At 42.5% G+C, this 288,358-nt stretch overlaps 1 protein-coding gene across 2 annotated transcripts; it reads right to left on the bottom strand.

Annotated features, from left to right (window-relative positions):
- Window positions 1-89,259: 89,259 nt before the first annotated feature.
- On the bottom strand, window positions 89,260-262,707 carry LOC141257777 (mu-type opioid receptor). Of its 2 annotated transcripts, none has more exons than XM_073672743.1 (3): window positions 262,058-262,707; window positions 102,129-102,481; window positions 89,260-91,510 (listed from the first exon to the last, which is right to left on the bottom strand). In XM_073672743.1, exons 1-3 carry the CDS (start codon window positions 262,342-262,344, stop codon window positions 90,984-90,986), a joined length of 1,167 nt encoding a protein of 388 aa, XP_073528844.1. In that variant the 5' UTR covers window positions 262,345-262,707; the 3' UTR covers window positions 89,260-90,983. The 2 variants fall into 2 exon arrangements, with proteins under 2 accessions (XP_073528844.1, XP_073528845.1); XM_073672744.1 differs by lacking the exon at window positions 262,058-262,707 and adding an exon at window positions 147,555-147,683.
- Window positions 262,708-288,358: the final 25,651 nt, after the last annotated feature.

The raw sequence follows: 288,358 nt of genomic DNA, 5'->3' as shown, positions 1-288,358 counted from the left end.
CGGTGTCCAGTAGGGCACTCATGGGAATGCCATCCAGTACCACAGGCAAGACTGGACGTCCTCCCACATATCTGTCGCGCCAGTTCGATGGGCCTGGTGATCTTTTTCCTGGGGGTTGGCCCTCTACCCCAGGTTGTGCCCGTTTAAAGAACAGTACCTTTCCATATGTCCGGGTTGATTGCAGCGGCGGCAGATGGGTCGTCCGTCCTCGCTGTATCGGTCACTGGGTCTTCCTCTGGCCGGTGGGGTCCTCCTTGGTCGACGCCACGGGATGTCCTCCGGTCCGGATGCCAGCTGGATCTTCCCTGGGGTGGAAACCTGTAAAGACTGCACAGTTCGGGTTAGCGCAGCAACGCTCTTAGCTAGCTCTTGGACCTGATGGCGTAGGTCTGGAGCCGGGTCATTGTCCAAAGCCTGCGCATCAGCTCCCACAGGCCCTGCCGACAAGGGCGCCGCCTCCTGGTGGTAAGTGATAGCTGGGCGCCTGTGGGTCACAACGCCACCCGGTGCCGGTTCTCGGAGCACCCGGATGGCTCTGTCCTTGAACTGTGCAAAGTCCAGATGGGGATCCTGTAAGGCCATTGCCCGCAACTGGGTTCGGTGGGCATTGCAATATAAACCCTCTATAAATTGTTCAGTCAACAGCCTGTCCTCGTTTCCCACCCCATCAGGGTCGGTCTGCTTTATGGCCCTCAGGGCCTCTTGTAGGTTTAGTGCATAGTCCCTTATACTCTCATGCGCTCGCTGCTTGCACCCGTAGAATCTAAGCTTAATCTCGGCTGAGGTGCGGGTATCAAAGGTGTCCCTCAGCCGGGTTAGTATCCCTGCGACAGTCTTCCTCCCAGGTGGCCAGGATTTTACTTCCCTTTTGGCTGCCCCGGTTAGTTGGGCCACCAGGATGCTCACTTTTTGCTCTTCTGTGAGGGGGTACACCTGAAAGAGGCTATCCAGCTTTTCTCTAAAGTCATGCAGGGTATGTGACTCCCCTGAGTACTGGGGTAGCCAAGCTGCTCCCGGGATATAGGGCATGGTGAAGGGCATAACTGCAGCAGCGGTGGCGCTGGCGGGGGTTGAGGCAGTGAAGCTCTCCTCCGTATCCGACATCTTCCTCCCCCCTAGTGGACCGTGGCCTACCTTGCGATGATCCTGTTCCGTAGGCCGCGGCTCCGCAGTGGATCGTCAGGGTTGAGGACCTTCCGTCGCGCTCCGGTGACGTCGGCGTCTGCTGGGCTCCTTCCAGGACCTTACGCAACGTCCGGACGTGAGGCGGGGCTTCAGTTCTCGCGCGCTTTCGGAGTCCACGCCCCTCTTCTTCCCGCGCGGCGTCCTCAAGATGGCGTCCAATGGCGGGAAAACTCCACGGATGGCGGGAAGAAGGTCGAAGATGGCGCCGGATGGCGGGAAAACTTCGCGGATGGCGGGAAGAAGGTAGAAGATGGCGCCGGATGGCGGGAAACCTCCACGGATAGCGGGAATCTTCACCACTGGTAAGTTTGAACAGTCTTTGCTTTTCAGGCACGCAGTACCCGGTGGTTGCGGGCACGAAATCCTGCCGACTACGCCAAAGTTGACGCGCCCCTGGGCCTGTGTCGCGCTGCGTTGCGCACGCGGGAGCTTACCCGGAGCCGGATCTCTTGAGGGTTGTAGTCTCGTGGCGGCGACCCGGTCCGCGCCCAGGGAGTCAAACTGAGCGGCGATGTACTAGCAGTAGATGGTTGGTGACTACGCCACCCGTTGAATGCAGCTATGGAGCTGCCGCTGCAGGGCAGACCGCTGAGGCCGGTGGAAGGATGGTGCAGCGTGGATGGTATAACCCCCAACGGGAGGGGTATGGCCTCAGGGCAGCCGACGTGGATGATGGGGGTAGCAGGAACCACTCAGAGACGGTGCGGTGTAGTTCAGGGTCTTTACTGGTGACAAAGATAGACCCTCCCGGAGTACTTGCTAGTGATAGGGGCCTGGTCAGTCCTTGAGCAGATGGGATCTCCCCTGGCCAGGCGGAGTTGTAGGCCTTCCCAACTAACTGTACTCTTCTGGCTACCTTGCTAGAGGCGGGTATAAGTAGCCCACGTCCCTGAGTGTACCGTGTGGTGCTCACCCGTATGGCCGGTGACTCGGGGCCTTCTAATGGCTTCCGCTCCACGATGGCGGTGCTGGTCCCACGCGTGTCACCGTGCCTTCCGGCTTCTGGGCCAGAGGACCTGAAATCCTCTGCCGGACGGTTTCTGCTGCTGGGTAGGAGTTAGTCCCCACAGCCTCGGACTCCGGGTCCGGTAAGAAATCTTCTCAGTCAGGGCGAGCTCTGTAGCTGCCAGCCCCTGACTCGTTGTAACACTGCTCCCCACAGAGCTCCTGATGTTTCTTGCTATGCTGCTTCTCTTCTCTACTCTTGTTCTGTCTTCTTTCTCCCTAACTCTGCCTCAGCCCCGGGTTTATATAGGGGAAGTCCTTCCCCTCCCAAGACTGGGCAGGAGGTGTGGCATGCACAGGATCCCTGACCAAAGGACCTCCCACCTGCTCTCAGACGTAATATCTCTATCACTGTGGCAACCAGACCCCTGGGGTGTCACAGCAGTGTTCAATGCCATCCCAGGGAGAATGCTCTTGCTCAAGCGCTGAGCGCAGGAGAATTCTCCCACGCTGTGACGTGCATGAGATGAGCTGAGTTCATTGGACATGACCTCGGCTCATCTGGATGCCATCACAGCCAGACACTGAGGAGCGCAAGCATGCCTGCATTTCTCAGTGTCTGCGGCATGGCAAGCTGGATGGCAGCTTTCGGCTGCGATCCAGCCTGTCATGTGAATGTAGCAGAGCTGGAGCTGTCGTGGGAACCATGGAAAGGTAAGGATGATGTTGGTTTATTAATTTACTTTTATTGCAGAAGACGTTGGCTTCAGCTGGAATGGGCGTGATGGTATGTATGGTTTAATTTAGAACAATAAAGAATTGTGTGTTTATTTAAATTAAAGGACTTTATTCTGGGTGTTTGTGTTTTTTTAACTTTGACTATGGGGTTAGTAATGGGGGTGTCTTATAGATGCCTCTCAATTACTAACCTGGGCTTGATGTCAGCTGGCATTATAAGCTGACATCAACCCCAGCCCTATTACCCCACTGCCACCGCTACAGGGCAGTGGGAAAAGCGAGGCTAAGTGCCATAATTGGCGCATCCTATGGATGCGCCATTTCTGGGGTGGCTGACGGCTGGTGTTTCTAGTCTGGGAAGGGGGCCAATATTCATGGCACCCTTCCTGGGCTATTAATATCTGCCCCCAGCTGTCTGCCTAGCCTTTGCTAGCTATTAAAATAGGGGGCACCCCACGTTATTTTTTTTGGGGGTCTCCCATTTTAATAGCTAGGAAAGGCTAGGTATTCAGCTGGGGGCTGATATTAGTAGCCTGGGAAGCTCCGTGGGTATTACCCCCTTCTCAGGCTACAAACATCTGCCCCAGCCGTCTGCTTAACCTCTGCTAGAGACTAAAATTACGAGGAACCCCACGCCAATTTTTTTTTAATAAATCCTTTATTTTAACACTTTGTAAATGTTTTTTCCCAGCAATATGCGCTCCTGAAGGATGATGATGGAACTTGATATTCGGATTCAAAGAATTTTTATTTCAAACTAAAATACAACCGGTTTCGACTTCTTTGAGTCTTCCTCAGGTATAACATCATGCATATAAACAGATCTATCTACACACATTTTATAGCAGATATCCCTGCTTGTCATTTTGGGTGGAGACTGAAAGATCTGTTTTTCAGACACACCCATATACTCAGATATGCAGGATTTTGCACTCTGAGGAATCTAACAAAGCCCATATACTAAATGACTTTCATACAGTTTTAAAAAAAAAAAAAATTTTTACACACAAATTTTTTCTTTTTTTTCCTCCTTTCCTTCCTTCCTTCACACAGAAAGCATTTTATTTTAACACTAAATGACAAGTACAGTAATCAACACTGTCACTGTACTTATTATATGTGACTGACATGTTTCTATCTATCTAATCTACACAGTGTTCCAAATTATAATGCAAATATGATTTTCTCAGATTTTCCCAAATTACCTATATGAATTGCAGTCATTGTAATTTTCCAGTCAAATAACTATTAGAGTACAATTGAAAGGTTTTTATACAAACTGCCTATGATAACAGTATATTTTTTAAAAAATAAAAAACTCAAACTGCACTCAAAATGCATGTTCCAAATTATTATGCACAGCAGAGTTTTCAACCTTTTCATTTTAATAAAAAACAAAAAAATTGTCATTTTTGAAATTATAATCATTAGCAGGTTATTACAAACTGAAATCAAACAGTTTTCAACTCAAAACTTTATTCTATGTGATGTTACATTTGCACATACGACCCCTTGTTCCAAAGGAGCTTCTGAACTCTCCCGTCCGTTGAATTTGTCAGGTTTTGGATGGTTTCTGCTTCAATTGTTTTGCATGAGGACAGAATACCCTCCCAGAGCTGTTGCTTAGATGTGAACTGCCTCCCGCCATCATAGACACTCCTTTTGATGATGCTTCAGAGGTTCTCAATGGGGTTGAGGTCAGAGGAGCATGAGTGCCACGCCATAAGGTTGTCCCCTTTTATGCCCATAGCAGCCAGAGATGCAGATGTGTTATGTGCAGCATGAGACGGGGCATTATCATGCATGAAAATGATCTTGCTGCGGAATGCACGGTTCTTCTTCTTGAACCAAGGAAGGAAGTGCTGTTTGAGAAACTCAGCATACATTATGGAGTTCATCTTTACCCCTTCAGGGATCCTAAAAGGGCTGACAATCTCTCTCCCCATGATTCCAGCCCAAAACATTACTCCACCTCCTCCTTGTTAGCGCCGCAGCCGTGTTTGCATGTGGAACTCAGTATCGGAACTCCGATACCGCGAATATCGGTTGATACCTGATATTTCAGTATCGGAATGCTCAATACTAATGAAGACCTTCATTTCAAAACTGCAATTTTGTGTTTACTTGTGTTATCTTTGTATATTATTTAAATTTGTTTTGTGATCTGAAACATTTAAGTGTGGCAAACATGTAAAATAATAGGAAATCAGGAATGGGCAAACAGTTTTTCACACAACTGTATAAATTTTACTTGCTACTATTTAGCATATGATTAGTTATACAGACTCTTGTTATATCTCTGCATTGTTACTATTTTGCTCCTAAAAATCTACATTTGATTTTTTATTATTTTGTAAATGTACCTTTGCCTTTCAACACTGCCTGAATCTTTCTGGGCATGCTCATGATCAAATTCAAACATGTTCCGACTGAAATCTGATCCTTGGTGTTAGGCGTCAGTCTGGTACTGGATTTGAAATGGATCCAGGACCTTCTGTGATTTCCCATTTCAGTCCAGCCAGAGCTGATGCTGCTCAGCATCACCATCAGCCTCAACACCTAGCTGGATCCGCGAGCACTGTTTATCTCCCAGGTAGTTGTGCCTAGCAATGTTAAGCCTGGGTTGCAGAGGGAGACAGGGCTTGTGGAATCTAAGTCCAGGATTTGCCGCACTGAGCATGTCCGTGACCTGGCGGATCATGATTGGTGGGTTGGCACCCACCTGACCCGGTGACCTGGCACCGCCTGATTGGTCCACGGGTAACGTCACCAATGGCGCGTCGGTGGGCAGGGCTTAGTCTTTCAAAGGCCCGCCCACAAACATGGCGACGCGCTCAGATCATTTGAGCTTGTGATGCTGGTGTGTGGACGACTCTGGTCCACGTGCAGTTTCGCTAGGCAGGTTAGCTCCATAGAGGCAGGTAGCTTCGTCTAGCAATCTGTCTCAGCCAAAGGGGTCGCCAAACACCCCGGGCAGCCTGCAGATGTCCTGTTCATGGCTATTGTCTGTCAGACACGTGGAGTAATCCCCTGCAGTCCAGTAGCACGCCGGCTGGAGGCACGTGTACCCGTCGGCGAAGTCACTCACGCATCCTAGCGCCAATCCCTACTGCGTAGCGCCTCTATCGAAGACAGGGCTACTGCTTCTTCCCCGGTCGCACATCTCCCTGTGGTTCTTGGAGATTGTGTGAACCGCTGAAACCTGCTCCGTATGCTTTAACACGGAGTGGTTTATCAGTTCAGTAGGTGCTATCCCGGACGCTCTTCTCCCGTGCAGGTAACGGAGATAGAGCGTACCACTATACCCGTTCCTGTGTGGAGAAACACGGAAGGGTTTAATATTTAAGTTGTCACTTTCCTTTCCACCCGGAAAATGTTCGGCAGCAGTCCTCCAGGCTGCATTGTGGACCCTGGGGTCGGTTGCATTCCATTAAATTAAAGTTGTTTGCAACCGCCCTCCTAACACTTGGTCTCTTCTACACATTCTCAAAGTTGGTGTTTACTGGTTGACTCACTTGGGTAAGTATACAGCTTTTTCTTCCACTCTACCCACAAGTGTTCAATTGGACTGAGGTGTGGGGAGTGTGGGGTTCAATCCAGTACCTTTACTTCATTTTCATTACACCATTTCTTTGCCAATCTTGATATATTCTTCAGGTCATTGACCTGCTGGAAAACTATGTTGTTCTTTTTATACCCATCATATTCGAGTGTATAAACTAACTTATCTTGTAGGATATTCACATATAGCTCAGCATTGAGACCACTATTGATCCTGCTCAAGTGTCCAGTGCCTTTAGCTGTGACACAACCCTATATCAGGCTTCCTCCACCGAACTTCACAGTTTCTTCAATTTCTCGATACATTAGCCCCTTTTTTCCTTGTTTCTTCCAGACCCATTTGCAACCATCAGAGCCTAGTTTTTTGACTTTCGCCTTATCACTCCAAATCACCTGTTTCCAATCTTCTACTGGCCACTTTTCATATTTATTTGCAAACTCGAGCCAACGCTTCTTATAATGATATTGAAGTCGAGGCTTCTCTTAACCTTTTTCCGAGCCACCATTCCATACTTGTGTATTGTGTGTTGTATTACGCTTGCATGGATGTCTGTGATGTTACTATTACAAAGCATATGAGTCACCTTCACTGCCATGTTTGTGTTACGATACTGGAGTAGCACTGCTGGAATCCAGTGGCTGAAGGAGCAAGAGCAGGAACAGCAAGTGGACATAGATGTTCTTGGAAATAGCAAAGGGTTGTAGAAAAAAATCCAGAGATAAATGAGAACAGACGGGTAAGAAAGTTCAGAAGCTGGAGACTGGAACAGCTAGACACAATACTCAAGCAATGAGTGAAAGATCCATGCAGTTTTAAGTAGACCCAAACAGGAAACAATATGAATTTCACAGGTTAAGAATCTGCCATTTAAGTAAATTGCAGAACACAAAAGCAGCTTCCAGTGGTAAGGAGTGAAATTGGAGCACAATTATTAAGGTGAACAATAGCAGCCACTAGTGGTCAAACTGTAGAAGGACAACAGGAATCCTGAAAGTTTGTAGTGCAGAACTAATAGACTTTGTGATGAGCCAACTTGTTGACTCTGATATTTTGCCTAGGCATCCACCTCTTGGCTTTTGAATGGATAGACAAACTTCATTTCTTATTCTTCCAACTGTCATTGCACTCATATGACGCAGTTTGGCAATTTCCTTGGCCAAGAGACTGCTATGGATGAGCTGGATGATGCTGTTTCTCTTTTCTTGGGATATCTTCTTTATGGCTGCTCCTCATTTCAAACAAGTGACCTTTAGCTTAGGAATCAAACTATTAACACACTGAGTTATTAGGGAATGTGAGAACGGGTTGTATTTTGTAGTATACAGGAATAAAAAGATTTTTCCACCACCAAAACAGTAGCAATGCAGTAACTTATTATTTTTTTATAACCTAATCCTATGGCAACGCTGAGAACAGCAACAATACACAAGGTTGTTATGCTGCATCAACAAGGTCTATCCAAGTAAAAGATTTGAAATCAGACTTGGGTTTCAAAATGTGCTGTTCAAGCTCTTTTGAAGAAGTATGAAGAAATGGCAACATTAAGAAATGTAGATGCAGTGGTCAACTAAGGAAATGTAGTGCAGCACAGCAGATGAAAGACAGATCATACTTATTTCCCTACAAAATCAGATATCTTTCAGTAAGCAAAAGGGCCCAGCAGCACCCATCTATTGTTTTGGAGAAGTGGACAAAAAATGTGTTAAAAATTCATACCTTCCACATGGAAACAAGGCCAGGAAATCCAACTGTGTTTGAAAACATAGAAACTAGGGTGCATAAAAATGGCAGCAAGTGCTCTGGACTGATATGGTAATGTTTGAAATAATTGGCTGTGACAGAAGACAGTTTGTTTACAGTTGTCCTGGAGAAGGGAACAATAATGACAGACACTTTTACATCATGTAATACCGTCAGGGAGGCATGGCTCCGAATTTACTGCAGCAGGACAACAACCCCAAACATATAGCCAATATCAGTAAGATTAGTGATGAGTGAGCACTAAAATGCATGGGTACTCATTACTAGGATCGAGCAAATCGTAATGCTCGGGTGCTCGAGTAACAAATATAATGGAAGTCAAATGGAAACTCAAGCAATTTTCTGGTGCCCCCCCCCCAGAGGTCTGGAGGGGCCTAGAAATTTCTCAAGTCAATGGAAACAGCGCTGAAATAGCATGGGAACAGCATGGGGAAGACCCCTGTAAGAATCTCTAAATCCCAGGTCGCTGCTGGGAACAATGTTGTCAGAGTATTTCGCCACTTTTACGGACTGACAATAAAACATACAAAGCCAAAGCTAAAATAGATTTTACTGGAAAGAATTTTAAGAAACATTCTTTCCAGGATAATGACTTGTATTTAAGGCAAAATAAATAAGAGAAAAAAAATGTTCCTCCACACCTTGGGCTATGTTCATTCGTAGTGTTTTTGCTTCTTTTTTGCATGTTCACATTGCTTTCAACTGTGAAAAAAACAATCATGAGTAAATGTAATTTTAACATTTTAATATCTTATCTGGCTATGTGGTGTGTGAGACATAATCAGACACATCCTGTTTAATTTATGAAGGAGAGAGTCTTAAAGTCCCATTTTTTTTCAGGGCCATCAGTTGACCTTTATTATTTGTAGAGGGCCATCAGGCGGCCCTTACTATTTTTAGAGGGCCAGCAGTCAGGCCTCACTATTGTTAGAGGGCCAGCAGGTGGTGCTCACTATTGTCAGTGGGTCGTTTGACAGCCTTCACTCTAAATTTAGAGGGACAGCAGCCGGCCCTCACTAAACATTTTTGGAGAGCCAGAAACCTGCTAATCTCTGCATAGCCATATATTGCTACTGCAATATAATGTATCCATCTGAGGTGGTCAAATTTTCTTTTTTTGTATATATTCTGAAAGGTGGACCTCACAACTTACAAAGTGCCAGCAGGCGGCCTCCACTATTTTTAGATTGCCAGAGGGTATCTTGTGGACATATGAGACCAATATAGTGCTTTTTGTTAAAGCACATCATTCAACTGTTTACTGTAAATGGAATGAGGCCTACAAATAAATGCACTGGGTGTCTTGATTATGTGCAAGGATTAATGAAATGTGAGGATTCAAAGGATTTTGGGTAGCAATGTAGCACCCAGTGTTAGAAAGCTGGGTTTGCATCCTAGGTCATGGGTCTTCCTGCAATGGACAATGACCCCAAACATACTTCTAGAAGCACACAGAAAGGATAGAAACAAAGCACTGGAGAGTTCAGAACTGGTAATTCCAGATCAAGTAGCATAAAGTCTCCCACCACTACCTCTTACTGTTACGCACAGTGTGAGAAAGACTAAGTACAACACGAAGGGATGAGGGGAAGGAAGCCCAGACACTAGGGAAAGGGGGGAGTGGAGGTTTCTGCTGGGTCAGAAGAATTAAGAAGGCATCTGCAATGTCAAACGCAGAGACCTTCTGCAGCCAGATGCAGAGCGACTGTCTGTTGCATCTGACACACCCGTGACAGTACCCCCCTTCTACAAGTGGCCTCCGGACACTCAGGACCAGGTTTCTCCCGATAAGAGGTGTGGAATGAACGAACCAGCCTGGGGGCATTCACCTCTGATGCTGAAACCCACATGCTTTCCTCTGGATCATAAACATTTCCAGTGCACCAAGTATTGCAGGGAAAGACAATGGAGATGAGAATCTACGATCCTCGAAATCTGAAACTCCAGATTACCATCAACCATGATTGGGGATGGCGGTAGGGGTAAGGACTCAAGAGGTTCCACATATTTCTTGAGCAGAGACCTATGAAAGAGATTTTGAAGCTTAAGGGCCTGAGGTAGCTAAATATGAAATGATGCTGGGTTTATGATAGCGGTTATTTTATAGGGACCAGTAAATCTAGGTCCCAGCTTACAAGAAGGAACCTTCAACTTAATATTCCTGTTAGACAACCACATAAAGTCATTCAAATTCAGGTCCGGACCCGGCTAGCGTTTTCTGTCAGCCATACATTTGTACCTGTCTCCCATGCTCTTCAAAATACTCAGAACTCCCCACCACATCGAGGAAAGTGACAAAGCAATATGTTCCTCCTCAGGAACTCCCCAAGCCACTCCCTCACTAAAAGTACCAAACTGTGGATGGTAACCGTATGCACCAAAGAATGGTGACCTGCCAGTAGATTCTTGACAATGATTATCAATAGCAAATTCTCCCAGCAGTAAGTAGGATGCCTAATCCTCCTGATTTTCAGAGACAAAACACCTGATGTCAGTCTTCAAATTCTGATTAATGAGCTTGATCTGTCTATTCGACTGAGGGTGGAAGGCAGAGGAAAAGGACAGCTGCACCCCCAGTGGAGAACAGAATGCTTTCCATGACTTGGAAACAAACTGGGTCTTCCTAATCTGACACCACATCGGAGGGAACCCCGTGAAGCTTCACAATCTCATTTATAAACACCTGATCAAGAGTCTTGCCATTCGGAAGTGCCGATAATGCGACGAAGTGAACCATTTTACTGACCCTATCTACAACCAACAAAACCACAGTTTTGCCTGCAGATACCGGTAGGTCAATAATAAAATCCATGGAAAAGTGTGTTCATGGCTTGCTAGGAATAGATAGCAGAAGAAGAGTACCAGATGGACGGGTATGCAATACTTTAGAACGCACGCAAATAATACAAGCAGATACGTGTTGAACTACATCCCGATGCAACCTCGGCTATCAAAATTGACGAGTAAGGAGGTCCGCAGTAGTGTTGAGCCACCCCCGTAGTGTTCGGGTTCGGTTCGGTTCGTCGAACACCGGGATGTTCGAGGAACTGTTCGTCGAACTGTTCGTCGAACACCTTAGAACACCGTCGAACACCGTTAAAACCAATGGCAGGCAAACAAAAACACATAGAAACACATAGAAAACACCTGCAAAGGTGTCCAAAAGCTGACAAACTGCTCAGAAGACACTCTCTTTAAAAAAGCCGGCCGGCAAATTCAGCAGCGGCATACACCGGTACCCGACAATTTAGACAAGAAGGAATAGAGCATCACACATAGATTAGATAGATAGAAACATGTCAGTCACACATATAAGAAGAACAGTGACAGTGTTGGTTACTGCACTTGTCATTTAGTGTAAAGGATTTATTTAAAAAAATATTAGTGTTTTCATGCACCGTCTCTTTAAAAAAGCCGGCCGGCAATTCAGCATCTGTACCCGACAATTTAGAACAGAAAGAATAGAGCTTCACACATAGATTAGATAGATAGAAACATGTCAGTCACATATATAATAAGTACAGTGATAGTGTTGCTTACTGTACTTGTCATTTAGTGTAAAGGATTTATTTAAAAAAATAATAGTGTTTTCATGCACTGTCTCTTTAAAAAAGCCGGCCGGCAATTCAGCAGCGGTACCCGACAATTTAGAACAGAAAGATAGAGCATCACACATAGATTAGATAGATAGAAACATGTCAGTCACATATATATGAAGTACAGTGATAGTGTTGGTTACTGTACTTGTCATTTAGTATTAAAATAAAGGATTTATTATTAAAAAAATTGGCGTGGGGTTCCCCTTAATTTTAGGCTCTAGCGGAGGTTAAGCAGACGGCTGGGGCAGATGTTTGAAGCCTGGGAAGGGGGTAATACCCACGGAGCTTCCCAGGCTACTAATATCAGCCCCCAGCTGAATACATAGCCTTTACTAGCTATTAAAATGGGGGACCCCCCAAAAAAAATGACGTGGGGTCCCCCCTAATTTAATAGCTAGCAAAGGCTAGGCAGACAGCTGGGGGCTGATATTAATAGCCCAGGAAGGGAGCCATGAATATTGGCCCCCTCCCAGGCTAGAAACACCAGCCGTCAGCCGCCCCAGAAATGGCGCATTCATAGGATGCGCCAATTCTGGCACTTAGCCTCGCTCTTCCACGCTGCCCTGGTGCGGTGGCAGGGGGTAATAGGGTTGGGGTTGATGTCAGCTTATAATGCCAGCTGACATCAAGCCCAGGTTAGTAATGGAGAGGCGTCTATAAGACACCCCCATTACTAACCCCATAGTCAAAGTTAAAAAAAACACAAACACCCAGAATAAAGTCCTTTAATTGAAATAAAGACACAATCCTTTATTGTTCTAAATTAAACCATACTTACCATCACGCCCATTCCAGCTGAAGCCAACGATCTCCTGCAATAAAAGAAAAATAATAAAGCAACCTCATCCTTACCTTTCCATGGTTCCCACGACAGCTTCAGCTCTGCTACATCGAGATGACAGGCTGGACCGCAGCAGAACGCTGCCATCCAGCCTGTCATCCCGCAGACACTGAGAAGCGCAGGCTTGCTTGCGCTGCTCAGCGTCTCTCTGTGACGACATCCAGATGAGCCGAGTTCATATCCAATGAACTCGGCTCACCTCATGCACGCTACTGACAGCGTGGGAAAATTCTCACGCTGAAGCGCTGATTGCAGGAGAATTTTCCCACGCTGTCAGTGACGTGCAGGAGGTGAGCTGAGTTCATTGGACATGAGCTCACCTCATGCACATCACTGACAGCGTGGGAGAATTCTCCTGCACTCAGCACTTCAGCGTGAGAATTTTCCCACGCTGTCAGTGACGTGCATGAGGTGAGCCGAGTTCATTGGACATGACCTCGGCTCATCTGGATGCCGTCACAGCGAGACAGTGAGGAGCGCAAGCATGCGTGCGCTTCTCAGTGTCTGCGGGATGACAGACTGGATGGCAGCGTTCTGCTGCGGTCCAGCCAGTCATCTCGATGTAGCAGAGCTGAAGCTGTCGTGGGAACCATGGAAAGGTAAGGATGAGGTTGGTTTATTATTTTTCTTTTATTGCAGGAGATCGTTGGCTTCAGCTGGAATGGGTGTGATGGTAAGTATGGTTTAATTTAGAACAATAAAGAATTGTGTCTTTATTTCAATTAAAGGACTTTATTCTGGGTGTTGTGTTTTTTTTAAATACTTTACTAGAAATTCATGGCGGTCATGTCTAATACTGGCGTGACCCCATGAATTTTGGGCTTGGGGCCAGCTGATAATACCAAGCTGGCCCTAACCCCTTTATTACCCAGTGAGCCACCGCACCAGGGCCCTGGATGAGTTGGGTACAGCGCCAAAAGATGGCGCTTCTATGAACGCGCCATTTTCCGGGGTGGCTGCGGACTGCAATTTGTAGCGGGGGGCGGGGCCAGAAAGCTTGGGCCTCCCTGCGCTGCAGATTCCAGCCCCCAGCTGCCTAGTTGTACCTGGCTGGACACAAAAATAGGGCGAAGCCCCACGTACTTTTTTTTTAATTATTTCATGAAATTCATGAAATAATTAAGAAAAAAAGGCCTTCCCTATATTGTTGTGTCCGGCCAGGTACAAATAGGCAGCTGGTGGTTGGGGGCAGCCCGTTCCTGCCTGCTGTACCTGGCTGGACACAAATATAGTGCGAAGTCCCACTTCAATTTTTTTTAATTATTTCATGAAATTCATGAAATAATTAAGAAAAAAAGGGCTTCCCTATATTGTTGTGTCCGGCCAGGTACAAATAGGCAGCTGGTGGATGGGGGCAGCCCGTTCCTGCCTGCTGTACCTGGCTGGACACAAATATAGTGCGAAGCCCCACTTCAATTTTTTTAAATTATTTCAGGAAATTTATGAAATAATTTAAAAAAAATTGACGTGGGGCTTCGCACTATATTTGTGTCCAGCCAGGTACAACTAGGCAGCTGGGGGCTGGAATCCGCAGCGCAGGGAGGCCCAAGCTTTCTGGGCCACCCCCGCTGCAAATTGCAGTCCGCAGCCACCCCGGAAAATGGCGCGTTCATAGAAGCGCCATCTTCTGGCGCTGTACCCAACTCATCCAGGGCCCTGATGCGGTGGCTCACTGGGTAATAAAGGGGTTAGGGCCAGCTTGGCATTATCAGCTGGCCCTAAGCCCGAAATTCATGGGGTCACGCCAATATTAGACATGACCACCATGAATTTCTAGTAAAGTATTTAAAAAAAACACAACACCCAGAAAAAAGTCCTTTAATTGAAATAAACACACAATTCTTTATTGTTCTAAATTAAACCATACTTACCATCACGCCCATTCCAGCTGAAGCCAACGATCTCCTGAAATAAAAGAAAAATAATAAAGCAACATCATCCTTACCTTTCCATGGTTCCCATGACAGCTTCAGCTCTGCTACATCGAGATGACAGGCTGGACCGCAGCAGAACGCTGCCATCCAGCCTGTCATCCCGCAGACACTGAGAAGCGCAGGCTTGCTTGCGCTCCACAGTGTCTCTCTGTGAGGGCATCCAGATGAGCCGAGTTAATGTCCAATGAACTCGGCTCACCTCATGCACGTCACTGACAGCGTGGGAAAATTCTCCTGCACTCAGCGCTTCAGCGTGGGAGAATTCTCACACTGAAGCGCTGAGTGCAGGAGAATTCTCCCACGCTGTCAGTGACGTGCAGGAGGTGAGCTGAGTTCATTGGACATGAGCTCACCTTATGCACGTCACTGACAGCGTGGGAAAATTCTCCTGCACTCAGCGCTTCAGCGGGAGAATTCTCACGCTGAAGCGCTGAGTGCAGGAGAATTCTCCCACGCTGTCAGTGACGTGCATAAGGTGAGCTCATGTCCAATGAACTCAGCTCACCTCCTGCACGTCACTGACAGCGTGGGAGAATTCGCTTGCACTCACCGCTTCAGCTTGAGAATTTTCCCACGCTGTCAGTGACGTGCATGAGGTGAGCCGAGTTCATTGGACATGAACTCGGCTCATCTGGATGTCGTCACAGAGAGACGCTGAGCAGCGCAAGCAAGCCTGCGCTTCTCAGTGTCTGCGGGATGAGAGGCTGGATGGCAGCGTTCTGCTGCGGTCCAGCCTGTCATCTCGATGTAGCAGAGCTGAAGCTGTCGTGGGAACCATGGAAAGGTAAGGATGAGGTTGGTTTATTATTTTTCTTTTATTGCAGGATATCGTTGGCTTCAGCTGGAATGGGCGTGACGGTAAGTATGGTTTAATTTAGAACAATAAAGGATTGTGTCTTTATTTCAATTAAAGGACTTTATTCTGGGTGTTTGTGTTTTTTTTAACTTTGACTATGGGGTTAGTAATGGGGGTGTCTTATAGACGCCTCTCCATTACTAACCTGGGCTTGATGTCAGCTGGCATTATAAGCTGACATCAACCCCAACCCTATTACCCCCTGCCACCGCACCAGGGCAGCGTGGAAGAGCGAGGCTAAGTGCCAGAATTGGCGCATCCTATGAATGCGCCATTTCTGGGGCGGCTGACGGCTGATGTTTCTAGCCTGGGAGGGGGCCAATATTCATGGCTCCCTTCCTGGGCTATTAATATCAGCCCCCAGCTGTCTGCCTAGCCTTTGCTAGCTATTAAATTAGGGGGGACCCCACGTCATTTCTTTTGGGGGGTCCCCCATTTTAATAGCTAGTAAAGGCTATGTATTCAGCTGGGGGCTGATATTAGTAGCCTGGGAAGCTCCGTGGGTATTACCCCCTTCCCAGGCTTCAAACATCTGCCCCAGCCGTCTGCTTAACCTCCGCTAGAGCCTAAAATTAAGGGGAACCCCACGCCAATTTTTTTAATAATAAATCCTTTATTTTAATACTAAATGACAAGTACAGTAACCAACACTATCACTGTACTTCATATATATGTGACTGACATGTTTCTATCTATCTAATCTATGTATGATGCTCTATTCTGTCTGTTATAAATTGTCGGGTACCGCTGCTGAATTGCCGGCCGGCTTTTTTAAAGAGACGGTGCATGAAAACACTATTATTTTTTTTGATAAATCCTTTACGCTAAATGACAAGTACAGTAAGCAACACTGTCACTGTACTTCGTATATATGTGGCTGACATGTTTCTATCTATCTAATCTATGTATGATGCTCTATTCTATCTGTTATAAATTGTCGGGTACCGCTGCTGAATTGCCGGCCGGCTTTTTTAAAGAGACAGTGCATGAAAACACTATTATTTTTTTAAATAAATCCTTTACACTAAATGACAAGTACAGTAAGCAGCACTTTCACTGTACTTCGTATATATGTGGCTGACATGTTTATATCTATCTAATCTATGTGTGAAGCTCTATTCTTTCGGTTCTAAATTGTCGGGTACAGGTGTATGCCGCTGCTGAATTGCCGGCTTTTCATGTTTCACTGTTGGCACTGTTCCCATCGATTTGGACAATCACTGTAATGCCACAACCACCATGGCTGTGGCATTACAGTGAGTGGCAGACAATCCCTGCATGATTGGTGCTCTAAATAGCGCCAGACATGCAGGACACGCTTTTGGTGCACGAACAGTTATCGAACATAACCTCGAACAGCCGAATTTTTTGCAAATCGTTCGGGTTCGTCGAACAACTCGAACACCGCCCAAAACAGCTCGAATTTGAGATTGGCGAACAGTTCAAGTCGAACACCGCTCATCTCTAGTCCGCAGTTGCCATATTACCAGGATGACCAGCAAGCATAGAGTTGTGATGTTCCTTAATTACTTTGTGGTGCAGATTAGATGGTACAAATAACCTTCCTGAAGGGTCAGAGGCAGGGGCGTGCCCCTGGGCCTCCAACAACTCACCCTCCAGTTCAGGGTACAATGCCGAAATGACTACCCCTTCTGTAAAATCGGGGCATGGTCACCACCACCAGGAAAGCTCCAGAACAAAGCATCAGCCTTGACATTTTTGAGCCCTGGACAGAAACTGACAACAAAATTGGACCAAGTAAAAACAGGGACCATCTAGCTTGCCTAGGGTTGAGACGTTTAGCCAATTGAAAATATGACAGGTTCTTATAGTCAGTGATAACAGTAATAAGATGGACAGCCCCCTCCAACCAATGTCAACATTCTTCAAATGCCAATTTAATCGCCAAAAGCTCCCTATTTACCATGTCATAATTTCGCTCAGCAGAAGATAATTTCTTAGAAAAGAAAGCGCATGAACGCCATTTTACAGGGGACGGACCCTGAGACAACACAGCCCCAACCCCCACCTCCAACGCATCAACTTCCGCAATAAAGGATTGGGAAACATTGGGCTGACTGAGTATAGAAGCAGTGGCAAAATAATTCTTTAAGTTAGAAAAGCCTGGAGGGAGGCACCCGACCATTTGGAAAAATTAGACCCCTTCCTTGTTATGTCAGTAAGGGGTATCACAATTACTGAATAATTTTGAATACATTTTCAGTAAAAATTCTTAAAGCCCAGAAAATATTGCAGAGCCTTCAGGTTCTCAGGACTGTCTAATCAAGGACAGCAAGGATCTTCTTTGGATCCATCAGAAAACCTGAAGATGACAACTACAAAAACTGCACCTCCTGGACAGCGGAAACACATTTTTCTAGTTTGGCATATAGTTTGTTAGCCCTTAATATCTGAAGCACCTGTCTAACATGCCCCCAATGTGTCTCAAAATCAGGTGAGTAAACCAAAATATCATCCAGATAGACTACAAAAAACCTGCCCACCAAATGATGGAACATATCATTTACGAATTGCTGGAACACCGCAGGAGCATTGGTCAGACCGAAAGGCATAACCAGACTCTCGAAATGCCCTTCAGGGGTATTGAACACCATTTTCCATTCATCCCCCTCATCCCCCTCTCTGATTCTAACCAGATTATAGGCTCCTCTTATATCCAACTTGGATAATACCTTAGCTCCCACAACCTCGCTGAACAAATCTGGAATCAGAGGAAGAGGGTATGGATTCCAGATGGTAATTTGATTTAATTCCCGGAAATCTAAACAGGGACGTAGACCGCCATCTTTTTTCTTTACAAAGAGGAACCATGCCACCACAGACATAGATGAGGGTCTGATATGTCCCTTCTCTAGACTTTCCGCAATGAAATCCTTCATGACTTGTCTCTCAGGGTCAGAAAGATTATACAGTCTGGACTTAGGTAGTTTGGCTCAGGGGGTCAGGTTAATAGGACAGTCATATGCACGATGAGGAGGCAAATCCTGACACCACCTCTCTGAAAAAAACGTCCTCAAAACCCGACAAAAATTCAGGTAAGATCTCTGTAGTGACTTTAGAAAGGGAAATATTCAAACAGTTGTCATGGCAGTAATCTCCTCATTCAATGATCTCCCTGGATTGGCAATCCACCAACGGATTATGTTTCACCAATCAGGGTAAACCCAAAACAATTGGGGTGGGAAGACTGTCCAGGACATAGCAAGGAATTATTTCAAAATGGACCGACCCCACCCTCAGTTTTACACCATGTACAATCTGAGTCAGAGCTCTCTGTGTAAGTGATGCTGAGTTGATGGCAAAGATGGGAATTGGCTTAGCCAAAGTACAGCAAGCAAGACCATGAGTTCTCACAAACTCAGTGTTATGTGGATGGTTGCAAACAACTTTATTAAAAATGGAAAGCAACCGAACCCGGGGTCCGTGATGCAACCTAGAAGACTGCAGCCGAACACCTTCCGGGTAAGAAGGCAAAACAACCAACTAATATATAAATCCCTCTGGTGTTACTGCACACCGGGACGGGAAAAGTGATTCTCACTATCTCCGTTAACTGCACGAGAGATGTGCGACAAATAACGTAGCCGTAGCCCTGTTAACTGCACAGAGGCTACGCAGCAGACGCTAAGAAGTGTGTGTGACTCACGCCGGCGTATACGTGCTCCCAGCCGGTGTGCGACTGGACTGCGGAGTAACTCTCCACGTGGCTAACAGGCGGTGCAAGGAATATGGAGTCCGCAGTCTGCTCGGGGTGTATAGCGACCCCCTTGTCAGAGCCAGACTGTCAAATGGAACTACCTGCCTCCCTCCAGCTAAACCTACCTGTCCGAAGCTAGAGCAGCAAGTGAGCACATGGAGCTCAAACAGACAAGTGTCCACACATGAACACAACCTTATCTTAATGATCAGCCATGCTTGTGGGCGGCCTATTTAAAGACTAAGCCCTGCCCACTGTCGCATTATTGGTCGCACTACTGATGACGTCACCCGTGGCCAATCAGGCGGTGCCAGGTCACCGGATCAGCTGACACCAAAGCACCAATCACGGTCCGCCATGTCACAGGCATGCTCAGTGCAGTGCATCCTGGACTTAGGCTGTGGCAGCCCTTATTCCCCTCCGCAACCTATGCTTAACACTTCTAGGAACAAAGATCCAAGAGACAGCCTGTACTTCTCCTGCACTGGCTAGGTGTTGGGACCAACGGTGATGATAAGCAGCATCTGCCCTGGCTGGACCAGAATGGGAGACCATAGATGATTCTGACCCAATTTCAGGTCCAGCAAACACCTGACACCTAACATTATCCCCCTCCACTTGATGCTCATATTCCTCAATGAGCAGGGGGGCATGAATGTGGTCCACTGGTTCCCATGAACAATCCTTAGATCCATGACCCCTCCAGCATATCAAGAAATATTTTTTTCCATGAACCATCTTAGACACCACAATAGCCTACACCTCGATATCATCACCCCTGGTGTCTGTAGCAGGTTGGGGTTTAGCGAGTTTTGCCAGGCAAACGGGTTTAAGGAGCGACACATGAAAAGTGTCGTGACTCCTCAGGTGTTGTGGTAACTGTAAACGGTACCCTACGGGGTTTACTTGAGCCAAAATTTGGAAAGGACCAATAAAGCAGGGGGCAAACTTAGCAGATTCCCTGCGTACTTTAATATTGCGAGCCGCGAGCCGCACTCTGTCGCCCGGATAGAATATGGGGGCTGGACGACGAAGAGTGTCAGCCGACTCTCTCATTCGATTCTTGGAGGCCACTATAGCATCCTGGGTATGGTCCCAAACCTTCTGCTCCTCCAGAGCCCAATCTCTGACCCCAGGTTCCACAGAGGGAACTGGCATAGGAACCGGAACGCACGGATGTTGGCCATTTTTCAGAAGAAGTGGAGTCTGATCTGTGGAATCTGCCATGGGTAACGGATGGAGAAGACCAGCCGGACTTTGACAGGATGATTTATCTCTCGCACAGGAGACACACGCTAGAACATATTCCTTAACGTCCTGGTGCCACCGGGGCCACCAATACGGAGAAACTTCGTGCTACGTTTGACCCCAAAATGACCTCCGATCTTAGAGACAAGTGCCCAGGAGAGCACCTCATATTGTAGATTAGGAGGAACAAACGTCCTCCCAGAAGGAACCTGGTTTAGGGACACTGGAGCCACCATCCGCATACTTCCCGAAGGAATGGTAAACCTTGGCTCGTCATCGTCCTCAGCCGTATCCATGGACCGGGACAAAGGGTCTACCCTAGGGTTCTCTTTGATATAATCTGACAAGACCTGGGTCTCGGGGACAGACAGAGGATCTGTGCCGGCGACCAAATCAATAGGTCAGCCATATGGTCGGTGGTGAGGTAAAGTGTCTGCAGCCTTTTTGGGAAAGACATCCGCAGAAGTCTGATATTGCACAGGGAGAGCGGCCAAGTCGGTAGAAGGCTCAGAGACCACCCTCCGGGTGGCTGTAACCATACACTGAGACACACAATTCTCACCCCATGAAGAAATTCTCCTCGTATTCCAGTCAATGTGTGGATTGTGATAACGTAACCTTGGAAGACTCAATAGCACCTCATCCAATCCACCAGGAATAATAATAAATGAGGCAACCTCCCGGTGACCCTGAGGGAACGACATGGTAATGGGAATCGAATGGTGAGTGATTTGCATGTCCAGCAGTGAACCTTTGACTACCCTAATGTTCATTGGTTTTGGCAGTAGCTCCATAGGAATGGCGTGCTTCTGGACAAACATAGATGACAAAAAATTGCCATCAGCTCCAGAATCCACCCACACCTTGGCAGTAATCGTGATTGTTCTGAAGAGCAATGTCACCTTATACAATAATTTGGAGGAAGAAGCCCCGGAATCTAACACACCTCCTCCAACGGTGGTTAAGCACACTCTTTTTCCTGACTGCTTAGAACCCTTATTAGTGGGATACTCCAAAAGATGTGCAGGTCGGGAATGAGAGGAGCTAGACTCAGTCCGGGATATATCCATAGCCTCAGGCTCCGGGTCGGGAGTCACGGGTTTGGAAATGGGTCTAGAGAATGAAGGTGCCAACCGAAATTGAGGTCTGGAGACCTCCAGCTCTAACTTGTGTTCTGCATGACACAAATCTATTCAGTTAGTAAGAGAGATTAACTCCTCCAGGGAGGTTGGAATCTCTCTGGTAGATAGAGCATTTTTAATATGCCCAGCCAGACCCTTCCAGATCACTGGAATTAACGACCGCTCAGACCAACCCAATTCAGCCGTTTAGGTTCTGAACTGGATGGCATAGTGGCTGGCGGTGGCCGAACCCTGGAGCAACGCAAGAAGCTTAAGAGCCGTATCATGCGTGATACCTAGGACCTAGGACCTAGGAAAACAGTCTTTAGCGCTCTAAGAAAGAGACCCGCATTAGCCACTACCGGGTCACTCCACTCCCACAGAGGGGTAGCCCACTCTAAGGCCCTGTGAGAAAGCAACGAGATGACAAAGCCCACTTTGGCTCTTTCGGAGGGGAACCGTGCTTCCATCATCTCTAACTGAATGGAGCACAGCTTAATAAAACCTCAGCAGGATCTGCTGTGGCCAGAAAATTTTTCTGGGCGAGCAAAACGGGGTAATGGGGCAATTGCGGCTGCTGCAGCATTTACCGCAGCCGTGTTAACCAGATTGGCCTCCTGAGAAGCTGCCTGGGTCGTTACTGAAGTGATATCAGCCACTGGGGCAGCTTGTTCCAGAGTCCTAAGTCTGGCCTCAAGTTGCTGTCTATAGCGCTGCTGTTGCTGGTTGTCAGCCGTGTTCGACAAGACCCTTGCGCTCTGATACTGTTATGGGGATGGTTCCAAACAACTTTATTAATAATGGAAAGCAACCGAACCCGAGGTCCGCGATGCAGCCTAGAAGACTACGGCAGAACACCTTACGGGTAAGAAGGTAAAACAACCAACTAATATATAAATCCCTCCGGTGTTACTACACACCGAGGCGCGAAAAGTGATTCGCACTATATCCATTAACTGCACGAGAGATGTGCAACAAATAACGTAGCCGTAGCCCTGTTAACTGCACAGAGGCTATGCAGCAGACGCTAAGAAGTGTGTGTGACTCATGCTGGTGTATACGTGCTCCCAGCCGGTGTGCGACCGGACTGCGGAGTAACTCTTCACGTGTCTAAAAGGCGGTGCCAGGAATACGGAGTCCGCAGTCTGACTGTGGTGTATAGCGACCCCCTCGTCGGATCCAGACTGTCAAACAGAACTACCTGCCTCTCTCCCTCCAGCTAAGACTGCCTATCCCCAGATAAACCTGCCTGTCCGAAGCTAGAGCAGCAAGAGAGCACGTGGAGCTCAAACAGACAAGCGTCCACACATGAACACAACCTTAGCTCAATGATCATAGCGCACCGCCATGCTTGTGGCGGCCTATTTTAAGACTAAGCCTGCCCATTGTCGCATTATTGGTTGCACTACTGATGATGTCACCCATGGCCAATCAGGCGGTGCCAGGTCACCGGATCAGCTGACACCAAAGCACCAATCACGGTCCGCCATGTCACGGGCATGCTCAGTGCAGTGCATCCTGGACTTAGGCTGTGTCAGCCCTTATTCCCCTCCGCAACCTATGCTTAACACTACTAGGAACAAGGACCCAAGAGACAGCCTGTACTTCTCGTGTACTGGCTGTGCATTGGGACCGACAGCGATGCTAAGCAGCATCTGCCCCAGCTGGACCAGAATGGGACACCACAGATGATTCTGACCCAATTTCAGGTCCAGCAACCACCTGACACCTAGCCCTCAGCATCCACCATACTGACTCCAGCTCCTCTGTCAATGAACACAGAAATTCTCTCTGTTCTGCTCTCTAGCATAACACATTTGGCAAAAGATATGGCAACCTCCAAGGAATCTGGGGTTTCGTACACTGCCAAAGGATCTTTCCACTTTTTACTAAGGCCTTGACAAAATTGGCTTATAAGAGCTGGGTCATTCCATTTTGTATCAGTTGCCCATCTGCAGAATTCCACTGACTTATTTCCCTGATGAAGGCGATGCAACCTGGACTCAGCCAAGGAAATTCGGTCAGGGTCATCATAAATGAGGGCTTGAGCCCCAAAAAAGCCCTCCACAGACTGGAGACAAACCAAACCCTACGGCAAAGAGAAAGCCCAGGATTAAGGATCTCCTTGCAGCAGTGAGATCACAATTCCCACTCTTTGCTCCTCATTTCCAGAGGAGTAAGTACGAAGCTTAAAATACAGTTTGCAAGCTTCCTTTAACACAAAATACGGAATATGAGGCAATAATCCCTGAATAGAAGCCTGCAATATTCTATCCCTTGTGCTATAGCTCACCATAAAAAAATTGCAGGGGAAGAGGCCGTGGCGTCACCTGCAGACACTGTTTCTGGACCCTGGCATTCAGCCCAACTAGTCGGGTGGTTTGTTGTCATGTGCCAGAGCATGCTGGTGGTGGTCAGGCTGTTAGTTTTGCTGCCCCTGCTGATGCCGGTATGGCAGATGTTGCAAATGGCCTTTTTGGGGCAAACTGGACAGTCTTTAAAAAATCATCAGACTCGGGAACACGTAATGCTTGGAAGGGCAAATTCGCTCGTGTTGGTACTCAGGGGAACAGTTGCCCACCTTGTGTTTCTGACTACCCCACTGCCTCTTTCTACTTGTGGTCTTGCAGATCCTTAACAGCGCTGCTGTCCTCGCTCAGCATGTCACCTTGCAAAGTAGGGTCAGTGACTTCATCGTCCACCACTTTGTCTTCCACTTCTGCACTCTGGTTCTCCTCCTGACTTGCTGCCTATTGTTTCTCATCATCATCATCCACCTCTCGCGACAGTAATTGCACTTTCCCACCGTTGACTTCTTGTGAACGTGGCTGCTCAAATATTTTGCCATCACTACATGCAATCTCCTTATGTCCAGCATGAAGAGGGCAGGGAGAGAGGCCAGAATCTACAAATGGAAATATGAACAGCTCTTTGGAGTGTCCATGTATGGGATCACTTGTCTCAGGGAACTCAGCATGGTGGGAGGAAGGAGGATCAGGATGAGGATTATATGGTCCAGACTCAAGGCTACCTGGAAGACAGGTTGGTTGTAGGCAAACTGACTTGAAGCATTATGTGCTATCCTACCAACAACCTTTTCACACTGGTCTGGCTTCAAGAGTGGTGTTCTGCGCCCCCGTAAAAAGCGACAGGAATCTAGGACGATGTGTGTTTGCTGTGTTCCCACAGCACGCACAGTTTCACTTTGCCCACGGCCTCAGCCGCTATGCCCACCATCAGCATCATGTCCACTTTCCCATCCCTTACCATGCTCCTTGCCTATTTTAAAGTTTGTATGATATTTCCCTGTTGAGAAAACTGTGCAGTATTTTTATCACAGTAAAATTTGCCCACTACAGATGGACTTGCAATAGCAATGTAGCAATGCTACTGGTTACTGGCCAAGTCTGGATTTATGTTTTGAATGCACAACTGCCGCAGTTTAAATAGCATAGAATTTTTTGATGTTGGGAAAACTGCAGTATTTTTATTGCGGTAAAATATGCCAACTTTAGATTGACTTGTTAAAGTCTAATAGCAATATAGCAATGCTACTGGTAGCCGGCCAAGTTTGGATTTATGTTTTGAACGCTCAACTGCCGCAGTTTAAATAGCGTAGAAGATTTTGATGCTGAGAAAACTTTTCTGTATTTGTATCACAGAAAATTTAGCACACCTCAGATGGACTCTTTTCACTGCTTGCACTATATAGCAATTCTATTGCAACCAAACAAGTCTGCCTGTATGCTTTTAACGCCCAATGGGACTACTATTTTTGACGTAGAAGATTTTGATGCTGAGAAAACTTTTCTGTATTTGTATCACAGAGAATTTAACATATCTCAGAAGGACTTTTTTCCCTGCTTGCACTATATAGCAAAGCTATTCCAAACAACCAAGTCTGGCTATATGCTTTTAACGCACAACTTGAGAAGTGTAAATGTCACAACATTTTGCAGGATTAAGAGCAAAGAGATTATTAGTAGCCCTCAGAAAGGCTATTAGATATAAGTTTCAAAAGCAGAAAGGACTTGCAATGCACCATATTCTGTCCTACACTATCCCTCCTCAATCTCTGTCGAACTGCTACTAACAGAAGTATTAATATTCATTAGAAGGAACTTAATAAGGGCTGTTGTTGCAGATTTCAGAAACAAAAGTGGTGTGGAATCCCTGCCTAAATGCAGATAAAATTCTTTCCTTTGGTCTGCAGCAGCTCTCCCTACTGTGCCGGTTTCCGGGTAGACTGTGACGAGCATATGGTCCCGGGTCTTATATAGATGTTACTGTAAAAGTCAGAAGGCCGGTAAAACCTAGGATTTACCAGTCAATCTGGACATTTACCGAGGCTGTCGGTAAAAGCTCAAAATGAAAAGTAAAATTGGACTTTTACCTGTGAAGTCTTGGTAAATGTTAACATTTACCGTCGAGCATGGTAAAAGTCAGAAATATCAGGTGTGAAGATGGAACATCTGACTTTAACCAAGCGCAGTTGGTAAATGTGCACATTTACCACGTCTTCTTGGTAAATGTCAGAAGGCCAGGAAAACATAGGATTTACCGGTCAATCTGGACATTTACAGAGGCAGTCGGTAAAAGCTCAAAATGAAAAGTAAAATTGGACTTTTACCGGTGAAGTCTTGGTAAATCTTAACATTTCTCAACAGCGTTGGTAAAAGTCAGATATATTCCATGTAAACGAATGATTTTGGACTTTGACCTGGGCGAATTGGTAAATCTTTACATTTACCAGCATGTGTTGGTAAAAGTAACTACCAGCATGTGTTGGTAAAAGTAACTTTGAGTCACAGAATTCTGACTCTTACCAGCTGATGATGGTGGTAAAAGTTAACTAAACGCAATTTCCGACTCTGATGAAGGCCTTAATCGTTAGAAATATTTTTATTCTTCAAAATGCAAATGCAAATGAACAAATACAAATATGAAAATGCAAATAGAAAACATTTATGTAGGAAAATACTTCTCAAAAATGACAAATTACCGCAAATACAAGAATAATGCAACTTCAAAACTATGTAATTCTGAATGCTAATAGGAAAATGCAAATAGAAAACATTTATGTAGGAAAATACTACTCAAAAATGACAAATTACCGCAAATACAAGAATAACGCAACTTCAAAACTATGTAATTCTGAATTCAAATAGGAAACATTTATGTAGGAAAATACTTCTCAAAAATGTCAAATTAACGCAAATACAAGAATAACGCAACTTCAAAACTATGTAATTCTGTAATTGTGACTAGGGATAAGCGGATAGATCCATCCAGACCCGTTATCCGAGCGGATAACGGGCTGTAAGGATACGGATAATCCTGATATCTGTCGGATTTATCCGTGCCTTCCGATAATGCATGTTTCATGCATCATCGGAAGGCATGGATGGTGCGAGTGTGCAGGGCAGACAGGTATAAAGCTAAATTGCTACTTACCGGAGGTTTCCCAGGTCTCGTCGTCCGTGTTCTCCTTCCTGGTCACATGACTGCATACGTCACCACGCAAGTGACGCATGCGTAAGTCATGTGACACAACTCGTGTCACATGACTTATGCACCTGTCACTTTCGTGATGACGTATGCAGTCATGTGACCCGGAAGAAGGAGGATGCGGCCGGCCGACGAGACCTGGGAAGCCTCTCGTAGCCTCCGGTAAGTAGTGATCTTTAAGTGGCGGAGAAGGAGGGTCCGGCCAGAGGGCGGGATGACCCTAGTGGGCGGCGAGTTCCTACTGCAGTGACGCAGCGAGGATCTCCTCGCTCAGGTATGCCCGGGCCGAGTCCCCACCATCACTGGTGACGGCGGGGATGCCCACCGGCGTGCAGGGAGTCTCCCCCGCATCACTGGTGATGCAGGAGGGATGTCCATGCACATGGATAGTTGTCCCATAGACTTATATGGGACACGGATAGGATCCAGATGCACTCGGATCTCGGTCTTATCCGTACGGATAGACGGATATCCAGCTATCCACTCAACTCTAATTGTGACCCCTTAAATTGCACTTAATTTTTCATCTCAATGAAAAAGACATGCAACAAACACAAAAGAGGACCTATTTGTTGCTACACGGTTGGGAATTGTGACACTTTGAATGGCACTTCATTTTTGCCAGCCTACAAACACATTTCTTGTTTAGGCACTTCTTTAAACAGTTGCATTTCTTCAATCTCTGACCTCCCACCAACGATTGTTGGGAAACCGCCGTGCGAAGGCTGATCTGATCTTTTTTCACATCCTGCAATCCTATGAAATTTTCCTGACAGATGGTGAACTGATTGCGATAATATAATGCATTTAGGATCCCAGCGGTAGTCCCCACTTGGTAGAAGTCATCTTCTTTTTTTATAATAATCGCAATGATCGACTTAGGGTCCATTTTTGAACGGTCGACGTCTGGAATTCTGATTCTGATGTTCTGTCCAATGTAAGGTTCGGGTGATTTTTGATTGGAACATTTCAACATTTTCTTGGCCTGTGTTTCAAGTCCTTCTCTTGCAGCTTTTCGAACTCTTCTGACCGCACCAATTCTTCTATTGATTGTATGCGAAATCAAAATGTCAGGTTGCTGATCATCATGAAGTTCTCCATCTTTCTTAGAAGGCTTTTGTAACATACCTGGCGGCGTCCTTGCATAGTGGTCCATTTCCCACTGTGCAGGAGCGCGCACTTGATCTCCTGTCCGGAATGTCTCTCTGGCTTCCCTCCATGCTGTCTGTTTGTGTCTGTCTCTGCTGCTTAAGGGCGGCGCCCGATCACTTCCTGCTTTTTGTACCTGCTGTGGGTCACACCCCTTGTGCGTCCTCAGCCTATTGCTGTCTGACACTTGGTATATAGCTCAGCAGCTCCCTTCTATCCCTGCCTGGGCATAGTGTTTTCCTTCAGTGTGTGCTTGCACTCTGAAGGTGCCAGGTCCCGTCTTTGTTTCCTTGTCTGCCTTTCCTGGAGGCTGTATTTCCAGGCCTGTCTGAACTTAGTCCTGTATGTCTCCTGCTTTGCGGTATTAGTTCCCGTGTCTGAACTAAGTCCTGTATGTCTCCTGCTTTTCGGTATTAGTTCCCGTGTCTGAACTAAGTCCTGTATGTCTCCTGCTTTTTGTATCAGTTCCCGTGTCTGAACTGAGTCCTGTATGTCTCCTGCTTTTTGTATCAGTTCCCGTGTCTGAACTGAGTCCTGTATGTCTCCTGCTTTGCGGTATCAGCTCCCGTGTCTGAACTGTGTCCTGTATGTCTCCTGCTTTGCGGTATTAGTTCCCGTGTCTGAACTAAGTCCTGTATGTCTCCTGCTTTGCGGTATTAGTTCCCGTGTCTGAACTGAGTCCTTTCTGTGTTCTCTTGTCTGTCCTGTCTGAACACGCTCCTTGCCTGTTCGTTCCGCCTTCTAGTGGCTGATTTCCTAGACCCGCTCCTGTTTCTGGTCTGTCCTGTCTGAACACGCTCCTTGCCTGTTCGTTCCGCCTCTCTGGGGGCCGTATTCCCAGACCCGCTCCTGTATCCCGCTGCAGTGTCGGTCTCCTCCGTACACTCAGTTCCAGTCTGAACACTCTCCTGTCCTTTACCTGTTTTGCCTCTATGTCCGTTCCCTTCCTTTTTCTGCAGAGTCTGAACTCGTACCTAACTCCTGCTTGTTGTCTCTGCAAGTACTGTGTGAGTATCTGGCTCTGTCTTTCCCTTCCTGTCTGTTCCGTGTGAACAGAGCCCTGTCCTCCCTGCTCAGCCTTGTCTGCACTCTAGCTGTGCTTGCCTGTAACCCTCTGCCTGTATTGTTCCTGAGTCCCGGTGTGTACTGGGTTCTATCCCGCCTGTGTTCCTACCTGCTAGTTCCTCCCTGTCTGCACTCTAGCTGTGCTTGCCTTTACCCCCCTGCCTGCATACCCGCCTGCCTGCATACCAGTCGTGCCTGCCTATACCCTCCAGTCTGTGTGCCAGCCTACCAGCCTGTTCCTGTATTCCCCTGTGTGGGTCAACAGCCGTGTCCGGGGTCTGTCCTGGAGTAGCACCTGGTCCCACTGCTCGGTTCCTCCTTGGTGCACTGGCGTCGTATGCCGTCGTGCGACCCTGGTCGGATCGGGTGAATACTTAGTCACGCCCCTCCAGGCATTCACTCTCCGGCACGGTCCAGTGGAATCACTACCAATCACACGCACACGCCGCTTAGCCCGGGCGTGTGCATAACAGCATGCACAGGCCATGGTTCCCGTTGAGCCCCACGGCCTTCGCCCTCTGAGAAGTTTTCCAGCGAATATATGCATTAAAATAAATAAATAAATTTTTTTTTCCTTAGCTGAGTTCCAGGCGAATTACGCACCGTCCAGATGGATCTATCAGCTCTCGTTCCTGCGGATCCGCCACGTTACTATGGGGATCCAAGACAGTGTCGTGCATTTGTGGAGCAATGCATGCTACACTTTAAGGCCTACCCTCTTTATTTTCCTTCCGATTGGGCTAAAGTGGCCTTTATGATGTCTTACCTGGCGGGTGATGCCTTGGAATGGATCAACCACCTATATGAAACACAGGATCCGATCCTCCGGGACCTAATGGCCTTCCTGGTGGCCTTTCTAATGGTCTTCGATGATCCTAACCCGGAGGCTCCTGCTGAAGCTTCACTTCCCAATATCCCGGAGCAGCCCCAATGGGTAATGTGTGTGGGTAGCGCAATAGTCCTCCAGCCCAATGAGACTACTGCCCACCCAGAATCCTCTCAGGGTGACTACGCTTTCCGGAATACTTCTCTCAACCTCAAGAGGCAGTCCAGACGTGCTAGACTTAGAGGCAAGCCGTCACGCCAGGGCCTGTCCTCCCTGAGACCTCCTGACCCCAACCTTGAAGTCCCTACTGAAGCTTCATCTCCCTGTATCCCGGAGAAACCCCAATGGGTAGTGTGCGTGGGTAGTGCACCAGTTCTCCTGCCCGAAGAGACTTCTGCCCATCCAGACTCCACACAGGAGAACTTCCTGCACCCGGCATCAGATGCTTCTCTCTCTTTAACCGGTGTGCATGTCCAAGGATGCTCCAAAGCTGTGGTTACCTCTGAGTCTGTGCACCTCTACTACCTGGCGGAGGATCCCCTGTTGCCTCCTGAATCCTCCGGGATACCACTCGATGACAAATGGAGAGAGACTTCTCTACACCCGGTACTCAATACTTTGTCCGCTTCGTCCTGTGAGCCTGACAATGGGTACCCCAAAGTGGTAGTTACCTCCGAGTCTCTACACCCCTCCGACCAGGCGGAGGATCTCCAGTTGTCTCCTGAACCCTTCGGGGTGCTACCTGGTAACGAAAGGACAGAGACTCTCCTATACTCTGTACCTGATACCTCGCTCGCTTCGTCCAGTGAGTCCAACCTAGTGTACTCCGAAGCAGAAGTTACTCCCGAGTCTCTACACCCCTCCGACCAGGCGGAGGACCTCCAGTTGTGTTCAGAACCCTTCGGGGTGCCACCTGGTGGTGAATGGACAGAGACTTTCCTATACTCGGTACCCGATACCTCGCCTGCTTCCTCCTGTGAGTCCAACCTAGTGTACTCCGAAGCAGAGGTTACTCCCGAGTCTCTACACCCCTCCGACCAGGCGGAGGACCTCCAGTTGTGTTCAGAACCCTTCGGGGTGCCACCTGGTGGTGAATGGACAGAGACTTTCCTATACTCGGTACCCGATACCTCGCCTGCTTCCTCCAGTGAGTCCGACCTAGTGTACTCTGAAGCAGTTGTTTTCTCTGAGCCTCTGCACTCTTCTGACCCGGCGGAGGACCTCCAGTTGTTTCCTGAATCCTCCGGGGTACCACCAGATAACAAAGAGACAGTGACTTTTCCTCATTATGTACCTGATAACCCGTCTATTTTTTCCTGTGAGCTTGACAAGATGTACCTCGAAGCAGAGATTACCCTCAAGTCTCTGTCCCCCTCCAACCCAGTGAACGACTGGTCCTCGAATTCCCTGCGGAAGATTCTGGCAGGTCTGAAGAAGAGGGGGCGTAAGGGGGGAGGTACTGTAACATACCTGGCGGCGTCCTTGCATAGTGGTCCATTTCCCACTGTGCAGGAGCGCGCACTTGATCTCCTGTCCGGAATGTCTCTCTGGCTTCCCTCCATGCTGTCTGTTTGTGTCTGTCTCTGCTGCTTAAGGGCGGCGCCCGATCACTTCCTGCTTTTTGTACCTGCTGTGGGTCACACCCCTTGTGCGTCCTCAGCCTATTGCTGTCTGACACTTGGTATATAGCTCAGCAGCTCCCTTCTATCCCTGCCTGGGCATAGTGTTTTCCTTCAGTGTGTGCTTGCACTCTGAAGGTGCCAGGTCCCGTCTTTGTTTCCTTGTCTGCCTTTCCTGGAGGCTGTATTTCCAGGCCTGTCTGAACTTAGTCCTGTATGTCTCCTGCTTTGCGGTATTAGTTCCCGTGTCTGAACTAAGTCCTGTATGTCTCCTGCTTTTCGGTATTAGTTCCCGTGTCTGAACTAAGTCCTGTATGTCTCCTGCTTTTTGTATCAGTTCCCGTGTCTGAACTGAGTCCTGTATGTCTCCTGCTTTTTGTATCAGTTCCCGTGTCTGAACTGAGTCCTGTATGTCTCCTGCTTTGCGGTATCAGCTCCCGTGTCTGAACTGTGTCCTGTATGTCTCCGGCTTTGCGGTATTAGTTCCCGTGTCTGAACTAAGTCCTGTATGTCTCCTGCTTTGCGGTATTAGTTCCCGTGTCTGAACTGAGTCCTTTCTGTGTTCTCTTGTCTGTCCTGTCTGAACACGCTCCTTGCCTGTTCGTTCCGCCTTCTAGTGGCTGATTTCCTAGACCCGCTCCTGTTTCTGGTCTGTCCTGTCTGAACACGCTCCTTGCCTGTTCGTTCCGCCTCTCTGGGGGCCGTATTCCCAGACCCGCTCCTGTATCCCGCTGCAGTGTCGGTCTCCTCCGTACACTCAGTTCCAGTCTGAACACTCTCCTGTCCTTTACCTGTTTTGCCTCTATGTCCGTTCCCTTCCTTTTTCTGCAGAGTCTGAACTCGTACCTAACTCCTGCTTGTTGTCTCTGCAAGTACTGTGTGAGTATCTGGCTCTGTCTTTCCCTTCCTGTCTGTTCCGTGTGAACAGAGCCCTGTCCTCCCTGCTCAGCCTTGTCTGCACTCTAGCTGTGCTTGCCTGTAACCCTCTGCCTGTATTGTTCCTGAGTCCCGGTGTGTACTGGGTTCTATCCCGCCTGTGTTCCTACCTGCTAGTTCCTCCCTGTCTGCACTCTAGCTGTGCTTGCCTTTACCCCCCTGCCTGCATACCCGCCTGCCTGCATACCAGTCGTGCCTGCCTATACCCTCCAGTCTGTGTGCCAGCCTACCAGCCTGTTCCTGTATTCCCCTGTGTGGGTCAACAGCCGTGTCCGGGGTCTGTCCTGGAGTAGCACCTGGTCCCTCTGCTCGGTTCCTCCTTGGTGCACTGGCGTCGTATGCCGTCGTGCGACCCTGGTCGGATCGGGTGAATACTTAGTCACGCCCCTCCAGGCATTCACTCTCCGGCACGGTCCAGTGGAATCACTACCAATCACACGCACACGCCGCTTAGCCCGGGCGTGTGCATAACAGCTTTGACTTGACACTTTTTTCTTTTAGGTCTTCATTATTCTTGGATGGCAAAATTGGTGGAGTTTCATATGCTGTTAAGGTGTGCGGACAGTTGGATAAGTCCAAAGCTTCTCCTTCCGTTGTGAACAGCTGATGACAGTTGGATTCATCCGAAGCTTCTGCTGCTGTCGGTGCTGACGTGTGATGAAAGTTAGATTCATCTGACCCTTCGGCTTCTGTTGGTGATGTCGGATCACTAGGTTCCTCTTGCAAACCAACAAACATTTTTTCAAGATCTTCTTCTGAAGAGAGATTTCTGATCCCATCACTAGGAATTTTGGAGGTAGCTAGACCCATCTGCATTGGTACTCCGAACATAGCTTCATAGGGCGAGCATTTTATTCCCTCATGGTATGCTCTATTTTTCATTGCTTGTACAAAGCGAAGGCCCTCAGACCACTTGGGTGTCTTATTTGTTTCCATCCACGTTGACAACATGTTTTCAATGTCTTGATTTGCTCTTTCCACGGAGCCTTGGGACTGGCTGTGTCTTGGTTTACCATGCACTATTTTCATATCAGGCCACATCGCGCACAAACTCTGTATGACCTTGTTACAAAATTCCCTCCCATTATCAGAATGCAGAATACACGGGGCACCGAAAGTGGAAAAAATGTCAAGGAGGTGGTACGCAACCTCTTCTGCTCTTTTAGTGCATAAAACATGTAGAAGAACAAATTTAGTGACGTGGTCTTGATAGACGAATATGTACTTGAAATCATTATCACAATTGGATTGCATGTCAATGAGATCGACTTGAGCACGAGAATTCATTTCACTGTGTAGGATGGGTTTCACAACAAGGCCTTTTTTTGTAATCTTCTGTTTTTTCTGGCATGGCTGGCAGAGTCGCAGATAAATAACTATTGACTCAGTTGTGACATTTTTGAACTTACGGTTCACCTCCTTTAGGATCCTGGTCTGCCATCCATGGCAGGTACTGATGTGCGCATTATGAATGACACTAAAGAGTTCTGCACACCGAACGTAATGCAACATGTTTTCTTTTTCACACGAGATTGGTGCAATTAACTTTTCATCACTTCCGATGGTCATGATGTCGTACCTCTTCAAACGCCTGTAGTGAATACTCTGTTTAGGTACTGCCACCTTAGCCTCCTTCACTTCTTTCAATATATTCTCGTATTTATCGTCCGTGAGATAAAAATTATTATCTCGCTTTTTCTCCACCACTTCATTCAAGAGCTCCGAAAAACAATCTTTCATTTCCTCACTCATGATCTGACAATCAGCTAGTGCCTGTGCAGCTTTGACAGGCAGTCGGCTATGCAGCTTTGAGCAGTATGTGCAGCTTGCAAAACACTCAGGCAGTCATCCAGCATGAGGACACAAACAGGAAGTACGCCCATTTACCCACACTGCTTGGCAAGAATCCCATGTTCTTTTGTAATAGGGTTACTCAGCATTGTGTGAAAGACTGTACAACAGCACCATCTACTGGTTTAACACTGCCATTGATGAGTTAGTTCAATGTGTTCGACCCCAAGGCTGTAGGTCTGGTGGGGGGAGAAACAAAAAACAGGCGCAGATCTAAGTGTAGATGTATATATATATATAGAAACAGAAGATAAATGAACTGCTCACCTTTAGCAGATCTTGTACCAAGGCTTATCGACCAATTCTGGTCTAATGTGGGTAGCTGGTCCACTGGTATGCAGCTTCTATCTGGATTAAACGGATCTCCCAGCTGGAGTCCGTAAGAATAGGGTTCAGAGTATGTATCCAGCCAATTGAGCGCTCCCAGGGTCACAAGGAATGATTATCCAAAATAAGGATTTAATTCTTCAAAAGATTTATTCAAGTTAGTAAATAGATAAAACTTATAAATTAAACAATGTGTTTCGGCTATTAAAATTAAAGATATATAGCCTTCCTCAGGTCTAATGTAAGAGAGTCAATAGTGGTGGTTATATAGTCACTATGAAAACCTACCTAGTGAAATAATTATCCTAATCACATGTAAATTGGTTTGAGTTGGAACGCCCAAATCCCATTCTATAGAGACTCAGCTTTCTCAGAGTTAGGATTTTCCAGCTTTTTCCTCTGATTATAGAATAACCAAATTATAGAGCAGCTAAACTTGTCATAATAAAATTTGTCATAATAAAATTTTCCATAATAAAATTTTGGTAATGAAGATATTATACTTTCTCCTTCTCTTTCTTTCCTTTCTTTGTCTATCCCTTTAAGAGGAGAAAATAAGTGCATTAGTAGAAAAATCTATACCATGAACCTGAATTTAAGAAGATTTTCATTCAATAGGTATATCAATGAAATTCAGATAAGGGGAGTTTAATTCACATGGATATATATGCCAAAGGTAGTAAAGCGGAGAGAGAGAGAAAAAAAAAAAAACGCATAAAAACGCAACAAAAAACGCAAGAGAAAAAAATAAAATGCATCAAAAAACGCAACAAAAAACGCAAGAGAAAAAAAAAACGCATAAAAAAGCATCAAAAACGCAACAAAAAACACGAGGAAAAAAAAAAAAAAAAAAGGAGAGAGATTATTATTATACATAGTGAATGAAACATTAATTGTGGAGATATCTCCGTGAACTCTATACATTCTCCAATTTATCATTGAGGCCATCAGGATACAAACAACGCATTCTATATATCCAGAAGGCCTCCTTCTTGTTAAGTTGTTGGATCCTGTCAGGAATATCAGCTGGGATCTGCTCCACCGGTGTAAGTCTCACTTTAAATTTTTTGTTATGGGTAGTAAGAAGATGTCTGGAGAGGCTGTGTGTTAATAAGCCATTTTTGGCGTTGTATCTATGGGCATTGAGTCGGGTTCTCACCATTTGTGTGGTCCTACCCACGTACTGGAGACCGCAATCACATGTAATAACATAGATTACATAGTCACTAGTACAGGTCAGGTGATCCTTGATATTAAAAGTCTCTCCTGTGCTATTCGATCTAATGGAATGGGACCCATGAGTAATTATATGACAGCACTGACATTTTTTCTGAGAGCACCTATAAGTGCCATTCTGTGTGAGTCTATTTGTACTAATCAAGGGACAAATGTTTTTAGATTGAGAGAACACTGGTTGGCCTCCTGGTTTCCGTTTTTTTAAACGACTAGGTGCGAGGAGGTTTCTTAGAGTTTTTCCTCTCCTAAATGTAATGCCAGGTACTTTTGGCAATATATCTCGTAGGAGAGGATCTTGTTTCAAGATATGCCAATGCTTTTGCAAAATATTCCTAATCAATTGGTTCCCCTTATTATAAGAGGTGATAAAATTATGATTCCATTTATTCATATTCCTAGTGTCACTATCCCTGGATTCCTTAAGGTGGCAATTCATCCCCATTCCCCAAACAATCAGTTTGGGTTTTAGTCAAATTTATACGGTATGCCTCATCGATAATTTGCTTGGGGTACTTTTTCTCTTTAAATCTCTTCTTGAGTATATCCGATTGTCTGATATAATCCGAATCCTTAGTATTATTTTTTCTGATTCGATGAAATTGGCTGAAAGGGATGTTATTTTTCCATTTGATGTAATGGGCACTTTGATAGTCTAAGTAGCCATTCACATCAACAGATTTGAAATGCGTTTTCGTTATTATTTTTTTTTTCTTCATGTGAAATTTCTAAATCAAGAATAACAGCTATTTTTGGTTCGATACTAGAAGAAAAAGTAATGCCCCAGGTGTTCTCATTCAATTCATTGACTAGAGACTGAGCATCCTCTCTACTGCCCCTCCATATCACGAATAGATCAACTATATAGCGCTTGCACAGTACTATATTATTGCTATATTTAGGGGAGCATAGGAGCGACTGGGACTTGAATAGCCCCATGAATAAATTAGCAAAACTTGGGGCTACCCGAGTCCCCATCGCGGTACCAAGCCTCTGTAAATAGAGGTGTCCCTCAAATTCAAAAAGATTATGTTTGAGGATAAAATTTAAGCCTCTCAAAAGGAAATCTACCTGACCTTGTGGCATATTTTTATCCTGCTGTAAAAAAAATTTCACTGCATTTATACCTAAATCATGACCAATATTTGAATAAAGTGCATTAACATCCATTGTAATCATGAGATAATTATCTTCCCATTGTAGTGCATTCAATTAAAAAATAAGTTGAGTAGAATCTTTTAAATAGGAGGCGAGAGATTTTACATATTGCTGAAGGTACAGATCTATAAAGTGGGAGAGTGGACTAGTAAGGGAATTAATTCCTGAAATGATAGGTCATCCAGGAGGATTATTACAATCCTTGTGAATTTTCGGCAAGTGATAAAAGAATGCCAATGATGGTTCTTTATGGTTTAAAAAGGTTTTTTCTTTTTTTGTAAGGATACCTGCTGTGTAGGCATAATTGATCAGGTCATGGTATTCCCTTGTGAAATCCTTTGAGGGATCCACCTCTAGCCTTTCATAATATTTAGTATCTGATAAAATGTTATATGCTTCCTTAATATAGGTCTCCCTATCTTGGAACACCACGCCCCCTCCTTTATCAGCTTCCCTAATAATAATATCCCCATTGTTTTTTAATTTAGTAATGGCTATTCTCTCTCTTTTAGTAATATTTGGTCTCCGCATTTGGAATGCACCTTTCTTATTAATATTGTCCCTATTTTTTATTGTTAATTGATTTTTAGAAAATTTTGTTGAATCTAGGGTACGAAAATCTTCATTAACTAGTGCTAGGAAAGTTTCTATATAACTACCCCTATGGTGTACTGGATTAAAATTTGAATGGGTTTTGATCTCCAGATGTATATTTTTATCAAGTTCCATACTATTGTCAGGGGATATTATCAAATCCGATGTTGTTTTTATAGTGGGTTTCTCTGCATTTTTCTTTTTCAATTCAAAGTACCTTGTAAGAGTAACACGTCTCACAAACTTATTCAAGTCAACAAAGAGATCAAAGTGATTCGTTTCTTGACTTGGGCAAAAATTAAGACCCTTAGTAAGGACTTTTTGTTCAACCTCATCCAAAGGGTATTTGGATAAGTTGAAGATCCTATTAGGTTCTTTTGTTGGTGGTTTACAGATTGTTCTTACAGTCTGCGATCCTATGTCATCAGTGTAGGTAGATTGACAAGGTTTTTTGTATTTATCCCTATTTTTTTGGGTGCTTCTACCTGCTCTAGTCCCTCTGGACCTCCTTTTCTTTTCTTTGGGAGGGTAGTCACTGGGGCGAAGTATCTCGTGATCTGGGGTTGGGAATACGGAATCACTTCTTCTGGCGGTGTCACGGAGGGTACGAATTCTGAGTGTCTTAGGATTGCAGGAACAATCGTTTCCACTAAAGGGAGTGGGCGTATCGGGCCAATCTCTAAAAAAGAGATATGGGAACTAGAAGAAGTGGGTGACGGAGCGGGTGCTGGAAGCACAGTAACAAATGTGCATGGGGAATTATCTATGCTGTGTGTTGTAAGGTCATTCAAATCAAAAAAACTATTATCGTTATTTGTAATATCATTAATACTCGCAATTGAATTATTCCCATTACAAATATCAGCTTCTTGGTTTCCCTGCTGAGTGCATTCCACGGGGGGTAAACCTGGATTAGGAGCTGGCAGTTCATAACTTGGAATCACCATGCTAGATTTAGTTATTGTTTCAGTGTTTTTACGAGAAACTGATGTATTCTCACAACTTGGTATAGTAATGGGAGTGGAGTGTTTGAAATTAGTCCGTTTAGATATTGCTCCAGCATTTTTTCCCATATTTTTTATATGTTTACTAGTGGAAATAAATCTAGGATTGGTAGGTAGTCTAGAATTATAAAAGGTGCGTAAATGATCTACTGTGTCTCTTTGTTTCTTAGGAAGGGGGTTCATGGGTATAGATTGATTACTATTAGTGGGAACTCTATCAATTTTATTCCCATTATTTTTATTATTGTTGTTAGTATTTACTTTGAAAAAAACATCCCTTCTAAGTTTTTTAGTTTTTGCTTCCATAAGATCATTCTCAAAATTTTTTTTAAATTTTTGTTAATGTCAGTGTTGAGTGCACTGTAATAGGAAGTCGTATTATAGACTTCAAGTTCTTGTACCAAAATTTCACATTTGTGTGTGGCAAGGAGTGCTAATTCCTTGCGTTTCTCTATTAGAGTTAGCATTAAATTATATGAACAGGAGTCTATAATATCTCTCCATTTAGTAGAAAAATCCAAATCCTGTGGGAAAGTACTATTAAAATGAATCTGTAGTCCCTTGGGTATGATCTTATGTTTTATACATAAACCCAGAAATTCAGCGTCCAATTGATGACGTATTTCCAGTTTCATATTTTTTTCAAAATCAAAGAAAAAATTCCTGATCTTCTTTTTCGTCTCCAGATCCGTATCATCGGACACTGGTATCGTAGTGGAAGAGATGTCTTTATGTGGATTAATAGCTGCAAAGGCTTGACGCCTCCTTAAAAGTCTATTATTGAAGTGATCCATCTTAAGACCGCTGCCTTTGTTTTCCTGAAGAGTCAGTAAAGTTTCTTATCACCCAAGCCAATAGAAAAAAAATCCCTAGGCTTCTATAAATTCAATGTGTTCGACCCCAAGGCTGTAGGTCTGGTGGGGGGAGAAACAAAAAACAGGCGCAGATCTAAGTGTAGATGTATATATATATATATATATAGAAACAGAAGAAAAATGAACTGCTCACCTTTAGCAGATCTTGTACCAAGGCTTATCGACCAATTCTGGTCTAATGTGGATAGCTGGTCCACTGGTATGCAGCTTCTATCTGGATTAAACGGATCTCCCAGCTGGAGTCCGTAAGAATAGGGTTCAGGGTATGTATCCAGCCAATTGAGCCCTCCCAGGGTCACAAGGAATGATTATCCAAAAAAAGGATTTAATTCTTCAGAAGTTCCCACTAATAGTAATCAAACTAATAGTAATCAATCTATACCCATGAACCCCCTTCCTAGGAAACAAAGAGACACAGTAGATCATTTACGCACCTTTTATAATTCTAGACTACCTACCAATCCTAGATTTATTTCCACTAGTAAACATATAAAAAATATGGGAAAAAATGCTGGAGCAATATCTAAACGGACTAATTTCAAACACTCCACTCCCATTACTATACCAAGTTGTGAGAATACATCAGTTTCTCATAAAAACACTGAAACAATTACTAAATCTAGCATGGTGATTCCAAGTCATGAACTGCCAGCTCCTAATCCAGGTTTACCCCCCCTGGAATGCACTCAGCAGGGAAACCAAGAAGCTGATATTTGTAATGGGAATAATTCAATTGCGAGTATTAATGATATTACAAATAACGATAATAGTTTTTTTGATTTGAATGACCTTACAACACACAGCATAGATAATTCCCCATGCACATTTGTTACTGTGCTTCCAGCACCCGCTCCGTCACCCACTTCTTCTAGTTCCCATATCTCTTTTTTAGAGATTGGCCCGATACGCCCACTCCCTTTAGTGGAAACGATTGTCTCTGCAATCCTAAGACACTCAGAATTCGTACTCTCCGTGACACCGCCAGAAGAAGTGATTCAGTATTCCCAACCCCAGATCACGAGATACTTCGCCCCAGTGACTACCCTCCCAAAGAAAAGAAAAGTAGGTCCAGAGGGACTAGAGCAGGTAGAAGCACCCAAAAAAATAGGGATAAATACACAAAACCTTGTCAATCTACCTACACTGATGACATAGGATCGCAGACTGTAAGAACAATCTGTAAACCACCAACAAAAGAACCTGATAGGATCTTCAACGTATCCAAATACCCTTTGGATGAGGTTGAACAAAAAGTCCTTACTAAGGGTCTTAATTTTTGCCCAAGTCAAGAAACGAATCACTTTGATCTCTTTGTTGACTTGAATAAGTTTGTGAGACGTGTTACTCTTACAAGGTACTTTGAATTGAAAAAGAAAAATGCAGAGAAACCCACTATAAAAACAACATCGGATTTGATAATACCCCCTGACAATATTATGGAACTTGATAAAAATATACATCTGGAGATCAAAACCCATTCAAATTTTAATCCAGTACACCATAGGGGTAGTTATATAGAAACTTTCCTAGCACTAGTTAATGAAGATTTTCGTACCCTAGATTCAACAAAATTTTCTAAAAATCAATTAACAATAAAAAATAGGGACAATATTAATAAGAAAGGTGCATTCCAAATGCGGAGACCAAATATTACTAAAAGAGAGAGAATAGCCATTACTAAATTAAAAAACAATGGGGATATTATTATTAGGGAAGCTGAAAAAGGAGGGGGCGTGGTGGTCCAAGATAGGGAGACCTATATTAAGGAAGCATATAACATTTTATCAGATACTAAATATTATGAAAGGCTAGAGGTGGATCCCTCAAAGGATTTCACAAGGGAATACCATGACCTGATCAATTATGCCTACACAGCAGGTATCCTTACAAAAAAAGAAAAAAACCTTTTTAAACAATAAAGAACCATCATTGGCATTCTTTTATCACTTGCCGAAAATTCACAAGGATTGTAATAATCCTCCTGGACGACCTATCATTTCAGGAATTAATTCCCTTACTAGTCCACTCTCCCACTTTATAGATCTGTACCTTCAGCAATATGTAAAATCTCTCGCCTCCTATTTAAAAGATTCTACTCAACTTATTTTTGAATTGAATGCACTACAATGGGAAGATAATTATCTCATGATTACAATGGATGTTAATGCACTTTATTCAAATATTGGTCATGATTTAGGTATAAATGCAGTGAAATTTTTTTTACAACAGGTTAAAGATATGCCACAAGGTCAGGTAGATTTCCTTTTGAGAGGCTTAAATTTTATCCTCAAACATAATCTTTTTGAATTTGAGGGACACCTCTATTTACAGAGGCTTGGTACCACGATGGGGACTCGGGTAGCCCCAAGTTTTGCTAATTTATTCATGGGGCTATTCGAGTCCCAGTCGCCCCTATGCTCCCCTAAATATAGCAATAATATAGTACTGTACAAGCGCTATATAGATGATCTATTCGTGATATGGAGGGGCAGTAGAGAGGATGCTCAGTCTCTAGTCAATGAATTGAATGAGAACACCTGGGGCATTACTTTTTCTTCTAGTATCTAACCAAAAATAGCTGTTTTTCTTGATTTAGAAATTTCACATGAAGAAAAAAAAAATAATAACGAAAACGCATTTCAAATCTGTTGATGTGAATGGCTACTTAGACTATCAAAGTGCCCATTACATCAAATGGAAAAATAACATCCCTTTCAGCCAATTTCATCGAATCAGAAAAAATAATACTAAGGATTCGGATTATATCAGACAATCGGATATACTCAAGAAGAGATTTAAAGAGAAAAAGTACCCCAAGCAAATTATCGATGAGGCATACCGTATAAATTTGACTAAAACCCAAACTGATTGTTTGGGGAATGGGGATGAATTGCCCCATAAGGAATCCAGGGATAGTGACACTAGGAATATGAATAAATGGAATCATAATTTTATCACCTCTTATAATAAGGGGAACCAATTGATTAGGAATATTTTGCAAAAGCATTGGCATATCTTGAAACAAGATCCTCTCCTACGAGATATATTGCCAAAAGTACCTGGCATTACATTTAGGAGAGGAAAAACTCTAAGAAACCTCCTCGCACCTAGTCGTTTAAAAAAACGGAAACCAGGAGGCCCACCAGTGTTCTCTCAATCTAAAAACATTTGTCCCTTGATTAGTACAAATAGACTAACACAGAATGGCACTCATAGGTGCTCTCAGAAAAAATGTCAGTGCTGTCATATAATTACTCATGGGTCCCATTCCATTACATCGAATAGCACAGGAGAGACTTTTAATATCAAGGATCACCTGACCTGTACTAGTGACTATGTAATCTATGTTATTACATGTGATTGCGGTCTCCAGTACGTGGGTAGGACCACACAAATGGTGAGATCCCGACTCAATGCCCATAGATACAATGCCAAAAATGGCTTATTAACACACAGCCTCTCCAGACATCTTCTTACTACCCATAACAAAAAATTTAAAGTGAGACTTACACCGGTGGAGCAATCCCAGCTGATATTCCTGACAGGATCCAACAACTTAACAAGAAGGAGGCCTTCTGGATATATAGACTACGTTGTTTGTATCCTGATGGCCTCAATGATAAATTGGAGAATGTATAGAGTTCACGGAGATATCTCCACAATTAATGTTTCATTCACTATGTATAAAAATAATCTCTCTCCTTTTTTTTTTTTTTCTTGCGTTTTTTGTTGCGTTTTTGATGCGTTTTTATGCGTTTTTTTTTTTTTCACTTGCGTTTTTTGTTGCGTTTTTTGATGCGTTTTTTTTTTTTTTCTTGCGTTTTTTATTGCGTTTTTATGCGTTTTTATGTGGGGTTTTTTTTGTTTTTTTTCTCTCTCTCTCCGTTTTACTACCTTTGGCATATATATCCATGTGAATTAAACTCCCCTTATCTGAATTTCATTGATATACCTATTGAATGAAAATCTTCTTAAATTCAGGTTCATGGTATAGATTTTTCTACTAATGCACTTATTTTCTCCTCTTAAAGGGATAGACAAAGAAAGGAAAGAAAGAGAAGGAGAAAGTATAATATCTTCATTACCAAACTTTTATTATGGAAAATTTTATTATGACAAATTTTATTATGACAAGTTTAGCTGCTCTATAATTTGTTTATTCTATAATCAGAGGAAAAAGCTGGAAAATCCTAACTCTGAGAAAGCTGAGTCTCTATAGAATGGGATTTGGGCGTTCCAACTCAAACCAATTTACATGTGATTAGGATAATTATTTCACTAGGTAGGTTTTCATAGTGACTATATAACCACCACTATTGACTCTCTTACATTAGACCTGAGGAAGGCTATATATCTTTAATTTTAATAGCCAAAACGCGTTGTTTTATTTATAAGTTTTATCTATTTACTAACTTGAATAAATCTTCTGAAGAATTAAATCCTTTTTTTGGATAATCATTCCTTGTGACCCTGGGAGCGCTCAATTGGCTGGATACATACTCTGAACCCTATTGATGAGTTAGTGATTTTCTTCAGGCAGTGATTGGGCAGCAATCTAAGAAGAGAACCCCAGGAAACTAGGACTTGAGGCAGGAGCTAGACTGAGCCCAGACAGGGCTGTTGCGCTGTTTCCTTCCAGCCTTTTCTCGGAATGCGCTGTCTTCCGATTCCCCTCATCAGAGACTACGGTGCTCAGGTGGAACAGACCGTTCATGGCACCCAGCAACTCTGGCTCAGAGCTTATCTGCATATCTTCTGGTTCTACCACATTGGCGCGCCAACGGTAAATCGTGTGAGCGGTGTTAGCGTCGTCCTTGCAAGGGGCCCTTGGAAAGACTTTGGACTCTGCGCTCTACAGGAAGCTAAGTACAGGACAATTTATACACTACTACACTGGCAGCGTGTGTACTTCTTATAACTTTTTGTGAGAGGGTGCTGTGGAACACTGATACCCTAAGATTCATAGGACGTTCTCTTTTGCATATTTTAGTGTGGGGTTAGTGGTTGTATGTTAGCGGGAAGTGGACACTTTTTGTATGATCGGAACAATAATCATAGGATAGTCAGGATTGACATCTGTATATATAGAACGTACATACGTTAAGGATAGTCAGGTTTGACATCTGTATATATAGAACGTACATACGTTACAGGGTAGCAGATACCTTACAGGATAGCAGATTTTGCTCATTGTTATTACCATATTTTCCCCATTTACTCTTATTATATTTATGAAAACTTTGAACACTGTGTCCTCCATTTCCTCGCCGTATCTGCCTAATCAGACACCTTTCCCACTGTGTCCTCCATTTCCTCGCTGTATCTGCCTAATCAGACACCTTTCCCGCGGTGGCTTACACTTTTTATTACACCCTTCTCAGTTACATTTACCAAGAAGCCGTGGTAAATGTGCACATTTACCAACTGCGCTTACACCCTTCTCAGCTACATTTTAATGTGCACATTTACCAACTGCGCTTACACCCTTCTCAGCTACATTTACCAAGAAGCCGTGGTAAATGTGCACATTTACCAACTGCGCTTGGTTAAAGTCAGATGTTCCATCTTCACAACTGATATTTCTGACTTTTACCACGCTCGACGGTAAATGTTAACACTTACCAAGACTTCACAGGTAAAAGTCCAATTTTACTTTTCATTTTGAGCTTTTTACGATGGCCTCGGTAAATGTCCAGATTGACCAGTAAATCCTAGGTTTTACCGGCCTTCTGACTTTTACAGTAACATAGACATGATGATGTTATGTAGCCAGCCAATCACATTAATGCCACTACCAATATGGCAATGGCATTACAGTGACTGGCAGGCAATCCCCGCATGTTTATTGGCTGTCTAAAAATCACCAAACATGCGGAGTGGGGACTCAAGATTCCACCCGTGCTTTGAAAAAATACTCACCGAGTAGCGAGCATCTCGAGCATAGTGATGCTCGGCAAGTAACGAGTAGTGATGAGCACATTCACTCATCACTAATTATGATCTTTCTACAGTGTATAGAAAAACAAGAAGTTGTGAAATTGATGGTATGGCCCCATCAGAGCCTGATCTCAATATCACGTGTGTCTGTGATCACATGAAGAGATAGAATGATTTGCACAAGCCTTCATCAACAGAAGATCTGCGGTTATTTATCCAAGATGTTTAGAACAACTTCCCTGCTGAGTTCCTTAAAAAAATGTATGCAAGTGTACGTAGATAAATTGATGTTGTTTAGAAGGTAAAGGGTGGTCACAGCAAATATTGATTTGACTTAGATTTCTCTTTTTTTATTCTCTTTGCATTGTATTGATTGATGAAAAAAACTATTAACACAGCTATTTTTTTAAAGTATTCTTACTTTGCAGCATTTTTTCCAAACTTGCCCAAAACTTTTGTATATTACAGTATGTACCTAAAACTATACCTTAAAGTATATATACTGTATATATATATATATATATATATATATATATATATATATATATACAGTACAGACCAAAAGTTTGGACACACCTTCTCATTTAAAGATTTTTCTGTATTTTCATAACTATGAAAAATTGTACATTCACACTGAAGGCATCAAAACTATGAATTAACACATGTGGAATTATATACTTAGCAAAAAAGTGTGAAACAACTGAAAATATGTCTTATATTCTAGGTTCTTCAAAGTAGCCACCTTTTGCTTTGAAGACTGCTTTGCACACTCTTGGCATTCTTTTGATGAGCTTCAAGAGGTAGTCACCGGAAATGGTTTTCACTTCACAGGTGTGCCCTGTCAGGTTTAATAAGTGGGATATCTTGCCTTATAAATGGGGTTGGAACCATCAGTTGTGTTGTGCAGAAGTCTCGTGGATACACAGCTGATAGTCCTACTGAATAGACTGTTAGAACTTGTATTATGGCAAGAAAAAAGCAGCTAAGTAAAGAAAAACGAGTGGCCATAATTACTTTAAGAAATGAAGGTCAGTCAGTGCGAAAAATTGGGAAAACTTTGAAAGCGTCCCTAAGTACAGTTGCAAAAACCATCAAGCGCTACAAAGAAACTGGCTCACATGAGGACCGCCCCAGAAAAGGAAGACCAAGAGTCACCTCTGCTTCTGAGGATAAGTTTATCCGAGTCACCAGCCTCAGAAATCGCAGGTTAACAGCAGCTCAGATTAGAGACCAGGTCAATGCCACACAGAGTTCTAGCAGCAGACACATCTCTTCAACAACTGTTAAGAGGAGACTTTGTGCAGCAGGCATTCATGGTAAAATAGCTGCTAGGAAACCACTGCTAAGGACAGGCAACAAGCAGAAGAGACTTGTTTGGGCTAAAGAACACAAGGAATGGACATTAGACCAGTGGAAATCTGTGCTTTGGTCTGATGAGTCCAAATTTGAGATCTTTGGTTCCAACCACTGTGTCTTTGTGCGACGCAGAAAAGTTGAAAAAATGAACTCTACATGCCTGGTTCCCACCGTGAAGTATGGAGGAGGAGGTGTGATGGTGTGGGGGTGCTTTGCTGGTGACACTGTTGGGGATTTATTCAAAATTGAAGGCATACTGAACCAGCATGGCTACGACAGCATCTTGCAGCGGCATGCTATTCCATCCGGTTTGCGTTTAGTTGGACCATCATTTATTTTTCAACAGAACAATGACACCAAGCACACCTCCAGGTTGTGTAAGGGCTATTTGACCAAGAAGGAGAGTGATGGGGTGCTACACCAGATTACCTGGCCTTCACAGTCACCAGACCTGAACCCAATCGAGATGGTTTGGATTGAGCTGGACCGCAGAGTGAAGGCAAAAAGGCCAACAAGTGCTAAGCATCTCTGGGAACTCCTTCAAGATTGTTGGAAGACCATTTCCGGTGACTACCTCTTGAAGCTCATCAAGAGAATGCCAAGAGTGTGCAAAGCAGTCATCAAAGCAAAAGGTGGCTACTTTGAAGAACCTAGAATATAAGACATATTTTCAGTTGTTTCACACTTTTTTGTTAAGTATACAATTCCACATGTGTTAATTCATAGTTTTGATGCCTTCAGTGTGAATGTACAATTTTCATAGTTATGAAAATACAGAAATATCTTTAAATGAGAAGGTGTGTCCAAACTTTTGGTCTGTACTGTATATATATATATATATATATATATATATATATATATATACATTGCCTGGGCATGCCCCTGATGAGGTTGCGGATGGTCTTCTGTGGGATCTCCACCCAGACCTGGACTAATTCATCCGCCAACTTCTGGACAGTCTGTGGTGCAACGTGACATTGGTGGATGGAGCGAGACATGATGTCCCAGATGTGCTAAATCGGATTCAGGTCTGGGGAACGGGCGGGCCAGTCCATAGCTTCAATGCCTTCATCTTGAAGGAACTGCTGACACACTCAAGCCACATGAGGTCTGGCATTATCCTGCATTAGGACGAACCCAGGGCCAACCGCACCAACATGTGCTCTCACAAGGGGTCTGAGGATCTCATCTCGGTACCTAATGGCAGTCAGGCTACCTCTGGTGAGCACATGGAGGGCTATGTGCCCCTTCAAAGAAATTCCACCCCACACCATTACTGACCCACTGCCAAACCGGTCATGCTGAAGGATGTTGCAGGGAGCAGATCGCTCTCCACGGCGTCTCCAGACTCTGTCACGTCTGTCCCATGTGCTCAGTGTGAACCTGCTTTAATCTGTGAAGAGCACAGGGCACCAGTGGCGACTTAGCCAATCCTGGTGTTCTGTGGCAAATGCCTAGCGTCCTGCACGGTGTTGAGCTGTGAGCACAACCCCCATCTGTGGACGTCGGCCCTCATACCACCCTCATGGAGTCGGTTTCTAACCGTTTGTGCAGACACATGCACATTTGTGGCCTCCTGGAGGTCATTTTGCAGGGCTCTGGCAGTGCTCCTCCTGTTCCTCCTTGCGCAAAGGTGGAGGTAGCGGTCCTGCTGCTGGGTTGTTGCCCTCCTACGGACCCCTCCACATCTCCTGGTGTACTGGCCTGTCTTCTGGTAGAGCCTCCTGCCTCTGGACACTACGCTGACAGACACAGCAAACCTTCTTGCCACAGCTCGCATTGATGTGCATTTCTGGATGAGCTGCACTACCTGAGCAACTTCTGTGGGTTGTAGAGTCCTTCTCATGCTACCACGAGTGTGAAAGCACAACCAACATTCAAAAGTGACTAAAACATCAGCCAGAAAGCATTGGTACTGAGATGTGGTCTGTGGTACTCCTTTATTGAGTGTGTCTTGATAATTGCCAATAATTTTCATTTATTGTCTATTCCATTTGCACAACAACATGTGAAATTGATTGTCAATCAGTGTTGCTTCCTAAGTGGACAGTTTAATTTCACAGAAGTTTGATTTACTTGGAGTTATATTCTGCTGTTTAAGTGTTCCCTTTATTTTTTTGAGCAGTGTATATATACACACACACACACAGTATATATAAATATACATATATACAATTATTAGTGATGAACTAGCACTAAAATGCTCGGGTACTAATTGTTCGAGTCAAGTAAATTGGAATGCTCGAGTGCTTGGACCGAGTAACAAGCCCAATGTAAGTCTAGGGGAAACTCAAGCATTTTTCCGGCGGCTCCCCCCGGCGGTCTGTAGACGGCCTAAAAATTGCCCAAATCGATGGGAACAGTGCTCAAATGACATGGGAATGGCATGGGGAAGACCCCTGGAAGTATTTCTGACTCCCAGGTCAATGTTGTCAACAATGTTGTCAGAGGTATTACGCCCCTTTTACTGACTCACAATAAAACATACAAAGACTAAACCAAAATGGATTTTCCTGGGAAATATTTAAAGGAACATCCTTTCCAGGGTAATGATTTGTATATAGGGCAAAATAAATAACCAAAAACAAAAATGCTCCTCCACACCTTGGGCTATGTTCACACATAAAGCATTTTTGCACTTTTGCATTGCTTTCAATGTGACAAATGCATTCACCAGGAAATGTCATTTTAACATTTTACTACCTTATCTGGCCATATGGTGTGTGACACGTTATCAGACACATCCTGTTTCATTTATGATGGAGAGACTCTGAAAGTCACAAAAACTATTTTTATAGGGCCATTATTAGTGACTGCCTTAATAATCCAGCAATTTTGTGAGCATGTCAAATATTACACTCCATTTAAAGTATTTCAGTTCTGAGTTCAAACCTCTTCTCAGATGGCCGCTGAAAAATAGCATATATGTGAACAATGTTGTCAGAGAATTACGCCACTTTTACAGACTGCAAAAAAAAACATACAAAAAACAAGCTACAATGCAAAAAATGTTAAGAAACATTCTTTTCCAGGGTAATGACTAGAGATGAGTGAACGTGCTCGCCACTGCTCGGTATTTGCCCTAGCATCATCGTGCTGGACAAGCTCGGCGTGAATGTGGCGCCCCTGCTGTGCATGAGTGCCACAGATCCTAGAGGGGTGCATGGATTCCTCCACAAGAGGCCCTCATAGCACAAACACACCTCCACCTTCCACCTCAAACCACCAGAGGGAACCCGTTAGGAATATAAATAGGGAAGGTGGAGCTAGGCAGTTCAGTCTGAGGAGAGCCCTTGCAGAAGTGATACTGCAGTGGAGCTCAGTCAGTTTAGTCAGACTCAGTTGTAGCTCAGAATACACTGTGTTCCAAATTATTATGCAAATAAGATTTTCTCAGATTTTCCCAAATTACCTATATGAATTGCAGTAATTGTAATTTTCCAGTCAAATAACTATTAGAGTACAATTGAAAGGTTTTTTGTACAAACTGCCTATGATAACAGTATATTTTAAAAAAAAAATAAAAAACTCAAACTGCACTCAAAATGCATGTTCCAAATTATTATGCACAGCAGAGTTTTCAACCTTTTCATTTTAATAAAGAACAAAAAAATGGTCATTTTTGAAATTATAAGCATTAGCAGGTTATTACAAACTGAAATCAAACAGTTTTCAACTCAAAACTTTATTCTAGGTGATGTTACATTTGCACATAGGACCCCTTGTTCGAAAAGAGCTCCTGAACTCTCTCGTCCATTGAATTTGTCAGGTTTTGGATGGTTTCTGCTTTAATTGTTTTGCATAAGGACAGAATACCCTCCCAGAGCTGTTGCTTAGATGTGAACTGCCTCCTGCCATCATAGACACTCCTTTTGATGATGCTCCAGAGGTTCTCAATGGGGTTGAGGTCAGGGGAGCATGTGTGCCACACCATAAGTTTGTCCCCTTTTATGCCCATAGCAGCCAGAGATGCAGATGTGTTATGTGCAGCATGAGACGGGGCATTATCATGCATGAAATGATCTTGATGGTCCAGATGGATGGAGTAGAGGATGGCTGGTTGATGGACACCCCATGCAAACACGGCTACGGAGCTAACAAGGAGGAGGTGGAGTAATGTTTTGGGCTGGAATCATGGGGAGAGAGATTTTTGGCCCTTTTAGGATCCCTGAAGGGGTAAAGATGAACTCCATAATGTATGTTGAGTCTCTCAAACAGCACTTCCTTCCATGGTTCAAAAAGAAGAACCGTGCATTCCGCAGCAAGATCATTTTCATGCATGATAATGCCCCATCTCATGCTGCACATAACACATCTGCATCTCTGGCTGCTATGGGCATAAAAGGGGAGAAACTTATGGTGTGGTACCCATGCTCCCCTGACCTCAACCTCATTGACAACCTCTGGAGCATCATCGAAAGGAGTGTCTATGATGGTGGAAGGCAGTTCACATCTAAGCAACAGCTCTGGGAGGGTATTCTGTCCTCATATAAAACAATTGAAGCAGAAACCATCCAAAACCTGACAAATTCAATGGACGAGAGAGTTCAGAAGCTCCTTTCGAACAAGCGGTCCTATGTGCAAATGTAACATCACCTAGAATAAAGTTTTGAGTTGAAAACTATTTGATTTCAGTTTGTAATAACCTGCTAATGCTTATAATTTCAAAAATGACCATTTTTTTATTCTTTATTATAATGAAAAGGTTGAAAACTCTGCTGTGCATAATAATTTGGAACATGTATTTTGAGTGCAGTTTGAGTTTTTTATTTTTTTAAAAATATACTGTTATCATAGGCAGTTTGTACAAAAACCTTTCAATTGTACTCTAATAATTATTTGACTGGAAAATTACAATGACTGCAAATCCAATAGTTAATTTGGGAAAATCTGAGAAAATATTATTTGCATAATAATTTGGAACACAGTGTAGTGAGCTTAAGGCGTGACGACGCCATACGAGCGGTGAAGCGCGGTAAGCTGCCGCTAGTGTGTATAGCCTAGTGAGGGCCTCGAGCGAGGCCGAAGGCTAGAGGAGTGAGCAGCATTGGGGGCAGAGGAGCTGTACAAGCTCACCCCAGAAAACATATACCGGACATCGGATCCGCGTCTACAGGGCCGTATACTCCCTGTAGAGACAACCGGAGACCCCTGGAAGACTTCAGATCCCAGGATCACCTGAGAGCTAATACGTACCAGAGCCAGGAGTCACGGAGGCCCCGCAAGCTGGGAGCGTGTACTCCAAAAGAAGGCCCTACCACAAAGTCAGCCGGTGCAGGACAGAGACAAAGTTAGGCCTAGCTCCAGGCAGGTCAGAAACTTACTACACAAAGGCAAGAAACAAGAGGCCCTATACCCGCTCACTGGGGAGGATCCTGATATGCACCCTTCACCCTACAGTGCTCCGGGATGTGCCTGAACTTCCGTCAGTAAAAGGTACCAAAGTGAACTGTGTGTTTGCCTATCCTTCTTCAGACCCAGCTGGGTCTCCTCTGTCCTGCATCCCTTCTCCAATGCTGCCCTGAGGCCTAGCTCCACCTGTGGGGAGCTGTACCACCCAAGCTGCCTTGACACCGGCCTCAGTGGGCTGCCGCAGCGCTGGTGATCCTCACCAAACACCACAGGTGGCGTCACGAACTTTCACATAATTATCCACCCTTTTAAAGAGAGGCCCAGGGTACAGCCCAGCGAACCGACCACCGCGACATCCCCCAAAACTAACAACAAGGCCCGGGCGCCGAGCCCTCCCCATCCCCTGGGCGCCACATCTCTTTCCTGGCGTCACAAACAGGAATTCCGTGCCCACGGCAACGACGGAGTGATGTGCCCGTTGCCACCGGGTACTGTGCGCCTTTAATCAAAAACTGTGTATTTAACTGTGGCAAAGATTGCCACCATTGTTGGGCCGCCGAGTGGGAAGAATGGCGTAACCGCGGGAAACTGAGAGGCATACCAGCTAAAGCGCGTGAAGCCTCGGACACGCCCCGCGGCTCGACGTCGAACCAGGAAGCGCCAGGTCCTGGAAGGAGCGTCGCTGAACGTTCTGACATAGGACACAAGCGAAGTAATGTCTTGAAGGAAGACCGTCACCTGTGGAGCTGCGGACTACCTGAAGAAAAGAAAAGAAGGTAGGCCACGGTTCGTTAGGGGGGCGCCAGAATGTCCGAGGAACAGCACAACCCCGTAAAACCGGTTAACCGCCCTGATGCTCAACCCGAGCTCGGTGCCGAGCAGGCCGAAGCAGCCGCTCCACCAGCAGGGCCTGTATCCCCTGTCATACCCATGGCCCTACCGTACATGCCTGGAGCGAAGTGTCTCCCCCAGTACAGCGGCAAACCAGATGCCCTGTCTGGATTTAAACAGAAAATATGCGGTATACTGGACATGTACTCTATGACAGGCAAGCAAAGAGCCGCTGTTGCATTAGGGCAATTAACTGGTGCTGCGGAGCGAGTAGTAGAAACCTGGTCGGCCGCTGACCAGGAGTCAGTGTCCATAATCTTTAAAAAGTTACAGACTGTCTTTGAGAATCGTACTGAGACAGACCTCCGGATGAGGTTCTACAACTGCTCTCAGCAACCGGAGGACAGTGTTCGGGACTATGCCTGGCGTTTACAAGAGGCCCTGCGGGCTCTGAAACAGGTTAGTCCAACCAGCATCAATGATGAAAATAAAAAGCTGAAGGACCAGGGACTCATTGTAGCAGAGACTGTCTGATGACTCAGGACTGAATATGGTACTAGGCACTAACATTGTTGGTAACTGTTTGGAGGAAGTGGTGTTTTTGCTCTAACAGCTCTCTAACACCGCCAGACCGGGGCAGAGAAGAGCGATCCAGAAGGAGATCTGAGCCCTGATTTACCAGCAGCAAGTAAAGCTATTAGGTGGTGAGATTTGTAATGTGCGGTTAACAGACCCCATACCCATTGTGATTCCCCAATGAGTGAAATGCTTATCTGGTGTAGAGCAGCAAAAGGTCTTAAAGGACAGAGCTACCAGGCGGTAGTATAACCCCTTAGCTCAGAGCACAGACCTACACTCTTAACTGCCAGAGGGGTATTGGATGTACGCAATGGGAGGGTGCCCGTCCGTCTTCTCAACTATGGGGAAGATGAGGTCAGATTACCATGTTATGCCACTGCTGCCAAGTTACACGCTGTAAATAACAACTCCATTCACACGGCGGAGTCCTTGACCTCCCCAGACCAGGTGGAGCATAATGACCCGGCAACCCAGGTGGAGGATGGGTGTCAGCAGATCCATGTTGGGACAGACACCACTCCTGCCCACCAGAAACAGGGGGTACACCGGGTGGTTCAGGAATACGCGCAGGTATTCAGCAAGCACCCACTTGACTTTGGGAGGATTAAGGGGGTTCAACACCATATCCCCACAGGTGACCATCCACCCATCAAAGAACATTATGGGCCTATACCACCAGCACACTACCAGAAAGCCAAGGAGATGTTGCACGACATGAAGAAGGCAGGAGTAGTAAGGGATAGTTGTAGTCCCTGGGCAGCTCCCCTAGTGCTCGTCAGGAAAAAGGATGGAAGCATGAGAATGTGTGTAGATTACAGACAAGTAAATCGCATTACACATAAAGATGCATACCCTTTACCACATATTGAGGAATCCCTGGCTGCCTTAAAGTCTGCAAATTACTTTTTCACCCTTGACCTCACTAGTGGGTACTGGCAAGTAGCTGTGGCTGAGGAGGATCGAGAGAAGACGGCCTTCACCACCCCGATGGGACTCTGCAAGTTCAACATTATTGTTATGTTCTGCTACCAAAGCTAAGGAAAGAGAGGAGATCTGTCCCTACTATAAGACTCAGCTGAATCCCTACGATGTAACAGGGAACCTGATCCTGCGATCAGACCTGCTAAAGTCCTAATCTAGTCTGTACGGAGACCTATAGATGTGAGGAGGGAATCCCTACAAGTACTAAGGACTGGGAGGAATATGGGACACCTCCTAACAGAAATAGTAGCAGACAGACGAACAAACAAAATAGATAGAACATAGAGGTCCGTAGACCAAGCAAACTAACAGAGTTAGATACAGAGCACAGGCTAGCTAGAAAGTAGATATACAATGAAGTCCAGCAAAGCCAGAAGGGCGGAGCAGGATTAAATAGGCCAACAAGGTCATGTGACCAGCAAAGGAAAAAAAACCTAACAGCAAGGTTCTAACAGTACCCCCCCTTCTAAGAGGATCCTCCGGATCCCCTAGGACCAGGCTTATCAGGAAATCTCCTGTGAAACGCTCTGATAAGTCTGGACGCGGAAACATCATCTGACCTCACCCAAGAGTTATCCTCGGGTCCGAAACCTTTCCAGGCCACAAGATACTGCAAACTACCTCTATACCGTCTAGAGTCAAGGATGCGAGAAATTTCATATTCCCCGTCCTCCACCACCGGAGGAACAGAGGCAGAGGCGTCACCATCCGACACAACAGCTTTTTTTAACAGAGAGACATGAAAGACCGGATTAATTCTCCAGGAGGTAGGAACCTCCAACCTAACAGCAGATTGGTTGACAACCTGAAGCACCTTAAAGGGCCCTACAAACTTGGGACCCAATTTCTTAGAAGGAATCCTCAACCGCAGATTCCTAGAGGACAACCAAACCATGTCACCAACAGCGAACAAAACCTCCTGTCGTTTCCTATCAAAGTAGTCTTTAGATTTTCTGTTGGCCTCCTGAAGATTACCACGCACATCCGTCCAAACTCTTTCCAAATCACCGGAAAAATTCTCCTCCTCAGGCACGGCAGATCCCAACTTGGAGAACGACCCAAACGACGGATGTCTCCCAGAACAACAAAAAAAAGGCGAACAACCAGCAGAAGAAGATGTATGATTGTTCAGAGCAAATTCGGCAAGTGGCAGAAACTCAGACCACCCCTCTTGATTGTCTGCCACAAAACAACGCAAGAACTGCTCAACATCCTGGTTTTTCCTTTCTGTCTGGCCATTAGATTCAGGATGATATCCGGATGAAAACGACAAATGAATTCCCAACCTGTCACAAAAGGCACGCCAAAAATGAGCCACGAACTGAGGACCCCTATCAGAAACAATGTCAGTAGGAACGCCATGAAGTCTGACAATTTCCTTGACAAAGGCCTTAGCGAGAGTTTTAGCGCAGGGCAGTTTGACGAAGGGAACCAAGTGACACATCTTGCTAAAACGGTCCACGACCACCCAGATGACAGTAAAACCCTCAGAGGAGGGAAGGTCAGTTATAAAGTCCATAGCCAAATGTGTCCAAGGAGCACTGGGGACCTCCAAAGGACAAAGCAACCCCGCAACAGGAGTATGTGAGGACTTAGATCTAGCACATATAGTACATTGGCGCACCCACTTAATGACTTCCTTCTGCCATCCAGGCCACCAAAAACTGCGACCCACCAGTCTCTTGGTCTCAGAGATTCCGGGATGACCTGCCAACCGAGATTCGTGACACTCAACAAACAAATCTCTCCTAAAGGTCCCAGGCACAAACAACCTCCCATGAGGAGTGTTAGATGGGGCATTCTCCTGAGCTTTAAGAATCTCATCTTCCAAAACGGAGTCTAAAGCAGCTATCACAACACCTTCTTGTAAAATGTTTTCCTCTTTCTCAGCACCGACTATGGGAGAAAAACTGCGAGACAAGGCATCCGCCTTAACATTCTTAGTACCAGGGATGTAAGTAACGGAGAAATTAAACCGCGAGAAAAACAGTGCCCACCTAGCCTGACGGGCATTCAGGCGCTTGGCAGCATCAAGATATATCAGATTTTTATGATCCGTAAGAACCTGAACGGGAAATTCCGCACCTTCCAAGAAGTGGCGCCAGTGTTCAAATGCGAGTTTAATAGCCAATAATTCCCGATTACCAATATCGTAATTCAGTTCAGTCTCCGAAAATTTTTTTGAAAAAAAGGCACAGGGATGTAATCCATCCCCGTTATCCTGAGACAATACTGCGCCAACCCCCACAGAGGAAGCATCAACCTCAACCAAAAACGGCCTAGTAACATCAGGCTGCATAAGGATGGGAGCAGAGGTGAACCTCTCCTTGAGATACACAAAAGCTTCAATGGCCTCAGAAGACCACTGAACCGCATCAGCACCTTTCCTGGTGAGATCAGTCAGAGGTTTGACAATACTAGAAAAATTTTTTATGAATTTTCTGTAGTAATTGGCGAAACCCAAAAACCTCTGTATCGATTTCAAACCAATAGGCCTAGGCCATTCCTGCACAGCCTGAACCTTAACCGGATCCATCTCAAAACCTTTGCTGGAGATAATGTAGCCCAAAAAACTAATTCTCTGTACAGCGAACTCACATTTCTCCAGCTTAGCAAAAAGCGAATTGTCCATTAATAACTGTAATACCTCACGCACGCTCCGCCAATGAGACTCCAGATCTGGCGAATAAATCAAAATGTCATCCAAATACACAACCACATTTTTACCGATCAAAGGTCTAAGGATGTCATTAATCAGATTCTGAAAAAATGCAGGAGCATTAGTAAGACCAAAAGGCATAACCAGATTCTCAAAATGACCCACAGGAGTGTTAAAAGCAGTCTTCCATTCATCACCCTCCTTCATGCGCAACAGATTGTATGCCCCCTTAAGGTCAATTTTAGAGAACCACTTGGCCCCCAATAACTGGTTAAACAGATCAGGAATCAATGGCAGTGGGTAAGGATTGCGTACCGTAATTTTGTTAATCTCACGAAAATCCAGACAAGGACGTAAACCGCCGTCCTTTTTTTTTACAAAAAAAAAATCCAACCGCCACAGGAGACTTAGAGGGCCTAATGTGACCGGCGGCCAAACTTGTCTGTATGTATTCCTCCAAAGCCTTCCTCTCAGGAATGGTAAGGTTAAATAAACGACTTTTAGGAAGAGTCGCTCCAGGGACAAATTCAATAGAACAATCATAGTCTCTATGGGGAGGCAAAACCTGCGATTCCTTCTCAGAAAAAACTCTCCAAAAATCCTGAATAGGAACAGGCAATTCTCCCCTATCCAAAGCTGCAATACGCCCGTTACAACACTTGTCATAACATTTATGGCTCCAGGATTTAATTTCACTGGTAGACCAATCCAGTACAGGATTGTGAAATTTTAACCAGGGCAAACCCAATATTACTGGAGAAGGCAAGTTATTCAACACTACCAAATCCAATTTCTCATGGTGAACACCATTAATAGTGAGAGGAAATTCACTGACCTTGAGAGTAATATTCTTCAAAGGGGAGCCATCCACAGAAACCACAGCAATGGGGGATGATAAAGGTTCAGGTTTTAAATTGAGTTTTTCCACGAATCCCCCATCAATTACATTCAGTGTAGACCCGCAATCAACAAACACCCGAAATTCCATTAATTTTTCCTGAGCAATCGTGGAAGCAGCTAAAAATATACCCTTGGAATTTAAACAGGCAATACGGGCGTGACTGACCATTTTTTTTTCTTTCTTCATACGAAGCTCACAGCCTTTAATCAAATGACCAGATTTTCCGCAATAGAAACACAAGCCTTCTGAAAAACGACGGTCTTTTTCTTGAGAGCGAGGTGCCACCGATCCAATCTCCATCGGTTCACCACTGTTAGTACACACATTATCATAACCAGAAACTGACATAGCAGAGGATTTGCTCTCATTAACCCTAGCACGCAGTCTTCTATCCACCCGTATAGCTAATTGCATAGCCTGTTGCAAATCCTCAGGTGTAGGATAAGCAATTAGCAGGTCTTTAACCCTTTCACTGAGCCCAGCAAGAAATAGACTTTTCAGAGCAGAATCGTTCCACCCTGTTTGAGTGGACCAACGACGAAAATGAGTACAATATTTTTCGACATTACCTGATCCTTGTTTTAAACGTCTCAACTCAGTCTCAGCTGATGCCACACGGTCAGGATCATCATATAATAGTCCTAAAGCAGAAAAAAAACTATCCACTGATCTGAAGCATGTATCACTAGGTTGCAAAGAAAAGGCCCACTCCTGAGGCTCTTTGCGCAAAAGTGACATTATGAACCCTACGCGCTGGGATTCATCCCCAGAGGACTTGGGTCTCAAACGAAAATACAATAAGCAAGCATTTTTAAATGAAAAAAATTCTCGATGTTCACCAAAAAATAAATCCGGCAAACATACCTTAGGCTCCAAGAAATATGCTCCAGGACAGTTACTCACGTGCTGACGGAGCTCGGCCACTTCCAGAGAGAGTCCCTGCAGGTGTTTAGCCAAATCCTGAACCGACACCATGATGGAACAAAAAAAAACAAAAAAAAAAAAAAATCTTTCCTTAGAGAATTTGCAGGCTGGACTTACTGTTATGTTCTGCTACCAAAGCTAAGGAAAGAGAGGAGATCTGTCCCTACTATAAGACTCAGCTGAATCCCTACGATGTAACAGGGAACCTGATCCTGCGATCAGACCTGCTAAAGTCCTAATCTAGTCTGTACGGAGACCTATAGATGTGAGGAGGGAATCCCTACAAGTACTAAGGACTGGGAGGAATATGGGACACCTCCTAACAGAAATAGTAGCAGACAGACGAACAAACAAAATAGATGGAACATAGAGGTCCGTAGACCAAGCAAACTAACAGAGTTAGATACAGAGCACAGGCTAGCTAGAAAGTAGATATACAATGAAGTCCAGCAAAGCCAGAAGGGCGGAGCAGGATTAAATAGGCCAACAAGGTCATGTGACCAGCAAAGGAAAAAAAACCTAACAGCAAGGTTCTAACAATTATGCCGTTTGGACTCTGCAATGCCCCCAGAACATTCCAGAGATTGATGGAGTGCTGCCTGGGACACCGCAACTTCGAAACTGTGTTACTATACCTGGATGACATGATAGTGTACTCCAAGACGTATGAGGACCACTTGAAGCACCTGGCAGAGGTATGTGAGTCACTGTCCCGATACGGGATGAAGCTGAAGCCCTCAAAGTGCCACCTACTCAAGAGAAAGGTACAGTACCTGGGGCACATTGTCAGCCCAGAAGGGGTAGCATCAGACCCGGAGAAGGTCACTGCCATCCAGACGTGGCCGGAGCCGAAGAACCTCAAGGAGGTGCGTCAGAACCTGGGACTAGTAGGATACTACCGGAGGTTTGTAAAAGACTACACTAAGAAAGCAGCCCCTCTGCAAGACCTCCTGGTAGGACAGTCCCCCAAAGGCACAAATCCCCTGATCCACTGGGGTAAGGAGCAAGCCGAGTCATTTCAGGAGATGAAGCAGATCCTGACAGGCGATGAGATCCTAGCCTACCCTGACTACAGCCAATGGTTCCTGCTGTATACTGATGCCAGCAACGAAGGACTGGGAGCTGTCCTAAGTCAGAAGCAGAATGGCCAAGAGAAAGTGATCACATACGCAAGCAGGAAGCTCCGCCCGACCGAGAGGAACCCAGAGAACTATAGCAGCTTCAAGTTAGAATTCCTGGCCTTGGTCTGGGCCATCACTGAAAGGTTCAAGCACTACCTAGCCTCCAGCAAGTTCACTGCCTACACAGACAATAACCCCTTTACCCATCTTGAAACAGCCAAGCTGGGAGCCTTGGAGCAACGATGGATGGCTCGGCTGTCAAACTACCAATTCACAATTAAATACCGGGCAGGCCGCAAGAACATCAATGCCGATGCCCTGTCCAGGATGCCTCACCAGTCACACAGAGAAGAAGAAGTGGATGACAAGGAGGAGATTGAGCTACCTGCCTTTCACCGGAATGGGATGATCCACGAGCAACGAGCCTCCAGGAGGCAGCGTCGGAAGACGTTAAACCCTTTGCCTCACCACAGCTGGAAAGAGACCCAGGACAGTGACCCAGTTGTCAGCCGGATCAAGGAGCTGATAACCCAAGAAGGTTCCTCCCTGGAGAAGAAAAGCAGCTGTGGAACGAGAGAAGCCGGCTGTTTATCTACCGTGAGAAGCTGTGCCGGAGGTACGTCAATCCAAAAACCGATGAGATGATATGGCATATACTGGTCCCCAACACAGATATCCAAATGGTGTTGGAGGCCTACCACGATCAGGCGGGGCACTTTGGCTGGAAAAAGCTAGAGACCCTGCTGAAGTGTCGATTCTACTGGGTAGGAATGCGCAGCTCCATTGAGCGGTGGTGCCGAAACTGTGGACCCTGTAGCCTCAGAAGAAAAGACTACAGCAGCCAGAAGGCACCCCTGCAACCCATCAAGATGACTCGACCCCTGGAGATCATGGCCCTGGACCATGTCAAGCTGTCACCTAGCAGGTCAGGGTACTCCTATGCCCTGACCATAGTGGATCACTACTCCAGGTTCCTGGTGGTCGCCCCGGGCAAAGACCTGATGGCAGAGACAGCAGCAAAAACATTCCAGGCATGTTTCTGCAGACCTCATGGTTACCCTGCGCAGGTGCTGATGGACCAGGGCCCAGCCATTGAGGCTGAGTTGTTCAAAGAGTTCTGCCATCTCTACGGGTGTAAGAACATAAGAAGTACACCGTACCACCCACAAAACAATGGTCTCTGTGAAAAGATGAACAACATCATCATCGACCTGCTGAAAACCTTACCACTTGAGGAGAGAAACCAGTGGCCAGACCTACCACCTGACCTGGTAGATCTGTACAATCACATACAATCACATACCTGTAAGTTCCACCAATTGCACTCCAGCATATCTCATTCGAGCAAGACCAGGAAAGTTGCCCATGGACCTGGAGCTCGGTGTTGTTGAACAAGAAGCAGATGTGACCACTGAGGACTGGGACTGGACTAGACAGGAGCAGTACAGAAGAGTACAAGCCTGTGTCAAAGACAGTCTCACTCGGGTGAGCGACAAGCAGGAAGCTCAATACAACAGAGGTGCCCCAGCAGAACCCTTCACACCTGGTGAAGTAGTGTTTAAAAGGAAGAGAAGAAACTAGAAACTTGATGACCAGTGGGAGAAAGAACCCTACACTGTGCTGAATTCAAGAATTGATAATAAGAAAACCTGTTTGATTAGCAAAGATGGGGGAAGAACAACTGCTACGGTATCTAGAGACCACCTGAAGTTGTGTCCAGATCTGCTAAAGCCCCAAGGAGAAGTGTCTCTCATTATCCCGGAGGAACCTAAAGAAGCAGTAATCCATACTGACTTAGGAGACTTCCCGGCAGATTGGTCTCAACTAGGAGGAGCAGTAATAATACCTGTGATCCACTTCTTTCCACAGCCGGAGGACCCTCCACAGCAAGTTGAACCTGTAAGTGCTGCAGAAGAGCCTGCTCAAGAAGAATCCCCGGCAGGAGAAGAGCAATAAGGCCCAGCCAATGGTGAACTTGCCAGTCCAGCAGAGAGGCCAAGGCAGTCTTGTAGTCCCTCCACACCTAGTACTGACAGAATGGGAGGTAGTGCAAATACTAGTGGCTCACGCATCCCAGTACCACGCTGGTCCATACGTAGTACCAAAGGTCAGATCCCTGTCAGATACGCTGAGTAAAATAGTTAAACTTCTGACAAGTGTAGATAGTTACCCCTGGGGTATTAAATAGCATTGTATTGTATATTACTGTATTATCTTGTATATTGCCATGTATTCATTGTCTTTTATATGCATTTAACTTATATTTTTGCCTTCATTAATGGACAATTCAAGTGATATGGACACTTTACCAATTTACTTCTCATTACCAGTATGGGTACCTAAGAACTTTGTGGCTGAGGACTATGCGCAGCCCAAAGACTTTTCTTTGTAAATATTTGCACTCCTTGGAGTGCCCCATTGAGCAACCTCTCCGGAAGAGACTTGGACTTCTAGGTTGCTTATTCCAAATACATATACCTATTTATTACTTATTAATGTTATATGCAACGTTTAAGAATGTGCCTCCCATAAAGGGAAGATTGTTAGAGTTCATGCTCTATTGTTGTTTTAAAAATGTACTTCAGCCCGGGAGTGCTGAGCTTTGCTAGGGGGGAATGTGGCGCCCCTGCTGCGCATCAGTGCCACAGATCCTAGAGGCGTGCATGGGTGGATTCCTCCACAAGAGGCCCTCATAGCACACACACACCTCCACCTTCCACCTCAGACCACCAGAGGGAGCCCGTTAGGGATATAAATACGGAAGGTGGAGCTAGGCAGTTTAGTCTGAGGAGAGCCCTTGCAGAAGTGATACTGCAGTGGAGCTCAGTCAGTTTAGTCAGACTCAGTTGTAGCTCAGAATAGTGAGCTTAAGGCGTGCCGACGCCATAAGAGCGATGAAGCGCGGCAAGCTGCCGCTAGTGTGTATAGCCTAGTGAGGGCCTCGAGCGAGGCCGAAGGCTAGAGGAGTGAGTAGCATTGGGGGCAGAGAAGCTGTACAAACTCACCCCAGAAAACATATACCGGACACCGGGTCTGCGTCTACAGGGCCGTATACCCCCTGTAGAGACAACCAGAGACCCCTGGAAGAATTCAGGTCCCAGGATCACCCGAGAGCTGATACGTACCAGAGCCAGGAGTCACGGAGGCCCCGCAAGCTGGGAGCGTGTACTCCAAGAGAAGGCCCTACCACAAAGTCAGCCGGTGCAGAACAGAGACAAAGTTAGGCCTAGCTCCAGGCAGGTCAGAAACTTACTACACAAAGGCAAGAAACAGGAGGCCTTATACCCGCTCACTGGGGAGGATCCTGATATGCACCCTTAACCCTACAGTGCTCCGGGATGTGCCTGAACTTCCATCAATAAAAGGTACCGAAGTGAACTGTGTGTTTGCCTATCCTACTTCAGACCCGGCTGGGTCTCCTCTGTCCTGCATCCCTTCTCCTACGCTGCCCTGAGGCCTAGCTCCACCTGTGGGGAGCTATACCACCCAAGCTGCCTTGACACCGGCCTCAGTGGGCTGCCGCAGCGCTGGTGATCCTCACCGGACACCACAGGTGGCGTCACGAACTTTCACATAATTATCCACCCTTTTAAAGAGAGGCCCAGGGTACGGGCCCAGGAGCTGACCACCGCGACATCCCCCAAAACTAACAACAAGGCCCGGGCGTCGAGTCCTCCCCATCCCCTGGGCACCACATGTATTTCCGGGTTGCTCGGACGGGAACTCGGGTCCCCTCCCTGCATGTTTGGCACTCTTTAGAGAGCCAATGAACATGCAGGGATTGCTTGCCACGCACTGTAATGCCGTAGCCATGTTGGTTGTGGGCATTACAGTGATTGGCTGGTCGCACAGCATCATCAGGTCTATATAAGACCTGGCGATGCTATGCTCGTCACAGTCTATCCCAGAATCAGACAGAGTAGGGAGAGGTTCTGCTGATTCAGGGAGACATTTGCTTGTTTATAGTTAGTATAGTTATTCCACAACATATATCTACATATTCATCTGACATAGCAGTCCTTCTGAGGACTAATCCGGGTGCATATTTTCAGTGGTGAAGGTGATAGCAGGAGTTTGGCAAGCAGGCAGTGTATGTGGCAGACTGCAGTGCATATATTGCAAGAGGTTCCATAGCATGGTCCTGCTGCTACTGTTCTTACAGATATTTGTAGAAATAGCCCCATATCTCAGGGGCCAGGGCCAATTTTTGATCTTAATCCTGGTTATTTGCTTAAAAAGCAATCCAGAGTACACCATTTTTCTGCTACATTTGCTTGTTAGAACTGCAGAATACAGCCAGATCTGTTCCATATTTCAGCGATAAAAATCCAGAAATTTGAACTGAACCTGGAAAATATTGGCCTCCTTTTCCATTGTGTTGCAGTGTGTTGGTCAAGCTATTCACACTAGGTCTCTGTGAAGAATAATATTAGTAAATTAGAGGCCTGCTGTTTAAAACCGTGGTTCTCTGTAAGACATATCACATATAACTGCGTTCCAAAATCAGCCATTTCTAGTGAGCGTGGAAAATATTGTCCTCTATTTAAAATGGGCAAGGTGCGTGGCAAGGGACGGGGAAGTGGACATGATGGTGCATGCAGAGGCCGAGGCCAAGGCCGTGGGCAAGCTGAAATTGTGCCACAACAAACACCCACATATTGTCACAAGACCTTCCTGTCCCAATTGCTAGGGGACCGCAGCGCACCACTATTGAACCCAGAGCAATGTCAAAAGGTTGTTGGTTGGATAGCAGATAATGATTCCAGTCACTTTGCCACCACCACTACTACCCTATCTTCCACATGGTCAAGTCTCAGTAGCTGTGAGTCTGGACCGCATATTCCTCACCCTGATCCTCCTTGCTCCCACCATGCCGAGTGACCAGAGACAACTGATCCCACACTTAGACTCTCCATTTTCCATTAGTAGATTCGGGCCTCTCGCCCGGCCAGCTTCAAGCGAATCAAAAGGAGAACGCGTGTAGCAATGTCAAAATATTTGAGCAGCCACGGTCACACGAAGGCAACGGTGGAAAAGTGCAATTACTATTGCAAGAGGTGGATGATGATAAGACACAATTTACAGAATGCCAGGAGGAGGACCAGGGAGCAGAAGTGGAAGACGAGGTGGTGGATGATATAGTAACTGACCCAAACTGGCAGGGGGACATGCAAAGCGAGGACATCAGCACACAGAAGGAGAGAGGCATAGCACCACAACAGGCAGGAAGAACCAGTGTGGTGGCCACAGAAACAAAGCGGGGAAGCGTTCCCCGTAACACCAACACGACGGAAGTTGCCAGTACAACTGTTAGGTCTTCCTCAGTCTGGTTGTTTTTTAAAGACTCTGCAGATAACCCCAAAAAGGCCATCTGCAACACCTGCCAGGCCAGCATCAGGAGGGGTAGCAAAACTAGCAGCCTAACCACCACCAGCATGATCAGGCACATGGCAGCAAAGCACCCAACTAAGTGGGCCGAACCCCAGGGTCCAGCAATAGTGTCTGCTGGTGACACCACCGCTTGTTCCGCTGTTGTGCATGCATGCTAATTCCCTGTCCATGGCACATGCCAAGATGCCTCCCGTCCTGCCCTGTAGTTGCACACTCTCAACTTGCACCATCAGCAAGCATGTCCACGTCCTTGTCCCAGTGCATCGTTCAGTTGTCCCCACCCCAGTCCTTTGAACGCAAGCGCAAATACGCAGCCAACGCCCCACAGGCCACACTACTAAATTCACACATTTCTCTACTGCTTGCACTCAATATGTTACCTTTTAGGCTCGTGGAGACGGAAGCTTTCCGCAACCTCATGGCGGCTGATATCGCTCAGTGCTTTGTCCAAAGCCACCACTATTTCTTCCGGTGTGCCATCCTCGCATTACACGAGCACGTGTCCCACAACATTAGCCCTAGTCTCCACAACGCAGTTACTGGGAAAGTCCACCTAACCACGGACACGTGGACAAGTGCTTGTGGGCAGGGATGGTACATCTCGCTGATGGCACACTGGGTTAATATAGTAGAAGCCGGGACCCAGTCGGACCTTGAGAGGGAACACGCACTCCCGACGCCGAGGATTGCGGGCCCTGGTTCAATCAGGGTTGTCCCCACATTCTACAGCTCATGCACCTCCTCCTCCTCTTCAGCCTCCATCTCCGAAATGACCACATCAGTCAGAAACTGGAATCACTGCAGCACTGACTCGGCCAAGCGGCAACAGGCTGTGCTGAAGCTAATTTGTTCAGGTGACAAACAGCACACTGCTGAAGAGTTGTGGACAGCTCTGAAGAGAGCAGGCAAATCTGTGGCTGACATGGCTGAACTACAACCAGGCATGGTCGTATGTAACAATGGCCGGAACCTGGCGGGGGCTCTGAAGCGAAGCGAGCTCACACACGTACCATGCCTGGCCCCTGTGCTTAACCTCGTTGTTTAGCAGTTTCTCAAAACCTACCCAGATCTGTCACATCTGCTTGTCAAACTAAGTGGCTTGTGTGCCCATTTTAGAAAGTCAGCTACAGCTTCCACCGCCCTTGCCGTGCTTCAGCAGTGTTTGCAGCTTCCAGCTCACCGATTGATCTGCGATGTCCCCACGTGTTAGAACTCTAAATTGCAGATGTTGGGAAGGATTTGTGAGCTGAAGAGGGCAGTTGTTGACTACAAGCATCAACACGGCTGTCGGTATTCATGTCAGACTCCACACATAAGACCTCAGGAGTGGACATGTATGTGAGACAACTGTAACATACTCCAAAACTTTGAGGAGTCCACCAAGATGGTCAGCGGAGATGACGCCATAATTAGCATCACCATCCTGCTTCTCTGTCTTCTGAAATGCTCTCTGCTCACAATTAAAGAGGATGCATTGCAGGCGGAGCACGATGAGATGGAGCAAGGAACCATACAGGGTGATTCCACACAGCCCTGCCTCATCTCATCCCAACGTGAATAGGGTGGCAATGAGGAGGAGGAGGAGGAAGAACAGGAGCTAGTTTCCTGCGCTATAGATGGTACTACCTGCACAACTGTCATACCATCTGTACAGTGTGGATGGCCTGAGGACAGGGAGAACGAGGATGAGGAGAGCATGGTCAGTCATCCTCTTGGTGAGGACGCAGAAGTTTTGCCTCTTTGCAGTCTGGCACACATGGCTGAGTTTATGTTACGCTGCCTTTCCCGTGATCCTCGCGTTGTCCACATTTTTGGTGACAGTAATTACTAGTTGGTGACACTTCTAGACCCACGCTACAAGGAGAACTTTCTCTCTCTTATTTCCTTACCGGACAGGCCTAATAAAATGGGGCAGTACCAGAAGGCCATTGTTGCGGAATTATTAAAAAAATTCCCATCTGAAAATGCTGGCGGCAGAGGTCACAGTTCGTTGGACAACCAAGGAGTACAGAGGAGAGAGACACAAATGCAATCCAGCAGAGGCAGGGGAACACTGTCAATGTTCTGGGACAGATTTCTCAGCCCCTCCCATCGCACAGGCCCTGAGGCGTGGGGTACTCTTCCAAGGAGGGAAACGTTTTGGAAAAAGCTGAGGGAGTACCCTGCCGACCGTACCAACATCCTCCGTGATTCCTTTGTGCCTTTTAATTATTGGATATCCAAGCTGGACACAGGGAATGAATTGGCTCTCTTTGCCTTGGAGGTCCTGGCCTGCCATGCCGCAAGTGTTTTGTCAGAGCGGGTTTTTAGTGCCTCTGGTGGAATTATAATCGATAGGCGCATCCGCCTGTCAACTGGAAATGCTGACAGGCTGACTCCTATGAAAATGAACAAGGGCAGGATTGGGCCAGACTTCTCAACACCAACGAATGATAGCAGCGTAGCATAAACTCAAATACAGTGTCTTTTTTTTAGGAGGTCTGACTCTATTCGCATGCACCTCTGTCTTCACACCCAGATATGGGTATAAGCTTCCTGATTTTGTTTATTCACTCTTGTCCTCCTCCTTCTCCTCATCCTCATCCTCCACCACGATATCACCACAATATCTACCAAATCAACTTATCTACGTCTCTTGCAAGTGACATTGGAGTTCCTCCAAATTTTTGGCAGCCATTGCATTCACTGCATAGGTAATCAATATGGGAGTCCCACTCCTTTCTAATGAGGTCATGTCGTTACTGTGGCCCAGCTCTATGTGTCTTTAAATTGGAATTGAGGTTTTTCCAAAATTTTGGCAGCCCTTGCAGTCACTGCATGGGCATTACCACTATAGGAGACCCACTCCTTTATAATAGGAACATTTGTTTTTACTGAGAGCCTCCTCTATGTCTCTTCAAAGGGGTATTGGGGTGCATCCACATTTTTGGCAGCCCTAGCAGTCACTGCATATGCAATAACAGTATAGGAGACCCCTCTTTAATAATGGGAACAACAAAGCATAGCCGACTGCTGGCCCTTTAAGAATAGTAAGGGCTACCTAATGGCCCTACAAAAATAGTGTTTGAGACTATCAGAGTACCTCCATCATAAATGAAACAGGATGCATCTGATGATGTCTTACACACCATATGACCAGATAAGGTAGTAAAATGTTAAAAAGACATTTCCTGGTGAATGCATTTTTCACAGTTGAAAGCAATGCAAAAGTGCAAAAATGAATCAAAAACGCTACATGTGAGCATAGCCCAAGATGTGGAGGAGCATTTTTGTTTTTGGTTATTTATTTTGCCTTATATACAAATCATTACCCTGGAAAGGATGTTCCTTAACATTTTTGACAGGAAAATCCATTTTGCTTTCGTTTTTGTATGTTTTATTGTGAGATCGTAAAAGTGGCGTAATACTCTGACAACGTTGTTGACAGCAGTGACCTGGGAGTCAGAGATGCTTACAGGGCTCTTCCCCATGCTGTTCCCATGTCATTTGTGCACTGTTCCCATTGATTTGGGCAATTTTTAGGCCCTCTGCAGACCGCTGGGGGGGCGCCGGAAAAACTCTCAAGTTTCCCATAGACTTGGGCGAGTTTCCCATTGGGCTTGTTACTCGGACAGAGCACTCGAGCATCCCAATTTGTTCGACCCGAGCAATGAGTACCCGAGCATTTTAGTGCTCGCTCATCACTAGTAATGACTTGTATATAAGGCCAAATAAATAAAAAAAAAATATGGACTGTGGAAGACCAGAATGAATACTCATTTGTAGCTGGTGATGATACCACCTAGCGGCACCTGTCCATATTATAAATGCATCTAAGAGCGTTATCGATAGAGAATGAAATAGATATAAAAAAATTTTGGGCAGCACTAGCAGCACGCAGTATAAGGCAATAATAGCTGGCTGGATAGGTGTCTTGCACTATTCATACTGCGATACCTCGCCCTTAAAAGAATTTCAGATTAGACAGTTAATATTCTAGAATCTAGAATATATTTGATTTGTCCTTCCCATTATTATAGAGTGTGTCTCCTATACTTTTATTGCATATGCAGCAATATCAAGGGCTGCTAAAAGTTATGATGAACTCCAATACACATTTGAAGAGGCGTAAAAAAATAAAAAATAAATAAAAACACAGTAGGATCTTTCTTTAGTATAAAAACCACACTCGCCAATGTAACCTTAATGTAATCACACTGTTCAGCTCCTGGACCTCCTCCTCCTCTTGTTTGGCCTCCATCTCCGAAATGACCACATCAGTCACAAGCTGGAAGCATTGCAGCACTGCCTTGGCCAAGCAGCAACAGGCTGTGATGAAGATATACAAACCGCCCACCGCTGCAGAGTTGTTGAAAGCTGTAACACAGCAGCCTGATCTGTGGCTTTCACCACTGAACATACAGCCAGGCATGGTCATGTGTGACAATGGTCGGAACCTGGTGATGGAGAAATGACAGCCGGAGTAGATACGGTTTCCCTCTATGCCAGTCCTTTCACTGAGCTAAAGAATTTGGCTGTGGTGAAATACAACTCTCACCAAGAAGCAGTGTCAGACTGAAAAACCTTGAACATACTAGAGGATTTGATTTTGAGGGCCCACCTTTTTCCCCAGCTCAAGAGCCCCATAGCAGCTGCAAAGTTTGCGCTATTATGAACTCTCCTGATAGAGAAGCCATGGCCCACCCGAGGATTCTCAGGAGGGCCCATCCAACCCTGTTGAGAAGCAGCCCTGGCTAGGAAAAGTGTGTTGGAAGGTTCCCGGACACTCTATGGCTGCTTTTTTTCTGAGGGGGAAACCCACGCAAACACAAGTAGGACATACAAAATCATTGCAGATGTTGTACTTGGTGAGATTTGAACCCAGGACCCCAGCGCTGCAAGGCTTCAGTGCTAACCACTGAGCATCTGTGCTGCCCTCTCTGTTCTCCATTTGATATCTAACATGCTGGAGAAACTTGCACCTACTGCCACTCAGTATCTTTAGCTCCTTTGTGAGAACCTAATGTATTTAGGCAGTCACTCAGTCTACCAAAAAAAATTCATGAAATCAGGAGAAGGAAATTGGGGATGTCTTTGCTACTGGTACTGTGGGCACTGCTAATACCATAGAGTCGTGCAATAGTTCACTGGAAATATTCCAAGCTTGTTGGAGTCAAGCTGACTTCCATATCATCATCACGACCTCGGCACTATGAACTCTCCTGAAGGAGAATCCATGGCCCACCAGAAGAGTCTCCAGTTTTTTAGTGGGCCCATCCAACCCTGCCGAGAAGCAGCACTGGCTAAGAAAAGTCTATGGGAAGGTTCCCGGACACTTCATGTCTGCTTTTTTACTGTGGTCTGGCTCCATTGAGATGTAGAGATGTACCGTCCCTGGCCACATTCACTTGTCCACGTGTTTGTGGTTAGACGGTCCTTCCCACTTAAGTGCACTAGGGAGGGTACGGGTAATGTTCTGAGGCCCGTGCTTGTGGAAGGTGTGGACGACATAGGGAGAAATAGTGGCTGCTGGGGACCGAGTATGGAAACCCGGCCACCGCTGACATGAGGTTGTGGAAAGCTTCTGCCTCCACGAGCCTAAAAGGCAACATTTCAAGTGCAAGAAGCAGTCCAGAAATGTGGCAGTTTAGTATTGCGGTCTGTGGGTAGGTGGGTGGTTGGCTGCAAACTTGCACTTGCCTTCCAAGTAACAGAAAACTAAGGAGATGGATGGCCTCATCATTATCACAACCTGCAAGGTTTGTACAATGAACTCTCCTGATACAGAAGCCAGGGCCCACCAGAGGAGTTTCCGGTTCTCTGGTGGGCCCGTCCAATACTGCCGAGAAGCAGCCCTGGCTAAGAAAAGTTTGTGGGAAGGTTCCCAGACACTCTATGGCTGCTTTTTTACTGTGGACTGGCTCCAGCACTCTATAAGATTGCAATATATGATCTCTTCACTGGCTCTACATTGGCCACAGACTTCAGTTCAAAACTGTAACCATGACATGCAAAGCCGACCATAACATTTCTCCTCCATATATCTGTAACCTAGTCTCCCAGTATATACCTGCATGCAACCTCCGATACTTAGAAGATCTCCTTCTCTATTCCCGTCCTATCGCCTCTTCCCACAATCGCATACAAGATTTTTCCCGTGCATCCATTCTACTCTTTAACTCTGCACCCCAATATATCAGACTCTCACCTACTGTTGAAAACTTTAAAAGGAAGTTGAAGACCCACCTCTTCTGACAAGCCTACAACCTGCAGTAACCCTCGCTCCACCATACCGCTGCATGACCACCTGTACACTCACCTATTGCATCCTCACCCATCCCTTATAGACTGTTTGTGCACCCTCACGGGCAAGGTACTCTCTGCTCTTGTAACAGTCAGTGACCTCTTTTCACATGTAAAGCACAATGTAATAAATGGCGCTATAATAATAAGTAATAATAATTTTACTACTTGTACTGTGGGTCAATTGATGGCACTTTCCTGGTGACTGACCCTAAAATTGAAGTGTTTTGGCAGCTTTTGGTCCCGTTTGAAGGTGTTATGTATGCCTTTGGTTTTGGCACCCATTGAATCCAATGCATTCGGCAATGTTCGGCGAATATTCGACACTTGCATTAGTAAATATTGCACAAATGGCGATTGTAATCCGAAACGAATATTGAAATATTCGCTCATCTCTAATCAGAAACACCCAAAAAATTATGTGGGTGTTGCATCACGGTCACAATAGTGATATGCTGTTGAATGATGAGGAGAAGGAGGAGGGCGTCATAAATAGAACAATTCCTGAAGGGTATATCCATGTCTGGGTGTGAAGGGGTGCATGGGAATAGACACCCCAAAAAATAACCCCAGGATTTGAGTTTATGTTTGATGCTATCATCTGGTGGTGTTGAGAGAAGTCTGACCCAATCCAGCCCTTGTTCATTTTTATAAGAGTCAGCCTGTCAATATTTTCAGTTGACAGGCAGATGCGCCTATCAGTTTTATGAGTTATAATGCCCCGGAGGCACTAAAAACCATCTCTGACAAAACGCTAGCGGCCATGACCTCCAAGGTGTAGGAAGACAGTTCATGCCACGTGTCCAGCTTGTATACCCTACAGTTGTAAGGAACAGAGACAGAGATATCATGAAGGATGCTGGTATGGTCGCCAAGGTAGTCCTCCAGCATCTTCCAAAATGTTTCCCTCCTTGTCAGATTACCCCGTGTATCAGGACCTTTGAAAGCGATCTCCTGCCTCTGCCCCATCTGGTTTGTGTCTCCCTCACTTGTACTCCTTGGTTGTCCAATGAACTGTCTGACTGTGACCTCTGCCACCAGCGTAGTCAGATGGGAATTTTTTTTTTTGTTATAATTCTTCAACAAGAGCCTGAACTTAATATCTCCAAAAATGAACTCCTTCTGTTTCCTTCCTCTACTATACCTGACTTTGCAATTTCCTTTAGTTGGTGCCACCATAACTCCCACCTGGCACGCCTTGGAGTCATATTTGACACACAACTTTCCTTTATTCAATGTGGAAAATCACTCACTGGCTCATATCACCTGAACCTTAAAAACATCTCCAGAATTAGACCTTTTCTCACCTTTGATACTGCAAAAACTCTTACTATCGCTTTTATTCACTACTGCAACTCTTTTCTAATCGGTCCCCTTCTATACAAACTGTCTCCTCCCCAATCTCTTCTGAATACAGCAGACAGGGTCATATTTCTATCAAGCCACTTCACCTACGCCACTACCCTGTGCCAGTCATTGCGCTGGTTAGGTTATAGAATCACTACAGAATACAATACAAACTGATCTCTCTCACCCACCAATCTGTCCACCGGCCTATATCTCATCCTTCATTTCTGTGTATCATCACCCCTCCCGTGCCCTCCATTCTGCCACTGATCTAAGACATCCTCTTTAATCAGAATCTCACACATCCATCTTCAAAAAATCTCCCGTGCCGTGCGAGTTTTTTGTATTGCCCAAAATGTGTAGAACGTGATGGTCACGGTAAAGGCAGGGGAACATAAAGTCGGCCTTGGGTGCCAGACTGCCAACAGCCAAGACTTCTCTGTTCACACCAAGAGTACGACTGTCTATGTTCTCGTCCTCCTCCGCCTCCTCATTATCACCCAATCCGCATTGAGATGAGATGAGGCTGGACTGAATATCATCACCCTGTATAGTTCCTTGCTCCGCCTGCAATGCCTCATCTTTAATTGGGAGCAGGGAGCATTTCAGTAGACAGAGAAACGGGATGGTAACACTAATTATGGCGTCATCGCCGCTCACCATCTTGGTAGAGTCCTCAAAGTTTTGGAGGAGGGCACATCCATGCCCATTAGTGATGGGCGAGCACTAAAATGCTTGGGTGCTCATTGCTCGGGTCAAGCACATTGGAATACTCGGGTGCTCGACCCGAGCAGCGAGCCCAATGTAAGTCTATGGGAAACTCGAGCATTTTTCCGGCGGCCCCCCCACCCGGCGGTCTGCAGAGGCACTGGAAATTGCAGAAACCGATGGGAACAGTGCTCAAATGACATGGGAACAGCATGGGGAAGACCCCCGGAAGCATTTCTGACTCCCAGGTCACTGCTGTGAACAATGTTGTCAGAGGTATTACGCCACTTTTACGGACTCACAATAAAACATTCAAAAACTAAACCAAAATGGATATTCCTGGGAAATATGTTAAGGAACATCCTTTCCAGGGTAATGACTTGTATATAAGGCAAAATAAATAACCAAAAACAAAAATAATCCTCCACATCTTGGGCTATGCTCACATGTAGCGTTTTTGATGCGTTTCTGCACTTTTGCATTTTTCTTTCAACCGTGACAAATGCATTAACCAGGAAATGTCATTTTAACATTTTACAACCTTATCTGGCCATGTGGTGCTTGAGACATGATCAGACACATCCTGTTTCATTTATGAAGCAGGGACTTTGAAAGTCACAAAGCCTATTTTTTTAGAGCTATCAGGCGGCCTTTACTATTCTTAAAGGGCCAGCTGTCGGCCCCACTATTCTAAGAGAGCCATCAGCTGACTATGTTTTATTGTTCCCATTACTAAAGAGTGGGTCCCCTATACTATTATTGCATATGCAGTGAGTGGCAGGGCTGCCCAAAATTTGGATGCACCCCAATACTACTTTGAAAATTTGGACTCACCCAAATACCCCTTTGACAAGACTTAGAGGAGGGCCTCCTGAAAACAGTGTTCCCATTATTAGAAAATGGGTCTCCCATACTGTTTGCCTATGCAGTGAATGTAAGGGATGAAAAAAATTTGGAGCTACTCCAATGCCCCTTGGAAGAGACGTAGAGGAGGGCCTCCTGAAAAAAATGTTCCCATTATTAGGAAGTGAGCCTCTCATTGTGTTTGCCTATGCAGTGAATGCAAGGGTTGGCAAAAATTTGGAGGCACTCCAATGCCCCTTGCAAGAGACGTGTAGGTCAGAGGACCTACTCAAAGCAATGTTCCCATTATTAGGAAGTGGGTCTCCCATTGTGTTTGCCTATGCAGTGAATGCAAGGGTTGCCAAACATTTGGAGCACTCCAATGTCCCTTGGAAGAGACGTAGAGGTCAGAGGGCCTCCTGAAAACAATGTTCCCATTATTAGGAATTGGATCTCTGATTGTGTTGGCCTATGCAGTGAATGCAAAGGCTGTCAAAAATTGTGAGGCACTCCAATGCCCCTTCTAAGAGACAAAGAGGGCCTCATGAAAAAATGTTCCCATTATTAGGAAGTGGGTCTCCCATTGTGTTTGCCTATGCAGTGAATGCAAGGGTTGCCAAAAATTAAGAGGCACTCCAATGCCCCTTGGAAGAGATGTGGAGGTCAGAGAGACTCCTGTAAACAGAGTTTTTATTATTAGGAAGTGGGTCTCCCATTATGTCTGGCTATGCAGTGAATACAAGGGTTGCCAAAAATTTGGAGATACTCCAATGCCCCTTTGAAGAGACGTGGAGGTCAGAGGGTCTTCTGAAAACATTGTTCCCATTATTAGGACGTTCGTCTCCCATTGTGTTTGCCTATACAGTGAATGCAAGGGTTGCCAAAAATTTGGAGGCACTCCAATGCTCCTTGGAAGAAATATGGAGGTCAGAGGGCCTCCTGAAAACAATGTTCCCATAATTAGGAAGTGGGTCTCCCATAATGTTGGTCTATGCAGTGAATGCAAGGGCTGCCAAAAATTGGGAGGCACTGCAATTCCCCTTGGAAGAGACGTAGAGGGCCTCATGAAAATTTTTTCCCATTATTTGGAAGTGGGTCTCCCATAGTGTTGGCCTATGCAGTGAATGCAAGGGCTGCCAAAAATTTGGACCTACTCCAATGCCCCTTGCAAGAGACGTGGAGGTCAGGGCCTCCTGAAAAAAAAATGTTCCCATTATTAGGAAGTGGGTCTCTCATTGTGTTTGCCTATGCAGTGAATGCAAGGGTTGGGAAAAATTTGGAGGCACTCCAATGCCCCTTGCAAGAGACGTGGAGGTCAGAGGACCTCCTCAAAACAATGTTCCCATTATTAGGAAGTGCGTTTCCCATTGTGTTTGCATATGCAGTGAATGCAAGAGTTGCCAAAAATTTGGAGCACTCCAATGCCCCTTGGAAGAGACGTGGAGGTCAGAGGGCCTCCTGAAAACAATGTTCACATTATTAGAAAGTGGGTCTCCCATTGTGTTTGCCTATGCTGTGAATGCAAGGGTTGCCCCTTGGAAGAGACATGGAGGAGGGCCTCATGAAAAATATTCCTATTAGAAACGAGCAGGTCTCCTATACTTGTAATGCCCATGCACTAAGTGTATGGGCTGACAAACATTTACCCCTGGGTGGTATACATGAACATACTGTATAACAATTTTTTTTTATGGGCATCATAAACACCGTTTAAAAAAATTATGTGGGTGTTGAATCATGGACCATGGTCACAATGGTGATATTGTGGCGGAGAATGAGGAGAAGGAGTAGGACAAGAGCAAATAGCCAAAATCAGGAAGTGTATACCCATGTGTGGGTGTGAAGAAGTGCATGGGAATACAACTCCAAAAAAAGACACTGGATTTGAGTTTATGTTACGCTGCTATCATTCTGTGGTTTTGAAAAGTCTGGCCCAATCTAGCCCTAGTTCATTTTTGTAAGAGTCAGCCTGTAAACATTTTCAGTTGACAGGCAGATCCGCTTATCAGATATAATTCTACCAGCGGCATTAAAAACCCGCTCTGACAAAACGCTAGCGGCAGGGCATTCCAGGTCCTCCAAGGCATAAAGAGCCAGTTCATGCCACGTGTCCAGCTTGGATACCCAATAATTATAAGGCAAAGAGGTAGACCTGTCCGCCTCTGGAATAAGATATAGAGTGTTCTCCTTGTAGCGTGGGTCTAGAAGTGTCACCAACCAGTAATGACTGTCAACCAAAATTTTGAGAACGAGAGGGTCACGGGAAAGGCAGCGTAACATAAACTCAGCCATGCACGCCAGACTGCTAACAGGCAAGACTTCCATATCCTCACCAAGAGGACGAATGACCAAGCTCTCCTCCTCCTCCTCCCTGTTCTCAGGCTATTCATGCTGAACAGACGGTATGACAGTTGTGCAGGTAGTACAGTCGATAGCACAGGAAACTAGCTCCTGTTCTTCCTCCTCCTCCTACTCTTCCTCATTGTCACCCAATCCACCTTGGGATGAGATGAGGCTGGGCTGTGTGTAATCACCTGGTATGGTTCCTTGCTCCATCTCATCGTGCGCCTCCTGCAATTCATCCTCTTTGATTGTGAGCAGAGAGCATTTCAGAAGACAGAGAAGTGGGATGGTGATGCTAATTATGGCGCCATCGTCGCTCACCATCTTGGTGGAGTCCTCAAAGTTTTGGAGGATGGTACATATGTCTGACATCCATGTCTACTCCTGAGGTCCTATGTGTGGAGTCTGAACTGAATACCGATGGCCTTGTTGATTCTGGTACTCAACAACTGCCCTCTTCTGCTCACAAATCCTTCCCAACATCTGCAGTGTAGAGTTCCAACACGTGGGGACATCACACACCAGTCGGTGAGCTGGAAGCTGCTAACCCTGCTGAAGAATGGCAAGGACGGTGGAAGCTGTAGCTGACTTTGCAAAATGGGCACACAGGCGGCGTAATTTGACAAGCAGATCCGGCAGCTCCGGGAAGGTTTTGAGAAACCGTATAACCACGAGGATAAGTACATTTGCCAGGCATGGTACATGTGTGAGCTCGCCTCCCCTCAAAGCCACGACCAGGTTCCAGCCATTTTCACACACGACCATGCCTGGCTGTAGGTTCAGCGGTGTCAGCCACAGATCTGCCTGCTCTTTCAAAGCTGTCCACAACTCTTCAGAACTGTGCTGTTTTTCTCCTAAGCATATTAGCTTCAGCACAGCCTATTGCCGCTTGGCTGAGGCGGTTCTGCAGTGCTTCCAGCTTGTGACTGATGTGGTCATTTCAGAGATGAAGGCTGAAGAGGAGGAGGAGGCTGAGGAGGATGAGGTGCAGGTGCTGTAGACTGTGGGGGCAACCCTGGTTGAACTAGAGCCCGCAATCCTCGGCATCGGGAGGATGTTTTCCATCCCAAGGTCTGACTAGGTCCTGGCTTCCACTATATTAAACCAGTGTGCCATCAGCGAGATGTACCATCGCTGCCCAGAGGCATCTTCGCATTCGCTATGGACAGGGGATTGGCTTGCATGCACAACAGCGGAAGAAGTAGTGGTGTCACCCGCAGACACTGTTCCTGGACCCTTGGGTTTGACCCACAAAGTCGGGTGCTTTGCTGCAATGTTCATGATAATGCTGCTGGTGGTCAGGCTTGTAGTTTTGCTTCCCCTGCTGATGCTGGCCTGGCAGGTGGTGCAAATGGCCTTTTTGCGGTTATCAGCAGAGTCTTTAAAAAACAACAAGACTCGGGAAGACCTAACAGTTGTACTGGCAACTTCCGTCGTGTTGGTGTTAAGGGGAACAGTTGCCCGCCTTTTATTTGTGGCCACCACATTGCTTCTTCCTGCCTGTTGGGGTGCCCTACCTCCCTCCCCCTGTGTGCTCCTGTCCTTGCTCTGCATGTCCTCCTGCCAGGTTGGGTCAGTTACTATATCATCCACCACCTCGTCTTCCACTTCTGCACCCTGGTCCGCCTCCTGACTTTCTGGCAATTGTGTCTCATTATTGTCCACCTCTTATGACACTTTGCCACCATCGCCTTCGTATGACCGTGGCTGCTCAAATATTTGGGCATCGCTACATGCGATCTCCTCTTGCCCCGGTTCAAGTCGAACGGGCGAGAGGCCCAAATCTATAAATGGAAAAGTGAACAGCTCTTCGGAGTGTACAAGTGTGGGATCAGTTGTCTACAGGCACTCGGCATGGTGGGAGGAAGTAGGATCAGGGTGAGGAATATGCGGTCCAAACTCACCGCTACTGAGACTTGACCGTGTGGAAGACAGGGTGGTGGTGGTGGTAAAGTGACTGGAAGCGTTATCTGCTATCCAACCAACAACCTTTTGACACTGCTCTGGGTTCAATAGTGGTGTGGTGCGGTCCCTTAGTAATTGGGACAGGAAAGTCGGGCGAGAAGATGTGGGTGTTTGTTGTGGCACAATTTCAGCTTGCCCACAGCCTCGGCCTCTGCATGCACCATCACCATCACATCTAGTTCCCCGTCCCTTGACACGCGCCTTCTCCATTTTTAATGGCGGTCAATATCTTCCATGCTCACTACAAATGGCTGAATTTGGAGTGAACTTATATGTGATCCGTGTGACTGACAAACCACAGTTTTAAATAGCTGGCCTGTAGGTTACTATTTTTAACAGCAAACAGGTGTCACTAACTTCGCTGACAAAATGAAACAAAATTTTAATGGTGGCCAGAAATGGCAGAATTTTCAGTGAACCTATATTTGATCCATGTGATGGACAAACTACAGTTTTAAATAGCTGGCCTGTAGGTAACTATTTTTAACAGCAAACTGGTGTCAATACCTTCGCTGACACACTGAAACAAAATTGTAATGGAGGCCAGAATGGCATAATTTTCAGCGCAATTATATGTGATCCATGTGACGGACAAACCACAGTTTTAAATAGCTGGATTTTAAGGAAAGGACCTGGCTTTATTCTTCAGTGCCAACAAGCAAATGACACTGAAAAACTGTGTTCTCTGAAATGCTTTTTAAGCACATAATAAGGATTAAGATAAAAAAAAAATATTCTTGGCCCCTGATATCTGGGGCTATTTCTACAAATATCTGTAAAATCACCAGCAGACAGAACTTGAATGGACCCTCTTGCTATATGCACTGCAGTCTGCTATATACCCTGCCTGCCTGCCTAGCACTGAGATGTCTGCAGCTGGATTAGTCCTCAGAAGGACTGCTAGTTGAGATGGATATGTAGAGAATCTTGTGGAATACCTACACTAACTAAAAACAACCAAATCTCTCTCTAGCTCAGCAGCAGCTCTCCCTACACTGTCTCATTGCAGAGTAGATTGTGACGAGCATGGTGGCGCCAGGTCTGATATAGACCTGATGACGCTGTGCGGCCTGTCTATCACTGTAATGCCACAACCCACATGGCTTCGGCATTACAATGTGTGACAGACAATCCCTGCATGTTGATTGACACCCTAAAGAGTGCCAAACCTGCAGGGAGGGCGAGCACCGAGTACTTGCGAGTATGCTCGCTCGTCACTTATGCCCACTCATCAGTTCTTATGTGCGGAGACTGACCTGAATGTCGACGGATGTGTTGAAGCTGGTACTCAACAACTGCTCTCTGCTGCTCAAAATCATTCCAAACATTTGCAACTTTTATTTCCAACCTATAGTCACATCGCACACCAGTCGGTGAGCTGGAAGCTGCAAATGCTGCTGAAGCCCTGCCAGGGTGGTGGAAGCTGTAGCTAACTTTCCGAAAAGGGCACACACGCAGCGTACTTTCATAAGCTGCTCTGGAAGATCCGTGTAGATTTTGAGAAATCGCAGAACCACTAAGTTGAGCACATAGGCCAGGCATGATTCTTGTGCGAGCTTTCCTAGCTTCAGAGCTGCCACCAGGTCCTCTGATACAGCTTTCAACAACTCTGCAATGGTGTGCAGTTTTTCACCTAAACATACAGTCCTGCCTATTGTTATTGGCACACATGAAGTTTAAGTAAATAATATGGAATATGTCCTGAAAAAATGAATCAAGTGATGGAGATGGAGGCTGAAGAGGAGGAGGTGGAGGTGGTGCAGGTGCTGTAGAATGTAAGGGCAACCCTGATTGACCCATGGCCTGCAATCCTCTGCATCAGGAGGACGTGTTTCATCCCAGAATCATGGCTTCCACAATAATAACCCAGTGGAATGCATCAGCGAGATGCACCGTCCTCGGCCACATTCACTTGTCCACGTGTTTGTAGTTAGGCGGTTCTTCCCACTTAAGTGCACTGGAGAGAGCACGGGCAATGTTCTGGGACCCGTGCTTGTGGAAGGCAAAGACGATACCGGGAGAAATAGTGGCGGTACGCTCAAGGGACTTGGAGAGGGAATTAAGGAGATTTACTGCTTTGGATTTACACAGCATTACCCTTGCAGAATATCATAAAGCACAACGGATCCCACGTGGATTGAGGGTGAACTTACGCCCTACCTTATTTAGTGAAAACCCTGAGTATTGCACTAAATTCAAGGGAATCCTGAACAAATGTTCCATGGACATCATTGTACTAACTATTGATTTTTTACAAAAGGAGATAACGGACCTACAAACCAGAATTACCTCAACTGAGGAACAGTTAAGCCATACTATATCAGCTGAAGAACTCGCCACATTGAAGAACAAAGTGGATAAAACCGTCTCTGAATATCGTAACGAACTTCAACTTCGAAAAAAATCTAAGTTTCTCCGGGATCCAGAAGTCTATCTTAATAATCAAGTCTACAGATGGCGTTCTTCCGAGCAGGGCAGAAACAGCAGACCATACAGATGAGGATACATTTCTTCACCAGGCCGAAACTCGTCTACCGACAGCGAGAGAGGGTCCTACACATCCAATTATTTTTTAGACCAATGCAGGAATCGCCCACCCAGAACCAGACAAGGCGGGGGGGCGATCGACAAGGAGACAGCACTCGGATGACAACTCGCTCCCAGGTAGGACCAATATCGTATTTAACATTTCCTCACAGTCTTTAGCACCTGCTGAACTTGATCTGTTACAGAAAGGACTTTCCTTTTGCCCTACTCCATCCTTTGATACATTTTTGTTAGAACAAGAATTACAACGTTTTTACCAAATTCTGAGACTGAAAGTCCATTTTTCAACAGATGGAAGAAACCCGGACGTTCCTGTAGATAGTCATAATACCGAAATGTTTTCTCTGAGGGGTCTCCAATTACGTATTCTGAGTCAGTTTCAGCCACCCCGTACATATCACCATATTGAGACATATATTGATTTGGTACAAAAGGACATTAACCGTTGTCTACAGATGATCAAGAGAGGTGGGTTACATAATAAAAATAATTTAAATGCAGAGGAAACAATGGCCCTTTCCACATTGAAAAAGAGACAGAATCTCATCCTTAAGCCAGCTGATAAAGGGGGTGCCATTGTTATCATGGACCGGACATACTACGTTTCAGACATATACACCCAGTTGGATGACAGGGAGACATATCAGCCAATATCTCAGAATCCTACCTCAGAGGTAGCTGATCTTATAAAAGACTTAGTGATGAAACATTCTCAGAAGGGTACTATTGACATTAAATTATCACAATTTCTAATAAACAATGATCCTATTATGCCAGTATTTTACACGTTACCTAAAATACACAAGAACTTACATAAGCCACCAGGAAGACCTATTGTTGCCTCTACCAATTCAATTTTGTCCCCTTTGGCGATTACAGTGGAAAAGATCTTGACGCCACACATCCACAAGATTGCTTCCTATATTAAGGACACGACTCATTTTCTGACCAGCATTAAAGAGCTGGGATGCATTCCAAATAGCAGTATTCTAGTAACGATTGATGTCAATAGTCTTTATACTAGTATTGATCATGAGGAAGGTATTGATGCTACAAGAGAGTTTCTAAGGACCCATACCACATATACAGCACAACAGATAGATTTTTGTAATGATCTATTAACCCTGATTCTTAAAAAGAACTTTTTCATGTTTGAAGACAGGTTCTATCTGCAAAAGAGAGGTACAGCAATGGGTTCAAACATGGCGCCCCCTTACGCAAATATTTTTATGGATAAATTTGAGAAAGATCATGTATATACACATCCTCTCTTCAACCGATACGTATTATATTGGAAACGTTTCATCGATGATATATTTTTTATCTGGACAGGCACAGAGAATGATCTAACAATCTTTTTTTCAGATCTGAATACTAGAGTGACCTCTTTGAATTTCACCATTCAGCAGGATGTGCACTCTATACATTTTCTGGACACACGTATTACACTTACTGATAGTGGGCATTTAGTTAGCGACATATACAGAAAACCAACAGATAGGAACAGTTTACTCCTATATTCCAGTTGTCATCCCCAACATGTTAAGATGGCATTGCCTAAGTCACAGTATAATCGTGTAGACCGCATAGTGTCTGACGCTGCCACTAGGAAAATCAGACATGAAGAAATGAATGGCAGATTTCGACAGAGGGGGTATCCATCAAACATTTTAAACTATTCCTCCCATCCCATTACAAAATGGAAGGAGAACCCACGATTGGTTTTTGTAAGTACCTATCATCTCTTTGGTACACTGATTACTAAATGTATTAGAAAACACTGGCCTTTGCTAGGCCAATCCTGCCCTGGGATACAAGAATTTATGGATCCTCCGTTATTGTGCCATAGAAGACCCCGTAATATCCGTGACCACCTCATTAGAGCTGATGTAGGATCTACACATATAGGACCTATCCAACGAACCTTGGCTACACCGCGTAAGGGAACTTTCCCTTGTCTGGGATGTTTGCAATGTTCCAATATTACTAAAGGAGACACATTCACACACCCTCTCTCCGGTAAACGTTTTCCTATAAAAGAATACTTTACCTGTGATTCCAGTTATGTGGTGTATTTAATTTAGTGCCCTTGTGGTCTCGGGTATGTTGGTGAAACCACCCAACATATCCGAGACTGCATCTCACAACATAAATCTACGATACGATGTCGACGCACGATGCTTCCCATACCTGCACATTTTCAGGCCATGTCACATGGCATTTCACAGCTAAGATACCAGGTCATTGACCATATTCCACCACAGAGACGGGGGGGCAATCGTATTCATAAACTAAAAAAGCGAGAATTATATTGGATTCATACCCTACAGACCCTTACCCCTAAGGGATTAAATAGGGAATATGGACTACAATACGTTTGATTGAATTTGTCCCATTCTATATGTCTAAATCTTGTGGGTGGCTTGGTTTTCATCGTTCATCATGTTATTGCGTCATTTGGTACAATTGATTGTTCTTCTTATGTTTTTTACGTCCTAAACTAAAAGTACTGTCAGCTCAGAATCATATACCATGCGCATGTGTTCAGAACTCCCCCTTCTGTATAAGGATAAATATTTCCTTTTCCTTCCATTGTATTATGATATATTGTACAGTGTTATCTGAGTCAGATTTTCGTGTTCAAACAATACACACTTTGAATAGGATGCTTGCAGATTACTTTTCTTCACACCTGCAGTTCCATTAGTGACCACTATGGTTTCTTGGCGCGTCTGCCATACTGCGCATGTCAGGAACTTCCCTGTGTCTCACTGCTCCCTCTGCTTGCGTTCCAGCACTTGCACCGGAAGTCCACACTGCGCACCTACGGATTTTCATCACGTGCATCACTGCACACATGTCACTAATGGCCATACCGGCTATAAGAGGGATGGGGCTTCATCTCCTTCACACCGCACGGCATCCCACCGCGATACCTGTTACATATATTTCCCCATCTTCCAGGTATGTCCTCATATACAATGTGATTATATCTTTTGCTTTGTCATAAATGATTACCTCTTTCCATTCTGACTAATGTATCTCTCACTCACAGATATGAGAGTATCTCCCCTTTTTTCCTTCTCTTTTTTCCTTTGGGACACTCATGGTCTCTTTATTACTTGTGATAGTGGCAGGCTGTTGGTGATTTCAGGTGGTTTCCTATCCGATTAACTATAGCCTTATAAGTATGCTTATGCCTTATATTATTTCTTATCATTACTGAATGTAGCCCCTTATGTATTATGCAATATGGTGTTATCTTTATTCGTTGTTTTCTCTGTACAACACTTATGAGGATTTCTGAGTCAAATCATATGTTGTATATTCTTACCTCATGTCCAGATTTGGATAATTTTATTATTCTTTGTTTATATGTTATACATTGTTTGTTTATGTTTAGATACGGCCTTGACAAAGACACCTGTGGGTCGAAACGTTGGCACATTTTTCCTTTATGGGGCTCCACAAATGAACTAAAATTTGGTCTTCTGAATATCTAGATTGGAGTGCCGAAGTTTCTTGATTTTTGGGGAATGAGTATGAACACCCAGCCACCGCCATGAGGTCGTGGAAAGCTTTGGACTCCACGAGCCTAAAAGGCAACATTCCAAGTGCAAGCAAGCAGTTCAGAAATGTGGCAGTTTAATATTGCGGCCTGTGGGTGGGTGGGTGGGTGGATGGCTGCATACTTGCATTTGCATTCCAAGGACTGGAGTAGGGACAACTGAACGCAGCGCTGGGACACAGATGTGGATGGTGATGGTTGCAAGTGTGCAATGACAGGTGAGGGCGGGAGGCATCTTTGCATGTGCCATGGACAGTGCATGCACAATAGTGGGAAGAGGCAGTGGTGTCACCTGCAGGCACTGTTTGGCGCTCGGCCAAGCTAGTTGGGTGCTTTGCTGTCATGTGCTTGAGCATGCTGGTGGTGGTCAGGCTGGTAGTTTTGGTGCTCTTGATGATGCTGGCCTGGCAGATGTTGCAAATGGCCTTTTTGGAGTTATCTAAACAACAGTCTTAAACAAAGAACCAGACTCGGGAAGACTAACAGCTAACTTCCATTGTGTTGCTGTTCCAGGAGATAGTTGCCCGCCTTGTGTCTGTGGCCACCACACTGCTTGTTCCTGCCTGTTGTGGTGCTGCACCTCCCTCCCACTATATGCTGCTATTCTCGCTCTACATGTCCCCTTGCCAGGTTGGGTCAGTGACTTCATCGTCCACCACTTCGTCTTCCACTTCCGCACCCTGGTCCTCCTCCTGACTTTCTGTTCATTGTCTCTCATCATTATACACCTCTTGCTACAGGAATTGCACTTTCCCACCATTACTTTCGGGTCACCATGGCTGCTCAAATCGCTACATGTTATCTTCTGTTGCCCTGCTCGAAGCTAGCCAGTCAAGAGGCCCGAATCTATCGATGGAAAATTGAACAGCTCTTGGGGTAACCCTGGACTCTAATCTCTCCATCAAACCACATATCCATGCTCTTTCCACTTCAGAGCGAACCGAGCGAGAGGCCAGAATCTATAAATAGTAAGATGAACAAAACAGGTCTTCGAAGTGTCCAAGTGTGGGATCAGTAGTCAGGGCACTCAAAATGGTGGAAGGAAGGAGGATTAGGATGAGGAAGATGCCGACTCCAAGTAAAAAAAATCTCCAATATCTGCACATTCCTCAACCACGAATCTACAAAAACACTAGTGCATGCCCTCATCATCTCCCTTCCTGACGACTGCAACCTCCTGCTCTGTGGCCTCCTTTCTAACACTCTCGCATTCCTCCAATCTATCCTAAACTCTGTTGCCCGACTAATCCACCTGTCCCCTCGCTATTCTCTGGCCTCTCCTCTCTGTCAATCCCTTCACTGGCTCCACATTGCCCATAGTTCAAAACCCTAACCATGGCATGCAAAGCCATCCATAACCTGTCTGCTCCATACATCTGTGACCTAGTCTCTCTGTATTTACTTGCACGCCATCGGCGATCCTCACAAGATCTCCTTCTCTACTCCCCTCTTATCTCTTCTTTCCACAATTGCATACAAGATTTCTCCCGTGCATCCCCTCTTCTCTGGGTCTCTATTCCCCACCATTTCTGACTCTCACCTAATGTTGAAACCTGCAAAAAGCACCTGAAGACCCACCTCGTCCGACATACATACAACCTGCAGCAACCCTCGCTCCACCCTACCGTTGTATGACCAGCTCTATCCTCACCTACTGTATCCTCACCCATCCCTTGTAGACTGTGAGCTCTCGCCGGCAGGGTCCTCTCCTCTCTTCTCCTGTACCAGTCGCTGTCACATTTTTGTTCAAGATTTTTGTAATTGTTTTTGTGATGTATACCCCTTTTTCACACGTAAAGCACCATGGAATAAATGGCGATAAAGTAATAATAATAATGAGGTCCAGACTGGACCATGTGGAACACAGGGTGGTGGTGGTGGCAAACTAACTAGAAGTTTTATCTGCTTTCCAACCAACAACCTTTTCACACTGCTTTGGCTTCAATAGTGGTGTTCCTTGGCCCCCTAGAAATTGGGACAGAAAGCAGTTCGACATGACATGGGTGTTTGTTGTGCTCCCTCAGCAGGCACAGTTTCATCTTGCACATGGCCTCTGCGTGCATTATCACCATCACCATAAAGTTGACTTCCCCGTCCCTTGATACACACTTTGCCCATTTTAAATGGAGTTTAATATTTGTCACGTTGCCAAAAATGTCTGTATTATTACCGCAGTAATATAGAATCACGCCTGATGAGTTGACCACAGTGTTAGGCAGTGACCTGGGAGTCAGAGATGCTTCCAAGGGTCTTTCCCATGCTGTTCCCATGTCTTTTCAGCCCTGTAAGAAAGTGTCTGATGATGTCTCACACATCACATGGCCAGATAAGGTTGTAAAATGTTAAAATGAGATTCCCTGGTGAATGCATTTGTCACGGTTGAAAGAAATGCAAAAGTGCAAAAACGCATCAAAAACGCTACGTGTGAACATAGCCCAAGGTGTGGAGGAGCATTTTTGTTTTTAGCTATTTATTTTGCTTTATATACAAGTCATTACCCTGGAAAGGATGTTCCTTAACATATTTCCCAGGAAAATCCATTTTGGTTTCGTTTTAGTATGTTTTATTGTGAGTCCATAAAAGTGGCGTCATTCCTCTGACCACGTTGTTGACAGAAGTGACTTGGGAGTCAGAAATGCTTCCAGGGGTCTTCCCCATGCTGTCACTATGTCATTTGAGCACTGTTCCCATCGATTTGGGTAATTTTTAGGCCCTCTGCAGACCACTCGGGGGAGCTGCCTAAAAAATGCTCGAGTTTCCCATAAACTGACATTGGGCTTGTTGCTCGGGTCGAGCACCCGAGTATTCCAATGTGCTCGACCCGAGCATCGAGAACCCGAGCATTTTAGTGCTCACCCATCACTAGTCATTACCCTGGAAAGGATGTCCCATAACATTTTTCCCAGGAAAATCCATTTTGGTTTTGTTTTTGTATGTTTTATTGTAAGTTCGTAAAAGTGGCGTAATACCTCTGACAACATTGTTCAGTCAGAGATGCAGCTGAGCACTGTTCCCATCGATTTGGGCAATTTTTAGACCCTCTACAGACCGCCGGGGTGGGCCTCCGGAAAAATGCTTGAGTTTTCCAAAGACTTACATTGGGCTCATGGCTTGGACCGAGCACTCCAGCATTCCAATTTGCTCGACCCGAGCAACGAGTACCAGAGCATTTTAGTGCTTGCTCATCACTAGAAAGGACCAAGACTATTAAAAACTTGCAATAATTGAGGGCCCCATTAGAGCTTTTTCATTATGCCCATGAGCTTCAAGTTACGCCACTAATATTCACCTACCGTTGCTGTCTCTGATGTCCGGAGCTGTTCTTCTCTGCTTCTGGGTGATGTCACAGCAATTTTGACTAGCTGGCTCACTCTATGCTCTATGTGTGCGCTGGAAGTCTCTGTTACAATGAAAGTCTATGGAGCCTTGTTCTGACTCTCCATAGGCTTACATTGTAAAAGTAATTTCCAGGAAACACAAAGCACAGTGTGACCCGAAAAATCTGAAGAACAGTGATATCACTGAGAAACGGAGAAGAACTGGACACCGGAGAGAGCAGCAGTAGGTGAGTATATTAATACACCCACACTACATTACATATATGTACCCACACACTAAACTCTCAGTTTGAGAGCATCTTTAAACAGGGACTAACAAATGTTTTGTATGTCCATGGAGTGAACTACTACTGTGATCATAGCAGTCTGGTCATGACTAAACCAGTGTGTAGGGGTGATTAACATGGGAGCAGAAATGGTAAAGTAAAGTAGCAGAGTAGTGGCCATAGAGGTGTAGTAAAATCAATTAAATCATGGAAAGAGTAAGCGCTAAACTATATAAAGAGGTCAGTTTTTGCATAAGTTTTTTTTCTTATACATTATCCATAATAGCAAAAATATTTAGCCAAGACAATCTCACATACATGTATTGTAGTCATAATTTTTTGCAGTATGTTAAAAAATTAACTCAAACAAAGCAGATCGACTTTATTTATATGATGGATGCTGACCAAGTTCACAGTACACAGTAGTTGACAGTTTATACATTACACATACAGCATTACATTAAGATCATAACTGAATTGTGGTTTTCTAGAAAAACTGTAATACCCCACCTCTGATTAGCTTTATCAGTGATATCACAATCAACAATAATAAAAAGGTAAACTTTCAATTGTTAAAAATAGCTTGATATATTTCTGTATATGTAATAGGTTTATAATTTCTACAAATTGTATCAATAAACTTAGTTACTTTATAGTTTTATGTAGGGATCATTCATTGACTATAGATCATATTATATGTATTATATGATTAAATTTACAGTAGAATCAAGAAAATACTTTATCATATTTACAAAGAATAGTCATAAGGCAGCACACATATCATGGTTCGTGATTCTCTCATTTTGTGCAATCAACAATGTTATATAAAAGAAACCAACAACATAATCAAATGTCAGTTACTCATTTAAGATTGTAATATATTCATGTACAATAATATTTAATTTACATGGCTATTTCAACATGTAGATATTAGCCACACTACCAAGGCAAGCACAATAGGCAAATGGAAATAAAATGTGATTAAACAACATTTACTATTTCTTCAACAATGGCTGAAATTCCAAAACGCTTATAAAAGGTCAACAAGCTAAATGTTTTCCTATTGCTATATGTGAATATTAAATTAATATTTTTGTTTACAATAAACTTACAAATATTTTTCTATCAAATAACATTTTACCTTCTGTTTTTGAGGAAATACCACCTATGCTTTGCATGCACCTATATTGTCCATGACCAGCATTTCCACCCACAAATAATGGGAGTAGGCATGCAAATTGCACCTGCTCGTTTAATATGCTATAAAAACTGTTACATTATTTTATTGTGCACAAGTAATTACTTGAAGGCTAAAATATACTTTGAAGGATATAAAGAAGAAATATTTGTTTTCAAATTGTCCACATCTGGGCAAAATGTTCCATGAAATCCAGTATATTAACTTGTTTGCCCTTAAGAAAATGTTACCAAGAAAAGCATTATATTGCATTATGGCTTTTAAGTTGTTTGTAAATTATTGTCTGATCTCTGTCAAATATTGTAGTATGTTATAATATTACATGATCAATTGGCCTCTTTCATGACTGGCTTTTTCTATCACTGGCATCTTCATTTTATTGACGTACATTACCAAACAAGAGACAAGATTACCCTGAAAATAACATTTGACTATTGTTGGCACAGACAGATTATTTACAGCTCATTAATTATGCTTCTTTTTGCCTTTAAGTGATTATGAAAACCACTCATTAGGCAAAGTACATGTATCTTCATGTGCATTTTTGTAAAATTATTCATAACCTCTACCAAATTATATAATTCTCATTTTAATTGTAAAATGTATTCTGTATTAAAGTCCTTTTTATTTTACATTTGTACACCAATAATAGTTAAGTACAGCGCAACATATATGCACTCATGTTGCTGCATCTCAGAGGGTACCATCTTTGGGCAGTGACAATCTCCTGCTTAAAGTGCTTGGACAGATTTGTGCCAAACAAACATGTAAGATGTTTATTTAACTCTAAAGCCATCGGTGAATTAAAGCCCTGTAGTTATTTGTGTAACTTCTGAAGTCATGTCATCTCTTGCAGGAACTCCTGAATCCAGGCATGACATTTCCACGGCTAGTCATACCTGATGGTTAGTCCTATCCACTGTGTTGGCAGTGGACACATGGTCACGAGTGTTGTGACGCATGCGGGTAGAGTTCTGCTGCTCAATGGTTGAAGATGTAGGAATACAAAACTCTCTGAAGCATCTCTTAAAGTTCTCATCTAGAAAAGCATAAAGGACTGGATTAAGGCAGCTGTTTGTGTAACCTAGAGCAATGCATACATGCCAGGTTACTGTCTGAAAAAGAGAAGGAGGGACATTGATCAAGGCTTTAATAATCACGTAGATGTGAATTGGAGTCCAACATACAATGAATACAGCAACAACAACAAGGACCATCCTGGTTATTCTTCTAAGATTTCTGTCCTTTTCTTTGGACCCAGAAAGCATTCGAACACTCTTAAGTCGTAAGATCATCATTCCGTAGCACACTGTTATAATAAGGACGGGCATTATAAATGCGAATATGAAGACACATATTTTCAGGAGGTTGTCCCAGTACCATGAGGGATGTGGAAATATAAGACCACAATCAGTTGATCCTTAAAAACATAAAGAAAAAATGTTAGTATATATATATTTTTTGCACTGAGGGTATTATTTTGACTATGCATAGACTAAAGAAAGCGGCACTCACCATTTCCTAAAAGTAAAGTCCTTTATTCCAGTTCACGGGACATGGACATGGTGTGCAGGGGGTGTATGGGGAAGGAGAGGACAATGGCTTTTTCGTGTTTCCACAATGCTTCTATGGGTCCGTTTCACCTTGACCCCTAGAAACGTGATGGAAATGAAAAACAGCCTTTGTCCTCTCCTCCTCCATATACACCCTGCACACCATATGCATGTCCCGTGAATTGAAATAAAGGACTTTACTTTTATGAAACAGTGAGTGCTGCTTTCTTTTGCCTATGCATAAACTTTACGCTGCTATATGTAGAGGAGCACCTCAGGTTGTTTTGTATTTTTTCTGACCAAGCTCACAGCAGAGTGACAAATGAACAGTGAAAGTTTGACTATTGTCGAAAAGCTTTACCTTGTTGCATAGTGGTACTGTTTTTGAACCTGTCACTTTGAGCATGCTAATCTCCAAAATGAGAGTAGCATGCAATAGAGTAAAAGGAGGGCATGGGAAAAAAATCTAATATCTCATATTTTTTATCATTTAATTCTCTGCTTATTCTGGGCTTAGTGCAGTGGACACACTCACTCACTGATAGCCTGCCCTCTGTGAATATATAATATAGGGATAAAGGGTGACATGCATACCAGGATAAGGATGAGGAGTGCCATACATACCCGGATTGAGGATGAGGGGGGCCATACATACCAGCATAGGGATGAGGGGCCATGAATACCAGGATTGGGGATGAGAGGGGCGATACATACAAGGATTGGGGATGAGGGAGCAGTACATACCAGGATAGGGATGAGGGGCCATGCATACCAAGATACAGATGAGGGGCCATACATACCAGGATTGGGGATGAGGGGTACCATGCATACCAGGATTGGGGATGAAGGGGGCCATACATACCAGGATTGGGGATGAGGGGTACCATGCATACCAGGATTGGGGATGATGGGGGTACCATGCATACCAAGATAGGGATGAGGGGTGCAAGGCATACCAGGATTGGGGATGAGGGGTGCCATGCATACCAGGATAGGGATGAGGGGTGCCATGCATACCAGGATAGGGATGAGGGGTACCATGCATACGAGGATAGGGATGAGGGGCAATACATACCAGGATTAGGAATGAGGGTACCATGCAAACCAGGATTGGGGACGAGGGGCTACCATGCATACCAGGATAGGGATGAGGGGGTACCATGCATACCAAGATAGGGATGAGGGGTGCCATGCATACCTGGATTGGGGATTAGGGGTCCTATGCATACCAGGATGGGGGATGAGGGGTGCCATGCATACCAGGATAGGGATGAGGGGTGCCATACATACGAGGATAGGGATGAGGGAGGCCTTGCATACCAGGATAAGGATGATGGGGGCCTTGAATATAAGGATGATGGGGGCCTTACATATAAGGATGAGGAGTGCCTTGCATACCAGGATGCGGATCAGGGGCGCCATGCATCCTGCGATGGAGGGGTCCCATGCATACTGGGATGGAGGGGTGCCATATACCAGGATGGGGGATATTAACAGAATTGTGGGACATCTATAATATAACTATGGATGTGTCCTTCTGTCCGAAGCCTCTATAGACTGCACATGCACGGCGCACCTAGACAGAAGAACGCATCCAGCCGTTACAGGTGAGAGAAGTATATGGCGCCAGAGATTGCGGTTTGCATTCAGTGTCTACGCAAACCGCGATCTCAGGCGCTAAAAGTACAAACCTGACCCGAAGAAATGTTGCCGTGGCACCTCTGTTTTGGCCGGAGACCGGGGAAAGAGTGCTGCGTCAGAATCGGCACATGTACATAGCGAGCTATCCAATGCCATTTTAGTGAAGACACATTGGCGCCGGACAGCGCAGTATGGGCACACGCGTACTCTGGCGCCACACTCCTGCTCGGCCTCCGGATGGGGGCTGCACATAACAGGATGGAGGCAGCACATAACAGGATGGGGGCACAGGATGGGGCTGCACATAACAGGATGGGGGCGCAGGATGGACTCTGCACATAGCAGGATGGGGGCAGCATATAACAGAATGGGGGAGTAGGATGGGGGCTGCACATAGCAGGATAGGGCTGCACATAACAGGATGGGGGCTTCACATAGCAGGATGGGGGCTGCACATAACAGGATGGGGGCACAGGATGGGGCTGCACATAGCAGGATGGGTGCTGCACATAACAGGACGGGGGCACAGGATGGGGGCTGCACATAGCAGGATTGGGGTTTCACATAGCAGGATCGGGGCTGCACATAACAGGATGGGGCTGCATATAACAGGATGGGGGCTGCACATAACAGCATGGGGGCGGCACGTAACATGATGAGGAAGGCACGTAACAGGATGGGGCGGCATGTAACAGGATGGGGGCAGCGCGTAACAGGATGGGGGCAGTGCGTAACAGGACGGGGGCAGCACGTAACAGGATGGGGTCAGCACATAACAGGATGGGGGCAGCACGTAACAGGATGGGGGCAGTACATAACAGGATAGGGGAGTATATACCTATAAAAATGCTCGTTACCCGGGCATAGAACGGGTTCAATAGCTAGCCTTCATTTAATGATAGCTGTCAATCAGTGAGTAGAACCACCCAGAGGATTATCAATCTGATTACATTCCTCTGCTTTAATACATGAAGCATGCAGGCAAGGCTACATGGTTAAGGTAATAGTTTCATATGCAAAATTATATTGCATTTAATGTATTAAACTGATTTTTTTCTTCACACAGATCAATACAATACAGTTTTGAGCTCATCTGCCTTTGCAAGTCTTAATACCAGATTTTAGGAATATGCTTACTAATATAAACAGCTAACTATATGTAGTACAGATTACTGAATAAATATCCATCAGTTTAATTTTCATTTCATAAATCAATAGCACACATGAAAATAAGTAACTTTGTAAAATATCTTATTATCTGCTTCTTTTTTATCCTGGATTGAAGATTTAGTCTCAATTTATGGGAAAAATATGTAAAATTCGTATTCAGTGAAGAAAGATTTTCTTATTGTTGAGAGGGTAGATGATAATTGGTGCTTTTAAATTGTATGGAGATAGGAGGGGTGAAGGAGGGAGGAGTTAGAGGCAAAAACAAACATTGTACTGCAAGATATCCAGAAATTAGAGTTAGAGGTCTTCATAAAGCTTTATAAGCACCAAATGTCATCCCCTATGTCAGTAATGAGAAAATCTGTGTTCACTGATAGAGCAAACACGTTCGAAAAACATTCAGTTTTTTCAAATTCGACACGAACATTGCACATTTGGATTCGTGATCGGACACCTGATCGTTTTTACTGAAAATTGGCCCAATTAGGCAAAAGTGCGGTAAATGATCGTGTTTCCACTTCTGAATTTTATATGACTTTGTCTAGGATAGTGGTCCTGTATGATTAGTGAGGGGAGACGTGTTTTATGAGGGTGGGGAGAGGTCAGAGTAGTGGCGGACTGTTAATCTTTATTTTTATTCTTAACTTAATGTGTGGAGATTCCAGCAAGCCAATTAGGGTGCAGGAACCATCCACAAAATCCAGGCACAAGGGCTTCTGTCATTGGCTGCTGAAGTCACATGTCCCTCTCCATATAAAGAGTGGACATTTTGTTTTAGTGCCGTTTAGTCAGTGTAAAAACTCATAGAGGCTGATCCTGCTGCTCCTACTGGATACTGAGAGATTGAGATAGTTAGCTAGGCGGTTGCTTGAAAGTCAGATTCGTTTAGATACATAGGATCCAGTGTGGCTGGGAAATTGACCTTCCAGTAGATAAATCATTTTTGATATTAGTGTGGTCCAGAAAGAGACAGCAGGCCACATTTCAGTATAGAACTCTGTTGTGCTGATATTGTGCTCCATGCAGGAGTACATAAAGCAGGTCACATCTGAGCTTGTAATTGTTTTTCACTGAGATTCTGCTGTATCCAGGCCTCGTCCACATTAAAAAATTCTAACTTCATCTGTTACTTTCACAGTACATACAGCAAACCACATCTCAGCTTGTAAGCATTTTTGCTGAGATTCAGCTGTATCCAGGGCTCATCCACAGTAAAAAAAATAATTTCTTCTGTCACTACCATGATAAACACAGCAGGCCACATCTCAGCTTGTAATTATTTTGCACAGATTCTGCTGGATCCAAGGCTCATCCACAGTAAAAAAAATTGTAATTTTTTCTGTTACTACCATGATACACACAGCAGGCCACATCTCAGCTTGTATTTTTTGTGCAGAGATTCAGCTCTATCCAGGACTCATCCACAGTAAAAAATATAATTTCTTCTTTTACTACCATGATACATACAGCAGGCCACATCTCAGCTTGTAATTTTTTTGCACAGAGATTCTGCTGTATACAGGCCTCATCCACATTAAAAAAAAATCTAATTTCTTCTGTTACTACCATGGTACATACAGCAGGCCACATCTCAGCTTGTAATTTATTTTTGCTGAGATTTAGCTGTATCCAGAGCTCATACACAGTAAAAAAAAAATAATTCTTCTGTTACTACCATGATTCATACAGCAGGCCACATCTCAGCTTGTATTTTTTTTGCGCAGAGATTCTGCTGTATCCAGGGCTCATTCACAGTAAAAAATCTAATTTCTTATGTTACTACCGTGATACATACAGCAGGCCACATTTCAGCTTTTAATTTTTTTCACAGAGATTCTGCTGTATCCAGGGCTCATTCACAGTAAAAAATCTAATTTCTTCTGTTACTACCATGGTACATACAGCAGACCACATCTCAGCTTGTAATTTTTTTTTGCGCAAAGATTTTGCTGTAACCAGCGCTCATTCACAGTAAAAAATATAATTTCTTCTGTTACTACCGTGATACATATAGCAGGCCACTTCTCAGTTTGTAATTTTTTTGCGCAGAGATTTTGCTGTAACCAGGGCTCATTCACAGTAAAAAATATAATTTCTTCTGTTACTACCGTGATACATACAGCAAGCCACATGTCATCTTGTAATTTTCTTGCGCAGAGATTCTGCTGTATCCAGGGCTCTACAGTATAAAATCTAATTTTCAGTTGCTAATAGCATGCTCCAGCAACACTATCTGAGCAAATAAATACCGATTGTAATTTACTGACAGGTGACTAACAGGTTTGGGCATAGGTTTGTTAAACAGCTGGTTAAAAGAGGGGAAGGGTACATCCAACCTGAGAGGGAAAAAGCAAGGTCGTGGTGGAAGGGGGAATAAGCTTAGTGTTCAAGGTGTACGTGGGGTAGGTGGTAATGTTAATGAAACTCTACTGAACCAACATCGTCACATCCTATCCAAAGAAAACTGATAATTAATAAGGATATGGGTCTAAAATTTTGTGGGATGCCCAGCTATGGTGCTATATAAGTGAGTAAAATAAATAAATAAAAATAAATAGTACCTGTGCATTTTAGGTTTTTTTAACAGATTTTATCATTTTGAAAAAAATAGTAATGTGGTCAATATGGTCAGTCAGGCATTGCTGATTTTCATCTTCCAACATACACAGCAGACTTTCCATTATAGATAAATTCCACAATGCAGATAAAGATAGAGCTTTAATTTTGTGGTCACTGAGCTAATTATTACACTATTTTGATACAATGAAATCATTTAGCTAAGCTGCTTTAAGGTTCCCATTTTTTGGTCTCCCCACTTACCAAATAACTGCAATAAAGATACAAACGTTGCATGTACTTCAAAATGATATAAAAAAATATGACATCTGAAGAAACTTGTAAAAAAAAGCCCTAGCAGAAATCCATTTATGGAAGAATAAAGTTACAAGTTTTCAAAAAAAGGGTTACAAACCCAAATGTTTTTACAAAGCTATGAATTTTATTAAATATGAAAATATAAAAAAATATTAGTTTGGGATCGCCTAATATTACTCACCTGAAGAATCATATTGTCAGATAATTTTTATCACACAATCAACATCGTAAATGCAAAACCCCCAAAACTTTGCATTTAAAATTAATGGTGTCATTCAAAACTACAACTGGTCCAGCAAAGAAAAGCTTTTATGTGGCTAAATTGACACAAAAATAAAAAACTTATGGCTTTTCAAACGGAGAAAAACAAACAAACATAAAAATGGTTCTCGCAAGAAAAAAAAAAAGACAATATAAGAAACCTATTCTGTGATTGGCTCCTATATACAGCAAAGACAGCTTTTCTTTAAAGCAGATATTTCCCCAAATTTTTCTTGTTGAACTGGACACACAATGTAATAGTGGCTGCAAAGCAGAATAAAACATTTTTTGTTTTTTTTAATGTCACCTCTCCGGTGCGGAGATATTAGCGATCAATTTATTGGGCTCTTAATCAGATAACTTTTCTTTAAGTTCAGGTGGGTGTTATCAAACATTTTTAAATTGGGTTGTGTACTTCATCAGCCTGTATGATGCTGACCAATCAAAAGCAGGCAGCAATGCTCAAGGAAAGAAGAACACACCCCCTCCACCATAGTTTAGAGTAGATTTCACAGTGCTTGAGAAATAATGATAACTACTCTAATCTCCTAATCCAACCTCCTACATGAGTCAGTGTGGGTGGAGGTGCTGGACAGCTGAGCTTAGCTGTTTCACATTACAAAGATATCTAGCATCTCTTTTCCTCTCCTAGCATTGTCAGTTCTGCTGTTCTCTCCCTCCCTCACATTGTCTAGAGATAAGAGCTGAAAGTATCAGTATGACACTTATGTTTGTTGTGCTCAACTTGTAATCACTCTGCAGTGAGATCAGAGCTGGCTGTCATTACATCTCATACAGAGATAGTCCAGAACAGACTTTTTCTGTGTGAGATGCAATGACAGCCCTAATCTCACTGCTGAGCGATTGCAATTTGCATGACCACAGCAAGCATACTGTGAAGGAAATAATTATTTGATCCCTTGCTGTTTTTGTAAGTTTGCCCACTGACAAGACATGAACAGTCTATAATTTTAAGGTTAAGTTAATTTTAACATTGAGAGATAGAATATCCCAAAAAATCAAGAAAGTCACATTGTATAAATTAGATACATTTATCTGCATTTTGCAATGAGAAATAAGCATTTGATCCCTCTGGCAAGCAACACTTAAAACTTGGTGGCAAAACCCTTGTTGGCAAGCTCAGCAGTCAGACGTTTTTTGTAGTTGATGATGAGGGTTGCGCACATTTCAGGAGGAATTTTGGTCCACTCCTCTTTGCAGATCATCTCTAAATCATTAAGATTTTGAGGCTGTCGCTTGGCAACTCAGAGCTTAAACTCCCTCCATAAGTTTTCTATGGTATTAAGGTCTGGAGACTGGCTAGGCCACTCCATGACCTTAATGTGCTTCTTTTTGAGCCACACCTTTGTTGACTTGGCTGTACGTTTTGGGTCATTGTCTTGCTGGAAGACCCAGCCAGGGCCCATTTTTAATGTCCTGGCGGAGGGAAGGAGGTTGTTACTCAGGATTTTATGGTACATAGCTCCATCCAGTCTTCCATTGATGCGTGAAGTAGTCCTGTGCCCTTAGCAGAGAAAACATAATGTTTCCACCTCCACGCTTGACAGTGGGGACGGTGTTCTTTGGGTCATAGGCAGCATTTCTCTTCCTCCAAACACAGCGAGTTGACTTAATGCCAAAGAGCTCAATTTTTGTCTCATCTAACTACAGCACCTTCTCCCAATAACTCACAGAATCATCCAGGTGTTCATTGGCAAACTTCAGATGGGCCTGCACATGTGCCTTATTGAGCAGGGGGACCTTGTGGGCACTACAGTATTTTAAACCTTTAAGGTGTAATGTGTCACCAATGGTTTTCTTGGTGACTGTGGTCCCAGCTGCCTTGAGATCATTAACAAGTTCCCCCATGTAGTTTTAGGCTGATCTCTCACTTTCCTCATGATCAAGGATACCCCACGAGGTGAGATTTTACATGGTGCCCCAGATCGATGTCGATTGACAGTCATTATGTATTTATTCCATTTTCTTACTATTGAACCAACAGTTGTCTCCTCACCCAGCATCTTACTTATGGTTTTGTTGCCCATTCCAGCTTTGTGCAGGTCTATGATCTTCTCCCTGACATCCTTATAAAGATCTTTGGTCTTACCCATGTTGTAGAGGTTAGAGTCTGACTGATTAATTGAGTCTGTGGACAGGAGTCTTTTATTCAGGTGACTATGTAAGACAACTGTCTTTAATGCAGGTAACGAGTTGATTAGGGGTGTCTAACTGGTCTGTAGGAGCCATAACTCATAATAGTTTGTAGGAGATCAAATACTTATTTCTCACTGCAAAATGCAAATAAATTCATCTCATTTATACAATGTGATTTTCTTGATTTTTTTTTGGATATTCTATCTCTCAATGTTATAATTAACCTACCCTTAAAATTATAGATTGTTTATGTCTTTGTCAGTGGGCAAACTTACAAAAACAGCAAGGGATCAAATAATTATTTCCTTCACTGTAAATGTGATTACCCACAGACTCAGTAAACAGGAGAGCTGATAGAAGGGTTTTTACTGTGATACAGCTAAACTCAGCTGTGCTGCCTGTCCTTTCAGATTCACACATGCTGGAGGTTAGACCAGGAGATCAGATCTATATTATTACACCTTACACACTGAGAAACCTGCTATAAGCTATGATGGGGTCATATTCTTCATTCTTTTGAGCGTTGCCACCTGCTTATAATTATTTAATATTGTTGAACACTGACAACACCCCCTTGGTCTTAAAAAAAAGTTTACTCATTAGATGCAAATACTTTGCTAAAATCTCTGCAATGGAAAGGCGAAATAAAAAAAAAAATATTCTGTTCTGCAGCCACTATTACATCGTGTGTCCAGTTCAACAAGAAAAAAATGGTGAAAGATTCTCTTTAAGACACTTTCATAGATCTCTCTAAATGTGATTGGTTAAACTATAAAGAGAATATTGCACCTTCACTTACCTAACTGCTCTAACTGCATTGACTTCTTTGTTTGATAAACTAACAAGAAAACATATGCTATAACTACTGTATGTGAATATATTTTAGAAACAAGTTATGATTTAAAATACTTGATCCACATCTAGAGGATTAATCAGTTGGGTAGCTTATCCTGGAAAATTCAATTAATTTTCTGCTATAGCAAAAACTGTACTGACAAAGTGACAAATAATACAAGGAGTTGTCATTGCATTAACCCATATGTGTGCTATGGTTTCTTCTTTGTATGCATTTTGTATTAATCTCTGAATTTGTACACTTAAAGGGAAATTATTATCATAACATAAATGACCTACTGTTTAAATATTTTTTTTTGTGTTAGGCTGTGTGCCCACTATGCAATTTTTAAGCGTTTCCGCAGCAGCAATTCCATGCCATGTTCCCCAATGATAATCCGCATGTGCTGTGCACATGCGGTAGAAATTTCCTCTGCGGGTTATTATTGCGGAAAAATCCACAGCACTACCAATTGTTTTGCATAATCGCGGCGTTTTCGCCGCCATTGACTTGCATTGAATCGCATAATATCCGCATCACTACATGTGCACATGCGGATATTAAGTGATTCAATGTGCGGATGGTACCCGGGTTTGGAGAAGAGGAGACTCTCCTCCGGACCCGGGTACCATAGTACCTGTAAAAAAAAAAAAGAATTAAAATAAAAAATATACATTATACTTACCTTCTGATGGCCCTCGGTCTCCATAGCGATCCATCCTGGCTTCCCGGCAGCTCGCGATGGTCTAAAAGGACCTGCCATGACGTCATTAAGTCATGTGACCGGTCAAGCGACCGCTGACGTCGGCGGTCGCGTGACCCGTCACATGACTAAATGACGTCATGGCAGGTCCTTTTACACAACCGCGAAACACCGGGAAGACCGGACGCATCGGATAATGAGACCGGGGGCCATCAGAAGGTAAGTATAATATTTTTTTATTTTTTTTTTACCATTCTTTACGGTCACACTATACTGTATAAATCCATGCCGGTTGCATGGATTTATATAGTGTGACCAAGTTGTCAAGCACTTTCCAAGTGATGCTAAAATCACTTGGAAAGCGTATAACAACCCGCACGCGAAATCGCATGATCAAAACGCTTCAATTACGATTGTCCCTGGCAGAAAAAAAGGAAGTAAAATACACATGCGTTTTTTCTGCCGTGGAGATGCAGAAACGCTCAGGAAAAATCCGGAGCATTTCTGCATCGTGGGCACTTAGCCTAACATATATTTTTGGGCAGTATTTTTTTCCATACGACAATCTGTATTAAAAACAATATTTAGAAATTTTCCAATTGTCACATAGGTCACAGGGGCGTTTTAGACTCCAACTTCCTGTTATCTCTGGAAACTGAGAATTTTGGTGAGAATCCATTTAAGGTTAGCAAGGCAATTATTTATGACTTCAAGCAAACATGTATAAGAAGAAAGAATTTACAGGAAATTAGTTTTCTGCTGCAGATTAAGTTGACAATTTATCTAAATCTATGGGAATTCTTTCCTTACATTTTTTCAAAAAAATATTCCTTTTTTCACATACCTCTGTCAGTTTTTGTAGTTGCCATGAACATTACAGGTAATCCAATTGCTGAAGAAAGGATCCAGTTGCAAACATTAACAATTTTGGCATTTCGTGGCGTCCTGAAGTCAAGAGCTTTTACTGGATGACAAACAGCTATATACCGATCAACACTCATTGTAGTCAGAGTGAAAATACTTGTGAACATATTATAGTAGTCTATTGATATTACAATTTTACATACAATATTACCAAAAGGCCATGTTCCCATAAGGTAGTTTACACTTTGAAAGGGCAAAGTACTAGTTGCAAGGGCATCTGCTAGCGCAAGATTAAAAATGTAGATATTGGTGGCTGTCTTCATTTTGGTGTACCTAGAATATAAAAAAGTGAACTGTTAGCTTTCAATACATTTAGTTTTTCTTATCATAGCCTAGAAAAACCTACTTTACCAGTTTACTGCTGTTATTTCACAAGTACATACTATAAATAATATTTTGCTTTTAAAATCCTTCAGATTATAGTATATTTGTGTATTCAAGATATGAAAAAGTTATAAAAAAATCAAAATTTTGATGCGTTTTTGCACTTTTGAATTGCTTTCAACCAAGACAAATGCATTCACCAGGAAATGTCATTTTAACATTTTACAACCTTATGTGGTGTGTGACACATCATCAGACACATCCTGTTTCATTTATGATGGAGGGACTGTGAAAGTCACAAAGCCTATTATTATAGGGCCATCAGGTTGCCCTTACTATTCTTAAAGGACCAGCAGTCGGCCTTTGCTATTTTTGGAGAGCCATGAGCCGGCTATGCTTTGTTGTTCCCATTATTAACGAGTGGGTCTCCTATACTGTTATTGCATATGCAGTGATTGCAAGGGCTGCCAAAAATTTGGACGCAGCCCAATACCCTAATAAGAGACATAGAGGAGGGTCTCAGTAAAAAAAATGTTCCCATTATAAAGGAGCAGGTGGAAATGCCCATGCTGTGACTGCAAGGGCTGCTAAAATTTGGGAAAAAGCCCACTAAGAATTTAAAGACACATAGAGCAGCGCCACAGTAACAACATGTTCCCATTAGAAAGGAGAGGGTCTGCTATTCAGTTATAGGGTATGCAGTGAGCCGAACGGCTGCCAAAATGTAGGTAAAACCCTACTAACAATTTAAAGACAAATTGAGCTGGGCCACAGTAGCAACATGTTCCCATTAGAAAGGAGAGGGTCTGCTATTCAGTTATAGGTTATGCAGTGAGTCCAACGGCTGCCAATATTTTGGAAAAAACACACTAACAACTTAAAGACACATAGAGGTGGGCCTCAGTAACGGCATATTCCCATTAGTAAGGAGAGGGTCTACTATACTGTTTGCCGATGGAGTGACTGCAATGGCTGTCAAAAATTTGAAGGCACTCCAATGCCCCTTGCAAGAGACGTAGAGGTCAGAGGGCCTCCTGAAAACAATGTTCCCATTATAAGGAAGTGGGTCTCCCATTCTGTTTGCCTATGCAGTGAAGCAACGGCTGCCAAAAATTTAGAGGAACTCTAATGCCCCTTGCAAGGGACGCAGATATGTTGATATGGTACATATGGTGGTGATATGGTGGTGGAGAATGAGGATGCAAAGAAGGAGGAGGACAAGAGCAAAGAGACAAAATCAAGAAGCGTATACCCATTTCTGGGTGTGAAGACAGAGGTGCATGGGAGTAGAATTAGACCTCCCAAAAGAAAGACACTGTATCTGAGTATATGTAATGCTGCTATCATTCGGTGGTGTAGTAACACGGGTACTTTAGATGCAGCGACATAGAAACACAGAGCAGCCAATACAGGGTTAATAAACAGGGGAAGTTTATAATAACAGGGTCAATCTCCACGCAGGGAGTAACAGGAGAAAATATGGGGAAAAACAAGGGAAGTAGCACGACCCACTGGCCAGATCCAAGGAGGAGAAGTATCTTGCCTTCCCTAAGGCCGACAGGGACTCTTCCATTCGGGGTAGTGGGCAAGAGTCCCTTACTATACAGGCATTCAGTCGTCTATAGTCCACACAGAACCGCAGGGTCCCATCTTTCTTCCGGACCAGGACAATCGGGGCTGCCCACGGACTCTGACTCTCCCGTATCACACCATTCTGTAACATATGGGCTAGCATATCATTAACCTCTTTATATATCTGGGGAGGTATCTGCCGGTATCTCTCCCGCACTGGGGCAGCGCTCCCCATGGGAATCTCATGGGTAATGGCTTTGGTGCAACCAAAATCATCCTCATGGTGAGAAAAGACTTCCTGGTACCACTCCAGCACCTCTTCAACCTCCTGCACCTGTCGATGTGTAAGTCCTGTCAATTAAGCGCGGATTCGTTCTAGGATTTTTCGTCCCCTCTTCGCACTAGCCCGGTGGGATTCCGGCGGCATGGTGACCGCCAGAGTCCAGGGGTCTCCTCGTACAGCGGACAGCTGTACCACATCAGGTCGCACCAACTTCTCTGGCATTCCCAGAATCTTGGCTATTTCCGCCCTGGGAGGGAGTGTGAGATCATCTTCGTCCAGATTAACACACTGTACTATAACAATGCCACCCCGAACGGTGGCCAGTGTCCGAGCCACCAAGAGTCCGGGGGGTACTTTGTCCATCGATGTTGGTTCTATCTGAACTTCGACCCCCTCAAGAGGTGTGCAGGCCCCTGCGGATAATGTGTGTACAATTTGTCTGGGAGGTAAGGTCATAACCGTAGCTGCTGGCACTATTATTTTCCCCAGGATCTTCCCTATACTCGACGTCTCTTGAGCCTGGGCAGCTCGGATTAGCTGTTAAAAGACCCTCCTTTGGGGGGTTCGCGGGTCCCACTGGTCTAGAGGAATCTCCTTCGGCTAACTAATCAGGATTTGCCCGATCTCTTTCAGCACATTCATTCCAAGGGTCACCGGGGGTCTATTTCCGGTTCCCCCTGCAACCAGGACGACTCCTTTTTTTCCCAAATCTTTTCCTCACACTTGGATCTTCATCCACACCACCCCTGCGACTGGGAGGGGTAATTGATTAGCTGCCGTGAGTCTAATTACTGGTCCCCATTCAGGCCACGCTATCTCTTTAAATCGCTGTTGGAAGTAGGCTTCTGTCATCGTAGTCAGCTGGGATCCCGTGTCAATCAGGCAGTGAACAGCCCTACCGCTTATTTCGGCCCAGACAGTGGGCTGGTGGAAACCAGGTCCTTGGGACTTCCTATTTTTCTTTCCCCTTCCTCAGGCTCCGGGCTGTGTCCCCCAAACACAGAGCCCGCTAGTTTAATGGCTGCCGTAACAGGGGCCGCCCTCGGCTAGCACAGCCCCTGGCATAATGTCCTGTGCCTCCACACTTCCAGCAGGTTGTGTCTCTGTCTGTGTAGGGCTGCCTCACTCCCCTACGGAACTCTCCTGCAGGGGGGTCCTGAATTCAATTCTTTCCATAACTGGAGAAATCGATCTGGGTATTTCTGGTTCAGGGCAGGGGTCTTCTTGAGACTGGACCATTCATCCTGCATCTCCTGTATCTCCTTTCGCATCTCTGGAGCCAATTCCAGTTCAGCTGCAGGCGGGGTGGGTACCTCGTTACTCCGGACCATCCCTGCCAGTGCCGTCACCCCCATCTCCTGCTCTCTCACACGTGCCTCCTCCCCCACTTCTAGAAAAGTCATACATGGGTTGGCGCGCAGGCGCTCCCGCAAGGCCTGCTTCAGCTGCACATCCCTGAGGCCTGCCACAAACTGATCCCTTAAGATCACGTCAGGGGGGCCCATTCCCAAATTCCCCAAGTCGTCTTTTCTAGTGATATAGGCATGCACCCTCTGTAAGGCATTAACATACTGCGTCACAGTCTCCCCCTCCTGCTGCACTTGGTGAAACAGCCATATCCTCAGCTCTCCTACATTGGTGGGATCCCCATGCATCTCCTCCAGTATCCGCACCACTTTTTCTACAGTATCCCGGTCATGAGGAGGGCGGTACATCACGGAGTGCCGGGCCTCGCTGTCCAGGGCCAGTAAGGCTATTTTGGCTTGCATAGCTGGGGTCATCGGATGCATATGTAACATACTCCTAACTCTCTCAATCCAGTCCCACAGCATCATATTGTCCCAAGTGAACTTTGGGAGACTGCTGAGCATGGCCCCCAGTGGCAAGCTAGATTTAGGGGCTCCCAGGATGGACTGCTCTGCAGTGTCTGTGTCTAACGACTGCATCCTGCCGACTAAACCAAATGTAACATGGGTACCTTAGATGCAGCGACACAGAAGCACAGAGCAGCCAATACAGGGTTAATAAACAGGGGAAGTTTATAATAATAGGGTCAATCTCCACGCAGGGAGTATCAGGGTAAAATATGTGGAAAAACAAGGGAAGTAGCAGGTAAAAGTCTTTAACTGACAGTTCACAGTTTAACTAGATATAGCAGAGTCGAACCGGTTGTAAACGACAGTGTTTACACTTAGCTAACTCTTTTCTTCCACAAGGCAGTTGCCAGCTGAGGCCGGTGTTGGTTTCCTCATCAGGCTTCCCCGTCCAAACAATGCTCCATCTTCTGGCGGCAGCGGGTGGTCTCCGGTTTTACTTCACGTGTCCGGCTCCACCGACCCTGCGTCTCTTCTCTAGTCGGCTTGACTCTTCCGGTCCACTGCACTCGGCTCTTGCTCCCAGTCCTGGAGCCGGAGCCTGGACCCTCTCACACTGCTCTGCTGAGCAGGACCCAGCTTCGCTTTCCCGCGCAAACGTCCTCATCTCTTCCTCTCTCTACTCACATCACCAGTCTCTCGGTCACCTGGATACCCAATAATTAAAAGGCACAGAGGAATCACGGAGGACGTCGGTAAGGTCAGCAAGATACTCACTCAGCATTTTCCGCAACTTTTCCCTCCTTGGGAGAGTACCCTGCGCATCAGGGCTTGTGCGATGGGAGGGTCTGAGAAAACTGGCCCAGAACGTTGACAGTGTTCCCCTACCTCTGCTGAATTGCATTTGTGTCTCTCTTGTCTGTACTCCTTGGTTGTTCAACGAACTATCCCCCCTTGCCGCCAGCGTTTTCAGACGAGAATTTTTTTAATAATTCCGCAACAACTGAACAGACTTTGTGCAGGTAGTACCATCTATAGCACAGAAAACTAGCTCCTGTTCCTCCTCCTCCTTTTCCTCATTGTCATCCAATCCACGTTGGGATGAGATGAGGCTGGCAGTGTGGAATCACCCTGTATGGTTCCTTGCTCCATCTCATCGTGCTCCACCTGAAATGCATCTTTTTTAATTGTGAGCAGAGAGAGTGTCAGAAGACAGAGAAGGGGGATGGTGATGCTAAATATGGCGTCATTCCCGCTCACCTTCTTGGTGGAGCTATCAAAGTTTTGGAGGATGGTACATACGAGTTGTTTGACATCCATGTCCACTACTGAGGTTTTATGTGTGGTGTCTGACCTGAATACTGACAGACTTGTTGATGCTGGTAGTCAACAACTGCCCTTTTCTGCTCACAAATCCTTCCCATCATCTGCAATGTAGAGTTCCAGTGCGTGGGGACATTGCAGATCAGTTGGTGAGCTGGAAGCTGCAAATGCTGCTGAAGCATGGCAAGGTCGGCGGAAGCTGTAGCTGACTTTCTAAAATAGGCACACAGGTAGCGTACATTGACAAGCTGGTCTGGGTATGTTTTGAGAAACCGCTGAACCACGAGGTTAAGTACATGGGCCCGGCATGATACGTGTGTGAGTTCGCCTCGCCCCAGAGCCACAACCAGGTTCTGGCCATTGTTACACAAAACCATGCCTGGCTGAAGGGTCAGCAGTGTCAGCCACAGATCTGCCTGCTATTTCAGAGCTGTCAACAACTCTTCAGCATTGTGCGGTTTGTCACCTAAGCATATTAGCTTCAGCACAGCCTGTTGCCGCTTGGCCGAGGCAGTGCTGCAGTGCTTCCAGCTTGTGACTGATGTGGTCATATCAGAGATGGAGGCTGAAGAGGTGGAGGAGGTGCAGGAGCTGTAGAATGTGGGGCAACCATGATTGACCCAGGGCCCACAATCCTCGGCGTCAGGAGTACATGTTCCGTCCCAAGGTCCGACTGGGTCCCGGCTAACACTGTTTTAACCTAGTGTGCTGTCAGCCTGATGTATCGCCCGTACCCACAAGCACTTGTCCACGTGTCTGGGTGGCCTTTCCCAGTAACTGCATTGTTGAGGGCACGTCTAATGTTGTGGGACCCGTGCTGGTGTAATGCAGGAATGGCACACCAGGAGAAATAGTGGCGGCTGGGGACCGAGTACCGAGGGACGGCCTCTGCCATCAGGTTGCGGAAAGCTTCCATCTCCACTCTAAAAGGCAACATTTTGAGTGCAAGCATTGGCTAATGTGTTAATTTAGTAGTGTGGCCTGTTGGGCATTGGCTGCATATTTGCGCTTGCGTTTCAAGGACTGGGGTAGGGACAACTGAACGATGCGCTGGAACAAGGAAGTGCTTGCTGATGTTGTTAGTTGAGAGTGTGCAATGACAGGTGCAGAGTAGGAGGCATCTTGGCATGCGCCATGGACAGGGGATTGGCGTGCACGCACAACAGCGGAACAAGCAGTGGTGTCACCCACAGACACTGTTGCTGAAATCTGGGATTTGACCCACTTAGACGGGTGCTTTATTGCCATGTGCCTGATCATGCTGGTGGTGGTCAGGCAGCTAGTTTTGCTAACCCTGCTGATGCTGGCCTGGCAGGTGGTCCAAATTGCCTTTTTGGGGTTATCTGCAAAGGTCTATGGGGTATTGTCAATAGGAAGATAAGTGACACCAGACCCAACAATGCAGACGAGCTGAAGGCTGCTATCAAAGCAACCTGGGCTTCCATAACACCTCAGCAGTGCCACAGGCTTATCGCCTCCATGCCATGACGCATTGATGTAGTAATTGATGCAAAAGGAGTGCATTTAATGAACATACATTTTAGTAGGCCAACATTTCGGATTTTAAAAAAATGTTTCAAGCTGTTGTTATAAAGTATTCTAATTTACTGAGGTAATGAGCTTTGTGTTTTCATTGGCTGTAAGCCATAATCATCAACATTAACAGAAATAAAAACTTGAAATAGATCATTCTGTTTTTAATGACTCTATATAATATATGAGTTTCACTTTTTGTATTGAAGAGCTGAAATAAATCAACTTTTTGATGATATTCTAATTTAGTGAGATGGTCCTGTATTTCAACCTTGGTCCCCCAATGAAGACATGAATACAGAAAATCTTTTTAGGAAATTGATATGTAATATCTTTAATAAGCATGTTTAATCCCACTGTATTACTACTCTGTGGTGGAGAAGGGATGACACCCAAATGAGTTCAACACTGTAGGACATTGGTGTGATTATACTATGGAATACTGAGAATAAGGTCTGGAGGTTCAATAAGTCTGTGAGTGACAAAAATACATTTATTGTGGACTGATTAAAAATGACAATATTGAGTTTCAACCGTCCTCAGTAGTCTACATGAGGCTTATGCCAACAGATAGAGTATTAAATATTTTCTGCATGGGCAGAAATCGATGACTAGATGTCAAAAAATTATTATTAAAGCTGCTCCCTGCTAGACTGGCCACCCAGTAGGTATAATCCTGGAATTCTTCATGTGCAAATCCGAAAAGCACAAGCTGCGTTCACGATCACTAGGGCAATTCCCATGAGATGGCTCAGGCCGAAGGCCCCTGGAATTAGATACAAACCTTGACAGGCTCAAGACACTAGTCAGGTGGGAATCCTATTTTAAATTGCAGTGCCTCCTAATTTGGAACCAACCAAAACACCTATGAAAAATTCTGAAGAGACCAGTTGTCATCACCCTCCACCCAGCATCCAGGCTCTAAAAGAGGTCGTTCTTGAAGAATGAAAAAACAGAGATGTTGCCACATGTTGAGAAGACTTGTTGCTGTCCTTAAAAATCACAGAGGTCATGGAAAATACTATATATAGTAGTTTTTGAGGTGGGATATATTCATCAACTAATTTAAGTGAAACTGAAGATTTTCTAATAAAAATTATATTATTAACCTTACTTTAATGTTTAGGGTTAAATACTGTTCTATGAGTGAGATATTGATTAAAGTCTGACTTTTGAAAGGGAATTATCTTCTTTTATCCTTTGTATACTATTTATTGTTTTCCTAAAATTTGCGTCACAAGTTTGATTGCTCACAACTGAGAATGCATTAACTGTTCAATAAAGCAAGATTGCTATCGGGAATTCAATCCATTAATTCACCCTAAACTGGATCTTCCTATTTAGCAATTATTCTCTATTAGTTTGAATACAAAAATCAATCATGTGGTATCATTTGCATGGCACTGAGTGCTGTATTACTTACAATTATTTTAGTAATTGCAAATCCATTCTTTCTCAATCCAAAACTAATCAACAAATACAATTAGCAGTATACAGACGTAGTAGAGTTGAGTTTGTCAATGTGATTAGGCTGCACTTACCATTTAGTGTCACTTAGCCTGATATAATGATGTGTTTGTAGTATTTCATGGAACTGTGGGCAAATATTTGCTTAACATAGACAAGAAACAATGAAATAAAAAAAAAATTGCTATGACTTCATCCCTATTTAACATACATTACGTTTCCAGTTTTCCCGGAAGTAACAATATTAATAAATTTTGGGAGGACATGACACTTCTCAACTTAAAAGCACTCAACTTAAAAGAATCTCTCAAAGAATCTTAAATCAAGTAAAATATATATTGAGTACTGGGCCCTGTGAAGTATACACAAGTAGGATTCATCAAGAATAGTACTGAAATTAAGTACATAGGTACCAATCAACAGGAAGCAGCACTCTAAAGATAGTTTCATATAAATGTATTGTAATCCAAGATGCAAAGTTTCATTTACATTTTAGCATGAAAATAAAGACAAAAAAACTGCACCTTGAGTTATAATACATTTTTGAAACTACCTTTTTTTGTGCTCTTGGATTATTGTTTGGGGTAAATGTCTTACCAGGAGACAGATACCGTACCACAAAGCATTGGAATTTTAAGTGCTGTTCACTTTGCACTTTCGATATAGTATTGAAGCAAAGCCTGCTGAAGTTACTAAAGTATGCACTAAATTCATTAAGAATTGCACACCTCTTAATGAATAGGGTATATTTTTAGCAACAAAATCAGAAATTGGCTCCAGCTGTGAAATGAAATCTAAGGCCCACGTTTAGAGATGAGTGGATCATTTCAACTATGAATTCACTGGCTTCACAGAATTATCTAGAAAAAAATTGATTGAAATCACAATTCTGAAAAGCCTCTATTTGCCTGGAAAATACATCTATTGCACTCTGAGGTCTCCTATGTGTGTATTGAACCTATTTTAAGCTTTATACTGCAAACACAGCCTTATTAATGTCCAAGTGACATGAACCTATCATGCTATGGAAAAATAAATGGTAACCAGTGGTAATCAGGAGCCTATTTAATTTCATACTGTAGTTTTATAAATAGGTATGGTAATTGGTGTAAATAATAGGGTATTTAACCACACATAGCAGTATCAGACTTGTTAAGCTTCTTAAATTGTAGTAACGATTCAAAAATTATCCTTTTTGGGTTAGATCCCTGCCTTGCTGGTGTTTATACACAGGTGCACATTATAGAAGCAGTGGCTTTTTCACATAGGAAAAGCAAAAATTATCTGTGCTTGTGGAGTATCAAGAGTTTTGTTGTTTGCTTATTTATTTGCGGAGATAATATGGTGCACTATTTTGAATGTGAAGAATTAATGGCTACGAGTGAAATCTATCTATTCTTTGGATATGCAACAGGTATGCTATTCACAAAATGATTAAATTATTAGAAAGGCTTTTTATCAAACTGTCCAAAAATTATCATTTCTTTTAGAGAGCAGGATCAGATTAGCTGTTTTCAAAGTGAAGAAGTAATGTATTGTTACCAAGCCTTTCCATATACTAGCCCTATTTTGGAAGCAGATTCATCTTTCTTTACCATAAAGAGAGTACATTTCCCAGCATCAGTACTGTCTGGCACTATTAGACACAGTTGGCAGCCAGGAGACGTATGGCTGTGCAGTGGTAGTGGCAGATGCCATGTGGTAGAGAGTTAGATCGGGGCAGGTAGATGTGTTGCAGAATAGGTCAAGCAATGGCAGCCCTGGCAGCAGTAGTGTGGTCCAAAACTATAAAACAGTGGGCAGTTAGGAGACTACCTGGCTGTGCACTGGCAGCGGCAGAAGCAGCATGGTTAAAAATTAAGATGTGGTCAGCTAAGGATTGTGTGGCAGTGTAGAACTAGCAATGTCAGACCTAACAGCATCATCAATACAGTACAGATGACATAATGTACAGGGAGTAAATGGACATCCATGGTTTGATTTCTTTGCTGAGTGTGGTTTGGATGAGTTGTTATCAACATCTGGTGAGAATTTCAAGTCAATAGCACCTTTAGAAATATATTTACTTAGAAAATGTGTGACGTGTTCAATACTTATTTCACCCACTGTAGGTTCACAAGTGGAAAAAATATTTGGGAGCAGCATGTATTAGTGTTATGGGATATATGTTGCATGACTGATAAATTGGACAATTGGACAACTACCAATGTTTGTGCAGCTTTGAGTTGCGCAAAAATATTGTGACATTTCAAGCAGTTTTAAGTCAAAATTCTATAAATCACTCCTTGATAAATTGGCCCATAAATGGTTGCAGCTTTTAATGCATTTTTACATAGAGATTTTTGACGTCCATTTTTCTGGCTGAAAAATCCACATCTAAAAATGCTCCTAAAACACACATGGTTTTGGCATGAACAAAGCTGATTTTGACAACATTTTTAAGAGTGGTTTTTGATAATGTGGTGTGTAGCAATAGGAATTTTTTGTGACACATTTCCATAGCAAAAATCTTATCATAATATGCAGTAGATAATTAAAATTTCCATGTGGAAAATGCACAAAATATTGACATGATGCTTTTTGTAAACTGCAATAAAAAAGTAAGAAACAACAGGGCTTGCACTATAGCATGGGATGAATAGGAAGCCTGTTGCAAGTAGATATGAGGGTAAATTTGGCTGGAATAGGATGCAGACGCAATGTTGCATTTGAAGTTTTAGAATAGTTTATAGATGCCATTTGCAGAGCCCTTAACGTGCCAGAACATCAGAAAACTCCCTTCATGTAACCCCATACTTTAAATTAAACCCCTCTGGGAATTCAATTATGGCTTCTATGAATATTTTGACCCCACAGGTCTTTTCAAGAAATAAGCACAAGCTGGTGCAAATTTGACAGCATAGTGCCCATACATTGTTCAGAAGAGAGGTAAAGCATTTGGATATAGTAGCGCAGATTTTACTTGATTTTTTTTGTTGAAGAACTATTACCGGAATCTTTGTGCTATTAGTAATGTTGAGACCCCCTATTTTTCAGTGAAATATGACAGACCTAAGTGGGGATTGTTTTTTGTAGGTTGAGCTGAAAATTTTATTTATGCCATTTTGGTAGACCTAACATTTTGGATCACTTTTAAGGCTAGGTTCCTGTGGTCTATACTGACCACTTATGTGAAATACGTGATTCAGACAAAACCTCTGACAGGACTATAATGAAATAGAGCTATAATAAAGTCAATCTTAACTCTGTCTGGCCTCTGTGCCAGTGGTTCCCATGTTTTTGCGATGCACAGAAGCATGGCTGATCGTGCTTTTGTGCATGTTTAAAAAGGTGTATGTCGAAAAAGATCATTTCCTCTACACTGCTTTGGGTAGAGGACAGGATAAATGTGAACCAAGCCTTATTGCGATTTTTGAGAGGCAGAATGAACAAATAAATACCAGTTCAATAATTGTTTTTTATGTTTTATTTTACACCATTCAGAAGCTAGTTTAAGTGATGAAATAGGGCAGTTTCTTTGGGTCAGTATGGATACAGCGATACCAGTCTAATTTCAGTTTGATAACATTTTGCCCAAAAAAATATTTTTTCTATAAAAAATATTTTTGCATCATATTTTGAGAGCTGTATTTTTTCTATTTTTTTGCCTATAGAGCTATAAGAGGCCCATTTGTTGTGGGGTAAGTGAAGTTTACATTGGAACCATTTTGGGTTACATAGCATTTTTAATCGCTTTCTATTCCAATTTTTTGGAGGCAATTGGTGGAGGGTAGAAGTGAGGGCTCTTTCACACGTCAGTGTCTCCGGTATGAGTGGTGACAGTTTCCTCACGTACCGGAGACACTCACACATGCAAACTCATTCAAATGAATGGGTCTGTGCCCATCTCAGTGTGCTTCCATGGACCGTGTGTCCATGTGCTCCACACGGACACAAGTCCGTTTTATTGAGGATACACGGTCCGTGTGTCATCCGTGTCACACGTACTAGCGCCTGGGAATCAGTGCTACAGTTAAAGCTGTTCTCAAGCACCGGGTGCTGAACACTGCCCTCATCATTGTTCCCTGCCGGCACTGTGATCAGCACCAGCAGGGACAATGATGAGGGTAGTGGTAGTCTGCTCCCACAGAGTCCCCACCTGTAAAAATAAGAATAAAATAATAAAATCCATGTACTCACCTCTCCTAGGTGTCCCCCGCTGTAATCCATGCAACCGCTGCTGCTGAGGATCTGGGTGAATTAGCGGCTCCGAAGCTGCAACTCTAGAGTGGCTCATTCTCCCCGGCTCCTCTTCCACAGCGGTTGCATGGATTACATGATTATCTCCGATACAGGAGATATGCGGACGCATGAAACCACCCTGATAGTCTTCACTGCTGTGCTACATTCAAGAAATCTGGAAGAATATTGTGGTTTTCTTGATGAAGAAGTTGGATCAACTTCGAAACGCATTGAGAATAAACCGCATGATCTAATAACTCATCAATTGCTTTGGATTTTTTGAATCTTGTACAGCAGCGCACACTATCATTCCTATTCTCCACAAATTGTTCTTCATGGCAGGATTTCCCAACCTGAGAGTACTGCAGCAGCTGTCATACCTTGATTCCTCAGTTGTGGGTTAAACCATGAAGGTGATCAATTCCTTTACCTCTCATCTACTGTAGACCAATTTCTCCACCAGATAAGACTCCAATGCGCTTGGTGTCTCCCTCTCTTTCTAATTTTTCAGATGCAAAATGTATACATAATAGCAATTCAGGAATTTTTTACACCGTTCACTGTGTGGTATAAGTGATTAGACAGTGTTATTTATTGTGTTAGCATGATTAAAAATGTACACACCATATATATGTATTTTTATGTTTTGTTAATTTTGCACATTAAACTATTTTGTAGAAAAATAATTGTTTATACATCTCCGTGCTTTGAAAACTAAAACACTTTATTTGTTTGAAAGATAAGATCACATTTTCAGTGATACCATTATTAGTGTATAACTTTTTAATTGCATTCTATTTCACTTTTTGTACAGTGGAATGAGGAAAAGCATCAATTTTGCAGTTATTTTTATTTTATTCATTTTTTTCTACAATGTTCACTGTAGGGTTTAAATATGGTTAAGGTTTTATAGATAAGGTTGGTATGACAAATATACTGTATGTACTGTTTTTTTGCTTATTATTATTTTTATATATAAAAATGCGTAAGATTTTTTGTGATTTTCTGTTCTTTATTTTGTGAAGGTTGTGTATATTATTTCAATTGATGGTCTAATACACATGTATTGCCGAGTATTAGACCTGCCAGTTTTAGGCTAAGGATACATATCGCCTTAGGCCATGACAACAGTTGTGCCATCAAATTTTGTTAGGTGTCTCTGCTACATCTCTGAGACTACATAAACTTAGTCTGATTTTTTTGAGACTTGTTTGTCACGGTTGTGAAGTTGTTGCAATGTGACCCCATTCACTTCTATAGTGTCACCATGTTGTAACAGCACCAAGCGAATATCAGTCACACAACAGCTGTTGTGACTGGCCTTTCTATTGCTGTAGGGACTCTGCCATAAGTTAAGTACAGCTCCTGGTGGTGGTCACTTGTACATTTAATACTAGCTCAAGCAATTTGCACCCTTTTTTAATATATTATCTTACCATTTGAACCTGTTTTATTGTCTTCCCACACTCCAAAACAGTCTCCTCTGACCCTATTTTTCTATATTCCAGCCAGGCATTTCTAGGCTTACTTAGCTTTGTACAGGATTCTTGATTATATCCAGGGAGTAGAACTATTAAGTCACCGATCATTCTCACTGTGTGATGCAATACCAGCTGGGCCCCAATGAAAGTACTCAAGGCTGCCATGTTTGCACCTCTATGATGCTTAGCCTGTTGGTTATAGCTGGGCAACATAAGCTTGGCGTCATATCTCCAAGTGCCCTAGATGAACTAAAAAATATGTAAAAAATAGTTACTTTTTTTTTAAATATATACCCTAAAATGGTATAAAAAAAAACCCTACAGCTTGCTACAAAAAAACTAGTCCTTATACAGCTCCATTGATGTAAAAAAATGTACATTTTTTTTTTTTAACTCTAAAGGTTTGATATCACTATAATCATACTGACATGCTAAACCATGTTACCAGCTTATTTATCCCATAAACTGAACGACTTAAAAACAAAACCCAAAAAACAATGCTAGAATTGTGTTTTCTTTAATATTTAACCCTGCTTAGATTCTTTTCTTTTACTATTTTCAGTAAATTATATGGTAAATTGAATGTTGCAATTTAAAAAAAAACAACTTGTCTTACAAAACCTAGTCCTTATACTACTAAGTCATCAAAAATATAAAAATTTAAGAAAAAAATGCAAAAAAATAAAATGTTCTCTTGGGGAAGAGGTTAAATAAAACAACAACCGCTGAATGGCTCAATATAATTTAACTATTGGTTCAATTCCAAATCCACACGCTGATTAAATTACACTTTCAGCCAATTACATGCACCATAAATGAGAACCATCAATGGCTTTGTAAGTTTCAAACTTTATTGGTGAAGGGCAATGGAAAGGGGGAAATATTAGCGCCATTAGACTATTGTAATTAGAGGTGCATCAATGTATACATGTATACTCAAATTATTTTTACAACAGAAGATATCTGTGTAATAATATCTTTACATCTGTCTATTTGTAGAGTATAATATACAATAGGAACATATTAGAGTTGTTGAACAAAATGTTACTGAGGACATTCTGCATGATCTACTTAAAAACCTTTTTTTGCAAGGTAATTATGCCATTAAATGTCTTCTAAAAAAAAAGCAGATTAAAGAGCTCCTCTAAAATACACATGGCATATGATTTTAAAGTTTTCCGTTCATTACATTAGGAAGAGGTTAAAAGCATGTACTGTACCACACAATGAAATAGTGTTGCAACACTAACAGACATTTATCTAATTAGTACAGATGTAGCTAAAAATAAAAGTACAGATGTCAAATTAGTTAAGATATCCACTAGAGGAAATATCATCTGGTAAGAGCATAACTATTGAGCTGGTATCTATGAAACAAAAACCTGGATACTTTGCACATGTATTTATCCTGGGAAAAATATAAGATACAATATTATGGATACATTATATACAGTGGGTACGGAAATTATTCAGACCCTTTTAAATTTTTCACTCTGTTTCGTTACAGCCATTTGGTAAATTCTAAGTTCATATTTTTTTCTCATTAAAGTACACTCTTTTGCAAATTTATTAAAAAAGAAAAACTGAAATATCACATGGTCATTAGTATTTAGTCCCTTTGCTCAGACACTCATATTTAAGTCACATGCTGTCCATTTCTTTGTGATCCTCCTTGAGATGGTTCTACTCCTTCATTGGAGTCCTGCTGTGTTTAATTAAACTGATAGGACTTGATTTGGAGAGGCACACACCTGTCTATATAAGACCTCACAGCTCACAGTGCATGTCAGACCAAATGAGAATCGTGAGCTCAAAGGAACTGCCCAAGGAGCTCAGAGACAGAATTGTGACAAGGCACAGATCTGGCCAAGGTTACAAAAAAATTTATGATTTACTGAAGGTTCCTAAGAGCACAGTGGCCTCCATAATCATTAAATGGAAGAAGTTTGGGACCTCCAGAAGTCTTCCTAGACCTGGCCGTCCAGCCAAACTGAGCAATCATGGGAGAAGAGCCTTGGTGAGAGAGGTAAAGAAGAACCCCTAAGATCACAGTGGCTGAGCTCCAGAGATGGAGTAGGGAGATGGGAGAAAGTTCTACAAAGTCAACTATCACTGCAGCCCTCCACCAGTCGGGCCTTTAGGACAGAGTGGCCCAACGGAAGCCTCTCTTCAGGGCAAGACATATGAAAACCCGCATAGAGCTTGCTCAAAAACACATGATGGACTCCCAGACTATGAGAAATAAGATTCTCTAGTCTCATGAGAATCAACTTTTTGGTGATAATTCTAAGCAGTATGTGTGGAGAAAACCAGGCACTGCTCTTCACCTGCCCAATAAGATACCAATAGTGAAACATGGTGGTGGCAGCATCATGCTATGGGGGTGTTTTTCAGCTGCAGGGACAGGACGACTGGTTGCAATTGAAGGAAACGTGAATGCAGCCAAGTACAGAGATATCCTGGATGAAAACCTCTTTCAGAGTCCTCTGAATCTCAGACTTGGCCGAAGGTTCACCTTCCAATAAGACAATGAACCTAAACGCGCAGCTAAAATAACAAAGGAGTGGCTTCAGAACAACTCTGACCATTCTTGACTGGCCCAGCCAGAGCCCTGACCTAACCCCAATTGAGCATCTCTGGAGAGGCCTGAAAATGGCTGTCCACCAACGTTCACCATCTAGCCTGATGGAACTAGAGAGATTCTGCAAGGAAGAATGGAAGAGGATCCCCAATTCCAGGTGTGAAAAACTTGTTGCATCATTCCCAAGAATACTCATGGCTGTACTAGCTCAAAAGGGTGCTTCTACTCAATACTGAGCAAAGGGTCTGAATACTTATGACCATGTGATATTTCAATTTTTCTTTTTTAATAAATTTGCAAAAATTTCTACATTTCTGCTTTATTTCAGTCAAGATGGGGTGCAGAGTGTATACAGTGTATGTATATGTACAGTGAATATGTAAAAAATACTCTAAGAGTGTGTACAGATGATCTGGAGCTGCTGCGGGTTTAACTCTGTGGACTTATGCAGCGTCAGTGGCCAGATGTTACAGCATAGTTGATGGGATTTCTTGAAATCCCATGTCCACTATGCGTCTGTGGCTCCCCCATGGAAACTGACATGCGGCGCGTCTTTCCAGACCGCAGCATGTCAATTTCTCCTGCGGGTCAGCATGCGGACTTTCCCCAAAGACCTAGCCTCTATGGGTAAAGTCTGCAGGTGAAAAAAAAAAAAAGGTGGAGCTCATTTGCATATCCGCCCACAGCTCCTTTGCAGTGTCAGGGCCGCAGGCCTGGACCCATCGTGTACACATACCCTAAAGAAATCCCATGAACAGATGGAAGGTATTTCTACACTGTTACTAAGCAGGAGTTGAGTCCCAAGAACTCAGTGAGGCTATTGGTCTAATAAATTAGAAAGCATGGCCATTAAAAGTGCATTCATTTTTGTGCTGGGATGAGGTCATCGATGAATTTGCCTTTCTCCAGATGCTTTTCTATCTCGACCATAATTTGTTAACAGCTACACCTAGCTGACCATGAAAAACTATAGAATCAATGCAAAACAGGGTTCACATGATGGCCAAAAAAAGCTTATGCAACAACAGCCTGTCCTTTGATATTGGTGCGGCATGTACGTGTGATGTCCCCAATTTGCCAATTTAAGCAAGTGTGCCAAAGCAGACTCTGCTCTGTTAATTGTCTCAATTTACTAATAACACAGGACTGCAAGTGTAAAAATGTTTGAAAAGTAAGAGGTGACTTTTATAGACTTTCGATCGCTGAACTCAGTAAAAATATCTAAAAAATTCCATCATATACAGCTTTTTTCAAAAACTCTGACTCCATAGGCTTTTTCTTGCATCATACTTTGACCCCTTTGCGTTACCTTTGGTGGATGATTTTGGTGTCATTAGAATGGTTAGAAATTATTGGATGCTGTGCTGCGATTGGCTGCTGTGGGAAGAATATTTTCTTAATGTCCATAACATCCAATTATAGCACATCTTTCATTCTACCTCAGCAGTATAATAAAATGAAAGCTGCATTCTGATTCTGGTTTTTATGGGCAGTAAAGACAGATTTTTCTTTAGTCAGAGTATATAACAGTGTGGTGATGTCCATAGCAACCAATCAGAGCACAGCTTTCATTTTACCTCAGCAGCATAGGAACAAAAGGATGCACTCTGATTGGCTGCTATGGGAAGCAAAGGCAGACTTTCTTTTAAACAGAGTTCATAAGAATGTGGTGGTGTGCTTACCATAATTGCTTTTAGTATTTAGTGGTTGTGGTGGAATAAGCTTTTGTTTCTAACAATGTGATCAAAATGGCTACAAAGGAGAGTAATTCACCCAACAACTTTTGCTACATTTGCGGTTGTTTTTTAGTTAAGAAACAATGAAGGAGCATTATGGACTTTTTTTTAACCCCACGAGTACTTTATGAGGTAACAGTTGATTTGAAATTTCTGGAGTCTGGAGATTTGTCATCTATATAGAAGATATGAATAACATTGTTTTAAAATCTTCATACACTGCAACTGCAAAACAGAAGGGCAGTATAATATACTGTGGCCTAATTGAACCATCTGAGAAATTAAAGAACCTCATCCACAACTACTACAAAAGAACTTCAAGCTGTCATTGATGTTAAAGGGGGCAATACACGGTATTAAGAACTGGGGTATGTGAACTTTTGATCAGGGTCATTTGGATGTTTTTGGCTGTCATTAAGATTTAAATAGAGAAAACACAGTAGTTTGACAATAAATGGCTTCACCCAACCAATAACCATGAGTGAAGAAAATTTTTTTTGTTATCATTCATATTCTCTGAAACAAGACTAAGAAAGGAAAAATTCTGACAGGGTATATAAACTTTTGAGCACAACTGTACTTGATATATTGCCATGTATGAAGATTTTAAAATAATGCTGTTATTCAGGTGCTGTAAGATTACTCCAGTAAATCACAAATCAATGAATTTAAATTCACACTAACTATGCAGCTACAGAATTTCCCTTGGAATATTATTCACAGACTGCCTGCCACACCCATTTTCTATGTACTTCACTAGTACAGCAATACAACACAATCCAATTTTGCCCTTTTCTGTTGCTATGTAGAATGAGTTAAGTGCTCTGACCTCCAATACTTACATTGCATAAATGGCGCTCACTGGCTAGCCCCCATCTTTTATAGTGGCTGCGATTGTACCCCTTGATTGTCTGTGCTAGAACATGTGATGTGATAGCTGCAAGGCAATACAGGGAAGACTACTTGCTTGACATAATTAGCTTACTCTGTGACTCTTCAGTATGTGTAAAATGGCGCTGGGGACCTGATAATTTAAAAATATTGATTCTCTGTGGATCAATTTTATCAATTTTATCATTCTACCAATTCTATAACTTCCAGGCTGAGGGCATGCATTCATTTCTCGATAAGAAGTGAAATCTACTAACTGATATGGAGGTGAAGGATTCACCAGCACATTGGTCAGGTGGAAACTGAGGTGGCATACAAGTGGATGTCTGTGTCACGCAAGGTGTGGGAAAGACTTAGTGCAACACAAAGGGAAGAGGGAAAGGAAGCCCAGACTCTAGGGAAAGGGGGGAGTGGAGAACTCCTGGCTGATAGAACATCACTCTGTCTCCCTTAACGTCCCTATGTTGGCTCTTCACCAATTGCCGCACGCGTTCCTCGCCCTGTCTTTCCCTGGCATATGGCTAAGGTTAGGGAAGGGAGGAGATGAGCACTAGTCGATCCACACTGACAATAAAGACAACTAGGGGGGACAAACAAAGGGGAATTGCTTAGCTTTAGATGACTCCAGACAACTGCATGCACGTCCTCAACACCAGAGAGGAAGAAGTACTGCTCTTGCTCAAGCCTTCACAAGGAGTAATGAATATCACCTGCACATCCCTCTGGAACACAGCAGGTATTTTTACACCCAGGTCAGGATGTTAATTAGCCAGAGGAAGGTAGCCGGTGGGTCCTAGAAACAGTCTCTAAGAAGATGTCTGCAATGCCAAACATAAAGATCTCCTGCAACCAACTGCAGGGCGACTGTCTGTCACTTCTGACACACCCATGACATTGCCACCCTTTTCTAAGTGGCCTCCGGACACTCAGGAATGGGTTTCTCAGGATAAGAGGTGTGGAATGAACGAAAAACTTGGGAGTGTTCATCTCTGATGCTGAAATCCACATCCTCTCCTCTGGACCATAGTCTTTCCAGTACACCAAGTATTGTAGAGAATGATGTTGGAGATGAGAATCTACAATCTTCGAAATCTGGAACTCCAGATTACCATCAACCATTACTGGGGGCGATGGTTGAGGTGAGGGCTCCAGAGGTTCCATATACTTCTTGAATAAGGACCTATGGAACACGTTGTGGACCTTAAGGGCCTGAGGAAGTTGAAGAGGAACTGCTGCTGGGTTAATCACAGTGGTTATTTTAGAGGAACCAATAAACCTAGGTACCAGCTTCTAAGAATGAACTTTAAATCTTATATTCCTGGTAGATAACAACACAAAGTCATTCACATTCAGGTCCGGACCTGGCAAGCGTTTTCTGTCGGACATATATTTATACCTGTCTCCCATGTTCTTTAAATTACTCAGAACACCCGGCCATACCGAGGAGAGTGACGAAGCAAACTGTTCCTTCTCAGGAACTTCTGAAGCTCCTCCCCCACTAAAGGTACCAAAATGTGGGTGATAAACGTATGCACAGAAGAACGGTGACCTGCGAGTAGATTCTTGACGATGATTATTAATGGCAAATTCTGTCAGCAGTAAGTAGGATGCCCAATCCTCCTGATTTTCGGAGACGAAACACCTGAGGTAGGTCTCCAAATTCTGATTGATAAGCTCGGTCTGTCCATTTGACTGAGGGTGGAAGGCAGAGGAAAAGGACACCTGCACCCCCAGCCGAGAACAGAATGCCTTCCAAAACTTGGAAACAAACTGGGTCCCCGATCAGACACCACATCGGAGGGAACCCCGTTAAGCTTCACAATCACATTTGTGAACACTTGAGGAAGTGTCTTGGCATTTGGAAGTGCAAGTAATGCGACAAAGTGAACCATTTTATTGAACCTATCTACTACCACCAAAACCACCATTTTGCCTGCCAAAACCGGTAGGTCAGTAATAAAATCCATGGACAAATGTGTCCATAGCCTACTAGGGATAGGTAGCGGAAGACGAGTACCAGACAGACGGGTATGCGAAACCTTAAAACGCACGCAAATACTACAAGCACCTACGTGTTCAATCACATCTCGATGCAACCCCAGCCACCAAAAACAATGAGAGAGGAGGTTCGCTGTTGTCTTACCACCTGGATGACCTGGATGACCAGCAAGCACAGAGTTATGATGTTCCTTAATTACTTTGCGGCGCAGACTAGATGGTACAAATAACTTTCCTGAAGGGCAGGAGGCAGGGGCGTCCCCCTGAGTCTACAACACCTCACCCTCCAGTTCAGGATACAGTGCTGAAATGACTACCGCTTTTTGTAATATTGGGGCAGGGTTCTCATGGTTACCACCATCATGGAAGCTCCGGGACAAAGCATCAGCCTTGAGATTTTTGAACCCTGGACGAAAAGTGACAACAAAATTGAACCTAGTAAAAAACAGGGACGATCTGGCTTGCCTGGGGTTGAAATGTTTAGCTGACTGGAGATATGACAGGTTCTTATGGTCAGTAATAACAGTAATAGGATGGACAGCCCCCTCCAACCAATGTCTCCATTCTTTGAATTCCAATTTGATCGCCAAAAGTTCCCAATTACCCATGTCATCATTTCTCTCAGCCGAAGACAATTTTTTAGAAAAGAAGGCGCATGGACGCCATTTACCAGGGGACAGACCCTGAGACAACACAGACCCAACCCCGATATCCGACGCATCAACCTGCACAATAAAGGGTTGGGAAACATCGGGTTGACTGAGTATAGGTGCAGTGGCAAAGTGATTCTTTAAGGAAGAAAAAGCCTGGAGGGAGGCATCCAACCATTTGGAAAAATCAGACCCTTTCTTAGTCATGTCAGTAAGGGGTCTCACAATTACAGAGTAATTTTGGATGAATTTCCTATAAAAATTAGTAAAGCCCAGAAAGCACTGTAGAGCCTTCAGGTTCTCTGGATGTTCCCAATCAAGGACTGCATGGATCTTCTCTGGATCCATCTGAAAACCCAAAGATGACAACTAGTACCCCAAAAACTGCACCTCTTGAACAGCGAAAACACATTTTTCCAGTTTGGCATAAAGTTTGTTACCCCTTAATATCTGAAGCACCTGCTTAACATTCCCCCGATGTGTCACAAAATCAGGTGAGTAAACCAAAATATCGTCCAGATAGACCACCACAAACCTCCCCACCAAATGATGGAAAATATAATTTATGAAATACCGCAGGTGCATTGGTCAAACCAAAAGGCATAACCAAACTCTTGAAATGTCCTTGCAGGGTATTGAACACTGTTTTCCATTCATCTCATTCTCTGATTCTAACCAGATTGTAGGCTCCCCTTAAACACAACTTGGAGAATACCTTAGCTCCTACAACCTGGCTGAACAAATCAGGAATCAGAGGAATAGGGTATGGATCACGGATGGTAATTTGATTTAATTCCTGGAGATCTAAACAGGAACGTAGACCGCTATCTTTTTTCTTCACAAAGAAGAACAATGCCGTCACGGGCGAAGATCAGGGTCAGATATGTCTCTTCTCCAGACTTTCCGCAATGAAATTTTTTATGGCTTGTCTCTCAGGGCCAGAAAGATTATACAGTCTGGAATTCGGTAGTTTAGCTCCGGGGTTCAGGTTAATAGGACAGTCATAAGCACGATGAGGAGGCAAATCCTGACACCCCCTCTCAGAAAAACATCCTCAAAACCAGACAGAAAAGCAGGTAATATTTCCGTAGAGACAGTAGCAAAAGAAATATCTATACAGTTCTCATGGCAGTATTCTCCCCATTCAATAATCTCCCCGGTTTGCCAATCCACCAAGGGATTATGTTTAACAAGCCAAGGAATACCCAAAACAATGGATGTGTGAAGATTGTCGAGGACATAGCAATGGATTTTGTGGTTCTACAATCAGAGAAGCCACTGCAACATGAGTCTGGGGCAACATACTGTGTTCACCACTTAGAGAAAACAATAAAAAACAGAAAAAAGAGTTGTCCAGTCAACAGTTGTCTAGGGTGTATTGGCACATTAACTGTTCTACATGGACAGAAGTATTGGAATGTATCTATTAATCATTAAATTCGGGTATTTTCTTTCAGTCCTATTGCCACAGGTGTAAAAAAATCAAGCCCCTAGCTAAACAGCATTCCTTTAAAAACATTTGTGAAAGAGCTGTTCAAAAGAATACTGAAATATAAAGAACACACACAAATTGGATGTGTAATAGCATGCCTCCATTGAATCCAATCAGTTTGTAAAATGTCCTCCCTCCAAAGAATACCACAATCAACTGTTTGTATTTTTTTAAATAGAAGCAACACAGCCAAAAAATGGCTGACAATCTAAAGTTGTGAATTAGTGTCACCGAGTGCTGAGGCACATAGTGACTAAAAGTCGACAACTCTGCTTACTCAAGAGCAGAGTTGCAAACCTCCTTTGGTACTAACATTAGAATAAAATCTGTGTACTAGGAGATTATTTGCATGGCTGTCCATGGCAGAGCAGCTGCTTGAATGTCTTACATCACCAAGCACAATACTAAGCATCAGATGAAGTCGTGTAAAGCACACCACTTAACTCTGGAGCAGTGAAATTGCATTCTGTGAAGTTATGTAGCACACTTCTCTGGCTGTCATAAGAAGAGAACTGGATTTGGATAATACTAGGAGAACGTTATCTACCTGACTGCATCATGCTAACTGTAAAGTTTGAATAAGGAGTGACAATGATATTGGTTGTTTTTCAAGGGTTAGCTTAGAATCCTTTGTTTCGGTGAAGGGAAGTCTTAAGGCTTCAGCATACCAACATATTTTGGACAATTGTATGATTCCAACTTTATGGGAACATTTTGGGGAAGCACCTCTTTCATCTAGAATGTCTGTGCCTCAGTGCACAAAGGTCCATAAAGGTTTGGTTATATCAGTTTTGAGTTGAAGAAGTTGGCAGGGTCACAGCTCGTATATCAACGCCATAGAATGTATGTGTGAAACATTAGTACTTAATCCCATAAATGCTTTTCTGAACAAACGGACAAAACTTCCTACAGACACACCAAAATCTTGCAGACAACCTTTTAGAAAAGTGGAAGCTGTTTTAGCTGCAAAGTGAGTACCACCTCCATACTGATGTCTTTGGATGTAGCATGGGATATTATTAGGGATAAGTGAACGTGCTCGCCACTGCTCGGTACTCGCCCGAGCAACACAGTGCTCGACTAGCTCGGCGAGTATTTCCGGGCTGCTCAGGTCCCCTCCATGCATGTATGGCATTCTTTAGAGAGCCAAGAACATGCAGGGACTGCCTGCAATGCACTGTAATGCCATAGCCATGTTGGTTGCTGGCATTACAGTGATTGGCTGGCCGCCCAGCGTCATCAAGTCTGTATAAGACCTGGCACCGCTATGCTCGTCACAGTGTACCCCGGAATCAGGCAGAGTAGGGAGAGATGCTGCTGTGTCAGGGAGAGATTTGCTTCTTCATAGTTAGTATAGATATTCCACAACATATATATATATATACATATCCAACTGAACTAACAGTCCTTCTGAGGACTAATCCAGCTGCATATATTCAGTGGTGATAGCAGGAGATAGGTAGGCAGGCAGTATATGTGACAGGCTGCAGTGCATGATAAAGCACAAAAGGGTCCATTGAACGTCCTGTTAGTAGAGGTATTCCACAACATATATACAGTACAGACCAAAAGTTTGGACACACCTTCTCATTTAAAGATTTTTCTGTATTTTCATGACTTTGAAAATTGTACATTCACACTGAAGGCATCAAAACTATGAATTAACACATGTGGAATTTTATACTTAACAAAAAAGTGTGAAACAACTGAAAATATGTCTTATATTCTTTGTTCTTCAAAGTAGCCACCTTTTGCTTTGATGACTGCTTTGCATGCTCTTGGCATTCTCTTGATCAGCTTCAAGAGGTAGTCACCGGAAATGGTCTTCCAACAATCTTGAAGGAGTTCCCAGAGATGCTTAGCACTTGTTGGCCCTTTTGCCTTCACTCTGACTCTGCGGTCCAGCTCACCCCAAGCCATCTTGATTGGGTTCAGGTCTGGTAACTGTGGAGGCCAGGTCATCTGGCGTAGCACCCCATCACTCTCCTTCTTGGTCAAATAGCCCTTACACAGCCTGGAGGTGTGTTTGGGGTCTTTGTCCTGTTGAAAAATAAATGATGGTCCAAATAAACGCAAACCGGATGGAATAGCATGCCACTGCAAGATGCTGTGGTAGCCATGCTGGTTCAGTATGCCTTCAATTTTGAATAAATCCCCAACAGTGTCACGAGCAAAGCACCCCCACACCATCACACCTCCTCCTCCATGCTTCACGGTAGGAACCAGGCATTAGAGATGAGCGTTGTTCTACTCGAACTGTTCGCCAATCTCAAATTCGAGCTGTTTTGGGCGGTGTTCGAGCCGTTCGGCGAACACGAACAATTTGAGAAAAATTCGGCTGTTCGAGGTTATGTTCGATAACTGTTCGTGCACCAAAATCATAACTGGATTTTTTCTCAGTAATGATGAAAATTAATGTTAATACGCAGTTTGAGTGTACAGCGGGGTGGGGGGAGGGGCAGGGGATGGATCTCTGCAGGAACAATGAAGATCTCCATTTTTTTTTCTCTTTCCCGCATTTACAGTGGGGAGGTGCAATCTGTCAGCCTATCAGCAGCGCACACACGGAGCGAAGTGCTTTTTTTCACACAAGCAAGGGCATGTGTCATTGGCAGTGTATGTCACATGTCCTTGCCCTATAAGACCAAGCCATTTTCCCCGTCGCCACCATTTTCTCACTGCTGCAGCTGCGTGTTAGACGGCACCGCTGTTGCTGTGTGCGCTATACCTTGTTAATTTCAAGCCAATTTTCGCACAAATCTACAGATAGCTTGGGAGTAGGGAATAGTTGTGATTGCAGTCCTATTAAGGACTAGGTTACAGCATTTCCTACGACTTTTATCAGGCAGGTCTGTGCTCTTAAATAGATAGATTGTGGGAGTAAAGACTAATTGTAATTGGAGTCCTTTTCAGGACTAGGTTACATCAGTTCCTATCAGTTTTTGCCAGGCAGGTCTGTGCCAGTGCTGTGCAAGTTTTTTTCACAGCATTTGGCTGAATCTAGCAAAGCTAATCCTTTTTGGCCTATTGCAGAGTGTGTTAGTCAGTGGAGTAGCCTATCTGTGTTGCAAGATATACCACCTGTGTATAGAATACCAATTTTTTTTCTGCACCTAGTGAAGTAAAATCTTTTGGGCATAGCATCATTCTATTAGTCCATCTATACTGACCTCCATCAGGTTACAAATTGAATATAATTTTTTCTGCATCTAGCTCTGAAAAAATATTGGGCTTCTAGCTGTGTGTGGGACTTGTTGTATTAGTCCATCTATACTGACCTCCATCAGGTTGCAAACTGCATATATTTTTTTCTTCATCTACCTCTGAAAAAATATTGGGCTTCTAGCTGTGTGTGGGACTTGTTCTATTAATCCATCTATACAGACCTCCATCAGGTTGCAAACTGAATATATTTTTTTCTGCATCTACCTCTGAAAAAATATTGGGCTTCTAGCTGTGTGTGGGACTTGTTCTATTAATCCATCTATACAGACCTCCATCAGGTTGCAAACTGAATATATTTTTTTCTGCATCTACCTCTGAAAAAATATTGGGCTTCTAGCTGTGTGTGGGACTTGTTCTATTTATCCATCTATACAGACCTCCATCAGGTTGCAAACTGAATATATTTTTTCTGCATCTACCTCTGAAAAAATATTGGGCTTCTAGCTGTGTGTGGGACTTGTTGTATTAGTCCATCTATACAGACCTCCATCAGGTTGCAAACTGAATATATTTTTTTCTGCATCTACCTCTGAAAAAATATTGGGCTTCTAGCTGTGTGTGGGACTTGTTGTATTGGTCCATCTATACTGATCTCCATCAGGTTGCAAACTGAATATATTTTTTTCTGCATCTACCTCTGAAAAAATATTGGGCTTCTAGCTGTGTGTGGGACTTGTTCTATTAATCCATCTATACAGACCTCCATCAGGTTGCAAACTGAATATATTTTTTTCTGCATCTACCTCTGAAAAAATATTGGGCTTCTAGTTGTGTGTGGGACTTGTTGTATTAGTCCATCTATACTGACCTCCATCAGGTTGCAAACTGAATATATTTTTTTCTGCATCTACCTCTGAAAAAATATTGGGCTTCTAGCTGTGTGTGGGACTTGTTCTATTAATCCATCTATACAGACCTCCATCAGGTTGCAAACTGAATATATTTTTTTCTGCATCTACCTCTGAAAAAATATTGGCCTTCTAGCAGTGTGTGGGACTTTCTCTATTAATCCATCTATACTGACCTCCATCAGGTTGCAAATTGAATATAATTTTTTTCTGCATCTAACCCTGCCAATAGTTTTGGCCTAATACCACAGTTTGGCCACTCAGCTCTGCTCGGTTCCCATCCATTGTTTTTTTGTGCAAACAACTCCAGAGTTGTTAATTAGTTAACCACCAAAATGAGTGGAAAAAGGCCTGCTGCTGGTGGAAAGGGGAATAGGCGTGTTGGGAAGGGGAAAAAATGTTGTGTCCGTGGGGTAGGTGTTAAAGCAACAGTAACATCTGCAGAAGAAAGACCATCTTCCAGCCAAACTAAAATGTCTACTTCTTTTAGCGGACAATGTGATAAGATCCCTTTCTTACGGCCACGCCAATCGCTACAAATTCCAGATGAGGCACAAAAACAGCAGGTGCTTCAACGGATATCAAGTGCTCCTTTAAGTGGGCTCTCCTCCACATCAACTTCAACATCACAAATACTCCAGTCCTCAAAGGTGTCACCCCAATCGCACTTGCTTCCTCACATCTCCCAAATCTCCAGCTGCCCGTCTGAGTATGAGGTAGAACAGATGGTTGAGTCTGCAGAGCTGTTTACTCATACTATAGCCTGGGAATCAGAGGTCGACTCCAGCGCTTCTGTGAATCCAGACGAGGAAATGATCTGCACTGATGCCCAGAATCTTTATGAGTCGGATCCAGGACCAGACGCAGAAGGTTCTGACCATAATGTAGACCCTCATTCCCAAACTGTAACTCCTGTTGGTGGAGACAATGAGGAAGACGATGATAAGACTCAAATACCTGATTGGAGCGACAACTTTAGTTTTTTGTCAGGGCAGGAACAGGTTGGCTCTGAGGACGACGGGTGTGATAACGCACAGGGTGATGATGATGAGGTTGGAGATCCCACTTACTGTCAACCCACAGTCAGCCAAGAGATGAGGTCAGCAGAGGAGGTGGAGGAAGATGCTAGTGACGACGAGGTCAGGTTGCGCCTTCCTGGACAGAGACGTAGTACTGGAAGCACGTCAACAACTGCATCCTCAAACACAACTCTGCCTCTCACCACAAGTCGTGGTGGCTCTTCAGGTCGCATGGGTGCTAAGCCTTGCATAGCCTGGGCATTTTTTCAGATCGATAAAGATGACCCAACTCGTGTTATCTGTAACATTTGTCAGCAAAAGCTAAGTAGAGGCCAAAAAATACATAGTTTGAGTACTTCATGCATGAACCGGCACATGGACATGAAGCATAAGTTGCAGTGGGAAGCTCAGTGTGCTACAATGCGGCCTAGCCGGCCGGGCCAACCGCCGTCTGCCATATCTTGTGCATCCGCGGCCTCTTCATCCTCTGTGACTGGGGGGACAGCAGTCACACCTGTTTTGGGGCGCAGACCTGCCACCTCTTTACCCGCAACAGCCAGCGTGATTGGCAGGTCATCATTTTCTTTGGAGGTGGTAACACCAGCTAGTGTTGAGCGCTGTCCGACATCGATAGCACCACCTTTGGATCAAGGCAACCTAACATGTCCGCCTGCATCTTCCTCACAGACCGGCAGTTTGCCGGGGACACCCTTATCAACCCCGTCTAAGCACAATAGCCAGCCCTCGGTCCCTCAGATGTGGACAAGTAAAAGACCATTTCCTCCTAGCCATGAGAAAGCTAAGAGGTTGAATTTCACCATCTGCAAGTTCTTGGCTACAGAAATGCTGCCTTTCCGCCTGGTGGACACAGAGGATTTTCGAGACCTTATGTCCGTCGCAGTGCCCCAGTACCAGATGCCCAGTCGGCACTACTTCTCAAAGAAAGGTGTGCCTGCGCTCCACCAGCATGTCGCACACAACATCACCGCTTCTTTGAGAAACTCTGTGTGTGACAGGGTGTATTTCACCACAGACACTTGGACGAGTAGGCATGGACAGGGGCGTTACATGTCGCTGACTGGGCACTGGGTAACTATGGTGACAGCAGGACAAGGGGCTGCTGTCCAAGTCTTGCCGTCCCCACGAGTTGTGCGTCAATCCTCTTTATGTCAAAGTTCCTCCACTGCTTCTGCCTCCTCAACCTCCTCTCGGTCTTCCTCCTGCACCCAAAGCCTGTCTGATCATGCCACAAGCTTTCTAACTGCGCAGAAGGGATCCTGCACACCTCCTTACTATGCTGGCAGTAGGGCTCAACGTCATCAGGCGGTTTTTACATTGAAATGTCTGGGAAATATGAGTCACACAGCTGAGGAGTTGTGGTCAGCTCTGGAGAACCAATTTCATGAATGGTTGTCTCCACTGGACCTGAAACCAGGGAAGGCCGTGTGCGACAATGCTGCAAACCTGGGTGCGGCCCTTCGCCGGGGCAATGTCACACACGTGCCTTGTATGGCTCACGTGTTGAACCTGGTTGTCCAGCAATTTTTAGCCCACTATCCCAGACTAGATGGCCTTCTGCAGAGGGCACGGTCGCTGTGTGCTCACTTTCGCCGTTCGCATCCCGCAGCTCAGCGACTTACATCTCTACAGAAGTCGTTGGGCCTGCCACTTCACCGGCTAAAATGCGATGTGCCTACCCGGTGGAATTCAACTCTGCACATGTTGCAGCGACTGTGGCTGCACCGACAAGCCCTGGTGCAATACGTTCTGACGTATAGCCTGGGCCAACGAGATCCAGAGGTGGGGCAAATCACGCTGGAGGAGTGGTCTCAGATCAGGGACCTATGCACCCTTCTGCACAGTTTTGAAATGGCGACGAAGATGTTTAGTGCTGACGATGCCATTATCAGCATGACTATTCCGGTGATTTACATGCTGGAGCACATATTAAACAGAATTCGGAGTCAGCTGGTGGCACAAGAGGAGGTGGAGGAAGTAGAGGAGGAGGAGTTGTATGCGGAAGGGCTAACATCTGCAAGGTCCAGACGGTCGGCAGCACCAAGGCGGCAGGCATGTGAGGGTGGGGGAGATGGTTTTACCAGGGCGCATGGTAGCAGCCAAACTAGTGAGGAAGGTGCAGGAGCCCGGGAAGAAGTGGAGGACGAACTGATGGAAGACTCATCAGATGAGGGAGACCTTGATCACATTTCTGTTGTGCGAGGTTGGGGGGAGAGGACAGAGGAAGGAAGCATGATTGTTACCTCGCCACCAACACAACAGGGACTTGGTGCTCCTGGATGCGCAACACAAATGAGTGCCTTCTTGCTGCACTACCTGCAACATGACCCTCGAATTGTGAGAATTAGAAATAATCCTGACTACTGGGTTGCCACACTGTTAGATCCCCGGTACAAAAGTAAATTTGCAGAAATTATTCCTGCCATAGAAAGGGATGCACGCATGCAGGAGTATCAGCAGAGACTGTTGCAGAATCTTACATGTGCTTTTCCACAATATACCAGTGGTGCACGTAGTGAATCTCACAGTTCCAACTTGCCAACCGTGGGACCGTCAAGTGTTCAGCACTCAAACCGTAACAGAACCACAGTGTTTGCTGGTAACATCAATTTTGCGGAATCATTTCACCACTTTTTAGCCCATCCTTTGCAAGGCCACAGGCGACAAGAAGTCTGACACATAGTCAACGCCTAGAGACGATGGTACAGGAGTATCTCCAAGTAAACATTGAAGCCACGACTGTGTCACTGGACCCTTGCTCTTTTTGGGCTTCCAATCTGGATAAATGGCCGGAGCTAGCCACTTACGCCTTGGAGATCTTGTCATGCCCCGCAGCCAGCGTTCTGTCTGAACGTGTGTTCAGCGCTGCTGGTGGTGTGCTGACAGATAAGTGCACGCGGCTCTCCACTGATAATGTAGACAGACTCACGTTCATAAAGATGAACAAATCATGGATCCGAAACGACTTTTCTACCCCTGTGTCATCCTGGGGAGAGTAAAAGCTTGATGATTGGTTAAAATCACCCTACCAACCGTTTTAAGCTTTCAAATTACTAATCATGTTTATCTGTATCTTGGCTGGAAAATAATTTGGGCTTTGTAGCAGTGTGCAGCACTGATCCTATTAGGCCATCTATACTAAAGCTTCACCAGATTTAAAATTAATAATAATTTTTATCTGCATCTAGCCCGGAAAATAATTTTGGGGCTCCGAGATGCGCAAGACACATAAGTGCCTTCTTGCTGCACTACCTGCAGCATGACCCTCATATTGTCAGAATTCGAAGTAATCATGACTACTGGGTTGCCATACTCTTAGATCCCCCAAACTTTTCGATCAACCTTTTCATTTTAATAAAGACCAAAAAAATGGTCATTTTTGAAATTATAAGCATTAGCAGGTTGTTAGAAACTGAAATCAAACAGTTTTCAACTCAAAACTTTATTCTAGGTGATGTTACATTTTCACATAGGACCCCTTGTTCGAAAGGAGCTTCTGAACTCTCTCGTCCATTGAATTTGTCAGGTTTTGGATGGTTTCTGCTTCAATTGTTTTGCATGAGGACAGAATACCCTCCCAGAGCTGTTGCTTAGATGTGAACTGCCTCCCGACATCATAGACACTCCTTTTAATGATTCTCCAAAGGTTCTGAATGGGGTAGAGGTCAGGGGAGCATGGGGGTCACACCATAAGTTTGTCCCCTTTTATGCCCATATCAGCCAGAGATGCAGATGTTTTATGTGCAGCATGAGATGGTGCATTATCATGCAGAAAAATGATCTTGCTGTGAAATACACGGTTCTTCTTCTTGAACCATGGCAGGAAGTGCTGTTTGAGAAAATCCACATACATTATGGAGTTCATCTTTAGCACCTTCAGGGATCCTAAAGGGGCCGACAATCTCTCTCCCCATGATTCCAGCCCAAAACATTACTCCACCTCCTCCTTGTTGGCGCTGTAGCCGTGTTTGCGTGGGGTGTCCATCAACCAGCCATCCTCCACTCCATCCATCTGGACCATCGAGCGCTGCACGGCACTCATCTGTGAACAAAACAGTTTTGAAATCAGTCTTCATGTAATGTTTGGCCCACTGGAGCCGTTTCTGCTTGTGTGAAGTGGATAGAGGAGGTCGACAGGATGGCGTATGCACAGCTGCAAACCTCTGAAGGACCCTGCATCTTGTTGTTCGGGGGACGTTGGAGGCACAAGCAGCTTCGAAAACTTGTCTGCTGCTATGACAAGGCTTTTTTGCCGCTGCTCTTTCAACCTGACGTAATTGCCTGTAGGAAAGAGTCCTCAATTTGCCCTTACCAGCACGCACACGTGTGTACTGTGAATCAGCTACATACTTCTTGATTGCCAAGACACTTCATCCTGATCATCGCACAATGTTGATTGTAGTCATGCCTTGACCTAAACACTCCACAATTTGTTGCTTCTCAGCAGCCGACACATCCTTTTTCTTTCCCATTTTGGCAGAAAATGTAGGCTGCTTAATAATGTGAGACAGCCTTCTTAAGTAGTCTTGCCTTTCATTGGACACACCTGCCAAACTAATTAGCACAGGTGTCTGCAATTGCTTACAGTGATATAAAGAGCCCTGACACACATCACCATCAATGAGTTTAACTGACAAACAAACAAATTCTTCCCTTATCACTCCTAAACACTTTTTGCATAATAATTTGGAACACAGTGTACATGTGCTTTTCCACAAAACACCAGTGGTTCACGTAGTGAATCTTACAGTTCTAACTTGCCAACCGTGGTCTGTATGGAGTTGTTCAATAAAGGGCCCAAAATTAAGATAACATAGATGGGAGAGGTCTCTATGAATAGGAATTCCTAAGTATTTGATACCCTGTGAGGGCCAGGCAAAGGGAAAGTTGGACTGGATGGAATCCTATATGGATTTGGGGAGGGAGACATCGAGGGCCTCAGACTTCGCTGCATTGATTTTAAAATTTGACCATGTAACAAAGTGATCTATTTCAGCCATAACAGCATGGATGGATATATGTGATTGAGTGATATATACTAGGACATAATCAGCAAATAGAGAGCACTTGTACTCGGTGCCTCCCACCTCAATCCACCTAATATTGGGGTTATGGCGAATTGATGAGAGCAGGTGCTCCGTCACTAGGATGTATAAGAGAGGGGACAGAGAACATCCCTGCCTTGTCCCATTGGTGATTGTGAAAGGTGATGAAAATGTTCTGACGCGCCCCCTGGGCCTTGGGACACCCGGAGCCGGACCCTTTTTGGTGGATGCTGGTGGTTGTAGTCTCCGTGGTGGCAACCCGGTTCTGTGGCTCAGAGCGGTCAAACCAGTGGCGGAACTATTTATGTGGTTTTGATGTTTAAATGTCCGACTACGCCACCCATGGATTGCGGTCAGAGTGAACCGCCGCTCCAGGGCAGACCGCTGAGGCTGGTGTTGTGGGTGCAGCAGAGCATAGCATAACTCCCCACGGGAGGAGTATAGCCTCAGGGCAGTGTATGCGGAGGATGGGGGTGATGGTGCAGGGCAGCAGCAGTAATGACACGGAGTCAGTGATGCAGTCCAGGGCCTTTACTCACAGTTCTTATTATCCAGACCACGTCTGCAGGTAACGGCTGCCCACGTCGTACTGTGCTCACCAGGTGAGGGGCTCAGACAACTCCCAGATAACTTTGGAGTGCTTCACAGGACCCCCTTTGTGTGTCCTTTGTCTGGCCTTTCTTACCAACCCTTCTGTCCGGCTGCCTCGGGCCTCCTCTTGGTAAACTTGGCGCCAGTTTCCCTGACCCTATGTGGTGCCTTCCTAGCGGGTGTAGCGAGGGGCTGCGCCACATAAAATGTCACAGCCTCCTGTTTCTAGCTGAGGGTCGTTTCCTGCCTCCACTAGTTTCGGGGACCGGTCTCCCCCTTTGGCCTGACCCCTCCACGCAGGTGGATTCGGGCGTGCGGTGGCGACTCGCCCGTCCGCACCCCTGAGATCCCTTCGTTCCTCGTTCCTGGAGCCTTCTCCGCTCCTCTTCCTTCCTTCTCCCTCTTCCAGGCCTGGGCCTCTGTTACTAGGCCCGCCTCCGGAGCAGAGCTCATGCAGAGCCCCTGCTCCCTGCCACTTCTGCTCAGACTTCTCTGCACTGAACTAAGATGGTGCCCACCTTTTATACTCCCTTCTCAATGCACCCAGGAACTGCTTCCTCCCTGCTCCTGCACTACAGGGTTCCCCTTCCTCAGTGTTCCCTCCCCCCACTCCAGCCAGGGACAGGGACTGTCATGTCCATCTCAGAGGCATATTGGTCGCCCTGCCCCACGGCAGTGTGGTGTAATGCATGCAGGTGTCGGGTCCTGATCCACACTACATCCTTACCTGAGAGTGAGATATCACACCTCTGGGTGAGGTGCAATACCTCTGTAGCAACCGAGCCCTCAGGGTGCTACAGTTCCATTTATCTTCAGCCTAGGTGACGTATTGCGATACAGGGCAGTGATTTTGGCTATAAAAGGGTCCCCTAGACCCCTACCCCAAGCTTTTTAAGAGAATCATATATGGCGTGCCAGGAGACTCTATGGAATGCTTTCTCAGCATCCAACGAGAGTATCTAATTACAAATTTTTAACTGCATCTAGCCCAGGAAATACTTTGTGCCTAGTAGCAGTGTCTGCTAGTCAGCGGATTATCCCGGCTGTTAAGCAAGCTACACCACCTGTAGTTTGGACACTTCATTTTTTCAAAGGAAATGCTTCGGGACCACGGGATACTCAGTGAAGAGCATCAGGAGGCACCCCAAGGCATAGGGGCTGGGACTGGCAGTAGGATGCCTTGCGGTGGACAGCCGAGCTCGATCCTTATAAAAGCTTTTTAACTGCAGCAGCTTTAGTGGACGCTACTGGAGCTGGAATTACGCGGCTGCTGGCATGAGACTTGCCCTCCAATAGATCCTTGTAAATGGATTTAAAGTGTATTTATTCAAATTAGAGAGACAATTTAAATTAAAAAGCTTAGAGCTGCCTCCACCACAGGGGGGCTCGCTCGACCCACCAGCGGACAGGCACCAGTATTGGGAGAGGGGGGCTGGCCGTCAGGGTTCACCGCGGCTCTGGCACAAACCCGGCGACGCGGAGGTGGCACGGGCAGGAGCGGACTGAACGTGTCGGCTTCTCACTTTTTGGATTTTAGAAGGGCATGACATGCCTATATCTGTGTCTCCCCCTCCTTTTACTCCTCCACCTCTTTTCTTTTCGCATGACTATATGTACTTGTCACTTTTCCATGTGTTAGTTGTGTCTTCTGAGCAGTTTGTCAGCTTTTGGACACCTTTGAAGGTGTTTTCTATGTGCTTCTATGTGTTTTTGTTTGCCTGCCATTGGTTTTAACGGTGTTCGAAGGTGTTCGACGAACAGTTCGATGAACAGTTCGGCGAACACACGGGTGTTCGACGAACCGAACCGAACTCGTACACTACGGGGGTGGCTCAACACTACCAGGCATGTAGAGTCCATCCATTCACCTTTTCTGCATGGCACAAAGAGACGGTAATTGGAACCAAAGATCTCAAATTTGGACTCATCAGACCAAAGCACAGATTTCCACTGGTCTAATGTCCATTCCTTGTGTTCTTTAGCCCAAACAAGTCTCTTCTGCTTGTTGCCTGTCCTTAGCAGTGGTTTCCTAGCAGCTATTTTACCATGAAGGCCTGCTGCACAAAGTCTCCTCTTAACATTTGTTGTAGAGATGTGTCTGCTGCTAGAACTCTGCGTGGCATTGACCTGGTCTCTAATCTGAGCTGCTGTTAACCTGCGATTTCTGAAGCTGGTGACTCGGATAAACTTATCCTCAGAAGCAGGGGTGACTCTTGGTCTTCCTTTCCTGGGGCGGTCCAATTGTGAGCCAGTTTCTTTGTAGCACTTGATGGTTTTTGCAACTGCACTTGGGGACACTTTCAAAGTTTTCCCAATTTTTTGGACTGACTGACCTTCATTTCTTAAAGTAATGATGGCCACTCGTTTTTCTTTACTTAGCTGCTTTTTTCTTTCCATAATACAAATTCTAACAGTCTATTCAGTAGGACTATCAGCTGTGTATTCACCAGACTTCTGCACAACACAACTGATGGTCCCAACCCCATTTATAAGGCAAGAAATCCCACTTATTAAACCTGACAGGGCACACCTGTGAAGTGAAAACCATTTCCGGTGACTACCTCTTGAAGCTCATCAAGAGAATGCCAAGAGTGTGCAAAGCAGTCATGAAAGCAAAAGGTGGCTGCTTTGAAGAACCTAGAATATAAGACATATTTTCAGTTGTATCACACTTTTTTGTTAAGTATATAACTCCACATGTGTAAATTCATAGTTTTGATGCCTTCAGTGTGAATGTACAATTTTCATAGTCATGAAAATACAGAAAAATCTTTAAATGAGAAGCTGTGTCCAAACTTTTTGTCTGTACTGTATATCCATCTGAACTAACAGTCCTTCTGAGGACTAATCCAGCTGCATATAATCAGTGCTAGGCAGGAGTTAGGCAGGCAGGCAGTGTATGTGGCAGACTACAGTGCATATAGCAAGAGGGTCCATTGAAAGTCCTGTCTGCTGATGCTGTAATAATTACAGATATTTATAGACTTAGCCCCAGATATCAGGGGCCAGGCAAAATTTTTGTTTTTCTCTTAATCCTGGTTATTTGCTTAAAAAGCAATCCAGAGTACACCATTTTTCTGCTCCATTTGCTTGTTCTCATTGCAGAATAAAGCCAGATCTGTTCCATATTTCAGCGACAAAAATCCAGAAATTTAAACTGAACGTGGAAAATATTTGCCTCCTTTTCCATTCTATTGCAGTGTGTCGGTCAAGCTATTCACACTAGGTGTCTATGAAGGATAGTATTAGCAAATTACAGGCCAGCTATTTAAAACCGTTGTTCTCTGTCAGACATAACACCTATAAGAGTGTTCCAAAATCAGACATTTCTTCCATTTTCATTTCGTTGCAGTGTGTCGGTCAAGCTATTCACACTAGGTGTCTGTGAAGAATAGAATTAGTAAATTACAGGCCTGCTATTTAAAATCATTATTCTCTGCCAGACATATCACCTATAAGACTCTTCCAAAATCAGACATTTCTTCCATTTTCATTTCGTTGCAGTGTGTCGGTCAAGCTATTCACATTAGGTCTCTGTGTAGAATACTATTAGTAAATTACAGGCCTGCTATTTAAAACCATGGTTCTCTGTTAGACATATCACCTATAAGACTGTTCCAAAATCAGCCATTTCTTCCATTTCCATTCTGCTGCAGTGTGTCGGTCAAGCTATTCATACTAGGTGTCTGTGAAGGATAGTATTAGCAGGTTACAGGCCTGCTATTTAAAACCGTGGTTCTCTGGCAGACATAACACTTTCTGACTCCGGAGGGTGTGGACATGCCTGTCTGCCTCTCTGCTAGATTGTGGAGACAATACGGCGCCGGACTACTGGCAGCCCATTGCAGCAGCAGAAGCTTCTACTTTATTTTAGTTACAGTTTTGTTACAGTTATTTTATTTTATTACCTTCTCTGGATTGCAACGTTCCTGTATACTCGTCTATTGGGGATGGAAGATACAACACTTCCCACACTATCAACTGCTGCTGGGCACACAGCACGAGATCTGCACCTGGATCTTCTTCCACCACTTACAAGTCTCCTGCAGGTACAGACACTCTGGGGCAAGCAATACGGACCAGCTCAGCTAATGCTACTGAAGGATGCATGCTGCTACCCACAGCCTGTGACAGGGATACAGCCATATGTGAGCGGTGGAGGTCACTGTATACGATTTGCCATGGAGAGGACTGGTGTGACGGGTGGGAATAATGACGGGATGGTGGACCCTAGGTCTGTTGCTAAACGAGCAGTGTATTCTAGGGATCGTCTTCTGGAACTGCGCAGGATAAAGTCTTCTCCAGCAGTGGCAATACTGAATGTTCCACGGGAAATAAGGAGACCTTTCAGAGGCTGCAGAGCAGGCAAGAAGATCAAGTCCTGGAGGAGAAGGTTTAAACCAGTGGTCCCATCCATTATCATGGGTAACGTACGATCGCTGGGAAATAAGTCGGATGAACTGCTGGCTCTGAGTAAGACCCAGAAGGAGTTTAGGGAATGCAGTCTCATGTGCTTTACAGAAACCTGGCTGCATGAGGAGGTCCCAGATTCATGTGTCTCGGTACCAGGGTTTCAAATGGTTCGGGCTGATAGAGAGAGAGTTAGATGCGGCAAGAAAAAAGGTGGAGGAGTGATACTCTACATTAACAACAGATGGTGCAATCAGGGGCATGTAACTGTTAAGGAGAAACATTGCTGTCCAAATATTGAACTGTTAGCAGTGGGCCTCAGGCCTTACTATCTGCCTAGAGAATTCACTCTTGTTATTGTAGTTGTGATGTATATACCACCATCTGCGAACCCAGAGGCTGCTGGGGATGTGTTGTCAGGGGTGATGGCCCGGCTTCAGACTAAACACCCAAACTCTCTAACTGTAATTTCTGGGGATTTCAATCGAGTAAAGATCTCATCTGCAATACCAAAGTTCTATCAATATGTCAAATGTCCTACACGGGACAACATCACACTGGATCTCCTCTTTGCTAATGTTAAGAATGCTTATTCATCGGCTGCATTACCCCCCCTGGGGAAATCTGACCACAACCTCATACTATTGTCTCCTGCTTACCAACCAGACGTCCGCAAACAACCAGTGACAATTAAAAAGATAAGGAAGTGGTGTCCAGCAGCAGAGGAGGCGTTACAAGACTGCTTTGACTGTACAGACTGGGAGGTGTTGTGTACCATGAAAGAGAAATGTAATGTTAATGAGATTACTGGCAGAGTTACTGATTACATCAACTTCTGTATGGACATTGTAGTACCTGTTCAAGAGATTCGGTGTTATGCAAACAATAAGCCATGGATTACAAAAGAGTTGAAACATTTACTAAACATGAAAAAACTGGCTTTTAAAAGGAAGGACAAGGAGGCATTGAAAATTATACAGCGAGACCTAAAGGGGAAAATTAAGATTGCCCGTGAGGCATTCAGAGTTAAATTAGAAAATCAATTTGCACAAAAAAGCTCCAGAGAGGTGTGGGCTGGAATGAAGCTAGTGACTGGGTTTAAGGCAAGGTCGGAGCAGGGGGGTGGTGGACTTACAATGGCTAATGAAATGAATCAGTTCTTCAATAGATTCAGCAATAAAGGTGCGGTAGCAGCAGGGAAGGGGGAGGAGGCCGGGGAACAACTAGCTAAATTAACAGGGGGTGAAATAGATCATTTCTCGGTCTCCAAAAATGACGTGAGGGACCAGTTTAGTAAGCTGGCCATTGGCAAAGCAGCAGGGCCTGACGGTCTCAGTCCACGTGTCCTCAGAGTGTGTGCAAATGAGTTATGTACTGTCTTCCAGCATCTCTTTAACCAGAGCTTACAATCAAAGAGAGTACCAGTGCTATGGAAGACTTCCTGCCTGGTGCCGATTCCCAAGACTACCTTCCCGGCTTCCCCGGGGGACTATAGACTGGTGGCCTTAACATCGCATGCGATGAAGTCCTTGGAGAGAATAGTACTTGCTCACTTGTGTCCGAGGGTGATGGCGCATACTGATGCTCTTCAGTTTGCGTACCGGCAGGGACTGGGTGTGGACGATGCTGTAGCGTCTCTGCTACAAACAGTACATTCCTTTTTGGACAATGATGGAACCACAGTGCGTGCTTTGTTCTTTGATTTCTCTAGTGCGTTCAACACATTACAGCCACTCTTACTGCGAGGAAAGTTGATTAAAATGGCGGTGGATGAGGGACTTGTGAATTGGATAATTGACTACCTGTCGGATAGGCCACAGTTTGTTAGGTGGGGGACGGCTACATCAGATAGTGTACTGAGCAGTGTCGGAGCCCCGCAGGGAACAGTGCTGTCGCCATTCCTCTTTACATTGTACACAGCTGACTTTCAGTATAAATCAGACCGTTGTCACCTCCAGAAGTACTCGGATGACTCTGTGATAGTTGGCGGTATTGGGAAGGACCAGGACGAAGAGGAATATAGAAGGGTGGTTGCGGACTTTGTAGTATGGTGCCAGGCTAACCATCTAGAACTAAATGTTAAGAAAACCAGGGAGTTGGTGATGAGCTATGGAAGGTGCAAGAAGGTATGCCTACCTGTTACCATTGACGGTCAGGATGTGGAGATGGTGGACAGTTTCAAATATTTGGGGGTTTACCTGGATAGCAAGCTAGACTGGAAGTGCCACATGGAGAAGGTCTACAAGAAGGGGATGAGTAGATTGTACTTCCTAAGGAAGTTAAGGTCTTTTAATGTGTGTGGCAAAATGCTTGAGGTGTTCTACCAATCCATTGTGGCTAGTGCCACCTTTGCGGCAATAATTTGCTGGGGTAACAGTGTGCGTGTTGCTGACGCCAACAAGCTCAACAAACTTATAAAGAAGGCTAGCGCGACGGTGGGCCTACAGCTTGGGACTTTTGAAGAGGTGGTAGAGGATAGGATTAAGAAGAAGTGCAGAGCTATAATGGGCAACAACACACACCCGCTTTATGAACTGTTTGCGAAACAGAAGAGCACATTCAGCAATCGCCTAATACAACTAAGGTGTAAAAAGGAAAAATACAGGAGATCGTTTGTTCCAACAGCTATGGGGGTGTTTAACAAATGTCTGAAAAGCAATGTCTAAAGCATTCCAAATGTTTTGTTATTATATGTGTCATGTTCGAGATCTGTGTTCTGCTGCTGTGATACCGCAATTTCCTCAGGGATAAAATAAAGTATATCTTATCTTATCTTATCTTATCTTAAGAGTGTTCCAAAATCAGTCATTTCTTCCATTTTCATTCTGTTGCAGTGTGTCGGTTAAGCTATTCACACTAGGTGTCTGTGAAGAACCAATGCATACAATACATATATAGATATGCAATAAATAATGATTAATGTATGCATAGGTGATGGTATATTTATAATAAGTCAGTAGCATCACACCTGGGAACCAGAGTTAAATAGATACCTGCATAACTGGTCCAGCTACATAGATGGTACCGTGCCACATGGCCCCAACGCGCGTTTCGGACACACGTCCTTCATCAGGGCATCCGAAATGCATTATTTATTGCATATCTGTTTATGTATTGTATGCATTGGTTCTTTGGTTATCAATATATGATTACACATTATGGCTATCTACCTGCTTTCCCCTTCATTTCTTTTTGGTACTTAGTCCAACACATTGATTGTTATGCATTATTAACATCAATAATATTTTATATTATATGTATGGCTGTGCAGCTTGGACATGCTTGTGCATGTAGTGCCACTTAACCATTGCTTCTCAATAAAGGTTTTGTCTCTTTTCTGATTTGGACCTATCATTCGGTGGTTCTTCTTTTGTTATAACACTGAAGAATTGTGGACAGCTCTGAAAGAGCAGGCAGATCTGTGGCTGACAACGCTGACCCTACAGCCAGGCATGGTCATGTGTGACAATGGCCGGAACCTGGTCGTGGCTCTGAGGTGAGGCTAGCTCACACACATACCATGCCTCGCCTATGTGCTTAACCTAGTGGTTTAGTGGTTTCTCAAAATCTACCCGGATCTGTCAGATCTGCTTGTCAAAGTACGCCGCCTGTGTGCCCATTTTAGAGAGTCAGATACAGTTTCCACCGCCCTTGCCATGCTTCAGCAGTGTTTGCAGCTTCCAGCTCACCCACTGATCTGCGATTTGCCCACGCATTGGTACTCTACATTGCAGATGTTGGGAAGGATTTGTGAGCAGAAGAGGGCAGTTCTTGACTACATGCATCAACAAGGCCGTTGGTATTCAGGTAAGACTCCACACATAAAACCTCAGGAGTGGACATGGATGTCAGACATATGTACCATCCTCCAAAACCTTGAGGACTCCATCAAAATGGTGAGCAGCGATGATGCCATAATTAGCGTCACCATCCCGCTTCTCAGTCTTCTGAAACGCTCTCTGCTCACATTTAAAGAGGATGCATTGCAGGCGGAGCACGATGAGGTGAAGCAAGGAACCATGCAGGGTGATTACACACAGCCCAGCCTCATCTCATCCCAACTTGGATTGGGTGACAAAGATGAAGAGGAGGAGGAGGAAGAACAGGAGCTAGTTTCCTGCGGTATAGATGGTACTACCTGCACAACTGTCATACCGTCTGTTCAGCGTGGATGGCCTGAGGAAAGGGAGGAGGAGGAAGAGGATGAGGAGGAAAGCATTGTCAGTTGACCTCTTGGTGAGGACAAAGAAGTCTTGCCTTTTTGCAGTCTGGCACACATGGCTGAGTTTATGTTACGCTGCCTTTCCCATGACCCTCGCGTTGTCCAAATTTTGGGTGACCAACATTATTGGTTGATGACACTTCTAGACCCAAGCTACAAGGAGAACTTTCTGTCTCTTATTCCCGCGCAGGACAGGCCTAATAAAATGGGGCAGTACGAGAAGGCCTTTGTTGCGGAATTATTAAAATAATTGCTATCTGAAAATGCTGGCGGCAGAGGTCACAGTTCGTTGTACAACCATGGAGTATAGGCAAGAGAGACACAATTGCAATCCAGCAGAGGCAGGGGAACACTGTCAAAGTTCTGGGACAGTTTTCTCAGACCCTCCCATCGCACAGGCCCTGAGGCGTGGGGTACTCTCCCAAGGAGGGAAAAGTTTCAAAAAATGCTGAGGGAGTACCTTGCCGACCGCACCAACGCACTCAGTGATTCCGCTGTGCTTTATAATTATTGGGTATCCAAGCTGAACACGTGGCATGAACTGGCTCTCTACGCCTTGGAGGTCCTGGCCTGCCCTGCCGCTAGTGTTTTGTCAGAGCGGGTTTTTAGTGCTGCTGGTGGAATTATAACCGATAGGCACATCCGCCTGTCAACTGAAAATGCTGACAGGCTGACTCTTATAAAAATGAACAAGAGCTGGATTGGGCCAGACTTCTCAACACCACTGAATAATAGCAGCATAACATAAACTCATGTACAGTGTCTTTTTTTGGAAGGTCTAACTCTATTTCCATGCACCTCTGTCTTCAAACCCAGACATGGGTATACGCTTCCGGATTTTGTTCATTTTCTCTTGTCCTCCTCCTTCTCCATACCCTCATCCTCCACCACCATATCACCACCATATGTACCATATCAACATATCTATGTCTCTTTCAAGGGCCTTTGGAGTTCCTCCAAATTTTTGGCAGCCGTTGCTTCACTGCATAGGCAAACAGTATGGAAAACACACTTCCTAATAATGTAAACATTGTTTTCAGGAGGCCAACTGACCTCTACATCTCTTGCAGGGGGCATTGTAGTTCCTTAAAATTTTTGGCAGCTGTAGCTTCACTGCATAGGCAAACAGTATGGGAGACCCACTTCCTAACAATGTGAACATTGTTTTCAGGAGGCCCTCTGAGATCTACGTCTCTTGCAAGGGGCATTGGAGTGCCTCCAAATTTTTGACAGCCATCGCAGTCACTGCATAGGCAAACAGTATGATATTAGATATTATATAAGTTACTGGAAGTGTGATGTATAGCTGTTCCAGTACTGTAGCTTATATATTGTAGTGTGACTTGTATGTACAAGATAAAAGGATTAATTGAAAGATTAAAGGATTTGTCCTTTGTATGAATTTCCTTATATTAGAAGTGTTTTCCAAAAACAAACTGTTTACAACGTTTCATTGCACTTGCAAGTTATCATCTACATATGAATATTCTTTTATATTTTTTTGCTAGTTAATTAGCTACAACAGATCATATTCATAATGTTTTAGGTGAATTATATGTTTAAAACATTTACAAATCACCAACGCAAAGAAGAAGGGACATTTTACAACAAAAGTGAATAAGGATGTTAGTAAAGGCTAAACCATAAGATTATGATGTCAAGCAAAATCAATATACTACAAATCTCATGTGATTTATTAATAAAAAATCAATAACCAATTAGTTTATGATATAGAGAAAACTGGCAAGCATTAATGTAAACTATAAATTGATTTCTGGATAACATTTACGTTGACTTGTTAAACATATTAATATGTTGTTTTTAGAATTACGGTATGTATTCATCATATTGTATATTGACAATATTAGGGCTTGCTCACACTGGTGTAGATTATCTCATGCGAGAGAATCAGGCCAATTATGCTACTGACCCTCAGCTCAAACTCTGTCAGCGTTTGAGCCAAGTGTCTTCTGAGTGTAATCCAATTCTCTCTCATGACTTAATTTCTCCTTCTTCTCCATTGTCTCTGTGAGCGTACATGGGATTGCACTTGGATGGCATCCGAGTGCAGTCCAATGTTTTACACGTAACCATACACTTGTATGGGTGTGAATGATCTGAATATCAGAGCCACTCGCAGGTGATCATGCTGATTGGCAAGAGAAAATAATTGCAGATCTGCACTGCTCCGTAGTATAACATTTGGCTGAGTGCTATCTGATGAAACATTGGATAGCCCTCAGCCATGTTATACGCCAGTGTGAGCATACCCCTAGAAAGACTTTCACATAGAAGTTCAAGAAACCTGCCAATTTTAATTATTATTATTTAAATGCTTGTAAAACTTGCACTTATTTAGAAAATTAAAAAAATACATTTATATTTGGAATTATCAAAACAACACTGTTACACATAATTAGATTATATTTTATGGCTTAGTAATATAGGGACTAGCAATAATTATCCTTCAGTGGGTGGATCAGTTATCTAACAAAACAAACAAGTTTGCCTCAAAATACTTAAATAAGCACTCCCATCAAAATTGTTATCCTCTTAAATCATCCTCTGTAAACATCATTATTATATAGCACTGTGTACTTACAATTGCTCTTTCTGCCTTTCAACCCAGCTAATTCTTCACTTTTCCATTAGGTCTATGATGTCACATGATTAAAAACTGACTTGCTTAATCCCTCTAAGCTCTATGTAGAAACAGGAAGTCTATTTTCCCTGTATGAGTCAGAAGTCACTGCAAAGGTGTCTGGCAGGGGAAGGAGCTGAGCAGCTGGGTCAGTAGTTGAAGAGAGGGATAATAAATGCATGGACACGAGACTTCCTGTTTCAACATAGAGAAGAGAAAATAGAAGAATTAGCTGGGTAGAAAGGTAAAATGAGCAGTTGTAAGTACACAGTGCTATATAATGTGATGGCTGCAATCTATTAAGAGGATAAAAACTCTGATGAGCGTGCTTCTTTAACTGCTTCCCGACCGCCCACTGTACATAAACGTCAGCACTGCCTGGGCTCTGTGCAGTGCCAACGTTTTTAAACGGTCAATGGTCCCACAGCGCTCAGAACCCCCAGGGTCCTGCAAGCGCTACGGGTGCGGTGCAGAGCAGTAGCTCTGACAAGGGACATCATCGGGACCTGGTTGGATCAGGTCCCAATGATGTTAACCCCTTACTATCTTCTAGATGCAGCGATCCATAGCGATCGCGTCATTTAGGAGATATTGAGAGGAGAGGGGGTTGTCCACTCACCTTTCTGACGGTCCCTATTATAGCTGATAGGACCTGGTGTTGTCATGGCAGCCGGAGGTCACATGACCACCTCCGGGTCTGCCATGCACGGTGTCCTGCTAGACTCAGCCTGCAGCTGAGTCTAGCAGGAGATATGACAGTGTAAAACTGTCAGCTCTCATGCAATGCAATACATGTCTGTTGCATTGCATGAGACCAGTGATCAGAAAAATAAAAATTAAAATCCCATACAGGGACTAAGTAAAAAAAAAGTCTAAAAATGTTTTCAAACTGTCAAAAAAAAAATCACCCCAAACAAAAAAATTAAACCAATAAATCCGTATATTTATGCAAAAACAAATGAAGTACACATATTTTGTATCGCCGAGTCCGGAACAACCCGATCTATAAAACTGTCACACTAATTAACCCCTTCTGTGCACACCGTAAAAACTAAAAATAAAAAACGGAGCAAAAAACTATTCTTTTTCACCATATTGCCAAACAAAAGGTGGAATAAAATGTGATCAAAAAGCCAAATGTAAAAAATGGTACCGCTGAAAACGTCATCTTGTCCCGCAAAAAAAAAAAACACCATGCAGCTCCATCAGCCAAAAAATAAAAAAGTTATAGCTCTCAGAGCAAAGCGATGCAAAAACAATTATTTTTTCTATCAAATAGTTTTTATTGTATGAAAGCGCCAAAACATAAAAAAACTATATAAGTGTAGAATTGCTGTACACATACTGAGCAGAAGAATAAATCTGCCTTATCACTTTTACCACATGTGGAACGGCATTAAAAAAATCCTCAAAAAACAAATCCTGAATTGCTGGTTTTTGTTCATTTTACCTCCTAAAAAACAAGAATAGAAAGCGATCAAAATATGTCACGTGCCCACAAATGGTTCCAATAAAAACATCAACTCGTCCCGCAAAAAACAAGCTGTCACATGACTGTCAGCAGAAATATGGAAAGATTATAGCTCTCAAAATATGACGATGCAAAAACTAGATTTTACAAAAAAAAAACGTCTTTTAGTGTGTGACAGCTGTCAATCATAAAAACACGATATTAATCTGGTATCGCTGTAATCGCATTGACCCGAAGAATAAAGTCATCTAATCACTTACACCGCATGAGGAACAGCATAAAAAATAAATAAAATCAATTCTTCACCTGCTGCTAATTTGTTCATTCTGCTTCCCAAAACAACACAATAAGCCCCACATTTATCCTGCGCTGAGCGCTTACACCGGGGTTTCCGTGTAAATTTCTGAAATATGTGATTCAGATGGAAGATTCTCTGTAATGAGGCAGATGGAGGCAAAGTGGACACAGTAGGACCTGTGATCCCACAGTGTCAGTTTTTTAAGGCGTGCATAAAAGTGCGGTTGGCCAAAGTTTTGTGCACTTCTGAAAAAAAGAACACTGCTAAACAGAGGCCAGACTGAGTCCAGAATAACTGTGCTGCCTCTTTATAGTGAATGAATCCCTCGGGGGTTTCATCTGAATTGCATCACTTGGAGATTTACATGGAAACCCCAATATCATTGCTCAGCCTAGAACCCCGGATAAACGTTATGTAAAATGTTCCCAATAAAAGCTTCAACTCAATCCTCAAAAAAAGCAAGTCCCCACACAGGTCTGTCATCTGTTAACGAAAATATAAGGGGCTTCCACGTTACTGGTAGCACAAAGGCTCTGGAAAAGCGTAATGGCCCTTGACCCCAAAAAGAAATTCAGAAAATTCTGTGCTCACAAACCCAAATGCCCCCCTCCCTTTTGAGCCCCACAATGTGCCTAAACAACATTTAGAGTTCACAAGTTTGGCATTCCTTTAGCGATGAGAGCCTGCCTAATTTACAGGTGCATGTCACCCGAAGCACGAGGTGGGCACAACTTATTGGTCACTTCAACAGCAGTTTGAAATTTTCACTCAGCAACATCCTCTGCTGATTGCTTCTGGAAAACACCCATGAAGTCAAAATTGTCACTACACCTGTAGGTAAATTCCCAAAGGGGTATAATTTCCAAAATGCAGTCACTTCAGGGGGGATTCTGCTCTTTTAGCACTTAGGGGCACTGTATATGTAGTCCACAAACTATTCTACAATAATTTGTTCTCCAAGAGTCAAAAAGCGCTCCGTTCCTCCTGGGTCTTGCTGTATGGCTAAGCGGTACTGTACAGTCACATATGGGATATTGCCATGTTTAGAAGAAATTGTGGGACACATTTCGGCACCATTTTTACCCATTGCCCTGTGTGGAAATGTAAAATCTGAGGCTAAAACAATTTTTTTGTGGAAAAAAAATAATTATTTTTTCTTCACTGCCCAATGGTATAAATTTTGTGAATCACATGTGGTGTCAATATGATCACAGCACCCCCAGATGAATTCATTGAGAAGTGTATTTTGTAAAATGGGGTCACTTATGGAGGGGTTTCTGCTGTTCTGGGACTGCAAGGGCACTCCCAGTGGGTCATGTCTAGTGTTGAGCCACCCCCGTAGTGTTCGAGTTCGGTTCGGTTCGTAGAACACCCGTGTGTTCGCCGAACTGTTCGTCGAACTGTTCGTCGAACACCTTCGAACACCGTTAAAACCAATGGCAGGCAAACAAAAACACATAGAAACACATAGAAAACACCTTCAAAGGTGTCCAAAAGCTGACAAACTGCTCAGTAGACACAACTAACACATGGAAAAGTGACAAGTACATATAGTCATGCGAAAAGAAAAGAGGTGGAGGAGTAAAAGGAGGGGGAGACACAGATATAGGCATGTCATGCCCTTCTAAAATCCAAAAAGTGAGAAGCCGACACGTTCAGTCCGCTCCTGCCCGTGCCACCTCCGCGTCGCCGGGTTTGTGCCAGAGCCGCGGTGAACCCTGACGGCCAGCCCCCCTCTCCCAATACTGGTGCCTGTCCGCTGGTGGGTCGAGCGAGCCCCCCTGTGGTGGAGGCAGCTCTAAGCTTTTAAATTTAAATTGTCTCTCTAATTTGAATGAATACACTTTAAATCCATTTACAAGGATCTATTGGAGGGCAAGTCTCATGCCAGCAGCCGCGTAATTCCAGCTCCAGTAGCGTCCACTAAAGCTGCTGCAGTTAAAAAGCTTTTATAAGGATCGAGCTCGGCTGTCCACCGCAAGGCATCCTACTGCCAGTCCCAGCCCCTATGCCTTGGGGTGCCTCCTGATGCTCTTCACTGAGTATCCCGTGGTCCCGAAGCATTTCCTTTGAAAAAATTAAGTGTCCAAACTACAGGTGGTGTAGCTTGCTTAACAGCCGGGATAATCCGCTGACTAGCAGACACTGCTACTAGGCACAAAGTATTTCCTGGGCTAGATGCAGTTAAAAATTTGTAATTAGATACTCTCGTTGGATGCTGAGAAAGCATTCCATAGAGTCTCCTGGCACGCCATATATGATTCTCTTAAAAAGCTTGGGGTAGGGGTCTAGGGGACCCTTTTATAGCCAAAATCACGGCCCTGTATCGCAATACGTCACCTAGGCTGAAGATAAAAGGAACTGTAGCACCCTGAGGGCTCGGTTGCTACAGAGGTATTGCACCTCACCCAGAGGTGTGATATCTCACTCTCAGGTAAGGATGTAGTGTGGATCAGGACCCGACACCTGCATGCATTACACGACATTGCCGTGGGGCAGGGCGACCAATATGCCCCTGAGATGGGCACGACAGTCCCTGTCCCTGGCTGGAGTGGGGGGAGGGAACACTGAGGAAGGGGAACCCTGTAGTGCAGGAGCAGGGAGGAAGCAGTTCCTGGGTGCATTGAGAAGGGAGTATAAAAGGTGGGCAACATCTTAGTTCAGTGCAGAGAAGTCTGAGCAGAAGTGGCAGGGAGCTGGGGCTCTGCATGAGCTCTGCTCCGGAGGCGGGCCTAGTAACAGAGGCCCAGGCCTGGAAGAGGGAGAAGGAAGGAAGAGGAGCGGAGAAGGCTCCAGGAACGAGGAATGAAGGGATCCCAGGGGTGCGGACAGGCGAGTCACCACCGCACGCCCGAATCCACCTGCGTGGAGGGGTCAGGCCAAAGGGGGAGACCGGTCCCCGAAACTAGTGGAGGCAGGAAATGACCCTCAGCTAGAAACAGGAGGCTGTGACATTTTATGTGGCGCAGCCCCTCGCTACACCCGCTAGGAAGGCACCACATAGGGTCAGGGAAACTGGCGCCAAGTTTACCAAGAGGAGGCCCGAGGCAGCCGGACAGAAGGGTTGGTAAGAAAGGCCAGACAAAGGACACACAAAGGGGGTCCTGTGAAGCGCTCCAAAGTTATCTGGGAGTTGTCTGAGCCCCTCACCTGGTGAGCACAGTATGACGTGGGCAGCCGTTACCTGCAGACATGGTCTGGATAATAAGAAGTGTGAGTAAAGGCCCTGGACTGCATCACTGACTCCGTGTCGTTACTGCTGCTGCCCTGCACCATCACCCCCATCCTCCGCATACACTGCCCTGAGGCTATACTCCTCCCGTGGGGAGTTATGCTACGCTCTGCTGCACCCACAACACCAGCCTCAGCGGTCTGCCCTGTAGCAGCGGTTCACTCTGACCGCAATCCACGGGTGGCGTAGTCGGACATTTAAACATCAAAACCACATAAATAGTTCCGCCACTGGTTTGACCGCCCTGAGCCACGGAACCGGGTCGCCGCCACGGAGACTACAACCACCAGCATCCACCAAAAAGGGTCCGGCTCCGGGTGTCCCAAGGCCCAGGGGGCGCGTCAGAACATTTTCATCACCTTTCACAATCACCAATGGGACAAGGCAGGGATGTTCTCTGTCCCCTCTCTTATACATCCTAGTGACGGAGCACCTGCTCTCATCAATTCGCCATAACCCCAATATTAGGTGGATTGAGGTGGGAGGCACCGAGTACAAGTGCTCTTTATTTGCTGATGATGTCCTAGTATATATCACTCAATCACATATATCCATCCATGCTGTTATGGCTGAAATAGATCACTTTGTTACATGGTCAAATTTTAAAATCAATGCAGCGAAGTCTGAGGCCCTTGATGTCTCCCTCCCCAAATCCATATAGGATTCCATCCAGTCCAACTTTCCCTTTGCCTGGCCCTCACAGGGTATCAAATACTTAGGAATTCCTATTCATAGAGACCTCTCCCATCTATGTTATCTTAATTTTGGGCCCTTTATTGAACAACTTCATACAGACCACGGTTGGCAAGTTAGAACTGTAAGATTCACTATGTGAACCACTGGTGTTTTGTGGAAAAGCACATGTACACTGTGTTCCAAATTATTATGCAAAAAGTGTTTAGGAGTGATAAGGGAAGAATTTGTTTGTTTGTCAGTTAAACTCATTGATGGTGATGTGTGTCAGGGCTCTTTATATCACTGTAAGCAATTGCAGACACCTGTGCTAATTAGTTTGGCAGGTGTGTCCAATGAAAGGCAAGACTACTTAAGAAGGCTGTCTCACATTATTAAGCAGCCTACATTTTCTGCCAAAATGGGAAAGAAAAAGGATGTGTCGGCTGCTGAGAAGCAACAAATTGTGGAGTGTTTAGGTCAAGGCATGACTACAATCAACATTGTGCGATGATCAGGATGAAGTGTCTTGGCAATCAAGAAGTATGTAGCTGATTCACAGTACACACGTGTGCGTGCTGATAAGGGCAAATTGAGGACTCTTTCCTACAGGCAATTACGTCAGGTTGAAAGAGCAGCGGCAAAAAAGCCTTGTCATAGCAGCAGACAAGTTTTTGAAGCTGCTGGTGCCTCCAACGTACCCCGAACAACAAGATGCAGGGTCCTTCAGAGGTTTGCAGCTGTGCATACGCCATCCTGTCGACCTCCTCTATCCACTTCACACAAGCAGAAACGGCTCCAGTGGGCCAAACATTACATGAAGACTGATTTCAAAACTGTTTTGTTCACGGATGAGTGCCGTGCAGCGCTCGATGGTCCAGATGGATGGAGTGGAGGATGGCTGGTTGATGGACACCCCATGCAAACACGGCTACAGCGCCAACAAGGATGAGGTGGAGTAATGTTTTGGGCTGGAATCATGGGGAGAGAGATTGTCGGCCCCTTTAGGATCCCTGAAGGCGCTAAAGATGAACTCCATAATGTATGTGGATTTTCTCAAACAGCACTTCCTGCCATGGTTCAAGAAGAAGAACCGTGTATTTCACAGCAAGATCATTTTTTTGCATGATAATGCACCATCTCATGCTGCACATAAAACATCTGCATCTCTGGCTGATATGGGCATAAAAGGGGACAAACTTATGGTGTGACCGCCATGCTCTCCTGACCTCTACCCCATTCAGAACCTTTGGAGCATCATTAAAAGGAGTGTCTATGATGGCGGGAGGCAGTTCACATCTAAGCAACAGCTCTGGGAGGGTATTCTGTCCTCATGCAAAACAATTGAAGCAGAAACCATCCAAAACCTGACAAATTCAATGGACGAGAGAGTTCAGAAGCTCCTTTCGAACAAGGGGTCCTATGTGAAAATGTAACATCACCTAGAATAAAGTTTTGAGTTGAAAACTGTTTGATTTCAGTTTCTAACAACCTGCTAATGCTTATAATTTCAAAAATGACCATTTTTTTGGTCTTTATTAAAATGAAAAGGATGATCGAAAAGTTTGGGGGATCTAAGAGTGTGGCAACCCAGTAGTCATGATTACTTCGAATCCTGACAATATGAGGGTCATGCTGCAGGTAGTGCAGCAAGAAGGCACTTATGTGTCTTGCGCATCTCGGAGCCCCAAAATTATTTTCCGGGCTGGATGCAGCTAAAAATTATTATTAATTTTAAATCTGGTGAAGCTTTAGTATAGATGGCCTAATAGGATCAGTGCTGCACACTGCTACAAAGCCCAAATTATTTTCCAGTCAAGATACAGATAAACATGATTAGTAATTTTAAATCTGGTGGAGCTTATTATAGATGGCCTAATAGAATCAGTGCTGCACACTGCTACAAAGCCCAAATTATTTTCCAGCCAAGATACAGATAAACATGATTAGTAATTTGAAAGCTTAAAACGGTTGGTAGGGTGATTTTAACCAATCATCAAGCTTTTACTCTCCCCAGGATGACACAGGGGTAGAAAAGTCGTTTCGGATCCATGATTTGTTCATCTTTATGAACGTGAGTCTGTCTACATTATCAGTGGAGAGCCGCGTGCGCTTATCTGTCAGCACACCACCAGCAGCGCTGAACACACGTTCAGACAGAACGCTGGCTGCGGGGCATGACAAGATCTCCAAGGCGTAAGTGGCTAGCTCCGGCCATTTATCCAGATTGGAAGCCCAAAAAGAGCAAGGGTCCAGTGACACAGTCATGGCTTCAATGTTTACTTGGAGATACTCCTGTACCATCGTCTCTAGGCGTTGACTATGTGTCAGACTTCTTGTCTCCTGTGGCCTTGCAAAGGATGGGCTAAAAAAGTGGTGAAATGATTCCGCAAAATTGATGTTACCAGCAGATACTGTGGTTCTGTTACGGTTTGAGTGCTGAACACTTGACGGTCCCACGGTTGGCAAGTTGGAACTGTGAGATTCACTACGTGCACCACTGGTATTTTGTGGAAAAGCACATGTAAGATTCTGCAACAGTCTCTGCTGATACTCCTGCATGCGTGCATCCCTTTCTATGGCAGGAATAATTTCTGCAAATTTACTTTTGTACCGGGGATCTAACAGTGTGGTAACCCAGTAGTCAGGATTATTTCTAATTCTCACAATTCGAGGGTCATGTTGCAGGTAGTGCAGCAAGAAGGCACTCATGTGTGTTGCGCATCCAGGAGCACCAAGTCCCTGTTGTGTTGGTGGCGAGGTAACAATCATGCTTCCTTCCTCTGTCCTCTCCCCCCAACCTCGGACAACAGAAATGTGATCAAGGTCTCCCTCATCTGATGAGTCTTCCATCAGTTCGTCCTCCACTTCTTCCTGGGCTCCTGCACCTTCCTCACTAGTTTGGCTGCTACCATGCGCCCTGGTAAAACCATCTCTCCCACCCTCACATGCCTGCCGCCTTGGTGCTGCCGACCGTCTGGACCTTGCAGATGTTAGCCCTTCCGCATACAACTCCTCCTCCTCTACTTCCTCCACCTCCTCTTGTGCCACCACCTGACTCCAAATTCTGTTTAACATGTGCTCCAGCATGTAAATCACCGGAATAGTCATGCTGATAATGGCATCGTCAGCACTAAACATCTTCGTCGCCATTTCAAAACTGTGCAGAAGGGTGCATAGGTCCCTGATCTGAGACCACTCCTCCAGCGTGATTTGCCCCACCTCTGGATCTCGTTGGCCCAGGCTATACGTCAGAACGTATTGCACCAGGGCTATTCGGTGCTGCCACAGTCGCTGCAACATGTGCAGAGTTGAATTCCACCGGGTAGGCACATCGCATTTTAGCCGGTGAAGTGGCAGGCCCAACGACTTCTGTAGAGATGTAAGTCGCTGAGCTGCGGGATGCGAACGGCGAAAGTGAGCACACAGCGACCGTGCCCTCTGCAGAAGGCCATCTAGTCTGGGATAGTGGGCTAAAAATTGCTGGACAACCAGGTTCAACATGTGAGCCATACAAGGCACGTGTGTGACATTGCCCCGGCGAAGGGCCGCACCCAGGTTTGCAGCATTGTCGCACACGGCCTTCCCTGGTTTCAGGTCCAGTGGAGACAACCATTCATGAAATTGGTTCTCCAGAGCTGACCACAACTCCTCAGCTGTGTGACTCACATTTCCCAGACATTTCAATGTAAAAACCGCCTGATGACGTTGAGCCCTACTGCCAGCATAGTAAGGAGGTGTGCAGGATCCCTTCTGCGCAGTTAGAAAGCTTGTGGCATGACCAGACAGGCTTTGGGTGCAGGTGGAAGACCGAGAGGAGGTTGAGGAGGCAGAAGCAGTGGAGGAGCTTTGACATAAAGAGGATTGACGCACAACTCGTGGGGACGGCAAGACTTGGACAGCAGCCCCTTGTCCTGCTGTCACCATAGTTACCCAGTGCCCAGTCAGCGACATGTAACGCCCCTGTCCATGCCTACTCGTCCAAGTGTCTGTGGTGAAATGCACCCTGTCACACACAGAGTTTCTCAAAGAAGCGGTGATGTTGTGTGCGACATGCTGGTGGAGCGCAGGCACACCTTTCTTTGAGAAGTAGTGCCGACTGGGCATCTGGTACTGGGGCACTGCGACGGACATAAGGTCTCGAAAATCCTCTGTGCCCACCAGGCGGAAAGGCAGCATTTCTGTAGCCAAGAACTTGCAGATGGTGAAATTCAACCTCTTAGCTTTCTCATGGCTAGGAGGAAATGGTCTTTTACTTGTCCACATCTGAGGGACCGAGGGCTGGCTATTGTGCTTAGACGGGGTTGATAAGGGTGTCCCCGGCAAACTGCCGGTCTGTGAGGAAGATGCAGGCGGACATGTTAGGTTGCCTTGATCCAAAGGTGGTGCTATCGATGTCGGACAGCGCTCAACACCAGCTGGTGTTACCACCTCCAAAGAAAATGATGACCTGCCAATCACGCTGGCTGTTGCGGGTAAAGAGGTGGCAGGTCTGCGCCCCAAAACAGGTGTGACTGCTGTCCCCCCAGTCACAGAGGATGAAGAGGCCGCGGATGCACAAGATATGGCAGACGGTGGTTGGCCCGGCCGGCTAGGCCGCATTGTAGCACACTGAGCTTCCCACTGCAACTTATGCTTCATGTCCATGTGCCGGTTCATGCATGAAGTACTCAAACTATGTATTTTTTGGCCTCTACTTAGCTTTTGCTGACAAATGTTACAGATAACACGAGTTGGGTCATCTTTATCGATCTGAAAAAATGCCCAGGCTATGCAAGGCTTAGCACCCATGCGACCTGAAGAGCCACCACGACTTGTGGTGAGAGGCAGAGTTGTGGTTGAGGATGCAGTTGTTGACGTGCTTCTAGTACTACGTCTCTGTCCAGGAAGGCGCAACCTGACCTTGTCGTCACTAGCATCTTCCTCCACCTCCTCTGCTGACCTCATCTCTTGGCTGACTGTGGGTTGACAGTAAGTGGGATCTCCAACCTCATCATCATCACCCTGTGCGTTATCACACCCGTCGTCCTCAGAGCCAACCTGTTCCTGCCCTGACAAAAAACTAAAGTTGTCGCTCCAATCAGGTATTTGAGTCTTATCATCGTCTTCCTCATTGTCTCCACCAACAGGAGTTACAGTTTGGGAATGAGGGTCTACATTATGGTCAGAACCTTCTGCGTCTGGTCCTGGATCTGACTCATAAAGATTCTGGGCATCAGTGCAGATCATTTCCTCGTCTGGATTCACAGAAGCGCTGGAGTCGACCTCTGATTCCCAGGCTATAGTATGAGTAAACAGCTCTGCAGACTCAACCATGTGTTCTACCTCATACTCAGACGGGCAGCTGGAGATTTGGGAGCTGTGAGGAAGCAAGTGCGATTGGGGTGACACATTTGAGGACTGGAGTATTTGTGATGTTGAAGTTGATGTGGAGGAGAGCCCACTTAAAGGAGCACTTGATATCCGTTGAAGCACCTGCTGTTTTTGTGCCTCATCTGGAATTTGTAGCGATTGGCGTGGCCGTAAGAAAGGGATCTTATCACATTGTCCGCTAAAAGAAGTAGACATTTTAGTTTGGCTGGAAGATGGTCTTTCTTCTGCAGATGTTACTGTTGCTTTAACACCTACTCCACGGACACAACCTTTTTTCCCCTTTCCAACACGCCTATTCCCCTTTCCACCAGCAGCAGGCCTTTTTCCACTCATTTTGGTGGTTAACTAATTCACAACTCTGGAGTTGTTTGCACAAAAAAACAATGGATGGGAACCGAGCAGAGCTGAGTGGCCAAACTGTGGTATTAGGCCAAAACTATTGGCTGGGTTAGATGCAGAAAAAAATTATATTCAATTTGCAACCTGATGGAGGTCAGTATAGATGGACTAATAGAACAAGTCCCACACACAGCTAGAAGCCCAAATATTTTTTCAGAGGTAGATGCAGATAAAAATTATTTTTAATTTGCAGCCTGATGGAGGTCAGTATAGATGGACTAATAGAGAAAGACCCACACACTGCTAGAAGGCCAAATATTTTTTCAGAGCTAGATGCAGACAAAAAATTATTTTGAATTTGCAACCTGATGGAGGTCAGTATAGATGGACTAATAGAGAAAGTCCCACACACTGCTAGAAGGCCAAATATTTTTTCAGAGCTAGATGCAGATATAAATTATTTTTAATTTGCAAGCTGATGGAGGTCAGTATAGATGGACTAATAGAGAAAGTCCCACACACTGCTAGAAGGCCAAATCTTTTTTCAGAGCTAGATGCAGAAAAAAATTATATTCAGTTTGCAACCTGATGGAGGTCAGTATAGATGGACTAATAGAACAAGTCCCACACACAGCTAGAAGCCCAAATATTTTTTCAGAGGTAGATGCAGATAAAAATTATTTTTAATTTGCAGCCTGATGGAGGTCAGTATAGATGGACTAATAGAGAAAGTCCCACACACTGCTAGAAGGCCAAATATTTTTTCAGAGCTGGATGCAGACAAAATATTATTTTGAATTTGCAACCTGATGGAGGTCAGTATAGATGGACTAATAGAGAAAGTCCCACACACTGCTAGAAGGCCAAATATTTTTTCAGAGCTAGATGCAGACAAAAAATTATTTTTAATTTGCAACCTGATGGAGGTCTGTATAGATGGACTAATAGAGAAAGTCCCACACACTGCTAGAAGGCCAAATATTTTTTCAGAGCTAGATGCAGAAAAAAATTATATTCAGTTTGCAACCTGATGGAGGTCAGTATAGATGGACTAATAGAACAAGTCCCACACACAGCTAGAAGGCCAAATATTTTTTCAGAGCTAGATGCAGATAAAAATTATTTTTAATTTGCAGCCTGATGGAGGTCAGTATAGATGGACTAATAGAGAAAGTCCCACACACTGCTAGAAGGCCAAATATTTTTTCAGAGCTGGATGCAGACAAAAAATTATTTTGAATTTGCAACCTGATGGAGGTCAGTATAGATGGACTAATAGAGAAAGTCCCACACACTGCTAGAAGGCCAAATATTTTTTCAGAGCTAGATGCAGACAAAAAATTATTTTTAATTTGCAACCTGATGGAGGTCTGTATAGATGGACTAATAGAGAAAGTCCCACACACTGCTAGAAGGCCAAATATTTTTTCAGAGCTAGATGCAGACAAAAAATTATTTTTAATTTGCAGCGTGATGGAGGTCAGTATAGATGGACTAATAGAGAAAGTCCTACACACTGCTAGAAGCCCAATATTTTTTCAGAGGTAGATGCAAAAAATAAATATATTCAATTTGCAACCTGATGGAGGTCAGTATAGATGGACTAATAGAGAAAGTCCCACACACTGCTAGAAGGCCAAATATTTTTTCAGAGCTAGATGCAGATAAAAATTATTTTTAATTTGCAACCTGATGGAGGTCAGTATAGATGGACTAATAGAGAAAATCCCACACACTGCTAGAAGGCCAAATATTTTTTCAGAGCTAGATGCAGAAAAAAATTATATTCAGTTTGCAACCTGATGGAGGTCAGTATAGATGGACTAATAGAACAAGTCCCACACACTGCTAGAAGCCCAAATATTTTTTCAGTGGTAGATGCAGAAAAAAATTATATTCAGTTTGCAAGCTGATGGAGGTCAGTATAGATGGACAAATAGAGTAAGTCCCACACACTGCTAGAAGGCCAAATATTTTTTCAGAGCTAGATGCAGATAAAAATTATTTTTAATTTGCAACCTGATGGAGGTCAGTATAGATGGACTAATAGAACAAGTCCCACACACAGCTAGAAGCCCAAATATTTTTTCAGAGGTAGATGCAGAAAAAAATTATATTCAGTTTGCAACCTGATGGAGGTCTGTATAGATGGATTAATAGAACAAGTTCCACACACAGCTAGAAGCCCAATATTTTTTCAGAGGTAGATGCAGAAAAAAAATATATTCAGTTTGCAACCTGATGGAGGTCAGTATAGATGGACTAATAGAGAAAGTCCCACACACTGCTAGAAGGCCAAATATTTTTTCAGAGCTAGATGCAGATATAAATTATTTTTAAATTGCAAGCTGATGGAGGTCAGTATAGATGGACTAATAGAGAAAGTCCCACACACTGCTAGAAGGCCAAATCTTTTTTCAGAGCTAGATGCAGAAAAAAATTATATTCAGTTTGCAACCTGATGGAGGTCAGTATAGATGGACTGATAGAACAAGTCCCACACACAGCTAGAAGGCCAAATATTTTTTCAGAGGTAGATGCAGAAAAAAATTATATTCAGTTTGCAACCTGATGGAGGTCTGTATAGATGGATTAATAGAACAAGTCCCACACACAGCTAGAAGCCCAATATTTTTTCAGAGGTAGATGCAGAAAAAAAATATATTCAGTTTGCAACCTGATGGAGGTCAGTATAGATGGACTAATAGAGAAAGTCCCACACACTGCTAGAAGGCCAAACATTTTTTCAGAGCTAGATGCAGACAAAAAATTATTTTTAATTTGCAACCTGATGGAGGTCAGTATAGATGGATTAATAGAGAAAGTCCCACACACTGCTAGAAGGCCAAATATTTTTTCAGAGCTAGATGCAGATATAAATTATTTTTAATTTGCAACCTGATGGAGGTCAGTATAGATGGACTAATAGAGAAAGTCCCACACACTGCTAGAAGGCCAAATATTTTTTCAGAGCTAGATGCAAAAAAAAATTATATTCAGTTTGCAACCTGATGGAGGTCAGTATAGATGGACTAATAGAACCAGTCCCACACACAGCTAGAAGGCCAAATATTTTTTCAGAGGTAGATGCAGATAAAAATTATTTTTAATTTGCAGCCTGATGGAGGTCAGTATAGATGGACTAATAGAGAAAGTCCCACACACTGCTAGAAGGCCAAATATTTTTTCAGAGCTAGATGCAGATATAAATTATTTTTAAATTGCAAGCTGATGGAGGTCAGTATAGATGGACTAATAGAGAAAGTCCCACACACTGCTAGAAGGCCAAATCTTTTTTCAGAGCTAGATGCAGAAAAAAATTATATTCAGTTTGCAACCTGATGGAGGTCAGTATAGATGGACTGATAGAACAAGTCCCACACACAGCTAGAAGGCCAAATATTTTTTCAGAGGTAGATGCAGAAAAAAATTATATTCAGTTTGCAACCTGATGGAGGTCTGTATAGATGGATTAATAGAACAAGTCCCACACACAGCTAGAAGCCCAATATTTTTTCAGAGGTAGATGCAGAAAAAAAATATATTCAGTTTGCAACCTGATGGAGGTCAGTATAGATGGACTAATAGAGAAAGTCCCACACACTGCTAGAAGGCCAAACATTTTTTCAGAGCTAGATGCAGACAAAAAATTATTTTTAATTTGCAACCTGATGGAGGTCAGTATAGATGGATTAATAGAGAAAGTCCCACACACTGCTAGAAGGCCAAATATTTTTTCAGAGCTAGATGCAGATATAAATTATTTTTAATTTGCAACCTGATGGAGGTCAGTATAGATGGACTAATAGAGAAAGTCCCACACACTGCTAGAAGGCCAAATATTTTTTCAGAGCTAGATGCAAAAAAAAATTATATTCAGTTTGCAACCTGATGGAGGTCAGTATAGATGGACTAATAGAACCAGTCCCACACACAGCTAGAAGGCCAAATATTTTTTCAGAGGTAGATGCAGATAAAAATTATTTTTAATTTGCAGCCTGATGGAGGTCAGTATAGATGGACTAATAGAGAAAGTCCCACACACTGCTAGAAGGCGAAATATTTTTTCAGAGCTGGATGCAGACAAAAAATTATTTTGAATTTGCAACCTGATGGAGGTCAGTATAGATGGACTAATAGAGAAAGTCCCACACACTGCTAGAAGGCCAAATATTTTTTCAGAGCTAGATGCAGACAAAAAATTATTTTTAATTTGCAACCTGATGGAGGTCTGTATAGATGGACTAATAGAGAAAGTCCCAAACACTGCTAGAAGGCCAAATATTTTTTCAGAGCTAGATGCAGATAAAAATTATTTTTAATTTGCAACCTGATGGAGGTCAGTATAGATGGACTAATAGAGAAAGTCCAACACTGCTAGAAGGCCAAATATTTTTTCAGAGCTAGATGCAGACAAAAAATTATTTTGAATTTGCAGCGTGATGGAGGTCAGTATAGATGGACTAATAGAGAAAGTCCTACACACTGCTAGAAGCCCAATATTTTTTCAGAGGTAGATGCAGAAAAAAAATATATTCAATTTGCAACCTGATGGAGGTCAGTATAGATGGACTAATAGAGAAAGTCCCACACACTGCTAGAAGGCCAAATATTTTTTCAGAGCTAGATGCAGATAAAAATTATTTTTAATTTGCAACCTGATGGAGGTCAGTATAGATGGACTAATAAAGAAAGTCCCACACACTGCTAGAAGGCCAAATATTTTTTCAGAGCTAGATGCAGAAAAAAATTATATTCAGTTTGCAACCTGATGGAGGTCAGTATAGATGGACTAATAGAACAAGTCCCACACACTGCTAGAAGCCCAAATATTTTTTCAGAGGTAGATGCAGAAAAAAATTATATTCAGTTTGCAACCTGATGGAGGTCAGTATAGATGGACTAATAGAGAAAGTCCCACACACTGCTAGAAGGCCAAATATTTTTTCAGAGCTAGATGCAGATAAAAATTATTTTTAATTTGCAACCTGATGGAGGTCAGTATAGATGGACTAATAGAGAAAGTCCCACACACTGCTAGAAGGCCAAATATTTTTTCAGAGCTAGATGCAGAAAAAAATTATATTCAGTTTGCAACCTGATGGAGGTCAGTATAGATGGACTGATAGAACAAGTCCCACACACAGCTAGAAGGCCAAATATTTTTTCAGAGGTAGATGCAGAAAAAAATTATATTCAGTTTGCAACCTGATGGAGGTCTGTATAGATGGATTAATAGAACAAGTCCCACACACAGCTAGAAGCCCAATATTTTTTCAGAGGTAGATGCAGAAAAAAAATATATTCAGTTTGCAACCTGATGGAGGTCAGTATAGATGGACTAATAGAGAAAGTCCCACACACTGCTAGAAGGCCAAATATTTTTCAGAGCTAGATGCAGACAAAAAATTATTTTTAATTTGCAACCTGATGGAGGTCTGTATAGATGGACTAATAGAGAAAGTCCCACACACTGCTAGAAGGCCAAATATTTTTTCAGAGCTAGATGCAGAAAAAAATTATATTCAGTTTGCAACCTGATGGAGGTCAGTATAGATGGACTAATAGAACAAGTCCCACACACAGCTAGAAGGCCAAATATTTTTTCAGAGCTAGATGCAGATAAAAATTATTTTTAATTTGCAGCCTGATGGAGGTCAGTATAGATGGACTAATAGAGAAAGTCCCACACACTGCTAGAAGGCCAAATATTTTTTCAGAGCTGGATGCAGACAAAAAATTATTTTGAATTTGCAACCTGATGGAGGTCAGTATAGATGGACTAATAGAGAAAGTCCCACACACTGCTAGAAGGCCAAATATTTTTTCAGAGCTAGATGCAGACAAAAAATTATTTTTAATTTGCAACCTGATGGAGGTCTGTATAGATGGACTAATAGAGAAAGTCCCACACACTGCTAGAAGGCCAAATATTTTTTCAGAGCTAGATGCAGACAAAAAATTATTTTTAATTTGCAGCGTGATGGAGGTCAGTATAGATGGACTAATAGAGAAAGTCCTACACACTGCTAGAAGCCCAATATTTTTTCAGAGGTAGATGCAGAAAATAAATATATTCAATTTGCAACCTGATGGAGGTCAGTATAGATGGACTAATAGAGAAAGTCCCACACACTGCTAGAAGGCCAAATATTTTTTCAGAGCTAGATGCAGATAAAAATTATTTTTAATTTGCAACCTGATGGAGGTCAGTATAGATGGACTAATAGAGAAAATCCCACACACTGCTAGAAGGCCAAATATTTTTTCAGAGCTAGATGCAGAAAAAAATTATATTCAGTTTGCAACCTGATGGAGGTCAGTATAGATGGACTAATAGAACAAGTCCCACACACTGCTAGAAGCCCAAATATTTTTTCAGTGGTAGATGCAGAAAAAAATTATATTCAGTTTGCAAGCTGATGGAGGTCAGTATAGATGGACAAATAGAGAAAGTCCCACACACTGCTAGAAGGCCAAATATTTTTTCAGAGCTAGATGCAGATAAAAATTATTTTTAATTTGCAACCTGATGGAGGTCAGTATAGATGGACTAATAGAACAAGTCCCACACACAGCTAGAAGCCCAAATATTTTTTCAGAGGTAGATGCAGAAAAAAATTATATTCAGTTTGCAACCTGATGGAGGTCTGTATAGATGGATTAATAGAACAAGTCCCACACACAGCTAGAAGCCCAATATTTTTTCAGAGGTAGATGCAGAAAAAAAATATATTCAGTTTGCAACCTGATGGAGGTCAGTATAGATGGACTAATAGAGAAAGTCCCACACACTGCTAGAAGGCCAAATATTTTTTCAGAGCTAGATGCAGATATAAATTATTTTTAAATTGCAAGCTGATGGAGGTCAGTATAGATGGACTAATAGAGAAAGTCCCACACACTGCTAGAAGGCCAAATCTTTTTTCAGAGCTAGATGCAGAAAAAAATTATATTCAGTTTGCAACCTGATGGAGGTCAGTATAGATGGACTGATAGAACAAGTCCCACACACAGCTAGAAGGCCAAATATTTTTTCAGAGGTAGATGCAGAAAAAAATTATATTCAGTTTGCAACCTGATGGAGGTCTGTATAGATGGATTAATAGAACAAGTCCCACACACAGCTAGAAGCCCAATATTTTTTCAGAGGTAGATGCAGAAAAAAAATATATTCAGTTTGCAACCTGATGGAGGTCAGTATAGATGGACTAATAGAGAAAGTCCCACACACTGCTAGAAGGCCAAACATTTTTTCAGAGCTAGATGCAGACAAAAAATTATTTTTAATTTGCAACCTGATGGAGGTCAGTATAGATGGATTAATAGAGAAAGTCCCACACACTGCTAGAAGGCCAAATATTTTTTCAGAGCTAGATGCAGATATAAATTATTTTTAATTTGCAACCTGATGGAGGTCAGTATAGATGGACTAATAGAGAAAGTCCCACACACTGCTAGAAGGCCAAATATTTTTTCAGAGCTAGATGCAAAAAAAAATTATATTCAGTTTGCAACCTGATGGAGGTCAGTATAGATGGACTAATAGAACCAGTCCCACACACAGCTAGAAGGCCAAATATTTTTTCAGAGGTAGATGCAGATAAAAATTATTTTTAATTTGCAGCCTGATGGAGGTCAGTATAGATGGACTAATAGAGAAAGTCCCACACACTGCTAGAAGGCGAAATATTTTTTCAGAGCTGGATGCAGACAAAAAATTATTTTGAATTTGCAACCTGATGGAGGTCAGTATAGATGGACTAATAGAGAAAGTCCCACACACTGCTAGAAGGCCAAATATTTTTTCAGAGCTAGATGCAGACAAAAAATTATTTTTAATTTGCAGCCTGATGGAGGTCTGTATAGATGGACTAATAGAGAAAGTCCCACACACTGCAAGAAGGCCAACTATTTTTTCAGAGCTAGATGCAGAAAAAAATTATATTCAGTTTGCAACCTGATGGAGGTCAGTATAGATGGACTAATAGAACAAGTCCCACACACAGCTAGAAGGCCAAATATTTTTTCAGAGGTAGATGCAGATAAAAATTATTTTTAATTTGCAGCCTGATGGAGGTCAGTATAGATGGACTAATAGAGAAAGTCCCACACACTGCTAGAAGGCCAAATATTTTTTCAGAGCTGGATGCAGACAAAAAATTATTTTGAATTTGCAACCTGATGGAGGTCAGTATAGATGGACTAATAGAGAAAGTCCCACACACTGCTAGAAGGCCAAATATTTTTTCAGAGCTAGATGCAGACAAAAAATTATTTTTAATTTGCAACCTGATGGAGGTCTGTATAGATGGACTAATAGAGAAAGTCCCAAACACTGCTAGAAGGCCAAATATTTTTTCAGAGCTAGATGCAGATAAAAATTATTTTTAATTTGCAACCTGATGGAGGTCAGTATAGATGGACTAATAGAGAAAGTCCAACACTGCTAGAAGGCCAAATATTTTTTCAGAGCTAGATGCAGACAAAAAATTATTTTGAATTTGCAGCGTGATGGAGGTCAGTATAGATGGACTAATAGAGAAAGTCCTACACACTGCTAGAAGCCCAATATTTTTTCAGAGGTAGATGCAGAAAAAAAATATATTCAATTTGCAACCTGATGGAGGTCAGTATAGATGGACTAATAGAGAAAGTCCCACACACTGCTAGAAGGCCAAATATTTTTTCAGAGCTAGATGCAGATAAAAATTATTTTTAATTTGCAACCTGATGGAGGTCAGTATAGATGGACTAATAAAGAAAGTCCCACACACTGCTAGAAGGCCAAATATTTTTTCAGAGCTAGATGCAGAAAAAAATTATATTCAGTTTGCAACCTGATGGAGGTCAGTATAGATGGACTAATAGAACAAGTCCCACACACTGCTAGAAGCCCAAATATTTTTTCAGAGGTAGATGCAGAAAAAAATTATATTCAGTTTGCAACCTGATGGAGGTCAGTATAGATGGACTAATAGAGAAAGTCCCACACACTGCTAGAAGGCCAAATATTTTTTCAGAGCTAGATGCAGATAAAAATTATTTTTAATTTGCAACCTGATGGAGGTCAGTATAGATGGACTAATAGAGAAAGTCCCACACACTGCTAGAAGGCCAAATATTTTTTCAGAGCTAGATGCAGAAAAAAATTATATTCAGTTTGCAACCTGATGGAGGTCAGTATAGATGGACTGATAGAACCAGTCCCACACACAGCTAGAAGGCCAAATATTTTTTCAGAGGTAGATGCAGAAAAAAATTATATTCAGTTTGCAACCTGATGGAGGTCTGTATAGATGGATTAATAGAACAAGTCCCACACACAGCTAGAAGCCCAATATTTTTTCAGAGGTAGATGCAGAAAAAAAATATATTCAGTTTGCAACCTGATGGAGGTCAGTATAGATGGACTAATAGAGAAAGTCCCACACACTGCTAGAAGGCCAAACATTTTTTCAGAGCTAGATGCAGACAAAAAATTATTTTTAATTTGCAACCTGATGGAGGTCAGTATAGATGGATTAATAGAGAAAGTCCCACACACTGCTAGAAGGCCAAATATTTTTTCAGAGCTAGATGCAGATATAAATTATTTTTAATTTGCAACCTGATGGAGGTCAGTATAGATGGACTAATAGAGAAAGTCCCACACACTGCTAGAAGGCCAAATATTTTTTCAGAGCTAGATGCAAAAAAAAATTATATTCAGTTTGCAACCTGATGGAGGTCAGTATAGATGGACTAATAGAACCAGTCCCACACACTGCTAGAAGGCCAAATATTTTTTCAGAGGTAGATGCAGATAAAAATTATTTTTAATTTGCAGCCTGATGGAGGTCAGTATAGATGGACTAATAGAGAAAGTCCCACACACTGCTAGAAGGCGAAATATTTTTTCAGAGCTAGATGCAGACAAAAAATTATTTTGAATTTGCAACCTGATGGAGGTCAGTATAGATGGACTAATAGAGAAAGTCCCACACACTGCTAGAAGGCCAAATATTTTTTCAGAGCTAGATGCAGACAAAAAATTATTTTTAATTTGCAGCCTGATGGAGGTCTGTATAGATGGACTAATAGAGAAAGTCCCACACACTGCAAGAAGGCCAAATATTTTTTCAGAGCTAGATGCAGAAAAAAATTATATTCAGTTTGCAACCTGATGGAGGTCAGTATAGATGGACTAATAGAACAAGTCCCACACACAGCTAGAAGGCCAAATATTTTTTCAGAGGTAGATGCAGATAAAAATTATTTTTAATTTGCAGCCTGATGGAGGTCAGTATAGATGGACTAATAGAGAAAGTCCCACACACTGCTAGAAGGCCAAATATTTTTTCAGAGCTGGATGCAGACAAAAAATTATTTTGAATTTGCAACCTGATGGAGGTCAGTATAGATGGACTAATAGAGAAAGTCCCACACACTGCTAGAAGGCCAAATATTTTTTCAGAGCTAGATGCAGACAAAAAATTATTTTTAATTTGCAACCTGATGGAGGTCTGTATAGATGGACTAATAGAGAAAGTCCCAAACACTGCTAGAAGGCCAAATATTTTTTCAGAGCTAGATGCAGATAAAAATTATTTTTAATTTGCAACCTGATGGAGGTCAGTATAGATGGACTAATAGAGAAAGTCCAACACTGCTAGAAGGCCAAATATTTTTTCAGAGCTAGATGCAGACAAAAAATTATTTTGAATTTGCAGCGTGATGGAGGTCAGTATAGATGGACTAATAGAGAAAGTCCTACACACTGCTAGAAGCCCAATATTTTTTCAGAGGTAGATGCAGAAAAAAATATATTCAATTTGCAACCTGATGGAGGTCAGTATAGATGGACTAATAGAGAAAGTCCCACACACTGCTAGAAGGCCAAATATTTTTTCAGAGCTAGATGCAGATAAAAATTATTTTTAATTTGCAACCTGATGGAGGTCAGTATAGATGGACTAATAAAGAAAGTCCCACACACTGCTAGAAGGCCAAATATTTTTTCAGAGCTAGATGCAGAAAAAAATTATATTCAGTTTGCAACCTGATGGAGGTCAGTATAGATGGACTAATAGAAAAAGTCCCACACACTGCTAGAAGCCCAAATATTTTTTCAGAGGTAGATGCAGAAAAAAATTATATTCAGTTTGCAACCTGATGGAGGTCAGTATAGATGGACTAATAGAGAAAGTCCCACACACTGCTAGAAGGCCAAATATTTTTTCAGAGCTAGATGCAGATAAAAATTATTTTTAATTTGCAACCTGATGGAGGTCAGTATAGATGGACTAATAGAGAAAGTCCCACACACTGCTAGAAGGCCAAATATTTTTTCAGAGCTAGATGCAGAAAAAAATTATATTCAGTTTGCAACCTGATGGAGGTCAGTATAGATGGACTAATAGAACAAGTCCCACACACAGCTAGAAGCCCAAATATTTTTTCAGAGGTAGATGCAGAAAAAAATTATATTCAGTTTGCAACCTGATGGAGGTCTGTATAGATGGATTAATAGAACAAGTCCCACACACAGCTAGAAGCCCAAATATTTTTTCAGAGGTAGATGCAGAAAAAAATTATATTCAGTTTGCAACCTGATGGAGGTCTGTATAGATGGATTAATAGAACAAGTCCCACACACAGCTAGAAGCCCAATATTTTTTCAGAGGTAAATGCAGAAAAAAAATATATTCAGTTTGCAACCTGATGGAGGTCAGTATAGATGGACTAATAGAGAAAGTCCCAAACACTGCTAGAAGGCCAAACATTTTTTCAGAGCTAGATGCAGACAAAAAATTATTTTTAATTTGCAACCTGATGGAGGTCAGTATAGATGGATTAATAGAGAAAGTCCCACACACTGCTAGAAGGCCAAATATTTTTTCAGAGCTAGATGCAGATATAAATTATTTTTAATTTGCAACCTGATGGAGGTCAGTATAGATGGACTAATAGAGAAAGTCCCACACACTGCTAGAAGGCCAAATATTTTTTCAGAGCTAGATGCAGAAAAAAATTATATTCAGTTTGCAACCTGATGGAGGTCAGTATAGATGGACTAATAGAACAAGTCCCACACACAGCTAGAAGGCCAAATATTTTTTCAGAGGTAGATGCAGATAAAAATTATTTTTAATTTGCAGCCTGATGGAGGTCAGTATAGATGGACTAATAGAGAAAGTCCCACACACTGCTAGAAGGCCAAATATTTTTTCAGAGCTGGATGCAGACAAAAAATTATTTTGAATTTGCAACCTGATGGAGGTCAGTATAGATGGACTAATAGAGAAAGTCCCACACACTGCTAGAAGGCCAAATATTTTTTCAGAGCTAGATGCAGACAAAAAATTATTTTTAATTTGCAACCTGATGGAGGTCTGTATAGATGGACTAATAGAGAAAGTCCCACACACTGCTAGAAGGCCAAATATTTTTTCAGAGCTAGATGCAGATAAAAATTATTTTTAATTTGCAACCTGATGGAGGTAAGTATAGATGGACTAATAGAGAAAGTCCCACACACTGCTAGAAGGCCAAATATTTTTTCAGATCTAGATGCAGACAAAAAATTATTTTGAATTTGCAGCGTGATGGAGGTCAGTATAGATGGACTAATAGAGAAAGTCCTACACACTGCTAGAAGCCCAATATTTTTTCAGAGGTAGATGCAGAAAAAAAATATATTCAATTTGCAACCTGATGGAGGTCAGTATAGATGGACTAATAGAGAAAGTCCCACACACTGCTAGAAGGCCAAATATTTTTTCAGAGCTAGATGCAGAAAAAAATTATATTCAGTTTGCAACCTGATGGAGGTCAGTATAGATGGACTAATAGAACAAGTCCCACACACTGCTAGAAGCCCAAATATTTTTTCAGAGGTAGATGCAGAAAAAAATTATATTCAGTTTGCAACCTGATGGAGGTCAGTATAGATGGACTAATAGAGAAAGTCCCACACACTGCTAGAAAGCCAAATATTTTTTCAGAGCTAGATGCAGATAAAAATTATTTTTAATTTGCAACCTGATGGAGGTCAGTATAGATGGACTAATAGAGAAAGTCCCACACACTGCTAGAAGGCCAAATATTTTTTCAGAGCTAGATGCAGAAAAAAATTATATTCAGTTTGCAACCTGATGGAGGTCAGTATAGATGGACTAATAGAACAAGTCCCACACACTGCTAGAAGCCCAAATATTTTTTCAGAGGTAGATGCAGAAAAAAATTATATTCAGTTTGCAACCTGATGGAGGTCAGTATAGATGGACTAATAGAGAAAGTCCCACACACTGCTAGAAGGCCAAATATTTTTTAAGAGCTAGATGCAGATAAAAATTATTTTTAATTTGCAACCTGATGGAGGTCAGTATAGATGGACTAATAGAGAAAGTCCCACACACTGCTAGAAGGCCAAATATTTTTTCAGAGCTAGATGCAGAAAAAAATTATATTCAGTTTGCAACCTGATGGAGGTCAGTATAGATGGACTAACAGAACAAGTCCCACACACAGCTAGAAGCCCAAATATTTTTTCAGAGGTAGATGCAGAAAAAAATTATATTCAGTTTGCAACCTGATGGAGGTCTGTATAGATGGATTAATAGAACAAGTCCCACACACAGCTAGAAGCCCAAATATTTTTTCAGAGGTAGATGCAGAAAAAAATTATATTCAGTTTGCAACCTGATGGAGGTCTGTATAGATGGATTAATAGAACAAGTCCCACACACAGCTAGAAGCCCAATATTTTTTCAGAGGTAGATGCAGAAAAAAAATATATTCAGTTTGCAACCTGATGGAGGTCAGTATAGATGGACTAATAGAGAAAGTCCCACACACTGCTAGAAGGCCAAACATTTTTTCAGAGCTAGATGCAGAAAAAAATTATATTCAGTTTGCAACCTGATGGAGGTCAGTATAGATGGACTAATAGAACAAGTCCCACACACAGCTAGAAGCCCAAATATTTTTTCAGAGGTAGATGCAGAAAAAAATTATATTCAGTTTGCAACCTGATGGAGGTCTGTATAGATGGATTAATAGAACAATTCCCACACACAGCTAGAAGCCCAATATTTTTTCAGAGGTAGATGCAGAAAAAAACTATATTCAGTTTGCAACCTGATGGAGGTCAGTATAGATGGACTAATAGATAAAGTCCCACACACTGCTAGAAGGCCAAACATTTTTTCAGAGCTAGATGCAGACAAAAAATTATTTTTAATTTGCAACCTGATGGAGGTCAGTATAGATGGACTAATAGAGAAAGTCCCACACACTGCTAGAAGGCTAAATATTTTTTCAGAGCTAGATGCAGATATAAATTATTTTTGATTTGCAACCTGATGGAGGTCAGTATAGATGGACTAATAGAGAAAGTCCCACACACTGCTAGAAGGCCAAATATTTTTTCAGAGGTAGATGCAGAAAAAAATTATATTCAGTTTGCAACCTGATGGAGGTCAGTATAGATTCACTAATAGAACAAGTCCCACACACAGCTAGAAGGCCAAATATTTTTTCAGAGGTAGATGCAGATAAAAATTATTTTTAATTTTCAGCCTGATGGAGGTCAGTATAGATGGACTAATAGAGAAAGTCCCACATACTGCTAGAAGGCCAAATATTTTTTCAGAGCTAGATGCAGACAAAAAATTATTTTTAATTTGCAACCTGATGGAGGTCAGTATAGATGGACTAATAGAGAAAGTCCCACACACTGCTAGAAGGCCAAATATTTTTTCAGAGCTAGATGCAGATATAAATTATTTTTAATTTGCAAGCTGATGGAGGTCAGTATAGATGGACTAATAGAGAAAGTCCCACACACTGCTAGAAGGCCAAATATTTTTTCAGAGCTAGATGCAGAAAAAAATTATATTCAGTTTGCAACCTGATGGAGGTCAGTATAGATGGACTAATAGAACAAGTCCCACACACAGCTAGAAGCCCAAATATTTCTTCAGGGGTAGATGCAGAAAAAAATTATATTCAGTTTGCAACCTGATGGAGGTCTGTATAGATGGATTAATAGAACAAGTCCCACACACAGCTAGAAGCACAATATTTTTTCAGAGGTAGATGCAGAAAAAAAATATATTCAGTTTGCAACCTGATGGAGGTCAGTATAGATGGACTAATAGAGAAAGTCCCACACACTGCTAGAAGGCCAAACAATTTTTCAGAGCTAGATGCAGAAAAAATATTATTTTTAATTTGCAACCTGATGGAGGTCAGTATAGATGGACTAATAGAGAAAGTCCCACACACAGCTAGAAGGCCAAATATTTTTTCAGAGCTAGATGCAGATAAAAATTATTTTTAATTTGCAGCCTGATGGAGGTCAGTATAGATGGACTAATAGAGAAAGTCCCACATACTGCTAGAAGGCCAAATATTTTTTCAGAGCTAGATGCAGACAAAAAATTATTTTTAATTTGCAACCTGATGGAGGTCAGTATAGATGGACTAATAGAGAAAGTCCCACACACTGCTAGAAGGCCAAATATTTTTTCAGAGCTAGATGCAGATATAAATTATTTTTAATTTGCAAGCTGATGGAGGTCAGTATAGATGGACTAATAGAGAAAGTCCCACACACTGCTAGAAGGCCAAATATTTTTTCAGAGCTAGATGCAGAAAAAAATTATATTCAGTTTGCAACCTGATGGAGGTCAGTATAGATGGACTAATAGAACAAGTCCCACACACAGCTAGAAGCCCAAATATTTCTTCAGGGGTAGATGCAGAAAAAAATTATATTCAGTTTGCAACCTGATGGAGGTCAGTATAGATGGATTAATAGAACAAGTCCCACACACAGCTAGAAGCCCAATATTTTTTCAGAGGTAGATGCAGAAAAAAAATATATTCAGTTTGCAACCTGATGGAGGTCAGTATAGATGGACTAATACAGAAAGTCCCACACACTGCTAGAAGGCCAAACATTTTTTCAGAGCTAGATGCAGAAAAAATATTATTTTTAATTTGCAACCTGATGGAGGTCAGTATAGATGGACTAATAGAGAAAGTCCCACACACTGCTAGAAGGCCAAATATTTTTTCAGAGCTAGATGCAGATATAAATTATTTTTAATTTGCAACCTGATGGAGGTCAGTATAGATGGACTAATAGAGAAAGTCCCACACACTGCTAGAAGGCCAAATATTTTTTCAGAGCTAGATGCAGAAAAAAATTATATTCAGTTTGCAACCTGATGGAGGTCAGTATAGATGGACTAATAGAACAAGTCCCACACACAGCTAGAAGGCCAAATATTTTTTCAGAGGTAGATGCAGATAAAAATTATTTTTAATTTGCAGCCTGATGGAGGTCAGTATAGATGGACTAATAGAGAAAGTCCCACACACTGCTAGAAGGCCAAATTTTTTTCAGAGCTGGATGCAGACAAAAAATTATTTTGAATTTGCAACCTGATGGAGGTCAGTATAGATGGACTAATAGAGAAAGTCCAACACACTGCTAGAAGGCCAAATATTTTTTCAGAGCTAGATGCAGACAAAAAATTATTTTTAATTTGCAACCTGATGGAGGTCTGTATAGATGGACTAATAGAGAAAGTCCCACACACTGCTAGAAGGCCAAATATTTTTTCAGAGCTAGATGCAGATAAAAATTATTTTTAATTTGCAACCTGATGGAGGTCAGTATAGATGGACTAATAGAGAAAGTCCCACACACTGCTAGAAGGCCAAATATTTTTTCAGAGCTAGATGCAGACAAAAAATTATTTTGAATTTGCAGCGTGATGGAGGTCAGTATAGATGGACTAATAGAGAAAGTCCTACACACTGCTAGAAGCCCAATATTTTTTCAGAGGTAGATGCAGAAAAAAAATATATTCAATTTGCAACCTGATGGAGGTCAGTATAGATGGACTAATAGAGAAAGTCCCACACACTGCTAGAAGGCCAAATATTTTTTCAGAGCTAGATGCAGATAAAAATTATTTTTAATTTGCAACCTGATGGAGGTCAGTATAGATGGACTAATAGAGAAAGTCCCACACACTGCTAGAAGGCCAAATATTTTTTCAGAGCTAGATGCAGAAAAAAATTATATTCAGTTTGCAACCTGATGGAGGTCAGTATAGATGGACTAATAGAACAAGTCCCACACACTGCTAGAAGCCCAAATATTTTTTCAGAGGTAGATGCAGAAAAAAATTATATTCAGTTTGCAACCTGATGGAGGTCAGTATAGATGGATTAATAGAGAAAGTCCCACACACTGCTAGAAGGCCAAATATTTTTTCAGAGCTAGATGCAGATAAAAATTATTTTTAATTTGCAACCTGATGGAGGTCAGTATAGATGGACTAATAGAGAAAGTCCCACACACTGCTAGAAGGCCAAATATTTTTTCAGAGCTAGATGCAGAAAAAAATTATATTCAGTTTGCAACCTGATGGAGGTCAGTATAGATGGACTAATAGAACAAGTCCCACACACAGCTAGAAGCCCAAATATTTTTTCAGAGGTAGATGCAGAAAAAAATTATATTCAGTTTGCAACCTGATGGAGGTCTGTATAGATGGATTAATAGAACAAGTCCCACACACAGCTAGAAGCCCAAATATTTTTTCAGAGGTAGATGCAGAAAAAAATTATATTCAGTTTGCAACCTGATGGAGGTCTGTATAGATGGATTAATAGAACAAGTCCCACACACAGCTAGAAGCCCAATATTTTTTTAGAGGTAGATGCAGAAAAAAAATATATTCAGTTTGCAACCTGATGGAGGTCAGTATAGATGGACTAATAGAGAAAGTCCCACACACTGCTAGAAGGCCAAACATTTTTTCAGAGCTAGATGCAGAAAAAAATTATATTCAGTTTGCAACCTGATGGAGGTCAGTATAGATGGACTAATAGAACAAGTCCCACACACAGCTAGAAGCCCAAATATTATTTCAGAGGTAGATGCAGAAAAAAATTATATTCAGTTTGCAACCTGATGGAGGTCTGTATAGATGGATTAATAGAACAAGTCCCACACACAGCTAGAAGACCAATATTTTTTCAGAGGTAGATGCAGAAAAAAAATATATTCAGTTTGCAACCTGATGGGGGTCAGTATAGATGGACTAATAGAGAAAGTCCCACACACTGCTAGAAGGCCAAACATTTTTTCAGAGCTAGATGCAGACAAAAAATTATTTTTAATTTGCAACCTGATGGAGGTCAGTATAGATGGACTAATAGAGAAAGTCCCACACACTGCTAGAAGGCCAAATATTTTTTCAGAGCTAGATGCAGATATAAATTATTTTTAATTTGCAACCTGATGGAGGTCAGTATAGATGGACTAATAGAGAAAGTCCCACACACTGCTAGAAGGCCAAATATTTTTTCAGAGCTAGATGCAGAAAAAAATTATATTCAGTTTGCAGCCTGATGGAGGTCAGTATAGATGGACTAACATAACAACTCCCACACACAGCTAGAAGGCCAAATATTTTTTCAGAGGTAGATGCAGATAAAAATTATTTTTAATTTGCAGCCTGATGGAGGTCAGTATAGATGGACTAATAGAGAAAGTCCCACACACTGCTAGAAGGCCAAATATTTTTTCAGAGCTGGATGCAGACAAAAAATTATTTTGAATTTGCAACCTGATGGAGGTCAGTATAGATGGACTAATAGAGAAAGTCCAACACACTGCTAGAAGGCCAAATATTTTTTCAGAGCTAGATGCAGACAAAAAAATATTTTTAATTTGCAACCTGATGGAGGTCTGTATAGATGGACTAATAGAGAAAGTCCCACACACTGCTAGAAGGCCAAATATTTTTTCAGAGCTAGATGCAGATAAAAATTATTTTTAATTTGCAACCTGATGGAGGTCAGTATAGATGGACTAATAGAGAAAGTCCCACACACTGCTAGAAGGCCAAATATTTTTTCAGAGCTAGATGCAGACAAAAAATTATTTTGAATTTGCAGCGTGATGGAGGTCAGTATAGATGGACTAATAGAGAAAGTCCTACACACTGCTAGAAGCCCAATATTTTTTCAGAGGTAGATGCAGAAAAAAAATATATTCAATTTGCAACCTGATGGAGGTCAGTATAGATGGACTAATAGAGAAAGTCCCACACACTGCTAGAAGGCCAAATATTTTTTCAGAGCTAGATGCAGATAAAAATTATTTTTAATTTGCAACCTGATGGAGGTCAGTATAGATGGACTAATAGAGAAAGTCCCACACACTGCTAGAAGGCCAAATATTTTTTCAGAGCTAGATGCAGAAAAAAATTATATTCAGTTTGCAACCTGATGGAGGTCAGTATAGATGGACTAATAGAACAAGTCCCACACACTGCTAGAAGCCCAAATATTTTTTCAGAGGTAGATGCAGAAAAAAATTATATTCAGTTTGCAACCTGATGGAGGTCAATATAGATCGACTAATAGAGAAAGTCCCACACACTGCTAGAAGCCCAAATATTTTTTCAGAGCTAGATGCAGATAAAAATTATTTTTAATTTGCAACCTCATGGAGGTCAGTATAGATGGACTAATAGAGAAAGTCCCACACACTGCTAGAAGGCCAAATATTTTTTCAGAGCTAGATGCAGAAAAAAATTATATTCAGTTTGCAACCTGATAGAGGTCAGTATAGATGGACTAATAGAACAAGTCCCACACACAGCTAGAAGCCCAAATATTTTTTCAGAGGTAGATGCAAAAAAAAATTATATTCAGTTTGCAACCTGATGGAGGTCTGTATAGATGGATTAATAGAACAAGTCCCACACACAGCTAGAAGCCCAAATATTTTTTCAGAGGTAGATGCAGAAAAAAATTATATTCAGTTTGCAACCTGATGGAGGTCTGTATAGATGGATTAATAGAACAAGTCCCACACACAGCTAGAAGCCCAATATTTTTTCAGAGGTAGATGCAGAAAAAAAATATATTCAGTTTGCAACCTGATGGAGGTCAGTATAGATGGACTAATAGAGAAAGTCCCACACACTGCTAGAAGGCCAAATATTTTTTCAGAGCTAGATGCAGACAAAAAATTATTTTTAATTTGCAACCTGATGGAGGTCAGTATAGATGGACTAATAGAGAAAGTCCCACACACTGCTAGAAGGCCAAATATTTTTTCAGAGCTAGATGCAGATATAAATTATTTTTAATTTGCAACCTGATGGAGGTCAGTATAGATGGACTAATAGAGAAAGTCCCACACACTGCTAGAAGGCCAAATATTTTTTCAGAGCTAGATGCAGAAAAAAATTATATTCAGTTTGCAACCTGATGGAGGTCAGTATAGAAGGACTAATAGAAGAAGTCCCACACACTGCTAGAAGCCCAAATATTTTTTCAGAGCTAGATGCAGAAAAAAATTATATTCAATTTGCAACCTGATGGAGGTCAGTATAGATGGACTAATAGAATGATGCTATGCCCAAAAGATTTTACTTCACTAGGTGCAGTAAAACAATTGGTATTCTATACACAGGTGGTATATCTTGCAACACAGATAGGCTACTCCACTGACTAACACACTCTGCAATAGGCCAAAAAGGATTAGCTTTGCTAGATTCAGCCAAATGCTGTGAAAAAAAGTTGCACAGCACTGGCACAGACCTGCCTAGCAAAAACTGATAGGAACTGATGTAACCTAGTCCTGAAAAGGACTGCAATTATAATTAGTCTTTACTCCCACAATCTATCTATTTAAGAGCACAGACCTGCCTGATAAAAGTTGTAGGAAATGCTGTAACCTAGTCCTTAAAAGGACTGCAATCACAACTATTCCCTACTCCCAAGCTATCTGTAGATTTGTGCGAAAATTGGCTTGAAATTAACAAGGTATAGCGCACACAGCAAAAGCGGTGCCATCTAACACGCAGCTGCAGCAGTGAGAAAATGGTGGCGACGGGGAAAATGGCTGGGTCTTATAGGGCAAGGACATGTGACATACACTGGCAATGATACATGCCCTTGCTTGTGTGAAAAAAAGCACTTCGCTCCGTGTGTGCGCTGCTGATAGGCTGACAGATTGCACCTCCCCACTGTAAATGCGGGAAAAAAAAAATGGAGATCTTCATTATTCCTGCAGAGATCCATCCCCTGCCCCTCCCCCCACCCCGCTGTACACTCAAACTGCATATTAACATTAATTTTCATCATTACTGAGAAAAAATCCAGTTATGATTTTGGTGCACGAACAGTTATCGAACATAACCTCGAACAGCCAAATTTTTCTCAAATCGTTCGTGTTCGCCGAACGGCTCGAACACCGCCCAAAACAGCTCGAATTTGAGATTGGCGAACAGTTCGAGTCGAACAACGCTTATCTCTACTTAAGAGCTAATTGAAGACAGTTTTTTTAAAGGTTAGTTGACATATGTCAGTTGTGTCTGGCCAGTTATTTTGGAGTTAGACACAAATAATGAAAAAGTTATATATTTTGTGCACATGTCAGCAGTGAACTCCTGGACAGAAAAACACTGCAAACAACATGGTTTGATCCAGGTCCCAGATGAGCTAGTTGCAACAACTTAAGGGCAAGATGTGCTAGAAATTTTCCAATAAAAAATAATAGGATTGGTTTTGATATTAGTTTTCACGCAGTATTTTTGTACAAATAAACAGAAAGTATAAATAGTAATCAATTCACAAGCTAATTCTAGCGGTGACATTAAACTTGATATTAGAGTATTGCAGTCAAGCCCTGCACATGCCAAATAGTTCTGTAAAGCAGATGATTCGCTACATTTTTTAAAAAGCATGCGCGAATATTTGTTTAGAGTAGCTACTCATTTTATAAAGTACGTCTATACTTTTAGCTACATGACCCTTTAAGTCAAGAAAAAATCATTGCATGGTTTATTTTATTACATAAACCAATGGGGAGGTAAACCCTTTTATGTTTTAGAACAGAACTCCTTATAAAAACTTACAGAACATTGAGCTTTGTTGCTAATATTTTTGGACATTTATAGGTTCACTTTGTTTTACATTCAGAAAATTAAACAAGACGTTTCCAGCCACCGTGTGTGACTGATTCAAGCAGTAGTTAAAAAGAGACCACAACACATAATCTTCAGACATAAATTTTTGACGAATCACAGCCACAGGCTTCTTTAGAAAACATTAATGGATTTAATGAAAAAAATAAATCCTTTTCTGTCATGTTTGGGGATGAGAGTGTTCAGTCAAAATAATGTATGGGTTCTACTTCCAGCTCATAAATAATAAAGCAGCAGATTTAGCATTGAGCATTTCTTGCTAAATTCTATGGATGTTTCTCTGCATCATTTTTTAATAATGAATGCTCGTGTGACCTGTGCTGTATACTGAATAGTCCATGGGTCTCATAAATATTAATAGCTAATAGAATCTATTAAGCATGAAGATAAATTTAGCCTTTCTTACAGAAAGTTTTTGAACACTGTTACAATTTTAATAAAATTCTTACTAAACCTATCAACTATGTTATCTAAATTTACAGTGCAGATAAATATAATATTCCAAAGAACCAGCAAAATCAGGTTAAGTAGAGGGTGTCTATAATATGATAAAGAGCAATCTACCCCACACTTTTCATGCATACAGTGGTGGCCAAAAGTATTGGCACCCCTGCAATTCTGTCAGATAATACTCACTTTCTTCCTGAAAATGATTGCAATCACAAATTCTTTGGTATTATTATCTTCATTTAATTTGTCTTCAATGAAAAAACACAAAAAGAATTGTCCTAAAGCCAAATTGGATACAATTAAAAACCAAACCTAAAAAAGGGGGTGGACAAAAGTATTGGCACTGTTTGAAAAATCATGTGATGCTTCTCTAAATCATGTAATTAACAGCACCTGTAACTTACCTGTGGCACCTAACAGGTGTTGGCAATAACTAAATCACACTTGCAGCCAGTTAACATGAATTAAAGTTGACTCAACCTCTGTCCTGTGTCCTTGTGTGTACCACATTGAGCATGGAGAAAAGAAAGAAGACCAAAGAACAGTCTGAGAAACCAAATTGTGAGGAAGCATGAGCAATCTCAAGGCTACAAGTCCATCTCCAAAGACCTGAATGTTCCTGTGTCTTCCGTGCGCAGTGTCATCAAGAAGTTTAAAGCCCATGGCATTGTGGCTAGCCTCCCTAGATGTGGACGGAAAAGAAAAATTGATGAGAGATTTCAACGCAAGATTGTGCGGATGGTGGATAAAGAACCTCGACTAACATCCAAATAAGTTCAAGCTGCCCTGCAGTCCGAGGGTGCAATAGTGTCAACCCAAACTATCCGTCGGCATCTGAATGAAAAGGGACTGTATGGTAGGATACCCAGGAAGACCCCACTTCTTACCCCGAGACATAAAAAAGCCAGGCTGGAGTTTGCCAAAACTTACCTGAGAAAGCCTAAAACGTTTTGGAAGAATGTTCTCTGGTCATATGAGACAAAAGTAGAGCTTTTTGGGAAAAAGCATCAACATAGAGTGTACAGGAAAAATAAGAGGCATTCAAAGAAAAGAACACGGTCCCTACAGTCAAACATGGCGGAGGTTCCCTGATGTTTTGGGGTTGCTTTGCTGCCTCTGGCACTGGACTGCTTGACCGTGTGCATGGCATTAAGAAGACTGAAGACTACCAACAAATTTTGCAGCATAATGTAGGGCCCAGTGTGAGAAAGCTGGGTCTCTCTCAGAGGTCATGGGTTTTCCTGCAGGACAATGACCCAAAACACACTTCCAAAAGCACTATTAAATGGTGTGAGAGAAAGCACTGGAGACTTCTAAGGTGGCCAGCAATGAGTCCAGACCTGAATCCCATAGGTCACATGTGGAGAGATCTCAAAATGGCAGTTTTGAGAAAGCACCCTTCAAATATCAGGGACCAGGAGCAGTTTGCCAAAGAAGAATGGTTTACAATTCCAGCAGAGCATTGTAAGAAACTTATTGATGGTTACCGGAAGCGGTTGTTCGCAGTTATTTTGGCTAAAGGTTGTGCAACCAAGTATTAGGCTGAAGGTGCCAATACTTTTTGTCTGGCCCATTTTTGGAGTTTTGTGTGAAATGATCAATGATTTGATTTTTGCTTCATTCTCTTTTGTGTTTTTTCCTTGCAAGCAAATTAAATGAAGATAATAATACAAAAGAATTTGTGATTGCAATCATTTTCAGGAAGAAACTGAGTATTATCTGACAGAATTGCAGGGGTGCCAATACTTTTGGCCACTGTACATGTTTATAATAAAATTTTCTCTGCTGGCAATCATCACCACAATGAGCTTCAGTGTAAATGTGGTGAAAGCATTTTTACTCGCACAGTATAAAGGTAACTTTAAAGCACAACTACAGCGTTTTTTTTTGTTGCAGCACTGAAGTGGTGCTACTATTCTAAGTTCGCTGCCTTTAGTCTTATACTTACCAGCTGCCGTCTTCTGCTGTTCCCGGCACTACTTCTGTCAGTCTTCAGCAATTTATGAGATGCCGGATCGCTCAAATGTTTGGTAGAGTGATCCGTTAAGTCACAACTCAATGTAAGTCTATGAGAGCAAGATCAAAATCTCTCATAGACTTACATTGAGAGCTTGTGATCATTCTCTCTGACTTACGGTCAATCAGAAGTTGCGGTAGCAAGATGGCAGCGCGGGACTGGAGCAATGCTAGGAAGAGCTGAAGATGGCGGATGTCAAGTATAAGACTAGGCTCAGGAAACTTAGATTAGCAGCACCACTTTAGCAGTGATAAGAAAAAAAACGCTGGAGTGGTGTTTTAAAACGTCAGCTACTACAATTGGGTAATAGGGGAATGCTTAAAGTAGCACTAAGATAAAAAATAAATTAACAAGTACTTGCTCTTTCAATCGTCTTTTTTTTCTTGGATTCGTTTTTTTCTTACATTACAGAGAAATATATGATAATATTACTGAAATTTCTCATGTTCTTTGAAGCTAAGACATGACCCTCTTTTTATTTTTCCTTTCCATGTCTGGCTGTTAGTTAACTTGCTGTAAAAGGAAACTCATTCCTGTGCCTTATCTGCAGTAGGACAATATTGTTAAGCCCATATTTTGGCTAAGTCCCCTCCTCAGCTAGTCTGAAGTTGAAAATTGAACAGATCAACAGGAGCTTTATTCCTATCTTCTCTGCTGGATTTCTTCAATATGTCTGTTTTAGTAGAGTGGAGAAAATCCTGCTTACTGAAAAGTGTGGATAAGATGACCTTCTGATCACTTTAATGTTATATTTATTGATTTGGTATTGGTTTGGTTTTCTATTAAATAATATTCCTGTACAGTAATCCAAGCAAATAACTTGAAAACTCTTTTATTACATTCATTTCCTAAGGGCATTACTTATTATTAATACTAAGATGCAAAAAACACGACACAAATAACATCCAAAAAATTCACACAACTATTAATAATAATTCTAAATTGAATTACTAAGATTTTTTGTAGATTTACTATTGTCAAGCCATCTAGAGGTATCTGTGTTGCCTGAAGCGAGAACAATTAGCATTTATTTAATTGCACTACACATCTAGCTGCAAATTTTTGCCAAAATTAAAAACAAAAAAAAAGGTAAGCAAGAGAAACTTAAAATTGATGCATTCAATTCAAAGTCTTTAGTGAACAATTTATTATTAGGGCATTTTACTTCTTGTGTACTTTGTGATTTCAGCTTCATCCATTGATTTTTTGCCTTAGTTCAATTATTAAAATGTAATTTATATTGGCTTATCCACTTGAACTCTTGTACTGACTTATCCAACACCAATTATTTATATGACTGAGGAAAAATAATCTCTAGTAATCTCCACTGAAGTGACTCCCTTGAGTTAGCATTTGCAGCTACTGAAACCCAGAAGCAAAGTTGTAAGCAGCTGTCTACATAAAATTTGATATTTTTTTTATTAATACTCGTATAAAATGATTTTAATTTCTAATGTTCACCATTGTCTTTTCTGAGTCAATTCTATTTTAGTACTATTGAGTTTCTTACATTTTATTTTCCTGAAGAATACCTAATTCCATTCCTCACTATTGTTAAACATTTACCATTTTCACACCCTATAGATGTTAGATTGCAAGTTCTTTAAGAATGACTAGGTTTACTCATTGATTTCCCATAGACATTGCATTAGATGTGTCTTAGTTAAGAGATCCAAAAGATTTTGATAAAGCAGAGTGAATCCAATGTCTTCTAATGGGAAAAATTGTAGGATTTTAAACTTTTTAGTTTTAGTATTTCCCTTTAACTAAGTGGTCCACAAGATATGTGGAAGCTGCTTATCTACTTTGCCCATTGTCAGAGTAGAGGAGAATAGCTTCTCTTCTGCTTTAAATAAAGTCCCACTTTGCACTCAAAACTAGTGCTGACTATGGAAGAATGTCAGTCAAGGCAGACCTGGTGTGTTAACTGTGAGGAGTCTTCTGTAAAACCACCTAGATATCTAATGAGAGCTGAAAGAATTGGTTTTAGAAAAAATTCAAGTAATATGTAGGAAAGTAAAGTACCTGTATAGTCACTCAGTGTGACTGAAGTGATTGTTCTGAGATATACTGCAGTAACAGAACCAACACGCACCAACAGGGAAAGCAAGAGTAAACCTCTCAGTTCTTTATATCTTTTCTTTCCTGCTTTTTCAGGACAATTAGTCTTTTTTTAATAATTTGATTTGCAGTGAATTTATTCAACTCAAATCAAATTATTCTGGAAAATTAATCTAACCTGGCAAATTCAAATTTAAAAAGATCCACTCATCTCTAAGGAAAAGTCATTGAGTGGTCGTCTACTGTTTGATTGCTATCAATGGTTGTTGCTAAACGATCAGCTTCGGAGCTGTGAAGCTGATCTGAAGATCACTTCTCCAGAAGGTTTAAACACACTTTCTGGGGAATTAAGTATGCACATTACTTTATGTTCACATCTGCATAGGATTCCCTTTTAGGTGAATTAAATTTAGAGTTCATCATTTTTAATTGAAGAACAATGCAAATTATGATGAAATCAGGTGGAACCTATTAGAAGCTAAATGGGTCTGTTTGGTGTTGCTGGTGTACATCAAATAATGGATATGGCAATATGCCACAGTTTTCATTTCATGTGAAGATCAAAATGCAGATGTAAAGAGAGGCTAATACTTTAAGAGAGATGACAGATTCCTGCTGAACTGTACATGCATCATAAAGTCAGACCAATAAATGGCCATTGAATGATCTAATGTTTTGACTAATGTGTTTTATGTGTTTAATATATTGGATGTGTATTATATTTTTACTATATTATAATAATGTCTTTATATTCCCTTGAGCTCTTTTTACCTGTTTTGTAACAAGTGCTAAATTTTTTGCAATATAGTACGTTTTACATATATATCGCTTGACAAATAGAAAACAAACAGTATTTCAGCAGCATGAATCGCACATTTCGCTCAATTACTTCTCCTTTCTCACATGGTTTGTCTGCATGATTTCTCAGGATTTAAGTGTATGCTGAAATGTTGTAATGCAGGTTTCTTACCAAGGAAACCCAATCCCATCTTATCCCTATGCCAGCTGCCCCATATAAAACTATATCTGCTTTCTGTGGGCACTACAGACAGATGTGGGTATTACAACAATATATGCCATAGAATATGCTTCCCTGTGCCAGAAATCAGAAGTAGTCTGCATTCAAATATAACATCTGCGCCAACTAGATACTTTATTGTATTCCACAAAATGGTCCCAGGATTGAAGCAGATTGTTATTTTAATTACTAATAATAATTCAAAAGCTCCATGATTCTCCTTAATGGCACAATGGCTATACAGAGACATGCATAACAAGTATTTCTGTGCTCAAGATGTGCACCCATAAGAAATGAGAGTTTTAAAAAGCCTGCTTGGGAAATGTGATTTTAAAAACATATATATATATTTTTAACAAGCTCTGAAAACTGTGTGAAAGATCCCCAGCCTTCACCATTTTGATGTCTCCTGGATTCCTCTTGATATACAGGAAAAAAAGCTTGTACAATCACTAGCTGACGTGGGTCACCGCTGCTGCCAGTGATTGGTTGGATTGTCATTTCCTTTGTATTCAGAGGGACCAGGAAGTAGATGCTGATAGGGGACCCCTGTAAGTCCAGGAACCGGAGGTACAGGAAAAAAAACAGCTAGAATAATTATTTTAAAGTAGGGTTTCTTTATGCCTTCTCTCTTCCAGTGAATACAAATCAACTAGAAATATTTTATTTATATATTTGCTGATTTCTATCTAAAAATTCATGGATTCCGTCTCTTCAATTGGGTCTTGTGATCCCATGAAGACCCCCTTACCCCAAGGGGGTTTCTCACAAGAGTTTCACTTACTAGGACATCAGAACTTCCTATATGATGAATCTGTATGGATTGTGTGATGAAATGCAGGCACAAAACGGTAAAATTCAACAGTAGCTTCCTTGCAATTGGTATATTCAGACATCCATCTCACTCTGCCCTATGCCACAGTAAGTCATTTACCCCTTCATGTTTCCTGTCCTATATGCTCTCCCCTAATAGAGACATGTATGCTTGATATATGCTATAACACCCCCCTTTATTATTGTTTAAAGAAAATAACATTGATCAAAGTGGTAGAGTAAATACACAACACAATATAAATATATATCAGTTATTTAAAGTCTAATAATCCTCAGGCAGAATCCAAAACTAAGGCAATGCCTCCTCAATCAGTTTTGACAGGGTTCACATCTCTCTCATAAGATAGTGTCTTAAATGATTGGAAACACTTTTACCAAATGGCTAGCTATGTATTATTCACTACTTTCAGTAACAGCTTCATCAGCCTAAGGGTGCTTTCACTTCCAAACCCCACACAAAATAGGATTCGGGGGAACGGGGCCATAGATTACGATGATGCAGACAGAGCAAATGTGCACTCTGATGTGCATCATTTTTGGGGGTATATGCCTCCTGGAAGTGAACACCCAGATGCAGTCTACTAAGTCTGGGTGTCCACCTCCAGTTGGCGTAAATGCTCGAAAATGGTGCACGTCAGACCACACATTCACTCTGTCTGTATCATTATAGTCTATGGCTCGCATACACCCGATCCCATTTTGCGAGGGTTCGGACATAAACCCTGACAGAGCCACTGAACCGGTGCCTGGACGCAGTGTGAAAGCACCCTAAGAGATTTGCTAACATCTTCTGCTGATAGTACTTTGATATGTAAGGTATTTTTGTTATGTGGAGTGTCCACTTTGCTCAGCTGTAGCCATGTTTCTTTTCTTAACTGTTACATAATATTCTGCAGCGTCATACACTGTAAAAGTCTTATTCTTTTTCTAAAACAAGTTTCCAAACAACAACTTTATCGCCCTTATATATTGTGACCAGTAAGGTATTATCTCACCATTTCATCTCTTATCTGCACACTGTTTTATTTGACATGTTGCTAGCAGAGTCTATTAAAGTGGCGATGTAAAGTAATTTTCATCCTAAATCACTATCTACTTAGTGCTATAATCTGAACTATACTTGAATTAAAAATCCGCTATTGTTCCCTAACCACACTAACTGTTTTTCTATTTTTTTTTCACTTCCGTTTTGATGATACTTCAACTGGGAATCCCAACGCATGCTGGGGTACTCAAACGAAGCATCATCAGAGGGCAGAGGATGCGGTCACTGCCATAGCATCTGCTCCTTCCATAAAACAAAGCATCATCAGTGACGGTCGCTTTTTTTGATTATCCCAGCATGCACTGGAATTTTCAAATGGAGTATCGAAAAAAGAAAGTGGAAGAAAAAAAGAAAAGCAGTTTGATAGTGTACTTAGGGTAGGAGAGGGAATTTTTATTTCAAGTATATTAGGAAATACTGTAGTTTAGAGTATGGTTCTAAATAGACAGCGATTTAGGATGAATATTACTTTGAACTTCAGACCACACCTCTAATGTTACATTGAATTTCATGGAGCATGGGTAGTCACGTCGGGAATATTTATGCGAGGAATTCTGTTATACAGTAGTTCATCAAGAGTATCATTAGTTGTTGAATGCAGTAGAGGCACTGGAACTTGTAATGTGTTTGTTTCAGTGGTACTGTATGTGCTCCAAATGGGTTGCTTACACTCTCTTCCCTAAAGTGTGCATGAATCTTTCCACAATTCTATTTTCTTATGGCCATCAGGGAATTAATGTAGCGCTGGTGCCTTTGTTTTTTGCACCTATCACCTGGCAGAGACGCCGACCGCCTTACCGCTGCGGCCCCCGGCCATGGTGTCCCGCTCCTCCGTCCTCCCTCCACACTGACTCTTCCCAGGGTATGCGCATTGCATGCAGATCCCCGGGCACTGTGCTCCCTTCCTCTAAAAGGGGTCATGCGCCATTCTAAAGTGTTCCCGATCAAAGGCCGGAGGACACTACTTGAGGCACATCCTCTAACATGAAGGTGCCTCTGCAATGTTATAAGTTTGTTGCTTAAACAATCTTGTCAGTCCTCAGGTCCCAGTTCATGTATCACCATTTACTTGTTTGTCTGTCTACCAGCCATGCTCACTAACCTGTTTACCAGCCATGCTCGCCTGCCTGTCTACCTGCTGTGCCCACCAGTCTGTCTACCAGCTGTGCTCGCCTATCTACCAGCCTTATCCGCCTGGTTACTAGCCATGCCCTCCTGCCTACCAGCAATGCCCTCCTGCCTGTCTACCAGCAAAGCCCGCCTGCTTGTCTACCAGCCATGCCAGCCTGCCTGTCCATCAGACATGCCCACCTGTGCCTGCCTCCAGTCTCTTGGGGGTCCACTGCCATCCCCCCAAGGTCAGTCCTGGAGCAGCACCTGGTTCACCTTCCTCGTCCCTCCTTGGGTCACAGAGTCGTCAAGCCACCGTACATCTGAGGTTAGATTTGGTGAGGTCCCTAGTTATGCCCCTCCGGGCTCTCCTTGCACTATGGCACAGTGGTTCCACTACCCGCCCCGTTACAATAAATTTCCTGTTAGTGAATCTAAGACATTCCAAAAATTGTACAAATACATGTCCATTAAATGGAGGCCCCTTATCTGTTTTTACTGTTTGTGTAATTCCATATGCTGGGAAATTGTTGTCTAATACTGACACGGTTTGCTAACAATGAAGAGATAAAAGCAATTGCAAGGTATATTGAATATTTATCAATTCTTGCCAGAATGTATTGTCCTTCAGTCAGTGGATCACTGGGATCAATCACTACCTCCTCCTAGATAGATGTTGAGGAAGCATTTGTAAGAGCTAAGGTCATAATAAAGCAATAATTTCCTGGTACAGTGGTTAATCATGTCTTCTTCCAACCTATTCAATTTTTCACAACCACTCTTTTTTTTTTCGAAATAATTTTTGTACAGGCAATAAGAGATGACATGCATGAGCAATCTATATTATTTACACAAGGCTTTAGGAACAACCAATTTGGCACCATGGAGAATAACTGTTCTGCTACGCAAGTAAGAATGATTGTATCGAGATTTATTTAAAAATCTTTAACCCCTTACTTACCGGGGACGAATTAGTACGCATATTTGCGTACCCTCCGTTCAGTGAGGGCTGCTGCGCTGAGCCCTCACTGAACGGAGCACATGTCAGCTGATTCTTACAGCTGACATGTGCCCGCAACAGCCGCGGGTGGAATCGCGATTCACCCGCGGCTGTTAACCAGTTAAATGCTGCTGTCAATCTCCGACAGCAGCATTTAACGCGCGCTTCGGGTAGCGCGTCATAAGCCCCGCCCACCGGCGACCCCGTCACGTGATCGCGGGTCGCCGATGGGCGTGCATGACAACCCAGGGTCTGCAGCAGACGCCTGTGGTTGTCATGATCTTGTCGCTATGAGCGCCACCTAGTGGTCGGCGCTCATAGCACAGGACCATTTCTGCTGCATGCAGGGGACCTGCTCGTCCCCTGTATGTAGCAGAGGCGATCGGATAGTTGCTGCTTCTAGTCTCCTATGGAGACAATAGAAGCATGCAAAAAGTAAAAAAAAAAAGTTTTTAAAAATATAAAAAAAAATAAAAAAATATAAAAGTTTAAATCACCCCCCTTTGGCCCCATTCAAAATAAAATATATAAAAAAAAACCCCACATACACATATTTGGTATCGCCGCGTTCAGAATCGCCCGATCTATCAATATAAAAAAAAAATTATTCTGATCGGTAAACGGCGTAGCGAGAAAAAAATTCTAAACGCCAGAATTATGTTTTTTGGTCGCCGCAAAATTGCAATAAAATGCAATAACGGGCGATCAAAACATCTGATCTACCCCAAATGTTATAAATAAAAACGTCAGCCTGGCACGCAAAAAATAAGCCATCAACCAGCCCCACATCATGAAAAATGGAGACGCTACGGGTCTTAGAAAATGGCGCTATTTTTTTTTTTTTTTTTTTACCAAATTTTGGAATTTTTTTTCACCACTTAAATATAAAAGAACCTATACATATTTGGTGTCTATGAACTCGTAATGACCTGTAGAATAAGAATGACAGGTCAGTTTTAGCATTCAGTGAACATGGTAAAAAAAAAAAATAAAAAACAACTGTGGTATTGCACTTTTTTTTTCAATTTTACCGCACTTGGAATTTTTTTCCCGTTTTCCCGTACAGGATATGATAAAACTAGTAATGGTGTTGAAAAGTACAACTCGTCCCGCAAAAAATAAGCCCTCACATGGCCATATTGACCAAAAAATAAAAACGCTATGGCTCTGGGAACAAGGGGAGCAAAAGCGAAAATGCAAAAACGAAAAATGCTCCGGGGCTTAAGGGGTTAAATTTGCTTCTCTGAATCTTATGCCATTTCCATCTTGGATCATGCACAGGGTGTCTTGTCATTTGTGGTCGCTGTCACAAGCTTATCAGCTTAACGCGATTTTAGTTGTACATGCACTGCGACAAGATTGATAAATCCTTCAGTTGATTGATGCATAGTTTGATCTACTTCTATGAGATGTCTTGAAATGTAGTCAGCGGGATTGCTGTATTTTCCAGATTTGTGAATTATTGTTCAATTATAATCTTGGAGTCACAGACACCATCGTTCAATATTTGAAAACACCTACACAAATCCAGCACATGACCATATATAATATATTAAAATAAATAATTATTCAATATAAAGTAGACAAGAAAAAATAATTAAAACCATGATAGTCTAAAGAAACAAAAAATAACATTATGTAGATGGAAGGGTGCAGTGCATGGATACTTGCAATGCTTAAAACATAGCAAAATATGAATCATTAATAATGACCAAAAATATTAAACATCATTGAAATCTATATGGTAAAATTCTATATATTATCACAACAAGAAGCTAGTGTCCATTAGACTAGTTTTAGCAGGAAGATATCCAACATATGTTTTAAAAGTAAATATTTTAATTTCATACAATTTAAAATCAACATTAAAAAGATACAGATGCTTTCAACATACAACCACTGCCGTCTACAAGCTGAAATAACAATTACTACAACTAAATTGGATTCTACGTACTAATATTTAATTGCACCTATTCCCATTTTAAGGTGCCATTATCGATAGACTGCTCTGAAATTCTTATGTCAAATGTCTTATGCCAACATCTGCTCAAATAGAAACCATTGAATAGTTATATATATATATGGGGACTAAACTGGGATTTCTTGTTGGTGCTCTAGCCATATTATTATTTATATGACCAATGATATAGAGCGCATACTTACAAATTGCAGCGTCAGGAAGTAGGTCGCAGTGCTGATCTTTACCCTGACGATGCCCCGATGAAACGGTGTCGTCGGAGTAAAGATCAGCACTGCCACCTACTTCCTGACACTGCAATTTGTAAGTACGCGCTTGTAAAGATCTGAAGTTGTGGGTTGTAAGTAATCCCCTAGGCAGGTTAATGATGCAACAATATTTTATTGATCACAGCCATGGTAATAAAGCAATTCCAGGTAAATAGCCAAAATACAATACTCTCATTCTTCAAGTTCCCAATCTGGGTTCAGAAGTTCCACTGGCTTTGTATAAGGCAATACTCACTGTCTCCCAACTTTTGGTTGGCCAACAGATTTCGTATCTCCAGCCAGTATAGTCTCTAGCCACAGTCCATGATCCTGTAGACGGCAGATAAAACGATGAAAGCACAGGTATCCAGTAGCAACAGTCCTTTTAAGAAAGTTTAAATCCAATCGACATAATCCATAATAGTAACATGTTTATCCATCCAGCCTTCAAAGTTCACAGTCTCCATCCTCTTCCTTCAATCCTTCCACACAACTTTTACAAAAAAATATATATCCTTTCTTTCACTGGGATCTGTCCCCTCCCAGGTCAGAAGTGATCACACCCTTCCCCTTAAACATTTACTGTTAGCTAAAACAATGAAGAATATTCTAGAAGCCTTCATCTGAGACTGCATGTAAGACCCCCTATGGTGACGGCTCCACTGTGTCTACAATCTACACACAGATAATGAAATTATTGGCTGTTGGAACAATGATTAGAGACTCCTGAGATACAGATATCCTGAGATACAGATTAGTGGAATGCTGGACATTTTACAAGCGAATCAAGTGCACATACTGACAAGTTAGCAGAACTATATAAAACATAACAAGTAAATCACTAATAAAACACAATAATAATATTGACAAAAATGGTGGTCCATTGCTGGAAAAGTATCATTGTCTTTAGTAAGTGGGCAGCTCCTCACAGCGCTCTATATCATTGGTCATATAAATAATAATATGGCTAGAACACCAACAAGAAATCCCAGTTTAGTTCCTGTATATATATAACTATTCAATGGTTTCTATTTGAGCAGATGTTGGCACTTGCACCTTATTCTGGCACACATAACTGTTATTTGCACACATTAAATTGCTGCTAATAGGTAATAGGATAAGGGAATATGAAATGGATTTTAGTAAATGGCCTTGGCACTTGCTCTTTATATAGTTGCCTACACAAAAGGATCATATGATATAGGTACAGTATATTTAGAACATTACATAAGAATTTGAGAGCATTCTGTCAATAATGGTACCTTAAAATGGGAATAGGTGAAATTAAATATTAGTATGTAAAACCCAATTTTGTTGTAGTCATTGTGATTTCAGCTTGTAGAAGGCAGTGGTTGTATTTTGAAAGCATCTGTATCTTTTTAATGTTGATTTTAAATTGTATGAAATAAAAAGATTTACTTTTAAAACGTATGTTGGATATCTTCCTGCTGAAACTAGTCTAATGAACACTAGCTTCTTGTTGTGATAATATTATAATTGGGAAGCAATAATAATTGGACCTTTTTGAGTGTATTACAATTCTATGTAGTATAAATCTATATATTAAGTACCCATTTAATTTAAAATGGTCAGAAAGTGCATTGTGCTTCAAATCCATAAATATGTGTCAAAGATAATTTTAAATAAGTACATAAACTCCAGTGCAAAATAAATAATATAACTGTAAATATCAATCCATAATAAAATACTATATAATGAAAAAAGGGCCAATTCAATAGAACCATAAAAAGTATATAGAATTTTTAAGGTAATAAAGGCTTTCAACCTAGAGTATCCATGTGCACTTCCCATCCTCCAACACGCACTGTGCACTGGCATTTTACTTATTTAAATTGATCTTTTACACTTATATTTATAGATCTAAAGCATAATTCACTTTCTCTCCATAATAATTATGAATTGGGTACTTACTTTATAGTTTTCAATAATATTCAATATTTTTGGTCATTCTTTATAATTCATATTTTGCTATCTTTTATACATTGTTGGTATTTGTGCACTGCACCCTTCCTTCTCCTTTATTTTTTGTTTGTCTTTTCTACCATGTTTTTAATTATTTTATTCTGACCACTTTATATTGAATAAATATTTATTTTAACATATTGTATTTAGTCATGTGCTGGATTTTTGTGGGTGTTTTCATGTCTGATTACTATCAGTTTCATTAATATTTGTCATTACTCTGCGTTATCAGTGGTAATACACTGTTCAATACTTGCTAGCATCTTGACTCTTAGGCTTCCAAAGATGGTGAGGAGAGGTGATCTGCAAAAATGCTTAAAGTAGCTCTCTAGAGAAAGAATTAAAAATTCTCCCCTACCCAAAAAAACTATCATGCTCTCTTTATCAGGTGGAAAATATTTATTTTCTATTTTTTACGCTTTTACTAGCATATTGTATTCAGTCTTGTTTTGTTAGTTCTCTCAATGGTGCAATAATTGTTGAAAATTCTGGATATATTGTATCTAATGCAGTAAATAAACATCCCAAGAAAGGAGACCGCTTCACTAAAAACCTTGGGAAGTGAGGCCATTTTTATTGTCCATATTTTTTGGGGGATAAAGGTATACTCAAGCTACATATTAAAAATATTGACAGTACAACCCCAAGGACGTTTTGCTAAATTGGCATTTCTCTTTCTTTAAGATGAGTCCCTGAGATGATTAGCACTGAAAAACATCATGTGATGAAAGATTATGTTCAGCTTGGGCTTTGCCAAAAACTTGAATGTAGAGATGAGTGAATCTTTTGAAATTCAAATTTGCCAGCTTTGTTGAATTTTCCCCAAAACTTGATTCATGGTGAACTGAATCGATGTAAATCTCAGCACTGCCAAGCCTCTAATTGGAAAATATCTGTTGAAACCTCTGAGGTCTCCTAGTACTTTATTGAATGCTTTTCAAAGTAATCAACACAAACACATCATTAGTAATGTCAAAGTGATCTTTTCATATATATGAATGGTAACCAGAGGTGGTAACTAACAGCCTGCTTAATACTGTAACACATTGCACTGACATACTTTTCATGATTTTAAAATGTAAAAAAATTATCCTTTTTATGCTTATGCGGTCATGGCACACTGTTCTGTTGCTGCCTTTATTTCCAAGAGAACTAAAATTTTCTGCATAGAGCCCTTCTATGTTTTTCAATTGTCTTGTCCTGTGGTCCATACCAAACCTGGTTGACTATATGCTTCGTAAACAATGCATGCAGGGTTGACTTGATGACGACCATGCATTCTTCTGCTACTGACACTGTGCGTCCTATCAACTGATATGCAAAAAAGAGAGAAGAAATGCAACATAACGGGATCTTAATACAAAAAATATTTTTATTTTTATTATACAATGAGCCACAACACAGACAATTAAAAACAAGTAAAACCCACAAACAACATGTCAAATAGCCTAAAATCAGGCTACGACACCTTCAAATCACCCTGCTGAAAAGGACATAGGAGAATGAACAGTCACATAGGTATATGATAAATAATAGATATATATATAACTACACCATTCCAAAAAGACCTCTAAAGTGCTAATGCGTGTATGTAAACATACTGGTAAGCAGCCAATGAGAAAAGGTGCCAAATCCACTAATGGGAGAGTTGCACATAACAAGCACAATACTGTTTCCCACTAATTCAGAGGCCCTACAAACACTATGAAGATAAATGGCAATTGAAAGTTAATATAATATGCCTGTCAGAAAAAATGCTGAAAACATGCATGCAAATAGTATACTCATGTGCACAGCAACAGCTGCCAGAGTAACGCAAGAACAAAATGAACAGAGTTCATACAATCATACTAAAACCTATGTCCATAGCAGAATTCATGGGTGGATAGAGGATGGTAACCTCATGCGTATCGCCATAAAAGATGACTTTGTCAGGAGAAGAGGATGCTGTATGCAAGGTCCACTAGAGTAAATATATAGCCAAGTTCAATCAGCAGCAAACACGGAACAGTTGGTGCCACATGGTTTGAGAGTCCAGATCTTCCCAGCTTGGGTGGTGGATGGTGATTTTAAGAGAACATAGGAGACGGGTCTTAATCAATGCTCAGGCATCATTACCATTGAGCATGATTACTCCCTAATGGCCAAATTAAAGGAAGACATTAAGGCAAAGGAGATTAAGCTGGATAAATTTGATTTGCAAGAATTATTGACTCCCTTCAGGCAAAAGTTAAAAACCACCATTGATCTTTATGAGAAGGATGTAATCAGGGGTAAGAAAAATAAGTTCCAATGGGATAGGTTGGAACTTGAGAACAATACAGTGGTGGCCAAAAGTATTGGCACCCCTGCAATTCTGTCAGATAATACTCAGTTTCTTCCTGAAAATGATTGCAATCACAAATTCTTTGGTATTATTATCTTCATTTAATTTGCTTGCAAGGAAAAAACACAAAAGAGAATGAAGCAAAAATCAAATCATTGATCATTTCACACAAAACTGCAAAAATGGGCCAGACAAAAGTATTGGCACCCTCAGCCTAATACTTGGTTACACAACCTTTAGCCAAAATAACTGCGAACAACCGCTTCTGGTAACCATCAATGAGTTTCTTACAATGCTCTGCTGGAATTGTAGACCATTCTTCTTTGGCAAACTGCTCCAGGTCCCTGATATTTGAAGGGTGCCTTCTCCAAACTGCAATTTTGAGATCTCTCCACATGTGTTCTATGGGATTCAGGTCTGGACTCATTGCTGGCCACCTTAGAAGTCTCAAGTGCTTTCTCTCAAACCATTTTATAGTGCTTTTGGAAGTGTGTTTTGGGTCATTGTCCTGCTGGAAGACCCATGACCTCTGAGGGAGACCCAGCTTTCTCACACTGGGCCCTACATTATGCTGCAAAATTTGTTGGTAGTCTTCAGACTTCATAATGCCATGCACACGGTCAAGCAGTCCAGTGCCAGAGGCAGCAAAGCAACCCCAAAACATCAGGGAACCTCCACCATGTTTGACTGTAGGGACCGTGTTCTTTTCTTTGAATGCCTCTTTTTTTTTTCCTGTACACTCTATGTTGATGCTTTTTCCCAAAAAGCTCTACTTTTGTCTCATCTGACCAGAGAATATTCTTCCAAAATGTTTTAGGCTTTCTTAGGTAAGTTTTGGCAAACTCCAGCCTGGCTTTTTTATGTCTCGGGGTAAGAAGTGGGGTCTTCCTGGGTATCCTACCATACAGTCCCTTTTCATTCAGACGCCGACGGATAGTACGGGTTGACACTGTTGTACGCTCGGAATGCAGGGCAGCTTGAACTTGTTTGGATGTTAGTCAAGGTTCTTTATCCACCATCCACACAATCTTGCGTTGAAATCTCTCGTCAATTTTTCTTTTCCGTCCACATCTAGGGAGATTAGCCACAGTGCCATGGGCTTTAAACTTCTTGATGACACTGCACATGGAAGACACGGGAACATTCAGGTCTTTGGAGATGGACTTGTAGCCTTGAGATTGCTCATGCTTCCTCACAATTTGGTTTCTCAACTCCTCAGACAGTTCTTTGGTCTTCTTTCTTTTCTCCATGCTCAATGTGGTACACACAAGGACACAGGACAGAGGTTGAGTAAACTTTAATCCATGTTAACTGGCTGCAAGTGTGATTTAGTTATTGCCAACACCTGTTAGGTGCCACAGGTAAGTTACAGGTGCTGTTAATTACACGAATTAGAGAAGCATCACATGATTTTTCAAACAGTGCCAATACTTTTGTCCACCCCCTTTTTTAGGTTTGGTGTGGAATTATATCTAATTTGGCTTTAGGACAATTCTTTTTGTGTTTTTTTCATTGAAGACAAATTAAATGAAGATAATAATACCAAAGAATTTGTGATTGCAATCATTTTCAGGAAGAAACTGAGAATTGCAGGGGTGCCAATACTTTGTCGAGTCCCTCTATACCAGTATCGGACATGATCAAGGTATAGAGGCTGTCTCTTACTTTCTAGACATCCGTACTACAAAAGACAGGAAGCACGATTCTTTCATTTTAGAGTTGCTTCACTTTATTCTTGAAAAAAGCTATTTTATCTTTGACAGGACTTTCTACTTACAGTTAGCAGGTACCACCATGGTGGCGAAGTGTGCTCCGGCCTATGCAAACATCTTTATGGGATGTCAACCATGTGTATACCCTGCCGGAATTACGGTCTTATGTCCTCTGTTGGTTTCGCTACATAGACGACCTGTTTATGGTTTGGCCAGGTACGGAGGTCGAATGTATCAAATTCATCGACCGTTTGAATCAGAACTCATGGAATATCAAACTTACAGCTTTCTTGTCACCCCTCACTGTAGACTTTCTGGACTTGAGAATCTCCATTGAGGATACGCATCTCGTGACCACGCTGTATCGTAAGGCAACAGCTACTGACAGCTTATTGCATTTTTCAAGTTTCCACCCAGTCCATCTACGTCGTGGCATTCCCAAAGGACAATTTTTACGGGTCAGATGAAATTGCAGCTCCTTGGAGGATTTTCGTACTCAGTCCCATGACATCACCCAGAGATTTTGGGCTAGGGGTTACCCTAAAAGGATTGTGACACAAGCTTTTGAATATTCTCACCAACAGAGTAGCCCTGGATTACTGGAGTCACGGGTGAGGAAATCTGAAGGTGCGATCAATCTTATTACTACATTTAATAACCAATGGTCTGATGTTTATCAGATTTTGGAGAAAAATTGGGGCATCAAATGAGTGAGCCTACACTTTCCCCTTTCATTTCTACCAACCCCAGGATGATTACCCGCAGAGCAAGTAACCTTAAAGACGTACTTACATCTAACCATTACAAAAGATCTACTCAGAGACTCACCTCGGGAGGGCAGCTAGCTGGATCATATCCCTGTGGGCACTGTAATGTATGTCCATTTATGGTGGCCCAGGAGGGGATTTTGGTTCCTACAGTACCATCCCCAATTCTTTCAAAGGCTTATTTCAATCTGGTCTATTTATTGATCTGTGGATGCCCTAAGCTACAAACTACACAGGAGCTGCGTCGGCGGATACAGCAGCACCTCTCGGATATATCTTTGGCAAGAAAGGATAAGGATAAAAGTAAGCCCACTACCTCTGTAGCTCGACATTTTCTCGATGTCCATAAGGAGGTGAGTAGTAGTTTGAGGGTCATGGTCTTGGAGGGGGTGACGGGGAGTATCAGAGTTGGTTCTGCTACACAGGAACTCCTTCGTCGTGAATTCAAATGGATTTACAATTTACAGATCCTGGCCCCTGGTGGTCTGAATGAGGAGCTCCTCTTCACCGATTTTTATAAACAATCTTAAGTTGTGTTATGTTTTTACTCATTCTTGCCTACTTTTTCCTTTTCTTTTAGAGTTTAACCATTTATTATTTACTTACCTTGGATGAGATCTGGTCCCCGTGGAAACCGTGGCATCTTGTTCTATAAGTCCGGGAATTCCTTTACCATAAAAAGATCTGGCTCTTATTCTTCTCCATCTTTTGTTGGGCCTCATCTCTGCAGAACCTAGATATATCCTGCATACTCTCTGCCTTCCAGCTCACGTTTATATGCTTTTGCCATTTATTGTCAAACTTTTGTGACTGTAGGTACCATACCTTTGTATTTGTATAATATTTTTTTTTTTTTCATTATTATTTACTATTTTGTTTTGTTATTTTTCCCGATATGTGATCATATCTTTGTCAGATTGTGGAATTATTTTCCCCATCTGCATTGTATCTGCTCTCTTGCTGTATACCCCTCTTTTGGTATATCAGTGATGTATATGTTTTGAGGTATGAAATTCAATTTAATAATAGTATACCTCTCCTACTTTATTGTTTGCGGTCATATAAGTCTGTTTATTATTTATTTATTTTTTTATTATTTTTCTGGTACATTTGTGCTGTTTACTCAGTGACAGCTTCAGTCTGTAGACATCTGTATACTTCCATAGATAATTAGATTCTTTTGTGTCCTTGTCCCCATATCTATATAGTTTTGTTTTTTTTCCCTGCTTAGCATCTGATTTTGGGTGGCTGCGGCACTACACAACTTGCAGTCACCTTCACATGTGCTGGGATCATCACCCCTGGCCCTCCCAGCTGGTCCGTGTTTGCTGCTGATTGATCTTGGCTATATATTTACTCTAGTGGGCCTTGCATACAGCATCCTCTTCCCCTGACGAAGCCATCTTTTATGGCGATACGCGTGGGGTTACCATCCTCTATCCACCCATGAATTCTGCTATGGACATAGGTTTTAGTATGATTGTATGAACTCTGTTCATTTTGTGCTTGCATTACTCTGGCAGCTGTTGCTGTGCACATGAGTATACTATTTGCATGCATATTATATTAACTTTCAATTGCCATTTATCTTCATAGTGTTTGTAGGGCCTCTGAATTAGTGGGCAACAGTATTGTGCTTGTTATATAAACTTTTCATGTGCAACTCTCCCATTAGTGGATCTGGCACCTTTTTTCATTGGCAGCTTACCAGTATGTTTACATACACGCATTAGCACTTTAGAGGTCTTTTTGGAATGGTGTAGTTATATATATGTATTATTTATCATATACCTACGTGACTGTTCATTCTCCTATGTCCTTTTCAGCAGGGTGGTTTGGAGGTGTCTTAGCCTGATTTTAGGCTATTTGACATGTTGTTTGTGGGTTTTACTTGTTTTTAATTGTCTGTGTTGTGGCTCGCTTGTATAATAAAAATAAAAATATTTTTTGTATTGAGATCCCGTTATGTTGCATATCTTCTCTCTTTTTTGCACATGTTTCTTCATGCAACAGGTTGATCTCTACTAAGTATATTACATCCAATGGTGCCCGCCTCCCTTTCTTTTTTGCTATCAACTGATATGTTACTTTCTAACATGGTGTCCAAACCACAGGAAAAAAAGAGTCAGGGTTTGATTCCTGGTTTGATCACCCTCTTCATCCAAGTGAATTAAACCCAATCCTATAAAGTGTTGAACTGGGGAACTTCAAATCAGATAAAATTCAGAAAATCCTAATTTTTATTTTAAAAAATGAGAATTTGGTTAAGCAAATTGCAGTCACAGAAGATCAAAAATCTTTGCTTGCCTTATATGCACAGCCCTGCACAGGGGTTCAATCTTGCACAGGGTCTTACTGACAGAATTCTCCCCTCTTGATGCCCAAAAGCTTATTTTCACTAAAAATGGTAGTAAAAAAGAGACGGTAAAAAAAGGTTACCTCAACCGCCAATGATTTTTTTTTATGAATAATTGTTGTCTTTTGTAACCAGCACTGAACAATACTGTGCAGCAGCCTACAGGGAATTCACCCTAGTTGATGCCCAAAACTGTATTGTCTCTAAAAATAATGGTGAAGAACTAATGGTAAAGAAAATTCTATCAGTCCATCAACTTTTGTTTGAGTAAAATTATTGCCTTTTTTGCCAAATCCTGTGCAGGTGCCCAATCCCAGTAAACTGTTTATATCTCCTTAGGCTTAAATGCAAAGAGTATATTGTCAAGTATCTGTTGAGTAGCCGTTAAAGCCTTTGTTGAGTTCAAGTTTTGAGAAGAAAGTATGTACACTTAGTAGATGGATATTGTCATTTACGGTATGTGAAATGTGTCTCTTTCGCTCTGCTTGTCAATATTTGAAAAGTGCATATCAACACAATAAACACATATCAACATAGTCCATAATTCTTTTCCTTCGGAACCATGAAAATTGATTAGACCTACAAGGTGTAACCAGTGACAATTTAAGCATTATCTGATGATCACGGTTTTAATCAGTAGCGTTAGAGGTATGGTATTGGTCAGCGACTAAGTGTGAATAGGTTGAACAACACACAATTGGCAGACTTCAATTGGAGTGTAACATTTGGCATGCTCCAAAAAATGTGACGATTATTACCGCAGTAATATGGGATCACATGTGATGAACATGGTTTCAGGCAGTGGAGTTAGAGATATGGTATTGGTCAGCGACCACGTGTGAATAGGTTCAACAACACATAACTGGCAGACTTTAACTGGAGTGTAATATTTGGTACACTCCAAAAAATGTAACGATTATTACTGCAGTAATATGGGCTCACGTCTGATGATGGAATAGTTTCTCTGCTTCCACAATACAGCAATGCGAATAAAATCAAAAAATTCCGTCTGTATTCTGCTAACAAGCAAATGGAGCAGCAAAATGGTGTACTGTATTGCTTTTTAAGCAAATAATAAGGATTAAGAGCAAACAAAATTATTTCCGATATCTCGGACCATTGATGTCTGTAACAGCAGCAGACAGAATGTGCAATTGACCTTATTCTGTTGTATACAGTGTCTACAAACTCTGCCTGCCTAACTCCTGCTATCACCAATATATGCAGCTGGATTAGTCCTTAGAAGGACTGTTTGTTCAGATGGATTCATATCTTGCTGTGGAACACCTCTACCTAACTAATAAACTGTCAATTCTCTCCCTCACTCAGCAGCACCTCTCCCAACTCTGCCTGTTTCCAGGGTAGACTGTGACGAGCATAGGGTCACCAGGTCTTATATAGACCTAATGAAGCTATTCGGCCAGCCAATCACTGTAATGCCACAACCAACATGGCTACGGCATTACAGTGAGTAGCAGGCAATCCCCGCATGTTTATTTGCTGTCTAAAGAGTGCCGAACAGTGAGATGCTCAAGCGAGTGCTGAGCAGTTGGGAGCATGCTCGCTCATCACTAAACATTACTGAAAAATCATTTTTTGAATTAAAATGAAAATGAGGCAGTGGATCTGAACCTTTTGTGACTGTAGCTCTGTCATCTGACCAGCCCCGCTGCCTGCTCCTGCGGTCTCACAGCTTTGTGGCTTCATACAAAGGAGCCTCCATACAATCAGGAGATGGTGGTGCTGGGCAGGGAATAGAGCTGGAGTTTTAAATTTAAAGCCACGTTTAAATATCAGTCAAATGCTGATTTCTCTTGAAAGGAAGAATGGGCTGACCATGTAAAGATATTTTTGGACTTGTCTTTTTAAGACCTACATGCAAATATAAATAGTTTGGGATCTGAAATCTTGCTGACAAGATTCATTTTAAGGGGCTTTGCCACATGACCAAGGATAAGATGCCAAACCAAAAATTCAATTTGCAGACTCATGTTTCAGGGTGGCTGCCCCTCATTAGTGCAAAGCAGGAGATCTGGTTTGGCTGGGTAAGAGACCTCTGAAAGCATATCTAAGAGATTTAATTATTTTACATATGCTTCTTTGAAGTATATAAACATGGTAGCTATTGCTTTGCACAATGTTACAAAATGGTTCTCTCTTCCACATTTGCTGCATGCTTGTACTAAAGCTGTACATTTATTAATAGGGGAAAATCTTTTTAACACTGGCAACATTTTCTTTCTTTCTTGGTTTGATTTTCTGCTGTAAGTTTATGTCTAAGGTTATGTACTGTATGTGCAAGTCATCAAGTTTTCTATTGTGATGGCCTGATGATCTATTTCTATGGTATGGTTCATTCTGAGAAGGTCATGAAAGTAATCTCGCTGCAGCACTTTTCGACTCATAGTGGATGAAGTGCAAGATACAATTACTTGTGTTATCATTTTATCATCAGTAAAAGCACATCCTTGTGCTAGTTATCTTAAGAATGTGACATATGTGTCCAAAGATTCTTCTGTAAGCTGCTTGGCAATGTGAAATTTATAGATCAAATATCTAATTTTTTTAGGTTTGAAATCATCTGCTAAAGCTTAAGAAAAGCTGCTGTATGGTCTAATGTCTGCATCGAGTAGCCTGCTATATATGTCACAAATCTCAGTTCCAGTAAGATGCAATAATAATGCTCTTTTCATTTTATCATATTTTACGTCCATTACTTACAGAAAGTTTTCAAATGTATTTAATCACTTTCTCCAGTTGTCAGCCAGGTTATTGCTTTCAGTTGTATCAAATTTTGGGAACATGGCTTGCTCTGCTCAGCAATGTCATATAGGAGGTAATTGTACTATACCTTGAATATGCAGGTTTTTGAGTATTGTCCTTGTATATGGATGCATGTGCAGCACACATCATGATTTTCATTTCTGCCGAATGGCAGTCAGTACTCATTGCAGCAGAACTCCTAATCTTCTCCTCATCCTTGTCGCCAATTGCGATTTCTTCATGAGATACAGACAGGCAAAGCCAAAATTCAACAATAATTAATTTTATTAGAGCTGATATATTCAGATCTCTATCCCCTTACACAGCAAGACTTTTTCCCCCTTCTAGTTTCCTGACCCATTTGCTCTCCCCAATAATGGACAGGGACAGCTTTTTTTCTATATGTAATAGGCTGTACCACACTCTTTCTCCACTGCTGGTTATACTACCTAATTCACAATACCGATTTGGATGAAGAATATCTTTCCTTTAGTCTCGTTTGCATGTAATAAGAAAAATAAATATGCTCTCATATAGTGTTAAAGTGGTTTTTTTCTATCAGCACATTGTATAGGCTTTGTGTCTTTTTATTTCTTGCTTCTTATGGTTATTTCCATAATACAGTAGCAGTACTGTTTTAGAAACCATGTCTATATGCTCATTAACTTATAATAACAAGCTTCACTGGTAAAACTATACTTTTTAAACAAGGCCATCATTTTATTAAGGGTATAAATACATATTGTTTTTATTTTCAACAAAAAAATATAGTATGCCTAGACTAATGATGGGGAAGCTCATGTACTCGAGGACCTTTTCTCCGGCCCCCAGGCAGATTCCCAAGGACCGCAGTGTTTGGGTCAGTAGCGATGTTTTGACAGAAACCAACCCTTGAATTTCTTCTTGCTCTGCGAGCGCGAGCACTCTACTGAATGCTACAGCACAAAAAATTAAAGATTATGGTGCATCCTGACCAGTGCCGGGGTCAAAACCTACTTCATTAATGGAGTTAATGCGATGTGCTCCCGTTCCTATGAAAGACTACAGCGGCAGCCTTCATGTCGCATCCAGTGATGTATAATTCCCTGCCTCATGACTCCTCCTGTGATGTATAATCCACAGCCCTATATTTCTACCTGTGATGTATATGCCCTAGCCCCATGTCTCCTGTGATCTATATGCAACAGTCTCATGTCTATTGTGATATATATACTGCAGCCCCATGGCTCCTGTGACACATATGCCCCAGTCCCATGCCTCCTGTGACATATATGCCCCAGCTCCATTCCCCCTGTGATGTACATACTTCAGCCCCCAGTGTATCCTATGTTTTGTAAATACTCCAGCCTCAGTGTATCCTATGTGATGTACATACTCCAGTCCCAGTGTCTGCTATGTGATGTACATGCAACAGTCTTGGTGCCTTCTATATGATGTATACAGCAGTCTCAGGGTTTCCTATGTGAAGTATACACAATAGTATCGGTGTCTCCTATGTGATGTATGTACATTGTTGTCTGTGTCTCCTCTCGGATGTGTATACAGTGGTCTCAGTGTCTCATGTGCTGTATATGGCAGTCTCTATGTCTCCTATGTGATGTATATACAGCAGTCTGGGTGTCTCCTATGTAATGTACACAGGTTTCTCTATCTCCTATGTGATATGTATATAGTAGTCTCACTGTCTCCTATGTGATGTATATCCAGCATTTTTGGTGTCCTCTATGTGATGTATACTGCAGATGCCTCACTACATCTTTGTTCAGTACAACTGACTGCTGCAGGTTCATTACAAAACTTATCTTCTCAAAGAGTTGCCTGTGATCCAAACCGGCACAAACATGGAAAAGCAGTTATGAGTAGCAACTTCATTCATACCACCTAACATCACAGCCGCACCAAAGAGAAGCAGATCCAGCCATCACATTGGAGGTGAGTTAATTAAATGTTTAACCAAATAAAGCAGGATCATTTTCAAGCTGATAATTTTGTACGACCTCGAAAGGATAATGTAAATATCTAAATGGCCCTTGGCAGAAAAACGTTTCCGTATCCCTGGATGAGACCTTCAACAATGCACCCAGAGACCAAAATCTACTCTTGAAATCTAGGTTTTGCAAAATACAATATGGGCTCCCCTAGATGATATCATGGGGGCTGAGTTTAATTCTTGTCTAGTTTTCCACATAACAAATATTTGTATACCTTCTATGTAAAAGCAAGTAAAAGTATGGGCACCCCTCATTAAAATTACTGTTATTGTGAATAATTAAACAAGTTGAAGATCAAATGATCTCTAAAAGGCTTAAAGTTAAAGATGAAACATTTCCTTTTCAGTTTAGGCAAAAAATATATATACATTTTCATCTTTTACATTTTAAAAATTACAAAAAATAAAATGGACCAATACAAAAGTTTGGCCACCCTGCAAGATTAGTATCTAGTAGCACCTCCTTTTGAAAGTATCACAGCTTGTAAATACTTTTTGTAGCCAGACAAAACTTTCAAGTCTTGTTTAAGGGATTTTCATCCATTCTTCCTTGGAAAATTATTCCAGTTCTGTGAGACTCCTGAGTTGTATTGCATGCACTGCTATTTTGAGGTCTAGCTACAGATTTTCAGTGATGTTCAGATCAGGGGACTGTGAGGGCCATTGTAAAACTTTCAGCTTGCACCTTTTGAGGTAGTCTATTGTGGATTTTGACGTGTATTTAGGATCATTATCCATCTGTAGAAGCCATCCTCTTTTCATCTTCAGCTTTTTTACAGGTGGTGGTATGTTTGCATCAAGAATTTGTTGAAATTTCATTGAATCAATTCTTCTCTCTACCCATGAAATTCTCCCCGTGCCATTGGCTGCAACACAACCCAAAATCATGATTGATACACCCCCTTGCTTAATGGTTGGTGAGATGTTCTTTTTACTGAAATTCTGTGCCTTTTTCTTCTCCACACATATCATTGATCACAGTGGCCAAAGAGTTCTCTTTTAACCTTATGGGTCCAAAAAACTTGTTTTAAAAATGCATCAGGCTCATTTAGATGTTCTTTTGCATACTTCTGATGCTGAATTTTATGGTGAGGACACAGGAGAGATTTTCTTGTGATGACTCTTCCATGAAAGCCATATTTTGCAGGAGTCTCTGAACAGTGTACAACTCCAAAGTCTGCTGAAGACTTCTTTCTGAAAATCTTTTACAGTCAAATGGGGGTTCTTATTTTCCACTCTAGCAATCCTATGAGCAGCTCTCACTAAAATTTTTGCTTAGTCTTCCTGACCATATCTTGACCTCCACTGTTAACTGCCCTTTCTTAATTACATTTAAAACTGAGGAAATGGCAACTTGAAAATGTTTTGCTATTTTCTTACACCCTTCTCCTGCTTTGCGGACCTTCACCATTTTCATTTTTAGAGCGCTAGACAGCTTATTAGAAGAACACATGGCTGCTGCTTTTTGGCACAAGGTTAGAGGAGGCTAAGTATTTATAAGGCTGGGAAATTTGCATCACCTGTCCTTTCTTTACAATGATAGTGAACAAGATCTAACCCTAGCAGGCTAATTAAGGTCTGAAACTTTGGTCAAAGTTATCTGAGCACACAAATCTCCAAGGGTGCCTAAACTTTTGCATTGGCCCATTTTCCTTTTTATAATTTTTAAAATGTAAAATATGAAAATATATGTATATTTTTTGGCCTAAAATACAAAGGAATTGTTTCATCTTTAACTTCAGACCTTTAGAGATCATTTCATCTTCAATTTGCTAAACTGTTCACAATAACAGTAATTTTGACCAGGTGCCCAAACTTTTACATGCCACTGTATATTTTAAACATCTATGTATCTTTTTAAAATATCTTTTGATCTCTTATATCTTTATTATTTTAGATTTGTGTGTATTTTTATCACTCCATTTTAGTCAGAGTTAACTGAAAATGAACTCTACGTACCAAGTATAATCTTCTCTAGATAGCAAGATACCTTTCTTGATATTGGTTCAACGTTAGTACCTAACCTCCAAAACCTTAAATTGACTCTAAAAGGGATGAATGCATCATAAGACGAGATAAGGAGATTAGACATTTATATTTGCCTGTTTGTGTGCATTTTCCTGAGAAATTCTATTTGCAGAGTTGTTATTCTCTGCAAATTAAATGTCCCATATTGTGCTCTGGGGACTTTGCAGACCACTGAGCATAATACAATTAAGGTGTAAAAAATAAAAAAATACTATACTTACTTCTCCGCCTCCTCCGCTCCTCACCATCACGAGTCCAGTCCTCATCGCATCCTCATATCGTCACGAGAGCTTGTTATCCCTGGAAAAGTTCTGTGCAAGTGCCCACAAGGTCACATGGTGTCACTATGTGACCTATGGCATTGTGCTCACTTTTGTGATAAGAAGATGCAAAGCAGGAATAGAGGTGTCAGAAACGTGAGTGGCAAGGTGTGTACAAGCATGTTTTTTTCATTTTTTAACCTTTTGATTGTCCTTCACAGTTCAGAAAAATGCCGGCGATTTATTAGAAATCTGTATTTTGACAAATGCAGATTTTTTTTAATATTTGAGTAGAATTCTATTGTTCTCAAATATGTTAGCTCTTTTCTGGCCACAAGTTTAAAAACATATGATATTGAGTTAACAAAACAAATAATATAAGTCAACACATTCGTCTTCATCCTTATAATCCTTAAAATATAGCTCCAACATGTTTCCGTATGGGTAGCTCATACCAAAGTTGAGCAAGTGCAAATAGAGATAAAGTTAATCTTGATGGTCAGGCAAAACCATAGAGTTGTAGAACAAATTATTCACTATTAAAAATAAATCATTCATAACAAAACAGTAAAGTTATTAGATAATATGATTAATCAATAAAAAGACACATTATATTACAGTAATTGATAAATAAAAGTTAGAATACACAATATACAGGATATTAGGTATCATCAAAATTTGCAAAGTAACCTATTGCTTACTTGTTAAACTTGTTTTAATTTGCCAATAAGTAAAACAATAATTGTGAGTAAAAAAATAATTATGTATTGTGTATGTAGCTAATCATGAAATCAGGGACTTAAAATGTATCTTGTTTTTCCTTATTAGAAATTAATTACATTAGATATGTAATAAAGATATACAGTACAGACCAAAAGTTTGGACACAGCTTCTCATTTAAAGATTTTTCTGTATTTTCATGACTTTGAAAATTGTACATTCACACTGAAGGCATCAAAACTATGGATTAACACATGTGGAATTATATACTTAACAAAAAAGTGTGAAACAACTGAAAATATGTCTTATATTCTAGGTTCTTCAAAGTAGCCACCTTTTGCTTTGATGACTGCTTTGCACACTCTTGGCATTCTCTTGATGAGCTTCAAGAGGTAGTCACCGGAATTGGTTTTCACTTCACAGGTGTGCCCTGTCAGGTTTAATAAGTGGGATTTCTTGCCTTATAAATGGGGTTGGGATCATCAGTTGTTTTGTGCAGAAGTCAGGTGGATACACAGCTGATAGTCCTACTGAATAGACTGTTCGAATTTGTATTATGGCAAGAAAAAAGCAGCTAAGTAAAGAAAAACGAGTGGCCATCATTACTTAAGAAATGAAGGTCAGTCAGTCCGAAAAATTGGGCAAACTTTGAATGTGTCCCCAAGTGCAGTTGCAAAAACCATCAAGCGCTACAAAGAAACTGGCCCCGCCCCAGGAAAAGAAGACCAAGAGTCACCTCTGCTTCTGAGGAAAAGTTTATCCGAGTCACCAGCCTCAGAAATTGCAGGTTAACAGTAGCTCAGATTAGAGACCAGGTCAATGCCACACAGAGTTCTAGCAGCAGACACATCTCTACAACAACTGTTAAGAGGAGACTTTGTGCAGCAGGCCTTCATGGTAAAATAGCTGCTAGGAAACCACTGCTAAGCACAGGCAACAAGCAGAAGAGACTTGTTTGGGCTAAAGAACACAAGGAATGGACATTAGACCAGTGGAAATCTGTGCTTTGGTCTGATGAGTCCAAATTTGAGATCTTTGGTTCCAACCACCGTGTCTTTGTGCGACGCAGAAAAGGTGAACGGATGGACTCTACATGCCTGGCTCCCACTGTGAAGCATGGAGGAGGAGGTGTGATGGTGTGGGGGTGCTTTGCTGGTGACACTGTTGGGGATTTATTCAAAATTGAAGGCATACTGAACCAGCATGGCTACCACAGCATCTTGCAGCGGCATGCTATTCCATCCGGTTTGTGTTTAGTTGGACCATCATTTATTTTTCAACAGGACAATGACCCCAAACACACCTCCAGGCTGTGAAAGGGTTATTTGACCAAGAAGGAGAGTGATGGGGTGCTACCCCAGATAACCTGGCCTCCACAGTCACCAGACCTGAACCCAATCGAGATGGTTTGGGGTGAGCTGGACCGCAGAGTGAAGGCAAAAGGGCAAACAAGTGCTAAGCATCTCTGGGAAATCCTTCAAGATTGCTTTGCACACTGTTTGAATTCTCTTGATGAGCTTCAAGAGGTAGTCACAGGAAATGGTCTTCCAACAGTCATCAAAGCAAAAGGTGGCTACTTTGAAGAACCTAGAATATAAGACATATTTTCAGTTGTTTCACACTTTTTTGTTAACCCTCCGTCACATAGAATAGGCCTGACAGGCACATCTCTTTTACTTTCATTTCTCCTTCCTCACCAGATTGTGAGGAAATCTCCTCCCTCCAGGTAGTCTCCTGTCTCTAGCAGCTCTGTGAAACATCATACCACAGTTGGATTGCAGAGCTTCAGGAGGACAGATATAACTGCGCTAATCTCTCATGCTCATTGTTTGTGAACACGTCACACTCAATAAGGTTGGTATTTTATGTTTTTATTCATCACAATTGTTTATTTAGCTTGTTTCATGAATGTATAGCACAAAGTGTGAGGATATTTCATAGAAATAAGGCAGATTAAAAAAGAAAGTGTGCTGCTCAGGCATATACAGTAGTTCCCTAACACATATTCCTTCTCTTGCTTCAGATTATCTGCTGAAATGGAGAGGAAAATGTACAATTTATCAAAAAACCTTGATGTTGAGGAAGTAACAAACATGCTGTTAGATGATGCAGACCCCACACTGAATGAGGATTTAGGAGAGGAAAGTGAGATTGATTCTCATGATGAGGTGGAAGTATGTGAAATGGATTCTGAAACAGAGCAAGATGGTGACAGTGATGAGGATGAAGATATAGAATCTTATTATATGGGAAAAGATAAAAAAAAACAATGTAACAAGAAGCCACTCCAGAAAAAACGTAGGGAACCTCTAAACATTACTCACCTTCCTGCAGTTATAGGAACTGCAAGTAATGCAAAAACTGCAGTTGAATGCTGGAATAGTTTATTCACAGATGACATTCTGGACTCTATTGTCACATATACCAACCAATATATAGACATTATAAAGGACAAGTTCATCTGCCACAGAACCATCAAAGCCACAGATGAAATAGAACTGTGTGCTTTTTTTGGATTATTATACCTTGCAGGAGCTTATAGGGCAAATAGACAAAGTTTGGAGGAACTCTGGAGTAAAGATGGGGATGGAGTTGAAAAATTTGGCCTTGTTATGTCCATAAACAGATTCAAGCTTCTTATTCGCTGCCTTCGGTTTGACGACAGAACTACCCGAACCGAACGTAAAACACATGACCGACTTGCTCCAATTCGTGATATATTCCAAAAATTTGTTGAAAACTGTAAAAAAAGCTATTGCCCTGGGGAGAATCTCACTATTGACGAAATGCTCCCTGGTTTTTGTGGTAGATGTGCCTTTCGTCAATATATTCCATCAAAGCCTAACAAATATGGGATAAAAATGTATGCCCTTGTTGATGCCAGTAAGACCTACACTTACAACCTGGAAGTTTATGCAAGAAAACAACCAGAAGGTCCTTACTGTGTCAGCAACAAACCCAGTGATGTTGTAAAAAGACTGGCTGAGCCCTTATTTGGATCGGGTCGCAATATAACAGCTGACAATTGGTTTTCAAATTGTGATCTGATTGATTATCTGAAAATGCAGAAGCTTTCATATGTCGGAACTGTAAGAAAAAAAAAAAAATACTTGCCTACACAGTTTGCAAGTGTGAAAGGGGGACAACAGTACAGCAGTATGTTTGCATTCCATAATGGAAAGGTTTTGGTTTCCTATGTACCACAAGCAAAAAAAATTGTACTTCTTCTATCAACACTTCATGATGATGATGCCATCGATCCTGGGACTGAGGCACAAAAAAAAACGGAGATAATTACATTTTATAATGCAACCAAAGGGGGTGTTGATACAGCTGATCAGATGTGCTCAACTTTCAACGTCAGCAGAAACACCAAACGCTGGCCAATAGTCATATTTTTTGCTATGTTGAATTTGGGTGGTATAAATTCACAAGTCATTTACCTTGAAAACAAGCTTGAACCACTCCGTAGACGATTCTATCTGAAAAAATTGGCCCATGAACTAGTGCTTGGAGAGCTACGCAGGAGAAGTATGAAAACAATCGGTATCCCCTCTCGCCTTCAAGTTCAGCTCAAAAGATTCCGCCCAGAAGATGATAGTGAAAATTCACCACCTGCACCACCTCCCAAAAGAAGGAGATGCACCACCTGCACCACGGAAAGCGGAATCAGAAGACTTTCTAATTATGAATGTCACAAATGTCATAATGCAATCAGCCTGACACATGCAAAAATGATGTGTAATTCTTGCTCTTTGCTCTGCAAGTGTAAATTTTCTGGGGAAACTTCAGGATCTAATTCTGATTGAATATGTGTTTAATAGTACTTAAGGTACCTTAAAATTAAGTTTGTTTCCATAAATTTTCTTTGTAGAGTTTTTGGACAGAGTCGAACTGGGGACTATTTGGCGGGAGTTTTGAAATGTTTGTATTTCAGAGTTATTAGTTTTATGTTAAGTAAATGGGTTTTTTTTGCACCTGATTATGTGTAGTCTCTTTTATTACATCCCTATGAAGGTCACTGATAACTTTTAGAGCACTGAAATTGCAAACATTAGATATTATAGGTATTTTTCTAGCCTGCGCCTGACAGTCACATTGTATGTGAACTCGTTAGAACCGATATTGTATGTGATGGAGGGTTAAGTATATAATTCCACATGTGTTAATTCATAGTTTTGATGCCTTCAGTGTGAATGTACAATTTTCAAAGTCATGAAAATACAGAAAAATCTTTAAATGAGAAGGTGTGTCCAAACTTTTGGTCTGTACTGTACATGGGCAGTTTATGCTCTACCCATGATTGAAGTAATCAGAAATAAGCAATAGAGAAGATTTATTAAAACAATTGCAAAGGAAAATTCAAAGAGTTGTCAATAGAATCTACACAAGTCAAGTTAACTTATTACACACAGTAGTGACCCACATTACACAGGAACGATGGTTTATCCCGAAGAATAGAATTATCTAAGGAAGGGCAAGCTTTTTGAATGGTCTTTTTCATATTTGGAAACATTAGAATAAGAATAAAGGTAGGATAAGTGTAAGTCATATTTAAACATATTTTTGTCCATATGGTTCCCTATGAAGAACCATATGCTGCATTTAACAGATACAATGCTGCGCTCTAGTGCATAGTAAGCTCCTATATTCTTTTATAGCTGTTAATTGCACATTGAGAATGCTGTCTTGCACATTGTGAACATTAAACTGTGCATTAGGATCATCATTGTATTTTTGGAGTTACTCAAATTCTGAGCATTGGGGTTGTTTGGGGAAATGTGATAAACAGAAATGTAATGCTGGCCTTAGAGCTGAAGAATATAAGTAACACATTGAATAGTTCCACAGAAGAAGAAGATAAATTTCATACTTTATGTAATTTCTACCACTCTTAACATTGGTGTAGAAGGCATCGTAAGTGGAATTATGAGGTCAGGCACTGATGTGATGAAAAAAATCATGACATTTCCATCCTGAAAGCTTTCTACGTAGTTTTGCGTGGTCACAAAGAAAGAGTAGGTACAGTCCCCTGCTTTCCCAAACTAAAAAAAAACAAACCTGAAAATCCATCTATCCCTGAAGGATGCCAAAAAGGATTTATTTTTACAAAGGAGCCATAGGAACACATTTAATGAAACAGATTGTTTTAACTTTGTAGCTAAAAGCTGCTAGTATATATACACTGCTCAAAAAAAATAAAGGGCACACTTAAACAACAGAATATAACTCCAAGTAAAACAAACTTCTGTGAAATCAAACTGTCTCATGCTACCACGAGTGTGAAAACACAACCAACATTCAAAAGTGACCAAAACATCAGCCAGAAAGCATTGGTACTGAGATGTGGTCTGTGGTCCCCACCGGCAGAACCACTCCTTTATTGAGTGTGTCTTGATAATTGGCAATAATTTCCATCTATTGTCTATTCCATTTGCACAACAGCATGTGAAATTGATTGTCAATCAGTGTTGCTTCCTAAGTCGACAGTCAGTTTGATTTCACAGAAGTTTGAGTTACTTGGAGTTATATTCTGTTGTTTAAGTGTTCCCTTTATTTTTTTGAGCAGTGTATATATATATTAAATTTAAGACTCTGACACTGTGTGCACAGGGCCCTATATGTTTTTTCTAATCATTTTATCACTTCAGCAAATTCTTGGTTTTGTGCACAGTGATTCAATTTTTGCAGCTCACAATAAGCATTTGCTGATCTAGCTTCCAGAAGCAGTTGGACTATTCTGTAATTGTAGATTTGTATTCCAAGAGAGGATAGATGATTTACGCTAAGTGCTTCAACACTCGATGATTCTGTTTCATGAGCCTGTGCAACCTAATATTTTACGGCTCAGCTGTTCTTGATGATTTCAAATGACAATGCCATGTTGTAAGGTAACTGGGGTAACTAATTCTTATAACGTTTGTCTTGTTTTGTTTTGTTTGAGAGTGCAAAACCAGGTAGAGCCTGAATGTAAATGCTTGCCTTAATGTGTCACAATTATTTCAGCTGAATTTTCACAATAAGCTATTGTGTCAGTACATGAGCAATGACACTATATATGGCCATTATAACACATGTATTCTGCATTTTCCATTAGTATGCCTCCCTCCCAAGGCTTTAATTGTCAGTTTTGCTTGAACTTACCTCCAGAGCATGTGGAGATCATGCTCCTCTACAGATGTGTCAAATCTTCATTTTTTTAAATTTAAGAGATACAATTTTTCACAATATAAATTATATAAAACATGCTAGTAAAATCCTTGACAGGCAGTGGATGGCCTCACATAAACACATATTGCATAAACATCTTGAAAGAGTAATCCAAAAATAACATAAAAAGCTGATAATCTCCCTTTACACATCTTAGGATATGAGCTAGGAGGAATGGTAAGGAAGAGTACATCTGTATCTCCATCTCATACAGGACATAATACTGAGCAGTAGTGTAGCTGTGAATCCAGCACTGGGGTAAGACAACACTGTTTAGCAGCATCTTTTTCATGGGTCTTTCATATTTTCTCTCTCTGTACCTGCTCTCTCTTTTCCATTTTTCTGCACTCTCTTTCACGATCAGAAAACCTCTTTCCATCTCTTAGAGAAGTTGTCCACTACTGTGACATTAATGCCCTATCTGTACGATAGGGCATCAATGTATGATCGATAACAGCTGATCGGCGGGGGTGCCGCGTGCGGGACCACAGCCGATCATATATTGATGCCCTATCCTATGGATCAATTGAATGGGCGGTGGATGTGCAGTTACAAGCGGCGGCCACTGCAACTTGACGGCCAAGCCCCGCAGGTAAGGACTTCCGGCCGGCGGCCGTTGCCTCCAGCACCGATAACAGCGGTTTGGCAGGGGTGCCGCGTGTGGGACCCTGCCTGATCATACATTGATGCCCTATCCTATGGATAGGGCATCAATGTCAAAGTAGTGGACAACCCCTTTAATTATTAATATGGAATAGTAAATTCAGTGGGGAGTGAAAACTGCAGAAAGCTCTGGGATGAGAGGAGTCTAACAGGTGGAGAAAGACAATTTTCTCAGATAGAATTACAAAGTTTCTTAATATAAATTGTACAATTGTAGACATTTAGCAATATTGGTTGTTATGCGCTATGTAGAAAGACCCAGCAAGTCTGGCACCAAACCTTCAAAAACGCAGCCACAGACCCACTTGGTGCAAGCTGCCCAAATAGGTGGGCTTTAGAAAGACGGGAATATTCCTCACCCAGCTCCCAGTAAATTGAAGGGGGGCTTTGGCACAGCCCTTCACAGGTCCACTGTCGCCGGACAGCTGGTGTCTGGTGACACGGTCAGTCCTAGTCAAGGACCAGGTGAGTACCTCTGCAAGAACCCTAGGAAGTGTAACCAGAAAAAAAAAAGAGAAAACCCCTGAAAAGATAGCAACACATTGCTGGCACCCCTCACCTTCACAGCACATAGGAACTGCAATAAATAGCTCATGACTGAGCAGGGAACAGGGTTAAATAGCTCGCCTAATGATCAGGTGTTGAATACCTCCCAATAATCTCATGACAGCCACTCTCTACTAGTAAGCACAGCAGAATGGACATAATCTCACCACTGCCTAGTGCCAGACACAGCAGCATCCTGCATTGCCTGGCAACATGAGGAAATCAGTCAGAGACATGGCGTCCCACATCCCCACACATCCTACAACACCAGAACGCGATGCTCCATGAGATTAGAATGTTTTCCCTGCATACGTAGCTGTTTTGCCTCCAGGATCAGGACAATGGCAGCACCAGCGACTGCAAATAGCGTAGCACCGGACCAAATTTATTCTAAGGTGGGAGCACAGAGCCACACTTCCTTCAGCCCCCGTCTCACATAGCGATATCGCTAGCGAGATCGCTGCTGAGTCACGGTTTTGGTGACTCACCAGCGACCTCACCAGCGATGTCGCTATGTGTGACACTTTGCAACGATCAGGCCCCTGCTGTGAGGTCGCTGATCGCTGCAGTGTCCTGGACCATTTTTTGGTCGTTGGCATCCCGCTGGCCAGCACACATCGCTGTGTGTGACCAGCGGGACCAACGATCTGGCTGGTAACCATGGTAAACATCGGGTTACTAGGGGCACGCGCGCACTTAGTAACCCGCTGTTTACCATTGATACCACTCTGCTACGGTGCGCGGAGGCTACAGTTCAGCTTAGCAGAGTCGTATCCATGATAAACATCGGGTTACTAAGTGCGCGTAAGCCCCTAGTAACCCGATGTTTATCATGGATACGACTCTGCTAAGGTGAACGGTAACCTCCCACGCACCATAGCAGAGTGGTATCCATGGTAAACAGCGGGTTACTAGGGGCACACGCGCACTTAGTAACCCGATGTTTACCATAGTTACCAGCCTGCTCCTGCTTAAGCAGCAGGCTGGTAACGGGAGCAGGACATCGTGGAACGATTCTTTCCACGATATCGCTGCTCCCCTGATCGTTGGTGAGCCTGCCTGTTTGACAGCTCACCAGCGATGTATTAGCCATGCAGCAACGATCCCTGACAGGTCGTATCGTTGTCGGGATCGCTGCTGCATCGCTTAGTATGACGGGGCCTTAACAGTGGTACAGTTGAAATTTCTAACAAATAAAGGAAATATCTAAGAGATAAAGGAAATCAAGTTCCTATCTTGATTCAGGTTTGAAAAAACAATTATGTTGTTATGTCTTTTGTTTACGGTGATAAGTCTACTCAATGCTTTTTGTGTGAAAGAATGTGTAGGCTCTAGGATTTGCCATCACTTTAGCATCAGTGACAATCCAAACCCTGAAATCCCCACCAATCCCGAGAAAGAAAAAGCCTCCAAGCTACTATTTCTCTGCAGAGTGGTAGCAGTACATTGTTTTTGAGGAGTAGGTGGGGCATCAGGATTCAGAGGAAAAAGAAATACATTTTGGAACTTGCAATTTTTTACAGTGCTGAGAAACAGCAACCCTTATAATAAGTTGTCTGACTGTGACTACAGTGTTACATCTTAAGTAAGATTGCAATCTGATACTGTGCATCTATAGTGACTATAGAAGAGTAAATATTTGTTTGTAACGGTATGTGCACACAATCAGAGTTCACTGAAGGATTGGACGCATCACAAGTGCGCTGCGTGCAATCCGCAGTGGCCAAATGTTACAGCATAGTGGATGGGATTTATACAAATCCTATGCCCACTATGCGTCTGTGGCACACCCGCTGAAACTGACTTGTGGCGCGTCTTTCCAGACCACAGCATGTCAATTTCTCCTGCGGGTTCACATGCAGGCTTTCCCCATAGACCTAATCTTTATGGGGAAAGTCTGCATGTGAGAAAAAAAGAGGCCAGCGCTCATTTGCATAATGAGCTGAAGCCGGAGGCGGCTCCACCGCAGCCTCGGGGCTGCAGCTGGCTCCGGATAGTCTGCACATACCCTAACATTATTTGTGGGCATTAATTAATGGGAAATAGTCCTAAGAAATCTTTTAAAAGAAAATGACATAGAAGATTCATAATTTGAATGCTGGCAACCCGATGTCATGATGGGATTGGAGACCTTGTAAACACTAGAAATGTCCAGAATGACTACTAAGGAAGTTTTCAGGAACCTCGTCTGGCTGCCATAGAGAACTGACATGGATATGGGACCAGGGTCCTGCTAATGTACTTTTGCTCAATACTAAGCTAGATAGACCAAATTTATCACAATGGCTCATGCTATATAATAAAGATGGTGAATTTTACACAGTCCGGGTTAATTTTACACCATCTCATGGTTGGCTTACTCTACATCATTTTTTTTTATCAAACTCTTTGCCCAATTTGGAACATCTTAGACCACTAAGCAACACTTGCTCATCGAGTGTAAAATGTGTCCAAGTGTACTTGAAGGTAGTCTATCACCAGATTTTCACATTTTGATTTTTGCTTTCTAATCTAAGAGCAGCATGATGTAGAGACAAAGACCATGATTCCAGCAATGTGTACCTCACTGGGCGTATTTCTAGCGGTTTTGATAAAATCATTGTTTTATCAGCAGGAGATTATAACATTAGTACTAGCAAACCTTGTGCCTTGTAGTCCTCCAAATTCATTAGCTCTGTATAACCCCTTGCCATACTAATTGGCAACTATATGCCTGCGCACAGTGTACACAGAAAGTTGCCCATCAGATGTGGGGGTTGGGTTATACAGAGCTCAGCATTCAGAGAACTGTATACCTGCAGCAGATAAAATAGTGATTTTATTAAAACAGAAGCAAGCAACCCAGTAATGGACTCACTACTGAAATTAGGGTGTACACCCCTACATTTTGCTGCTCTCAGATGGGGTAGCAAAAACCTAGTCCCGGATTCTCTTTTAATAAATATGTCACATGTTTATGTGCATTTTGTATAGTGAATCTATCATATTTTTTTTACAACCATAGTGTAATAGCCCTGATCGCAGTATCATGGGTAGTGTTGAGCATTCCGATACTGAAATATCGGGTATCGACCGATATTCGCGCAGCGGAGTTCCAATACTGAGTTCCGATACTTTTAGAATATCGAATACTGAATCGGAAGTTCCCATAATGCAATGAGCCAGTTTGATTTTATTCAGCCAATGAGGATCCTAAGAAGTGTGGGCACATCCTGTTAGGCATGTAGGCATGTTAACTAATGGCATGGCTGTGATTGGCTGCTGAAATGATGTCATGATGCACTATAAAAGCCGCCACCGCCATTTTGGGTTCACTCTGCTGTGAATTCAGTTAGGGACAGGACGCTGCTGTTCTGAGGGACAGTTTTAGATACAGATTTGCTTTATTGTGCTTTACCCAGGCTACTTTATAAAGCTTTCTTTTGCCTTGCAGCGCTAGTGCACAGTTCTCTGCACTGTTCATGGCTGTCTGCGAGGTCTGTAGTGTGTTCTGCAGCCACGTCCGGTTGTAGTCTGCTCAGGGTGCGTCACTGCCTCATACATTGTGCTTTTTTGCATCAGTGCTGCATATTTTTCCTGATTTCTCCTATTAGTGTGGTTCCATCCGTATCCAGCTTCATTGCTTCCAAAACACTATATCGCAGTAGATAGAGAAGCTTTCTTTTGCCTTGCAGCGCTAGTGCACAGTTCTCTACACTATTCATGGCTGTCTGCGAGGTCTCTGTGTGTGAGTGCAGCTCACGCTGTAGTGTGTTCTGCAGCCACGTCCGGTTGTAGTCCGCTCAGCGTGCGTCACTGCCTCATACATTGTGCTTTTTTGCATTAGTGCAGCTCATTTTTCCTGATTTTTCCTATTAGTGTGGTTCCATCCGTATCCAGCTACATTGCTTCCAAACACACTATATAGGAGTAGATAGAGGAGCCTTTCTGCAGCCTTGTGCCCTGCAGTCCCAGCCAGATAAGTATTAGCCTATTTTTTGTAGCCTCATCTATTGCATTGTAGGTTACCTTCCTGCATTGTAATAACCACAAAAATTTTGTGATACTATCGGTTTTACATCTTTGGGCACATCCAGTGTCTTTTTGTGAAAAAAAAAAACTAAATAAAGTTCACCAAACACTCCACTTTACAGTTGTGTAGGCCACATTAGCTCATATTAAAGTCTAGTCCACACTTTATAAAATTAGTGTTTCTTATACCTGTTAGCAGCAGTTCAGGAATAAGCACACTAAGCCCTTAGTACTTTTCTGCCTATCTTTATCTGTCTACCAAGATGAAGAAGGCAGGGAGTAAGTCATGTGGTCGTGGTCGTGGGCGTGGGCATGGAGTTTCTGCAGAGAGAGGACGTAGGGATTCTGTGCCTGCAGGGAGAGGACGTGGGGATTCTGTGCCTGCTGTGGGCACCAGTGACTCAGCATCCCCCAGTTTTACCAGGGAACAGTCCTTTATGCGCAGATTTGAAGGAGCTCGCCATACCCTACTGTTGCGGGAGGACCAAATTGAAGCCGTTGTCGGAAGGATGGCAGCTAACGCATCGACTTCAATTACTTCCAGATCCTCTCAGGTCCTGAGCACTGAAGAGCACCCATCTGTCTCTTCACCACCTGCCAAATTGCCCAGGCAGTCAGAGAGCCCTGGACAGGAGCCATCTCTACTTCTGTTCTCTGAATCTCTTGGCTTTGAAAGAGGGGGCCAGCCAAGCAGAATTCTAGAATTTGAAGAAGAGGTAATATGCAGTGATGCGCAACCGCTTTGTCTCTCTGAATCTGAAGAGGCGGGTGGGCCAGTGCCTATGGTCAGCACACCTCAGTAAGCATCTGATGATGAGACTCAGGTGCCACTTTCTGGTGCGTACTGTGCTGTCGAGACTACCCAGGAGAAGCAGTAGTTTGAAGAGGGTGGTGTAAATGATGAGGTCCTTGACCCATCATGGCGTGAGGTACAGGAAGGTGGTGGGAGCAGCTCTGAGGAAGAGATTCCCCAAACGGCCCAAAAAGGAGGGAGAGGGAGGGGGCAGACTTGGTTGCCTGTAGCCTCCACTTCGGCACCCATTAGGAGCATGCCTCTTCCCAAACCCAAAACGTGCGCTCCCAAGACTTGCAGTGCCTGGTCCTTTTTTGACACAGTTGCAGATGACATTTGCTTTGTCAAATGCAAGCTGTGTAATCAGAAAGTGAAAAGAGGGAAAACTGTCAGCAACCTCAATACCACAAATATGTGGAAACATGTGTGGACCAAGCACGTGGTGGAGTTACAAAGACACACTGAAGACCTAGGCCAACCTACAGCGCCACCTACCACCTCTTTAGCTCGTGTTGTAGCCTCTTCCTCCAGCTCACACACAGCTGGTTCGGCTTCCTCACAGGATCGCCATGGAAGAACCTCTGGCACTGTTGTACAGAGACACAGTGTCATTTCACCCACAGCACCACATTCCCTGTCATCCTCACACTCCCAGGCCAGTCTACAGCCATCGTTAGCACAGGCATGGGAGAAAAGGCGCCCATACTCGGCAAACCACCCCCGAGCACAGGCTCTGAATGCTGGCATTGCAAAACTACTGGCCCTTGAAATGCTATCATTCAGGCTTATGGAGACTGACACCTTCCTAACTTGATGGCATTGGCAGTTCCACAATACAACGTGCCCAGCCGCTTTTATTTCAGCAGGGAAGCAGTCCCTGCCCTGCAACAGCATGTGGAGGGAAAAATTAAACATGCGCTACAAAACGCCGTCAGTAGCAAGGTCCACCTGACCACTGATGCGTGGACCAGTAAGCATGGACAGGGACGATACCTTTCCCTCACTGCCCATTGGGTAAATGTTCTGGAGCAGGGTACAGATCTTGAGAGTGACGCTGTACGTGTTCTGCCAACTCCAACGATTGCAGGAATCCAATCTGTACACATTGACTCCTCTTCATACTCCAGTTCCTCTGAATCAGCGCTGCAGGAGCCGTCACGGTCTACCTCCACATCGACCCGTGAACGGTAACCTGTTACGACCGATATTAGCACAGCCATGGCCAAACGTCAACAGGCCGTATTGAAAATAATTTATTTGGGGAATCGAAGCCACACAGCGCAGGAGCTCTGGAATGCCATCAAGCAGCAGAGTGACGTGTGGTTTGTGCCAGCGAATCTCCAGCCAGGCATGGTAGTGTGTGACAATGGCCAAAATCTGGTGGCAGCTCTGGGCCTAGGCAACCTCACTCACATCCCATGTCTCGCACATGTGCACAACTTGGTCGTGCAGAGTTTTTTGAGGGACTATCCGGATCTTGATGCACTCCTGCACAAGGTCCGCATAGAGTGCGCTCACTTGCGGCGTTCCAGCATCACAAGATCGCGCATTGCAGCTCAGCAGCGCCGATTACGCCTTCCGGAATATCACATCACATGTGACCTACCCACCAGGTGGAATTCAACGTTACATATGTTGGAGAGGTTGTGTGAGCAGCAGGCAGCAGTAATGGAGTACCAGCTGCAGCAGGTGTAAACAAGTCGCACTGCGCGCCGTTCACACTTCACCACCACTGAGTGGGCCTCTATGAAGGACATCTGCCACGTTTTGCGTGCCTTCGATTATTCCACGCGGATGACGAGTGCAGATGATGCACTAGTCAGCATGACTATCCCCCTTATCTGCCTGCTTGAAAAAACACTGCAAGCACTAAGGGGGGAGGTTTTGGAAGAGGTGGAGGATGAGGAGTCACAAATGCCATCTGCTTCTGTACAGTCTGCACAACGTGGTTCCTCACAAAAGCCTAGGCAGGGGACACTTTGTGAGGAGGTTGAGAAGGAGTCAATGGAGGAGGAAGACATGTGTCCAGAGGAGGGAGGTACACAATGCTCTAGTAGTCAGTATCTAGAGCGAGGGTGGGGTGATGCAGAGCAGGCCCAGATCATGCCTCAAGCAGGGGACAGCATTTCTTGGCCAGTTGGCAGTCTGCAGCACATGGTTGATTTCATGCTGCAGTGCCTGAGAAACGACCGCCGCATCGCCCACATTCTCAACATGGCTGATTATTGGGTGTCCACCCTCCTAGATCCTCGCTACTGGGACAACTTACAAAGCCTCATAACACCGTTTAACCGGGAGCATAAAATGCGGTAGTACCAAGACACACTGGTGCATTCCATCATGTTCTCCATTCCACCCAAGAGCAGTGCTGCTAGTGCTTTACAAAGCAGCTCAGTGCGTCGTGGCAGTGGAGGAAGCTGTGCACAAAGAGGGAGCAGAAGCAGCGCCTCAGCACAAGGCAAGACCAGTATGGCCCAAATGTGGCAAAGTTTTGTGTCCCCGCCACAAATGTCTACACCATCACAGACGGCTCCAGTCAGCAGGAGGCAATGTTTCCGTCAGATGGTGACAGACTACATGTCTTGTCCTGTCAGTGTACTCCAAGACGGCTCTTCCCCCTTCAAGTTTTGGGTCTCTAAGCTGGATACATGGCCAGAGCTTAGCCAGTATGCATTGGAGGTGCTGGCTTGCCCAGCTGCTAGTGTATTATCGGAACGCGTCTTTAGTGCCGCAGGTGGTGTACTAACAGACCGTCGCATCCGACTATCCTCCGATAACATTGACCGGCTTACTTTTCTGAAAATGAACAAGGCCTGGATCTCGCATGAATTTGCCAGTCCTCTCCCAGATTAAATAATTGGTTGGCAACAGTACCCAGGTCTCCTGTTGTGTTCATGTTTCTACCACCTGAACTGTAATCCCTGGGCTCCAACACCGCCAGTTGCTGCTCAGAAGTGCAGTCTGCACAGTGAACACTTGCTCCAGTGTTATTGGGGTTCAGTAACGTCAGCTGATCCCCAGCTGTGTGCCCGGCAATTTCTCCTGCTCTGTCGACATTCACACTACTACTGATTTTAAACTTGCTTCAATTAGGCCTCTGGCTCCTCTCTGTTTTCAGTATTTATCCTGGGCTCCAACACCGCCAGTTGCTGCTCAGAAGTGCCGTCTGCACAGTCAACACTTGATCCAGTGTTATTGGGGTTCAGTAACGTCAGCTGTTCCACTGCTGTGTGCCCGGCAATTTCTCCTGCTCTGTCCACATGCACACTACTACTGATTTTAAACTTGCTCCAATTAGGCCTCTGGCTCCTCTCAGTTTTCAGTATTTACCCTGGGCTCCAACACTGCCAGTTGCGGCTCAGAAGTGCTGTCTGCACAGTCAGCACTTGCTCCAGTGTTATTGGGGTTCAGCACCATCAGCTGTTCCCCTGCTGTGTGCCCGACAATTTCTCCTGCTCTATCCACATTTACACTACTACTGATTTTAAACTTGCTCCAATTAGGCCTCTGGCTCCTCTCTGTTTTCAGTATTTATCCTGGGCTCCAACACCGCCAGTTGCTGCTCAGAAGTGCCATCTGCACAGTGAACACTTGCTCCAGTGTTATTGGGGTTCAGTAATGTCAGCTGTTCCCCTGCTGTGTGCCCGGAAATTTCTCCTGCTCTGTCCACATGCACACTACTACTGATTTTAAACTTGCTTTAATTAGGCCTCTGGCTCCTCTCTATTTTCAGTATTTACCCTGGACTCCAACACAGCCAGTTGCTGCTCAGAAGTGCCGTCTGCACAGTCAACACTTGCTCCAGTGTTATTGGGGTTCAGTAACATCAGCTGATCCCCTGCTGTGTGCCCGGCAATTTCTCCTTCTCTGTCCACATTCACAGTACTACTGATTTTAAACTTGCTCCAATTAGGTCTCTGGCTCCACTCTGTTTTTAGTATTTACCCTGGGTTCCAGCTCCGCCAGCTGTTTCCCAGCAGTGTCTTTGGCACGGGTACTCCCTCCTGCCCAGCCTGGTTCCAGCACGCCAGCTGTTTCCGGGTAGTGTCAACGTCACTTTGCCTCCAATACATTGTCCTGTCGTGTTGCAGTTAAGTTAGCTGACTCTATGGTGCCTGCAGTTTAGGTGACTCCTATGTGGGCTGCGGGATCTGGCAAAGAAGGCTGGTTCCATAGTGCCAATAGGACAAGCACCCCCTGTAGGACTGTGGGCTTCGGTATCCCCGGACGGCTCGCGGACTTTTTTTTTTCATGTGTACCTTCTGCTGCCTATCTGAGTTCCAGTACCATTAGTTGGTTCTTTGGAAGTCAATCTTGAATATGTCCCCCTGGGTTCCAGTAACATCAGCGGGTTCCAGGCAGTGCCTTTGGCTTAGGTGCCTCCTTCTCGGTATCCGAGTTCCACCAACGTCTGCTGGTCCTTGGTAGTGCTTTCTGGCACAGGTACCTCCTGCTTAGTAACTGGGTTCCAGTACCATCAGCTGGTTCTCGGCAGTTCCTCAGCCTTCTTGTACCTTCTGCTACATTTCCAAGTTCAAGCTTTTTGAAATGGTTTTTGCTAATCACTCTGGATCTCCCTGACGATGACTGTGAAGACGACGACCCTGAAGACCACCCCGAAGAAGACGAGGACCCCTAAGACGATGACCCTGAAGACGACGACCCTGAAGACGACGACCCTGAAGACCACCCCGAAGAAGACGACGACCCCTAAGACGACGACCCTGAAGACCATCCTGAAGAAGATGAGGACCCCGAAGAAGACGACCCTAAAGACGACGACCATGAAGACCACCCCAAAGAAGATGAGGACCCTGAAGACGACGACCCTGAAGACGACGACCCTGAAGACCACCCCGAAGAAGACGACGACCCCGAAGATGACGACCCTGAAGACCACCCTGAAGAAGATGAGGACCCCGAAGAAGACGACCCTAAAGACGACGACCCTGAAGACCACCCCAAAGAAGACGAGGACCCCGAAGACGACGACCCTGAAGACGACGACCCTGAAGACCACCCCGAATTAGACGACCTCGAAGACGATGACCCTGAAGACCACCCCAAAGAAGACCAAGAAGATGACCCTGAAGAAGATGACCAAGAGGACAAAGAACAAGAAGACAACCACCAAGATACAGAAGAACAAGAGACAGAAGACCAAGAAGAAAAAGAACAAGAAGCTGCAGAACAAAAAGTAGAAGACTATTAAGCATAAGACTAAAAATCAGAGCAAAAGATATTATCTAAATTATAAGCAGAAGAAGACTAAGCAGTGTATGGGGGTGAGTCCGTTGCTCTTCGTGGTGCCCCTGGAAAATACCTGCTGCTGCAAGCCAAACTGAACGCAGACAAATCCTGTTGTAAATCTTTTGTGACAGGCAGAACGGAAGGTGTAATCTTCAAACTTTTATAGATAACAACTACAGGAATGCCTGTCACAAATAAGAATATGATGAAGAAGAAGAATATGAAGAAGTAGAATATGAAGAAGAATAATAGTTTAATAAGAAAAATATGAAGAATGTAAAAAAAAATAATAATAGGAAGAAGGTGAAGAAGAAGAAGATGAATAAGGTGAAGAAGAAGTTGATGAAAAAGATGCTGCTGCTGAGGATGATGAAGGAGAAAGTGTGGGAGAAGTAAAAAATAAGGTGAAGAGCATGGAAGTAGTGAAACATAAATATCTGACCAAATATAAAAAAGCTTAACATAGTCAATATCTTTGTAACTCCAAACGTCTTAAAAAAATATTAATTGCTGCTATTCCATTTGATTGGGCTAAACCTCTATGCCTTTAATGTCTCCTCCACCTCCCCCAATACATTCTACATTATTCTTAGTTGTTTTCCTTCATATAGAATTAACCTACAAGGAAAGAAAGGGTTTATTTTCATTCCGATATTTGTGTCCCATTGACTTGCATTGGTCTCCGGTATCGGAATCGGCGATATCCGATATTTTTTGGGTATCGGTCCGATCCAATCCGATCCGATATTTCCCAATATCGGAAGGTATTGCTCAACACTAATCATGGGCATGAAATTGCTGGCTTAGAAAGGTAACTTTAAATATCAAGAGTGACAGAAGAGTCTAGGAATACAAACTTACGATGACCTTTGACACAAAAAGAAGGAATGAATGTGTCATATGGATTTATGTTTTTCTACATCAATTAAGAAATGTGCATCTCAGACAACGCTGGACCAGACCTCAATCAGAGGGCAATAAAACTTTCACATTCCTTATCTAAAAACTGCTCCAATATTTACTGCCACAACTCTTTCTCCCCGTCCCATTGATAGTTCTGCTTCACATCACTTGTCTCATTACTGCACCATTTCTATGTCCTGCAGTAAATAAATATGTTACTCATCAGACTGTGTTACATTGAGCCTGATGAAGAGACCCAAGTAGTCAGGAAAGCTTGTCATTTATTACCATATTTTCAGTTACCCAGTAAAAAGGTATCAACCACCGAGGACTCTCATATTTTAATTATTTTTAAGCATTGTTTAAATTCTTGCAAAGTAGACAAAGGAAAAACACAAGAAAAAAAAGCCATACTTCAAGTTTTCTGCACAGAAAAAATGCACTTAACCGCTTCCTGACCGCCCACTGTATATAAACGTTGGCGCTGCCTGGGCTCTGTGCAGCGCCGACGTTTATAAACGGTCAATGGTCCCGCAGCGCTCAGGACCCGCACGGTCCTGCAGGCGCTGCGGTTGCGGTTCAGATTAGCAGCAGTGACAGGGGACATCATCAAAACCTGATCCAGGTCCCAATGATGTTAACCGTTTGCTATCTTCTAGATGCCGCGATCTATAGCGATCGCGGCATTTAGAAGATAGTGAGAGGTGAGGGGGTCGTCCACTTACCTCTCCGATGGCCCCCTGATGTCTGAGAGGACCTGCTGTTGTCATGGCAGCCGGAGGTCACATGACCGCCTCCGGGTCTGCCATGTACGGTGTCCTGCTAGACTCAGTCTGCAGCTGAAGTCTAGCAGGAGACACTGACAGTGTGAAACTGTCAGCAAAGCTCTCATGCAAAGCAATACATGTCTATTGCATTGCATGAGAATAGTGATTAGAAAAATAAAAATTAATGTCCCATGTAGGGACTAAGTAAAAATGTAAAAAAAAGTCTAAAAAATGTTTTCAAACTGTTAAAAAAATCACAAAATAAATAAAAATAAATAAATAAAATATTAAACCAATAAATCCATATATTTATGCAAAAACAAAAAAAGTACACATAAAAGGTATCGCCGCGTCAGAAACAACCCGATCTATAAAACTGTCACACTAATTAACTCCTTCTGTGCACACCGTAATAAAAATAAATAAAAAACGGAGCAAAAAACTATGCTTTTTCATCATATCGTCAAACAAAAAGTGGAATAAAATGCGATCAAAAAGCAAAATGGAAATAAAAATGGTACCGCTGAAAACGTCATCTTGTTCCGCAAAAAAAAGCCGCCATACAGCTCCATCAGCTGAAAAATAAAAAAGTTATAGCTCTCAGAATAAAGCGATGCAAAAAAATATTTTTTCTATAAAATTGTTTTATTGTGTAAAAGCGCCAAAACATAAAAAAAAAATATATGGTAAGTGTAGTATCGCTGTAAACGTACTGACCCAAAGAACGATGCTTCCTTATCACTTTTACCACACGCAGAACGGCATAAAAAAAACCCTCAAAAAACAATTCCTGAATTGTTGGTTTTTCTTAATTTTACCTCCCAAAAAACGGAATAGAAAGCGATCAAAAAATGTCACGTACCCAAAAATGGTACCTATAAAAATGTCAACTCGTCCCGCAAAAAACAAGCTGTCACATGACTCTGTCGGCTGAAATATGGAAAAATTATAGCTCTCATAATATGGCGATGCAAAAACTAGATTTTGCAAAAAAAAGCGTCTTTTAGTGTGTGACAGCTGCCAGTCATAAAAACCCGATATAAATCTGGTATCTCTGTAATCGCACCAACCCGAAGAATAAAGTAATCTCATCACTTATACCGCATGAGGAACGGCTTAAAAAATAAAACCAATTCTTCACCTGTTACTGATTTGTTTATTATGTCTCCCAAAGATCGCAGTAAGGCTATGCTCACATTTATCCTGTGCTCTGCGCTGAGCACTTACACCAGGGTTTCCATGTAAATCTCTGAAATACATGATTCAGATGGAACCCATGACGGAAGATTCCCTGTAATAAGGCAGATATAGGCCACTGTGGATGCCGTCTGGCCTGTGATCCCACGGTGTCAGTTTTTCTTGGCGTGCATAAAAGTGCAGTTGGCCACAGTTTTGTGCACTTCTGAAAAAAGGACACCACTAAACAGAGGCCAGATGGTGTCCAGAGTAACTCTGCTGCCTCATTCATCTGAATTACATCACTTGGAAATTTAGATGGAAACCCCGATGTAAGTGCTCAGCATAGCTCAGCATAGAGCGCCGGATAAACAATATGTAAAATGTTCCCAATAAAAGCTTCAACTCAGTCCTCAAAAAAAGCTAGTCCCCACTCAGGTCCGTTATCTGTTAAAAATATAAGGGACTTCCAAGTTACTGGTAGCAGAAAGGCTCTGGAAAAGCAAAATGACCCTTGCCCCCCAAAAGAAATTCAGAAAATGTTGTGCTCCCAAATCCAAATGCCTATTCTACAATAATTTGTTCTCCAATTGTCAAATAGCGCTCCGTCCCTCCCAAATCTTGCCGTATGGCTAAGCGGTACGATACAGCCACATATGGGGTATTGCCACGTTTAGAAGAAATTGTGTGACACATTTCAGCACCATTTTTACCCATTGCCCTGTGTGAAAATGTAAAATCTGAGGGTAAAACATTTTTTGCGGTAAAAATATAATTATGTTTTCTTCACTGCCCAATGGTATAAATTAAAAAATTAAAAAATACTCACTACTTCCCTAGATGAACTCCTTGAGAGGTGTAGTTTACAAAATGGGGTCACTTGTGGGGGTTTCTGCTGTTTTGGCATGTCAGCGACTCTTCAAATGTGACATGGTGTCTGCAACCTATCCCAGCCAACATAGCGCTCCTTTCTCTTCTGAACCCTGCCGTACACCAAAGCAGTGGTTTTCTCCCACATATGGGGTATCTGCATACTCAGGAGAAATTGCACAACAAATTTCATGGTGCAATTTCTCCTGTTATCCTTATGATAATGCAAAATTAGGGGATAAAAAACATTTTTTGTGGGAAAAATGTGAAAATATTATTTTTACGGCTCAAAAATTATAAACTTCTGTGAAGCACCTGGGGGTGCAAGGTGCTCAACACACATCTAGATAAGTTCCCTAAGGGGTCTAGTTTCCAAAATGGTGTCACTTGTGGGAGGTTTCCACTGTTTAGGCACATTAGGGGCTCCCCAAATGCGACATAGCGTCCGCTAATTATTCAAACAAATTTTACATTCAAAAAGTCAAATGGCGCTCCTTCCCTTCCGATCTCTTCCGTGCACCCAAACAGTGGTTTTCCCCCACATATGGGGTATTGCCATACTCAGGAGAAATTGTACAGCAAATTTCATGGTGCAATTTCTCCTGTTACCCTTATGATAATGCAAAATTAGGGGATGAAATACATTTTTGTGGGAAAAATATGAAAATTTTATTTTTATGACTCAATATTACAATCTTCTGTGAAGCACCTTTGGGTGCAAGGTGCTCACCACACATCTAGATAAGTTCCCTAAGAGGTCTAGTTTCCAAAATGGTGTCACTTGTTGGGGGTTTCCACTGTTTAGGCACATCAGGGGCTCTTCAAATGCAACATGGCGTCCGCTAATTATTCAAGCAAATTTTACATTCAAAAAGTCAAATGGCGCTCCTTCCCTTCCAAACCCTGCCGTGTGCCCAAACAGTGGTTATCCTCCACATATGGGGTATCAGCGTGTTCATGAGAAATTGCACAACAAATTTCATGGTGCAATTTCTCCTATTACCCTTATGATAATGCAAAATTAAGGGATGAAAAATGTTTTTGTAGGAAAAATGTGAACATTTTATTTTTACAGCTCAATATTATAAACTTCTGTGAAACACCTGGGGGTTCAAGGTTCTCACCACACATCTAGATAAGTTCCCTAAGGGGTCTAGTTTCCAAAATGGTGTCACTTGTGGGGAGTTTCCACTGTTTAGGCACATCAGGAGCTCTCCAAACGCAACATGGCATCCGCTAATTATTCAAACAAATTTTACATTCAAAAAGTCTAATGGCGCTCCTTCCCTTCCGAACCCTGCAGTGCGCCCAAACAGTGGTTTTCCCTCACATATGGGGTATCAACGTGCTCATGAGAAATTGCACTATAAATTGTGTAGTCCATTTTTCCTGTTACCCTTGTGAAAATAAAAAAAATTGGGTCTAAAGTAACATTTTTGGGATAAAAAGTTAAATGTTCATTGTTATCTTCCACATTCCAAAAACACCTGAAGGGTATTGGGTATTTCGGTCATAAAGGCCCCTCAAAGTCACTTCAAATAAGATGTTGTCCCTAAAAAAATGTTTTTGTAAATTTTGTTGGAAAAATGAGAAATCGCTGGTCAACTTTTAACCCTTAGAACTTCCTAACAAAAAAAATGTTGTCTCCAAAATTGTGCTTATGTAAATTAGACATGTTGGAAATGTTATTTATTAACTATTTTGTGTGACATATCTCCCTAATTTAAGGGCATGAAAATTCAAAGTTTGAAAATTGCAAAATTTTCAAAATTTTCGCCAAATTTCTGATTTTTTCACAAATAAACGCAAGTGATATCGAAGAAATTTTACCACTATCAGGAAGCACAATATGTCACAAAAAAACAATCTCAGAATCAGGGGAATCCGTTGAAGAGTTCCAGAGTAATTACCTCATAAAGTGACAGTGGTCAGAATTGAAAAAATTGGACCGGTCACGAAGGCGAAAACAGGCTCTGGCACGAAGTGGTTAAACTATAAAAATTGGGATAAAAATATGTACAGATTGTACAGTAGTTTGTTTTATATTTTCCAACATCAGGCATTTTTTGTTACAAATGGTTTTCCATTTTTTCCTGTGGGTTTTTTCACCAGTCTGTTTTCCATAGAAAAGCCTAAAGTACAAACATAACAATGTGTCTGCCCTATATATGCTTAAAGATACAAAAGAAAAATTATGTTATCTGAGCTCCCTTTCGCTCTACGGATCACAAGCCTTCTCTTGTTTATATACTGATAATAATATCAATAATTAGATGAAAAAAGGCTACCAATTGGGACAAAATATTTTATCCATCTTTGACAGTGATTACCATTCATCACCGATCCCTGGCTTTAATACAACACAATTATTCATTGCTTCTTGACACTGCGTTAGAATGACACCTTGTTAGTTATGATGTCACATGGTAATTAGCAAGTTCACACCTTTCATGTGCCACCTACTATAAGGCAATTATGGTTCATCAGGTTCATTAATTAATCTACAATTTGTAAAAATCACATACAGTACTTGTAAGGCTGGCATTTTCACATTGTATGTCTTTTAACATGGTTCTGCTCACACAATGTATTATTCTTTTTTACTTAAAGTTTTCTATAAACAGTCCAAAAACAACTAAATGAGAACTGCACAACTATAAGCAAAAAATTAGTAAATAATTCATACAGTATATGTTGAACACAAGTGTCCTTAAACACTGACACTGGGAAAAATGGTAACTAAACATGTGATCAAATAGTTTAAAGAGGTAATTTTAATATAAAAACAAAAAAAGAATAAATATATAGAACAAAGGTGTTATGAACATGCAAATATGAAACAATTAATATTCCCTCTAAGCTGAGAGATTTGGAAAGGAAATAAGTAAAAGTCCGTATTTATTTATTTATTATGCTTACATACAGTGGCATGTAAAAGTTTGGGCACCCCCGGACAAAATTACTGTTAACAGTTAAGCAAGTGGAAGATGAAATGATCTCTAAAAGGGTTAAAGTTAAAGATACATTTCCCTTGTATTTAGGCAAATATATATATGTATATATACAGTAAAGACCAAAAGTTTGGACACTGACTTTGAAAATTGTATATACACACTGAAGGCATCAAAACTATGAATTAACACATGTGGAATTATATACTACCGTGGAAACCTTCAAAAGAAACCTGAAGACCTACCTCTTGCGACAAGCCTACAACCTGCAGTAACCACCGCTCCACCATACCGCTGCACAACCAGCTCTACCCTCACCTTCTGTGTCCTCACCCATCCATTGTAGACCATGAAACAGGGTCCTCTCTCCTCCTGTACCAGTCGCCGTCACATTATTGTTCAAGATTATTGTGATTGTTTTTGCTATGTATACCTCTTTTTCAAATGTAAAGCGCCATGGAATAAATGGCGCTATAATAATAATAATAATAATGTGTTCCAGACTCATGACTACTGAGAGCAGACCGTGTGGAAGACAGGGTGGTGGTGGTGGTTGCAAACCTAATGGAAGCATTTTCTATTTATCTGCTATCCAACCAACAATCTTTTCACACTGGTCTGGCTTCAAGAGTGGTAATCCGCAGCCCCCTAGAAAGTGGGGCAGGAAGCTAGGTTGACATGATATGGGTGCTTGTTGCGCTCCTCAGCAGGCACAGTTTCATCTTACCCATGGCCTCGGCCTCTGAATGCATCATCACTATCACCACTACGTACACTTCCCCGTCCCTTGCCATGCACCTTGCCCATTTTAAATGGAGAGTTTAATATTTGTCACGTTGCCAAAAATGTCTGTATTACTACCGCAGTAATATGGGATCACGTCTGACGACCACAGTTTTAGGCAGTGACCTGGGATGCAAAGATTCTTCCAGGGTTCTTTGCCTTGCTGTTACCATGTCATTTCAGCACTGCATGGATGTCTATGATCATGTCTCACACACCACATGACCAAATAAGGTAGTAAAATGTTAAAATTACATTTACCGGTGAATGTATCTTTCACTGTTGAAAGCAATGCAAAAATGCATCAGAAATGCTATGTGTGAACATAGGCCAAGGTGTGGAGGAGCATTTTTGTTTTTGTTTATTTATTTTGCCTTATATATAGTACAGACCAAAAGTTTGGACACACCTTCTCATTTAAAGATTTTTCTGTATTTTCATGACTATGAAAATTGTACATTCACACTGAAGGCATCAAAACTATGAATTAACACATGTGGAATTATATACTTAACAAAAAAGTGTGAAACAACTGAAAATATGTCTTATATTCTAGGTTCTTCAAAGTAGCTTTTGCTTTGAAGACAGCTTTACACACTCTTGGCTTTTTCTTGATGAGCTTCAAGAGGTAGTCACCAGAAATGGTCTTTTCTTGAAATTTTATGCCCTTTTTTCTCAATCATTGATACCAAAGTGTTCTTTTTAAACCTTATCGGTCCACAGGACTTGCTTCCAAAATGCATCAAGCTTGTTTATATGTTCTTTTGCATACTTTCTGATGCTGAATTTTGTGGTAAGGATGCAGGAGAGGCTTTCCTCTGATGACTCTTTCATGAAGGCTATATTTGTACAGGTGTCTCTGAAAAATAGAGCAATGCACCACAACTCCAAAGTCTGATAAATCTTTCTGAAGGTCTTTTGCAGTCAAGTGGTGGTTCTGATTTGCCTGTCTAGCCATCCCATGAGCATATCTCACTGAAATTTTGCTAGGTCTTCTAGACCTTATATTGACCTCCACTGTTCCTGTTAACTGCCATTTCTTAATTACATTTCAAACTGAGGAAAAGGCAACTTGAAAATGCTTTACTATCTTCTTGTAGCCTTCTCCTGCTTTGTGGGCCTCCATCATTTTAATTTTCAGAGTACTAGGCAGCTGCTTAGAAGAACCCATGGCTGCTGCTTTTATGATCAAAGTTATCGGAGCACACAAATCTCCAAGGGTGCCCAAACTTTTGCGTCTGCCCATTTTCCTTTTTGTAGTTTTTAAAATTTAAAAAATGACAAAATATATTTTTAAGCCTAAAGTACAAAGGAAATAGGTAATTTTTAAAATGTAAAAAATAACTATATATACACACACACATGTGGTCAAAATTGTTGGTACCCCTCGTTTAATGAAAGAAAAACCCACAATGTTCACAGAAATAACTTGAATCTGACAAAAGTAATAATAAATTAAAAATCTATGAAAATGAACAAATGAAAGTCAGTCATTGCTTTTAAACCCTGCTTCCACAGAATTTAAAAAAAAAATTAAACTCATGAAATAGGCCTGGACAGAAATGATGGTACTCTTAACTTTTTTTTGTTGAACAACCCTTTGAGGCAATCACTGCAATCAAACGATTCCTGTAACTGTCAATGAGACTTCTGTACCTCTCGGCAGGTATTTTGGCCCACCCCTCATGAGCAAACTGCTCCAGTTGTCTCATGTTGGAAGGTTTCTTTTTCCAGACGGCATGTTTCAGCACTTTCCAAAGATGCTCAATAGGATTTAGGTCAGGGCTCATAGAAGGCCACTTCAGAATAGTCCAATGTTTTCCTCTTAGCCATTCTTGGGTGTTTTTAGCTGTGTGTTTTGGGTCATTATCCTGTTATTTCTATGACCATTGTGGGTTTTTCTTTCATTAAACGAGGGGTACCAAAAATTTTGACCATGTGTGTAAAGAAATTTGCCTAAAATACCAAGGGAATAGCTTAACTATAGCTCTTTTAGAGATAATTTCATCTTCAACTTGCATACCTGTTCACAAGAACAGTCATTTTGACCAGGCGTACCAAAACTTTTACATGCCACTGTATATAGCGCTATTAATTCCAGAGCATTTTTAAGACATACTGATAGGGAATTTAAATGGTGACGCCCAATGGAGACAGCGATGAAAATATCTGTAAAGCGTGGGAGGAAACCCATGCAAACAAGGGGAGAACATACAAACTCCTGGAACTCAGTACTGTAAAGCAACAGTGTTAATAATGGAGCCACTGCGCTGCCCATTATTGAGATTTAAATGAATTCAGTTTTTTTGTGTTGAATGTATTTTTGAAATACATTTTGCAATGTTTTCTTTTTCACAGCTTAACCTTGTATTTAAAAAAAACTAAATAAAATCTTGCAATTTACATATTGGCCACTGGGGCTATTTTAGACTCATGCTTAGGCTGCGTTCATACATTCAGTATTTGGTCAGTATGTTACATCAGCATTAGTAAGCTAAAACCAGAAGTGGAGCAATCAGAGGAGAAGTATAGTAGAAACACGTGCACCACTTCTGTATTTATCACCCACTTCTGGTTTGGGCTTACAAATACTGATGTAAAATACTGACCAAATTCTGAACTTGTGAATGTTGCCTAACTGTACTTTCAGGAAGAATTCTCATCAGTATCATAATCACACAAGGCAAGACAGTAATGACAATTAACAACTCTTTACACAGCTGAAAACATGGGATCCCTGACATTCAAAGGTACCTATCACCTCTAGCATGGGGTTTTCTTTCTAATTTTATATTTATATAAGTTTTAAATAAATCATTAAAAGTTTAATTTTAGCGGATACTTTTACTGTAAGCCATTAGTCATTGACCCGATACTCTTGTAAGCTTGTTTTGGATAACATAGGATATACCAATCTCGTAATGTGATTTCAGTTTTCCCTGCTCCCTCTCCCTTCATCTTTGTAGGTGTCCATTACATGCTTTAATACGAAACAAAGAGTCTGAGTGAATAGAAACAAAGCCAAAAATATTTAAGTATACATTTAACACAAAAACAGTAAATCCAGCACTTGTCCAAATTATGATATGCACTTTCAACGTGACGTCACCACTGCAGCCAAAACACCGAGACCCGAGCGGCAAAAGGGAGCTGGTGCTGCCCCCGGGGATTGTAAGTATCCACGATGCTTGTTATTTTAAGTATTTTAAATTGGAATCCACTTTACTAAATGTGGAAAACTTATTTACATTGGTATTCAGATATTGAGTTTCATAATAATCAGTTTACATATCATTGATTAATGAATTCAATCAGTCTCATCAAGTGATCTGTTTAATAATGTGCCCTACACTGAAAAGATTTATATTTATAATCAACATAGGCACTAACTGGTCTTTATTTTAACCAAAAATATGTATTTAGTTCACCAAACTGGAAATAGGAGGGTACCATATAATATTTTTTAGTTTTATAGAACAATGTAATCGGAAAAAAATGAAACCCATTATATTTATGATTAAATATATTCAAAAAAAGTCTAACCTAATTGTTTTGTCCAAACAATAAGTGTTTCGCTTAATTTTAAAGTGATAGTCAATTAGAAAACTTTTCAACAAGGTTATGATCAAATTAAGTTTTTTTGAGGCAATTAGAAAACATTAATTTTTGGGGGTGTTTTTGGATGAGTTTCTATTTCCTTAATGCGTTTCCTGTAGCCATTTTGAAGAGGTTTTGAAGAGTTTTAGAAGGCTTTTTTTCTCTTGAAGCATTTTTTTGCAGACTTTTGCTTTGACAGTGCCTACTTTGGAGACGTTTCCTTCATGTAGAGCTAGATAAGGGCTCAACAGAAATACCATGGTCCTGCTCTTCCCTTTGTATACACCCCATATATTGTCTATTGAGCTTCTGAAGAGCTCTGTGTGCGTTTTCAGGCATTAGATGAGCGTTTCTGACATGCAGAGCCTTTTAGAATGTTTTTTTGAGCAATCACTGGTGTGATCTGCAAGGGGTATAATATAAAAATAATAAAAATGATGGGCATACTTAAAGTAAAACTAGTATATGTTACTATGGTTACTGGATACTCTTTTATGAGCCTTTGTAAATAAATAAATATATATATAAATATATATATATATATATTAACCCCCTCATTACACATGCTGCCAATCACTGTGAGTCTGGGTCCTCAGATTTATAATACGATACTTTAAGTTAAGTTAGAATTTTGAAAATATACATAACAAAACCAATGATTTAACAGCCAGTACATATATTAGCTATTTAAAGGAAAATAAATGCCTTTTTGCTGGTGTCCATGTGCTTCATTTATACGATGTGCATGCAGTTTTATTTCAAGAATACAATTTTTAAAGATTGACAAGAATTGAATACAGCTTAATGCGAACCAGTGGGAAAACTCTGCTATGAAAAACACGTAGGTTTCAAGTGAAATTCTTACTTTACCAAACAATAACACAGCAACTCATTCTAAAAGACTCAATCTGTAACACAAACATGAAAATATGTTTAAAAGCATTGACACTTGAAGTAAAATGCCACACACTGTTCATGATTCATTGCTACAGGTGCTAATAAACAATTCTGTATATATTCTATATTGAATGACATCATACTTACATTCTGCAACATTAACAGTGAAAATATAGAAAATCTTGACAATACATTGAAATTGTGTTAGTACAGAAATCATACAACCCATTTGTTGTAGTGTCTTGCTCCATAACTTTTACATCCAGCCTAAAAGTGATAAAAGCTACTAGAAGTGATAAAAGCTGATGGGTGGAGGTGCTGGGTGTGAAACTCCCATTAATGTGATGCTGATGACTTATCTGAAGGCTAAGGTCACCTGACTGATTTTTTCACATCTGAGAAACTGGTCCGATTATGCTAATCACATTCTGACAGACTTTGATCACAGTGTGATACGATTTTCTTTAATGTGGAGAAAATGGAAAAAAATTTCTCCATCTTCTTCATTCCATCAGTGCGCGAAAATCGGACCGCACTCGGATGCCCTCTGAGTGCAGTCCCATTTTTTTGGTGGACCCATTCACTTGCATGGCTGAGTGTGATCTGATTTATGGATGCAAACTGTGCATGCTGCGATTTTTTTCTAGGACAGACTCGGTCCGTGGAAAAAAATCGGATATGTGTACAGACTCATAGAATAACATTGGTCCAAGTGCGATCCTTTGTTTTGTGCACATAAACTCTAATGGTAATTTCTGACAACAAATGTATTGGACAACCACTTCAAACACTTGATGATCACACATGCTTAATAACACTAAAGATCTTTTTTTCCTCCCTTTAATTTGGAAACTCTTGTTGATCTTATTTGTTAGTGTGACAAGTCTGTGTAATAGCTCTTACTGGCCTTAGGATGTGAAGCTTCAATAAAAGAAGTGCTCTCTTCTCTTACAGAGATAATGATTGCAGAATTTTCCCATTTTCTTCAATGGGTATTGTCAGATAGTGCTGGTAAATACAAGCAGTTTTGCCATTTACTGCTTTTTAATGTTTTCAGCTGTTCTTCAGATATTAACACTTTTCTTTTGTTTATAGCGTGTTGCCTTGGAGACAACAGAACAGCCACAGTGCTTACAAGCTATTTTCTATTGAGCTTGCAAGCATGGTTTTGAAACTGACCAGGAATCATTGAAGTGTACTGTTACCTTCTAATTTTAGTCATTTGTGGCTGCTGGACGGGAGGCCTAAGAACCGTCTCTTACCTGATGGCTCCTCTCTTGATCAGCTTGCCTGGCACAATGTCATCATTGTGTTGTGACGCAACCACATGTGACGTCACATCAGGCAGCTAATGAAAAGAAAAGTTGTGGATGTTAGCAGGTAAGAGGTGGTTCGCAGTATGACTATCTGGTGGTCACAGATTACTAACGTCCTGTAAATCAATTTTCACCATCCCTATTCAACACAGTACTCCTTCTCCTATCCTCTGAGGCACTGGAAAAAGTAGAGCTGTGCAAAAGACTTTCTGTAGATGTTACTAAAAGAACATTTTAATCCATAATATTCTGATTTTAATGCTCATTGAAAAATCTGCAGTGGACTAGACGTGGAGTAAGGTGCAGTTTACTCCAAGGATAGACATCTACTACTTGAGCAGGAATGAGAATTGGACTGCGGTTTGCGATGTTGCTAAATAAACCATTCGAGGACAAAATCTTCATCCATATTATAGGTTAATTCTATTTAGAAAATTAAATTAAAAAAATTATACAAAGGGGGCAAATATTTATCTATTAGGCTTATAGTTTGGTTTAAGCTTCTTACCAGTTGAGTAAAGTGATAGAGTTACAATAATCTACAGTTGGCACTGTAGGGAGCTAACTCAATGCAGAATAAGTTCCCATATATGAATATAGAACTCGTCATCTTTTCTCCCCTAAAGTGCTTATGCTTTGAGATGCTATTATTTTTGTTGACACCCCTTTGTATTTATCAGCCTGTATGACCATCTGTCCATCCATCTAGTTATTAATATCTTTCATTTGTCTTAAAGAGGTTGTACACTACTTTAGCATTGATGACCTATAAAAGTCATCAATGTCTGAATGGCCAGGGTCCGACACCCCGCACCCCCGAAGTCGGCAACTGCCGACCAGAAGTACTCACTTGTGGAGCTGCCCATCTTCTGATAGTAGCCAGAGTTGGGTATTACATATCCGCCTCCTAACCAAAATCAATAGGAGGCGGATGTGCAGTACCCTGCCGCGGCCACTACCAGAAAACGAGGTGCTCTGCAAGTAATCATCTACGGCTGGTGGTCGCCGACACACATAACAGCTGATTGGCTGGGGTGCCAGGTGTCGGACAGTGACCGATCAGACATTGATGATCTATCCTAAGAATAGGTCATCAATGAAAAGCAGTGGACAACTTCTTGAATTTACTGAGTATAGAGTTAGTCATTTGCAAAACTGGTAATCTCTCCATTTTCTATTTCATTATTTCTGAAATTGACAGGGCACCAGAAGTTCCATTATGTGTACTGATATCTAATGAATTCCCAGTTTAATCTACTTACATCAAATATATCGGCCTACTATCGCGATGGCTTGGGTTTATTCAGTGTTGGCGCATTTAAAATATCTTTCAAATATAATAATCTCTCAACTTTGAAAAATCCTAGCTTTTCTTTGTTCAAAAATTGTTCATAAAACTGAAAATGAATATTAAAGCTGCACTTTCCAAAGTGTTAAATTTGATATGTGGAAACGCACAAGTGGTGCCAAAATATTAGCTACATCTAAAAGGATTGTGCAATAGTCAAAAAGCTATTATTCAAATGTTTTGTGCTACAGGGACATAAAGTGTCTCATCTGAGTTCTCCTGAAAATACAGTAGCATTGCAATGTATTCATTTTAATTTGAAACAGCTTAGGCACAGCATGCTCGTTTCCAGTAGAAAGAATCCTCTATGTGCAATTCAGACTTTAAAAACTAATTTACACCTCTTCCCCTATTCCCTTCTCTTTGTTAGTTGCCTGTTATATGCTAGTAAATGTATCAATGTGCTGTAATATGATTTATATAACATGTTCTCCGTCCTTAAAATGGGTAACACAGGCACACAATGAACATGTCACCACTTCCTTCTTTTTCCATTCTGAAAAACATATTTATTTCAGTGGGGTATTGATTCCCAATTGTTTTACTGTATAGTAGAAAAATTAATCTTTTCAATGAATGATAAATGGCAGAGCAATGAGCAATAGAATATAAAGCTTATCGCTTGCTAGTTACTTTTCTTCTGCTCTCCTTCACTAACAAGACAGAAAATAAAAATTACAGCTCCATTGTGTTTAGTACATAGTACTTCAGAGAACTGAAAGTGATTTGTGCCACATAGTCTTCTAACATATTGCTCTTAGACTTAACCCCCTTCTACTTTAGTTTTTACATGCCCAGTTTCTACATGTACATATTTGTTGCTTTAAGGTATGACAATGCCAATAACAAAAATATTATAAGAGCGAGAAAATGAAATAAAGTTACCGCTATAAACGGGTCTAGTAACTCGCTCTTTAGCAATTCAGCCACCATTGTTTAATTTCCAGCAAAAACACCAGCAAAATTGTACCTATTTTCTCATTTTAGTGCAGTTTTTTTATGATCGGGCTTTACTAATAAAAACAGTACTTCAGCAACATTTGAACGTTTCTGAAACAAAAGTATTATTTATATTATAGATGAGCAAATCTTTATAAATTCAGACAAGCTAGCTTCGTCAAAATTATCCAAATAATTGCTTTGTGGCTAATCGATTTGCCATAAATTGAAAGTGAAATAAAACCTACAATTAATTTTGACATGTGTATGACACTTTGAGGGCTTCTAAGACTGTATCCAATCAAGCTTTATAACACAAGCAATATCAAAGTAACCTCAACATTCATGACTAAGGGTAAACACATGGTAAACCGTAGTAACCAACAGCCTGTTAAAAAAAAATTACATTGTTGGATTTTTTTTATAGTGTTTAAAATGAAAAGAAAACATCCCCAAATTTATCCTTTTTAAATTCTGATGCTTCCTGTGCCAGTGTTTATACTCATGTGGTGTATACTGTAAAAGGAATGGCATTTACATTAGTGGTGGTCAAAAAGATCCTTCTTTTAGGGAGTAAGAGCAGGTTTTCTGTTTGGAAAATTAAGAAACAATACATTTTTAAATAAGCTATCCAACGATTGACTCTGTTTTCGGAGTAGCAACACATTTGCTGCTGGAAAATTGAAGCAGCAAAAGTATTTAAAAAGTTGTACAAATTCATCCCTTTTTTTAGAACAGTTTCAGGTTTGTTATATTTACCCTAAGAAGGGTAGAGTTCTCAGCAGTAAAATAGTATAGATATAGAACACAATGAAAAGGCAGGCACGCTCAAGTCAGCTTGGCGAGTATTTCCGGAGTTGCTCAGACGGGAACTCGGGTCCCCTCCCTGCATGTTTGGCGCTCTTTAGAGGGCCAAACATGCAAGGATTGCCTGCCATGCACTCTAATGCTGTAGCCATGTTGGTTGTGGGCATTACAGTGATTGGCTGGCCGCACAGCATCATCAGATGTATATAAGATAGGACGCCGCCATGCTCGTCACAGTCTACTCCGGAAGCAGGCAGAATAGGGAGAGCTGCTGCTGCGTCAGGAAGAGATTTGCTTATTCATAGTTTGTAGTGATGAGTGAGTATGCTTTGTTAACCTATTTGCCAAATATACTCGGGCGAGCACCGAGCATTTACAGCGTGCTCGGTGATATGTTTGAATCACTCCCATGTGCATGATTTGCGACTGTTTGACAGCTTTAATACATATGAGGAATGTCTGCCTCTTACACATTCCTCACATGTATTGAAGCTGTCAAACAGTCGCAAATCATGCACACGGGAGTGATTCAAGCATATCACCGAGCACGCTGTAAATACTCGGTGCTCGCCCTAGTATACTCGGCGAAAGGGTTAACAAAACATACTCGCTCATCACTAATAGTTAGTATAGGTATTCCACAACAAATACATATTTATCCTACTGAACTAACCATCCTTCTGAGGAATAATCCAGATGCATATATTCAGTGGTGTTAGCAGGAATTAGGCAGGCAGTGTATGTGGCAGACTGCAGTGCATGATACAGCACAAGAGGGTCCATTGAACGTTCCTGCTGCTGTTGTTCTTACAGATATTTGTAGACATAGCCCCAGATATCAGGGGCCAGGGAAATTTTTTTTTATCTTAATCCTAGTTATTTGCTTAAAAACCAATACAGAGTACACCATTTTTCTGCTCCATTTGCTTGTTCTCACTGCAGAATAAAGCCAGATCTGTTTCATATTTCAGTGATAAAAATCCAGAAATTTCAACTGAACGTGTAAAATATTGGCCTCCTTTCTCATTCTGTTGCAGTGTGTCGGTCAAGCTATTTGAGTGTTTCAAAGTCTGACATTTCTTCCATTTTCATTCTGTTGCAGTGAGTTAGTGAAGCTATTGACACAAGGTGTCTTTGAAGGATAGTATTAGCAAATTACAGGCCTCTAATTTAAAATTGTGGTTCTCTGTATCACATATAACTGTGTTCCAAAATCAGCCATTTCTCATGAACATTGAAAATATTGTCCTCCATTAAAAATGGGCAAGGTGCATGGCAAGGGACAGGAAAGTGGAGGTGTTGGTGATGGTGCATGCAGAGGCCAACGCTGAGGACGTGGCAGTGGGCAAGCTGATATTGTGCAACAACAAACACCCACATCTTGACCTTCCTGTCCCAATTAATAGGGGACCGCAGAAAACCACTAATGAACACAGAGCAGTGTCAAAAGGTTATGGGTTGGATAGCAGATAATGCTTCCAGTAACTTAGCCACCACCACCAGCACCATGTCTTCCACACGGTCAAGTCCCAGTAGCCATGAGACTGGACCGCATATTCCTCACCTTGATCCTCCTTCCTCCAACCAAGCCGAGTGCCCGGAGACAACTGATCCCACACTTGGAAACTCAGAAGAGCTGATCACTTTTCCATTTGTATATTCGGGCCTCTCGCCCGGCCAGCTTCAAACGAGTCAAGAGGAGAATGCGTGTAGCGATGCCCAAATATTGAAGCAACCACGGTCACACGAAGGCGACAGTGGGAAAGTGCAATTACTGTCACAAGAGGTGGATGAGGATGATGATGAGACACAATTGCCAGAAAGTCAGACCAGGGTGCGGAAGTGGAAGACGAGGTGGTGGATGATATAGTAACTGACCCAACCTGGCAGGGGGACATACAGAGCGAGAACAGCAGCACACAGGGGGAGGGAGGCGTAGCACCACAACAGGCAGGAAGAAGCAGTGTGGTGGCCGCAGATACAAGGCAGGAAAGCGTTCCTCGTAACACCAACAAGTCAGAATTTGCCAGTACAACTGTTAGGTCTTCCCGAGTCTGGTTATTTTTTTAAGGACTCTGCAGATAACCCAACAAAGGCCATTTGCACCACAGGCCAGGCCAGCATCAGCAGGGGAAGCAAAACTTGCAGCTTGACCACCACTAGCATGATCAGGCACACGGCAGCAAAGCACTATAAGTGTGTTGAACCTCCGCGTCCAGCAACAGTGTCTGCAGGTGACACCACTGCTCGTTTCACTGTTGTGCGTGCACGCCAATCCCCTGTCCATGGCAAGATGCCTCCCGCCCTGCACCTGTCATTGCACACTCTCAACTAGCACCATCAGCAAGCAGTCCCAGCTCAGCATTCAGTTGCCCCTGCCCCAGTCCTTGGAACACAAGCGCAAATACGCAGCTAACACCCCATAGGCTACACTACTAAATTCAAACATTTCGCAAATGCTTGCTCTCGAAAAGTTGCCTTTTAGGCTTGTGGAGACGAAAGCTTTCTGCAACCTGATTTCGGCGGCCGTCCCTTCTACTCGGTCCCCAGCTGCCTCTATTTCTTCCGGTGTGCCGTCCCCGCAAAACATGAGCATATGTCTCACAACATTAGATGTGCACTCAACAATGCAGTTACTTAGAAAGTCCACCTAACCACAGACACATGGGCAGGGATGGCACACTGGGTTAATATAGTGGATGTTGGGACCCATATGCTTAGGTTACAAACTTTACAACGCTGAAGAGTTGTGGACAGCTGTGAAAGAGCAGGCAGATCTGTATGCTAGGCGTCAGGCTGTTGCTGGATTTGAAATGGGTCCAGAACCTTCTGTGGTCACCCATTTTGGTCCAGCCAGGGCTGATGCTGTTCAGCATCATTGTCAGCCTTAACGCCTAGCTGGTCCACGAGATGTACAGATTGTCTCTCAGGTATTTGTGCCTAGCAATGTTAAGCATAGGTTGCGGAGGGAGACAGGGCTGTTGGAGCCTAAGTCTAGGATTCTCTGCACTGAGCATGTCCGTGACCTGGCGGACCGTGATTGGTGGTTTGGCAACCACCTGATCCAGTGACCTAGCACTGCCTGATTGGTCGCGGGTGACGCCACCAATAGTGCGAAGGTGGGCAGGCTTAGACTTTAAAAGACCCACCCACAAACATGGCGGTGCGCTCTGATCATTGAGCAGTGATGCTGATGTGTGGACGACTGTGTTCCACGTAGTTTCCATAGGCAGGTGTAGTGGAAATAGGCAGGCTAGTGGAAATAGGCAGGTAGCTCCGTCTTGCAGTCTGGCTCTGCCAAAGGGGTCGCCCAACACCCCGACCAGCCTGCAGACGTCCTGTCCACGGCTATCGCCTGTCAGCCACGTGGAGTAATACACTTCAGTCTGGTAGCACGCCGGCTGGAGGCACGTGTACCTGTCGGCGTAGTCACACACGCATCCTAGCGCCACCAGTGTAGTCCCTGTGTAGTTAACAGGGCTACAGCTCCTTCCCTGGTCGCGCATCTCCCGTGCAGTTAACGGAGATAGAGCGAACCGCTATACCCATTCCTGTGTGCAGTAACACGGAAGGGTTTATCATTTAAGTTGGTTGCTTTCCTTTTCACCCAGTCAGTGTTTGGCAGCAGTCCACCAGGCTGCATCGCGGACCCCGGGGTCAGTTGCGTGCCATTATAATAAAGTTGTCTGCAACCGCCCTCCTAACACTGTGGTTGACACCACTGACCCTACAGCCAGACATGGCCATGTGTGACAATGGCCGGAACCTGGTGGCGGCTCTGAGGCGAGCTCACACACATACAATGCCTGGCCCATATGCTTAACCTCGTGGTTCAGCGGTTTCTCAAAACCTACCTGGATCTGTCAGATATACTTGTCAAAGTACACTGCCTGTGTGCTCATCAGCTACAGCTTCCACCACCCTTACTGTGCTTCAGCAGCGTTTGCAGTTTCCAGCTCACCGACTGATCTGCGATGTCCCCACGCATTGGAACTCTACATTGCAGATGTTTGGAAGAATTTGTGAGCAGAAGAGGTCAGTTGTTGACTACCAGCATCAACAAGGCCGTCGGTATTCAGGTCAGATTCCACACATAAGACCTCAGGAGTGGACATGGATGTCAGACATATGTACCATTCTCAAAAACTTTGAGGACTCCACCAAGATAGTGAGTGGCGATGACGCCATAATTAGCATCACCATCCCACTTCTCTGTCTTCTGAAATGCTCTCTGCTCACAATTAAAGAGGATGCATTGCAGGCGGAGGACGATGAGATGGAGAAAGGAACCATACAGGGTGATTCCACACAGCCCAGCCTCAACTCATTTCAATGTGGATTGGGTGACAATGAGGAAGAGGAGGAGGAAGAACAGGAGCTAGTTTCCTGTGCTATAGATGGAATTACCTGCACAACTGTCATACCATCTGTTCAGCGTGGATGGCCTGAGGACAGTGAGGAGGAAGACTAGAAGGAGGATGAGGAGGAGAGCATGGTCATTCGTCCTCTTGGTGAGGACATGGAAGTCTTGCCTCTGTGCAGTCTGGCATACATGGCTGAGTTTATGTTATGCTGCCATTCCCATGACCCTCGCGTTGTCCAAATTTTGGGTGACAGTCATTATTGGCTGGTGATACTTCTAGACCCACTCTATAAGGAGAACTTTGGAGTGGTGAGTCATCTTGTTTGTTTACCCCTCTATTTCACCAGGTAATGGACACCACGTCAAACACTGTATATGTGATTATATGTATATTGGGTTTATTTTAATCCATGGATGTGAGCTATTAACACCAATTCCATGTCATAAGATTGCTGTGTAACTGTATTTATATTTTTTGGTATGTTATAGCTACTTGGTCCGATTTGTATACTTGATATACCACAGCTGTGCTGTTAGTACCTTGTGAGCCATTTGTATGGTAACATGTGATTCAATGCCATTTTTTGACGATACCCACCTTATGAAGTTACAGGTGAGCTTTTTATCAAGTTTTTATTGTGTTATGACTTTATTTAATAAAAGAAAAATTTTATGATCTGATATACTCAATTTCTTGCTCTTTTTTGGATTAATATCCTATATGCAAGTAGTCGCTACAAGGAGAACTTTCTGTCTCTTATTCAATTGCAAGACAGGCCTATTAAAATGGTGCAGTACGAGAAGACCCTTGTTGCAGAGTTCACATTTCATTGGACAGCCAACGAGTACAGGCAAGAGAGACACAAATGCAATCGAGCATAGGCAGGGGAGCACTGTCAAAGTTCTGGGACAGTTTTCTCAGACCCTCCCATTGCACAGGCCCTGAGGCAGGGGGTACTCTCACAAGGAGGGAAAAGTTGCAGAAGATGCTGAGGGAGTATCTTGCCGACCGTACTAACATCCTCCGTGATTCCTCTGTGCCTTATAATTATTGGGTATCCAAGCTGGACACATGGCATGAGCTGTCTCTCTATGCCTTGGAACTCCTGGCCTGCCCTGCCGCTAGCCTTTTGTCAGAGCGGGTTTTTAGTGCCACCGGTGGAATTATAATCGAAAGGCACATCTGCCTGTCAACTGAAAATCCTGACAGGCTGACTGTTATAAAAATGAACAAAGGCCATATTGGGCCCTGACTTCTCAACACCACCAAATGATAGCAGTGTAACATAGACTCAAATACTGTGTCTTTTTTTGGGAGGTCTAACTCTATTCCCATGCACCTCTGTCTTCACACCCAGACATGGGTATACGCTTACTGATTTTGTCTATTTGCTCTTGTCCTCCTCCTTCTCCGCATCCTCATCCTCCACCACCATATCACCACCATATGTTCCATATCAACATATCAACGTCTCTTGCAAGGAACATTGGCGTTCCTCCAAATTTTTGGGAGCCGTTGTTTCACTGCATAGGCAAACAGTATGGGAGACCCACTTTGTAATAATGGGAACATTGTTTTCAGGAGGCCCTCTGACCTCTAAATTTCTTGCAAGGGGCATTGGAGTTTCCCCAAATTTTTGGCAGCTGTTTCTTCACTGCATAGGCAAACAATATGGTAGCCCACTTTCTAATAATGGGAACATTGTTTTCAGGAGGCCCTCTGACCTCTACGTCTCTTGCAAGGAACATTGGAGTTCCTCCAAATTTTTGGCAGCCGCTGCATCACTGCATAGGCAAACAGTATGGGAGACACACTTCCTAATAATGGGAGCATTTATTGCAGGAGGCCCTCCAACTTCTATGTCTCTTGCAAGGAGCATTGGAGTTCCTCCAAATTTTTGGCAGACATTGCTTCACTGCATAGGCAAACAGTATGGGAGACCCACTTTCTAATAATGGGAACATTGTTTCAGGAGGCCCTCTGACCTCTATGTCTCTTGCAAGGGGCATTGGAGTTCCTCCAAATTTTTGGCAGCCGTTGCTTCACTGCATAGGCAAATAATATGCGAGACATACTTCCTAATAATGGGAACATTGTTTTGAGGAGGCCATCCGACCTCTACACCTCTTGCAAGGAGCATTGGAGTTCCTCCAAATTTTTGGCAGCTGTTGCTTCACTGCATAGCAAACAGTATGGGAGACCCACTTTCTAATAATGAGAACATTGTTTCAAGAGGCCTTCTGACCTCTACGTCTCTTGCAAGGGGCATTGGACTTTCCCCAAATTTTTGGCAGCCTTTGCTTCATTGCATAGGCAAACAGTATGGGAGACACACTTATTAATGATGGGAGCATTTTTTGCAAGAGGCCCTCCGACCTCTACATCTCTTGCAAGGGGCACTGGAGTTCCTCCAAATTTTTGGCATCCGTTGCAGTCACTGCATACGCAATAACAGTATAGGAGACCCACTCGTTAATAATGGGAGCAACAAAGCATAGCCGACTGCTGGCCCTTTAAGAATAGTAAGGGCCACCTGATGGCCCTATAAAAATAGTCTTTGTGACTTTCAGAGTCCCTCCATCATAAATGAAACAGGATGTGTCTGATGATGTGTCACACACCACATGGCCAGATAAGGTTGTAAAATGTTAAAATGACATTTATTGATGAATGCATTTGTCTTGGTTGAAAGCAATGCAAAACTGCAAAAACACATAAAAAATGCTACGTGTGAACATAGCCTAACTTGTGGAGGAGCATTTTTTTTTGTATATTTATTTTGCCTTATAATCAAGTCATTACCCTGGAAAGGATGTTCCTCAACATATTTCCCAGGAAAATCAATTTTGGTTTAGTTTTTGTATGTTTTATTGTGAGTCCGTAAAAGTGGCGTAAAACCTGTTGTTGACAGCAGTGACCTGGGAGTCAGAAATGCTTGTAGGGGTCTTCACCATGCTGCTCCCATGTCATTTGAGCACTGTTCCCATCGATTTGGGCAATTTTTAGGCCCTCTGCAGACCACCGGGGGAAGCCGCCGGAAAAATGCTCTAGTTTCCCATAGACTTACATTGGGCTCATTACTCAGTCCGAGCACTCGAGCATTCCAATTTGCTCGACTCGAACAACGAGCACCCGAGCATTTTAGTGCTCGCTAATCACTAATTCCTAAGCACCTAAATAAATACAATTTTCATAGTCATGAAAATACAGAAAGATCTTTAAATGAGAAGGTGTGTCCAAACTTTTGGTCTGTACTGTATATATGTATATACAGTATATATATATATATATATATATATATATATATATATATATATATATATATATACACACACATATATAGACACACATATATAAAATACATACCACAGTACATGCATATTAATGTGCAGGTATGGATAATTGTATGTAGCTGACACACATAGAGACAGACAGAAGGTTAGATAGATGGATAGATAGATTGACAGACAGACAGGTAGACAAATAGATCATTGAGATGAAATGAATAATGCATAGATATCGAAAAGTTCAATGACATACATAAAAATAACACAGGCACAGACTTTAGTTAGCATTTTTATTATATTATTACTGTGCACATATCCAACAGCACGCAGTGTAATATCCAGACTCTTCTGTTTTTACTGAGGACAAAGCTGATGGGAGGTGCTCAGCATATACAGGGTCACAGTGTGCTCATGGAAAAGGTAGTCTTTACTACATCACCTACTCCTTGCTGCAGGACTGCCCATCTATGCTTTTTTAAAATGCAAGTAATAGTGAAAAGCAGGAAATAAGAAATGGGAGCAAAGGAGACTCATGAGGTCAGTGAGTGCACAGCTATTGAGCATGTACAATATAATTAGGTTTATTAGTGTTTTACATTAAGATGTCATCTGGGTTATAACCCCTTTTAGAATTCCCTGGGGTATGAAAAATAGGTTTTGTGAGCCAGACAATCCATTTAATATATTTTTCCACCTAGAAGATCTGTGTGTCGGGTTATACCTAATATAAGTGCTATAAAGAATGGAAACTGTGTTCTGAGATAAACCTGGCTCTCTTTGTCAAATATTGTATTTTATTTAACGATCAGAACCCATTTTATGTGACAAATAAGCAGGAAGGGACATCTGGAAGATATCAAATTCTTGTTCACCGCACCGGAGAATAACAGCTGCTAATAAAGTCCCTTTCAGAGCACAAGGAAAGTCAAACAAAGCAAATGATATAATGAAGTCACTCACCGCATGTTATGACAGTAGTCAGTTGACCAGATATGGTACATTTTTCATGTATCTGTGAGTGATGTGATGTGATTACAGTGTAGAATTCTCTAAGCTGTTCTCTCATTTTCCAATACAAAGTGTTATTACGATAGCTAGGCGGTGTTAATTTAAAAAGTCAACAATAATAAAGTAAAAAGTGACACATTATATAGCATTATTATCCCTCAATTTGTTCTACATATAACTCTACAGGGAACCAGAGTTAAAAACTATTCACACTGAGATATACTGCAACACAATTACAGTTTAATTGAACATATAATTTTGGACTGATCTATTCAACTTGATTATTCAAATATTAGTATGCAACAGACGTTCCTCTCCTTATCTAAACGTTGGGCTTTCTATAGTGGTGTGAAGCAGCGCTCCTCTCCCAGCACTGTCATATCATTACAGAGGAGAGCTGCAGCATGATGAACAGTGATGAAGAACATCATGAGAGCAGCATTTGTCACATACACCACTCTGGTTCTATAATATGTATTGTAGGCATTATACCCCAATCCCTGGGATAGATCCACAGTATTGTATGTAATGTCATTAACGCACATCTCTTTTCCTCTACTGGCACTTGTAATGACAATAAGCACCATGAATGATGAAATCTCAGTGTGATAAGATTGGACACATTAGTCTTACCAGATCACAGTGAAAAATCCAGTTCTGTCCTCCTCTAGGGGAGTTTGCTTTATTTTCTCCCTGTATAACAATATCTTCTTATGATTGAGCAATATCATAAAGTGAAAAAGTACACAACACCATAGGAGAATCTCTGTTATGCCCCCTTGGTTGAAGGAGAAATTAATATAGTAGGCACACTAATCTTTAGAAGACAATAGAGAAGGGAAATAAAAAAAAAATGTTTTATTCAGCATCAAAATGTGATGAAATATCCTCTGAATGAATATACAGTAGCTCATCAATTACAAAAAAATGAGACACAAGGCTTAGTGTTACTTGCATACTATTCTTCAGCTTGCTTACTGTGTCTTATTGATGCAGTCATATTGCACAAATACAAACACTCTGTATTCAACCAAGAAGACTGAAATAATGATAGTTATTAGTGACTCGGTTTTTATCTGCATCTTTGCTTTAATAGATACTGATAATAGTGATCTATTGCTGGCTGGCTTGTATGCTAACGCTACAACGAGCTATTTACTACTGCACAGGTACAGCAGTCAATAATACATTAAATGGCCATTAAAGCAATATGCCACTTATGTAGAGATAAGTCACTGTATAATGTATATTTCTATCTAAATTAGTAATAAAAGTAACCAAAAGACAAGCAAACAATGTGTTCTATATATATGCATCTTCGTTATAGTAAAATAGTATCATATAAATTCACTGCTTCTCCCTGGTCAGTTTGTTTGCTTCTAAAACTAAAAAATGTGCAGCCCAATGATACACCAATAGTGAAAAATATAACTATAGTTCATTGATATCATATGCCAGGAGAACCCCTTTCAGCATATCTTATGTTACCATATACCATCTTGATGTACAAGAGTGCACTCACACAGAATAATAAGTGCTCCTGGTAAAATCAGACTTTTAATCTAAACGTACTATTGGATATTTTATACAAATTGATCTCCACTACATAACATACATAACGATGTTGTTTAGATGTTGTCAGTACTACAAATATTTCTTCACTACATTATGTATAAACATTGATTATTTCCTTCGGTAAAGAATAAATAAGTCAAACACATTAATAATCTAAATAATCTATTCCAAATGAAACCTTTAACAGAATAGTCTTCGGAATAACATATTGTTTCCATTAGAGACTAGTCATTGCTGTAGATTTTTCTCTTGACTTATTCTGCATTAGAACAGATTTTTTACAGGCTTGTAAAGATGGCCATACGCATTAGAATAACAAAGTCAGAACAAAAATGCTGAGCATTGGGCGTTTCTGGTTGGAATAGTCCAAATAGAATACAAAATGGTTCCTGTTTAGTGATGAGCGAGTATGTTCTGCTAACCCTTTTGGCGAGCATGCTCGGGTGCTCGCCGAGTATCTTCAGAGTGCTCGGGTGTTATGTTTCAGTCACTCCGTGCTCATGATTTGCGACTGTATGACAGCTTTAATACATGTGAGGAATGCTTAAAAAACAGGCATTCCTTACATGTATTAAAGCTGACAAATAGTCGCAAATCATGAGCACGGAGTGACTAAAACATAACACCTGAGCACGCTGAAGATACTCGGAAAACACCAGAGCATGCTCGTAAATCTCGAGTAACGAGCATGCTCGCTCATCACTAATCCTGCTGAATTTACAGTCGATTGATATATTTTTTTTTAAGTTAGTCCAAAGTAAAAACGCAGCAAACAGACAGAAAATGAGGACTATAAAGTTCATACTACACGTTTCAACACTGGACCGGCGTCTTCAACAGGTATAGGTTGGTATTAGCCTGGGTTACAAAACCATCTTGAAGTTATAGTCCTGGGAGGCAGTGTTTTATTATTTTCTCCAGCCCATACACACTAGATAATTATCGTTCGAACCATCATTCAGCTGACAGTTATATTTTGCGACTCCTCCATACACACAAACACAAGGTTCAGCCAAAATTTCCTCTGTTTTCTATGAGAGAGATGATACCAAAATCAACTAGCAGCAGATTATCTCCCTGCTGAACAAATGGAGTGAATGCCAATAGCCAAAATCTTGTGTTCCCCCCAATAAATCTGTCATGCAATGGTCAGGAAGCTATTGTACACATTAGATGGATGTCCAATCTTACCAAAATCAGCGGATTTGGGTGATTTTTATCTCATATGTATGATCCTATAGTGAAGTCCTGTTGATGAGGGTTTCTGAAAAATTTGAGCTGGAATTTGATTGGTTGTTGTAAGCAATGGCTCTGCTTTTCCTTTGTACTATTTGTGATAACACCATACCCCCTATCAGGCCATGTCATACATAAGACGAGTTTCACTAAGGCAGACTACCCTGTATTCTGCCATCTGAAATAATCAATTCATTTATGAAAATCACACTCTGATCAAACTCATATCAGAATTTGATCGTTGTATGATCATAGTATGATCCAATTTTCTTGAAAGAGAAGAAGATGCAGAAAAAAAATGTCTGCATCTTTTCCATTCTGTAAGTACGTGGAAATCGGACTGAACTCAGATGTCACCCGAGTACAGTCTGTTGGTTTCTGACTGGCATTGCTGAGTGTGATCCCAATATTGGATCAACCTCGGGCATGCAGCTATTTTTTCCTTTGACCGGCTCGGTCCGAGGAAAGAACATGACATATGCATGGCCCCATAGCATAACACTGGTCCGGGTGCGATCCAATGTTTTGTAGGATTCCATTTGTACCAATAATACAGATATAATATATACATATACTGTATATATACAGTAGATATACATATATATATTATATGTCAATTTGTTTTTCACACTCGCGTGTTCTACATATTTTTTTTTAAATAATACACAAGAAGACGGCACTATTCTACAAATGAAGGGACTGCAGCTTTGGGTAATGTTTCCTGTACAACAGCACTACCAACTACCTAGTGCAATAAAGCCTCTGTCATCTAAATACAGCTGTGTTGCCATTTGCTTTACTGGAAATGGTCTGGATCGGTGAAGACCCCAGAGGATGAACCCCCACCCGATTATAATATTACGGTATTTTTTTGTTTTATGTCATAAGACTTCATGATAGGAACATCCTTCTAAGTAATAGTATGAATAATATATTCTTAGTATAATGTTATATTCTTCATGTAGAGATAGTCGTGATCAACATGTTGTCAAGCTGAAGGCAAATCAATCCCTGTCAATGCTCTACAGGAGTCATCGGAAGACAACAAGCTGGTACGCTCAATGTAAGTAGTTGTGTCCAGAGATCATAACAGACAGGGGTCTATATTACTTGAAGAAAATATTAGCTAATATAATTAACACCTTGTTTCTGACTATTTCTGCAAAGCAGTGCTGGGGAATATGAAATTCTTAGGATCTCTGCATGATATAACTAATTTTCTAAGGGACGTAATATGGATAGAATTGTAAGAGGGTTAAAAATGGGTTTGCTATCCTCTTAGAAATATTACAGACTGTTGCTGTGCAAACCCTCAATGCTACATGTTGAATTGTTCACTCTCTATCTACTGTCATATTAATCTATTGTTACATATGCAATGTTTTATTCCATGCCTTGTGTTTATATACAAGCTGCAACAGCTGTGTGATAGATCTAGTGAAGTGCTTTGTGTGTTGCAAAGGATTGGTGCTGTTGTCTGAGCAGAAGGGATTTGTAGATAATGCAAGCAGAAGTAATAAAGAAGTCAAAATGAAAAACTATCAAGGAAGGGGTGACAAGGGGTGAGTAACACATGCCAGTTGCTGAGCCACCTCAGGGAACTTGTTGAGGATGAAGAGGAACATGTAAGAAGCTCCATTCTGCTCTGCAGTTGTGATAGTCTGCCCCAGGAGAAAAAGATTAGCCTTCCTGGATAAGAGAGCGAGAGAGAGAGCGAGAGAGAGGATTCACACCACAGACGGAAGCATAGAAGCTTATTACTGTGAGTGAAAAGTGTATCCACCAATAATGTGAATTTAGCCACCATCAAAGCCGTGAGGATTGCCACATAAAAATGAACTGAATTCTGAGAAGTAGAACATTATAGACAGCCAGAGAAAAGTGTTTGGTATGAGGAACTGTGATGTGGTAATTTAGTGATTAGGCCCTTACAGTGTATGAGTTGTCCAACAAGAGCTACTGCAGAACCATAAGACATGAGGAGGGCCCATGACCAGCACCGCAGATTTGCACTGCACCACACTGTGATGGAGACAAAGTGATTGTGCCAATGTGAAGCAAGTGCTGCTGAGGTGTTTGCAAGCAGATTGTTGAAGTACAAAGAAAGTGTAATATTAGTTTGTTGTTGTACATTAACAGACTACTATTGTGTAAGCCCAATACATCTTAAAGAGAATTTGTAACCATCAAGCTTGTTACCTCACAATAAGGAAATTCTACTTGAACTGTTGATAGAGTCCATATGCATGACTTTCACTGTCTCTGATTATGGAAACTACTCTGTCCAATGTGAACCAGTGTATCCATATTTATTTAAAAGAGCATACCACTTCATCTGGAAAACTCCTTACAGAAACATTGTATTAAAAGGGTTGTCTATAAAACAATTTCATGGGGATGGATGTGGTGAAAATACCTAAAACGGAAACACTCATCTGCTGTCACACCCATTGACCAGGCGCAGGCTGTCCCTGTAGTGTGTGCTGGCACAGAAGAAATGACGTCACTATTCTTCTGTCATAAGACTGCTGAGGCCTTTGATTGGCTGCAGCGGTCAGGTGACTATAACAGAGAAACAGTAACATCATCTCTTCCTGTGCTGCCCCTGACTACCAAAATGTCCTGCGCTAGAGCAATATGTGTGTGTAGGGAGGAAGGTGGCGACAGCAGGTAAGCGTGCTGAATTTTTTTTTTACTGTCAGCCATACATGCCCCTTTTAATGTTTTTAATATGGCCACTCAGCACAATGTTTGAAGATGGGATTTCATTTTAGGATAAGTGATGAGCACAGGTTTCCCTAAGGTGCTCGGGAATGCACCGAGTTTCACAGGTGCTTGAACGACATGTCCGAGTCCCTGCGGCCGCATGTTTCATGGCTGTTAGACAGCCACAACGCTTGTGGGGATTGCCTGACAAATACTGACAATCCCTGTATTTTTTCTGTCTGTTTAACAGCAGCGAAACATGCGACTGTTGGGACACGAACATGTCACTCGAGCACCCTAGGCAAACTCGAGTAACAAGCACTTGTGCTCATCACTATTTAGAATGCTTTTATTTTGAAAAAAATAATAACATTCGCAATGCAAACCTGTAATTTTCTTTCTATTTTCGGGTTCATCTTACCTATAAAACATACAAATACCTACCTACATCTCCGTACTTTATATGTTGTAGCTTCCACTCGAAAAGCATTTGGCACCCAGAGCATTTGCCCTTAGTCCTATCTTACTGTCTGAATCAGTTCCTTTCATCCACTATTCTCCTGCTGGTTGGATAACCTTAATGTCTTGAAGTAATCAGACATGTGAGAGGTCATCAGGACTACATATATAACGTGTCAATTTTGTGAGTCAGGTTGAGTGGTTTGATTACATTGGTCGAAGTGCCCTTGAAATAGATGCTCCATGAACAGCTTGCTTAGATTGAGAAAAAGGCGCAAATAGAAAAGCTCACTACTTATAAAATATTACAAATCAATTTATACTTTAGACAAAAACAAGAGCTTCACATCAGTAATAAACTAAAAGCAAAATTAATGTATATCTTTTGTTCCATACAATCTCATTTACAAGGTGTTTCACAATTTACCAAGAACATCCACTAAATTTCACTGATTTAAAGGGAACCTGTTATCTCATTCTTGCTGCCCAAACCACGGGCATCATGAATGAAAGCCTGTCTGCACGATTGCAGCCAGGTTTCTTTTTCTCTGAAATGCTCTGGCATTTCAGAGAAATTATACATTATATGTCCGGCTGGCTCTTCCCAGCTCCACTGCAGGTGAGTGACAGGTTTGTCCCTCGTGTGTACATAGGAGAAGACCTGTCAATAACCTCTAGCAGCGCTGGGAATAGCCAGTTGAGGACCATAGTCGGGAACAAATCTAGTCTAACTCTTCCCCCGCCATCTCTTCCCAGCTCTGCTGGGTTTTACCATATACATTTTTAAAGTATATCATCTTTTAAACATTGGAGTGTTTCAAAGAATAATATGCCTGGCTGCAATCGAACAGCCAGGCTCAGATTAAGGCTGCCCACTGCATGAATCAGGTGATAGGTTCCCCGATAAAGCCTTCTTCAAAATCAAAGGCGCAGTTTGCGTATCATTTCAGAAAAAAACTTTGTATTTTTTGAAGGGGACAACAATATTCTTGCTACACTAGTTGTTTTTAATTCTTTTTTTTTTTTACAGATATTTTATCATATTCTAAAACACATAAAGTTGGAGTGTAAATCTTTTGGGTGAAGTAAGTTCTTCCTCGATGATGTCATCACTGAACTACATTGACCAACATAACTAAGTATCTTTCTATGGGTCCATGCAAATTACCAGAAATTACCATGGATTCAAAATATAATTCGTGGCAATGTGACAATTTTTATTTCTCACTAATTCAAAAGGAAAACCTATGTTTGCCTCTTTATTAAATTAGTGGCACCCGTGAGTAGAATATATGCCATAACAAGCTGTGAATGATGTACTATGATAAATAGGCCCATGAATTTATAGTCTGACAACCTTTGGATCTTTAGCTACTATGAAATACTAACTCCTAACACTTATTGGCTAATCACTGCGGTCAATCATGATGAGCACTTGCGTCACTGTCTGCACGGTGGCTAAGTGGTTAGCACTGTTACTTTGGAGCGCTGGAGTCCTGGCTTCAAATCACACCAAGGTTGAAAACTACACCTAGCAGCCCAGTAAGTGATCAGGCTTTCTTGCCTGTTTTGCTTTTCTCAGATTATTCAGCAAAAACCTGCTGACAGATTCCCTTTAATGGCGCTAAATTAATAAGTAAAATGTGATTTTTTGTTTGGTTGGCTCAAAAAACATTTTAAAGTGAAAAAAAATTAAGATTCTTCACAGAGATAGTTCAGCATTTTCTGATATAGATCTTTGAATCCCTAGCTTCCCTCTACACAACCAAAATGGGGTGTATCAAGACGCTGTAAAATGAAGCTGCATCTTATCTAAACATAGGATTGTGGGGTCCTTCCTCTATATTTACAGGTATACCTATAGGGAGTAGCGGAACTGGGTGATAAATTAGTTGCAATATTGTAGGTTCTAAACCACAGACATCAAACTCCCCTTATAGAAAGGGAAAAAAATTGTCATGGCAGTCAGTAAGGAATGAAAAGTGGCACAGCTGAATTAATAAACATGAGAGACATTTTTTGCAAGGGATTTTATGGCACACTTGTATCATTTGTCTGTGTAAGGAGATTGATCTATGAGGCTTTATAGACTTTTATATACTTTGTTACTCTTTCCAGATCCTGAAATAAAATGCCCTATAGATGGCAGCAATGACTCAAGAAAAGGAGATGTAACATACTGACAAAACTGTAGCTAATTCTGAAAAGATACAATCATTTCTATTGTAAAGTGTAATTTGCAACATTTAGTTAGGTAGATTTGACTATCGTGATGCATTGTTCTTATAGTCACCCCCTCCCAACTGGTCACAATAAATGTAATTTTACATATGGTCATAGTAATGTGATTATCTCGAAAATTATAGATTTTATATATATATATATATATATATATATATATATATATATACAGTATATGTGTCTAAATATACTTGCTACATACACATTATATATATATATATATATATATATATATATATATATATATAACCAGCAGAAATTTATACATCTTACTGATTATGTTTGATGTTGATGTAGGTGTTTTTGAGTTGTTTACTTGTAATTGAAGGTGTTCAGTTTATTTTTTTTGTAGGCTGTGCACAAGCCAATTAAACCTTTCCTTTTGTGCTTGTTGGGTGGCTCCCCTGAACCTTAGGTTCATTACTTGCCACAAGGCATTGCCACCAGCAGTGACTCTTGGGGAGTCAGAGGTGTCCGAAGGTCTGGTGACCATCATCATTTTCACACTAAGGAAACAAAGTGGTTGTCATCAACTGGGTATGTAGCCTGTATCAATAGGTTACTTGGGTCGCTGTCAGAGGGTCTTTATGTATTACAACTGCACTGCATATCTCCATCATTTAATATATAGAGGCATAAACTTATATCCGTTGTATCCTTTTAACCCATGCCAATGTTCAGAAAAAAAAGGAGGCACATCCATTGTTTGTCCACTATACTCATAAATACATAATATTATAAAAAGAATGGTTGCATCACCATGTTCTGTGATCCCCATTCAGTCATGAGGGTGTGAAAGAGTCATCATAAGGTATCTACACAATGTCAGAGCTAAGAAGGGGGCGTGCTATGTGTCCTGTCACCCTATAAGATACCCTGCCTCCTTGCCTAATACATCTATATGCCCACATAACAGAACATGAAAATCACTGTCCTTCTAATGTCTCTAAAAGTTATGGTGATAATATGATCAACACGGAATCCATTCAGTGGTGTACACTTTCTGCACCTCAGCTAATAGAGTATTCATTCATCCAACTCAGCACTGAAACATATAGAGTAGTATAATGAAGACTCAGGTAGAGGGGGGAGCAGAACCTAAGATGGGAGTATATCTATCCAGAGAACAAAAAACTCTGGTATAGGAAGGAAGTTGTTGGTTTCATTGAAATAAATATAAATATATATATATATATATATATATATATATATATATATATATATACACAAACTACAATATACACACACACAAACACACGCTATAGTAGTAACATCAATATCAGGTCATCATTCCTGTTCCAGGAGGAGTGATTGACAAGATGAATGGATAGCCTTTTCTGCTGTTAACCTGTAGTCCTTTCTTCTAGAGCACCTGCTGTTCCTGATATACCAAGCCTTTTGCCCTTCACTGCCTCATAAATCTGCTTAGGTGGCCTTACCTACTTCACTTAGTGGTTCATCATTGTTCACTTTTAACTCTCTCACTCCCTGCACACTCACCACGTCCTGCATTAGTCCCATTTGCTTACCCATGCATGCAGCAGTCACAGCCTTCCTAACCTCTCTAGTATCTGGTAGTTGATAATTACTTTTTGATAGACAACAATAATGATCCACATAAAGTTTCCCCAATATTTAAGGTGGAATCATAACTCAGGTATTGAGGGTCAGAATACAACAGAGGGCATCAGTCAGCTTACCTGACAATGACATACATGACCAGAACGTTTCCAAAGAGCCCCACCACGCAGATCATGGAGTACAGAGCTGTGATGATGATGGCTATGATGATGGAGTTGTCCTCATGGGGAAGAAGCTCTCGTCCGTTGCACAGATAGGACTGGTTGCCATCTAGCCTGGTGGTGTTACCCAAGGACCCAACTGGACATCTCATGGCTGACAGTGAGGCATTGACACCTAGCTCAGCTGTGCTGCTGTTGAGGAAGGTATCAGGTAGTGACAAGGAGCTGTTCATAATAATGTCCATGTTGACAGCAGGAAGAGCTACTTGAAAGGTAAGACAAGCTAGGATGTGAGTGCTGGATCTACAGTGCCTTCAGTCTCTCTCACATCTTCCTCCTCCTCTTCTGCTACTTCCCCCTCTCCTCCTCCTCTTTACAGTCACAGAGAGAAACCTTACAGCCAGCTAGTAACCAGGCAATGAAAGAGATGAGAAAAGAAGTGAGTGCTCTCTGCAGTAGTAATGTCCAGGTGCTGACATGACCAGTGCTGGCTGCTACCTGCTGCATCTCCAGCCACACCATGCCTCTTAACTCATGGTTACTAATCTAGCTGAGCATCTCTGGCTGGCAGAGGAGGGCTATCTGCACAAAACCAGATTACTGAGTAGCAATTGTATTACACTCCCCTGACTACAAGTCAGAAGGAACTGTGGAAGAAAAGGCATGAACCAACAGTCTTCCCTTACATTTCTGATAGTATCATAGCAGCAGGGTCCCCCAATAAACACACACACTCTTCTTTCTTTGATCACCTAAACAATTAATTCTAAACCCAGTGTACTCAGAAAGCTAAGGAAAGGGATAAATGGGCTTTCTTACAAAGACAGCACCCTATAAAACATCTATCTCAGGAAGGATTTTACATTTTTAACACTTTTCTTTCCAGGTTGAACACTTTAGAGGAAACAGTTACTGTGTCCACTGCATGCATCAGTGTTTCTCTTGGCAAGATGATAATTAGATCAGATCATTTCATGTTTTCTAAAGCCCATGTAATGAAGAGATACAACAGTCACTGGTAATCTTTGATCATGTGAAGATGAAGTACTAAACCCACTGTGCACAATTAGCTATGGAAAGGGTTAAATGGACAAGTCTGCTGAAGTCATCATATATAACATATCAGAAGGAAAGTATTTTGAATATTTAACACTTTTCATATCAGGTTGCACAGTTATGAGAAAACTTTAATAGGATAGATAGATAGATAGATACAGTGGTGGCCAAAAGTATTGGCACCCCTGCAATTCTGTCAGATAATACTCAGTTTCTTACTGAAAATGATTGCAATCACAAATTCTTTGGTATTATTATCTTCATTTAATTTGTCTTCAATGAAAAAACACAAAAAGAATTGTCCTAAAGCCAAATTGGATACAATTCCACACCAAACCTAAAAAAGGGGGTGGACAAAAGTATTGGCACTGTTTGAAAAATCATGTGATGCTTCTCTAATTCGTGTAATTCACAGCACCTGTAACTTACCTGTGGCACCTAACAGGTGTTAGCAATAACTAAATCACACTTGCAGCCAGTTAACATGGATTAAAGTTGACTCAACCTCTGTCCTGTGTCCTTGTGTGTACCACATTGAGCATGGAGAAAAGAAAGAAGACCAAAGAACTGTCTGAGGACTTGAGAAACCAAATTGTGAGGAAGCATGAGCAATCTCAATGCTACAAGTCCATCTCCAAAGACCTGAATGTTCCTGTGTCTTCCGTGCGCAGTGTCATCAAGAAGTTTAAAGCCCATGGCACTGTGGCTAACCTCCCTAGATGTGGACGGAAAAGAAAAATTGACGAGAGATTTCAACGCAAGATTGTGCGGATGGTGGATAAAGAACCTCGACTAACATCCAAACAAGTTCAAGCTGCCCTGCAGCCCGAGGGTACAACAGTGTCAACCCGTACTATCCGTTGGCGTCTGAATGAAAAGGGACTGTATGGTAGGATACCCAGGAAGGCCCCACTTCTTACCCCGAGACATAAAAAAGCCAGGCTGGAGTTTGCCAAAACTTACCTGAGAAAGCCTAAAACGTTTTGGAAGAATGTTCTCTGGTCAGATGAGACAAAAGTAGAGCTTTTTGGGAAAAAGCATCAACATAGAGTGTACAGGAAAAAAAAAGAGGCATTCAAAGAAAAGAACACGGTCCCTACAGTCAAACATGGCGGAGGTTCCCTGATGTTTTGGGGTTGCTTTGCTGCCTCTGGCACTGGACTGCTTTACCGTGTGCATGGCATTATGAAGTCTGAAGACTACCAACAAATTTTGCAGCATAATGTAGGGCCCAGTGTGAGAAAGCTGGGTCTCCCTCAGAGGTCATGGGTTTTCCAGCAGGACAATGACCCAAAACACACTTCCAAAAGCACTATAAAATGGTTTGAGAGAAAGCACTGGAGACTTCTAAGGTGGCCAGCAATGAGTCCAGACCTGAATCCCATAGAACACCTGTGGAGAGATCTCAAAATGGCAGTTTGGAGAAGGCACCCTTCAAATATCAGGGACCTGGAGCAGTTTGCCAAAGAAGAATGGTCTACAATTCCAGCAGAGCATTGTAAGAAACTCATTGATGGTTACCGGAAGCGGTTGTTCGCAGTTATTTTGGCTAAAGGTTGTGCAACCAAGTATTAGGCTGAGGGTGCCAATACTTTTGTCTGGCCCATTTTTGGAGTTTTGTGTGAAATGATCAATGATTAGATTTTTGCTTCATTCTCTTTTGTGTTTTTTCCTTGCAAGCAAATTAAATGAAGATAATAATACCAAAGAATTTGTGATTGCAATCATTTTCAGGAAGAAACTGAGTATTATCTAACAGAATTGCAGGGGTGCCAATACTTTTGGCCAGCACTGTAGATAGATAGATAGATAGATAGATAGATAGATAGATAGATAGACTGTATCTATATATAGATATATATATCTATATATATAAATAGATACAGTGAGGAAAATAAGTATTTGATACACTGTTGATTTTGCAAGTTTTTCCACCTACAAAAAATGGAGAGGTCTGTATTTTTTATCATAGGTACACTTTAACTGTAAGAGAAAGAATCTTACAAAAAAATCCTATTGTATGATTTTTACATAATTCATTTGCATTTTAGTGCATGAAATAAGTATTTGATACAATCGAAAAACAGAACTTAATATTTAGTATTTAAACTTTTGTTTGCAATTATAGAGGTCAGATGTTTCCTACAGTTCTTGACCAACTTTGCACACACTGCAGCAGGGATTTGGGCCTACTCTTCCATACAGATCTTCTCCAGATCATTCAGGTTTTGTGGTTGTCGCTAGCCAACATTTTGTTTCAGCTCTCTCCAAAGATTTTTTTTGGGGTTCAGGTCTGGAGACTGGCTGGGCCACTCCAGGACCTTGAAATGCTTCTTACGTAGGCACTCCTTAGTTGCCTTGGCTGTTTTTCAGGTCATTGTCATGCTTGAAAACCCAGCCACGACCCATCTTTAACCCCTTAACAACATTTGACGTACTAATACGCGTCTGTGCCCTGGGACTTAAGAGCCAGACCCGTATTAGTACGTTATGGCGATCGCGCGCGCACACAGGCTGTGCGGGCGCGATCGCCGCCGGGTGTCAGCTGATTGTCACAGCTGACACTCGGTACTATGTGCAAGTCGATCGCAGCATTGCGGTGGCAAGGGGAGGTGATCGCAGATACTCACCTCCTCTTCCGGCTTCCAGCGCTGACTGCCGTGGCTTCCAGGATGTTGCCATGACGACCCGATGTCGTCATGACAACATCCGGGTCACCAGACAGCAGGAAGATTTTTTGGACATGAGCAGTGCATCTCCAAACAATCTTCTCCCTGTCCAGCGCTGACAGCCTGCATGACACAGGGATGGTGCTGCATTCCTGTGCCATGCAGGCGATCAGAGAAAAAAAAGTGGAAGTCCCACAGTGGGACAAAGTAATAAAGTATTAAAACTATCAGAAAGTGAAAAAAAAAATAAAAAAAAATTGTAAAAATATAAAAAAAATAAAAAAAATAATCCACCAAAAATAAAAATATAATGTACCCATCAATAAATATTATTATAAAAAAAAACAAAAAACAAACAATAAAAGTGCACATATTTGGTATCGCCGCGTCCGGAACAACCTGACCTATAAAACTGTCCCACTAGTTAACCCCTTCAGTGAACACGGTAAAAAAAAAAAATAAAAAACAAAGCAAAAAACAATGCTTTATCACCATACCACCAAACAAAAAATGGAATAACACGCGATCAGAAAGACAAATATAAATAAAAATGGTACTGCTGAAAACGTCATCTCGTCCCGCAAAAAACAAGCTGCCATACAGCTCCATCAGCCAAAAAATAAAAAAGTTATAGCTCTCAGAATAAAGCTATGCTAAAAAATATTTTTTTCTATAAAATTGCTTTTATTATGTAAAAGTGCAAAACATAGAAATACGATATAAATGTGGTACCGCTGTAAGCATACTGACCCGAAGAATAAAGCTGCCTTATCAATTTTACCACACGCGGAACAGAATAAAAAAAAAAAAAAACATTTCCTGAATTGTTGGTTTTTGTTTATTCTGCCTCCCAAAAATCGGAATAGAAAGCGATCAAAAAATGTCACGTGCCTGAAAATGGCACCAATAACAACGTCAACTCATCCCGCAAAAAACAAGCCATCAAATGACTGTCTGCCAAAATCTGGAAAATTATAACTCTCAAAATATGGCGATGCAAAAACTAGATTTTACAAAAAATGCGTCTTTTAGTGTGTAACAGCTGTCAGTCATAAAAACCCCATATGATTTTGGTATCGCTGTAGTCTCACCGACCCGAAGAATAAGGTTGTCTAATCACTTATACCGCATGAGGAACGGCGTAAAAAATAAACTCTCAGGTTAGGGTTGTGCTAGGGTTAGGGTTGTGCTAGGGTTAGGGTTTTGCTAGGGTTAGGGTTGTGCTACGGTTAGGGTTGTGCTATGGTTAGGGTTGTGCTATGGTTAGGGCTGGGGTTGGGGTTGTGATGGGGTTGGGATTTTTTTCAAAAGTAAGAAAAAAAGATGACGATATGGCGACTAGTGTTGAGCGCAAGTGCTCGCTACTTGAGTTTGCATCGGGTGTTCTGGTATGCATTGAGTATCGTGGGTATTTGAGTGACATGCTCGAGTCTCCGCCCCATATGCTTCACGGCCCAAAAAACTTTGCGGGGATTGCCTGCCATGCACGAGCGATCCCCGCATGTTTTTTTTTGGGTGTCTAATAACCATGAAACATCCGGGCGGGGACTCGAGCATGTCACTCGAGCACACGCAGTACATGGTGCATACCTGAGTACCCGATGCAAACTCAAGTAGCGAGCACTTGCGCTCAAGACTAAAGACAACTTATTCAATATGATGACCTAATGTTATCAAATTCTGTGTCGTACCTCTGAGTTCAAAATGTTCACTATACACCTTAATAAAATCCTTGAGGGGTTTAGTTTCCAAAATAGGGTCACTTGTGGGGGAGCTCCACTGTTTAGGCACATCAGGGGCTCTCCAAACGTGACATGGTGTCCGCTAACAAATTGAATGGAAAATCGACTCAAATTGTTAGCGGACGCCATGTTGCGTTTGGAGAGCCCCTGTGTGCCCAAACATTGGAGCTTCCCCACAAGTGACCCCATTTTGGAAACTAGACTCCCCAAGGCACCTATCTAGATGCATAGTGAGCACTTGGAACCCCCAGGTGCTTCACAAATTGATTCATAAAAATGAAAAAGTGTTTTTTTTTTTCACTTTTTCATTTTTACGAATCAATTTGTGAAGCACCTGGGGGTTCCAACTGCTCACTATGCATCTAGATAGGTGCCTTGGGGGGTCTAGTTTCCAAAATGGGGTCACTTGTGGGGGAGCTCCAATGTTTGGGCACACAGGGACTCTCCAAATGCAACATGGTGTCCGCTAACAAATTGTCGGCTCAAATTGTTAGCGGACACCATGTTGCATTTGGAGAGTCCCTGTGTGCCCAAACATTGGAGCTCCCCCACAAGTGACCCCATTTTGGAAACTAGACCCCCCAAGGCACCTATCTAGATGCATAGTGAGCACTTGGAACCCCCAGGTGCTTCACAAATTGATTCATAAAAATGAAAAAGTGAAAAAAAAAACACTTCTTCATTTTTACGAATCAATTTGTGAAGCACCTGGGGGTTCCAAGTGCTCACTATGCATCTAGATAGGTGCCTTGGGGGGTCTAGTTTCCAAAATGGGGTCACTTTTGGGGGAGCTTCAATGTTTGGGCACACAGGGGCTCTCCAAACGCAACATGGCGTCCGCTAATTATTCAAGTAAATTTTACAATCAAAAAGTCAAATGGCGCTCCTTCCCTTCCGAGCCCTGCCGTGCGCCCAAACAGTGTTTTTTCCCCACATATGGGGTATCTGCGTGCCCAGCGGAAATTGTACAACAAATTTTGGGCTCCATTTTTTCTTGTTACCCCTGTGAAAATTTAAAAATTGGGTCTAAAGTAATAGTTTTGTGAAAAAAGTTAAATGTTCATTTTTTTCTTCCACATTCCAAAAATTCCTGTGAAGCACCTGAAGGGTTAATAAACTTCTTGAATGTGGTTTTGAGCACCTTGAGGGGTGCAGTTTTTAGAATGGTGTCACTTTTGGGTATTTTCGGTCATAAAGACCTCTCAAAGTGACTTCAAATGTGATGTGGTCCCTAAAAAAATGTTTTTGTAAATTTTGTTGGAAAAATGAGAAATTGCTGGTCAACTTTTAACCCTTATAGCTCCCTAACAAAAAAAAATTTGGGTTCCAAAATTGTGCTGATGTAAAGTAGACATGTGGGAAATGTTATTTATTAACTCTTTTGTGTGACATATCTCTCTGATTTAAGGGCATAAAAATTCAAATTTTGAAAATTGCAAAATTTTCAAAATTTTCGCCAAATTTCCATTTTTTTCACAAATATACGCAAGTGATATCAAAGAAATTTTACCACAATCATGAAGTACAATATGTCACGAAAAAACAATCTCAGAATCAGGGGGATCCGTTGAAGCGTTCCAGAGTAATTACCTCATAAAGTAACAGTGGTCAGAATTGTAAAAATTGGCCTGGTCATTAACGTGCAAACCACCCTCGGGGGTTAAGGGGTTAATGCTCTTACTGAGGAAAGGAGGTTGATGGACAAAATCTTGCAATACATGAAACAATCCATCCTCCCTTCAATAAAGTGCAGTCATCCTGTCCCCTTTGCAGAAAAAGACCGCAAAGTATAATGTTTCCCCCACCATGTTTCACGGTTGGGACGGTGTTCTTGAGGTTGTGCTCATCTTTCTTCTTTTTTCAATCATGTCGAGTGGAGTTGATACCAAAAAGTTCTATTTTGGTCTCAGCTGACCACATGACCTTCTCCCATGCCTCCTTTAGATCATCCAGATGGTAATTGGTTAACTTCAAATGAGCCTGGACTTGTGCTGGCGTGAACAGGGGGACCTTGCGTTCCCTGCAGGATTTTAATCCATGACAGCATAGTGTCTTACTGTAGCTCATCCATGCACACTTCTCTCATACCCTGACAGGGTCACTGACTCACTCAACACCGCTGCCCCGATCCCACACTTTCTCCTCCTCCTTCTGCTGTCCGGGTTCTGAGCACTGCTCACGGATCCCTGGGCACTGTGCTTAGGGTGTGGTGCTCCCGGGCTCTTAAAGAGGTAGCGCGCCATCCAAAACGCACCTCCATATGTTGGGAGGTGCCTGAACAATGTATTAAGTCAGTAGCACCCTTGCTGGTTCTCAGGTCCCCTGTACCCACTAGTCAGTTTACCTGTCCTGTACCTGTCTGCCCGTTCTTGCCTTGTGTTCCTGTATTCCAGCTGTTCTCGCCAGCATCTGCCTGACTGTATATCAGCTATGCTTGCCAGCACCTTCCTGCCTGTATATCATCCATGCCTTCCAGTACCTGCTTGCCTGTATATCAGCCATGCCCACCAGCACCTGTTTGCTTGTATATTAGCCGTGCCTGCCACCACCTGCCTGCATGTATATCAACTGTAACTGCCTGCACCTTCCGTGCCAGAATGTATACAATCCGTACATGCTGGCTCCAGCCGTGCCAGTCTGCATACCAGCTGTACTTGCCTGAACCTGTCGTTCCAGTCTGTGTACCCACCGTACCTGTCTGCACCTCTCGCGCCAGTTTGTATACCAGCGTACCTTCTGGCTCCTGCCGTGCCAGTCTGCAAACCAGCCGTACCTGCCTGCACCTGCCATTCCAGTCTGTGTACCAGCCGTACCTGCCTTCACCTGCCATGCCCGTCTGTGTCCAGCCGTATCTGCCGGCACCTGCCATGCCTGTCTGTATACCAGCTGTACCTGTTTACACCTGCCGTGTCTTCCAGTATTACTGCCATGCTTGCCTGTACTTGTCAAGTCCCTCTAGTCTTGGCCATTCCATCTACCCGCCCCTTTCTGGGTCAGCTTTCCTGGAGTAGCACCTGGCATCCATCTGGAGCCAAATCTAACCCCACCATCAGGGGATCTAGCAAAAAGTCGGGTATTCGCCCAGTCATGCCCCTTTGTAAGGGTGTGACAGAGGCTGTCATATGCCTCTCCCACTCTAAACTGTATTTGTATAAAATGTGTGTTGATTTGTGACTGTCATAATATGTGTATCTGCATAGAGTTTCATAAGCACTATTGTATTGTGATTAATGTATGATGTTATTCATGTATAATTTATAGGGAAAGTCTAGTTAGAAAGGGGAAAGATTTAGTTGGGGGCTCAATAGACACAGGGAGCTTAGTGCATGCTGAGGGTATTGACTGCAGTTTAGTGGTGAAGGGTGAAGTTTGCCCAAAATCCAAAGGAGACAGTTGGTAATTGGGAGAGCTTGGGCAAGAGAAGAGCAATGGTTTTCTTGTCAGTCAGAGATGAAGAGAGATGTAGATTGAGTTGGAGATAGTTCGGTTTAAAGAAAGATAAGAAACAATACAAGAGGAGTTCATGGCCAATGGGCTGAAAGTCACTCAAGACACCAGGAAAATTAAAGTAAAAGTAGGCAGCATATTGAGAACAACAGCGACCAATTTTAGTGAAATATCCCAGGGGCAAATATCCCAGGGGCAAGGAGTGCCAGGAGAGAAAGGGATAACGCAGGCATCAGATATTGTTACCACTGTAACATATTGTACGGTGTAAAACTGAACTGAACATTTTAAGTAAAGTTGAACTGTTGAAAACGGATCTAGTGTCTTGTGTGAACTGTGTTATTGAAACCGGGACCATGGGACAGATGGAGCCCTCAGGGAAAAACGTGAGCGTTATCCAATATACACAGGTCACATGAAAGACAGGACATTATCTTTTAATTGTGGGAGGCCAGGGAGTGGGAGATCATCAGCCACTCGCCACAACTAGCACCCTGTGCCCCTCACACCTTCTGACTCTCCTTAGCCCATAGCATAGTGGTTCTACTACCAAGGACGTTACAGTTACCAAAGATAATGTTTGAGATTGTGGTCTCAGCTCCCTTCAGGTCATTGACCTGTTCCTCCTATGTTGTTCTGGACTGATTACTGACCTTTCTCAGAATCATCCTTACCCCACGAGGCGAGATCTTGCATGGAGTCCCAGACCAAGGAAGATTGGCAGTCATCTTATGTTTCTTCCATTGTCTAATAATTGTGCCAACAGTTGTTGCCTTCTCACCAGGCTGCTTGCCTAATGTCCTGTAGCCCATACCAGCCTTGTGCAGGTCTACAATTTTTCCCAGGTGTCCTTAGACAGCTCTTTGGTCTTGGCCATGTTGGAGAAGTTGGATTGTAATTGTTTGAGTGTGTAGACAGGTGTCTTTTATATAGGTAATGAGTTCAAACAGGCGCAATTAATACAGGTAATGAGTGCATTAATACAGGTAATGAGTGCAGAGTAGGAGGGCTTTTTAAAGAAAAACTAACAGTTCTGTGAGAGACAGAATTCTTGCTAGTTGGTAGGTGATCAAATGCTTATTTCATGGAATAAAATGCAATTTAGTTATTTAAAAATCATACAATGTGATTTTCTGTTTCTATATTTTTATATTTTATTTTTTGAAGTGTACCTACGATAAAAATTACAGACCTCACCACTCTTTGTAGGTGGGAAAACAAAATCGGCAGCGTATCAAATTTTTATTTTCCACACTGTATATCTATATCTATCAATAGATAGATAAAAAGACAAAAAGACAGACAGATAGATATACATAACAACGGTATCATATATATATATATATATATATATATATATATATATATATATATATATATATATACCCTACCGTTCAAAAGTTTGGGGTCATTTAGAAATTTCATTATTTTTGAAAGAAAAGCACATTTTTTTTCAATGAAGCTATCATTAAATGAATCAGGAATACACTCTATACATTGTTAATGTGGTAAATGACTATTCTAGCTGCAAACGTCTTGTTTTTATTGCAATATCTTCATAGGTGTATAGAGGCTCATTTCCAACAACCACCACTCCAGTGTTTTAATGGTACATTGTGTTTGCTAACTGTGTAAGAAGGCTAATGGATGTTTAGAAAACCCTAGCAAACCTTTGCACAAGTATGTTAGCCCAGCTGAAAACGGTTTGGCTGATTTGAGAAGCTATAAAATTGACCTTCCTTTGAGCTAGTTGAGAATTTCGAGCATTACATTTGTTTGTTCTATGAAACTCTCTAAATGGACAGAAAAAGAGAACTTTCATGTGAAACTCAACAGTCTATTCTTGTTCTTAGAAATGAAGGCTATTTTATGCGAGAAGTTGCCAAGTAACTGAAGATTTCCTACAACGGTGTGTACTACTCCCTTCAGAGGAGAGCACAAACAGGCTCTTACCAGAGTAGAAAGAGAAGTGGGAGGCCCCACTGCACAACTGAGCAACAAGACAAGTACATTAGAGTCTCTAGTTTGAGAAATCGACGCCTCACAGCTCCTCAACTGGCACCTTCATTAAACAGTACACGCAAAACGCCAGTATCAACGTCTACAGTGAAGAGTCAACTCCGAGATGCTGGCCTTCAGGGCAAAGTGGCAAAGAAAAAGTCATATCTGAGACTGGCTAATAAAAGGAAAAGATTAATATGGGCAAACGAACACAGACATTGGACAGAGGAAGATTGGAAAAAAGTTTTATGGACAGACCAATCAAAGTTTGAGGTGTTTGTATCACACAGAAGAACATTTGTGAGACGCAGAACAACTGAAAAGATGCTGGAACAGTGCCTGACGCCATCAGTCAAGCATGGTGGAGGTAATGTGATGGTCTGGGGTTGCTTTGGTGTTGGTAAATTGGGAGATTTGCACAAGGTAATTGGGATTTTGAATAAGGAAGGCTATCACTCCATTTTGCAACGCCATGCCATACCCTGTGGACAGCGCTTGATTGGAGCCAGTTTCATCCTACAACAGGACAATGATCCAAAGCACACCTCCAAATTATGCATGAACTATTTAGGGAAGAAGCAGGCAACTGATATTCTATCTGTAATGGAATGGCCAGTGCAGTCACCAGATCTCAACCCCATTGAGTTGTTGTGGGAGTAGCTTGACCGTATGGTACACAGAAAGTGCCCATCAAGCCAATCCAACTTGTGGGAGGGGCTTCAGGAAGCATGGGGTGAAATTTCTCAAGATTAGCTCAGCAAATTAACAGCTAGAATGCCAAAGGTCTGTAATGATGTAATTGCTGCAAAGGGAGCATTCTTTGACAAAAGCAAAGTTATTATTTCTATTAAAAATCATTATTTCTAACATTGTCAATGTCTGGACCATATTTTCTAATAATTTTGCAACTCATTTGATAAATAAAAGTATGAGTTTTCATGGAAAACACAAAATTGTCTGGGTAACCCCAAACTTTTGAACGGTAGTGTATATACACACACAGTATATCACAAAAGTGAGTACACCCCTCATATTTTTGTATTTTATTATATCTTTTCATGGGACAGCACTGTAGATATGACACTTAGATACAATGTAAAGAAGTCAGCGTACAACTTGTGTAAAAGTTTACATTTAGTGTGCCCTCTAAATAACTCAACATACAGACATTAATGTCTAAACCATTAGCAACAAAAGTGAATACACCCCTAATTGCAAATGGACAAATTGTGTCCAATTAACCATTTTCCCTCCCTTGTGTTATGTGACTCATTAGTGTTGCCAGGTCTCAGGTGTGAATGGGGAGCAGGTGTGGTAAATTTGGTGTTATGGATCTCACACTCTCTCAAACTGGTCACTGGAAGTTGAACATGACACCTCATGTTCAAAGAACTCTCTGAGGATCTGAAAAAAAAGAATGGCTGCTCTACATTAAGATGAAAGAAGATTGCCAACACCCTGAAACTGAGCTGTAGCACGGTGGTCAAGACCTATAGTGGTTTAACAAGACAGGTTCCTCTCAGAACAGGCTTCACCATGGTCAACCAAAGAAGTTGAGTGCATGTGCTCAGCATCATATCCAGAGATTGTCTTTTCAAAATAGATGTATGAGTGCTGCCAGAATTGCTGCAGAGTTTAAATGGGTGGGGATGACAGCCTGTCAGTGTACAGTGTTCAAACCATGCACCGCACACTGCATCAAATTGATCTCCATGGCTCTCATCTCAGAAAGCAGCCTCTTCTAAAGATGATGCAAAAGAGATGAAGAGAAGCAGACTAATGACATGGATTACTGGAACCATATCCTGTGGCCTGATGCGACTGGGATAAACTTATTTGTCTCAGATGGTATCAAACGTGTGTGGAGGCAACGAGGTGAGGAGTACAAAGACAAGTGTGTTTTGCCTACAGTCAAGCATGGTGGTGGAAGTGTCATAGTTTGGGGCTGCATGAGTGCTTCTGGTTGTGGGGAGCTACAGTTCATTGAAGGAACCATAAATGCCAACATCTACTATGACATACTGAAGCAGACGATGATCCCATCCCTTCGGAAACTGGGCTGCAGTATTTCAACATGATAACGACCCCAAACACAGCTCCAAGATGAGCACTGCCTTGCTAAAGAAACTGAGGGTAAAGGTTCTGGACTGACCAAGCATGTCTCCAGACCTAAACCCTATTAAGCATCTGTGGGGCATCATCAAACAGAAGGTGGTGGAGCTCAAGTTCTCTAACATCCACCAGCTCTGTGATGTTGTCATGGAGGAGTGGAAGAGGATTCCAGTGCTAACTTATGAAGCTCTAGTGAACTGCATGACCAAAAGAGTTCAGGCAGTGCTGGAATATACTGGTGGCCAAACAAAAGAAGGACACATTGGGCACAATTTGATCATTTTCATTTCATTTTGTTTCCAGCGGTTTTAACATTAATGGCTGTGTGTTGAGTTATTTAGAGGGCACACCAAATTTACACTGTTATTCAAGCTGTACTCTGACTATTTTACATTGTATCAAAGTGTCAGATCTTCAGTGTTGTACCATAAAAAGATATAATAAAAGATTTACAAAAATGTGAGGGGTGTACTCACTTTTGTGATATATTGTATATACACATATTTTGTTATACAATTTTTTTCTCTTTGTGTGTATTAGAACAACACAAGCAACAGAGAAAAATGGCAAACTGGACATAATTTCACACAAAACCCCAAAAATGGGCCAGACAAAATTGTTGGCACCCTCAACTTAATATTTGGTTGCACACCCTTTGGAATAAGGGGTGTTTCTGTAATAAATAGTGTCCTGTATTCTCTGTCCATACACTGAATATATGTCCTCAGTGTACATACCCTAAGGGTAGTTTCACATAAAGTGTTACTTTTTTTGCAACCAGATGTTGACTCTTAGTCAATAACAGATTATTAGCCCTTTAGCAATGAACACCATAGATTTAAGGTCATGTTTGGTGATGAGCGAGCATGCTCACCACTATTCGTTACTCGCCCGGGCATCACAGTGCTCGAGATGCTCGTTACTCGGTGAGTATTTTTATAATGTTCGGTCGGGAGCTTGAGTCCCTGTCCTGCATGTTTCGTGCATATTAGGCAGCCAATTAACATGCAGGGATTGTGTGACAGTCACTGTAATGGCATAGCAATGTTGGTTGTGGCATTACAGTAATTAGCTGGCCACATAGCATCCTTGTGTCTATATAAGACCCGGGACCCTATGCTCGTCACATTCTACCGGTCAAAGACACAGAGTATGGAGAGCTGGAGCTGAGCAAGGGAGAGAATTGGCAGTTATTTTAAACAGAAATTCCACAAAACTATTATAAATATACTCTAACAGTTCTTGTAAGGCCATGGCCCCACTATCAGTATTTAGTCAGTATTTTTTCTCAGGATTGGGAGCCAAAACTAGGTGAGGAACAATCAGAGAAAAGGTATAATAGAAACAAGTGCACCAATTCTGCATTTATTACCAACTCCTGGTTTTGGCTCCCATTCCTGAGAAAAAATACTGATCGAATACTGACCAAATACTGATAGTGGTGCCATGGCCTAAGGGCCCATTCTGAATAAAATATTAATCCTGCTGATAGCACTAGTTAGGCAGAATTTGTGGAGACCTAGTAAAGTGCAGAATAGGGTTCATTGCACGTTCTTTCTGCTGCTGGAACTCCTATCAATACCCCTAGATATCAGGCTAATAATATTTTTGCAGTTAATTCTGCTAATTTTGGTGAAAAGCAATATAATACACCATTTTTGCTGCGCCATTTGCTTGTTAGCTGTATACAGCCAGATTCGGTTAATTAAATAGCATTGCTGTATTGTGGAAGCAGAGAAACTTGTCCATCATTTCAGGTGGTCAAATATTACTGCAGTATTAACCCTGATTTTTTTTGCAGTCTGCAAAGATTATACTCCATTTAAAGTCTGCTATATGTGTGTCCAAAATATATTCACTGCAAAAAAAGGAGCATGGACCGCACCTCCAAAAATCATACATTTGATCTAATGCCTCTCGTCAAAATTATATCTAACTGAACATGAGGTTCTTAGTATAACGTTCTGATCAGACTGTATGAAGCCCACTGCCATGTCACGGCAAACCTCGTAGTGAGGCCTAACATTTCCTACCTGAACGGGAGCGGAGCCGTGCACCAACCACCGCCACAGCAACAATGCACCAGCAGGGCGGGCGGCCTGGTGCCTCACAGCACCCATGCTGCAAGACTGAGTCCCCATGACTCCAGACCACGCCGCCCCACAAGCACAAAACCACAGCAACAATAGCCGACACACTGCACCAACACCACAAGAAAGGAGCATTGTGACTCACCTTCCTCAAGCTCTCAAATGAGAGCAAAAATAGGCTAGACCCTCTTTGCCGTCTCCTAATTAAAATCGCCTGAGCCAAATGGGAGGAGTGCTGGTCCAAGAAAGGGGAAAGAATATGCAATGCAAAAAAAGGGGCATGGACCTCACCTCCAAAAATCATACATTTGATCTAATGCCTCTCGGCAAAAATATATATAACTGAACATGAGGTTCTTAGTTTAACATTCTGATCAGACTGTATGAAGCCCACTGCCACGTCACGGCAAACCTCGTAGTGGGTCCTAACATTTCCTACCTGAACGGGAGCGGAGCCGTGCGCCAACCACCACCACAGCAACAATGCACCAGCAGGGCGGGTGGCCTGGTGCCTCACAGCACCCATGCTGCAAGACCGAGTCCCCATGACTCTAGGCCACGCCGCCCCACAAGCACAAAACCACAGCAACAATGGCAGACATACTGCACCAACACCACAAGAAAGGAGCATTGTGACTCACCTTCCTCAAGCTCTTCCTCAAGTTCAGTTATATATGTTTTTGCCCAGAGGCATTAGATCAAATGTATGATTTTTGGAGGTGCGGTCCATGCTCTTTTTTTTTGCATTGCATATTCTTTCCCCTTTCTTGGACCAGCACTCCTCCCATTTGGCACAGGTGATTTTAATTAGCAGGAGACTGCAAAGAGGGTCTAGCCTATTTTTGCTCTCATTTGAGAGCTTGAGGAAGGTGAGTCACAATGCTCCTTTCTTGTGGTATTGGTGCAGTGTGTCGGCCATTGTGGCTGTGGTTTTGTGCTTGTGGGGTGGCGTGGCCTGCAGTCATGGGGACTCAGTCTTTCAGCGTGGGTGCTGTGGGGCACCAGGCCGCCCGCCCTGCTGGTGCATTATCGCAGTGGCGGTGGTTTGCGCATGTAGGAAATGTTAGGACCCACTACGAGGTTTGCCGTGACGTGGCAGTGGGCTTCATACAGTCTGATCAGAATGTTAAACTAAGAACCTCATGTTCAGTTATATATGTTTTTGCCGAGAGGCATTAGATCAAATGTATGATTTTTGGAGGTGCGGTCCATGCTCCTTTTTTTGCATTGCATATTCTTTCCCCTTTCTTGGACCAGCACTCCTCCCATTTGGCACGGGTGATTTTAATTAGCAGGAGACTGCAAAGAGGGCCTAGCCTATTCTTGCCCTCATTTGAGAGCTTGAGGAAGGTGAGTCACAATGCTCCTTTCTTGTGGTGTTGGTGCAGTGTGTCGGCCATTGTTGCTGTGGTTTTGTGCTTGTGGGGCAGCGTGGCCTGGAGTCATGGGGACTCAGTCTTGCAGCATGGGTGCTGTGAGGCACCAGGCCGCCCGTCCTGCTGGTGCATTGTTGCTGTGGCGGTGGTTGGCGCACGGCTCCGCTCCCGTTGAGGTAGGAAATGTTAGGACCCACTACGAGGTTTGCCGTGACGTGGCAGTGGGCTTCATACAGTCTGATCAGAATGTTAAACTAAGAACCTCATGTTCAGTTATATATGTTTTGCCGAGAGGCATTAGATCAAATGTATGATTTTTGGAGGTGCGGTCCATGCTCCTTTTTTTTGCATTGCATATTCTTTCCCCTTTCTTGGACCAGCACTCCTCCCATTTGGCACAGGTGATTTTAATTAGCAGGAGACTGCAAAGAGGGTCTAGCCTATTTTTGCTCTAATTTAAGAGTTTGAGGAAGGTGAGTCACAATGCTCCTTTCTTGTGGTGTTGGTGCAGTGTGTCGGCCATTGTTGCTGTGGTTTTGTGCTTGTGGGGTGGCATGGCCTGGAGTCATGGGGACTCAGTCTAGCAGCATGGGTGCTGTGAGGCACCAGGCAGGCCACCCACCCTGCTGGTGCATTGTCCCTGTGGTGGTGGTTGGCGCACGGCTCTGCTCCCATTCATGTAGGAAATGTTAGGACCCACTACGAGGTTTGCCCTGATGTGGCAGTGGGCTTCATACAGTCTGTTCAGAATGTTAAACTAAGAACCTCATGTTTAGTTATATATGTTTTTGCAAAGAGGCATTAGATCAAATGTATGATTTTTGGAGATGCGGTCCATGCTCCTTTTTTTTGCTTTGCAAAATATATTCACATTTGTTCGCTGACCAATAGCATGGAAATACCGTCACTGGGCAAAATAATTGACATCATATGTGATCAAATACTGTGGTATTAATCCTGATTTTTTCTTTTGCAAGCTGTAAAAGATTATACTCCATTTAAAATGGGCAAGGCCAGTGGCAAGCGATGGGGAGGTGGACGTGACGCTGATGGTGCACGCAGAGGCCGAGGATGTGGGCAAGATGAAACTGTGCCTGCTGAGGGAGAGCAACAAACACCCACATCATGTTGACCTACCTTCCTGTCCCACTTTCTAGGGTGCCGCGGAACACCACTCTTGAAGCCAGAGCAGTGTGAAAAGGTTGTTGGTTGTATTGCAGACAATGCTTCCAGTCAGTTTGCCACCAACATTTTGTCTTCCACACGGTCCATTCTCAGTAGCCGTGAGTCTGGACCACATATTCCTCACCCTGATCCTCCTTCCTCCCACCATGCCGAGCACCCGGAGACAAGTGATCCCACATTTGGACACTCTGAAAAGCTGTTCATATTTTCACTTATAGATTCTGGCCTCTCACTCAGTCCTCTTGAACTGGGGCAATGGGAGATCGCATGTACCAATGCCCAAATATTTGAGCAGCCACAGTCACACGAAGACATCGGTGGGAAATGCAAATACTGTCACAGGAGGTGGATGATGATGATGAGACACAATTGCCAAAAAGTCAGGAGGAGACCCAGGGTGTGTATGTAGAAGACAAGGTGGTGAAAGATGAAGTCACTGACTCAACCTGGCAAGGTGATATTCATAGTGAGGACTGCAGCACAGGGTCAGAGGGAGGTGTAGCACCACAACAGGCAGGAAGAAGCAGTTGGGTGGCCACAGACACAAGGCGGGCAACAGTTCCCGAAAACTGTTCACCAATAGGAGGGAAGTTGCCAGTCCAACTGCTAGGTCTTCTCGAGTTTGGCTATTTTTTAAAGATTATCCAGTTAGCCCCAAAAAGGCCATTTGCAACATCTGCCATGCCAGCATCATCAGGGGCAGCAAAGCTACCAGCCTTACCACCACCAGCATGCTCAGGCACATGCAAAGCACCCAACTAGTAGGGCCGAACGCCAGAGTCCAGAAACAGTATCTGCGGGTGACACCACTCCCTCTTCCCCTGTTGTACGTGTACACCAAGCCTCTGTCCATGATGCAGACGAAGATGCCTCCCACCTTGCATTTATCATTGCACACTTGCAACTATCACCATCAGCAACCATGTCCAAGTCCTTGTCCCAGCACAGCATTCAGTTGTCTCTACCACAGTCCTTGGAACACAAGCGCAAATACGCAGCCACCAACTCACAAACCACAATACTAAATAGCCATATTTCTCGACTGCTTGCACAAGAAATGTTGCCTTTTAGGTTCGTGGAGACAGAAGCTTTCAGAAACCTCATAGCGGTTGCTGTCCCTCGGTACTCGGTCCCCAGCCGCCACTATTTCTCCTGGTGTGCCGTCCCCATCTTGCACAAGCACATTACCCTTGAACTCACCAACGCAGTTACTGTGAAGGTCCACCTAACCACAGACATGGGATAAGTGCTTGAGACCAGGGATGGTACATTTCACTGACGACACACTGGGTTAATATTGTGGAAGCCGGGACCCAGTCGGACCCTGGGATGGAACATGTCCTACTTATGCCGAGGATTGCAGACCCTGGGTCAATCAGGGTTGCCTCACATTCTACAGTTCCTGCACCTCGTCCTCCTCCGCTTCAGCCTTCATCTCCAAAATGACCACATCAGTCGCAAGCTGTAAGCACTGCAGCACCGCCTCGGCCAAGCGGCAACAGGCTCTGCTGAAGCTTATCTGCTTAGGCGACTAACCGAATACCGCTGCAGAGTTGTTGAAAGCTGTAACAGAGCAGGCAGATTTGTGGCTGTCACCACTGAATCTACAGCCGGGCATGGTCGTGTGTGAAAATGGCTGAACCTCGTGGCGGGTCTGAAGCTTGGCGACCTCGCACACACACCATGCCTTCCCCATGTGCTCAACCTAGTGATTCAGTGGTTTCTCAAAACCTACCCAGATCTGCCTGAGCTGCTTGTGAAAGTACATAGCATGTGTGCCCATTTAAAAAACTCAGCTACTGCTTCCGCTGTCCTGACAGTGCTTTATCAGTGTTTTTTCAGCTCTCCGACTGTTGTGCAATGTCACCACACATTGGAACTCAACGTTGCATGTGTTGGCAAGCATTTTTGAGCAGCAGAGGGCAGTTGTTGAGTACCAGATTAAACACGCCCATCGGTATTCAAGCCAGCTTAAGCACATAAAAGCTGATGAGTGGGCATAGATTTCTAACATCTGTGCCATCCTCCAAAACTTTGAGGACTCGACCAAGATGGTGAGCAGCGATGACAACATAATAAGTGTCACCATCCCACTTCTCTGTCTACTGAAATGCTTACTGCTCACAATTAAAGAGGAGGCATTGCAGGCAGAGCATGATGAGATGGAGCAAGGAACTATACAGGGTGATGATACACAGCCTAGCCTCATCTCATCTCAATGCGGATTGGGTGATAATGAGGAGGAGGAGCAGGAGGAGGTGGATCAGGAACAGGAGCTGGTTTCCTGCACTACAGATGGTACTGCCAACACCACGTTCATACCATCTGTTCAGCGTGGATGGCCTGAAGAGGGGGAGGATGAGGAGGAGGACAAGGAGGAGGATGAGGAGGAGAACATAGACAGTTGTCCTCTTCGTGGTGACAGGGAAGTCTTGGCTGTTGACAGTCTGGCACACATGGCTGAATTTATGTTCTGCTGCCTTTCTTGTGACCCTCGCATTGTATGCTTTTTGGGCAAGAGTAATTACTGGTTGATTACACTTCTAGGCCTGCACTACAGGAAGAACTTTCTATCTCTCCTTCCTGTGGGGGACAGATCTAATAAAATGTTGCAGTACCAGAAGGCCCTTGTTGCAGAATTATTTAAAAAATTCCCATCTGACAACAGTGGCGGCAGAGGTCGCGGTTCCATGGACAACCAAGGAGTACAGGCGAGAGAGACAGAAACAAGATGTAGCAGAGGCAGGAGAAAACTGTGAAAGGTCTGGTACGGGGTACTCTGACAAGGAGGGAAAAGTTTTGGAAGATGCTGAAGGAGGACCTTGCCAACCGTACCAGCATCCTCCATTATTCCTCTGTGCCTTACAACTATTGAGTATCCAAGCTGGACACTTGGCATGAACTGTCTCTCTATGCCTTGGAGGTCCAGGCCTGCCCTGCCGCTAGTGTTTTGTCAGAGCTGGTTTTTATTGCCACCGGGAGTATTATAACTGATAGACGCATCCGCCTGTCAACTGGAAATGCTTACAGGCTGACTCTTATCAAAATGAACAAAGGCTGGATTGGGCCAGACTTCTTGACACCACCGGATGATAGCAGCGGAACATAAAGTCAAATCCAGTGGGTTTTTTTGGCGTGTCTATTCCCATGCATCCCTTCACACCAAGACATGGGTATATACTTCAGGATTTCATCTATTTCATGTTGTCTTCCTCCTTGCCCTTCTCCTCATCCTCCACCACCATATCACCAGGGTGACTATCATGCAATATATTTTTAAGGGTGTTTATGATGCCTGTAGAAACTATTTTTAGAGGCCTACATCTAACTTTATATATAATATACTATATATGTATACCCCCAGGGGTAAATGTTTTTCAGCCCATGCTCTTAGTGCCTGGGCATTACCAGTCTAGGAGACCCACTCCTTAACTGAGGCCCTCCACTATGTCTCTTCAAATTGGTATTGGATCTTGTCCTAATTTATGGATGCCCTTGAACTTGCTGCATACGCAATAACAGTATAGGAAACTCACTCCTTAATAATGGGAAAAACTATTTTGACTGAGTCCCACCACTACATCTCTTCAAATCGGTATTGGAGCACATCCTAATTTATGGCAGCCCTTGAACTTGCTGCATACACAATAACAGTATGGGAGACTCACTCCTTTTCAATTTTTTTAACAATTTTTATGAGACCTTTCACTATGTCTCTTCAAATTGATATTGGAGTGTGTCCTAATTTCTGGCAGCCCTAGAACTTGCTGCATATGCAATAACAGTATAGGAGACTCACCCCTTAATAATTTTGAAAACAATTTTATAAGCCCCTTCACTACGTCTCTTCAAATTGGTATTTGACTTTATCCTAATTTTTGGCAGCCCTTGAACGTGCTGCATACGCAATAACAGTATAGGAGACCCACTCCTTAATAATGGGAAAAAAATTTTGGACTGAGGCCCTCCACTACATCTCTTCAAATAGGTATTGGAGCAGGTCCTAATTTTTGGCAGCCTTTGCACTTACTGCATACGCAACAACAGTATAGGAGACCCACTCCTAAATAATGGAAGGTCAATTCAAATCGATTCTATATTCTGCAATATTAACTCTTATCTGAAATTTGTGTACAGGTGAGCCATCGCATTTTGGATAACGTATTACACGCATCCATACAGGGATTATTGCTGCTCCACTCCTGCTGCTGCAAGCAAACAAAAAAAAATCTATTCCCTTTTGATACCGCTGTTAGCTGCTTTTAGAAAAGGTGCTAGGTATCATCAGTTGGAAATGAGTGTTTATATTCTGGTCATATACATATCTTCCATAGTAAATAACTTGATAGATTTTCTTCCATGCACTCGTTTACCGATTCATAATTTTTAACGGTGATCTGTAATTAGAAATTGATGAGAGCAATGTTTCTTAACAATATTTCCAGGAAAATCAATTGTAGCTTAGTTTTTGTATGTTTTATTGTCAGTTCGTAAAAGTGTCGCAATACTCTGACAACATTGCTCACGGCAGTGAACTGGGATTCAGAGATGCTTCCAGGGGTCCTCCCCATGCTGTTCCCATGTCAGTCCAGCACTGTTTCCATCTATTTGACCAATTTTTAGGCCCCCTCCAGACCACCGGGGGTACTACCGGAAAAATGCTCGGGTTTCCCATTGACTTTCATTGGGTCGAGCACCCGAGTATTACGATTTCCTCAAACTAAGTAATGAGTACCCGAGCATTTTAGTGCTCGCTCATCACTAGTCATTAGTGTTGAGTGAGTATGTTTCATTAACCCTTTCCAGCGAGCACAGCTGTGACACATGCAGGGATTGCCTGTCGAACAGGCAAACTCTGCATGTGTCACAGCTGTCTAACAGCCGTGACACTTGCAGCTGCGATGACAGTAAAAGAAATGGCGAGCATGCTAAAATACTCGGCGAGCACCCGGGCGTGCTCACCGGAAAGGGTTAATGAAACATACTCGCTCAACACTACTAGTCATGGTTTATCAATGTATGGTGTAGGCTTATGAGCTAAGCCTGCTGCATGTAGCATGGGTATTGCCCACGATGCGGATTTAATGCGTTTCCGCAGCGCCATTTCCGCCGTGAAAATCCATTAAAACGCTTGTTAAGTTGTCTGCCATGTTCCCCAATGATAATCCGCATGTGCGGTGCACATGCTGCGGAAATTTCCGCTGCGGATTATCATTGCGGAAAAATCAGCAGCACAACCATTAATTTTGCGGAATTGCAGCAAAATCTCCGCCATTTGAAAAAAGGAAAAGAGGTGTGCTATGAAGCAGTGATCACCCAACAATACTTCAATAAATTTTCATACGTTATAATATTAATAATAATTTTTTATTTTTCAACATTTTTATTCTTTTTTTTACTATTGATGCTGCATTTGCAGCATCGTAACTTGGTCACACAACATAAATCCATACCGGTTGCATGGATTTACATAGTGTGACCAAGTTGTCAAGCATTTTTCCAAGTGATGCTAAAATCGCTTGGAAAAGCGCTTGACAACCTGCATGCGAAATCGCATGTTAAAGACGCTTCACAAATGCTTCTACCTGCCAGAAAAATGCATGTAAAATCCACATGCGTTTTTTCTGCTAGGGAGATGCGGAAACGCTCTGCAGCATTTCTGTATCGTGGGCACTAAGCCTTACTCTGCTTTCATCTCTTCTAACCTGACAATTTTCTTTCTGGACTTCACTGCATTCTTTCCAAACCAAAGGTCGAAACATTACCGTACCTCCTCATCAGCTATTTCACTGTACTAACCTCCTTCTGGCAGATACTAGTCCTCTTACAGGAAGAGGAAGTCCTCTATCTTTTCTGTATTCTGAAGTGATTTCACCAACATTGAAGAGAATTTGGAGAAGGGATTCATTTTGAAGTCTTCATCTCCTGTCAGAGCCGGCTTTTCCTTTGCAAAGAAGATAGGCAGGTCTCTTAGACCAGTGATTTTCAACCTTTTTTGAGCCGCGGCACACTTTTTATACTTAGAAAATCCTGGGGCACACCACCAACCAAAATAGCACAAAATGACACTAAAACAGTCATATTTACATATAGTTAATAATATAGATTCTAAATTTATTTTACTCACTCAGTGTGAAACCTGGGCCTGTTTCGATAAACACAAAAGGGATATCCTGGCAGGAAAGGTGGAAAGACACACATGAAGCTCTTCCTCAACAGTTCTCAGTTTCTCCCTGTTTTTAGTTTTTATCGCAGTCAAGCTTGAGAAGCCCAGCTCACATAGATATGTGGTTGAAAATGGGAGCAATGTCAAAATAGCTTTGTTGGCCAGAATGGGGAACCCCTTGGCAACAGATAACCAAAAACTGTCCAAAGGAAGATCAGCAAACTTTAGCTTTAAACCGCGATCTTGCTTCAGTTCAACGAGTTCCTCTTGCTCCTTTAAAGTCATGTCCTTTCCAGCAACGGATAATGAGCTGTATGGGTCCCTAACCCAGTCAAGGCATTCTGTGAAGGCTGAAGAGAAATAGAATGATAACTTCTCCTCAAGAGTTTTCAAATGTCTGCCAATCGCTTCGCACATTGCAGCAGTATTGTCATCATGCAGTTTCTCGGTGAGTGGGAACATCTGAAGGTTGCCACCCTGCACATGTTGTTGCCAGAGCTGCACCTTTAAACGGAATCTGTTCATTTTATCAGTGCTTGTAAGCAGGTTTTCATTTCGACCTTGCATCCGTGTGTTTAGTTCATTCAGATATTGAAATATATCAGCCAGGTATGCCAGCTTTGCACACCACTCATCACTTGCAAGCAGCTTTGAATAATCGGACCTCTCGTTTGTAAGAAATATTTTAAGTTCCTCTCGCAACTCATACACACGGGCCAGCACTTTGCTGTGTGACAGCCACCTGACCTCCGTGTGGAGCAATAAGATTTTATGTTCCGCTCTCATTTCTGTACACAAAGATGCAAATAAGCGACATCTCAAAGGTCGCGTCTTCACAAAGTTCACTATGCGCACAACATCATCCAACACAGGAGCTAGATCTGCTGGTAAGGTCTTTGCAATGAGGGCCTCACGGTGCAAGAAACAGTGGGTAGCAAGAACATCTGGGTTTCTTTCTTTAACCCTACTTACAAAGCCTTTGATGCGCCCGACCATGGCTGCGGCTCCATCAGTGCAGACACCTGTGCAGTTTTCCCATGTAAGTCCACTTTTATCAAGATATTCCGATGTGACTTGGAATATTGCCTCTCCTGTTGATTTTTCTGTCAGTGCCTTGCAAAATAGGAAGTTTTCTCTAATGGCTTCACCATCCACAAAACGCACATTGGCCAACAACTGACAATGTCCACTGATATCCGTCGACTCATCAAGTTGTAAGGCAAATTTCTTACTGATGCGCACCTTTTCCAAAACAACTGTTTCAATGTCCGCAGACAAGTCATCAATCCGTCTGGCAATTGTGTTATCAGAGAGAGGCACTTTAGCTATCTCTTTAGCTGCTTCAGGGCCAAGCATCTCATTTACAATAGCTTTACAAGCTGGTAGTATTAATGTTTCTGCCACAGTGTGGGACTTTTTTGATTTAGCTATGAGTTCAGCAACAAGGTAGCTAGCTTTGAGGGCTCTATCATTTACCTTTGTGCTTTTTCTCAAAAAAGTTGCCCCTTTCTCATTGTTTGTACGTAAGCGTACAAAATACTCCATCGGTTTATTTTGAACGGAAGGGTGTTTTGTTTGGAGATGGCGTTTAAGTTTGCTTGGCACCATAGCGCTATTGGAAAGCTTCTCACCACACACCAAGCACAGTGGTGTTGGTGCTGTCGCATCCCCAGTGGAAGTAAATCCAAATGAAAGATAGCTTTCACTGTATTGCCTTGAGCTCACCGTCTTGTCTTTTTTCTTTAGTCGAACTCTCATACTAGGGCCTTCATTTGGGTTAGAATTGTGTCCAGGGTCCTGTTCGGCATTTGCCTTTTCCATTCTCAAATACTTCTCCATCACTGCTGAGATAGTGTGCGCAGCCACACACTAAAATAGAAGAGTATTACATTATCTGCCACACTTACAGGACCTTTGCTAGGCATATTTCATTCCTGAGGGCTTAAAAAGCAGCTCTCGTGGTGACAAGAAGCTGATTTAAACCCCCCAAGAGTGAACTTCGCGAGAGCTGTATGTGTGTGATAATAACTTATATTACTACGGTCTGCATTTCCTGCTTGAATTGACACTAGTGACGTAGCACTCAGCTTTCTCTATAAGTAGAATAGAGCCGGCTGCCAAGTGCTACGCCACTAGAGTCAATTCAAGCAGGACATGACTGCTGAAGAACGGTACTAATATCATTTATTATTCCATACATACAACTCTCACGGAGTTCACTCTTGGGGGTTTTAAATCAGCTTCTTACCACCACAAGAGCTAATTTTTTAGCCCTCAAGAGTGAAATATGCCTGGCAGAGGTCCTTTCAATAAAATATTTATTTTAAAAAAGTGAAATAAAAAAGGATAACCCCCTCATATATTCAATCCCATGTAACCTCATAAATACATTCCCACGTATATGAGCACATGATT

Source organism: Phyllobates terribilis, unplaced genomic scaffold (assembly GCF_046119375.1).
Source record: "Phyllobates terribilis strain yellow unplaced genomic scaffold, ASM4611937v1 Scaffold_3__8_contigs__length_932513732, whole genome shotgun sequence".
Classification (NCBI taxonomy): Eukaryota; Metazoa; Chordata; class Amphibia; order Anura; family Dendrobatidae; genus Phyllobates; species Phyllobates terribilis.
This window is presented reverse-complemented; position numbering and strand designations above follow the sequence as displayed.

Bases quoted from the DNA above. Each gene is read 5' to 3' on its own strand.
- LOC141257777 (XM_073672743.1), bottom strand. From the start codon at position 262,344: ATGGACATTATTATGAACAGCTCCTTGTCACTACCTGATACCTTCCTC. The intron at 102,482-262,057 runs GTAAGCTGACTG...TTTATATTCTAG, and splicing joins GTCATGTATGTCATTGTCAG to GTACACCAAAATGAAGACAG. The intron at 91,511-102,128 runs GTATGTGAAAAA...TATGTTTTTAAG, and splicing joins AACTACAAAAACTGACAGAG to GATCAACTGATTGTGGTCTT.